We start from the raw sequence: 288358 nt of genomic DNA on the forward strand, positions 1-288358 counted from the left end.
TTCTTCTTCTTCCGCAATAGCTCTGTTTTCTGTTTCTTTCATATAAATAAATGTCTTCATTGGGAAACTGGGTGTCCATGATAACCTCTGATCTCTTTCTGCCTCTTGTGCCCGCTCGCTCTTTTCTATCCGTGCCACCTGTTTCTCACCGGCAGCCGCATCCCTCCACTACCATGTCTTGGTAGTTTTTCAGGATTACTTTCTCAAATTCGTCCAGGTAGAGCAAAGAAATGGGGCTGAGGTCAGTGGGCACACAACAGGCTCTGGGGATGTTCGAGTTGACTGAGTTGACAAGTGTCTGCACAATGGCGTGGTTAGTAGAATTGAGGTGGTCTGCTAGGGGGAAAGGACATTCCCCATGGCAATAAAAGGCATGGTAGCCAGGGGGTGCCACTATCCACTCATTCCAGCCCACATCACTGAAGTCCACGTACAAGGCATGCCTCTTGCAGCTTGCCTTGTGCTGGTGCTTCCTACGTTGTTTGCGGGGTGCTGCTTGCCTTTTTTCCCGTTTGTGGAGCACTGAGCCCCCGCGGCTGTCGTGGCCATATGTCACAAGCAGCGGCCGAGCCTGAGGCCACGAGTCCTGGTCCTGGTGTAGCGACCGGCTCACCCTGACATGTTTCCTGCGTCTGTGGGCATCCTTGCTGTCCATCTCCCCCTCCTCTGGGTGAATCACCTCCACCAAGAAGCCGTGATTGTGGCCATTCCCAGAGGTCCAATGAGATATAGCGGGACTGACGTCAAAGCTTTCCCAGCGACTCAAAGAGTCCTGCACCATTCGAGTGTCCAGCAGACGTAGTAGAGGTTCCTTGCCCTGAGTGGCAGGAACTCCAAATATCTCATAAATGTTGATACGATGGAGGCCACTAGCAGGAGTACTGTCACTAATGCTGCTTTCGGTGGGGCTTGCAGATCCCATGACCTGATCCCTGTAAATGCGTAGCTCTGCAGAGGTGATGAGTTCCTCATTTGGAATAGAAGTGAGATTAAAGTAGAACTGCTGTGTCGTTTTGCCTTTTAGGCTGGCCAGCGCCTCCATAGACTCTGTAAAGGACAGAAGAGAGACAACCATAGGGTCAGGATCAAGCCAAGAACGTATTAATTTCATACATGCCTAAGAAATAACATCGAGTGGATCTAGTATATGGATCCAGCCAAGCTACCACATGGTTGTGTGAGTGATTGCATGCGGTTGCATGTATGACTCAGTGTAATAGCAGGGAAATGCTCATGGGGATGTAATACAGCGATTAGTGTCATGCTCATAAATTCACCTGGTTAAATGTCAGAAGATGAAAGCAGTGCGCTTCCATCTATCGATAAGATCACACACGCTAGTCAGCCAGACTTCAAATGGCTCATTTGCACTGTGAGAATTGGTTGCTGCGAAATATTTTCATAAGTACACATGAAAAAAAGTTGCACCATATACTGACTTCATCAAAAATGAGAATGGCCAGAAGAAAACTAAAAAGGCCAACTGTTGCGTCAACATTTATTTATAGTGTAGATGTTGCCAGCACTGGAGTATTTCTTTTATGCGTCAAGGTATTAAATTTAATAACTAATTCTGAAATTACAAGGACTTAAGTTACAATTAATGTGACGATAATAAAAGACAAATGGAAAGTAGAGTGTATATAAACTGTATACAGTTAAGATCTTTGTATACCCCTCTATAGTGTACAGTAAATGACAGAAGTCTTAGTAAAAGCTACAATTTTCTTTGAGGCAGCCCTCCCACTTTGAACTCTTACTTTATGAAGATCACAGATGATGTATAGACACACTTTTTAATCTGTTTGGTGCAGCGCCGTAAACACAAACTTTGAACTCTTTGCTTTTTCAAAGGAGGTATTTAGGAAATTCCACCATCTCATCCTAAATCTCCCTCCAGAGGCACAAAGACCTCAATTAGGCCCATCACTCCTTATTTGATGTGGGAAAGCCCCCTGTCTCTTGTTCCCCCTCCTCTGTCCCCAATCCCTCTCTTTCTTTCGTTCCTCAGCTCCCAAATCCCCCTTTCCCTCTGTTCTCTTAGCCCCAAATCCTCTTTTCTTTCTCTCTCCTCCTCTTTCACGTCTTCCTCAATTTCTTTCTGCAACAATATTCTCACTCTCTCTCGTTTTCTGTTCTTTGAGGTTTGGCTATGTGAACAAGTCAGGGCCTGTCACAAACGTGTGAACCACAGATATGAGTGTATCAACATTCCTAATTTCTTTTTGTGCTGCATGCCAAAACATAAGATAAAGGCTAATGCTGGGTCATTCATCAGAGACGTGTCTCTGGCAGCTACTTCCTGTGAAGTAGTGGAAATGTTCTATTTGGCATGGGAAATGGTTATTTTTGAAAACTGATAGCAGTGAAACTAATTATCCTAGTGAAATGAATATCAGGCAGCAGATGTGATGAATGATTAGAGCAGTTTGCTTTGATGTGCTGCGTTTACATCTGTAGATACATGCTTATTATATGCAGCAGCCATCAATTGCGTGTCTCTTGACGTGGGAAGATGAACAACCCAGCAGCTCTGTTAGCACGGGATGAAAGGGCTGGGGGGACCTATGTAAACACAGCCTGAGCGCATTCGTAATGGCCAGTGGTGTCAAGGTGTGTTGGCCGGTTGCAGAGGTTTCCAGTAGCTGGCTGGGGGCAGTCACTCAGCCCAGCTGCCCAGGCCACGGTTGTTTGTAGTGTGTCGGTGTAGCCACTTGGTGTCATTGCACTAGGCCTCTGGAGAGCACCCAAGCAACCACTCAACCACCCCTCTGACTCACCCCTGATGGAAACTTCCCCAGTTAAACACTTAGAACTCTGTATGAGGACTCTGTGTAGAGCCCCTATGGACACAGTAACTTGTATGCTTTGACAAATGGAACATAGACCTTAAGATGGTGAATGGTGATAAAGCATCACTATATGTTTGACAGTAAACACTGTAGTGTTTCATTTTTATCATGCGTGAGTCATTTTAATATCACAGCCAGGTGCAAAAGACAATATAGCCTCAGATCAATAGAATATAAGTAAACCATCATTTTTATTTTCTCAGCTGCTGTTTTTTAAGTTATAAAAGTCCACTTTATTTGTAACTCTGTGCAAACATCTGTGTAGTTGTTGAACTTAGTGCACCTCATCCAGGATTTAGTGCCAGTCTTATATATATATATGAGCAGCATATGTTATCTTTGAAGTGCAGCGAACTTGAACTGAAACACTAAATTCAACAAGCAGTACCGTATCCACCTACAAGCTAAGTGAGCAATTATAGTGTTACTGGAACATGCGTAATGGCGCACTGCACGGGCACAACGGGGATTTGGAAAGACGAATAAGGCGGGTACCCCCCCCCCCCTTTTTTTTAACCAAGAACTAATTTCAGTCTTGTTAAAAATGACTCAGAATTCAGTCTGACACGATGACTTTGTCATAATGCGTGTTAGTATAATGTCATGTCGTGTGTTATTGAAGTAACAGGGTGATGACTATCACCTGCGCAAAGGCACACCGCCCTTTATCCTGCTCCTGTGGTGCGTGTCTGGAAAAACTGTTTTCGGAGCCCACGCAAACACCATCAATTATTAAGAAACAAATTACTCCAGGGATACCACCTCCCTTGATGTTTTAAAACCTCTGACAGCAGCCCCAGGGGGATGTTCGGTTAAATGTTGCATCACAACATATGTGAGAGGTAATTAATTGCGTACGAGATGCTTGTTTGTAAGTCGCGTTACTGAGTTTTAGGCAATCCCGAGCGTATTTAAGAGTAAGTTGTAACTTAGACGCGTGTCACCTGTAAATGACTAAACCTCTATAAAACAGCGAAGACTCTGAAGTTCAGTCTTGACGCACTGAGTCATGTTTAAATATAGGTTTGGGTTGTCTGAGAGAGCCGAGAAGCTTCCCGGCTGACAGGTAAAGGTATGTCACTAATACATACCTTCATGGTGAAAGCTTCTAATCGTGTTGGCCTTGCTGGCGGCTCTCTCTGCGTGTTTCCCCATGCTCTTGGGTCGTTTGGTGCTATGGTCTCCGTTTGCTGAATGCATACGGTAAAGGTCCACCATATACTGCGGCACCACGGCTTGCTTACTTGGGGTCGGCCTGCGCCCCAGTCCAAACACATTGAGAAGCCGAAGCTCAAAGTCGTTGAGGAAGCTCTCTGACTGCTCTGGGGTCTGCTTCCCGGATTCGCTGTATTTCCTCCGGCCGACCTCGGGGATTAGTCCCGTAGCACCTTCCAGCAACACCTGAGCGAGCAGCAGTACCATGAGAGAGCGGACCACGGCGACCATGATCAGTCAGTCCCTGTGGAGAAAGTTGATTTCTGTCAATACACTGGCGCTGAGGTATTGACATGAGGTAGACGCGGCAGGGACCTCACTGCAGCATTCCCTAAACTGTGTGTGATCCCCCTACACAGTCGGAACGATTGAAGGAAATCAGGTTAAAAGGGAAGACAACGCTTCACTTTGAAGTGGGTAAAAAGAGAGAGAGAGCGAGAGAAAGACCCCCTCCGGCAATACAGCGCGTCAAAGCTGAAAGAGAAGTTTGGTCTTAACATGAAGTGATACATGAAAATATCAAGGTGAAGAAGCTCTGAAAGAGAAGAATAAAAAAAACAAAAACGAGGGACTGACTCAGAAAAAACAAATCAAAGGGTTTGCGGAGAGAGATCAGACAAAAAGTCTCCAATTAGAGGAGATAAGAAATCACGTTAGGGGAGGTGATATGAAAAAAGAAATGCAAGTCTGTGTAGCCCGACAGATCACAAGAAGCATCAAAGAATACAGTGAAGGGAAACGGGTTAGTATGCACAGCAGCAACAGATGCAACCAGACGGTGTTACAAGCGTCTGTTTGCAGGGGCTTTGACGGTCGTGTGTAATCATAAGGGATAGAGTTACTTCAAGAGGCTCGCAGGTGTTAGATCTGACGTGCGTACCAGATGTAGCCCGGGACAGGACATCAAAAAACATGAAAAACCTAAGCATCATCTGAGCAGCACGACTTCCAAAGAAACGACCTTTTTTCTCTTCTTCTTTTCATAGTTTTCTCCGTGTGTAGGAGAACGCTTTAACTTTTACGCACACACCCTATAATCACATATAAACCAAGAACTAGCAGGGAGGGGGTCACTTAGAAAGTAAGCTTTTCCTCGTGTAGCAAGTTATTGTACAAACATTTCATTTTTTTTGTTTTACGCCAATTAAGTACTTCAAGTGTTTATTAAAAAGAAAAAAACGTGAGTTTTAATTTTACCTGACGAGAAAGCGCTGTGTCCGGTCGTCGTTCCACCTTTGGGCTCCGATAAATTCCACATTAATTCGTGTTTAATCCACGTTGCTTCTCCTTGGGGGACCAAAGACAGCCCATAGCCTTCGCCGATCGCCTCTCACACATATTATCACCAGCTGCGAATCGGGTTAGGTCTTGGTCAGTCCCGAAAGGAAAAAAAATTATGTGAATTCTACGAGGAAACGGCTTCGCGTAGGCATAACCGATCTAAGTATAAAGAAGCTTCTCTGAACATCTTTACCAGCGAACAGCTGCCTTCTGCTAAAGCTGAACTTTTCTGCGAGAGAGAGAGAGAGAGAAACAGGATAAGCGGACCTTTAAGTGTCGCTCTTTTGGACCTTGTTGCTGCGAGTTGGAGAGCGCGTCGCCTCTCTTCTGTGCGCCGCGCTGGAGTGTTTGAATTGATTGTTGCCTTCTCTTCCCCCAGCGCTCTTTTTGTCGTAGTGATGTCACTAAGGGGATGTCAATCATTTGTCCACAATAAAGCACCTCCTGCGGACCTCTACCCCTGAGGCTCCAAACGTTTTCATGACTGAAAGGCTTGGACATGTAAAATCTCCTTTCCCCCCCCCTACCTACCCTCATTATACATCATTGAAATGAAAACGAAACAAGAGACAGAAGAAATAATAAAGTCAAGAGCAGTTAAAATCATGCTGTTGTTTTTCCAGATTGTTCTTTTTAAATGCTTTTTAGTAGCATCAAAATGGCTTTTGACAGTCCCTAGATGGTTTAATACTCATGTGAATTTGACCACCCCTGAGCAATAACATGTCAGCTCCTGCTGTTACATAAACACATTTTTGACCAGTGGTGTTAATGGCTGGATCAAAAATGTTTAGTTTTTGGATTAAGTCTAACAGATAATGGGTTTATAACTTGTTGCTTTAGTGGTTTCAGAGGATTAGTTGCTGCAAAGTGACTGTCACATTCTCCTGCCGAACTTCACTTTGTGTGAATGTTTGTGCATGTGTGACTTATTCACGCTTCCCCGCTGGCTGCATTAGGCTTTTTCATTCTTTCCAGTTCGCAGCGCTTTATCAATATATCTGTGGCAGTTTTGGCTGCAAGAATTGCTGTCTTATACTTCAGTACTGCGGAGGAGCCAAGTGATAAAATCTTGTAAGAAAAATTTCCCAAGAAGGCAGTAATGTTTTCACTAAGTTTATAATTTAGAGTTCACACAAAATTGCATCTTAAAAAGGATGACCAGTTAAGCGAAACATGTACGCGCACCGGTTGATTTTACTTTTCTAGGAAAAGTACTTGGTTCTTTTGTGTAGCCGTTGAAAGCATGCATGGGTAAGGGAAATTTTGCTGCTTTGTTTTTAGCCTGAGGGGTTAAAAATAGTCCCCACTGAGTTCCTCTGCTCTTATCATTAGGTGATAATGGTGGCTGTGTTTGGGCCAAAGCACACTGATTTCTTCGCAAGATAGCGAGAGATTAAATCCCACAGCGATCACAAGATATTTGTCTTCTTTTAGGACAGTAATATTTTATCAGGGATAATCCTGGATCATCCACTTAGCAATTAAAACACGGCAAGGCCAATGAGTGTGTGCTGCTGTCACAGCGTTCCCTTTCCATTTCTTTGCTGCGTCCAGGACTTGAGAGTTTAACTTTTTTGAGGTGCTGAATCTAATTAGCTTCTTTGAAATATACTTAGCTTATTTGGATCTTATTATTGTTTTGATAATGTATTTATTCATCAGCATCAGCAAATGGTGACAGATTGTGATGCAGTCTTTTTCATGGACTTTAGTTCTACTACAGGTCATTTATTCATAAAGATTTTCTCCATTGTTATGTTAATCTGCTGGCAATTGGGTCTGTGTTGTTGCCAAAATACCACTTGGTAAACCTAGTGGTAAACCCAAATCCAGGTAAAAGCTGCATTCAGGCTGCTGTAGATTGCAGGATAAGTCCTCCCACAGCAAGCTGTGAGCATCTTTAATTACTCGAGTGACAGGATTAGAAACAGAGGGCCTTATCTGATTATTTGTCCGTCTTTTTCTTTTTGCAGGGATTTTTGTGGTTTCACTAAATGATCATGTCAACGTTTGTGTGTGTTTTGAGGGCATGGACATGCATAAATTGTGTGTGTGTGTGTCTTTCCTTTGGCTCAGCTTATGTCAGGCCAGTTCTGAGGAATGTGCCAAGCCAAGGCTGTTGAGGGACTTGATCAGTGATGCCCGGGGTGTTTTGAGAAGATCTTGTGGCTCTGACACTGTATATGTCATTGCTTATCATATCACTGCTGATCTAATTACATGCTGATTGAAAGGACAACATCACAGAATGAAACCTTCACGGCCAGAGAGGGCGGGTAGAGATATGCTATCTCAAACTCAAATGAACGACCTACTGAGAGAGTCTCTGAGAGCCTTAAACTTTGACTTAGCCAGACACTATTAACTCAACAACCACCACTAATGGCATGCTTTTTTCTTCTAGCAAGTATCTGTTTATTTGTGTTTGTAGTAAATATTCTTTCAAAGTTATGGAATCAAATTCAAGGTCACATGTGCTCAAATGGCTCTCTGCTGTTTTAAAGACCTACATGCACTGCTGTGCTGGTTCCACTGCTTATAGGAAAAGGAGAAACAAGCATGTGAGCTGTACAGAGTTTCCCACATGTATGTTTAGCTTCAGCCCCATGCTTTCATAATATATATGTTTTATTTCTTTAAAATACGTAAAATCTTGGAAAAGTCCCTCTCCAGACATTTATTAAAATCCAAAGAACATTTAAATGTTCAGAAGCTGTTTTTTTGAAATGAACATAAACCCTTATGTAAAAAAAGGGCTTTCCCTAATTTAACATGCATATCAATATTGGTCCATGCCTGCTCCCTCATCCTCTTTCCACTGGATCTGTGAGCTTCACTCATAAGTTCTCTTGCAAAATGAAGGAAAACATAGGTCCAGTTGTTAAGTAGTAGAGGAAAACCTGCTGCTTAAACTGTAAATCAGGAGGTCCAGAATAAAGAGAAGGTGCTGTTCAGCAGGTCAACAGTCAGAAAAAGTCAGAAATCAAGTGACAGTTATTAGTTAGTAGCAGTCGTTTAGCTGTAAAACTAAACTAAATGAAACAGTCTCTCCTATATAGACGTTATGCGTGTTGGACTCAAATCATATTCTGTTATTAAAGATAAGGTTGTCACTTCTATTAGTCCCCAGCCTGTAAGTTGGAGGGATTGGTTCCTAATGTGGGTGTTAGCACATCTGTGTCCATGAGGGTTGGTTTGGGTCTAAGTGATCTACATTTTTGTGACTGTGGACTCATCTTTGGAAACTTTGTATTATGTAAACTATAATTGCAAGGTGGACTTCAATGGGCTTCACAGAAGTACAACAGCAATGACTACATGTCCACAGTGTCTCCAGCTGCCCATGTCCACAGCAGAGTAAAGTCGTTGCTTTAGGTTTGTTATGCATGAAACCTGGCTTTCTAAATCCATGCTTTAAAACCTGTCATTGCAACACTGCACTCTTTATCTCACTCTCTGGTGTGCCCTGGTGTGCCTTCTAGCATATAAAAACATCACATTGGCATGTTAACAAGGTTGAAAAAAGGTTTTCAGAAAGTAACATTTCTAGAGACTGCAGGTACAAAGCAAATAAACACAATTTCAAGCTGACACAACCTAAATTTCCCTGATTTTTTTTTTAAAGTCTGCAATGACCCACATGCAGGTCAAAAACAGTGCTGTCGAGCATCTGTCTATCCTCATAACAACAATTTAGCTATAGACTGTTGTTATCAGATTAAACTGGTGGTCTTGGAAATCCTTTTGTCCCAGTCGTAAGGACTAATATGACCAGTCTCTGATCCGACCACTGAGGCCTTAAGTCTGTGCTTAGAATCAACACAACTGAAAATTCCCAGACTCACAAACACAGTCGCACAATCACCGCATTGTCCCTGGTTTGTGACATCTTTTCTCTCTTTGAGTTAAGAGTTGTTTTTCCCCAAATTCTATATAAAAAACGACTGCCTTTGTTTGACAAACGGACGGTAATATAAGGCTAAAATTCAGGTTAGACTGGAAGAAATAGCAAGTTTAGGTTTGTGTTATAAAACCCCGAGACCCCCACATGTACAAATGATACATTATGTAATCATTTAAAAGTCATATTTCTTATTGTTATGCTCCATTTATCATTCAGCTTTGGGGGAAATCATCTTTTCTAACCAGAAACATAATATACAGTAAAACACCACCATGTACTTTTGCTTCATCTAATAGATGTATCTTTTTTATGGAAACTCCCTTATGGCAGAACAATGTGTAATACATGGCACTTTTAAAGAAAGTATAATGAATGTATTGAAGGGGAAATGTTTGAGGTTATTTGAGAGAGATGAGGATAGTGGTGTTTTAACACATAGATCCTGTCAAAAAAACCCAGAAGAAGACATGGCTTATTGTCCTCACTACGGTGCTGTACATGCTCATTTGTTGTCCCGTGGATGTGTCTGTCTGCACATGTTATGGTGGATGTGGACGGCGCAGCCTTCTCTTGTCATCACGCACATTCCACAAGTAAGGGGGCAGACAGAGCCCCGAGATGACACTGCAGATCTAACTATTAGCCTTTCACCTGCTGTTAACAGTAGCTTGGCTAGACACAGGGCCTACATTCCTCTGCCTTGATGTAGCCAGATGTAGTTTTAACAGACTGTATGTGTGTCCCCAGGGAGATAATCTTCAGAGATGTTGTTTGAAACCAGGAAACAATTTGTTGTTATGACTCATCCCTAATTAAACTGCAAGGCAGTGGCGTCTTTTTAATTTAGAAACCAGTAATATCTTCATCAGTCCACGTGTTTGACAGCAGAAGCACGACTGCTGCACTACGCTAAGCACGTGCACATGGTGCATGAAAGAGATTGTGGCAAAATGGGACACATTTCAAATAGGTTTGTCCCAAAATGGAAACCCACCAAGGTCAGAGACGGCCAGCTAGAAAGCCAGAGTCAATATTTATGGATACTGAACATGTGGCACGCTTCTCTACCCACTAATTTGAGCAACAAGTCCACCTCCAGATTATACGACCTCTCAGAGATCACAAGAAAGGGTCCAAACCTTGCTCGCATGGTTCAAATATTGAGAAGTACGCTGAGGTTGGTCGCACACAAGAAGCTGTGCGTAATTTAGCAAATTGGCAGAGTGTTTATTTGTTTGTGATTTAATTTCCTGTGTAAATAGGGTGCAAGAAAGTTTTGATCAGCGAATCGTGGTTGCTCCTTCATCCACAGAAGTTGTTGCTATTTTAGATATTATAATTATTGTATTGTAAAATCACTTTGGGCTGGCTTTTGTCAAAAAACAACAATAAAAAAGACTTTTACACTCAAATCCTCCAACATAAGTCTAAAAAAATAATGTATTATGTTATTAGATGCATCTTTTGAATTTCATGCAGTGTCTTTTTTCGTGCCTGGTTTGCTAACCTGAACAAATCACTGCTGTAAAATCAGTATCAGCAGTGTAAAACATTTAGCTCTGTACTGACCTCACACAGTGACAATTTACATTAAGAATCACATAAACATTTTTAATACATTTAGCTAGTTAACTAGTTGGTATAGCTGCACTGCAGCTACTTTGATTTTAAAGAGAGAGGCAGAAAGACATAAATACAGGGATCTGCCCTTTGAATGCAGCTCCACACATAAAGACACCACGCGTCACTCAATTATATGTCTGCATGATTAGAAGCTTGGGCTACGTAAACAGCCAGCGTCAAGATTTACATTTTACCGCTTAAGCACAAGCAGCTGTTTACAGGCCAAAGGAGGAAGGAACACTTAGCAAGCATCCATACATGATGAGGAATAAGGAACATGCATCTTCAGCAGATGATGCTTTCAAGATGTTTTCAATTCAAGGTTGTTTATGTAGATCTAATGGAATATTTGGTTCGAATATTAAATTGCTTTTTAATCTCTCAGCTCTGCTGCTTCTGGGTTTTAAACATGTAAGTCTTTGCAAGCATCCATTTGAGTAAAACTGCTTTTAAACCCCCATCTAAAGTGATGCTTGTTTCTGTGGAACTACATGGGCAAACACACATAGTGGAGTACCATGACCTTTAGAATAAAACACATACTGGCAATATATATTTAATCAGGTTCTGTAGGTGATGAAATACCAAGACTCATGCATAGATTCATATATACAGTATCAAACAGTCTTAAGTCACTTATTCTTTTGTATTTTGCTTCCCAGGAGACTTTCTTGTCATTTTTAAAAGTGAGAATAGTTCTCAAACTTTTTCTTTGGAGATTTTCTCATTTTCTTTCCAGTCCTTGTGCCTGACCACTTCCAGAGAAACACATGACCTGTGAATCATTCAACAAAAGCTGCTAAGTCGGGGGGGGATTAGTTGTATCTACACATAATAGAAAACTTAGCAAAGACACCATTTTAAGTTGTATCTTTAGGCATTTGTTCCTATTTCCTTAGCTGAGTCTACAAAAACTGCCAAAGATAACATAGTTAGACAGGCATAAAACAGCACTTTTGCAACAATAAAGTGATTCCCAAAGAGATATTAGCTGAAAACTTGGCATATCTAGGCGTGGAAGGCAGTGTGCCCTTAAAAACTGAGAAAATTGGACAAATGCAGGACAAAACAAGAAGGTGAGGCCTAAAAACCTGTCTATATCTGAGAAAGAGTATCTGATATTCATATCCTCTAGAAACTGGAAAAATCCAGCAAAGACCTGACACAGGACCTGAGAGGTGCATCTGGCCCTTCAGTTGATCCATCTGCTGTTCACTGAGCCTCATCAGAAATGGTTTCGTGGTACGGTGGCTGTCAAGAAAAAAAAGGGAGACGTGGAGAAAAAGCTCAGGAATGCAAGATTAAACCTGTGGTAATCTGTTTTATAGCACGATGAACCCAAATTTAAAATGTTTTATTCAAATCATCGTCAAAATGTATAGAGGTACATATATATATGGTAAAACACGGTGAGGCTTTGTCATGGTTCGTTTCAGTTAGTGGCGTTGGAGATCTTGTCAAAACTGATGGAATTATGAAAGTAGATTGTGATTGGTCTCCCCGGATCTCAACAATGTTAAAGCAGTGTGGACTCATCTTGACAGAAAACAGAACAAAAGGCAGCCAACATCCAAAGAAGAACTTTTAATGCCCTTAAAGAAGCCTGGAGAACTATTCTCAAAGACTGCTTAAAAGAATTAGAAGAAAGCTTGCTAAGAGATTTCAGGATGTTTTGGCCTTATATACTGTATTTCCATGTATATGTGTACTTGTTTAATAAATTGCTGCACCTATTTTCCTAACCCTAGGAATATATAAAGAAAGTGTGTGAAAAGAGTGGCCAAAGACTTTTTAAAGGTACTATATATATGTGTGTGTATATATATATATATATATTTTTTTTTTACTTAAATGCTCACTTTCACAGAAATCCCTATCAGTTGTAGAAGATGAGATTGAACCATTAGATGACGTAGGATATTGCTTAAATCTGTGTGTTTATCAAATGTAAGATACTCTGAAGGTTAAACAAAGCTGATAAATGTCATATCAAAGAGAGCAAGGTCAACTATAATAACATTAACAATTCTATTACATACCAAAAGCTGTGAAGAGTGTTTGGTTGTAAGTCTGTGTATGTAAAAGGGGATAAACAGAAAGATTAATATCCTGATTATATAAAAGTAGCATTAAGTAGCATTAAGCATGTTTAGGAATTTTGAATTCTATTAAATGGTTCTAAATTCTTAATATGATCTGGTCCTCTTCTCTCATTGAAATCACCAGAATCTGTGGAGTCTCTATCTATTCATGCATTTATGTGCATGATACATTTATGTGTAAATGCAAGGTAGCAACAATTGGAGCTCAGCTATGCAGATCACCTGAAAACTCCTGTTTCTCAAATGTCCCTTTGAGACTGGCTCCATAAGAAAACATTATACACTTCTTTGTTAAAATGCTCAGTAGTGCAATACAAATAAGCGGGTTTACAGCCTGGTAGTATAAACAGTTTTGAAGCTAATTTAGTTATGCTGCTAATTTAAAGCTAATTGTAGCCATTTAAATTGTATTAATGTTAGAATTTAGGTATTATTAAGTGTGTAAACACTCTGAATGACAGGTGATTGACCAGCTCACTTGTGGGAAAACAATTCCCACAAGTTGGAAAGTACATTTTGTTTTAGCCTGTATTTTGTTTCTAGGGTTATCTTCCCTTTTCATAGGAATTATTGCTAATCAAGCTAGTTAGCCTGTGCTATCATTAGCTGATAACTCTACAGCACTACTCTCCTGCTCAAAGATGGTCACCTGTGGTTTCAAGGCTGCTGACTGCCAGAATGCAACACTCAAGGCTTTGACAGTGTGGCCAAACCAGATGATATTATCATTGTGGCTACAGTTATTTACACTGTATAGTTTTGCCAAAGTAGAAGTTCAGGTTTGGCTAATGAACTAGTTGTTTAAACAAGAAACAAAAGTTACACTTCTTGACTAATTGAAAAGACAGAAAACCCTTAAAGACATTCAAACTAAACACAGTTTAAATGGATTTTAGGTACTGTAATAGCTGTGCTAACCAGCACCGGAAAGCACAAGTGTCATTTATTTATATTTATACCTTGCATTAGAGTATATGTAAAAGTGGCGTTGTAACATTTTTGAACAATGCATCTAACCAATTAATATTTCTGACACGGACTAGCAAGATCAGCAGTGGTTAAATATCGAGTTGACTTAACATGCCCATTCCTAGATGTCCTAAGTCATAGCGATGCATACTAATCGTCGCTAAGATAAACTTGATAACTAGCAGGCGAACAAGCAGAATTTTTCACAAAGGAGCTGGAGGAGACCAAAACAGAGCTAAAAGGGAATCCTTAAGTTTGCAAGGTAGCTAGAAGCACAACATCAATTGAATGCTAATTTTGCCCTGAAACTGCCAGCTCTGAGGCTATGGCAACTCTTCATTAACAAGTTTGTCTTATCTGTTTACAGAATCAACTCTGAGGCACCTGATCAGAAAATGACACGTAAGAACACGCTGGCTGGGCTGCTGCTAATGTTTCAGTATTTTGTTTTCTCCTGAGAGTTTAAAAGTTAAGTTCTAAAACAGAAAACATCTTATTTTTCATCATGTTTTTTTTAAGCTGTTGTGAAAAAATATCTGCAACATCTGTATACAAGCATATATATATATATACACACACACACACACATCTGTAGCCAAATGCAAATACTGGCTTTCACAAAACCTGTTTCATTGTTGTATTTCATTATCGTGGTGTCGTGCCGAGTCTGATCCCAGCCGTGCAGCCTTGGGGAACAGAACACCAGGCTTGTCTGACAGAGGGAGAGAGAAGGCTAGTAGGCTATAGGGAGGACCTGATTGTACTTTGGCATCCACAGAATGACATTATAGCTGTGCGGTTTCATGATAATAATAATCTTCAGAGCAGCTGTATAAACATTTAACTGACATCCACTCCCTGGGCATGCAGTATGTATCTTTAACTTCTACTAGGGCCAGTCTGATGCAACTATTCATATCGCCGCCCATCTCTCTCTCTCTCCTTCTCTCTCTGCTTGAGATATTTGATCCATGTTAGAATTTGCTGTAAATGTCAATGGAAAATGAATGTTCATATCGCATTAAGCTTTTAACGTTTGAAAGAAAAGCACACTGTGTTACGAGAACAAGCTTAGCGAGATGAGTTACTGTTTGGACCCACACAGAGCTCTGACAGTTGTCTTATTTCATTTGGTTTAAAAAACAGTTTTCAAAATTTTAGGACTTAACACAGGCTAATAAATTTAGACAAACCCCTTGCTCTGGCCTCTCACAATGTAGACTATTTCCTGGTAACATTTGTCTTAATTCCTGGCAGTTTGTGTAAATATTTATGCCACTAAACTAACTCTTCTGTATACAGTAAGCCCCCCAATCTTCCCTGGAATGCGATTTAATTGGCGGTTTCCTCTGTTTATCCTGTTTCATACGGTTATGGGCGAGCTTACTGTAATGAATAATCAGGTAGATAAAGTGTAGCCTTAAATTAAATGTCCTCCTTAAAGAAAATCAAATGAAGGTTAATACCTGCTTCATGCCCCCTGTCTGTAATTCACGTTCTCTCATCACATGCCAGATTACCATTATGTGTCATTTGTAATACAATAAACAGACTCCAGATGGCTTGGATTCTCTTGAATATACACAGAGCAACAGAAGCTATGGGGAGAGCTGCTGTATTTTACTCTGCCTTAGTAAGCCAGGCCAGCTCTCTTTCAGCTGTTGGCATGTTATGTCCTGAAAACTTGCTTGCATAGTCTCATGCTGTGAGACAAGCAAATGAGGACAATGATTGAAAAAAGGTCCAGAGATTGAAGATTAGTGTGCGTTTTGTCGGTTACAATGAGAGTAGATGACTAAGCTTGGACAAATACAACGGTATTGATTCCTTTTGCCTGCATTATATCCACTGACATTTAAATTTGTCAAGCTGACAGCTTTGCAAGCTATATCAAAGTCTTTCACTCGCTGCTTGCACATCTCTGACATCGCGAGGCGGAGCCGGCAATGTAAGCGAAAAGCGAGAAGAGAGCGTTTCTGATCTCCCGATTCATCTTGGCTCCTGCCTTGTCATTGCACGCTGTGCTTTTTATATCCATATTGTGGAGTTTTGCCACGGCACCACAAACGGACATGTGTGAAAGCTGGTTCCTTTCAAAAACGCACTAAAGCATATGCGTGACATATGAGACGTTGGCTGCAAACTTATCTAAACACCTCTGTTATGATGGGTATCTCACATCCGACAGTGATTTATCTGTTAACATTATTTGGCCCCTCTGTGTTTGGGGCAGGGGACGAGGAAAAGACCACTCGTTTGGTTTATGCATGGATCATTGAGGAACACTGGGCCTCTTGTCAGTATGTCAAATTTTACCCTAGAATGAAACATTGTATTTTCCTAACCTGGTTAAGTAATCACATTACCTAAGACTCCATAAAGTGGAACAAACAGTAGCTTATAATCCCGACTTCTTTTTATGTGCCTTGAGTGACAGATTGGCTTTCATCAAAGAGGCAGGCAAAGAAGTTATATAGTCATTTTGCTATGCTAAGAACACTAAATTGATCCTCATATGTGGAACATCTGGTGAAAAGCAATTTCCACCCAAGTGTTTTAGTATTTCCTCCTAATTAATTTCACATGTACATGACAAGAGAGAGCGGTCTCCCAGAACCATAGCACAAAAGCCAGCTTTGTTTCACCATAAGAAAAGTAATCTGTGGTCCGGGGTTGAAAACTGTCTGTCGCTTTGATGCCTGAAATCAATGCTGAAAGCTGCATTTTGGTGGGGCTAAAAAAAGTCACATCTTGCTCCCTAGTGACACAGTCAGGCTAAAGGTTTACATTTACATTCAGTCAAGTGGTGACTCGTGGAGCAAGCGGGGCACGTCGGACAGAAAAAGCCGAAGGTGAAAGAGAGCAGGCACAGGAGGAGTAAAAGGGTGAGTGTTAAGCTGCCAATCCAAGCCATAATGAAGGAGTGTGAGTTAAAAATGCAGACTATTAGAGGAGCTGTTTGCATTCTCCACCAAATGCTTGAAACTGTGACCCACGGCACCTTAAAGCAGCAGTAATGTGAAACAAATCCGCACTGAAATACACATTTTTCACTCCTGTCTTTAAGTCCACACATCTTCTGCCCGACGATCTCACAGATTAACCATTAGTGTCACGCAGCAGACCGACTGTATATCACAGCTGTCTGAGAACCCGGCGCCTCAGCTCGTGGAGGTGAGCGTGAGGCAGCTGTGAGACACAACACTTCTTGTTTTTACATGTCGAGATGACAAGTCAAAAGAGCTCCTAGAACAGCAGATGAAAAGTTGGCTCGATCAGATTAATCATTAAAGTGAGAGATACGAGCACACTGCGGCATTGTTTTTAACACAATCTTGATGCCGCTCAATCTGAGACCTCTGTTTGAATAGGGCGTCTGGGACCACCTGGATGAATGTAACTTTTGTTTGCCAAAACCACACATTTCTCACCTGAAGGTCTCTCTCTCTCTCTCTCTCTCTCTCTGTCTTTTTTCTTCTTTTTTTTACAATGGGGTTTCCCCCCCAGAGAGTAAGAGAGTCTGCTTTTCATCTCCCCAAGCTCTTCATCTTGAGAGGAGATGTGATGCATGGCCACAGAAGGAATAACTGTCCAGAGGCAGCTAGCGGAGGTCTTGTCTGTGTATAAGTGAACATGAATGGGTGGTATTTACCCACACAGATGCAGAAGTGAGATACAAGCAGGTGTTTACAGGGGTGTTTGAAGTTGAAGGGAGATGGTGTGCTCCGATTAGAGCCTCGAGGAAAGCGCGTACTGTAGGTGTTTTAGCCAACACAGAATGAAAAATTCCTCATCCCTCCTTATCTTTTCATTTCTTCTTCCCATCTGCTATGTGTTTTTAAAGCTAAGCTTGACTTTCAACTCAATTTGGCACAGCGGAAGCATGACATATTGCCATTCCAATCATGTTCTTGCTTTGCCCCCCTTTTTTTATACTACCAGTGACAAAATAGCCGGTGTTGGGAAAGAATCCATTGCGCTAACCTCCAAGTCAGTGGCTTTGTTTGTTTTCTTTTTGTTTGCTTCTTTGTATGATAAAAATAATTTAAGGATTTCTATTGTTCTGGAGACCACCTTTACCTCCTTTTGTCGTGATGTTCAGCTGAAGCATCCAGTGCTCTGCTGTCTGCAAGTGAAGAAACCCTCCTTTCTGTTGCAGCTTCAAAGCATTTTTGCCTGAGCGGCAGAGTTACAGGCTCTTTGTGGCATAGGTTATTTGTCAGAGGGTTTGGAGAGTGACTTGTTTTACTCTGTTCTCTTAAAAAAAAAGGTCCGTCCGCGAGTGCTCGAGCAGTCTAAAGTTACAGCCATGAGCCCCGGTATTACAACCTGATGACTGACAGGAAAAATGGGGTGAGCTCTTTTTGCCGGGCTCTAACAAAAACACCAATAAGATGAAGAGGGAAACAACAGATTAGACTACTGATCTCAATCTGCTCTCCTTTTGGTTATTGGGAAATAATAGCTCTGAAAAGGAAGTCATTTAAAAGGGGCCTTTAATCAATTCGCCTTTGACGAGCAAAGCGGCATGAAAGGCTGCAGCGAGAGGGAGAGCGTGCTCCTATAGCCCTGAATGTTTTTGGTGTGTGGGGGGAAATACGGGAGAGATGGGCTCTAATTTGTGTTCTCATGGTGTCCAAGCATCTCCAAAGCACTTGATCACCACCACAGCAGGCCTTGATGCCATGTGTGAGTGTAAATGGTTCCAAGGCTCCCTGGTGGTAAAAATCCCATTGCCAGAATGACCACCAACTCGAAATGAAACAGTACCCTGTTTTTAAAAGGTCCCATTAAAAAAAAGCGTTTTTTTTTTTTAAAGGCACATAAGGTAGCAATTTCCTTCAAATATGGTGTAGCCTGATAACTGTTGAAGTAACTGACACCATGTCGCCGTAAATGAAAGATTTTTACAGTGTGTATGAAGCATTAGTTAGATTTAAGATAGTAAATGTTGAGGGCTTTTGTTTTTTTTTTTAACAAGTTCTAATTGTATGCAGACATTTGCGACCTCCACACTGTATTACATTCTTGTCATCACTGTAATTCTTTGCCTCTTTTGTTTTACAGTAACAGCCAGAGTAGTAGGGTCTGTGTACAGAGTGATTACTTTCTTCATTCCAAAGCATGCACAAATCTGTTTTAAGTTCAAGAGAGGAGGAACCCTTTAATTTAAACCCTGAAATGAAGTCATTCATTCCCTGTTCAACTGCACTGCGACCCATAAGGTTAGGTAAACAAGTGCCCCTTGCATTACTGTCAAAAAGACCCAGCCCCTTGCTTTGCTGTGATGTAAACTCCCTCAATCTTTTTACAGTGTGCATGAGGGGAAACTGGCTGGAGATGGAGGAAGATATTTCTGTTTCTTTTTTTTTTTTTTGATAAAGGAGGGAAGCAAAGTCAGTACCTGAGTCTGTTCTCAGGAAGGTGTCCTACAAGGAAAAACGTTGCCTTGTTCCAAAGCAGAAAACTGAGGAAGGGAGGACAGGCCACAAAGCGCTGAGCCCAGCAGGCCTGCTCAGATCTGTTACCAGCTCCAGCTCCAGCACGGCCTGGAATGTGAAGAATCCTACTGGGCTGGGGTTCTAGTGCAGGGGTCCAAACCTCACATTGCTGCTCATACTCATTTTTCCTTCTCTCTTAGTATTGTATTTGGATAGGTGATTGTAATGTAGCAGGAATGTAGAGTGAGAGTTCTGCAGAGAGCTGTGGACAAAGTTGAAGCTGTAGTCGCGAAACATAAGGAATCTGCTCGGCCTGAATATTATGTGGAGATTCCTGAGATTTTAAAGCAAGAGTCAGCGATTAAGAGAAGGAAAATCAAACAAAGCATCTGTTTATTTAAAAAGAAAAAAAAATCAATGAGCAGCCGCAGCTCTGGCATGACTAAGAATTATACTCACTAATGTGACACTAATTGCTTCTTACTCTGTCAGAGGACAAGAGAGAGAAGAGACAGAGAGAAAGAGGATGAGGAAAAAAAGGGAGAGAGAGTACCAGGTGCTGACTGAGGGCAGTAATGACTGCCAATGGAATGCCTACACCCATAATCCTCTCTGTCATTGCTGACAGATCCTCTTGACCTCTGAACTTCTGATGTAAGAAAGGAAAAGAAAGGAAGTCACAACTTAATAAAATTACCCAATGGTTAGCACTTGTTTGGGAGTGGCAGTTGTCATTGGCTGTTTGATTGTTGGACTGTTTGGACAGTGAAAAAGTTGGTGATATATATATTTTTTTCAACATTTCATTTGAGAATCAGTAAGATGGATTTTAACCTCCCACTGCTTTTGATTTGCCCTTTGATAGGAGCTGCGTGCATGTGTGCACGCCAATAAATAAGGTCAAAGGGGAAGGATTTCACAACAATAGCAGCGAGGGTGAAAACTGAGATACGAAAAGGTTTTTACGTGTTGCCTCTGTGCATGTCAAACAAAACCACCCCCCCATTTTTCTCTCTTAGTTTTTGCTCTGATATGGCCTCTCTATTGCTTTCTGTGGTTAGCCTGGCTAATCAGTCACACATTACATGAGTATCTGCAGACCTGACAGGAGATGTGTGTGTGCTGGAGGTGCACTGCGATCTATATTTCAGCAGGCAGGCTAGGTCTGAAGATTTGGGCCAAAGCTGTCATCGATTCCCTCTGCCTTGTCATCAGCCTTATCTGATCACACTATGTTGCTCCCTCCATGTTCTCCTCCCTAATGGCTAATGGAAACACAGACTTGCTGTTCTTTGGACTTTTAAGGGAGGGCTTCCAGATGGGCTATTAAACAATTTGTTCAGTTTAGTAGCTGTTTTTTGTTTAATGTGTTATCCCCTTTTTCTCTGGACTCTCTGGACAGGGACATAGGACAGCCAAGAAGACAATGCTCAGTCATTTTTTGAGGGAGTGAAATGTAACATTAAGATGTTCTGCCTATTTTAACGTTTGCTTGTTTGCTATTTCAGCGCTTATCTTGGAGTTGACCGGATTGAGTGAAAAGAGGATGCATTTATCTGTGACTTGAACACTTCCGGTGCCCTCCGTGACAATAGGGCAGCAAACCCTGTAACTGGAAGTAAAGTATAACAGAGTCCCCTCGACACCCTGTAAACTCTGTAACTAGCAAACTACCACCTTTGCCGCTGCGCCTGAGAAGTTTGAACTCCGTGTATGTATTTATTTTAGACAGTTGCTTCTCCATCATCCTTTTATGTTCATCCTACAGATCATATAGGACTAGAGGATGATACTGTTGTGTACGTTCCTGTGTGTGAGCGTGTCATCATCATGTTTCAGGCCCTACTCTCTTCCTCCTCCCGAGTCTGCTGCACTGACAATTCGTTTGACAAACATGCAATCACCGTAGTCACAGACAGCCCCTTTAGTTAGGGTAGAGCGCAGTGTGAATTATGGTTGAGATGGAAACCTTTGAATTATGGGTAAGCTCTGAAGTGCCTCTCGCACAGGGAAAGAAGAAGAGGAGGAGGAGGGATCTATGTAGACTTGTGCCACAGAGGAGTGCTGACAGAGACCTGGCTCGGCAAACTGCAGCAGAACCAGAACAGCAAGAGGCTAACCCAAACACGGACCAGCAGAACCGGAGAAACCCAACTCGGGCAGGGTCAAACGGTGCATCTCACCGCGGAACAGTAAAGGAGGTTGACGGCGTGTAACCTCTTACCATTGAATCCACCGTTTGCCTAAGCCAGCTCCGCGAACACACGCTTGGAAACAGCATTGCAGACATTCCAGCCTAATTGTACATTTGTCCTCTTTCAAAGTGAAGAAGTGTTAGGCCAGATACAAAGAATCTTGGGATAGGGCGATAGCGCCAGGATCCGTCCCTAGCCTCCTGAGGGCTATTTAAAGGTGCAGTAGGCTGTATTTTCCGCCGCACAGTGAGGCACCCACCCTTCCGCCTGGCTCCATATTGGAACCAGATGCTGCTGCATGCGAGGCCCCACTAATTTAAGTGGACAGGGCAGATGGAAGCGACTCGCCCTGTATGCATACCACCCCCTGTTGGCTTTCATGTGATGAAAAATCTTTGCAATATGGCGGGGGAGGTTCACTCAGTGATTCATCCATGTGCTGTACGTTTACACATTGACATATGCACGTGCTCTGGTGCTGTTTGTAACTTCTGTGCCCAACCAAAGATAGATAGCAACACACACACACACAAAGACTGTGGATGCAGAGAAAGAAAGTATTTCTGCACCATCTGTAGACTTGAAAAAACATTAAGCTAATATTAAAAGAAATTGTATATCTGCACACTGAGAGCAGACAGTCTCTAAAATATGTGATATTGTTGGCATGCTCTATACCACTTGCATTCTGTTTAAAATTTATATTAAATTCCATTCAAACTCTGAATTGGTTCAGAAACTTTTGTGCTTGCCTCAATAGAAAAATACCACCTACTAACTTACTTGTGAAATTTCTCTTTTTCTTATTTATATTCAAAACATTCAGGCAAGTGCCGAAGTCTTTTCTGACAGCTGCGTATTATGTTGAATTTAGGTAGGTAGAGGAGAAGGACTATAACCCTGTCAGCAAACGCTCATCACCTGGTAGGAAGACAGTGATGCGGCGCTAAGCCTGCAACCCTATCCCACCATAAATTACAACGGCTCCTAGCAACCACAAGAACTATTGTATCGTTTCTTAGTATGCGTCCTCGTCCGGTATGTGTGGAAGTGCACGTGTGATGTAAGTGCATATGTATAAATGTATGTGTAGCTCTGCATAAGAAGTAGCCCTCCAAAGTGTGTCCTTTGTCTGTTGAGGTGACAGGTAATTGTGTCAAGGAGGATGGAGGAATTATGGTTGAGAAGCAATCTGAAACGTTGCAAAGCTTTAGAGCCAAACCCTCACTGGTGGTTAATTGCTGTGTGACTCTGCTGCACGCAGTCCGTTTGCTGGGCCTAACGTAGCGTGAAATGGATATGTAATGCCTATATATTCTACTTCAGTGTTTTGTCTGTAGCGACATACTGATTTAACTGTTTGGAAATTCTGCGTCACTGCATTTTAAAACAAAAAATCTCCCAGCTCTTTACAGGATTTTATGACTTATTTATTTTATTTCAACCAACCTGGAAAGTTTCCCTGCACTGACGGTCATTTGCAGACCTGTTGTCTCATCCCCTGGGATCATCTGGTAAATGTACACTAACTGTGCAGCAAAAACTCACAGATTGGACAGGAAATTTCTTCTTTGATAGTGCATGTTTGTTTAGCTGGACTCGGTTGGCCTCTGTTGACCTGTCTTCTCAAGTTCAGCAGTCCTCAGTCAGAGCACTGCTTTGCACCAACAGCCATCCACCGACAAAACGTATTTGTTGCTTAACAATACACATACGAGTTTTATATGGACCGCTCAGTTTCTATTGTACAAAGTGGGAATGTAAAAAGAAATATAGAAATTTAACAGGGTGGTAAAAATGTGGCTGATGGTTGAAACAATTGCTCAATGTCAGGAAATGCATTTAAATTGATCGCTTAAAAATAAAGTGGGCTCAAGCCAATGTTCTACTTTTAATCAGTGTAATTGTATTGACCATTTTCCAGTGCATCATATCAGAAGAGTGTAACAATGACTTTTTAAATACATTAAAGGAACACAGTGTGCAGAATTGTTTGTGTTTATCAGAAAATAATGTTAATGGAGAATGAGAGCACCTTTCGATTAAGAAATCCAATTGCAGCTGCAGCAAAACATCCATAAATACTGTACATTGAGGAGTGCGCACAAACACAGAGGGGTTCAGGGGTTGCATTGTTATCACGGATGCCCTGTGGCTGTGATTAAGCACTGTTTGCACTACACTTCTGGTGTCCTAAAGCTTAGCTAGATGTCACAGGTATGATAGGAATGCTTGAGTGCAGAGGGCAAGAAGGGGTCACAGCTAGGATGTAAACATCAACATTTTCTTTCTTAAAAGGATTTAGGCCCACTTGAAGGAAAAAAAGCTCTACCGCAGCACAAAGCCTGATCCCTAGCACCTGGCTTTAGGCACAGACCTATGACCAGCTTCCCCCCCATCTAATCCTCATTTAAAACCATTGGAGGGGGCTTAAAACTGACCTCAGATCAGCTTCTGAGTTTGACTATAGGCTTCATCAGCACCGGGTTGTTGCTGCGTGTAGGGATTGGGAGAGAGGCTTTGGCTGCAGATTGCTATCAGAGCAGACAGGAGTTTTACACCCTCTCTGGAACTGTGCCATAGTAGGCTGTGGACAATAGACCCTTTGTGCATTGCTGATTGGCAGATCTACTCATAACAAACACGCTAAATTGTAAAGTCAGAGTGGGAGGTGCAAGGATCTGATAAATCCTGGTTTTCATTAGACACAATGATTCCCTTTGCTTTGTCTCAAGATGTCAGTTTTGAAATGACAACTGGACGTTGTGTAACTCAAAGATGACTAGGGGAATACCATACAGGCAAGCTATCACTATGAAAGTAATAAATGGACGAAGAGACATAATACATGTTTCATTTGATTTCACTCCAGAACAAAAACCCCACTTCTGTCACAGCTGTATGGATATGGTTTGAATTAACCTCACCATCTCCCCAGAGGATGAGCTGTAATGATGCAAATTTAGGGCCTTTTTGACGAGACCTTGACACTTGATATGTTGGTCGACTCCCAGTTTCATTTTGGTTTCAGGAGACTCCACTGACACTGCTGGAAAGAAGAAAAGAAGAACTAAGAAAGAAAGTCTTTAGTGATACAGACCTGCAGCCCCATCTACTGTTGCGTCATACGGTATTAGCAAAAGATGCCCAGATGCAAACATGTGGGCTGATCCTGTCTCTCTTAACCAGAGCTATACCAAGCTGATAGGGAAAGTGGTCAACACGAGTGACAGTCAGTTTTTCCCTCACTGGGAAAAATAGACTTCATGTAGCTACATCTCTACATCTTTCTCCCCCTCCTTGCTCAGTCTGCCTCAAACATGTGACCATGGTTATGCTAACGCAGCATGGGATGTGAACCATTTTTAGGCTGCGGCCACAACCGTGGCATCTGCAACCCTTCCAATGGCCTCCTCTGGAAATTGCAAAATCTGGATGCATGTGGCGGATGGATAACTTTAAGTAAATGTTCATTGAGACAGAGAAAAACTGCAGTTATTGTGAAAACCTGGGCTGTAGTAACCTCTGAATGAAAGACTTAGCGATTGTTTATTTGGCTTCTTCGCTTGCAGGAACAGTTTTATAAGTAAAAACAACAACAAATGCTGCTATGTACACAGCCTCATGCCTGCAGTGCCTGCTATGGTGCTGCTTTGGTAATCTGTAAGTGCTACACAGAGCATAGCAGACCAACATCTACTTGTTGTTGCTGTGTAATGCCTTATAGTTGCAGTGTTTTTTATGATCTGTGTGTGTGTGTGTGTGTGTGTGTGTGTGTGTGTGTGTGTGTGTGTGTGTGTGTGTGTGTGTCTTCCTCGTTCTGCTGAACTCTGCGTTGGTTCCCTTGCCTGTACAAACCCCGCGAACACTCAGCCTATGCTCAGGGTCATTACCCTCGGGCCATGCGCTACTGGTGTTTTGAAGGACTGCTTGCAAGTTCATCTCAGACCATGAGTTCAACTTCACACTGTGGTTAGCTTACCAACAAATACATGCAAAATGAAATCCCTTCGTCTTTACCGTTACTCTGATCTTTAATATTCTGACCCACATTTATATTTTCACTCACTGAGATCTAATTTCCTTTGCAGGCAAATAAACTGTATCGTTCCTCCACACCTGCAAAGGTGTAAAATGAACAATTACCACTTTTTCTGAATGGTTTGAAAAGACTGTGTTTTCCCTCTCTGATCATTTTGACATGCAGGTTATGAGTTCTTTGTGACGGACTGAAACTGCCCCCCAGCTGCACCCCTGCAGGTGAATGATGTCTTCTACTTCCTAGCTGTGAAAGGGCCCTGTGTGGTCCCAGTTTCTTTACATCATACCGAAATGTGCGCAGACTGGGAACCTGTCATCCACATTGCCATTTGTTAATTGTTGACATTACGAACTGACCTTTTATCTCTTTGTTGTTTTTGGCGGTGCGTGTAAAGCTTCTGTAGAGGTGTATAGTATCTGCAGCTGTGAGGAACTGTTCCTATAATCTGTCTCAGCAGAACTGCGTAACCTGAGTAAGAGTGAGGTTAAGGGTCAGTTATTGAACTTGAATTACACTGGGAAAGGCCTCCCTCAGACCCTCACCACCCCTCTCAGCCACCCTGTGGGGTTTGTTTGTTTTCTCTCCCAGTCTCTCCCAGAGCTTACCCAGTCCGCTGTAATGAGTATTTAAAACACACCCTCAGACATGTTTACACTGCACGTAACAGCACTGACTGTGTGATCTTGCACCACACATAGACGTGTGTCAAAGTATATGCTTGTGCATATACTGTATGTGTGTGCCTGTAAATGCATGCATGCAAGCATGTCCTCTTTCATTCTAATTCCCACTCTCTGGTTTCCCCATTTCTGAAGTCTGTAGCCGGAGGGGAGGAACACCTGCCAGTATTTTCCCTACCCAATCTCAGATAAGACAATAGAAGTAGCAGAGGTATTTGGTTACACACAGAAACACAGCAAGGAATAAGACATATTAAAAACCTCCCTGTCTCGCACGCAGTCGCTGCAACTATCCAGGTGTTAATAGTGTAGCGAAAAAAACACACACATATTTGTGTGAGTTGACTTGGGTATGTGAGCCAAGGAGCTTCAGCATTTTTTTGTAAATTTGACCTGAGCCCCAAGCCCCGGGCCCCCTCTGCAAGCTGTTAAGTTTTTAATGTATCATTTTTCACTGCACATGTTCCGTGTTATGCTAGTTACCAGGAATTTGGATTGAATGGACAATGAAGTTCCTGGACCTCGAGAGAAGGATTACTCTTAATTGTAAGCAGAGGAGTGCCTTGTGGTTAAGGTAAAGGGAGGTAAAGTAATGCCGCAGCACCCTCTGATGGTGATTTTGCAGCAATGCCTCATTAAAGAAAGAAAGAAAGAAAGAAAAAACCTTGAAAGTCCCAGGATTGCTTTGGTCTTTTTATAGGAAAGAAACCACATCCCTGGTGTCTTTGAAGAGCTTGTATTCACTAAGTAGTAGTTAGGGCTGCCAGTACTTACTCACTATTTTATAAGTATGAGTCGTAAAAGAACCCTTTGAACTGAGCCTATTTAGAATCCCAAAGCTGATGGCTTTATAATTCAGAAGTAAAGAGACTATAGTCACATAATTTGCAGGAATGCACATGAATTACTGTTGAGTGTTTTCCCTTGCACAGGTGAATAAATGTTCAATGTTCACATTATTTTATAATGTTCGGTCTACCTCTCTGTAATTGAGGTGTTTGTTTCATGCTACACTCATGGTTATATGCACACATTCACATTTCTGTCCAAGCACACACTCCCGGCTGAGGATGTCGGTGAGGACCAAGGCTGTAGGCACATCCTGCCCAAGTTACTGTCTGAAGAGAAGTCGTAGTGCGGCATAGTGTCAGGAAACAATTTTTTGTGTGAGTCTAAATTTTGACAATACTCTTGAATTAAACATTTTGCAAGTTTTAAATTGCGCCAATTTGCTGATTGGACAAGATATTTCCCAATCAGCACTGTGATATTTGGTCAAATTTGAGTATTAGGTTACACTTTATAATTACTATTGTTAATAAATGAGAACTTGATAGCTAGTTTGTCTATAGTTAATAGTTATTGTTATATTTATATAACTATCTTATCAAAGGCTTCAGTTTGGGTTTGTCAATAATTTTGTCTTCAGTCCATATGAAATTCTTTATCATCAGCAATGTTCACATGCTGTGTATCCAGTGGAAGCAGTGTAAAAGGCTTCCAAGCAGAAACATTTTAACTGCTTAATGTGTGCACAAATGGATGGACCTAATGGTTTTATACCAACACTCATTAACTTGGATTAGAAGCTTCTCGGGATTTTACTGCAGTTGAAAGTTGGCTCACTTCCAATATATGTGTATGTATGTATGTATGTGTATATATATATATATATATATATATATATATATATATGCTGACATGTTTTGAAAGTAACACAGGAAGGGAGGTTAATACAGAAAACTGATTAAACTGTTGAAAGAACAGGATTAAAAGTACACAAGAGCTAAGCTTTAAACATGTTGCGGTCCATTTACCGTGCTACTCTTTTGCATATTGCAATTGTTTCATTGCTGTGTAGCATTTTTACTGTTGTTCAACATCTCATTATTTTATCTACACAATGTCATTGTTGTTTTTATTGTCACAAGACACACAATTGTTTTTTGGAAAGATTAAATAGATGAGATGAGAACATATTATCAAAATTCATATTACACATTGTTGTGGAGTACTTTATGAGAAAAGTATAATAATTATAACAAATTATTTAAGTATTATGACACATTTAGTCTTTTCATGCTACACTATATTGCCAAAAGTATTTGCTCATCTGCCTTCACACGCATGTGAACTTGAGTGCCATCCTGTTCTTAATCCCTAGGGTTTAATGTGATGTTGGCACAAACTTTGCAGCTATAACAGCTTCAACTCTTCTCGGAAGGCTTTCCACAAGATTTAGGCGTGTGTTTGTGGGAATTTTTGAGCATTCCAGAAGCGCATTTGTGAGGCCAGACACAGATACTGCATGACCAGGCCTGAATTGCAGTCTCCACTCTGAATCATCCAAAAGGTGTTCAGGCTGAGATCAGGACTCTGTGCAGGCCGGTCAAGTTCTTCCACACCAAACTTGCTCCTCCGTCTTTATGGACCTTGCTTTGTGCAATGGCCCGCAGTCACGCAGTAACAAGGGAAGAGCCATCTCCAAAATGTTCCCACAAATTTAGAGGCATAAAATTGTCCAAAAAGCATTACGAGTTCCTTTCCCTGGAAGTAAGGGACTGGGCACAGTTCCTGAAAAACAACCCTACATCATAATCCCTCCCTACCAAACTTTACACTTGGCACAATGCCGTCAGACAAGTACCGTTCTCTGGCAACCACCAAACCCAAACTCATCCATCAGACTGTCAGACAGAGAAGGTTGCTTCATGACTTCAGAGAACACGTCTCTACTGCTCTAGGGTCCAGTGGCAGCATGCTTTACACCAGCGCTCCCCAATCTTTTTTGCGCCATGGACCGGTTTATGTCCAACAATATTTTCACAGACCGACCTTTAAGGTGTTGTGGATGAACACAACAAAATAAAACCAGTACCGGTACCCAAAAAAAGAAGATTTATTCATAACACACGAGAAAAGACCCAGGAAACCAGAGTTAACGATAAAAATGATACAAAAATAAGGATAAAAACCTTGAAAACCATACATTTCACACCCAAACCTCAACTCTCGCGACCTGGTACCAAACGACTCATAGGTCGGTACTGGTCTGTGGCCCGGGGGTTTGGGAAGTCTGCTTTACACAACTGTGTCCAATGCTTTTCATTGTGCTTGGGAATGATGCCATAGAAACCCATTCCATGAAGCTCTCTACGCACTGTTCTTTAGCTAATCTGAAGGCCACAAGAAGTCTGGAGGTCTGTAGGGATTAACTCTGCAGAAAGATGGCTACCTCTGCTTATCGTACGCCTCTGCATCTGCTGTGATTTTATGTGCTCTACCACTTTGTGGCTGAGTTAGTGTCATTCCTACTTAGTTATAAAGCCACTAACAGCTGACTGTGGAATATTTAGTAGCGAGGAAATTTCACGACTGGCCTTGTTGGACAGGTGGAACATCCTATCACGGTACCACGCTGGAATTCACTGAGCTTCTGAGAGCAACTCTTTCTTTCACAAGTGTTTGTAAAAGCAGGCTTCATGCCTCGGTGCTCGTGTTTATACACCTGTGACCATGGAAGTGATTGGAGCACCTGAATTCAATGATTTGGGTGGGTGAGTGAATACTTTTGGCAATATAGTATAGTATATATTTAAACCAATGTTAAAAGACACAAACCTGCACTGGCGTGAAAAATCCAGAAGATGCTGCTAATGTACTGTGTGACTGTATTTGGGTTCATGGAGAGGGCACTGCAGGCATCAACCTAAACAGACTTTTTGCCATTGTCAGAGGCTTTTTTTATGCTCCTAAATATTGCAGTTCTCAATACTCTTTCACAGGCACATCTCACTGGCCAGATAAAGGATTACACAACTTTGATTTCTGTGTCAACATTTAATATAATCTCAGATTGATTTGGATTGATTTTGCTGTGACAGACAAAATGATAGACAGGCATTTTTCATCCTGTCTGATCCAGGAGGATTTAAAACAGCACTGTCCTCTCACAGAGCTGTGAGCTGAGTTTAGAGAAAGCATTTACCCCTTATGAGCTGTGATGTAACAGGTTTGTACATAAATACCTAATTAGTCTAATATAATTTTAGATGGCTTCATGTCAGTGGCTTCTAAAACTGAGCGACGGCTGACAAAGTAAACAGGTGACATGAAGTGGCAGAGAAGCAAAGAGGTTTGACATACTGAGCTCGGACAGAATCCATAATCCAGGTTGAATGCGGAATCTGCACCTTAGGATACAACTCGAGTTTATATTGAAAGTGAAGGACAGCAGACGGCAGCCGTTTGGAACACCTGTTCTTTATCATGCGCACGTAGAAACGCTGCTACATTCATGTTCATTCTCTCTTTTCATCAGGCGTGAAGCACGTTATTCATCACATTTCCTCGCCAGAGCAGCGTATGGATCTTTCTCTATAAGTGTTTTATATGTTAGGTTCTGCAAAGGTAATTAAAAGTCAAGAGCGAGGTCAGGGAATCATCCTGGATTTCTCACGTGCAAATGAATGCACCACTGAACTGAAGCAGATCTCTTAATGCTTCAGAGAACATGGCCTTGCCTTGAATGCAAAAGTATTCCATTAATCAGTAACCAGCCTGAGGTCTTGCTCTAACCAGTGGTTCTCAAACTCTTGGGAAGGCCGCTGAAGGTTTTGTGTGGGCAATTGCAGGAGAACTATGAAGTGGAACTAAGTTTAAAGAACAGAATGTCTTTTGGACAAACAAACAAAACTTTGGGAACCAGAAAATGGAAGAAAAAGTTTAAGAACCACTGCCCGGAACAAACGCCCATATTATCAACCTTGAAAAGAGGGGATGAACTCTTTGCTTGGTATTACCACTCTCTTTAACAGGACAACAGGACTTTATCCTTTCAATAAATGCAGAAATTAACTCAGAAATATTTTATTATAGTCTGACTTTTACCATTTGAACCAAACAAGCAAAAACTACAGATATGCATAAAGGTAAGTAGATCACGTTCAAGCTGTTGACTTTTTGACATATTTGGACAAACAAGCGTTTGATCTGCTGTGAAACAGTGCTTGCAGATACAGACAAGATAATATACACAAAGGACGTTTGCCTTTTTAGTTTATTAAACAAAAATATCAACCAAAGCACACCCTGGGTCCTTTCACTATGATTACTGACTTTTGACATTTGGAATAACCGTTCTGTGATATTGTCGTTAACCACCACCACCAAATAATACTCAAATATAGTCCGTACACATACATTCACACATTCGCTATCTTTTCCTTTTCCCCCTGGTTGAATTTCCAGAGTGCTCAGGATCATCATCAAGTTAAAAGGACTGCTTGGGATAATTTCAACGAGAATCCATAGTTGAATCAATGGCAGTAAGCTCCCTGGTCTCCTAGGGCAGTGAACTCCAAACCATAACATTTATCCCATCATGCTTAATGGTTGATATGGGGATCGCTTCCTGAAAAGCTGCCTGTCTTTAATCTGTCTTTCCAGAGGACATTTTTCTAAAGGGCCTGTTGTTCTCTGGTAAAATGTAGCTTTGCTCTAATGTGCTTTTTGGACATCAAATGTGGTTCCTGGCAATCCTCTCGTTCAGATCAAATTCAGGCAAACCCTCTGTGATTGTTGATGCCTACAGATCCCAGGATCTGTAGGCATCAGAACCCAAAACTAAACATTTCCATACATTTCATAGTGGTAGTTCCTACAACTGAAAATGTAGGACCAGAAATTATCTTTGTAAAGAGTTATTATTATGAATGAAACAATATTTTACATTACTGTGATGTGAATAAATAACAACAGCAATACAGGCTGAATGATGGTCTAACTTCATATCATAGTTCTCAAAAATATCTACTGATGTGCAAATACAAGACACTGTAGCTCCCCAAACCATGCTCTGATCACACTACAAGAGGTATAAAGGTACTAAAATCAAGAATTACTATATTTTAACATAATGACCATAACAATTTATCTTTAAATTAATTTTAGTTTACATTAATAATGACATTCAGTCATCAATACTATTTTAATAATTAACTTATTAACGGTCATCTTTGGTTAGGGGTCATTGGAAAATCTACTCAACATGAAATAATAGGTTTGTTACAACAAACATTTATAGTTGCCCTTACAGCAAAATAATCTGAATATAATGTAATGTATATAGGCTTAGTTCCTGTAAATCACACTTTAGCAATACTAACATTTTTCTAGCATATAAGATAAATGCCAGACAAACATGCTGTGATGCAGTTTTGCAGATTTACATTGTGTCGCTTACAAATACAGAAAATCTATGAGGAGTCTTAATAATTTTATTTGGCATTGTTCACGACATGAAACAAAATCATAACCAACCCTGGGTCCACATGAACCATGTGCTATTAAGACCACAACGATCTAATTTTCCTTTCTTTGGAAGTTTCTTTTCACCGTGTTGCCTGTTCTTCCACCAAACCTCCCTACTACCCTTTCAAAATAAAAGCCCCACACTTGACAACAGACTAACAGGGCTAACTAACAGTCAATAGGTTATTAACACAGAGGTAAATAAAGGGAGGCATTCTTGTATTTTGTGGCCCTCATTCCTGGTTATTTCACAAAAACCACACTTGTTTCCATAATGTTTCCATAGTTACCTTTAAACAAAGAAGAACACTGGAGACATAATGTAGTGTTAATTCCAGCATTATAATATTTTAATAGGTTAATGATTACCTTTGTATTTCCAGCTTACTATGCCACTATTACTACATTATTAAGGTGTTGTAATTGAAAGTACTACTGGCACCTAATCTGAATTCTCTGGATATGAATATATCATAGATGCAGGGGTGTAACTCTTTTTCCTTGTGAAAAATCTATTCAGCTTACTGCTTACCCTAGTTAGGGTCTGTGGATTTGAGACTATCCCAGCTGCCACAGGGTGAAAGGTGAGGTACACCCTTAATACGCCCATCCACGCTTATGGCCAATTTAAAATCCCCAGTTGGTGTCTTTAGACTCTGATGGAAAACTGGAGCATCCAGAGAAAACCCCTGCAGACAAAAGTAGAAGATAGAGCTAAACCTTCTTTCTGTGAGGCAAGATTATCCATTGTCTCTGCAATTTACAGTTCTTTTTCACATAACTGTACTTGCTGTAGCTTACGGCCATCTTTTCAAAGAATTTGTGAAGTTGTACTCCAAATAGATGTTGAGCATAGATGAAGCTAGATAAAGAAACTAGATGAGGAAACTGAGAATAAGACTGGCTCTACAAAATGAAACCCCACCAGCTGGTTTCCTGCTTTCTTAGTTTCTCTTGTGAAATACTGATTTGGTTTCCTTTAGCAACAAGTTTGTTTGTTTGTTTGTTATATAAAAAAGAAAGAGAAACACTCGACTGACAACTTGGATAACATTTTAATGGCTCAGAACACATGTAATGGGAAATTTGTGGTCTCAGTGCTTTTACATGCCAGCAGTCCTCTACTGTAATTTTGACTTTCACATAAGTGCTAGGGCTGATTTTAGAGGTAGGTCAAACCTCAGGGCTGATAGGAAGATAAATAACGGATACCGAAGTCTGAGAAAAGCAGAAAAACAATGAATTGATATACCTTTATTAGTCCCACAAGGGGAAATTTCATGAGTAATTCTTGGAATGAAAACATTTGTGACACTATCCTTTACATTAGTTGTTATTGTTGTTTCTCCCAAGGAATTCTGACGCATTAAAAGTGTGACTCGTTTAATCTGTTTCCTCCACCTCGTACCTTCGGATGTTTCCTCCCTTTGTTTCTCTCAGACACATTTATACCCTGTCTCACTTCCCTGAGCTGTCACTGGACTTTGACTCAACTGTTATAGTTAATCAATCATTAAAAGCATGAAGCAATTTCAAGCAAACTACTATTACCACTGATATCAAAAGTAACAGCCAGAATTTGGTAGGTTTTGAGTAGTTTGACATGCCAGTGACAGTTAGTAGCTGACCACAGAGAAACACAGAGGGAAGACAGCCAGCAGGACACAAATAGTCCCCATTTTGAAAAAGAAGTGCAGACAATGCAAAATGTGGGTGGTACAAAGCCCAGAGGAGTTTTGTTTTATTCAACAGGAAAGTTAAACTCCAAGAAAATTCCTAAGGGCAGTGAGGCACTCACAGAACTTTGGAAAGAAGTTTAGTCATGAAGAAGTAAGAAAAAGCCCAGAGCCATGTGTGGGCACTGGAACAACAACATTATGCACTCCACACTGTATATAAATGCCACTTGTTTTGCACATATTCAACTCTGTATATTTTATATATTTTATTATTATTATTTTATTTTATTACTATTTAATTTGTAAAAATGTGTGTATACACACACACAGGAAAATATTTAGTATACACATCCAGAAATGCATACACTATTATATATTGTACATATATTTATTAGTTTCAGGTTGGCCATTCTTGTATTTTGCTCGTTTGTGTTGTTGTGTTTGCACATCTCTGTTGCTTGTGGGGCTCGCACACAAGAATTTACCTCGCATGTGCTGTGCCAGTGTGCCTGCACATGTGATGTGACAATAAAAAGTGATTTGATTTAGCTGATTTTTTAAATTAGCCAGTAGCACCTGTTAGCCTAGATACAGGTATGAATATAACAGATCACATGTGCCATCTGATGATCTCATCATGATGGAACAAGGAGTTCATGTCTGATATTTCACCACATCCATAAGAATAAAGAATGTCACAAAAAAGCCTTTAAAAATGAACATTGACACAGTACAAATGTTAGTAAGTGCCACTCTGAAACAAAAGAATCTATGAATACATCAGGTTGGCCTCTCAGGATGAACTGCTACAACAGAGCGCTGTGCAGCAGCAGAATGAAAGAGATTAGAAAGAAGAGGAAATGTTGTGGAGGACCAAGCCCATCCATGGGATGTAATATTAGCAAATAGAGGAAGTGACGGACATCGAATCCTGTGAGTAGCTGGAAAAGTCTAGCCAGTACCATAGTACAGAGGCTCTGATCGTGGCAGCATCAATAACCCAGCACCAGATTAATATTCAACCAAGCTAAGGCGCACCCTGGGTGAATGTGGTCCTGACGATCCACATAGAAATAAGATTTAATTTGCAATTTATCATCAGAAAGTATTAGCACCTCTATTAAAAAAAATAAATATTTTTTTTGCAGTTAGAGCATAATACTGTGATAAAAAAGAAATTGTAAAACACCAACAGCTAAATCTCACACTCTACAGGCCACAGTTAGCATGTTAGATGTTAAAGTTGATGACAATTAGAAAAAGACTGAACAAGTATGGCTTTTCTCTAAAAAGAACATGACTGCACGTCGTAGGTTTGCTAAGTTGCATCTGAAACCACAATACTTCTGGAACAATGTCCTTCAGACAGATAAGATTAAAGTGGAGCTATTTGGTCATAAAGTGCAGCATAAACACAGCATATCAGCACAAACACCTTGTACCAACTTTCCAGTGAAGGTGTGTTGATTTGGGCTTGTTTTGCAGCCACAGGCTTTGGGCACCTTGCAATCATGAAGTCGACCGTGAACTCCTCTGTGTACCATATTCTAGAGTCAAAGATGACGCCATCTGTCTGACTGACTTGGCAGAAATTTGGTCATGCAGCAGAGCAATGACCAGAACAGAATGCAACAGAATGGTTGAAAAAACAAAGTCAAGGTGTTGCAAAGACCCAGTTAAAATACAGACTTCAACCTGACTGAAATACTGTGGTGGGACCTTAAGAGAGCTGCAAATGCCTGCAAACCTCAGTGAAATGAAGCAAGGTTGTAAAGAGTAGTAGGTAAAAGTGCCTTGAGGCAACTGTTGATGTGATTTGGCGCTATATAAATAAAATAAATCTGAATTTAAAACTTCCTCCACAGCAATGTGAGAAACTGATAGAGTCCAACACAAAAGGATTACTTCAAGTGATACATGTAGTTCTGTTGAATTACAGGGTGTACTTAGTTTTTCCGAGGACTGCAGTAAGACTTGTTAAAAGCTTTTTCACGTGACTATATGTGGCGATCCCAGCTGATAGGAACATCAGAAAAAAGGATTTGTTCCTAGATTTTTCTCTCTTGCTTGAATGTTCATCATCAAAAATCAGGATTTAACGATTCCCTCATTTTTTCAGCTTTTAATTTGTTTCCATCTTAGAGGCCACTAAATGCCCATCGCATTGCCACCAACGCACGGAGGCGCTAGATCACTTAAAGCATCGATCCTGTCCCTGCATTGACTTGAACAATTTGACATCAGACATGTAACTCGTTCAGATTCCCCCTCCTTCTCCACCACTCTCACTCTTTCCCTCTCTCTCTCTCTCTCACTGTCCCTCTCTTTCCCTGTCTGTCTCTCTCTCCTCGTCTTCAGCTGCATGTCTCTCAGTCAGTCAGTCAGTCAGTGAGTTGCCCGGGTCCGCTACGCCTGCGTCCGCCTCCGCAGCTCTCCAAAGCCGAGACGCGCCACCGCCGCCGTCATTGCGGGCATGACATACTGGCATCAGTAGTGGGCTTCCGTCAGGCTGCTTTTAAGAAAATTACAAAGGAGAGGAAGAGACACAAGAGTAGAGGAGAGTGAAGTGACTCATTTCCACCCGAGCTTGTGCGTTGAGAAGAGTAGATGAGCCAATGGCTGGGGCACAGCCGGGAGTTCATGCGCTGCAGCTCAAGCCAGTGTCCGTACCCGAGAGCCTAAGAAAGGGCAACAAATTTATGAAATGGGATGATGTAAGTAGTGGCCAGACAGGCCAGCGATGAATGTCTTTTTTTTCCTCCCCAGTTTTCACTGTCAGATCATTTTCTGCACGCGTTTTGCATGTACACAGTCTGTGTATTACACAATCTATAGGCTACTCGTGCAACAGTAGCCGATAGATTTAATTGTAAGTGGAAACCGCACGGACAAGAAGCTAATTGCGTTGGACTTCCTGCTTAGTGGTTGAAAGAAATGCTACAGCTACAGTGTCTACTGACATGTGCTTTCTTTACATTATCCAATGTACAGTATTTGTATTTGTGCGCGCCAGTGGGTGCACGCGTGTACCGCTGTGTGTGAGAATGTGCGCACCCTCATCTAATCAAACACTAACCCCCCCGCGTTAGAAACGTTTTTTTTATCAATTAACCACAATTAATTAGTGCACTGACATTCAACATGCAAATCTAAGCACAACAGTTGGTCATTAAAAAAAAGAAAAATATTTTGGGAATTTTTATTTTGGTAGCATCTCTATATAAAATGTCGGTCCAGCTGTAGTAAAATGACCTTGATTGAACTGATTTCACACTGCTCTTGAGTAAAACATAATAGTAATAGCCTTCTAGCAACAGAGGCTATGGCCACACTATGTGGCACATTGCTTTCCCAGGCAATAAATCAACACAAATCAACACTCCCTCTAATAATCTTGTGGCAAGTTCACAACTGAACTGCGCTCTGAACTGAGTTTAACATGGCTTGATGGTTATTTGCATCTTCTGTACCTTAGTTTTTACAGCAGCTGCATTCAGAAAGAGCTGGAATAGCTGTTTTCACACCCCATGCCATTTGAATATCCACTTGTTACTCTGGTTTATGAGTGAATATCTGAATATCTGTTAATTTTAAACCGCTCTGTGAAAATGCTGAGGGCTTAGCCCACCTGTAACTCATTTTTACAGTGCCTTGACTTTTCTAATACTGTAGACAGTGAGGAATCGGTTACTAAGATACTCTTTCTAAGATCATCCTCTCAAATACATGCTCAGAATCACTCAGCTCAGGTGAGCCAAGTGCAGCACAGATGGCATTAGTCTTGCAGTGTTATGGAAGTGTGAATGCGGTCAGTACAGACTGCAGAGAGGAAATTATGCACACTTGCAAGTCCACCATTCTGTCAATCATCAACCTTAAGCTTAAATAAGAAAGTTTCCTTAACTAGTAACTACTAATGAGTGCCCATTCCTTCAGCTCATTAGATGCGACTCAGTTTCCCCTTTCTCAGCCGTGTTTGTGTACTTTTAGCATGTACATTCAGGACTATCGTCAGACCCAAATGTCCACCAGGCCTTTCCTTGCAAAAACATATGACCTCAAACACAGGCATAGTCACAGGTACTTTCTCTGGTTCCTTTCCCATGCGCTCCTTCCTTCCTCTTTCCTCTCTGTATCATTTCATGGAAAGAATCACAGAGGACAAACAGCCAACCTGAGAGAGCAAAGCTAATAAATTTTCACTGGAGAAAGATTGAATTAAATCATTTTTCTTCTTTTTTATTGCTTTGGGTGTTGAGTTGAACATCTTTCAGCAGGAAATTGTACGGGCAGTAAATGAAAAATTATATGTATGTTCTTTAATTTATGGCTTTACTCTGGTGAAGATTTCTTGTTCTCTCAGTTGAAGTCACACATATATTCCAAAATTCTTAAACTCACCTGGGGAGTAGGGCAAAAAACAGTGTGAAGTTCTGTGCTGCGTAGCCAGCAGCCATGAGTTTTGAGCAGCAGAGTGACTGCAGACTCCAGCACAGGATGCTTGCAGGTGGTTGTAAAGGAGCAGAAAAGCAATCAGAGAAGCTCTCCAAAGCCTCAAAGGCCTCAGACCTCCCCAACCTCCCTCCTACAGACGTGCGCAGACATCTTGTATTTTTGTTGCTGCCACTTGTCGACAGCTGGCTGCTTCTGTGGCTCATGAAATCCATGGGTACGGGTAAAATATTGCCTGGATGTGTTATTATTTGTCAGTTCAGATGGCACATTTAGCAATAATGACTGCTTTCCGTTGAGGCACAGGGAGCCATTCAGATTCTCCAGCACATACACACTTCATGTTATAAGGATCATTTACTGTACACCTGGGCACGGTGTCAAATTTGTGAAAGACGATGCTTGGTCTGTGTAAACAGAGACTTTTATGAGGTTATACTTATATCAACCCCTCTGGTCGGTTGTGCATTGAATAAGATATTATCAGGCTCCTCAGGGGAGCAGAAAATCCCTTAAAAGTAGTAGAATATGTCATTAGCATACAGAACAGAAATATGCTGAGCTCAAAACTCCTCTCTAACACACCCCCTCAGGCAGCAATGCTAATGGTACAGACTCTTCACTAAAAATAATGGAAGTGTCTCCTGCCTGGGATCAGTTCCTTCAGGGTGTTTGTACTTTCACAAGTCAGTGACTAATCTCATCTTAATTCAGCAGAAAGCAGGCCACTCTGCTGCCTAATGTTGTCCCATTAAAGACAAATCCCTTAAAATAGTCCAATGACAATAAAAAAAAAAACAAAAAAAACATTGGCGAGTACTATTCTGCCGGTAGTCACTCTGAAGTTAAATCCCAGCTTTAAGTACTTCTTGTTTCTGTGTAAATGTGAAAACCCATGAGAAAATCTTTGCTAAGAGTCCATAATGGCTTAATGTGTTTGCAGTGGTGGCCATGGAGAGCTAGGACATTAAGAAAGAAGCTGGTGAAAATGACTTCTCTCACATCATTAGGCAGTTTCCCAGTGCTCTCGAGCCTTCTTCTTTTCTCAGACATGACAGACAATCCATCACTTGCATCGCATCTTATCCCCCGAATGACTTCTTGACTTGGTTTACTGAAAATATAAATGACTTGCTAAATATTCTTTGATCTAGCTCACTATCATTTTCTTGAATTTTTCTAAAGATATTTATCTGTAAAAACTAAATTGGAAAAATCGGACTGTGGATGGTGAGCTGAGCAAAGATCATGAGATATGAGCCAGATTTGGTCTGAAATGCTATATCTAAGAACTGCAAACATGATGCTTTTCCCTTTCCTTTAGGCTATAAACTGTGTGTGTGTGTGTGTGTGTGTGTGTGTGTGTGTGTGTGTGTGTGTGTGTGTGTGTGTGTGTGTGTGTATGCGGCATGCATTCATTGACATGAACCGCATCTTTTGTCATTCAATCAAGCTTGCAAAGATTGTGCAATCATGTGAACAAAACCAAAGCGATTCCTCTTGAGTCTCTAATAGATTTCATGGGAATGGTGGGTTGCCATAGCAAACGTCACCGTAGCAAATGCCTCTGATGCCTAACTGTTTCCAAAACCGAACGAGCCGCTCATTTACTTTCAGCTCACTTCCCTTCTTTCGTCTTTCCCCGTTTTCCCCTCCTCTGTTCCTCCTGTATTTTCACTGTTGGCCTATATTGGATAAACCATGATTGTGACATTTAGACAGTATGAAATGACTGAAATGACTCATAATGGTTAAATACATTACAGCATAGGCTCCTTTGCTGTCTACCAGCCCAACCCTTTCCCAGCATCCTACGCTGCAAGTCGCATAAGGTCGCGCCCAAATAAGACAAGTGTGGAGCAGATGCAGACCATTAGCTCTGTCTCCAAATGCTCTGATAGGGACATCATTAGAAGCCTCATGAAGACACTTTGAAGATTTTCTTGCTCTGTGCAGCAAATGCGGTCCTCATCTCTCTGATCTTGCAGCCATGGCTGATTGAAGAGGACAATATGCTACTGTTCAGCTGAGCCACAGCCACTGTGGACACAGAAAAAAGGCAATGGCTCTTTCTTTCTTTTTATAGACGCATCCAATAATATCTGGTGTTGCCATGTATGCCTCAGGGTCAAACTGTGTGTGTGTGTGTGTGTGTGTGTGTGTGTGTGTGTGTGTGTGTGTGTGTGTGTGTGTGTGTGTGTGTGTGTGTGTGTGTGTGTGTGGGAGAGAGAGAGAGACTTGGAGCTATCTGTATGTAACTGTGGGAAAGCATTTGTCCATTACAAGAGGGGAAAATTGAAACATCAACTCCAAATCAACCTGCACTTCGTGATTGCAGTCACTGCAAACACACACGCACACCCCAGGCTGCTTGGTCATTTTGCGGTGATGCCAGGTCGTGGTGTGGAAAGTACCCTAAAAGGAAAGGATTGAGTGCATGTTTACAACATAAACAGCACTTTTGATGTCATTTCAAATTCTGGTATGCGAGTGGATAAAACAAACTATGCTTTGATCTTGGTTCCCTCGGAGAATTGTCTGCAGTGAGGTATTCACTCATGTTGAAATTCAGATGTTGATTTACAGATTTAAACAGACACGTGTCTTTTCTTCTTCACGACAGGATTCAACCACTGTGACCCCGGTGACTCTGACAGTTGACCCCAAAGGTTACTTCCTGTATTGGACTGACCAGAGCAAGGTGAGACACCACGGCAGGAAGGCCAAATGGTTTGAAGCCTTCAAGCCGTTAAGATGTTTAAAGCCTCTTTCGTTGTCATCTGAATTTCATTTGATGATGAAATTCAGATTCGTGGGACCAAATTTAAAGCTTATCACAGCAGCACCAACAGTTTCCCTCATCTCTGCTTTGACATCTGCACAGTGCTTTGTACCAGCCTGATATATAATAGACAGGCCAATGTCCATTTCACGCGTTTCCTCTCCAAAACCTGAAATGTACAAGTAATGTACAAGTTGCCGCAAAGTGCAGTAACAGCAGGGAGATATTTTATTTCAAGCCAACAGGAAAATAGTCACAGGAAAGTGTTTGAACAGACACTATTAAAACATTTACATTTATATACATATTAGCCACCTAACTTGATCATTTCTGCCGATAAAGGACCCTGCAATGTTCTTAATACATTTTATGCTCACTACCGGCTTTGTGGCTTTAAATATACTATCTCCCCCTACTGGTAATGCAGTTTCTGCATGCAGGAACAGCTTCTGCGCTTTGCCTCTCCAGAACGTGAAATGGACACGGTGGACCGCCTGTTATGAGTTTTGTCATGATACTGGGTTGTTTGTACACGATACAGGACCTACCTGGACTGTCTGTACATAACTGATTGGCCAGCACAGTAAATTGTTATATATCTTATGACAGGCAGATATAAACTTACTGTTTTCCCAGCATATTCTCACAGAGCTTTTTTGTCTGTATTCTCCATTTCACTGACAGTACAGCAGCATTGTCAAACTGAAAGCTTTCACGGCACCAACTTCTCCACATTTTTTACTCGTCGTCTTCGTAGGTGTCGGTGCAGCACTTTCTAGTACTGTCACATTTCATTATGAGAAATGGGGTGTTTAGTTTGCTGCTGTTTATTTGCATAAATTTGAAGTTTAGGCTAGCTTATGCAAATCGGCAGCATCCAGCATGGCTCGGCATGCCTGGAAACTCCCCAACAAAGCGAACTGTTGTGTATCTGAAATAAAGACAGAGCAGTCACTTGCATCTGTAGCTTTCAAAAACATTTCAATGGTATAGAAAGTTAGCAAATGAGCCCCAGTGACAGTTTCTGAGAGCAGAGAGAACTTAAAGTTGTGGCAATGGCTTAGCTGTCAGCTTTTGAATACTGTAGCTCAGCACCAAGCATTAAAAACACACCTCTGTGGACACTAACCATCAGTGAGCAGCGAAGGAAGTAAAAGCCAGACCAAGTGTGAGAATCTGTTGTGTCGTTTATGTCGTAAAATCATAAAATGACTGACAAGAGACAAAAACTGACGACGTCGCTGCTGTCTTGTTTTGTTTGGCATGAATATGAGCACAATTCAGAAAAAGGGACAGTCGACTGAGTGTGTGTCCACAGAAACAAACTAAAATAGACACTGTGTTTAAAAACTGCATAAGATATAATCTCTCCTCATGATACTTGTCAGCTCTCAGTGAAGGGCTCCCTAAACATTTGGAGTCTGCCTGGTTCTGCTGGAGGTTTCTTCCTGTTAAAAGGGAGTTTTTCCTTCCCACTGTTGCCAAAGTGCTTGCTCATGATTGTTGGGTTTTTCTCTGTCTGTATTATTGTAAGGTCTGCCTTACAACATAAAGCACCTTGAGGCAACTGTTGTTGATTTGGTGCTGTATAAATAAAACTGAATTGAATTGAATAGTGACAGTGGCTCAGGCTTGAAAACCTGCTCTATTACCACTTCAGAGGCATTTAAGACAGTTATTTGAAAACATTGACCTTTTCCATTTACTACTGCCATTCAACAATCCAGTACTTATTACCATAGCAGCACCATTAGAATTCGTGGCAACCACATTCGGCATTCCCTTTGTAATTATCATGGTACACCTAGGATTATTATCGAGAGATCACAGGCGCTCTAGGAAGCATTTAGGCGCTCAGAAATTGCTTCCTTAGCTGAAAGGCCTGCAGCAGAGCACAGTTAGGCTTAGATGGTCTTTTTCCAGCATTGTGATGATTTTTTTTATCTTGTTTGTTTGTTTGTTTTGCTCTTTCTGAGCCATTCAAGCATGATTTTTTAAGTTCTTTCAGTTAGCTTCCAGTTAGATTCCTTAAAAAAGGATTTGAGGGTGTTCTGGTCCAGTTTCATTTGAAGAACTTTCTTGAAAAGGAGACAGAAATCTAAACTGGCACACCTGCAGTGCTGCAACCGACACCTGTGAGAATATTGCATAGTGCATTGTGTTTTTCCAACATTCCAGTTGTAGCTAAATGTTTCATAATAACCAGGAACAAGGTAGCGAAACGTAAGATAAGAAACGCTATCATGTTCAGTGATCTTATTAAGCACTTCCTCCCAGTTTAACCTTGAGAGCATGTGCAGAATCTGCTGAAGGTTTAACAGTTTGTTCTGTTTATTTGAATGTACAGCTGCTGAGCACAAGGACTTGAACACAAGCATGAAATTTCCCCTCTGTACACTTACCTCTGAACACAAACACACATCCACACATAATGGTAAATGGCCTGTATTTATATAGCGCTTTACTAGTCCCTAAGGACCCCAAAGCGCTTTACATATCCAGTCATCCACCCATTCACACACACACATTCACACACTGGTGATGGCAAGCTACATTGTAGCCACAGCCACCCTGGGGCGCACTGACAGAGGCGAGGCTGTCGGACACTGGCGCCACCGGGCCCTCTGACCACCACCATTAGGCAACGGGTGAAGTGTCTTGCCCAAGGACACAACGACCGAGACTGTCCGCCCCATAATCCATGATTGTACCTGTCCTGCTGTTTTTGGAACAGAGAAAGGATCCCAGTATATTGGTAGCCTATTGTAAATGAATCCAGTATAAGTGGGAAAAGAGATAAAGTCTTTAGTTCTGCTACAGTTTTACCGAACACTCAATGAGGAAAGAAAAGAAGACCAGTTTTGATGTCTACCGCATTTTATGTTGTGGGTGCGTGTTAAAAGTGGGAATTTGCGGTCAGAGATAACCAGCACTGAGTGTGATTCTCCACTAAAAGAACTGAGAGAAGCTCGTTGACACCAATTCATCATTGTTTCCTGTGCCTCTGTCATAAGGCGAGGATTTTGACTGATGAGGCTCTTGTGAGTGTGTGTTTATGCGTGTGGGTGTCTGCTCTGTCTCCCAGCGTTGAGAACAGTCCTGCCGCACACATAATAACTCAAATTGATACCAAGCACAGCCCAGACAAAACTCTATTAGGGCATAAAGAAAGGCACCCGCTGTATTCCTGTGTGCCCCTGTCAAGGCAGAAGTGTGCCTTCTCATGTTTATAAAGATACCTTGGTGCTTTTGCTAACATTTATTCACGACTGTATTGCACATCTGTTGAACAGACCAATTTAAACAAGCTATGATGCTCCGTCTACTTGTTATATGTGTGTGTGTTTGTGAGAGACTCAGTCTGATGGCCTGCAGAGTAAAAGCATTCTTCGGATTCTTCAGAAGCACAACAGAACTGTACTCGGTGTGCCTACTGCGCTGACTTTCAACACACATTGCCAGTGACAGTTGCAGTTAACTGCTGCTTTTGGCTTCTTACAAGATTCACTAAAGACATTTAGCCAAAAGTAAGGAGATAAGATTAAGAGTATTTCCTCCTTGTTAAGGATAAATATTTTTTCTTTTAGTTAACACAAATAATAATACATTTCAATGATAGTGTTAGTGGACAGGAGGTTAACTTGAGTCACAGTTTCCCCTGAGACAAATTGAAAATAAACCTACAGCTAATTTGAATCAACTTTGGAGACATTTATTTACATTAGGCTTCAGTCACACAGATTAGAGACCGGTGGTTAAACCTACAGCAACCTCTGGGGAGAGGCCTCGTCCCCCAGTGTGCCAAATATGTGTATTTCCCAACCAGTTGGTGAGCAGGTTGTGAAAACCTTCACATTGCTTTGGTCCCCTACAATTTGCATGGAAGATGCTGACTTGTCTGCAAACACTACTACTACTTTACTAGTCACCAACTAGCAAAACCTAAAAAAGTTGTGCCTCATTTTTAAAAGGCGCAGCTTTTACTTTGAAAGGAGGAATCTTCATTTCCAGTTTGCGTCGCTTTTTACAGTTTCACTTAGAGCACAGGTGTCGAACTCCAGGCCTCTCATCAAGATGTGTCCTTGATCCAACACAGCTGATTTAAATGGCTAAATGACCCCCTCAACATGTCTTGAAGTTCTTCAGAGGCCTGGTAATAAAACTAATAATTTGATTCAGGTGTGTTGACCCAGGGGCATATCTAAAACCTGCAGGAAACCAGCCCTCGAGGTCTGGAGTTCGACACCCCTGACTTAGAAAGTAGATGGCGAGTGGACGTCTTCCACGCAAACTATAGAGGACAGTGGCAACTTTCTAGTGACCAAAGTAATCACATGGAGGCTTTCAGTCCAGCGCCGTATACCTTTTTGCAGTCAGTTTCGCTGAGCGATTGCCAACAACCATTCATCAAGCAGTTGGGGAATGCACATATTTCCTTACTGACTTGCGGTTGTCAGGGGGGTGCCAACCAGTATCTGAGGTTTTTAGTAATCAGTTTCATAGACAGCTAGCAGCCTCCCACAACCAAATACCAACTGGTTGGTAACAGTGTTAAGAGAACAATGTCCCAATCCAATATTCTTGAATATCACAGTATCCCCGTTTCAGTCGTTCCTGTGAAGTTAGAAACACTGAAAACTAAATGCAGGCAAGCACAACGAGCACTTTTTGTATGTTTCTTGTTTTTTCCCCTCAAAAATGAAGTTGAATATACTGAACTTGAATTTTTTTCATCATCATATTTTGAAGGGCCATGCTTTACAACTGAAATGCCAACATTTTGATTCCCGGTCGAACCCCCTGAACCCGAATAAAATGATTAAACATAAAGGAAGCAACCATTAGCATGCAGGAAGACAAGGTGTCTTTGGTAGTGACAGCTTAACCTTTGCTGCCGTTTCAAATTTGCTTCTTTAAGCAGAAAAAAAGCTTACTTTAGACACAGTAGGGGCTTGATATTTACTTTTGACTGTGCTGTTAATCCCGGAGTTTGTCTCTTCCACTTCAGTGTCAGATGTGCTTAGGTCTGATGTTTTTGCCTTTTCTTTCTGGCTAACCTTTGAGTTGATGACGCAAGGCTCCACGAGGATTCTGCTGGTTTCATCTTTACGCCTTTGTTGTAGTCACAGTAACTTGTGCTGACAGTATACACTCAGCTTCAACTTCTGGGGAAGAAATGTTAGAAGAAACTTTTATTGTTTCTTGATGTGGTGTGTTGGGGAAATGAAGTTGACAGCAGCTCAGGATATGACCTAAGATATCCTGTATTCAGTGATAAAATTATTACGATTTTTTTTGTGACTTCACTTCTTCCTGTAGTGGACACCAAAATAAAAGCTTAAACAATGCTTCTCTTGTTGTTTACAAAAGCCGATGTAGATTTTTTTTCTCTTCCTTGTAGATAGAAACAGGTGCACACTATATCCAGTGTGAGCAGCATTTCCATTTCTGCACACTGACGTATTTTTAAACAGGGCACTGCTATGTAAACTACAGCAGTAATAACTCTCCCATGTTTGTATGTGTTTGCTTGAGAGTCCAGTTGGCTGGCTTTTTATGTTTCTGTCTCATTCACCTCAAAAGATCCACTGTCTTGAGCACACACGCAGACACAAATTCACAGATAGAAAGAGAGATTTTGGGAACGAGAACCATAATAAAGATGACGTGATATTGTCAGTCATATCGGTAGCACGTGTGCTAGCATTAGTATGAATCAGCTGTAAAATGAAACTCGTCACCCTAATGTAAATTAATAACAATGATTTACCTTGTGTCAACAAAACCATACATATATAGACATATATTAACAGCAGCATTATAAATATACCAGCAAATTCGCTGTGTACGCCAGGAAAACTCAGTTACTGTTCAAGAGTTGGCATCTTTCCAGTAGTTCTTAATTTAGAAAGCGTACAGGTGCTTTGTTCCTCATTCCTATGCAAGTTTAACAATGAGAAAGTATATTGAGGAGTATTCGCAGGTTCCTTGCTCATGACGTTGAAATCCATCCTCCTCTTTAAAAGAGGCATTTCCTCTTGTGCGAGGGGGGAACACACCGTCTTCTTTACAAGCACACATGCACACTAGCTGCGGTGGCCAGCTAAGAATAGGTGTTTTTCTTTTTTCTTTTTTAGAAGGTTGAAAATTATTTTTGCACTTGTTGGTTCATCATGTTTTATAGGGAGGAGCCCCACAGCACGGAGAGGTGGACTGACTCATTCAAATTAACTACGCAAAAAGCCTTTTGCTTTAGTTGCCATGGTTGCCAAGCGACAGCACACACCTTAGAAATGTCACATTCTCTTTCATTCTGAAGAATGTCGCTGCTTTGAAACTGATACAGTTGTTTCCTCGTGTGTGTGTGTGTGTGTGTGTGTGTGTGTGTGTGTGTGTGTGTGTGTGTGTGTGTGTGTACACAGCTTCTTACTATCTTGGTGGGGACCAAAATCTGAAATTTACTATACTGAAGGCATTTTTCACACTCAAAATATAGTTTTAGTGTCAGGGTTACAATTGGGTTATGGTTAGGTTTAGGGTAAGGTGAGGGTTAGGCATTCATTTTTGATGGTTAGAGTTAGGGTAAGCAGCTAGGGCAGCGCCACGGACCGGTTTATGCCTGACATTATTTTCACGGACCGGCCTTTAAGGTGTCGCAGATAAATACAACAAAATAAAACTAGTACCGGTACCGAAAAAAACAAGATTTATTCATAACACACGTGAAAAGACCCAGGAAAACCGAGTTAATGATAAAAACGATAACAAAATAACGCTGAAAACCGATAAAAAGCTTGAAAACCATACATTTCACACCTGAGCCTCAACTCTCGCGGCCCGGTACCGGTCTGAGGCCCGGGGGTTGGGGACCGCTGAGCTAGGGAAAGCATTAGCTCAATGGGACGAAGATAGCAAACCAGACGTGTGTGTGTGTGTGCGTGGTCCAGATGTTACTCATGTTGTGAGGACACAAATGTGTTTACAGAGTTAGATCTTGGAGAAAAAAAACAAGTCCCTGTGATGCAAAACATCAGACAATTTCAAGGTTAACACATGTTTAAAGGTTAGAGAATAAAGAGGCTTAGGTTAATGTAATGGTTTTGTTTACAATTGAAGTAAACCTCCAGGAAACAGATGTAAGTCCACATAATGTCCTCTAAAGTCATTTCTGTACGTGTGCGTGTGTGTGTGTGTGTGTGTGTGTAGACACCCTCATATTCTCATTCGCTCTTCTGAGCAGGCTGTGGTTATATGAAAAAAAAAAGGTTAAACGCTGTCTCTTGGGAGATTTATGTTTCAGCAGTGTGCCAATTTCAGGACATTCACTGGACAAGCACTTAGCATATGGCATTGAATGATGTTCAAAGGTGAAAGACAGTTCACCTCGGGCCAAAACCAGACTCACGCACTTGTCAGCTGGAATGTGTGGGGCATTTCTGAATGAGCCTAGAACTGACCTAATCCAGAACAACATGAAGACCCTTTGGTTTTGTATTTCTGGGCACACTTGATGCACAAATATGAAATGTACGCACAGTTCCTTCTCTTCTGTCAGAGCAGAGTTTACGTGTCTGTTTCTCCCAACACAGCAATTTTTGGTGATTACAGAGCCTGCTGCTCCTCCACCTCTGTCAGCACTATAGGAGTGAGGAACGAGGCATAAATCTGCAGCCAATCTACTCAAAGTGAATTGTGACCCCTGCCAAGTTGTAGCATGGCACATGGGGGACTTGTTTTATCTGCACTTGTAGTTATAGGATGAGACAGAGCGAAAAAGAGAAATTATAAGACGGTGATTATCATGATCCACACCCTCTATGTTAGCTGTGCTATGTGGTATCAGTTGTTTTTAATCTACTTAATAAATTTTTGGTCATCAGAAAAATTATTAGATTGTGAGCAGGACCTGTCGATGGTCTTTTCAGGATATGACACCATCAATCTGCGACGTCCCAGTGAAAGCCAATGAGCTTTTCACCATTTGGGCTTTGTGTCAGCCTTTTGCTGTATTCACATAAAATGGCATTTGGCATTTGTCTTGACGTGTCTGCCTTTTCAGATGTTGGCTTGCATTTAATTTATGTGCAGCATTTAAGACACACGACGCATGCATTTAATATAAGTGAGAAGTGAGAAGGTTACCATGGTTATAACCACAAGTAATGGTTATAACTTCATTATCTTCTTTTCTACATTGTGTGCTGCAGAGTTGATAAGTGATTACCAAACATAGCATTACTGATTGCAGTTGTGACATATTCATTATCTATGCTAAAATAAACTGTTTATGTCACATGGATTTTTTTTTTATTGTGCATCTTGAAACCAAGCAGCAACCTCCAGCGCTGAGAAATGAAGACAACTTGAACGTGCCAAAAACTGCAGTTATCTCGAGTGGCTGGCTCTGAAAATGAGTCACTCATCTCAGACTCCCATGTCAAAATGCCTAACTTTGCAGAAGATAAGAGTGTGTTTACTGCCCGATGCCAAAAAAGGCTTTAGATCTTTAGTAAGGTTTCTTACGTGATGTCATGACCACATTACTTAAGAGTTGTTCACCATATTGGATGTGATGCAACCACCGGTTGCTGGGGAAAAATGTGTTATTGCCTGACTCGTTGGCAGTGCTTCCTGGTGGGGGTTTTTTCTCTTGCTGATTGTAATCTGATGCAAAAAAATGTCTGCACCAACAACTTCCTGGTGATTGCTTTGGTTGCTTGCAGATTGCCAAGGTGGCATGTAGTTTTTCTTGTTTTCTGCAAATACTCACTGACAGCTAGCCTGGCATTTTTAGTAAAACGTTAAAACATGTGATGCAATGTGAAAACGAAAAAGGTTTGGTTTCAAAATAAAAGTTGTACCTCAGCACTACAGCCATCAAGGCACAACTTTCACGTTGAAGGTAAATGGTGTCATTTCCAAAAGCTAGACAGAGTTTGTAGACCAGTCTATTGCTTACATCAACTCTTTTGCAGCAATATACTAGTGACTAAAGGAATAATAGGAATGTTTTTGACAACCAGTTGGGAAATACATATTTTTTCCTAGCAACAGATCGTTGTCAGGGTGATCACTGACTGCTCTTAGCGCTGCATGACTCAGGCTTTAGCAATCTCTTTGCCAGTGACTGGCATCAACCTCCAGCAACAATTTGCAGCCGGTCAGAGAATGCTAATTTTTTCCCTCAAGACTGGGGGTTGTCAGATGGTTGCAAACCAGTCTCTAGCACTGTGTGACTGGTGCCTTATTGACTTGATCCTGCATTTCTACCATGACTCTCGCACATCTAAAACAGCGAACAAGTTGATGTCACGCAGATAGTGGTCATGTGTCCACAAAACTTCAGTAGCTAATGGCTCGTTATTAGAGCGTTGAGTATGGCCTTTCTGACCAACGGTATATAGCATATTTCCGACTCGTAGTATAGCTTACTATGTGGTTAATTGTACAAATAGCCCATCTATAAAACCTGTATTCTAGCAGATGTTTTATTTATTTGTATGTTACTCATTAGCAGTTATCTGTCTTTTGGATATGCAAGTCATTCAATACAGCTTCCTAACCAGTCTTGCTCTGTCCAGCTATTAGCTTAGCCGTTCATCCTCTAATGAAATACTATATCTGCATGTACTGTTCACACCAGATAACAATAGGTAGCAGGAAACTTAAAAATAATATGTTCAAATCTTTACTGATGTACTGAGGTATAGGTTCCCTGTTGTGTCTTATTTACTTATTTTTTCATGACTGCCCAGACAGATTTCTCCACAAAATGACTCATATAAGGACTTGGGATACTGCTTTAAAGAAAACCCTTAAAGGGTGAACCTTTGGCTGAAGCTTACAACCAAATGCAGTTATCAATATTGGGCAGTAAGTTGTTTTTTTTATATATATATGTATATTTATTGGTTTCCAGGTAAGAACTGCTGTTACTACAGTGTTATAACAGTTAAACCAGACACCCACTGTCATGATACTTGGGAACTGCAAATGCTCCTAAAACAAAATGTTAAATCTAGGATATATATTTTTTGGTTTTGTTCTTTCTGACATTTTTACTAGGTGTCCTAGACAACAGCTTGGCTTGAAGCACACACCCTAAAAACAAGAAAATATAAACTGTCAATCTGTCTGGTTCGCAGTGGCAGAACTGTAATTGTAGAGCAACAGTGGCCTGGATGTTGGCACTTGCAACTTGGCAACTGCAGAGTGCTCTTTAGCAGAGCTGAGACTCCGAAGCAGAAAAAAAGAAAGGTGTTAAACGAAGAAAAGCTTTGCCAAACTATTAAGGATTAACAGTTCCTGGGTGACTTCATAAGGCTTTGTTTGTGCTTGACTTATTCCTGTTCCTCTCTTTGAATTGTGATTAGAACTTTTTCTTTGGTAAACAATACATGCTCAAACTGGCCGGTACACACACACACACACACACACACACACACACACACACACACGCACACACACACGCACACACGCACACACACATACGAACACACGCTCCAAAAAAAGGAAAGAACAAGAGGGACATTGTTGCGTTCGTTTCCTCTCCTGAACAACGAGAGTTTGTTCATGAAACCTGGATGCAGGGATCCGGAGAGAAGTCTTTTAGCTATTTTAAAGGCTTTTGTCTGATTAAAGGTTCTCCTGGTGCCAAATCTGTTCAGTGTGAATCTCTGTGCCTTGGCTCAGTCTGCTGGGTCATAGAAACAGAGGTGTCTTACTGTAGCGGCAGTGACCGGGCATTTCAGAAGAGGAGTTAAGACCCTGCGGCGAGGTGATAAGCTTAACCAATAATATGTCTTGTAATTGATGATCATATTGCAGCAATTGAATGTTAACACTCTGGATAGCAGGAATACTTAAAATTGTAGTGGCATCATACCATAAATAAGTATAAATGATTATGTTTTTTTGATGATTATTCTTTCTTCTTTGCTGTTTTCCATGAGAAGTTTTTCCAATGCTGTCCTTCTGTAAGGTCTCCTTCAGCATAGTCATCCATGCCTCCGAGCACTGGCATAATTTTAGCATTCTGTCATTGTTATTAGTTCGATTCAAGACTCGACCTCAGTTTTTGCCACAGCCAGAAGCTGTTGCTTATTATCACAAATCTATTTTGTTTCTCCAACAAGGTGCCTGATACATAAAACCCCGCATGCACAAGTAAAACCACGTGTACGCAGAAAGACAGAAATGTGAAGATGCATTCTTTTCATTAGAATCATAAAGCCACGCTTGGTCAACACTGTCTTATTTCGTTATTTGCATATAAACTCACTGTTTGTGCCACGGGCTTTTACATGTGGTAGTTAAGACGACAGCAAACAAATTTCATAAACCCCCAGAATTTCAGCGAATGCGAAACTAAGACACTCAGCAGAGAAGTGGAGGAAAAGAGATGTGTTTTATTTGGGGATCTCAACTCTCCAATTATGAACTGAAAAAGACCTAATGAACATTAACAAAATAATGGAGGCTAGGACCCTGGCAGCAATAACAAAAAACTAACAATAGGATGCAATACAGCACATTAGTTCACACAAGGACAGGAAACCATTACAAATGGCTGCAACTATTTTTAGCACATTCAGTTATGGAAAATAGAAAGAGGTGGCCTGATAAAATTTAGCGCACATTCAGTTATGTGTGCATTATTCTCCCTTTATTTGGGAAAAAAGTCACATGCTTTTGTTATTGTGTACGCGTACAGCGAGCGGTAACTGTTTTCTTAACCCAGCTTTAACATGCTCATACACAAGTTTTACCACATATTGTTCTATATCTTTCAAGTACCTCTAAACGCCTTGTCCTCATCTTAAACGTTGCATTTTTTCATGAGGAACTTTTCTGAAAATATAAAATGTTTTCAATCGGTACCAGTGAGATTTCATTTGTAAAACTTTGGCATATTCCCTTCACAATAACCTTGTGTTCCTTATACTGACATTTTAATATCATGCATATCGCTTTAGAGGAATTAATTTGAGTAAGTCAGTCATGGATGGCATCATGAGATTATAAGAAATTAGAGCGTTCTGTTGTTGGACTAAGTGCTTGGTTATGGATGAATAACATCTTATGTTGGCCTAATCAAAAGTAGTTTGACTGCCTGTGTGAAACATGACAGCAGGATGAAGAGGATGATTAAGCTATTCATTGTCTCATGGGTCCAGGTATTTATAACATTTATGCTGGCCTATTTCTGCGTCACTTATTCAAAACTGATCTCTATTGTGGTCAGGCCTTTCATCTGGTTCAGTCCACGCTGCAGTCTGAGATCGCGTGCTAAGCATTTGTATGGTGGAGGTGTAGCCAGAGAGGTCGAGGAGCAGAGCGGGAAGGAAAGAGGGAATGAAAAGTTTCTGGGTGAAGTTTATTCAAACAATTACCCCACCTTTCTGTTTAGCTGTCTTGATCCACTCACTTGAACACTGTCAGAAAAGTAATTTTGATGCACTGAGATGTGTGGTAAGGAGCGATGCTGGTGAATTGGCTCTATTGCTGCTCCATCGGCTACAGACAGCTACTGTGTAAGCTAGTTTCTGTCAAATTTAGTTTCTGTCTGTGCAGGGAAGGTTGACGCACCTGCATGGCATCCGCAATCGTTCCCCGCCGTCTTAAATATTGTAATGGGTCATGTGTTTGGGGTGGTTGTGGTTGTTACGTTGAGGTGGCAGCGGGAGAACTGCAGCTCTGTGTGTATTGTGTGTGAATAAAAGGATGCAAAGCATGTTGAACGTGCACCCGGGTCTGCCGTGGTCATTTACACTGTCACTCTGTCATTCTGTCTTATACTGCTTCTGGTGACTAATTAGACACACTAATAAATTATTTCACAACTATGTCTTTTTGTCTTTATAAAACAACAGCTGTCCACTATTTAAAACTGTGCCTTTGCTTGTGGAGATTGATTGTTCGCATGCACATTAATGTCCAGAGGAATAAAAGTCAAATATTTATACATAACATACGAGTTACATGATCCTTCTAAAAAAAAAAAAACGGGAGCTGTTTTACCAAAGGCAGTGAACGAACCTTGAACATTTGAACTTTTAAAATGGAACGTCATGGACCTATAAGCCCTGTAGCTTATCGGCACTCAGGCAGCATCTTTTGCAGGAGTTTGGAGTTGTCACTTTGACGTAGCCATAATTTGAATAGATTGAAATGTGCAACGGAGGCCAGACTGCTGTTGCAGCTGTCAGTTAGATATTTGCATGACTGAGACAGAACTGAGCTGTTGGTTCCTGAATCAGTCAGTGTCGGCTTGTTTATGCTTTTTTATTTTTATTTTTTCATGCACACCAGCCTGGCAGTGCCACCGTACACAGACAGTTAAGTCCCTGTGTGGTTCACTAGTGTCAAAAAGAAGCATGTAGTGTCAGAAAAATGACTGCGTACTGTATTAATCCTTGTTTCTCTGCCTCTTATTAAGGCAGCAAAAACAGTTAGACTGTGTAATTATACACAGAGTGTAATTATACAGTGTATAATTTCTAATCATTATTTTTATTTTTGTTGCATTTTGTATTATTGTTGTTTTTTATTGTTCCAGCAATTATTATTCTGACCTCGTCTGAATGTGTAAGATCGGTCACACTCAAAGCACAGGCTTTCAGAGGAATGGGAAAGGTGTGCATGGTGTTGCACTCAGTTATCTACTGAAAAAATGATGAATGTGTAGGTGTGTAAAGAATGCTAGGAAATATTTTAAGAGAGGAATGCACTGACTGCTTAACTTCATCATTTTTGTTTAGGAAAGTCTCCGAGAAAAGTGTGTAGTAGCTGGTCCGAAGTGCAAAACATGAATTTTACACAAGCTGGTTTACTTTAAAAAAACAACGTTGCCTTTTTGTTGATGTTTAGCTTCATTTTTAAAATGTTTGGTTTAAGCAACAAAAAAACTAGTGGATATATTTTGGCTCATAAAAACATGACACAGGCAGGGTTTGTGGTACTGGCTTTGTCACTGTGGACTAATGTAGCTATTATACATTTTGCTTTGAGACTACGCTGCTCACTGTATATGACATATCACACGTTTTTGTTGTTTTTTTTTGGGGGGGGGGGGGGGGGGGGGTTAAGGATACTAAAGCCTTTACTCGTGTAAAGCATGGGCTTATTGTTTATTCCTAGATGATACGGGGCTTTTTTTAAACCAGGGCAGGAGTGCTTGGATGTAATTGTTCTGCATGTTATGTAGAGTCGCTCTTTTTCTCTTAATTTGACCTACTTAGAAATAAAACAGGTGAACAAAAGAAAACGTAAATGTGTTAACTCAGCTGATCCACCCATATCTAAGCAATTATGTTCCCTCAAATATGGAGATAAATGCTGTTGAGTACAACTTGCATAAAAGAGATTTTTTCTTCCTCCTTTAGCTAAATGGACATCGATGTGAGTGATTCTACATACAGTAGCCCAGTAGAGCGTTTCTATTATTATTTTATTTTTTGCTTTTAAATTAAACACAGCATGCTTATACAGATTCAATTGAGGACAATTACTACATTTAGCATTTGTGAACTTATAAGCATGAAAAAAAAGAAAAAGAAGGAGAAAAAAGAGGAATGAAAAATTATAACAATATTAACTAAATGAAGAGTAAAATAAAATGAAATAAAATAAGAAAATTCACGCGAAGTGTGGGGCATGAATTAGGATCAGTTAATTTTTAAGAATTCTAGAAATGGTTGCCAAATCGTACAAAAACTCACCAGTTTCCCCTTTCTATCAAATCTTATCTGTTCCACCCTGGCCACAGACACCATCTCATTAAGCTACCTTTTAAAACACGGGGTTGAAGAAGACCGTCACTGTATAAGTTTCTTTGCAGCCAGCATACCCATTGTAATTAAATGTTTTTGTGAAAAGGAAAAAGATTTGATTGATGCAAATGATCCAAGTATAGCCAGTGTACCATCAAACGGTACTTTTTTCCTAAATTGGTTTGAAAACCACGTAAAAATCTGGCTCCAAAAAGTTTTCAAGACAGAGCAATGCCAAAATAGATGTGCAAGGAAACCTTCACCGATATTACATCTATCACATAAGGGGGATACAGAATTATAGATCTGGTTAAGTTTAAGTTTAGAAAAATGTAATCTGTGAATGACTTTAAACTGGATTAGTTTATATCTGGCGTTTATTGAGCCTTTCTGAATATTGGACAAACAGTTTGACCAGAGGAACACCGAAGTCTTCAGCTCATGTATTCTTAATTTGATCAGAATCAACTGGGATTGTAAAGCACTTCACAAACTGAGATATCAGATGTTTAAAATCTGCTTTCCGAATTATATCAAAGTAAGTATGACTTAGTGGCTTCAGTGGAAAGTCTGAAAAGTTTCGTTGAACAAAATTCCTTATTTGAAGATAATGAAAAAAATGTGATTGAGGTAACTGAAACTTTTGCTGAAGTTGAAGGAAAGACACAAATATATCATCTATATATATGAGTCCTCAATGCATTTCAATCCCTTCTCCCCCCCCCCCCCCCCCCCCAATTCTAAAAACACCCTTTCCATTTTACCTGGTTTAAACAAGTAGTTATGTATTATTGGCATTCTTACTGAGAAGTCAGGTGGTTTATGAGATTTCCTAATTTGACTTTTAACAACAAAATTACGACTGATCGAATTATTAGAAGAACCCGTGTTAGAAAACAATAAGACCGGTAATGAGGCTTCAGATACTGTTGCTGCCTCTACCTGGAGCCAGATTGGAAGCTTATCATAACAATAATCAGTAGGCGAACCTCACTGCCAGTGCAATAGAGCTCTTGAATTTGCCGCCCAGTAATAATGTCTAAAGACAGGGAAACCCAACCCCCCCACTGGAAGTATTTTTTTGAAGATGAGCCTTGGATATCCGAGGGGGTTTTCCTGCCCAAATGAATGAAAGAATCAATGAATCAAGCTGCTTAAAAAATTTAAGTGGCAAATAAATAAGAAGGTTTTGAAATAGATATAAAAATCGTGGCAAAGACACCATTCTAACTGCATTTATTCGACCGATCAAAGACAGAGGAAGCAGTTTCCATTTCCTAATATCGTCTTTGAGCTTGTCCAGCATTTCCAAGAAATTAAATTTATTGAGGAGTTTGGGATTTTTAGAGATCTTAAGGCCAAGATAGATAAAAGATGTAGTCACTAATTTGAATGGGAGTGAGCTGAGAAACTCTGGGCATAGATTATCTGTTATTGGCATAAATTCAGATTTGTCAGTAGTAGAGCGTTTTGTAATCAGATTACAGATGGACATTGACTTTTGCGGGACTGGTCAATAAAAAGCATGGAGAACCATGGCGTGCATGTTGTTCTGTATGTCGTGTGGTCAGAGCTTACAGTCGGCTGCAGTAGCTCTTAGACCCCTTTTGTTTGGTGTAGAATGATACGGGACGACTTAAATTTCTCAATAACTGACCATGATGGGTTTAATTATGCTAAATCGCTCACATCCGAGAACCTATAGCTTAGATGTTACACTGTTACTTCTAATGAAGCAACATTTTACACTCGTGAGGCCTGTAATTGTAGACACACTAACTCTCTCTCTCTCTCTCTTTCTTTTTTCTTCTGTGTTTCTCTTCCTTCCACTTCAAACACTAACCCAGCCCAGTTGCCATGACAATCCAATCCATGCAGCTTGTTTTTTGATACTGCAAAGTACTCAAAACCCCCCTGCTGCTGTGATATGACTGCCATCAGTGTTCCAAGCCAGGTGGCTGCTTTCCTCAGGGAGCCCTTTCAAATAAAGGCATTCAGCCAATAGACTTTGAGGTCCCACTGTAGACAAGCTCTCAGTAAGAGAACACATTTCCTTCCTGTTTTCATTCCGTGCTTCGAAGAGCACGGCCTCATGTTGCCCATCGGTTTGTTGTCGTGTTGGCGTAACAAAGAAATGACTGTATGGGTCTGTCATTGTTTTCAAATAGTGAGAATAAAAGTTATTTCTGCCAACCATTTAACTTTGCTCCTTGCAAATTTTGGTTTCTGACAGCACCGTTTGGATCAGGCGTTTGTCTGGGAATGATGTTCTCCTATTCTCTTGATCTTCTCTTTTCATCTGCACTGATACAGAGACCAAAAGGAGGAGACCTTAAATTAAAAGAATAATGATCTGCACATTTTAAATGGCTCTATTCTGCCTCTGAAGATTGTTGTAAGATTGGCAAAAAGGCAAAGCCTTAGTGGAAGAGTCATTAGTAGAATACCTATTGTTACTGCTCTTTTGTGGTTTGTTCAAAGAATAAATTCAAAAGCTGCCATAAAACTATTTCAGTATATTAAAATAACAATAAGAAGTCTATAGCCATGATTCTAAATTGACTGTAGGTCTGAATGTGAGTGTTAGTGGCTTTCTGTCTCTCTGTGTTAGCCCTGTGGCAGCCTGATGACTTACCTAGGGTGTATATGACAGCTAGGGTCCAAGTGGACTCCCCCATGACCCTGAATCGGATAAGTGGAAGAAAATGAATGGATAGATGGATGCCTCTTGCCAATCACATAGCTTTAATTTTTCTTTGGGCTCCCCAGTCACTTATTAATATATTCCAAACATGTGATGCTCGAAGCGAATTTTTAAAGGCACACAACTACTTAATCTTGAAGGTAAATTCATCAACAGAAGATGTTAAAATTGAGAGAAAATACAGTCAAAGGACAAAACTCCTCTTTGCCTTGTAGCATTATCACAAATACAAATATGTATTCATGTCAGAAAAAACATTAATTATTTAACATTTTCAGATTTGCAATTTAGGACTTCAGAAAATACACATTCAAACATTCAGTTTGTTTGCCCATCCGATAAACTGTAGACGTGACTGTAAGGAGGAGGATTATTAATAACTCAGGAATCGTGATGACAGAAAAACCTGACTTGTTTCGTTAATTAATGTGTTGTTCTTGCATAAAGGCACGCATGAAGTTTGTGAGGTTTTACATCAACTAATCGCTTGACATCATGTATATAAATGTATGATAATCTAATTCCGCGAGGATTTAATGTAGATGCCGTGCCCTTCAAAATTCACTTTATCCTCAGTGCAGATCTCATAGCTTCTTACGTCTAAACGCTGCACATAAGCAGAGTTTTCTTCTCTACTTTTCCCCGCTTCTGTCCTCCTCTCTCTTAACTAATATTTCACTGAAAGGCCTTAATAAAGTGCATTTTGCTACAAGAATCAGGGGCAACGGATGGCTTACACTCATGTCCCATTTGTTAATGAGGCAATTATATGCTTTTTGCTTTCAAACAACTTCCAGTGCTTCCTGCACATAATGACCAGTTGCTTAAGTGGATAAGTGGAAAGAATCAGTTTTAACTCCATTTCTAAGATACAGATGTAGAGTGTTCGCTGGCATGGTAAGTACAGATAATCACAGACAGCGAAGAGTTTGTCAGATGGCCTCGGTAATCATTTACAAGCCATGTTGAGGAAGGGCTGCATGTCTTGCGTTTACTCTCCGAAGCCTCAAATCTTTAGATCTGCACCCCTTAAATAGATTTTTCTTTGTATTATTGATTGAAACTAATTGCATTCATTGCATTAGATGAGCTTGTAATGTTTAAGAGACCTCTAATTCACACCAGCTAGGGGGTTCTGGGTTTTCATGCTACCCTGCTGTTTTTCATTTGAATTCCTTTGTACTTTGTAGCAATTATCTAGCTTCTGTCTCTTCATTTCCAAATGTTCATGCCAGAAAGCTTATTACTAGCACACTGAGGGACTAATTTTGGCCTTTATTGCACATTATTAACATCTCTACGTAGACAAATTTCCAAACAGAATAAAAGTTCGGAGAAAAATAAGCTTGTCAAAGCCAAATAAAGTACAAAAGAACAATATGTACCTCAAGAGACCACATTAAACCCATCCGTAACCCGCTGCGACTTGCGTAGTTCCTATTGGTGCATTTTATCCACTATCACACTGTTATTTATTGGTTCCGGTGCAGATGTGAACTGTCACCTCGGTTTTTCTTGACTGTTAAATAGAGAGAATTTTGAATGTTTTCTGTCAAACACTCACTTCGTTGTCCATCCCTAAAATTTTCACGGACTCCCCCCCTTTTGCTTGCGCTGTTCCATTTCCGCTCGAGTAACTAAGTGTGTCACAAATGTGGGTCACTCGCTTTTCTTTCCCCACTAAAGTCAATTCAATTTGGCGGAATGATATGAAGGTATCAAATTTAAACAGCTTCTAGATGCTCTGGGTTAAGAAAAGAAGCGCAGCAGTCTTTCATACTTAAAATACCAGCTCCTCTCTGAAGGGCTTCCTCGAGAGAGTGACATGGCAGAAGGGAGAGAAACAACACCTGGCTCATTAGAAGAGGAGAGGAGAGGGACAGGGAGAATTAGTTTTCAGCAGTACATTAGCAGACAGCTGAAGTCAGGGTGGCGGTAAACCCTTTCGGGCAGATTTTCTCCTCTTTCCAGCCTCATTGTGTTCCACTGATGATTATCTGTTTGCGTCTGTGGCTTTGCTCTGTTATTTGTATCCAACAGTATAAGGACCTGTTGACAAACACACATAATTGCCTGTGGTTCCTCTGACAGGAAAGGGGATAAAACGGCACTTAGCAGTGGGCTGACAATAGGGCCTGATGCACAGGCAGGGCTGACAGGGTAGACTAATTTGTTGGCTGATTAAAATGTTTTGTACATTAGAAATACTGTCTTTGTTATTAAGACACAGTTAAACTGAAGACGATGTCACTATTGATATTTGAGTTAAACAGGATCCATTCATTCTGAGAGATGAAAGAAAGTTTAGAAGTTAAAGAAAGGTTGTCGTGAAAGTTATCACGTAAAGGCACAGGAAAGCCTGTATCATGACACAGGTGCGACTTGTTTTGTTCAGTGCAGTTCATTTTAATTCATTTTTATTGATGTAGCAACAATTCACAGCAACAGTCACGTCAAGTTGGTTTATATTTTAATGTAAAGTTCAGTATTAGACAGAAAACCCCAACAATCAGATGGTCCCCTATGAGCAAGCACTTGGTGACAGTGGGAAGGAAGAACTGCCTTTATAACAGGAAGAACTCTCCAGCAGAACCAGGCTCAGGAGGGGGCAGCCATGTACTGTTGGTAGACTGGTTAGGAATGGAGGAGAAGATAAGAGAAAACAAAGAGAGCACAGAAAGAATGAGGGAAAAAACACACTACAGGAAAGAAAAGACAACAGTTGAGGACATGCGGTAGTGGCTTATGGAGAATGAAAAGTGGAGAAGTAATGTTAAGTGAACTCTCAGAAATTCCTTAGTGGCCTGAGCTTCTTGCAGCATAACATGGGAATATTTCAGAGTCACATGATCCAGCCCTAAATAAAGGTTTTATCAAGTTTTAAGCCTAATCTTAAAGTAGAGAGGGAGTCTGTGTCCCAAATCCTAACCAGGAGCAGGTTAGGATTTGGGACACAGGTTCCTACTGTACGCCAGTTTACCTTCCACTAAGCCTTGTGGCTGTAGCAGCCAATCACAGACCACCTTGCATGAACAACAATATAATATATTTTAATATTTGAAAATATATATCAAGAATTTGGTACATGTTTCTGTTGGTAATTAATAGTTTTCCCACCAAAAAGAACAGTTTAGATTTTCACAGGCGAGAGACTCAAAGGAAGGCAACGCCTCTCTGTCTGTTGGACAGTCCGTTTGGTCCAGACTGAAATGTCATGTTGGATCAGAGATGAGCAATTAAGAAACTGGGGCTGTTTTTCAAGACCACACCAGTAAGCTAAACTTAATTTTGCTCAGTATTGTATTTCTTTATAAGCTGCTTTTGGCAAGAGTGGATGTTACAATTAGACAATGAAAATGTGAAATGGGAGTAGTAGAAACACCAATATTTTTCCGTATTCAATCAATAGTCCTGTTTTGTTTCCATTTTAGCCCCAGCTTATCCAAGCTTGCTGTGACTCCACTCTGTGTCATTTGACTGAGCTCATTGCTGTCAGCTCCTCTTTCGTTATCCCGCAGACTACATTACATTGACTTCACTAAATAAATACTTTGAAGTCCGTGTTCTGTTAAAAATTCAATTCCAAACAATATTTACAGTTTTTATGCACATAAATAAAAAAAAATAGCAGTGGATTTAAAAATAAAAGCAACAAAGTTATATTGTTATTGTTATATTGTTATTTCACATTATTGACATTATTATACATTTCCCATTGACCTCCCACTGGGACAACGTAGGATCCGGATGTGCCCCAGGGGCTGTACACTGCCGAGGTCTGTATGGATGGACTGAAGTTAAATAGGCTACTGTACACTTAATAATGGCCTTAAACAGGAAGCCTCCTGACTTTGGTAATGCTTCAACTCCTATACCATCACCATGCTGAGATTGCACAATTTTCTACTTGACAGTTATTGATAGCTGTGTGATGGATTGGTAAAGACCTTTGTGGCCCCCAGACGATCAATCTTATTAAGCTGAGCGATTCCACAATCTAGCTAATATTTCAGTTTGCCCAGGATTTTGGTTTGTGAAAAATAGAGGCAGAACTCCAGCATTCCCATCAGTCTCAACCATGTTAGCATGCTAACATGCAAAACTAACTAAACTAAAATCAGGTTCATGGGTCTAAGAGTAAATCATATTAAGGAAACTTTATAGTTCTCCATGAAAACCCAGTGGCTCTTTTAGTAGTTAGCATTTACTTGTAGTTTTTGTGCTCAAGTTTGACCAAAAAGCAGGTGTGGCAGGAAAGAAAAGATAACTGCAGATTGCTCAAGAAAGGATCTTGAAGAAGCAGAGGCAAAGACAGAAAGGTTCGCCTGCAGAAAGAAAGTGAGAAATGCATTTCTCTTACCCGCCTGCTTTGTCCTGACTTCAAAGGGGTTATGGTTTGCACTTAAGAGGTGTCCAAATGAGTTGATGTGAAAGATGAAGGCCAGAACTGTGTTCTGTGTGCCAGCAGCGTTGATTCTCAAAGAACTTCACTGAAGAAACCCTGCACAAGCACACACAGACACAGTCTCAGTCCATAGACTCGAGGTTGAATGTACCTTTTACTCATTTTCAGAATGCCAGAATTTCATTTGTGTTAGCGTTATAACCTGCAGACACGTAGTGGACTGAATATTCAGACAGAAGAAGGATGTGAGGTTTTAATGCACAGATGTCCAGAGGAGACTTTATATTGAACTGAACAGAAAGAAAGCTGAGACATTGACAAGCATTTTGTAGTTGTACAAGTGTAATGTAGTGTGTGTCTGACTTAGTCTGCATGTGCATGTATACTTCAGTGTCTCTGTTTGTGCCTTATCTGCACTTTAATTACCTTAATTGATCCTTTCTGGGGATTTGATGTATTTGTCTGTGTCTCTGTGTGCGTGCACTGTATGTGTGTGTGTGCATTTATGCATCCCGGCGCTCTCTGCTCTGGGGTGGATCTCAGATGTTCAACTGCAACAGATAAGAGCCATCCAGAGTTTGCCTGGAGGATGCCAGACACATAAAAGAGAAGAATTAAATGGCACGGAGGGGTAAGGATAGAAAAATAAGGAGGATGAGAGAGGTGGGTGGTGTGTTAGCATGTGTGTGTCAGTGGGGTTTCAGACATGACAAGATGTGAACAGTCATCCATAGACATGACAACTGCTGTTAAGATCCAAGCACACAAAAGGGAGGCAAGGGGGGGAGGAGGGAAGAGCCAGTGAGGCAGATTTCCAGGTGAGGTGAGTGAAAGGAAAGGCACTTGTCCAAGACAGCCGCAGAGCTGGACAAGAGAAGACAGACTAAGAAAGGGAATCGGGGGGTGGTGGGGGCTGCAGCAAAAATCCAGCTGGAATGATAACTAAGATAAGAGAACAACAGGGTGTGATGGACAGATGAGAGAAGCGGCTTTGCTTTCTTTGTTATGCTAGTCTGTTCTGCATCTGTCTGAGAGGACTTAACTCCCTCCAGTACCCCTCGCTGCACTCCATCCGTCTGCGTATGTGTGCCCAGAATTTGGTTGGCTGAGCACGCTCCCAGGAAATCGGTGACCAGTATGAGCCGAAGAGCTGTTCACATTAATACACCGAGTGTTCGCAATGACTGAACGCTGCAGATGCTGCAGATTGATGACAGAGATAAACTAGAGCTGGTGCATGCATACAGTATGTACAAGCTTAAGTGTTAATGGCTAGAGTGTTACGTTTGTGCGCATCATTTGACACGTGTGAGGTTGAATATGTGCGCTGATCTATAGCACAACCTCCTGCTGCCTTTATCTCTGCAATGGTTGTTTTGTGGAGCGTGTCGGCTGCTGATAACCACTATCAGCCGCAGCCATACATCTCTGTTGTTGCCCACATAGCCGCTCCTCCCTCGCTCTTTTCTCCCAAGCATTTATTTTTTTTCCCCATCGTTCCATCTGACCTCTAATCCCTGTCTCCTCTTTCCATCTATCTGACCAAAAACTATAAACAGGTTCTACTTGTACTTTATCACCCTGCTAGAAATGACATTTAAAATTCTATTTTTCACTTGACCATAATTGTATAATTGAATTTCAACTTGAGCATCCCACATTCAATCTTTTCAGCTTGTTTCCACATTGTCCACAATATGTGGCCTGCTTTTTTCCAAAGTCTACCTACATTTTTTTAAAAGAGCTTTAGGAATCAAAAAAGTGCTTTTTTAGTGATATACACACATACCTATATAAATATATATATCCTCATATATAAGGCAACATATATACACTTACATACACATTGTCGCTGTACATGTACAAGGATATTCTATTCCCCATAATAATCATAATGATAATATGTAGATTAGTTGAGGGCTTGGAATATTATACGCACATTGCATTGGACAATGCTTATCCTATTTTTTATTTCCAGTTTAAAAATATGACCTTTTGACCATAGTTAGGGCTGTAAGGAGAACGCTGGCATTGGGAACATGTAGATGAAAAGATGACAAGTCATCTAGGACAGCGGTCCCCAACCTTTTTTGCGTGACGGATCGGTTTAGGGTAACCGGATTAACAATAAAAATGATTAAAAAATAACGCTAAAAACCAATAAAACCCCGAAAACCATAAATTTGACACCTGAGCCTCAACTCTCACGGCCCGGTACCAAACAACTCATGGACCGGTACCGGTCTGTGGCCCGGGGGTTGGGGACTGCTGATCTAGGATGCACAGTTATGGAGATACTGGGATGTGACAGCCCAGCAAGTAAGAAAACTGTTCAGTGATCTGGGTCCAAAAGTGCTTGACTGAGGTCAGGGGTGTTCTGAGAGCAATATTAAGTTGTTTTTTGTTGTTGTTGTTGTTTTGGCTTTTTTCTTTTAATCCTTGTCTCTCTGCCCTATTAAATTGGCAGACCTTGATTAGAACCCAGACCAAGCTAATAAGTCTGTTAGAGGCGGATAGGTAGGATAGGCACTTTTGGCAGGTCAGTGTTATAAATATGCTTAATAAATGAATAAATAAACATGCAAATAAAAATAAAAATGAATTAACCAATGGTCTGATAAACAGGCTCTCTCCTCAGGGTCTGGGGGCTACTGTTTTTGGTGATTGCCATGTTTTGGACTGGCTCTCTCCGATGGGGTCTGGGAGTGTTTCAGAACTTAAGAAGTCAAAATAATAACCTGCTCTACCAACATTTGTTAAACTTCTCATTAGATATGCTTGGTTACATCTCTCCCCCCCCCTCTTTTATTTATGTATTTTTAGATATGTGTGTGTGTGGCTGTGTGTGTATAGACGCACATTATGCTCACTACATTCACTTCTGGATATGTCTTTTCCGAGTTGCTGTCCTGTTTGGTTTGTATGTAAGATTTTTTTAAGTGCTTTTTTTGACAAAATTTCAAATACAATGTGACAAGATGAGAAATAGAAGTCGAAAAAAGTAGGAAATTAATAAAACCGAACGCGTTCTAGCTCCAGAGCATTACTTCAATACAGAAATCAGACAAAGGAAAATAATTAAATACATAAGCAAGAATGGCTTAATCAGAACCTACAGTGGGTGGCTAGATGCTGGTGAGTGTGAACAAAATTCTCTATGCCTGTTCAGCCATCAATTTCCTTTTAGAAAAAAGGAATACAAAAGGACTGTAGACTGTGTGTGTGTGTGTGTGTGTGTGTGTGTGTGTGTGTGTGTGTGTGTGTGTGTGTGTGTGTGTGTGTGTGTGTTTCCCACTGGGTAAGAATTGATGATGCTGGAATCACAGTCCCCCCATTTTTGCATGTCCTGTCCTCATCTCTTTGTTCTCATTTCATGTCACCTCTGAAGTGTCTTTTGTCTTGTAAAGGGAAAGCAATCATTTCAAGACATAAAAACATGCACAGGCTGAATGAACAGGCCTTAGATTCTGTATGTGTCGGAACAGTAATATGTCTTTTGCTTGTAATTTGAGTACCGTTGACCAATCACATTTAAGCGCTCTTTGGATGGATGTAAGTAAACAATCCATTCAGACCAAAAACAAAAAAAGTGCCCTCTGCTATTTTCTCATTAATATTTGCTTATATTAACATGCGCTCTTTAAACAATGATCAGTGGATGGGTGGATAGAAGCTTTTTACAGATAGCTGTCATTTACACACACTAGAAGCCCCAAAATACGATCTGTTGTCCCCAGAGTGATGGGTTCTCATATTCTTTTTCAACTTATCATTTGATATCAAATCTAGAAAGCAGGTGTTTGAACAGGCATGATTTAATTTGTTGCAAGAACAGTGGAAAGATTAAAAAAAAATACAACAAAAAGTGACTTTTATAATAAAAGAACATTAAATGCCACTCCAATAAAATGCTTTAGACTTCAAGGGAGTGTGTCAGTCTCATTTTTTTCCCTAGCCGTTCTTCTGACAGGTTGCCATTTCTGCTAGTAGAAATGCCTGCATGAAATCTCAGGACCAGCACCCCACATACGTCTGTTCTCTGAGATAGAGGACTGTGCCCTTTGGAATATGCAGATTTGTGCCGTGCTAGAGGTTAGAGAAACAGTTCTATGTGCAGGCACTGGACGAGTCCATTTAATTCCACATAAAAACTGGATTTATGACCTTCCTGAACTCATGCATATTTAAAACCAGTTTGTTCAGATCTACAGTGCAGACTTAAGTTTTTTTCACATTTATACAGATTTTTACCTTTGTGGGCACTGAGAGCTTGAGGAAGAATGAATATCAGTGGTGGGTTTAGGTTTATTTAACTTAAAAATTCTAAATAGAAAGTAGTTGGCAGACCATAGATTTATATTTCCAGGATTTATTTATTTATTTGGGTATTTATCTTTTAATTGCAGATGAATAGAGTGAGGGCCAGGCTTCTCGAGGGAGGGGACATGTTAGACAGATGAAAACCAGAGTGAATTAGTTGCTCAGTTTAAATATGCCCTCATGCAGAGTGCAGTTCTGCTCAAGGCCTTTGCCTCATGCCATACCTGATGTCTCTCCTGCATTTGCTGTCCCTCTTTTCTTTATACTGCCTAACAAATCATTTAATCCATGGAATGATTTCAATTATCCTGTGAGTTGTAAATACTAAGCCTTCTTAGAGCGCTGAAAGCTAGTTCCGTTTTCCGTTATGCCTGAATGCAAATTTTCATGCAAAACCTACCAAAAAAAGGACTTTCAAGCCCTCAGCTCTTCGGTCTGCTTGCTTGTAGCTTTCTCTTTCTCTCTCCGTCTCTCTAGTCAGCCACTTCAGGTGAGGAGGTTTGTGACTTTATCACTGTTGGGTTGTTAGAACTGCACTATAGGAACCCAAGAGTAGAGCGGCAAAGTGGATGCCACTCTCAACCAAGTTCAAGCTGAGCTCTCCACAAACCATTTTCCCTCGTAACAGTATGTGTTTCCTGCCAGCCGAGAGTCACTGGAGGGCCACTTACAGGGACAGGCTCAGCACCTGCAGAGCTTTAGTGTGTTTTGTTCCTTTTGGGTAATAGCTCTGTTTTTCACATCTGTGCCGAGAATCCTTTGACCTCGAGTCAGTGGGCCATCAAACACTCAGACAACACTGTATAGCGATTGCAACAGTGTAATTGGTTATGCAAGGGCTCTATAGCTCTGCACAGTGTTAAAATTCATTATGTTTTTCTTGCACATTCTTGTATGTGCATGTGTATTTTATTGACATGTCCAGACGCAGCCTTGGTATTGCGTTTGCAAGAGCTTATTTCAGTCCAAGAGATGGCATCAATGGGTTAGGGACTGCCCTGACTTGTTATACAGCCTGTGTGACCTTATTTCACTTAGACTGAGCAAATCAGCAGTTCACGAAACAAACCGAATCTGACTGGGTGGCAGCTTGTTTCAAGACATGCACATGCAGCGAAATAGACAAAACATGACAAGATGAAATTAACCATCAAGTGCTTGTTAGTAGACTGATGGTCTCTTTTAGCTCTTTTTGATTTGCTTAATTTTTAAATAGATAGAAGTGAACAGTTTTACATGTATTGCTGTTATTATAAAGCAGATAAAATATGGGATTCAGAACAGCAGCAAGTGTGACTGTCTTGTATGCTTTTCCCACACTGACTAGTCCTGGTACAGAACAGTCCAGCTCCTTAATTTGATCTGAGTGTATTCATCTGTCACTCCCTCCTGCCCTCACTCCTTTTGCTCCTTGTCTCCGTTGCTCAGCAGAGGCCCTGAGCCCTGTGGAGTGCGCATCCATTTTGAACCCTGGAGGCTATCAAGCATGCTGTTGGTAAATGAGCTGTGGCTGTCAGTCTCCCCACTTCCACTTATCCTTGTCTCAGTGTCTGCCTTCTATCCCATGTTTCCTTAACCTTTCTTCCTTTTTTTTCTTCTCATCAGCACATCCCTCCATTTGCTTGTACCAGTCGAGCTGGGGAAACGCGTTGCTTCAAAGGGCAACAGAAGTCTTTGTTACTTTGTTATACAACCACCCACCATGTTCTGACGCTGCCAGCCCCTTTGTAGATATTCAAAAAAAAGACTGTTTTATTCAAAGCACTTTGTAGCAGACTTTTCTTCCCGGTCTTGCCTTGAGTCAATTGTATCACATTCCACACGCATGTGAAAAGTCTTCCCATGAAAACATGGCGTATATATTACATATACAAAGCGCCGGCAGCATTTGACAACAAAATGAGCACCAGCTGAATTTTGAATTTCCTACAAAGTTTCATATTTGAAAAAACAAAACAACAAAAAACACCATTAGCGCTCACTTCTTAATTTTAAAAGGAAGGCAGCGTGTTGTAAACAGTAGCTCCACAGCAGAGACAGACAAACAGGCACAGAAAACAGGGCTCGGGGCCAGTGCAGGTTAAGCATGTTCATTAATTTCTGTAGTTTCTTTCCCGCTGGCCCTGCTTGGTTCCTGGACGTGCCGTGGATTTTAATAGGCTTTGGATCCGTGCTCGCTGCTGTGATACTCGCAAAAAAGCGGTGAGGTTGGGGAGCGAGGCAAAGAATAGAGGGAAAGACAGAGTGAGAGACAGAGAGTGATAAATTAAGACATGACAGAAAAGAACAGATAAAGAACATATGTCATAGAAAATAAATGAGAGACATTAAACAGGAGAACTAATAGCTGGACTGCTCAACTGAAATAAAGTGCTTTAATTAACTAACTGTGCCGCATCTGCAGTTATAAATCCAGCTCATTATTAATAAACTGTCACTGGCATCAGATTTTATTTACATCTGAGCAATGACTGAGCCTCTGCCCACTGAAGCTTTTAGATGTACACACGTTTCGTCTTCACGAGCAGCTCGTCGCCCGTACAGGCAGTTTATTTTTAATGAGTCGTCTCTGTACTGTAGGTTAACACTTTGCCGCTTATCCACCTTAGATCTCTGCTAACTGTGCGGAGCCAGAGGGGCACCAAAAAGTACCCCGCGAGAATCAGCAAGCTACTTCCTGAAGCCCACTGTTCCACCAGGCCCCCATGTGGAGCGCCAGCGCTCTAAAGAGACTTCAAAGGCAGGCATTTCCAGACCCAATGTAGGCGTTAACCTTTGACTCAGAGGCTCTCTCTGTGCAAGCAAAGACCGCCTAATTGATGCTATGTGAACTGCAGAAAAGGAATAACTTGTCCTGGTGGACTGCAGTAAAACAGAGTACTTTAATTTCTGCTGTGGCAATATTTTTAAATTTAAATATTTAGCCTAACAATTTGCAGTGCTAATCTAATTGCTATCTTACTCAGCTTTGCCTGAGTGAAATATGCCTTTAAACAAAATAATCCGCGATCTCCATATAGCAACAAGTATATTTAAATGCAAAATACTCATGGTGGGACTTAAGGTGGGTATGTGTTTTGCAAGGAGCACTGGCCAGGTGCAATTTTCCACCAAGCTTTGAGTATCTGAGATTGTCAGATATCAGTGTTGTGGCTGGAGATCGAGTCAAGCCCCCATTGCCTTTTGTCTCCCCAGATAATGCTGATTTGACACACAGTTCACTCTGGTTAATTTTCCACCTCATGTCCTGGCTCTCTCTCAGAGAGATTGAGGGTGTGATAATCCAGACTGATAGAATAGAATTCAACTTTATTGTCATTGCACATGTCACAGGTACAAGGGAACGAAATGCAGGGATAAGGGATGTGGTGACTAAGGGAAGGCACCAAGGGCCTTCTGTGCTATTGCATCTTGTGTCTGCTCATTGCTAAATGCATTACAGGCTGATTAAGGGGCTAAAGCTTTGCAAATAAGCATGAAACAGAGCTTGTTGAAGGAGCGATGGTTGCATGGATGCACACAGGTTGATAGATGCATGCTGTATGTGGGTGTGTGTCCATACTGCAATCAGATGCCTTTGCTATGGTTGGCTTGCTAGCTGGACGGAGAGCTCATCAACAGGATTTTTTCAGAATCACCCGGTTTCAGTTTTAGTAAAAAAATTTAAAAGAAATTTACATTTTCTGCACCCCTGCCTTAAATCCGGTCCTGCTTTGCCTCTGGATTAAAGCAGTTTGATGTGAAATGTTGAAATATGATGAAACAAGGAGCTCTGACATGGGTTGAGACGCTGCTGGATTAATAATGAATCAGGTTCAGGTTTTGTTTGGATTAACACTGACAGTGATAGAATAACAGCTGTGGTGATATTCAGGGCTGATTCGTCAGGGTACTACTATTGTGTTTCTTTGCCTGCTGAATGCCATTCATGCAGCTTAGACATGCTTAGCTGTTGCATAACACAGGGGTCAGCAACCTTTAAGACCCAAAGAGCCATTTGGTTCCACGCAAAAGAAAACACTGGGAGCCGCAAATACTGTTTGACATCTAAAATGAAGATAACACTGTATATATTGTTTTTTTACCTTTGTGCTTTGTGTGAACAACTAAGCTGTGCTGCTTATGAAATCCATGAAGTGCTACAATCCATGTGTAATTAACACATTTTGAACTCTTAAAGAAATATAACAAAAGGAAAGACACCCAGCTGAACTAAAATGATCCATGTAGCAAACAAAAACCGTTGTGAGCTGCCACCCTTATATCGCCTTTGGGCTGTTGGAGCCTTGACCTGACTTTTAAAAAGTAATTGGAAAAAAAGCACTATGCTGCTAAAAGATGAAAAATAGATATTTGCAAAATTCTGCCTAAATATGTATTTTACCTGGTTAATGCGTGCTGCGGGGCGTGGTCTGCAGCGCCGCTGCAGGGGAGGCGGACGCACCTGAGCGGCACCCGCAATCACGCCTCGCTGCCTTACGTCTCTGCTGTTGTGTTGTTGTTGGTGTGTGTCGGGCTGTGAGCTGAAAAGCTACAGCCGGCTGTATGCATACAGAAACCGTGTGTGAAAAGTGGTCAACATAGAGATGCTGAAAAGCATGTTCATGCAAACATCGTCGGGTCTGCCGTGATATGTTTACAACGGGACTTCTGCTCCTGAACCTCTGCGCACAGCGTCTGCAAGTCGGGGCTGTACGAAGTCACTTTTATCTTTACGCAGGACTGTAAGCTTTCATCTGTGAGGCGTGAGCGGTGTTTGTCTTTAACATAGTTCACGGTGGAGAACAGCTGCTGACATAATGTGGATCCAAAGATCCATAATTGGCCTACCTGGGGTTGAAAGTCTCGATAAATGCACGGCGTTTCGGTGGGTACACCGGCTTCCGCGAGTGTGACGCTTATTTTGAGCGATGAAAAAATAATAGAATATAATTTTATTTTTATATTTCAATATCACAATAATCTTCCAATTTAGAACTACAAGTTAAAAAAGAACTAACATAAATAAAATACACTTCAGCTAAATACTTCTAATTTATTTTCCCAAACCACGCGGAGCCGCACTATAAGGACTAAAGAGCCACATGCGGCTCCGGAGCCGCAGGTTGCCGACCCTGGCATAACACCATGCAGCAGCAGAACGTTGTGTACGTGTGAAGTTTTTCATCTTATCTCCTTTTTCCCCCCTTTGACAGCAGATCTTTTAGTAATATGATGCATATGATGACATTTTCTGTTGTAAAAAATGAATAAATAAAAACTCTTTTTGGATTTCTGGATAATCCTGTGTCAGATTTTATGAGGAAACACTCCAAAAGCAATTTGGAGTGTTTATGTATGTTTGTAAAGAGCTAGTACTCATTTAGTCAGGTCATCAGTCAATATGGGAACATTTCACTTTTGTTTTAATTAGACACTTTTGTGGAGCAGAGTGTCATCAGGGCAGCATCTGTCTACACTGAATGACTCCCAGGTGACATCCCATATTGAGGTTAATGTGTGTCCTTAAGCACATGTGACTGTTTAGAGCTGGCAGGTTGTAAAATGGAAAGCGTCTCTGAAATGTGTGCCATCACCTTGAATCAAAGTAGCTTCCACGGGCATAAAATGTGTCCTAAACAGCCTTTAAAGCCTTTAAATTTGAAATTGGTTGACATTTATGATGATTTAGCTGTGCTTCTTCTTGGTTACAGGATACAGACCTTCTGGATATAGCATACATAAAAGATGCCAGAAACGGAAAGTGCGCGAAAACGCCAAAGGTAAGCCTCTAATTCGCACATTCACAGTGTCTTATACTGTCTGTGAAGGAAACTCCAGCAATACAATGACCAATGTGCTTTCTTGGCTGATGATATGCTTTGGAAGAGTTTATTTTTGCACTGAAATGAAAGCCATGTGTGGGCGGGAACCTGACTATGATTCACACTCTGTCTCCATCCATCTAACAGAAACTCTATTATGGATTGGGCTGAACTTTGTTCTGGTTCTTCTAATGATTGATATTTAACAATAGAGCAATCGTGCATGTGCAGATATGGCAGTACTTTAGTGCCAGAGGTGTAATTACTGTAATTATCTTGTTTAAACTTCCAATCTCACATTCAGGTGACTGTTAATTTATGTGTGTATATATATGTGTCTGTGTGTAACTGATCGAATGCGTTCACAGTCTGAACACATTTAGTTTTTGACAGTGATTTGAAGATGAAGGTAAGGAAGTGAAGATCAGATGACACTGACAAGACTGACGAACGTGATTTGAATTCAGTAACATTGCATAGATGGTTTCCTAATTTGGTATCCAAATGGACTATTTCGCAACTAATGAGAAAGCCGTTGAATATAAGCAAAGAATTTGTAAATTCATTTTTTAAAAGTCTGGCACACAACTATCACAGAATTTGGCACATGGTTGTGCAGTTAAAAAAAGCCATATTAAGTTCTTGCACTTCATTTCCCACCTAACAAGTGATGATTAAAACAATGATGCGCCTTCTCTGCTGCTTTACAATACATCCCTGCGTTATAGCTCAGATTCAAATAGCTTTTGAATCCAGTCAGTCTTGTGATGAGACGCTTCATCAGCTTGATTCTGTGCAGCGGGAGAAGCGAGATGTGGGGTCATGCTTTGCTGCTCTGTGTGGGGAGTGAGTGATGATAGAACGAGTACAATAACACGGAGAGTATTCATGCATTTCTAAAAAGCTTACAGAGTGATGCTACCCAGCAAGGAGACATGACCACATGACAGGTAAGACGGTCGAAGCATTGGAAATCCATTACTGGGAGATGGAGTGGTGATGCACCCTGGGCAATGTAATGGGAGCACCAGTGAGACACAGTGTCTGAGGAGTTGATGAGATGGGGAGAGGATGGAAGGAGAGAAAGAGGGAGATGGGATAGTCATAAGAGGAAGGCAGGAGGGTTTTTAAAAAAATGCAAAGTCTGCAGAATGTGTAAAAAAAGAAAGAAAGATGAACAGAAGAGGGGCAGAGACGTGATGTGAGGTCAGCGGAAGATGTCAGTGGGAAACACAGATAACACCAGACAGCAGTTGCTTTAAGTGGACAGCACTTGTCAGGGCTTGCTTCTTGAGCATTTCTCCTTCAACTCCTTCACATCTCTCTCTCACACTTCTTTCACCGTCTGTCAAAACGATGAAGGTTTCGTGAGGCTCACTGAACCGCTAACTTCATCTCGAAAGAAACGCTCATAAACTGCATTTTTGTAATGTAAATATATGCAGACATCTGGAGACATTTACCACGAAGCTAAATGCGATACACGAAGCTCCCTCATTTATGCTGTGAGGTAACTGAGTGCTGTAGATACACGGAGAAAATCATTATGACCACTGATAGTGATGTGGCAGTGCTCTCTGTCTAAGGTTGTGCACGAGGAGGCAAAATAAGGAAGAAGTACAAGTGAAAGGAATTTCATATTACCGTCAACTTTTCAATTTTAACCTTGCAGGTCATGCCGCTTATAAAACTCCCACAACGCTCACTGTGTTGTTTTGATATTTTTATGCTCTGTGCTTAAGCTTGCGCTGCTTATTCTGGTCTCACTCAAGAGCTCCCTTAGAAGCATTCATTCATTAATCCAAACTGCAGCAAACAAACACACTCGCCAGGGCGAGATGAGATGCTGATGATGACACGTCAGTAAAAAGCTTCAGAAGTGCTTTCATTGTGCTGCTGGAGAGTTCTGCGTCTCAGATGAACATTGTCGGTCTCAAATGCAATCATTGTCAACAGACTGGCTTGAAATGGGCTACAGATGGAAAGGCTGTTTCTTTGCACGCCTCTTTTGAGCCGTTGTTTCTACTCCAGCTCGAGTTACCTCGTATTGTTTTTGAGCGGCGCTGGAATTTCTGTCTGATTGTCATTAAGATTTGGAGCACGTTGCTGTGTTCATTGGCTCGTCGCAGTGTGTGTGTGTGTGCGGGTGTCTGTGTGGGCAGCTTGTCTGACCTCTGATGAATTTATGCCACCCTGCCCATGGGCTTCAGCTACTCATGATGATTCATACATGGTTTTTTTTGTAAAAAGTAAATAAATAAATAAATTCGGACTGAGAAAAGTGCACAATCGTTTGTACAATGTGCACATTTACAACTACTGACACAAATCCTGCACAAGAAGTTAGTAGAATAACAAAGCCAGACAAGCACAGTGTCCTTTGTCATACCATTCTCAGACTGCTGATGCTAATTAGCACGTGTCCACCCCATCATCATTTAGGCTGATTAGATTGGGTGCTTGTCAGTGTGACAAGAGGCAACCTCTTTTTGATGGGTGGCTCCAGAAATAAATTACGTACCCTTGGGTCAAGTGAGCAATGCGCAGCACTAATGACCAACCATAGTGCACACAAATAGCAGGCATATTTGCCTTATGCAATGGGAATAAAGGATGTGTGTGTGAACCAAAGCATTTACTGTGCCACTGAATTATTCAGCTATGATGTTGTGTTCAATCTGTGAAAATGGCCGAATATTTGACTTAAAACCTAAAGTTTTCGGATTATTTAATGCAGTACTGTTTTGTCAAGGTGCAAGCTTGGCTGAGGCTGAACTGTGCACTACTCACAATTTTATTTCCACAAAAGCTAAAACCAAAAGCACAGGAAAACTGCACTGAGAAACTCTCCAGAGGGAACAACAATGATGGGCGAGTTTCAGGGCGCAATCAGAGCCTCAGGAGGTGATCCATTGAGAGAGAGAGAGAGAAAGAGGGAGGAGATGAGAGTTAGATCCAGCGGAAAACTGGTGGGTGAAATTGCACTTCCCAAAAGTGGGAAAATAAATGTTCAGGATCGGTTGTAAACAGATGGCTATTGGGTCCAGGACGGGCATACTGGTTTGCTTCAGGCAGGTAACAGGAGGAAGGGCAGGCAGGTGATGGAGCCGAGGCAGCTCCAAGGGAAGCTGTCCAAGAATGAACCAGCTTGACGAAACAGGTGAGTAGGTTATGATGGCAGCGGCTTTTCGGGCCGACTGGGAAACGTACTGGAAGAGGAGGCAAAAACAACATTGGCACACAAGATTACTCTACACAAAAAAGCTCATGAAGAGGCCTGATTACCACTCAGCTAAGCAGATGAAGATTGGAAGCCTGGGCTGCTTTTTAAGGCCAAGGAAGAACCGATAATATCTCCTCCCCAGTCTGCCCGACCCAACCTGGACCTGTGAGAGGAAGAAAACAGAAAGGCCCAAAACAGAAGTAAACCAGTGTCTATCAGGACAGTTTCAGTTAGGAAAACTTTAGTCTAATGAAGTTTCTGGCTTGACTCTGAATGCAAGGAGTTAATGTAAATTTCTGTGTATGTAGAAGGCAACAGATGTTCAGGAAACCGCAAAAGATTTGTGATTTTGGGGGGTTGGAATTTTTCACAGTTAATTACTATATTATCACAAACCAGCTTGAGTCCTTTTAATTTTAAACTGATAGCAGACAGATAGCAGGCTAACTGTCTCATTGACATTCTATGGCCATCTCCACGCACCAAAGTCACTTTAAGGTTAGCAAATGACGGTCCCCATCTTCAAAGTAATCATTTAAAAGGCAACAGGACTGAAAGTTCATTGCACAGGGTCGTAGTAATTCCGGTCATGCCAAGTGCTGTTTTCCCCAGTATCATAATAAAATACCACAGCCTGCTAATTTTGTATGTGAACAGTTATGTGATGGGAAATATTCCCCACGTTTCATACCCCAAATGTTTTCATATGAGGCACAAAATCTGACACAACAAAAGAAAGGAGAGAACTTTATTTACTTGTGGAGTATTTGCTTTATTTCATGCATTTGCGGCAGCAGAGGTCAGAGGAAACTCTAAACTTCAGAAAAAACAAACCATAAGGTGGACTCTGGATAGAAGTCAGCTCGGGCTCTTTCACATATTTGTTTATATTGTTTTGCACGTGTTAAGCCCTCGGTCATTATTACAGGTGCTTCTGCTCCAGACCATCTATTCATATTGTTTTTTTATTTATTTATTAAATCAGCAGTTTAGCTTGCTCCTGCACAGTGTGTTCCTTCTCCTGAGCACAGAGCAACCCAGCTAATCACATCCAAGCTTTTGTGTAGATTTTACCATACAGCTAACTTCAACATAACCATGTTCGCATAACTTCTGCTTTCCATTCTGTCTCTTTGCACGCTGTAAGGGGCACATTGTGAGCCTTTCATTGTCCCCCTTGGTTTCTGGAAGTGTTCTTCTGTCTGGATTGAAGACGAAAATGTAATCAGCATCTCACCATGCTTCTTACAGTAGGTGTCTGACAGGCAAAATTACATGCTTTCTCTCCCTCCCTTTGACAACCAAACAAATATCCGTCTGTGAAATGCCCTGCCTGTAGAGTTCAGCCTGCAATATACATCCCGAAAATGGAAAACCTTAATGATTTAGTGTTCTCCGGACTACATTTGCAGATCTTTCCATTTTTTATGACAAATTAAGACATCCACTGTCGCACTGCAGGAGGCCAGAATTTGCAGACTGGATCTGGTTTGATAATTTAATATCCCTGTCTTAACCCAGCCTTAGTCTGACATGAGCTGCTTATTACTTTGCAGTGCGTTTCAATCTAGACACAGGGATCGCTTCCTTACCTATTTGTGATGCATGCATCGTACTGATACTGATACATTGCCTGACTGTGTATATAGCACATATTTATGACACATGGTCATCGGCACAGACAGAGGAGTTGTTGTCAGAATTTATTTATTTTTTTATTGTGGTATTTGTGAATTTCACACACATGCAGGCATGTCTGCTTGGGCAGGCTTTTGCCAATGGAGCAATAACAATCAACAGAGAGGGAACAAATGGTCTGGAGCCTTGTCAGAGAAGATCGTTTACAAAGGTGGACCATCTGGACTGATGCTGTTATCTGCAGACAGCCACATGGAAAACTCTCTTAACTCAAAACAAAGCTGGGGAGCAACTATTATCTTAGAGCAACAGGACGCAGTTAAAATACCAAATGATTGATGAGAGTAATTCGTGAAAGAGCGTTTGTGCTGTGTACCGACTCCAGCACTTTTGATGTATTATTTTCCTTCTTCTTATATGTATAGAAAATAAAACTGCAGTAGGATCAAGGCTAAAATGTTCATTTCTTCCTTCCTCCTGACTTTTACTTTGAGGTGAGAGGAAGTGGCCACCACTTCTGTTACAGTCTAGGCTTACAGCAGAGACGACTGCTGCTAAATAGAGAGCAGCTTGTGTGTCCCCAGCAGTGTAACAGGATCTGGGAGAGGCCAGCAGGCCATTATCGCCGATCCAACAAAGTCGGCTAAAGCTCTGCCTCCCACGGCAGTAAGTGCTAAACAGCTCCTGCGAGCACGCAGCAAGTTGCTACGGGGTTTAGATTTGTCTTCTGAAGCATACCTTATTCAACGCATATTCAAAGCAGCTGGGTTCTGATTATAACTTATAGACCAGTAGCAGAACCAAGGCCCTGGCAGTTATTTTTCACAGCTGTGAAGCTGTGCCTCAACAAGTTCTTGCTCTTTCTTTATTTTCATTTTTAGCTCGCCCCCCCAAAAAAGCTCCAGACTCAGAGCCAATTGCTGAAAACCAAAAAGCCTAGTTAAATTTGTAATAAATGATAAACCAAACAAATATTAGCTGGTTGTTTGAGAGCAACAGTACCCAAAAGGAATGTTTTTTGAATCTCCAGCATAGCAAAAAGTCCCGCAGAGGCAGTGTTTATTTCCATCATCAGTGCTGTGCTGTCTGCTGTATACTGATGAAGGACAGGGTCACGGTATGAGCTCCAGCTGCAACAATCACAAACATTCAGATTACTTCATATGCGGTCAAAGTCTTTTTCTGACCCCTGGACATTGGCACACTGTAAATCGCTGGAAAACGCAGGTATTGTATGCCATAGTGCATTATAATGACAATATAGGAGTCTATAATTATGACAAAATGAGTGACAGACACTCAAGATACATTGCTTACACGGAGGTTTTATCATATCTAACCTAATAATAGCTCTGACGTGTACCCAGATGCCTCTGCTGGTGGTGGCATATTGTACATTGTGATGCATTTATAGAAAGTCCAGTAGAGCCATGTTTCAGCTAACCACCGAGCCAGTGATTGATTTGTGTGTGTGTCTGTGTGTGGAAAGATGATCCCTGTGCTATGTAGAGGTGTTATTTACTGTATGTCTCGGTGATGTAATGATGTGCTCATGAACCTCTGTCGTAGGCTATGCAAACCCTTACCATCAATTCGCCCACACCCCAGGGAGATAAAACTGTAATTCAAACCCAGGCCTCATCTGCAGTACACAGTCACCTGCAGTCAGACAGAAATAACAGTTGAGCCTTGCTTACAGGCTGACGTGCAAGGGTGAGTGTTAACCTTTAAGATTTACTTAGATGGATGCTGGTAGCACATTTTTCACCCGCTGAAAGGCCCTAGATTAGTTCACATAGCCGTGTGTTGAAATAGCAGATTTGAGTCCATTATTGTTTCTGAAGTATATCAGTAATTACATCCTTACGGATCACAATTGCTCAAATAAGCGCTGATGTTTTTAGAGATTTGAAGCACAATGTAAAAGGAGACTGCTAATGATGACTCTCTATATGTGGTTTTTTTTTTCCACATTATTTTTCGTACATCTGATAAACAAAGTGAGAAACCGGTAGAATTGCATTAAACTATATATCTCTTTGTGCTTCCAGTGTTCTAGAAGATGAAGCTTACAAAAAGGCTCAGTGGACAATTGAACTTTAGACCCTAAGAACAAGTGATCTTGTGATTAATGAAGTCGCCTAATTTACAGTTTTTGATTTTTGATGTTACACTTACAGTTCATTCAACATATATGAAATTATTGACTCAGCCACAATTCATTATTACACGATTCTTATGAATTGAAGACTCTGTCTCCTCTTTAGCTTTAGCTAAGAACATTGAGCTTGGTGGTGTTTGTTTGGCTATTTTCTCCATAAAACAGCAGAGAGTCTCCTTAAAGAAGAAGAAGAAAGTGTGTACATTATTGTACTTTATTGAGCCCCATGGGGAAATTGCTCTCTGCATTTAACCCATTCACTCAGTGAAGCAGTGGGCAGCCATTGGGCGCCCGGGGAGCAGTGTGTAGGGACGGTACCTTTCTCAGGGGTACCTCAGGGTAGCTGTTAAGGGGAATCGAACCCCCGACCTTCCGATCATGGGGCAACCACGCTACCTACTGAGCTATCCTGGATAGAAGATCAGTCTAGTTCATGTCCTATATCAGGATTGCAGTCCAGTGCTGTTAAATCATTGCAGCTTGGGAATCTGAATCAGCTGTGTATTTTGCTGACATGCCCCATTCCTCTTTCCACGAGTGACTCCAATCATTCACTCGTGCTGCAAGTCGTTCGCGCTGAGCAGGCACATTTTTAACTGGCACTGCATTTTTTTCCCCATTTATAAAGCTTAAAACACTGATATCAAGAGTTCTGGAATATCTGTTGTAAAATGTGTTAGGGTATAGTAGAGCAATACAGAAATTAATAAAATTAATAATTGAGTGTTTTTTTAGCCTGTGTGGTAAATGTGAACGAACTGAATAAAGTATGGCTCGTCCATACTTCCCAGCGGACTCTGCTCAGAGACATTTTAGTTCACAGAGGCATGAAACTGTCTGTCAGTTGACAGGTCTGGAGGGAGAACTCCCACACACTCCTATTTTAGACCTGCTTCACACACACACACGCGCAGTCATACTCACAACACTTTATGTTCTTTGGGTGCTGAAATAAACATCACACTAACCAAGCATGCATCACCCCCCTGCTAGTTTTGACTCTCCGTCTCGGCTTTGTCAGCCTGACAGCCTCAAACATTTTTTCTTTAATTCAGTGTCTCCATTGCTCCTGACTATCTTTATCATCAGCGGGATTGACTACAGGGCAAATGGCAGTTTGCAGTTAAAGGTGATCAAAGTGGACTGGAACATTGACTCATTGATTTTTATAAAAGTAACCGCAGGACCATTTTTTTTCAATCCGCCAATGACGAGGCGATTGATCAGCGTCACGCATCGAAGCAACCTTCCAGCCGAGCAGCAGCAGGGATTAAAAACAGGGGCAGTGAGGAGGGGAGAAAAGAAGCAAAGAAAAGGTTAGCGTGATGGACCCTGATGGGTTTGGGTTTGATTCTACAGTCAATTACATAGGTAATTCCTGCACACTGATTAATTCCCCTGGTGTGAAGCAGACCGTCTCATTACCGCTCGCAGAGAAATCGAAGGTGATGCCTACCCTCTCTTTGGCCTCAGATGCTATCATGTGACTGTGCTTCTGGATTAGGATGAATGAGGGCAAAAAAAATTACCAGCTGAATGAATGAGTGAAATTGAGACTTCAATGAAGAACAGAGGAGCCTGTGTCACTGTGGAGGGAGAATTACCCCAGTGGGACCAGAGATTACTATCCTGGTGAAAAGACTAGAAGAAGCACAATGGTGCACCTGTGCAGGTATAATTTCTACCTTTAGCATAGTCGCAGCAGGAATGGCCTAAAGATTTTAAGAAGGGAAAAAGAATCATCTTTGTGTGTATTCATCTTTTTTTATTTGTAGTGAACAGAGCAAGTAATGTGAGATATCTGCTTTATGCATCGGCCAAATCACGTGAGAATAAGCTTTCACACCAGGCTTCACAAAACAGGCGCAACAACCATTAATAATTAATGAAATTCACAGTGTAGTAATTGTTTATCAGTTGTCCACATAATTAAATTTACACTTGTACATTCTCCCAGCACGGTGCTTTGCTTTAAAGGAGCGCAAACAATCAGTAATTGTTTTTTAAAACAGTAATTGTTTTAAAATTACAAGTGATTCAAACTTAAAAGCAGTGAATTTAAACTGTTATAACATGAATTAATGATTCGCTTGGAAGAAAACTGCCAGATTTTTTAGTATATATACACAATGTTTGCAGGGATAGGTGTTCAAAGAAAAAGTGACAAGTTTTATCACAGCTGAAGAGGCAGCAGCTGGCCAAAACTCAGAAAATCCTGCAAGTATAAAAAAAAATATATCAATGCGGATATAAATTAATTGCTGGACTCTTGGCGTGCCGTGACCCTTTTCTTCAGTCACTGCTGCTTTGGTGTCAGACTGTTCCATTGGAGCTTGGCTCATGTCTCCAAGTCACTTGATGCCTGCAGTGAATTCAGATGTGACATTTTGTTAACCCAGCAAAAGGTTGTCCCAGTGGAACTGGAGCTGATCAAATAGGAACCAGTCGAGACAGGGGCTCTCAGTCTAGCGAAGGAGGGTTGCTGCCAGCTGAAAGTCAGCAGTTTTGTTGCTGAAGAAAAATCGGTGTTAACACAGACACGCATTCATCTTTCATCTTAGCACCTAGAGGCAGGGAAAAGGTCAGTGCACCCTTACAGTATAGATAGATAGATGTGCCTCACATCCTGATCCTGTTCCTCACATGTTTACTAATACTAAGCAATAATTAATGAATTAAAAAAAATCCAGACTAATGGCTCATTAAAGCAAACAAAATCTACATGAAACGCAGCAAATAAGGTAAAAATCAAATAACAGACACCCACAAGGAGACAACTGTAACAGTGACCGATGATGTGTAGGCCCAAACCGTCTATCCACTGAGACCACATTGATGTCATTCTCAGAAGTATCAACCGTGTCAATAAATGCTAAGATTTGTCAATAAGGCATTACATGTAGTGACTTCAGCAGCTACAAACGCGTCGCTCGCACCGTACCATTTCATGTTGTCGTCATAAGCTGCGTGTTTATAGTTTTCATAAACTGGCTTTCCTGTAGTTTGTCCACAAGTATGCTGCCCTATACAGAGGTGTAAAGTATGGTCTGTATAGAGAAAAAATTGCAAAAACTTTGCATAGGAGGATGTTTGCTTCTGCATCATTCCTCATTGCCTATAAATATCTTCATCGTCCATCATTCGATCCGTAAGACCATACTACAGATAATACGATTATTATCCGACTATTTAAATGGAGGGGAACTTTGTCCTTTGTTCTACAAATGTTGGTGGATCTCTTCTAGGGATTGTATCTGATATCATTTCCACACCACAGAAGAAGAATGTGAAGGAGTTTCTGGAGAGCAGCGTTTACTATGACTGAAGATCACAAGGTCATCTGCTACATAATATGGTCTGATAAACATTTACCAATCATGCCAGTTTTAAAGGTTATTTTCAACAAATCATCAACATGAAGATTAAAAAGAACTTAAACGCTGTCTCCATATCTTTATTTCAATCTCTTCTTTTGCAAGTGAGCAAGCCAGAACTCTCACAACTCTCAACTCTGTATTTTAGCACCTGTCATTGGCTCAACTTAACAGATAACTTCCTGTGATTTACATGATCACACAAGAACAAATGAATTTGCCCTTTTTTCTTTGAATAATACATACAGTAATTGTGCCATTTTTAGCTTTAAAGCCAAACTGGTTATGACTAGATTTTTTATTAATCCCTTTTAGGGAAATTACTCTCTGCATTTAACCCATTCACTCAGTGAAGCAGTGGGCAGCCACCAATCCAGCACCCGGGGAGCAGTATGTAGGGACAGTACCTTGCTCAGGGGTACCTCAGGGTAGCCGTTCGGTGGATTTGAACCCCCGACCTTCCGATGAGGCGAACGCTCTACCTGCTGAAATATCGCCTCCCCTTTATTGATGAACGCATTTAACGTATCCAACAGAACTCTTTCTAAAGCTTTTTACATTATAGTGGCTAAGGCTACAGGTGACCTATAATCATCAAGATCGTGTCGGCTTTATGCTTAATGGTCCGCACTAACAGAACATTGAGTCTGGCAACAAGCCATGGTTAGTGCATCCAGTAAAACCAGAGGCGACCTAGACTAATAATAGTGTGTTGGAAGAAAAATATGATCTAACACACAGGTCTTATGTCTTGCAGCTCAGGTAAAGCTTGATACTCCTTAAGTGATATAACAACCATTGAGTCATTACTCTCAACCTTATCGACTGAATGCAGATCACTCAGAAAACAATTGAGTAAGCTGCTACACTCAAAAAGGATTCTTATAACATTGTTCAGGTAAAAGATGGATGCAGCATAGCTTGATGTAGTGATATTGGTGTTGTTACTGCTTTAATTGGAGTGGCTGGATCTTAAAACCACTTATCCAATACTTTTAGCAAATTTGCAGTGTTGGGGAGCAACGGAGTACATGTACCGCCGTTACGTATTTAAAATACAAAATATGAGTAACTTTATTCCGTTACAGTTACCGTTTAAACAGGTGGTATTTAGAATACAGTTACTTTGTTGAAATACCCGTTATGTGTCTGTGAGCGTGAAAGCGGGAGAAAAAGGTGAGTGGAAAAGTACGAGCTGTCACCGAGCAGAAACGGGAGCTGGAAGCATGTAAATATAATAATAACCACTGCAGCCTGACGAGCCCAGTTGTAAGTAAGCTATTAAGACTCGACTGTACACCGTGGTCGTGTTTTCCTCCGAAACAATAAGTTCCGTTGGAGCAGCCTTTCAGCGCCTCTCTCTGTCTCTCGTTAGCAAATTTGATCCAGACAACAAAGTAAAGCTAGTTTTCGGCTACGAGCCCGACATGAACCCGACGTATTAGACGGAGGTCCCTTTACGGTTTTACGCCTTTTTGGTTCGGAGCCGCGGACCTGTTTTATATACGCGCGGAATAGTTTTCTATACGAGATCGCTGCAAAAAGTGCAGCCTTACCTAATGTCCACCTACTGTTACTCATTTATATTAAGATTTAAAAATCTAGTTGGTGTTGGTATGGCGAATAACCTTCAGTAATAGTAATAAATCACACTGCAATAGTACATTCATGTAGTTGTAAAAAAGCATGATAATATATTAATCCAAAGTATTTGAAATACGTTACTCTCATTGAGTAATGGAATACGTTACAAAATACATTTTGGGGTGTGTATTCTGTAATCTGTAGTGGAATACATTTTAAAAGTAACCTTCCCAACACTGCAAATTTGCCAGCTTTCCCCGATAGCTTGGTGACGCCTAGATTTTAAGGCGTCGTGTCAAAATGCCAATCTGGTTTCACCCGGCACGTTGCTAGTTACTGTGGCATTAATTTGACTGAAGATCAGCAGTTTAGAATTCCATTGCTCTCCTTCGCAATATTAACATGGCTCTTTCATTAGATCTTTAAATATCTGTTCTTATGGATTAGTCGAGTTTCAGCATAAACTCTGATTTCTTTAGAAATACTTCAGTATGTGCAAAAACCAGTGCTTTAGACTATTGCAGCCATGAATCTCAACAGTAACTCATTTAGTCTGCCTCAGGCAGGTGACCTCCTATTACTCTACAATCAGTGGCTCTTGGCATTCCTATTGACTGGTCTCAATTTGGCTCCTCTTCCATGCTGTTCAATCAGTATGTCGCTTTCAGTATATTGAACAAGTTGGTATTTTCCAGTTATCAGGTCAAGATCCCAATCAGTGATTAGTGTGCCAATATTTACCTCCACTGGGGTGACTTACACTAACCTTGCACCTGCTTTGCTTAAGTTATATCCAGCCGCTTCAGAAATGACAGTCTCAAAGGAATAGCTTGTTTGTTTTTGGTACACTGTTTTAATTTAGTGATATATTTATATACATACTACAGTATATTCACAATTAGTCAGTGTAATTGTCTCACTTTGCTTTATACTTGGCAAAACGACATAAGCCAGACAATGGAATTAACTTTCAGTGGTGATGTACCATACATGCTACCCACTGTGCAGGTGAGCATGAAATTTGAAGTGTTATGAACAGCTCTGTGGGTGTGTTACCATGGAAACCATAAGGAGGAATGGCAAGCCTAACAGGTAGCAAGAAGAGGGAAGGTTTTCAGACACATGGTTTCCATTTGACAGGGGAACATAGAGACGATCACATTCATCTCTAATTAACTCTGTTCTCGTGTACAGACCTTCGCACCTCTTTTCTTTTGTCAGCGAGAACTGAAAACCTCATCTCTCAGTCAGACTTGTGAGTCTGATTGGCTGCTTAATTGGAGCAACTTTTACTGAGGTCTACTTGCTGTTCGAGACTTGTGATTTTAATATTCAGAGACAATGATTTTTTTTTAAAAATCTGTTTCATCAAGTATCATTTTCCTATGAAAACTGTTTTTGGCAGCATGTGTTCTTAATTAAACCCAGCAAAGGGACACTTAAAGCTCACTTTCTGTGATCCTTCAAATGTTTATGAATCTGCAGAAAGCTATTACATCACCTGGGAGTTTTGAAGTGCCACTGGCACAACTTCAGAACCATTTTCATGCTAATTATCGCCTTGCTGAAAACATCCAATCTAATCTACTTTGCAAAAGTTGATGATTTTGGAAGAAAGCGTCTCAAATGAGTCTTAACTTTAACTGAGAACTATACTGAAACTGCCTTACTTTGTTAATGATCGTGAGTGCCAATGAAGCGGCGCTAATGAAAGACTGCTCGTTGATCATTTCAAATCGCAGATATCTCATTTTGTAGCCAGACCATGCGAGTGGATGGTTAAACATTCAGACATGCCCTCGGGCAGAAATGAGTTTCTCACCTCTCCTCTCTAATTTGTCCAGATGTAACTGGAATGATTAATATCAGCTCAGTGTTTTCCCACTGTACTGTCATCATCCATGTATTCATAACTAGGGTTGCCAACCGTCCCTTAAAATACGGAATCGTCCCGTATTTCGAAACAAAAGTACACGTCCCGTATTGAGCTAATAAGGGACGCACTTTGTCCCGTAATACAGTGAGAATCAAAAGTAGTCTATAAATGTTAATGGAATTAACACTTTGTTTGAAAACATAATTCCCAGCCCCTCTCCTGCTTTGTGACCAATGAGCTGACAGCACACTTATGACAATTCGAGTATGACAATTCAGATTACCGCTCATCTCATTGGTCGAGGAAAGGTCGCTTACGGAGAAAATACCGGAAGACAACAGATGACCACAACAAGAAGCATGGCCAACAGGGAAACAAACGCCGTCACTGCGGTGCAAGTCTCGGACGACAGTACACCTAAAGCTGGGCAGACACTGTGCGATTTTTTTCAGTCACGTTATTCAGCTCCTGCTCAAACTGCACGATTGACTCGCAGGGGTTAGAAGTTGGTAGGTCACGATGCAGGTCTCACACTATACCGCCCGATGCTCTGATACGACCTGAGTGCTCACACTGTGCGTCCATAAAATGAAGGTTATAACAGAAAATCTGTCTCTCACTCACACAGACACACCACCACCATCAACTTTGCTAAATTGCTAATGAAAAACATGATCAGGCAGCTGTGATTTAGCAGCGATGTAGATCCAACTATTTTCACGGTTGTTGTGGTCGTGATAATTTTGTGAGGCCACATCGAAAAGGCTCGGATGAGCTTTCCAAAGTTCTACAAGTTGTGCCTCCATCGCTTGTGTCCAGATCACACGCTGCACAGCCGTGCTGCTCCGTCTTTTTCACGGCGTTTACGTGTTTGCGCGCGAGCAGTGTGAGCGGCTCACGAGCGATTAATGATCGGGAGCTGGTCGTGAGGTGTTAATCACTTCTCTTTACCCCACGTATACTACACGATGAAGGCCAAAATCGGTCCGATCACTCAAAAATCGGCTCAAAATGGGCCTAAAACCGCACAGTGTGAGCCCAGCGTTAGAGCAGCAATGTTTGTTCCCCTCAGAGAAAGGGAAGAATGGGAAAAGGAAAACACCTGGCTGGAAAAAGTTAATATGGGCATGTGCAGTGAATATCAGCGCTATGTGGCCAGAAGTGTGATAATATAATTTATTTTGTGTAATAAACGACTGCAAGGATAGATGATTACAACAAATAGATGACTAATACATAAAAGTAATACATAGATGAATAATGATGATGAGTTAAGATGCGTAATCATGGGAACAAGCGGGTTTTCAAACGGGAGCAGCTAATTAGCATTAGAAAAGCTGAAATAATACCTCAGCTGAAGCAAATTGTACTAAATGCACTAAATGTGCACTGTTACAAGAATATTTTTCTTTCTATTGTTTTCTATTATTTTAAGTTAAGCAGGACAGAGTGCTTTTAAAGAAAGATTTACTTATATTCTCAAAAGTTAAGCATGACAGGCTTCTGTTTAAGAAAGAGACCTGTTTTATGTGTTAATGTTGTCATTTTGAGCTAAAAATAAATGGCTAAATGATCATTTGTTTCACATGTGTTCATATCACAAAGAATACACATCTACTTAAATCAAATTCAAGTCAAAGGGTTAAAAAAAATAATTTCACACACAAAAAAAGAGCTAGAAAATTCACCACACTGGGAAGGGTGAAGACAACTGGGTCGCCCGGCCCTGGCCACGAGGTGTCCCTTATTTATTTTTCAGGGAGTTGGCAACCCTATTCATAACAGATGCTTCATGTGGCGTACAGATCGTGACGAAGTGGGTGAGACGAGAGAGCGGCTCTTGGGAAATTTATTAATTGACATTTTGGTCACACTAGCTTTCTCCTGACAACATAAATCACATAGGTGAGGACAGAGGTAGACTCGGCACACACTGGGTGCACTTGAATGATCGTTTCTATACCTGTGCGTATAAATGTCAAGACTTAAAGAGACAGGTGACCTTTCTCACTCCCTTCAACGATTCCTGTGAAGCACATAAGCACAGCAAAGGCCTAATTGGTTTTCAATAGTACATTTAGGAGGGCTGGTAAAGAAAATGTCTGATTCTCAATGCTGTTGCTCCAGAGACACAGCTCTCTCTTGAACTATCCACTGCCTAAAAGAGCACAGCAAATGGAGGTATAAGACGCATTCACTTATCCCTCTCTTACACACGTACATTTTGTTTTTTCACGTTCGGTGATGCGTGATGAAGCTAAGTTTGGAAGAACTGGCATACTTGGTCTTTTTTCTTTCCTTTGGGAAGCTGGGCTTTTGTTATTTCTTTTTTCAGCCATTTGTTTGGTTGGACATGCTCCCCCACTTCCATTCTGCACACCACATGGTTTGGACGCCGCCAGACTGCAGGTTCTGTTTCATAAGTGTAACACTTACGAGAGATGATAGCAACACTTTCTTGAGAAAACGTGAGTGCTTAACAAGTATTTTAGCTTAATAATCCTAAAAGCAAGTGAAAACTGCCAGTAGCATAAAACCGCTTCACTTAACACTCTTTTGTCATGTCAGCCTTAATCACCTTTTCAACTTTTCTTAACATCCAAAGCTAAGGCAGAACATATCACTAGCATCAGGAAAACCACATCAAATCCAGGAATGTCACTACCATATTATTCACAATAATGCACTCAAAATATGTAAATATTTCTGACAGGCTCCTATCTTTATATTCCTATTGTTGCATAGGAATCACTATTATGCAGCATAAATAGGCTATAATGACTTCCATCTACTCTACTGGTACAGATTTGCTCTGTCAGTGCATGCCACTGTGGTCCTGTGTACACAGCATGTTTAAGAATCTATATGCAGTCATCATAACTGATGACATGACGACAGGTCTCATATGCTCTTATTCAGGGTGGAAGATGATAAATGTCTGATTGAATTCGGCTGAAATGTCCTCGCTTGGAATGGTAGGCTGACAGTGTTGGAAACAGGAAAGGCAGCAGCGATATGTTTGGCCTGCCTGTTGTGAAAGCATCTGTTATAGAGCAGCAAACAGTTTATATGTGCCAAAAAGTTGATTCTGTTCATCTGGACGTAGCGTTTTCAGTAGGAGAAACATTTCGTCTCTCAAACAAGTGACTTCTTCAGTCTCTGGATGAGTGACGAAACGTGTCTTCCACTGAAAACGCTACTTCCAGATGAACAGAATGAGCTTTTTGGGATTTGAAGTGTTAAAGACTGTATTTAAGGCACGTTTTATATTCTGTTTGTGTACCCTTAAAGCCCGATGTGGCTTTCAGTTACGTTTCTGGATTGTGTAAAAGGATCGGCAGACACCAGTTTTCATTCAGTTACCGCCCTTCTTGCTCATTTCCATCTTTTCCTGCACCAAAAGCTGTTACCTTTAAAACAAAACAAAAAAAGAAACAATTCAGAGGTTTCTCTGATAATCAGCTGTGTCTAGACTCTTGTCCTTGGCTGTCATTAAAGGCTGAGATTGGCTTAATATGCCTGGGGGCCATAGGTGTCTGTGTTGTCTGGTAGAGAACAACCGTGGACTGATAATCATCTTTTATCCAAGATCGGTCACAGAATCCAAACCAATCAGATATGGAGGCTAGTTCCGCACGGAGTTTTGATCTCTCGCATTATGTGTATCATTAGCACCGTGGGGTCTGGAAATGGGCTGTCCCCGCAGCCACTGTTGACTGAAAATGAGACCATGGGCTTAAATGGGAAAATGAATGTTGTCAAATATCCAAGGGCTTGTTTAAACATTCAGTAAATCTTTGTTGGCAGATCAGTGGAGCACACAGATGCCAGACCAAATGGGGCATAGGGGTGTAGGTGGTTGGTTGGTTTGGTGGCTGGCATGGCCTAGTCAGGCAGATGGTCTGGGGAAGTCGGGACAGCAGGATGTCTGTGTCACAGCGGAGCTAATGATGGCAAAAGGCTAAACGATGACTACAGACAGCGGATAAAGCATAATTATCACTGCACAGTGCTCACTAAGGGTCCTTAAATGTTTACTGAGGGATTTGTAGGCACAATTGGGGTCGTTTATGTACCAAATTATGCCATCTACTGTAGTTGTGGGAACTGCAGTGACTGCATGGCTAAACAGCTGCCAGTTTCTTTTTTTTCTTTATTTTTGCAAAGGCTTGAATGATCCCGCATGCACCGCCGTCTGAAGCAGATACCTTCTGAGCTGTTAGCTTTAATAAGAAGTGAAATAGCCCCACTGTGCTTTCACAGGAAAACAGTGAGTTTTGATGTGTGGATTCAATCAAGATCTGCCGTGAATTTGCCCTTAGAGATGCACAGTACCTTAAAAATCAGGAGGTAACAGTAATTTTGTAATGCCACATTTGCGTTCAAGACAGAATAAAGTAAGAGAAAAATCACTATTCTTCCTCAGTTCTGTAATTCAAAAGACTAGTTTATTGCAGGACACTTGTAATGCACTAGCTTTTTGTTTTGTATTATTACACAACACCTGCGTGTCATTCATATTAGCCAAACAAATCAAGTCATAGTCAGGTGCTGCCAGGTACATGTGAAGCATACTGCTTTGTGAGCAGAAAGACAAAAAAAGAAACAGCCTCTCCTCTTCAACTAATTCTGATGCTCCACAGCCCTCCTTCTATGTCCTGCAGGAATTTCCCCCAATAAACCCAATTGGTTCTGGTCAGGATTATTAAAGATGTCATTGAGTCTGGATTCTGCTTGAGTCCTTTGCGTGGCAAGGGCACGGCACATGAGAGCGGTTTATCAAGATGGAAGGAAAGGATGTGCAAGTGAAGGAGTCCAAGAAAGGAAAGAGCCAAAGGGAGAGGACATATGCTGCCTCCTTACAGCATCTGCAGTGGCAGAGCAACTACAGCCTGAAGGCTCCACCATGCCAACAGGGACTCCTGTGAATTATTTACTCCCGGGCCCCATTGTAGATGCTTGCCCCTGTAGGGCTTCTCTCCTCTGGGTTCCTGGCTTATGGAAGGTCCCTAGCAGGGTGCCAGATGAAGTACTGATGGTTGGAATTGTCTATTTTTTTCCCATCCACCCTCTTTGTAGGTAATTTTGGCAGACATTTTTAAAGAACATAAATACGGAGTCAGGGTTATGTCATTAATTCTATGCGAGATAAAACATAATCTCAACCAAGTAATCTAATTTCACAGGCGCAGGTATTCATTGCCACTTGTGCACTTAAATTTCCTCACACATAAAATCAACAACCCACGCGTGTAGAAGTCAACAGCCAAGCAGGCAAATCGCCATCGCATGAGAGTGCACTGTGGCAGCAAAATAACTGGTGCTTCTGTACCGTATTTGCTTATATATGGGACCATGAAGTTTGTCAAGTTAACTAACAACAGCTATCTATCTCATTTAGTTTAATCACAGGTTTACCTTAATATAATAAGAATTAGTGCTGTCAGCGTTAATCTCGTTAAAATGACGTTAACGCCATAACTGCATTAACGCGACAAATCTCCATTAATGAGTTAAAGCAGATCGGTCAATTCTATTTGTTCACATTTCCAAAATGCAAACAAATAGGTGTAAACCATGTTTGTGTAACTGCCAGATGTCACTCAGTGAAACACAGTACAAGTCTGGCTGTAAGGGCTCCACTATAGTAGTTTTTCCAGATAATAGTCCCTCAAAAAGAAAATGCAACAGACTGTTTTTCGCTTACAGCGCAACATGACAACTTCAAACCACTCATTTGCCTGATATGAAATGGTAAGACTGCCATACCCTGAGCTAGTGCCTAAACAAAAACTAACTCACTGTAATGCAGTAAACTTAACCTGTCAGTCGCAGAGGTTGTGGCATCACTGCTTTGAAAGTGACAAATCACATTAGGGCCCTTGTACTTTTTGGGCTCTGCCCTCCAGACTGCTTGAAATCAGATTGAATTGAAGGAGCAGAATTCAGCTTCGAGCGCAGAGTTGCCTGCTAGAGCGGGAATCTGCTGCAGCGCTCGCCAAGCAGACCCTCTTGTGTGCGGCCGCTTTGCCCGCTTGGCTTCTGAGTTGTTGTTCAGTTTATACCTGCGTCTGTGAAGCTGTATTATTTGCTCGTGCACTTCACATACAAAGTTCTTTTCGTTGTTCATTTATTGGAAATTACTTGGCCTGGTTGCTGAATTTTTGCTGACTGAATCGTCACATTTGATGGTCATCAAAGTTGCACTGCTTGTGATTCATGCCCATTTATTTTTTCCAGTCAAATATTTTCACCGGAGACACTATGTTATGCACAGTCACTAATAATACACATAACCGGATTGTTACTGCTTCACCTCTCAGCGGGGAAGTCACATTTCAGGGTCACTTAGAGAATGGAGCAGATTCAGTTTCTCGCTCAAGGAAGCATCGAAAATGTAAATGCCCGTTTCACCCGTCTCTTGGCTGCCTCTGCTTCGTGCCTATTTTTTCACCAATTATGTTTATTAGTCTTTGTGTGGGTGTATATACATCTGCGCCTTTTTGGATGCCAGCGCACACGCATGTGTCCTTCCACGTGTGGTTGGCTGTTAGCAGTCCGTCAGAGCTCCTCTGCGTTTTCAGAAGTCTGCCCTCGCTAAATTAGAGCTTGTGTATGACTAGAGGATAATTACCATAGTTATGTACCTGCCAGTTGCCGGTGCCTGCGAGCTGTTTTTTGTGCCACCCCTGACAGAGTGCCACTTGATGGACAGCTTGAACAAAATGGGGTTCATCTACCTCACAAATTCAAGAGTGTGAGTCAGAGGCAGTGGGTGGGAGTAATGACCAGAATACCTGGGACACAATGACACAGAGGAGGAACTTTTAAGTAGCGAGTTGCTACTAGAAACTTTGTCAAAGACTTTTACACAAGTTGAGTAAAATGTTCCGTTTTACTCAAACGTAACATTTTATGATACATTTTATGTTTTTTCTTACAAACGTAACATTTTATGTTATGTTTTACCCAAATGTAACATTTTAGCGCTAGTTTACTCCTGTTTTCTTTGCTCTGGAACCAAAACTGCAATAAATGCTCAATTTAGTTAGATATTATGAACAATGGACTCAAAAGCTGTCTTTATAAAATTTCTCAGCTTTTTTCTAGCAATATATCATTTTATTATGCATGATGCTTATGACATTTTCCAAAATTCTTGAAACAAGCGTTGTACTTGTTCAATTCGATTTCAGGCTCAGCTGTTTGACTTTTCTGTGCGCTAGCGAGTCCCGAGTTTTGTTTAGTGCTCATTCTAATGAGAAGAGCTGCTTTTGTGAGTCCTGGCAGCTGATTATTTTTCTCCCGCTGGAGTTCATGCGGTGTATCTGAGGTCAGCTCCCTCCCGTCCGCACCTCTGCCTTCCTGTGTGCCCAATGTGGGCTCAGTCAGCTGGAGGGAGAGTGTATGCCAGGTAGACTACTTCCACCTCATCAACCCTTGCCCCTTCTGTCTCTCCGTCTTTCCTTCAGAGTGATTCACACACAGCGTGAATCATCCTCTTGCCACTTTTCTTCTGCTTATTCACTCCTTCAAACTCTCTCCCCGAGAAACCGGGTCACTATTCGATGCTCACAAAGTCCCCTTGCGTGTCTGAACACATGTAATATTTATGACCTAAGTTTAATGCTGCGTATGGAGCACGTGCCCTTGTAAAAGGTTCTCTCAGGAACTGAGGAGCACTGTGACAGAAATGTGGCGTCTCTCCTCTGTATAATTATCCATACGCAGAGTCCTCCAAGCTTTTATGTTCTTTTTTTAATCCAAACTGGCAGCCTGCTTCTCAACAGGTCCCTTCACGCCTCAAGCATCTGTTACACAAGTTTGTTTTTGGCCATTAATGGCCATATAATTGTGTATTCACTGGTGGCCTGTCCCAGTGGTTGTGAGAGTTATGACTGGATTTCTGTGAACAGAAATACTCAAACAACCTTTTTAACAATTACCTTATTCTGTAGAGACTGCACAGAGTGACACAGTAACACCTTAAAACTTAGTGAAAAGCATTTATTTTCTTTATTGCTTCTTAAATGTATCTGTTGAGTTGCTGTAACATGTTGAGATTGAGATTAATGGTTAAAAAAAGGCAACCACTATTAAATAAATACACTGTAACTTTTGATCATGCTAGTATTGGTGTAAAGGTCCTCCTGATATGCTTTGCATGCTATCTTGATGCCAGAGGAAAGTAGATTTCTCAGCAAGATTGACCAATTTCCTGCCCATTTCTGGAGGATTTTTCTCTTCAAAGTCCTGCAGTCACCATGTGCATGTCATGATACGTTGTGTGGCAGGCAGGAGAAGGACCCAAGATGCAGATTCACAGACACGGGGATAAACTCAAAAACACAGCTTTATTGCTGGCCACGAGAAGCAATACAAAATAAACTAAAACTGGGAAAACTAAAGCATGAGATGTACAAGGAACCGAACCACGGGGAGAATAACACACAACATGAGGGAGAACGCGACGCCGAACAGAGGGAGACTCAGACAGAAATACACAGAGGGTAAACGAGGAAAGTGGGCACACACGGGGAACACAGGTGATACTGATAATCATAACGAGACAGGGCGGGGTGAACTGAACATGACATGTGCAGGCACAGAGGTTCAGACAGGAGGAGAGAGAGCACGGGGAAAACACAGACATAACGGGCTGGGGAAACATGAAACAACCACAAAGGGAGACGAGGGCTCATAAATACATAGAGGGCACACAGGGGGGAGAGAGAGCACGGGGAGAACTTAGACATAAAGGGCAGGGGAAACATGGAATAAAACATAAGGAGAGACGAGGGCTCACAGATACACAGAGGGGCACACAGGGGGTAAAAGCCATGAAGGGAAAACACTTAGGGAACAACACAACAGGGCAACTCAGAAAACATGGTCTAAATAAGGAACGAAATACAAAAATGCAAGGAACTAAGAATACTGGGCCCACATGGCCCAGGACCATGACAGTGCAGGCAATTGAGATTCTTCCATTTTTTTGTTCTTTGGAAAAATTAAAGTCATCTTGACCCTAAAAAAACATGCTCAGCTTACTAGGATAGCAGAGATTTTAAGAATTATGTCAAAGAATTATTAGGAATCTATATGAGCGATTAATTAAATTCTATCATGTGATATCTGGTGAGATTTTGTCGGAAGTATACGTGCAAACGCCAAAGCAGTGTGTCCTTACATTGCTGCTGAAAAGATGAGTTCTATTAAAATCTGTGGCAACTCCTCCGTGTTTTGGGTGACAGTTAAATCAGATGACTTGGTTACTGTGGGGGCTGTGATTTGCAGTCAAATGCTGTCAAGCAGTCTTTATGTTTCTGGTGAAGAATGTGTTTTCTCTCAATGACACGGCAGCCTGAATGAGATGTCAAGAGCGTTCATATGACTAAATTAGGAGTTTGTGCCATTTGCTGGCCGGGTCTGCGGGTATGGCTGTCAGCAGCTTTCAGACTACACAAGGCTTACTTCGTTTAAACTCTGCGGTCGTAGACCGGCAACTTTTATACTCAGAATCTGTTCTGCGTTGGCCGATGTCTGTATTTGTGAGCCTTTATTGGTAAATAAAATCAACTGCACAAAATTCAAGATGACATCCGGGAAGAAAAGATGACAGTTATATTCATGAACACGGGAGTCAGCGAAGTATGGTTACCTAACTTAAGTATATTACAAATGAAAAACCAAACAAAGGAAACAAGTGTGGTGGGAAAGGGAATGCTGTTGTTCAGACTGCCAAGCAGGGGAAAGAGTGTGAGAGGGGCTGGATTTGGCTTTTAACAGGTGCCGGTTGTATTATGTTGAAGTAGAAGTAGGTTTCCAGTATTCCTGTTGCTGCCAAGCTGCCTAATTATTCGTTCTAGGACTGAAACTTCAAAGGGTGTCCAGTAAAACCAGATTCAAAGTCAAAGCATTGCAGCACTAAACTTCAGTGCATCACTCTGTGATCAGAGTTCTTCATCCAGCTCAGGGAGATGTTTGAACTCTGCATGTTAATGTTTTGTCCATAGAGGGTACTAGACAAAACGTATGCATCTTACATGTAAATGATCGCCAATTATATAGCAGGAGGAAATACAAACCCAGCTTCAGGCAGGTCACAAGCTAGTGTAGTGCCAGTCCCAAGCCTGCATAACCCATCCCAACACTGCTGACGTGGGTGGTTTTCACACTCCAAAGCCATTTTGTCCCTTTTCTTTTCCCCTCACCCCCAACTGTTCAATGGCAGGTGGCTGCCCCTCCCCTGAGCCTGGTTCTGCTGGAGGTTTCTACCTCTTAAAAGGAGTTTTTCCTCCCCACTGTTATCAAGCGTATGGTCAAAAGGGATTGTTTGATTATTGGGGTTTTTTCTCTATTATTGTACAGTCTTTACTTTACAATATAAAGCACCTTGAGGTGACTTTATATAAATAAAATTGAAATGCTCTGTATTTTGTCTCCAAATAATATCAACATCTCATTGTTTCTTGGGCTTGCTCCAGAATTTAGTTTAGGTCATGTCACACTGCTGTGGAACTTGGTCATAAAACTCCACAGAGTCTGAAAGATTAGAAAGCAAAGGTTGATCTAACCTTCCAGGTGTCTGTTAGCAGCTTTAAGGGCACTGTGAGACCAAACACCAGTTCTTCTCGGTTGAACCTAATGACTCTTGGGTCCGTTTTCATCCACAAAAGGAGGTAAACGGACTCTTTATATACTTTTGCAGCACAATCAACCTGTGCTTTTATAGTTAGGTAACTTTGGATGGTAGGCAGAGGATGTTATATGTTCAAAACACTCAGCAATAGCTGAAATGGAGATGGAGGAATTTACTGGTAAGGCTTCCTTACAATTTGGCATACATGACAGTTTTTATGAGTATTTTGCAACATTTGATTTCACCCCAAGGCAGTAAAAATGTCTAAGCAGTTGGTTTAAAGCTTTATTTCCCCCCATGTGTCCCACCAGGGAATACTCATGGTGGATGCAAAATATCAATGACTGGCACCTGGAACAACAGCTTGGTGCACATGCTCAAATCAGCCTCACAAGCTCTTTCAAAGGACTGCCACTTCCTCACAGGCACATCGCTGGTGACAAAGTATCGTCAAGAAATATCTCTGAAACTTTAACGCTTCTTTTTCCACTTTAAGATGAATCCTTTTAGCTTCAACTGAAGAGCAGAGTCTGACAGCGGAGGATAAAATTCGGTTGAATCTGTGAAAGTAGCTGTAGACGCAGCTGCATCTACAGCTGTGCAAGGCCCCTGAGGTGGAGGAGCAGTCCTGCGTATACCATTTTAAGTTGCAGTAGCTGTAGAAGCATCAGTGCTTTCCTTTAGATCTTTATCCCTGCTATTAACTCAAGTATACTAGTAACTGGAAAGAGCTGCATAATCTTTAGTAAACAGGTTATGCAACTCCTCTGAGAAACCCTCAGTAAATATATCTATCTTTGCCATACTAGAGACACCATTAACCCCCTGAGGGCCTTGAAGATACCAAAACCAAACAAAAGCATTTTTCTAAGCAACCTCCCAAATAATGAAATTGATAGAGGAAAAACTCTGGATGCACCTGGATCTTCCTGTTTTACACCCAGGCCCAATGAAAGCAGCATGATGAACAAAAACATGGTTTCTGGGGTGAAACATAAACATACCTGAACTTGTGAATTTCTTCCAGATGCATTTTAGCCTGGAGTGTAGAGTCCAGTTAACCCTGCGGGTCTAGACAGAAGTATAGCTGTGCGGTACAATAAAAGTGATCGGTGAGAGGAATAAATTCAAGAGTCCACGAGTAGATTATTCATGATAAAATGAGAAATGCAGCAGTTGTGTAAGTCCTCTTTTAAAAAATGAATTTTTCTCTTTCCCCCTGAACGTCTGGAATGGCCAGTTCCTCTGCGTGTCATGAGATGATTAGTATTGGGTGTGAATGGTGCGCCACTTCCCCAAGACGCGAAAACGAGCGCCTGTCACCTCGAGTTATTGCTGATGTGCTGGCATTTTGGAAATGCCGTGATATACGCTCTCGGTCTCCCCTCCGTCCACCCCTTCTGTCTCTTGTTTCATGTCTCACTGCTTCGGGGTTAATGAAATGCCCCTGTTGAAGAGCTGGAATGAGCTCTTCAACAGGGGCATTTCAACTTCCTCCTACGCATTTTCTCAACCTGTGCCTCGCTGCATGACTGAGCCCTGGCGACGCATCACCACTGGCTAATGTATTCGACTGGAGTGCTTGTGAGGAGCTAGTGCTTTCATCAGGATGTGTTTTTTGTTATTGTGATTCCCTTCTTAATCATTGCACTCCTCAATCAAACACATGTAAACATTAAGCCTAGCGTCTTACTCCAAAAGATAATACAATTTAAATCCCGAGGGCTTCCTCTTTCGCAAACTGTTCACTCACGCTTCACTCGAAGATTTGTGACAAAGTGTTTTCTGGCTTTGGATGGCAAAGTACACACACACACTCACCAAATGTACCAAATATGTGTGCAGTCACTTCTGTACTGTGGTTGGTGATGCATCACCTGACAGCTGACTGATGAATCACTGACCTTTTAGTCCTGTCCTCATGGGTATTTCGCCATCTCATGAAACTGCGGTGGTCTGCTGCTCATTGACACTTTGGTTCTCACCTGAATTATGACTATGTGGGAGTGCGATACAGACAGCACAGGAAAGACGGGAGACGGCTTACCCAGAATCAAAGATCCTTCATCCCTCACCGATTCCCTTGCACTTCCCCTCTCTCTTTTATTCTTTGATCGTGTTTACAGTGCGGTTGTTTGTGAGACTTATCTGCAGCTTATCCTTGGGCAGTGTGCAGTATGGTGGCTGAGTTTTACCCGAAGCTAGAAAAGTTAGCAAAGCAGTTTCCACACTGAGGAAGTTTAAAGTATGAAACTGCAGAACTGCAATGGGAGCAGACAGTTCGCCCATACTTATATGAAAGGCTGCTGCTACTGTGGCTGAACTAAACAGACTGATCAGCAGAAACGCTTTTAAGCTGAACTACATGGTGTCCCCGTGTAGCAGTAAGGCATCAGACTCCCACAGCGAGGGTGTGAAGTGCAAGTCCCCCCTTTCTCTTTTTTTCTGTGTTGATGTCACTGCTCATATGTGACTGGGTGGCACATGAATGAGTGTGGATTATTAGGAAGGCCATTTACAGAAAGCAAAAGCTATGGCTTTCTTCTAATAGGATCAACGTTTCAGTGCTTTCTGTCTGTGTAAGGTTATGAAGCGGCTAATGTTTAAAACATGCTCTGCAGATCCGGCGTGACCCTCTTAAATAAATGACTGCATTGCCAAGAGAGGGAGTCATCTTAGGATTAGCTTTGCTGTGGGTGAAATGCTCTGTAGACTGTGACTCACACTGGCTGGTAGACAAGGATGCACATCGGCGTACAGATATAGACAAACTAAACATCAATAAAATGACAAAGATAAGCGACACGAGGCATATCGTCATACGGCTCAGACTGAAGCGGCTCATACATCAGTAAATATTTTCTGCTGAAAACGAGTGCATATAAATGACAAAAACATGCATCTGCGCAGCATTTGTGTGGCAGAATGAGCACATCACCCCCCAGCTTGATATCCCATAATTGCCTTCCAAAAGGCCCAAAGCTTTACCGTCCCACCAGCAGCATCTTGCCGCTCTGTTAGTTAACAAGGCTAGCCGGCAGCAGGAGGAGGTTAGGTGCCCTGCTGATAGTACTGCTCTGCAGTGCCGCGGCTCCATACGTTAGAATGTGCTCCTCAGAATTCTGATGTTCAAGCTGGATTTAAGTCTTTCTGCTCATTTGTCCGATGATTATAAATCCATGAGCAGATTGTGCATGAGGTCAGATGGGGGAAAAGGCAAAGATGAGAATATCTTCTTTGATTCAAATACCAAATACACCTTATAACGACTCTACACTATTGAATATACACAGCTTAGCCAAAATTGTATGATAAGTTATAGTTCAAGGAGATAGCTGATTTACTTGTTGCAGCATTGAATAAAGCCTGAACAACTACTACAAGGCTGAAATCGTTATTATATCCATAAAATAAGTTCCCAGTGCTTCTATAACATCCTTTTGTTTAACAAGTGCAGATGCTTTTAAAAATTCAGTGTGAACTTCAATGCGCAGGCTGGCAGAGTCAGCTAAAGTGCTGCCATCCTCAAGATACCAACCAAACCAGCTTAAAAAAACATGCAAAATGCAGGTCTTGTGAGAATTGGTGCTTCAAAAAAGAAAAGAAAGAATTGTCACATTACTCAGCTTGTACTCCTGCTACAGCTGCCTTGAACATAGCAAGGTTCATCTGTTAAAACAGCTTTCCTTTACAACTAATAATTGTTTTAACCACGTTAATATACATTCGTGAAGCGAAGCTCGTCATAAAAGCATTCGACAATTCCACTACTACTTGTCCAACATGTGTGTCATGAGGAGGCGTGTGACCTCTAAACAACGCACAATGCTTTGACCTTGCTATTTTTCCTTTGTATTGCTGCTAAGTCACTGACGAATTTCCAAACAAGTCTGATTAAAAATAGTTTTTGAGACTTGTATGTGATTAATTTGATGGTTTCTGACCTCTACTCCAAAATGCACTTGGCCTTCCTCTGGTTTGGACTCAGGAACTGCCAAAACAGTCAGGACCCTTTTGGACTCCTTTTACGGTCAAGCTCTTGGGGGAAAGTACCAAGTATGGTATGAAGGAGGGGGAGATTTGCCTAATGTTTGGAGAATGTGTTTTTAAACAGGCTCAGAAGAGCTTCATTTACTTCATATAACTAGATAGGCTTATGATTGAGTTGATTTGGTACTCAATTGCTGGATAATTGTTATTTCCTGCAGTGGGAGGAGCTACTGATTATATAGGCAGGACATGCAGCTCCTCTTGAGTAGCATAGTGAGTCAGGCCATGATAGTAAGAAGACCACTGTAGCGATGGGCCAAGCGAGGCCTTGTGAAACACTAAAACGTTTAGAGCAGATGCGTCGAATTTGTATCGAGCTTTTGAAACAATCTGACACCCGTCTCTACGGTGACACCTTCTGGCCATTTTTGCTATGTCACATGGTGATAATGCTAGTTTTTTAAGCAACGCAGATTTTCCGCAATTCTAACCAGTTCTTAAAAATAACCATAATTAAGACATTTTGGAGAAATCTCCATACAACAAAACAAGAAAAACTTTGACTGTAACAAACAGCGTGTTATCAAATTCAATGCACAATTTATACAATCTACAGAGAAGAGGCTAATGAGCGTATTTTCATAACCACATACGTGTTGTGGATATATACGTAATCACAGTGCCCCATTAATCTTTGTGTTTTATCTACAGTGGAATGACGTGTGAATGAATGTAGCTTGTTATGCTTATGAAAAATAAAGATCAATAAGAGAAAATCAAGTGCTATGTAAAGATTTTTATTCAAAAATATCAATTTATTTAGTTTAGTTTTAGCTTCTTCTTTTGCAAATTGGAAAAAATAGAAAATCATCACATACATGTCTACATGAAACGCTTGTTTCATGTAGACATGTACACAACGGGATTTCTTTTTTAAATAAAGGTGCAGGTTTACAACTTGGCACTAGACTAATGGTTCATGTTACACATGAGCGATGTATCTTTTGACCGCTACGGTGGGATTATCTGTTGCCCTGCGGGTACTATGGGTTTCGCTAACTGAGCTGTCAATAGGGTCCCACAAACTGCCCTTTGCTGTGATTGCTGCTGCTAACAATAATAATAATAATGATGATGATGACTTTTAAGCTTTCTGGGAGTTTTCGGTGTCACTGGGTTTTTTCTACACACTGTCAATCAAGGTTAGAAACAACAGGCAAGCCGCTTGTCAAAACTGGGGTCAAAAGCTCCAAAAATAGCCACGTCATGTGATCAAGTGACGTGGGCATTTTGAACCACAAAGCAGGCTTTCAAAACATCTGTGTAAGCTCAACACAGCGTCAAAACATCAGCATCGGGCATCCCGTGTCTGGTTGCAGCTCCTCTTGGGGAGTGTAGCCTGTCAGGCCCATGATGGTGAGCAGGCCACAGTGGCTGTACTGCCAGGGGCCTAACTGAAAGGGAGTTAAGGCTGGTGCAGAATTGTTTCATCAGTTGTTAAGTTTAGTTTTGGTTCATTATAAACAAGTTTTTAGCCCAGTCACTGTTACATTCTGCATTAATAATAAACTTAAATTTAAGCCCTTTCCTTAACCGGGTTCACTAGATTTTGCAGATCCTGCTGAGTGGTGTGTAGGTAGATGGCTCATCATCAATCATTCATACTGACATTTCCTTTGATCTAATGTCTCTCTGTGTGTTTATTTATACACACACTCTGTGTGACGGTGTGTATTTCTCTGTGTGAGCGTTGAGCCGAGCCTGCACGAGTGCAGTTCCATGCCTGTGCTAAGGTGGACGTGTGGTGTGTGCATTTGCGATGGTGTGTGTCCGAGCTGTGTGTGCAGGAGAGAGGGTTTAGACAGGTGCCGTGCTGCAGGTTTAATGACCTGAGGTGTGGCTGACTTCTCTTTGCCAATCTGAATCTCTTCCCTGTGCCCAACAGAGTGTGACACAGTCTGAGCGCATGGCTGGTGACAGGTGGGGGCAGGTGGGGGCCTCGTGACAAACTAAGGCAGAAGGAGAAAGTCTGTGTATTTCCTCGGGCTGCATCTCCAGCTGAATGCTAAGTGTTTGAGAAGAGTTCTTATACTGACAGGCAGCAGCTGCCAACATGCACCTTGAAAGCTTGACTAAGCACGTGCTCACAAGCATCATACACGACACTCACACGCGTGCACTATAGCAACAGAAGACAGAGGCCATGGCTGTGTTTTCATAAAGGCTTAACTCAACCACACCATCATCCAAATCCCATCCCTACCCTTTCCCTTTCTCTGAATCTCCACTCCTTGTGGTAACTGAGACCGCAGGCATGCCTCTAATAGCTCCCCCAATGCACCAGCACAAATTGGTTTTCACTCACATGGCTTACCCCCTTCCTGCTCCTCTCCTTCCATTGCTCTCTGTTCCTTGCTTTATTTCTACTTTTCTTTATTTTGTCCTCATCTCCTCCACCCCTGCTCCTGCTCCCTCCCCCTGCTCCTGCTCCCGTCCAGCAGGGCCCACCTGTCAGCTTGTTTCTTTCAGTCAGTCAGTCTTTTCCCAACATAACTGCTGATGTAAGTGCCTGCAGCTCCCGCCCATATGACTGCATAGTGGGAGATGAGCCCTACGTTCAGCTAATGGCTACCAGTAGCTTCAAAACAATATCAAATTGCATTGACGTTGTAGTAATAAATGAAATATGCATCTTACTGTCATCCCGTCTGTTCTCAGAAGCCTTTCATGTCTGGCTGTCAGCCAGAGCGTTTCTCAGAGGGAGCTTTGTGTGTTTTAGCAAATTGCAAGTGGCTTTTTATGCTTTGAATGATGACACGGGTGTCATTCAGAATACATAAGTGGACAGTGATTGATTCTCATTGAACTCAGGATGTGCATGTGTGTGTATTCCATCGATTGGTGGTCAAGTCCACACATGACTCTAACCATCTAAATGATACACAACACTGAAAACCTGTTTTCTCCACATATACATTTTTTCTTTAATTTAAAAGAGCAACGTCTTATTTTCAAGAAGTACCTCCTTAGCCACATAAACTAGTTAAGGGGGGAGTACACAGGCTGTCAGAAGGGACAGGGTGAACATGTATTGCCTTAGAAGTTCTCAGTGTGATAATCGCAGGCGCCACTAAGCCTCCACAATTTGATTGGGGGGTGTGAGGGATGTGTAGAGGACATTTATCAGCATGACACAGGACACAATGCTCTTTGTTTGATTGGTCAAATTAGTGGAAGCTCATTTGCTTTCACTGCAAAATCCTTTACAGGGCTTTTCTGTTGTGTTAATTAAGCCGGAGCAAGAATTCTGTATGCCACTTGCATACTGGGTTTGCAAAGAAGAGAAGGAGATCGTTGTTATTCCTCTCTTTCTCCTCAGAGGCATTGTAGTTGGGTTCTCTTTTTTTGGGCTTTTTTTGTGATTCGCACCAAAGATGAACTTCTTAAATATATATTTGCTAAAATTAGTTTGGTTTAATTCTCCTCTGACAATTAGCTCGGCTGAATGCAAATTCTCCAGAGTTTTTCCTCTGTGGGAGCTGGACTATTGCCAGCACCCAGTGTTTTGTTGTAGGAGAGATCAGACTTCCTGCAGCAGCCCTCTGATTTTGTCGGATGATGAGAGAATTAGGGTTGTACTAAGTCCAACAATTGCTTTTTCTCAATGTGGGGACAATTTCTGTTGACTTAGGAATTTGCAGTTTTTATATAAGCCTTTAAAAATAAAACCCTTTGAGAGCAAGAAAAGCATTCTCCTCGGGTCTCCTGGGTTAAGTGAGTCCTCTGGTGTTTTTTTAGCAAAACATTTTTTCCTGTGATGTTGATTACAAGTTATTGTATGTATGGGGGGTTTTGCAGTTAAGCTGGAAATATGTTGAGACAGGAGGATGTTTTTTGGGCTTAAAACAAGCTAAAAAGCAAGGCTGGAAAACCCTCATGCTCTCATTTTTGGGGAGCTGTCATGGGGTTATTAATAAATAATAAATAACACAATAAATCCTGTGCTGACATCTTATTGGACATTTGTGCTTACATGTCTACATGTAAGTTCTCCATTCAATACTTAACCCACCTCTTTTCCTGCTTGTATAGCCTGCCATATGCACCCTTTACACAAACTGAGAATCGCTGGTGCTGTAGCACACGGACTCTCTACCTCTGTCCTCTAATTAATCAACCAAATCAGCCATCAAATAAGGTGCGAACTCCCAAATGTTAACCAGTCTTGTTTCCTCTGAGTTCATTCAGAGACTGTTTTTGTTTTGAAACAACATCACAGCAAAATGCCATGACACAGAGCAGTGCCGTCTCCCACTTCCTCAAAAAAAGCATTGCTCATCTTCCTCTGTGGCCTGTTTTATGTCATTTGCCATTTCGCTGAAGCTTTGTTTGGCCTGCAAGCTTTTAGATGCCGCTCTGGCTGATCTGTTCCACCAAGGTTCAACGTGTGTGCAGCCCGGATTAGAGGCTAACATAAAGTGTTCAGAACTTGGGTTATGTAGCACAATTTCTTTTATCAACATGCTTTATTTGAGGCTTTTAATTGGAGCAGATATGAAATGAAAAAATACAAAAGCATTAGCCAATAGGATATCGAGCATATGATCATGTGACTTGTGACCAGTTGTTGCAATAATCACATGAGAGGAAAGGGCATTGATCAAGTGGGACATACGCAACACTGTATTAGGTCCCTGAATTAGAGAATCTAAAGCACTATAAATAATTTTTTTATGTAAACGAGATCATTGTGAAAGCTTATTAATTAAGTGTTCCTCATCCATGCCTGTAAGGGATATTATTTTTAAATATAAAAATTTTAAATACTTCTCTTTCTCCTAAGAAAATTATCATTACCACTCCGTGGCTGTCGATGTGTCATTGAAGGGGATTTTGTTATAGAAATTCATTAATTTGGTGACTTTTGTTTTTCATTTAGATCTGAATAGTTCATTTCTTTGTTATAACATATGTTTTTTTTATTTGTGTGTTTTTGTTTCATTGTAAAGGAAGCCAAGCTGCGCGAGCTGCTGGATAACAGCACGCTGTCGGGGAAGTTGGAGAGCAGGATGCTGACGGTTGTGAGTGGCACCGACATGGTGAATATCACCTACCTGAACTTCATGGCGTTCCAAGAGGAGATTGCGAAGGTAAAAAAAAGAAAATCATGCATAGCAGCAGTAAACAAAGTAACTACTTTTTTATTGTACATAACCTGGACAACCAAAAACAACCACAGACAGGTGAAGTGAGTAATAACTTTGACCTGTGCAGTGGCATCTCCGGCATCTACAGTGGTGAGTGGGGTATCTTAGCCAGTAACTGGGCAGTCAGGGTGAGGTTGTGTAGCCCTACCCATGTGCCTATACTCACCCATCATGTGGGCAACCAGGCATCATTCACCTGGAGAAAAAGAAGGCAGCAGGATGCACTATGTGAAGAATAGTGCATCGTAATAATTGTATTAATGTAGGGTCTTTACCTTACAATATAAACTGTTTTGAGGCAACTGTTTTTGTTTTGTATTATTTAAATAAAATTGAATTGAATTGAAGGCAAGCTGCCAGAAACAGTGTGATGCTCTGGGTAATGTTTTCCTGGGATTCTTGGATTCATGTGGATGTTAATCTTAAACGTACCACATACCTAAACATTAGTGCAAACCAAGCTCGTGTCTGAATTGCAAAGGTACTCTCTGACGACATTAGAGTTTTTCATAGGGGCAATGAGTCGTGGAACACCGTAAAAAGTGCTTGGGAATGCTTTTAAGGAGCATGACGAGGCTTCCAAGATGTTAACTTTGCCTTCAGATTCCACAGATGTCAGTTCATTTAGACATCTGTGGGATGTGCTGGAAAAAAACTAGTCAGATCTGTGAATCTGCTGCTGATGAATTAGTGAATCTACACCTCGATGGGTCACAGCTGTTTAGGCTCTTTGATGGGGACTTGCTCTATAATATGCATGGGGTTTTAATTTTGTGCCTATTTTTTGTATTTGCTATTAAACTAAGCCATTAAAAGCAATAAATAATATTCTCAAAGAGTGAAAGCATTTCTTAATAGTTGTTTATTTTTAATTGATTTAGGAGGCTTTAGACGGAGGTACCATTTCTTTTTTTAGGATCATGGTGAAAACCTGGATCATAAGTTCATCATCAAGTCATTTACCACTCTGGAAAATTATGAAAAATGATCAGCATACCTACTCAGTATGCATGAACTTCATTTATTCCTGACACATGGCAGCAGAAACTGAACACAAACTTCCAGCCTTCAGCAGTTATCAGCATCAAAGCACAAAGGAGTTCACTGCCGCTCTCTTTCCTGACTCTAGGTGTGTGTGTTAATGTTGCGTGTGTGTTTTATTTCCTGCAGGAATGGGCAGAAGAGCTTTTCAACCTGGCGTCCAACCTCTTGGTGCAGAACATGTCCAGAGAGGCGTGCCTCGAAAAAGCGTACGTCACCGGATGCATGCACACGCGGACACATGCGCACGCGCACATGCAAGCAGTCTCGAACAAAATGTAAATCTACAGTCCCCAAGATAGATATGAAAATCGGGTCTGCAAGCACTAGAAATGTCACTCGTAGCAAGAGTCACATTAGGGACCTGATGTATTTTACATGAACAAAAATGGTAAAATGTTATGTAAAAATCTTGCGAAACCATCATGTAGCATTTACACCTTCACCAAAGCACATTTGTGCTTACATTGTTCACACACTGCAGTGTACAACGCAGCCTGATTTTTCACACATCAACGGAGGAAGTAAGAACAGACGAAAGCAGAATTATCAAAACAGCTGGAAATATGTTTATACCAGTTTATAAAACACCCTGCATGCGTCAGTTGTCTTTTTATTGCTTCCCATATGTGAGTGTGCATTTGTTTGGTGGTGTAGTGTTTGTTTTGTGTTACAGTAGTGACATATAGTAGATTCCAGGCTGACTCGGTGAGCTGAGCTTTGGGTTGAATTGGGAAAAGAGAGGAAGAGAGGGCAAAAAACAGGAAGCCAGTATTTTGTCAGTTCCAGGGTATTACATAAATCACTGATTATCCTTATCAGTGGCTCTATGTCCATGACCGCTTTCATCATCCTTTGCCCTCGTGTCACCTCTGATTCCGAGTGAAGCTCACGCAGAGTGAGCGTAAATATGAACACAAATCATTTTTTGCTGGACTCTGCTCGCCGACAACTCCCAGCTGTCTGCTGTTTATCAGTGAACAGAAGCCATTAACGTGCACCCCCGAGGAGCTAATTGACTTATGAGACAATAAAACTGGTCATCGACCACATAGTGCAGATAGAGTGGAATAGAACTGAATACAGCAGGTCTCGCGGTCACGTCGGTTGCTCGCAGCAGCAGTTCTTGTACACTCCTTGCTTACAAATAAGGCAATTCTTCGCCATACCGCTGCTGCAGCGCGAGGATGCTGCCTCCCTGAAGTGATGTTGATGTTTCTCCGCGTGTGGTTAATTCTCATCGCTGTCTCTTAAAGCAGTGATACTGATTTTGGGTGGTGGGTTTTCTGAGGAGCGGCGTAGCTGGGCAGCTTTCTCATCAACAGGAAACTAAACAGAACCCAGCAGGTTTTTTAAATGACCACTTGCTGAAAGGTGTTGAAATCAGTACAATTATAATTGAATACTTTCCTTGGATAACACAGCCCTCAATTACCAAACATGGCAGGGTTAGAACTGCGTGTTTTACTCTGTGTTGCTCTGTGACTATGTCTGGAAACTTGGAGTTGAGCAGCGTCATCTAACTGCTTATGTCTTTAGCATCATCTAATGAAGAAATGAGTAAATGAGTAACGTCTAGGATTAGCTAGAGTGGGAACATGAAAAAGAACAGAGAAAGTAGTGAGGTAAACAGAAAAGGAGACAGTGAGTAATCTGTTTCCCCCTTTCTCCAGTGTCATAATGAATAATACAAGCATCTCTGAGTCAGATGGGGGCATTGAAAAATACCTCTTCCCTTCCTTGTTTGGGAGCCTTTCAATCATTCTCTTTAAAAAGAAAGAAAGAGAAAATAAAGCCTCATGCAGTGCTACTGGCTAACTTTATCCCAACCAAAACTTTTGTTTACAGCTTTTAAAAAAGAAGAAAAAAAAAAACAACTCCCCAAACTTTGATCCCAATTGACAATTAAAAGTCACCAGCCTATTAGCCTGAGGCAGTCGCCAAGTTCTGTCAAGTGGACACTGTAATGGATATTAATTATTAGCCAGCAGCCACTTAAAGCCCAGCCTACAATGATGGCTCCTGTTGCAGCCGAGCTATTTATAGGCCAGGTTACACGCTGCCTGTGCATTGCTGCTGCACTGCTCTGCCCTGCCAGCGTTCAAGACTTCCAGGGATTAGCCCACAGTTCTGACCTCCCGTGTAAACGCCGGCATATATATCCGCAGTATGCAAAGAGAACTCCACTCATGCACAGTCAGCCACTTTAAGATATTTGGATACGTGCTTTTTATCTCTTTCCGATGCATTACGTACGAGTCTGCAAACCTGGTCATGGCAGACAGTCATTTATGTCAGTCACGCATGTAAGATCAAGCAAACAGCCCCCACACATACATTAGACCTGATGAAGAGTGTCACTCACACTGAATAAACTGCTATCACGAGCTGCTGCTGATGTGTGCTCTGTGCAATGCAGATACACCCGGCTGAAGCTGCAGCTAAACCCTGAGGGAAGAATCCCCGTCAAGAAGTAAGTCTGTGTGACTCATCCACCCCCCCCCCCCCCCCCCACCACACCCCTCCCCCATCCCCACAACGGCTCTGCTCTTTTCATCGGTGCATAGTTTCCTCTGCCTTTTTGCCTTCTCTCTAAGCGTGCAGATGCTTAAACCTACACTTTGTTTTTTGCATATTTATTAGAATATATTACCCATTCCATCTGTCATGACAATATTCATTCTTGTTCTCCTTATCACCACTTTTCATTTATCTCACGCTGGGCCCATTTCACCCATGTGATTTTTTTATTATTATTTTTTTTTAAACTTTAGTCTGTGTCAGTTTGTGATTTATCTGAGAATTTCATTTTGTATATTTCAGTTTCAGTTTGATTTATCTGGAAGTTTGTCATCGCCTCATTGAAAATCCACCTCTCTCCATCTCCATTAGTCAAGTTGAGCTTTCAGGCAGGCGGGCAGCAGTGAACCTCCATGATAACCTCCCTCAGAGCCGCGGAGGAAAGCAGTGGGTGTCAACAGGGAGAGACACTCCTTGCTGTTTAGGGAATTAACCTCCTAGCTAGGAAGACATGTCAGTTTGACTAATGTCAGCTTGATACTGCTCTTCCACTGAGCGTACAGTAAGTGCTGGTGGACCTGCGCAGGCATACCTCTGCAAGCAATTAAAACAGGCTATTCCGAACAGAACCAGACCTAAATGTCCTGCTGTGGCTGCAGTGACACTAGAGTCCACTGTAAATCACTTTTATTGTCTGTATACACCGGAATAAAACAGATGACAGAAGCTTGAAAACACAGATGTCTGTCGGCAGTGTTTTTCCAGAGTTAAATGAACCGAGACGCTGATGATGTGACGATGTGATGTGATTTGAGATCATTTTGCGTTATTTACATGCGCACATCATAAAGAAACATTACATCTGCACGCCTTTTGTTTATTTATGCAAGAAAAAAGATGCTTCTGTTGAGACAGACTTTATAGCACAAGCACAATGACATGATAATAAAAATTATGACAGCAATGATGAAAATTGGTGTGATTTGCAAAATGATACCATTGCCGGGAAGCTTTCTTTCCTCATCTTTGTTGGGGCCTGTGTGGCATCGCATTCATGAAGACTTGTCACTTTTATGTACACAAGTGGCATTTGCCATGGAAAACTTTGCAATTCACTGTAAGCAGTATTAAAATCAAGATATTTTCCATGTTTAAATGTGAATATTAAAAATATTAAAACTACACTATTTTATCTCAGTCCACCCATCTATCTATGAGAGCAAACATATTAGGAACAGATTTATGCTGCTGCATTATTGCACAGCTTCCTAATGCTCCAAATAAGCTGAATCAGTAGCTCTCCAACTATTTCAGCATAAACAGAAATTTACTGCGTAACCTTTATGAATGTAAAATTCATTGCAAGGCTGTTAGACTGCAGTATTTAAATCCTGATGTCCCATCTTCTACCCCTCCCTTATTATATTGCATTTCTTTCCCCACACAGGCATCATCTGAGTCTAATATTTGTCTTTAGTGTTGCATTCTGTCCGGCCTGTAGTTTCACCCTTTTTATTTTTTTCCATTGCCTCCTAAGCTGTTGCTACAATATTACATTTTCACAGAATAATCTTAATATGTGTCAGTTAAATGCTGTGACGAATTCATCCGTTTGACACACAGCCTTTAAAGGAGTGAGAATTTCTCTCCGTGTGTGGCATTTTCTGTGATTACTCATAACAGCATGTTTTTTGTCTCCCTACAGTATCTTCAGGATGTTCTCGGCAGACAGGAAACGAGTGGAGACAGCGTTGGAAAGCTGTAACCTCCCTTCTGGCAGAGTGAGACTCCAAAATACTGAAGCTCTCTGTTTTTTTTCTAGTATTACTGTCGCCTCATATTTCCTCCGTCCCTGAACCGGCTTCTGTCTCCATCTCATCCTGTCTCTTTTATGTACAGTTGCCTTCATCTTTCCATCCATCCATCCATCCATCCATTTCTGTTTTGACTATTCAACTCATCTCTTAAAACACAAACTGATTGCGGCTGTGCTTATTCGTCTTATTTTCTGGATATCTGCATGAGTTCCAGCACAGAATGGATTTAGCCTGGGTTGTAATGCAACAAATAGACCCAGTGGGAGCAATAGAGATGACAAAAGCTGTTTTATCGCTACCTTTTTTTAGATGCCACTAGAGAGACGCTGCACCCTAATGCATAGAGGTGCAAACAGTGCTCTGTATTCAAACAGTAGCAAACAATTTTCATCCCTAGAAGTGGGAAACTGCTGTTCGGTGCTGCTCTGAACGCACACTTGATATGTGTCTAGTAAGGCAAACACACTGTAAAGCTAATTGGAATTGGGTCAGGTCACTTTCAGATGTGACTGAACTCATATAACGTGTTTACATTTAAATTACTCACTGAAAAGGTTATATCTTAGGTTAAGTCTGTAGTGAAATGAAATGCATTTTGGATATTCAGCATTTTCAATTGGTTAAAATCAGAATATATAACATACCTGATGCAAAGCACAGGTGTTCTGTGTGCATACAAGTGGGCTTCAGTTTCTTTTTCTGCAGTTTTCTTATCAAATCCCAGAAACACTGATTCCCAGTAAATGGTAAATGGCCTGTATTTGTATAGCGCTTTACTAGTCCCTAAGGACCCCAAAGCGCTTTACACTACATCCAGTCATCCACCCATTCACACACACATTCACACACTGGTGATGGAAAACCTCATTTGTAGCCTCAGCCACCCTGGGGCGCACTGACAGAGGTGAGGCTGCCGGACACTGGCACCACCGGGCCCTCTGACCACCACCAGTAGGCAAAGGGTGAAGTGTCTCGCCCAAGGACACAACGACTGAGACTGTCGGAGCCGGGGCTCGAACCGGCAACCTTCCGATTACAAGAAGAACTGCCAGTAATATAAAATGTATTCAAAACGCAATAAAAGAACCTTTGACCATGTACAATAAGATCTGATGGCACCCTAATTTTAAATGTAATCTCAGCTGATTATAGCTACTTATTATTTTTAATCTGATTAGCGAATTGTGGCCAACTCTGGCTACAATCAATGGCTTCTGAACACAAATCGAATTAATATATATATAAATAAATAAATATACACACACGGGAATACAAACACACGCCCACAGTCAGAACAAGCTATACATAATTAGCATAGGGAGAGAGAGCAGGAGGTAAAAACCGATTGCTGTATGAAGGTCTGCTGGGATTTGCTGTTATTCCATTGCACAAGTAATTACAGCTAAATGGTATTGCTGTTAATCCCTCAAACGCACACACTCCCAGGCAAAAGCACATACACAGCCCAGCTCGCACCAATGTCTTTTGAATGACTCACTGAGTCTCAACAGGGCTTGACCTGCATCCCCCCTACTTCTGTGCATCCTTCCTCACCTCCCTCCTTCCAGGTCTTTTCTAAGACTGTGTGGTTCTGCTCTGTTTCTTGCTGGCAAAATGCTGTTCCCTGCTGCTGAGCACGCTGTGTCTTTATCATACCCATTTGCCTCTGATAGCTCTATAAGAAGCCCTGACGCTAAGTGCAAATTGCAGGCAGTCATTTGCTGTTTGTTATTTGCATCTCTGCAATTGCTTCAAGAGGGCCAACTATAAGACGGCAGATGGAATGACAGATCTGTGTTTCTTTTAGTCACATTAGTGAGTTAGTGGATAGATGTCTTTACCTCAGCAGTACTCTAACTAGGAAGTCTGCACAACATGAAATTTCTTAGTATGCGGGGAAAGTTTAATAATAAGTAAGTACATTTAAAACCAAAGTTCTTTACGCCAAAATAAAATAGAATAAACAGGTTCCTAAAAAGGTATGGCTATGGCTCACAGGGTTTACATCAAATAAACCAGTAGCTACCAATCCACCAGTCACAGTTCCAGAAATCATCAGTTTCCAAAGGCTTGAAAATATATGTTTTAGTTTTATTTATCTGTGAAACTTCTAATGTGATTATCCCAAAGTTAGCCTGTATTTTAATAATAAACAGAGTTAAGGAGCCCAGGTTATTCTTCGACCTCTCAGTTAATATCTGAGAGCCAAACAATGTGGCATCAGTTTCTTCTATCCAAAATTCACTCATTGAGCCTTCTTGTGGCACAGTGATATCCAAGATCCAAGTGTAAATACAGTTAAATCATTAAGAGATTCTATCTTGTGAATAATTTGATGTAGCAGGAGCATGTGCAAAGCATAAAGAACAGACCCCTCTGGAGGTCCAGATTTTATAATAGCTAATGCAGAAGAGTATTTTCCAATGTTAACTGTTTAATATAGGGTTTAAACCAGTTAAGAGTCAAACCCTTAACTTCTCCACAGTGCTCGAAGTACTCCATGCGTAACTCAAGGTCGACAGTGTCAAAAGCAGCACACGACTCCACATAATTAAGACAGAACAACCAGAATCTGCAGAATATCAGAATATTGTTTGTTACTTTCAAAAACGCAGACTCAGTTCTGTGAAAGGTCTCATAAACATTGTTCTCGTGTAGGAAGGATGACAAATAAACAAACCTTTCTTAAATTTTAGTCAAAGATGCAGTTTTGATATAGTATCAATAACACTCAGAAGATCCACTTCCAAATTTTTATCCTTTAAGTAGGACTTGACTACTGCATGCTTAAAAGGAACTGTACAGAAGTGAAGTTTGCATTTATAATTCTCAGGACATCACAACCTGATGTAAAAAATATTTCCTCGTCAAACCACGATAGAAGAACAGAAGGGGAACACGTCATATGAGAAACCAAGTCTGACTTCACAGACGCAAATAACCAGATGATAAGCAACAGAGTTAGCTCCAGAAATTAGAATATTTGCTCCAATGTGTCCAACCTTACTCTGAAAGAGGTCCTGAAAAAGGAAATACTACTACAGTGGCTTGCAAAAGTATTCAGCCCCCTTGAACTTTTCCACATTTTGTCACATGACAGCCACAAACATGAATCAATTTTATTGGAATTCCACGTGAAAGACCAACACAAAGTGGTGCACACGTGAGAAGTGGAACAAAAATCATACATGATTCCAAACATTTTTTACAAATAAATAACTACAAAGTGGGGTGTTCATAATTATTCAGCCCTCTGAGTCAATACTTTGTAGAACCTCCTTTTGCTGCAATTACAGCTGCCAGTCTTTTAGGGTCTGTCTCTACCAGCTTTGCACATCTAGAGACTGAAATCTTTGCCCATTCTTCTTTGCAAAACAGCTCCAGCTCAGTCAGATTAGATGGACAGCGTTTGTGAACAGCAGTTTTCAGAGCTTGCCACAGATTCTCGATTGGATTTAGATCTGGACTTTGACTGGGTCATTCAAACACATGGATATGTTTTGTTTTAAACCATCCCATTGTTGACCTGGCTTTATGTTTAGGGTTGTTGTCCTGCTGGAAGGTGAGTCACCATGGGCCTCTTGGCCTCCCTGACCTGTCTGGTGTGTTCTTTGGACTTCATGGTGTTGTTGCTCCCAATATTCTCTTAGACAACCTCTGAGGTCGTCACAGAGCAGCTGTATTTGTACTGACATTAGATTACACACAGGTGCACTCTATTTAGTCATTAGCACTCATCAGGCAATGTCTATGTGCAACTGACTGCACTCAGACCAAAGGGGGCTGAGTAATTACGCACACCCCACTTTTCAGTTATTTATTTGTAAAAAATGTTTGGAATCATGTATGATTTTCATTCCACTTCTCACGTGTACACCACTTTGTGTTGGTCTTTCACGTGGAATTCCAATAAAATTTATTCATGTTTGTGGCTGTAATGTGACAAAATGTGGAAAAGTTCAAGACGGCCGAATACTTTTGCAAGCCACTGTATATATATTTTTCTTAAGCAACAGTTACAAGGGATTTGACTAATTTTCAAAACGTGTAGAGCTAAGCTAAATTGGCTAAACTAAATAATTCTGTTTATCCGAAGATTATACAAATATAAAATTCACTTTACTGTGCACATACTCATTACTTTACATAGATATGCACAAGTAAGCGTCTCATAGATAAAGAAGATGCTACATGAAAGATTGCCTTTTTGTAAAGGCTATGTTAGGATCAGTGCATTAAACTGAAAATAGAGTTAAACACATTTTATTTAACTAATAAAAACACAGTTTTGTTGCACTGAGGCGTGCAAGAAAAGTCTTCTCCAGAGCACCTGTCACTGTGGAAAAAGTATCTTTTATCTATCAGCTTGTATATTTTAAATCCACTTTTTTCTTTTGCCCTTCCACAGTACGTCCGAACACTACTGCCTGCAATTTATTCACCTATCTTACTTTTGTCTGCTGCAGAATGACTCCATTCCCCAGGAGGACTTCACTCCAGAGGTCTATAGCATGTTCCTGAGCAACATCTGCCCTCGGCCTGAGCTGGACCACATCTTCTCTGAAGTGTAAGTACTGTGTTTCTCTCTGCTCTCTCTGTGTGGTAATAATAACCTTTTCCACCTCCAAAGAATACGGGAATTCCCCGTTTAAAATGTCCAAAAAAATCACAATTGATACATTTTTTTTCCCAAATCATCTGTTGCTTTTTTCATATTTGTAGCCTCGATAGGAAAATTTGGTTTCCCAGGTTCAAGCCAGATCCTTTTATCCATTTATAAGACGTTAATTAGCCCAGGAAAGTGTGTTCTAATGTCCCTGGTTGTGACTTCTCGAGCCTAGCTGGTTTGGCCTCTCGTGCTGCAGAAGCAGAACTGCCCTTTGGCCCAGAGAGACTGAGACCATCATCCGAGGAAGCACGCCAGCTCAACCGACGCTACTCCAAGTCATAAATCTGTATTTTAATCACAGTTAAGTGAGGTAGCAGGAGAGCCAGGAGGATGTGGAGAGGATAATTTAGTCGAACAGGCTTGGATGCGAAAGGCGTTTTTAATGAATTCTCATAATTTACTCAAAACACAACATTTAATCCTGTTGTTTTGCATGTCTGCCGCTCTGCCTCGCCGCGTCTTTTTGCGTCTTAATTACAGCTCCTCCCCTCCATCGTTTTTTCCTTGTTTCATTTCCCCATATGCTATTTTTTAATCCCGTCCTTGCACCCACACCTTGCTTAGCAGCCCTTTAAGATGTTTTGTCTAATTTTTTCTAATTTCTGCCCCATTCCTTTCTCTGCTCAGGGGAGCCAAGAGTCGACCATACCTCACAGTGGAGCAGATGACAGATTTCATTAACAGTAAACAGCGAGACCCTCGCCTGAACGAGATACTCTACCCTCCTCTCAAACCAGAACAGGTCCAGCTGCTGGTTGACAAATATGAACCCAATGCTTTGCTGGCACAGAAAGGTCAGTGGCTCAAATTTCTGTCAATACAATCCCAGGCACACTGACAAGCTTATGTGTACACAGACATGCACGTAACACCTTTTAGTACAGATCGACTTCATGATAGTGTGCAAGTGATTTATAGTAAAAACTATCGGAAAAACACCGGTACATTATGCCCGTTGTGTGTTTTTACACTGTCCTCCTCCACCAACCCTGCACTCCAGCCGCTGCCACCAATAAATTTGTCAGGGGTGTTTCCATAGAGACTGCTGGATGGTGTCCAAAGCTTTTGCAAGTGAGGGGACATAGTGGGGTGCCGAGGAGTCTGTAAATACCAAACACTCACAGTCAAACACACATCACCGCCATCAAAATGTTCCACCTGTTCCCAACTTGTGCTAAAGTATTGCAGTTGCAATACTCAGAGAATACAGAGTATTGCAGTCCTTGGGATGAATTTTCTGGGATGTCCACTCCTGGGAGGAGTGTGGCATTGAGTTAACACATATTTGAATGCTCCAGACCAGCAAAGTGCCAAAACCTTCCCACCTCCTGACGATCAGTTATTCAAGTGCTATTTACCCTTTTAATTTCACTGGAAGCAGTTTTTCCCAGACTCTGGCAAAGGCTTTCTTCTTCACATGTCTTTATCTGTCTGTGTAATATAATGCAAGGCTTTGTACCTAAAATTGAAAGGGCAATAAATAGTTTGCCTGGTTCCTTTCAAAGGATTAAACTGCAGTAAATCTAAAACGTATAAACCTACAGTTCATTTTTTAGTTTTATGTGCAGGACTTCAGCACCATTTCTTGATCTGCTATCATTTCACTTTATTATGTGTGTTGGCTTCCTAATTGCTGATTTGCTTAATGTGACCTATATGTTGTCTAAGCGGTAACATGTTGTTGTTGTTGTTGTTGTTTAAACGCACTCCTCTTTTTTTCATTCCCAGGTTTAAATTGTATATAGATGTCAACCATCTTAATTAATAGAAGGACTTTAGTTTTAATATTTAGAGTATTAGGAGTGATACAGAATAATATATAAAGAAATGAGATGGATGCGTCTTGGTGAGCCAGCACTCCTGGACATGCTGTGCTTTCATGATGTCTCAAGTGTCAGTAGACCCAGAGCTGCCAGTACTGGAAAACATCACACTCCAGATATCAGGCAGCAAGGTCTTATATTTGCCAATTCAAATTTTATCTGTGCTAGAAAAGCATCTTACACAACTGTGCCAAAATGGATGAGTTATCGTACGCCGTGTACGGTTTATTATGAGCAAAATGCTGGGTTGATTTTTCTCCCCATAGTGTCAAACCAATCGCTGCCTTTGAATATGCCATCTATAGCTGTATTTAGATTATTTACTCTATATGTTTAGTTTTGTTAGTATATTTTCTCCTTCAGGGCTTAAAACATCAAAAACTGTTAAAGCTGGGAAGTCATCAATGCACCCGATTTCTTAGCTACGTATTCAAGGAGGGTTGTGGTGGAGAAGGAGTTGGAATACAGATTGATAATTCATCACAGAGCTTCCAGGAGTCAGATACTATGAACCTAATTCTTATCTTCTTTTTTCAGGTTTGTCTTTTGGTGTGTTAGTGTAGTGGTTAACACGTTTGCCTATCTATATGTAAAAACAAAATGCACTTGCAGTTAAAGTTAACGGTATGTCACGTGACTTCTACCTCAAATCAAACTGTGATAAGCTCAGCTGCGACATAAATTCAAATTTTACTAAAGGATTGAGTGAAGGTTTCGACAGAAGTATCGGTGGCTTGAATGGTTACCTCGATGTAGTCGCTGAGAGTAAGTAGTAAGCTGAAAAAAGATAAGAAAGCAGTCAAGTGAACATAACAGGTGGTTTTTACGAAGGGGTCCATATGGCAGAGCAGTAGAATACAGCATTTTTCCATATAAAGCTGCTTATTAATACTTTTTGTCATTATGCTGGAGATCTGGAGGATTAAATAATGCTTTTGTGTCAGGAATTCAAAAAAATGTCTTTGGTGCAAGAAGAGAATGATTATCTAAACATTTTATGGAAACTATACTAAACTAGAAGCTTTGTCTTTTTAATAATCTCCCCTGAATAAAGTGCCTACTTTACTCTGTTTGCACATGTGACCGAATAAATCACGGGTCCTTAAATTAGTTAAAAGTCATTTTTTAAAGCACACATATCCATCCTGACTGCCTAATGTTTGACTCTGATCACAGCCATGTGCTCATACTGTGATGTTGTGTGTTCATCCTGTCCCAGGCTCTCTGGAAGCATGCCCTTCCCTGTCCCAGTGACAGATTTCCCCACGTGAAGTATTTATCTAGCCGGAGGAAGTGCTGCCATCTGCTCTGCAGAGGGGTCCAGAGCTCCACATGCAACCTTCACACACACACATACACATAAACATAGTTTCTCCTCTTTCAAGGACACTCATGTTCGTAAAAACATACGTGGATTTTAGGTGGCATGAAAATTTTAGATACGCAGTCTGTGTTTAGCTCGGGGTAAAAAGCCCCCCTGTTGATGGATAAACAGAAAACCATATGCTTTAACTAAATGTGCTCCAGAAATGTGTGTATTAATGATGGTGAAGAGTTTTAGTCTTTATTAAACGTTTTAATGTTTCACTTTCTCCATTTGTGACTTGGAGATTTTGTTTATTTTTTTATTTTATACCTCTCATTCATGTCTTCACTGCTGAATCACTTTCTGTGACTGTTTCAGTCTGTGCTCTCTCAGATGTTATGACATCGTTTGAAGGAAGATGAATGAAATACAAAATGAAACGAGACACTTGGAGAATTTTTCATAATTCAAGAGTGGATAGTTGGCTTATTCACTTGAATGGTAGAGAGGAAGCTCTCTAGTCTTACGGGTGAAATTCAGAATCCATCTCTGTGTCCAATTTCCTCTCCTCTCAGTATGAGCCGTTATTGTGACCGGTAGCTAAAGTTTTACTTGGCTCAAATCTTCCTGTAGAATTTCTTCTCAGGTTTCACCTTGAGAGTAGCACTTGTATGTTCCCACTCTGGTTCGGCTGCATTACAATCCCAGCCGTGTCAACACAATTTTTCCGTGTTTGACCTACAAATGTCTTGAGAGATGGGGAAACTCTTTGTCTGCACGGAATGTGTGATACAAAGGTTAGACCTCAGCCAGGCGAAGGGAGATCCTGGGAGTCAGCAGGGAGTAAGACGCTGAGTGCGACAGAGCTCAGATGTCACAGACAGCAGCTAGCGTTAATTAGTCCAGCAACTCTGCAGAGGGCGGCACCGCATTAATTAGCATAAAGTGGCCAGAGGGACCTGCTGCACCCGTCAAGCTTGCATCACTTAGCATATTTAGCGTAATTTCAAGTAAGTGTGTGTGTATGTGTGTGTGTGTGTGTGTGTGTGTGTGTGTGTGTAGGCAGGTGGAGGAAGTATTTTGCTTTGAGCAGCAACTATATGTTCAAAATTTAATTCATGAAGGCAAGGTGTTTGATGTGTATGGTAATGCGTATGGAAATATGATCTCGTGTGGATGGAGATGTGGAGCTTTTCATCAACCGCTTATTACTTATTTATTCAGTGTTATTCACTTTCTCAAGCACATTCAGTGAAGATTAGCTGAGTGATGGCAGCCAACAGGCAAAGCTTATCATGAGTGACCATGACTACCAATCAACAACGAGGAAGGAACAGCTCCATGGGCAGCTTAGCTTCATCAGATCACTGTATTACTTAGTGATAATAGCAATATTAGCCGAAGCTAGTGGAGCCTGAAATGGAGAAAAGTACATTTATATGTTAATCTACCTGCTGAGCAAAGGGAGCCTTTTCAGACTTGAATTTTAATAATTAGAAGCATGTACTGTAACACAGTATTTAACTAGAGTAGGAAAACATTGAGGGACAGCCCTAAAGGAAACAACGAGTTTCCCTAAATGAAACGAAAGAAAGACATTTACCATCAGTCTCACACCCACTGTAATGCTTTAACCTCCTAGGACCTGGCGCTCACATATGTGGACATCACATTTTAGGTTGTCTAGACCAAAATACCAAATTTTGCTCTACAAGGGCTTGATATCCACTTAAGAGGACATTATACTGCCGCTGTTCTATCGAAATTTAAAGCAGGTTTAAAAAATTACGTAATTCTCTGTTTTTACATTCATCAGGTCCCAATCAGCCCAAATAGCAAAGAGAAATTAAAAATGCATGCCATGAAACAGTTCGGGTCTTAGGAGGTTAAAGGTGGAGAACAATGCAGGCACATGTTTACAGAAAACAAAAGTTGCTTTTATTTTATTAAAGTCACAGGTGAACGGGGATGCCAGTCCATTCACCTCCATTGGAAATAATGTTTTTATAAAAAGTGACTGACAAAAACACGCAAATGTTCTCATAGCCATGTTCAGTTATGTTGCAGTTTGTTAAAAATTTCATGTAAGGCATTGCAAAGGGTGGGGAAAAAAATCTGTGACACATATGCCACCATATGCCACGCACCATATTTTAGCTTGTGCAGTTAAAAGGATAAGGCATTCTTAATGTTTAACACGGTGACAAATCCCATTAAGAAAATTAAATTCCAACATTATGTTACTCCATCTGCCAGTACTTTACATCTTCCTTACCCTGTCTTTGGCACTCAGCCCCTTTGCCCATTAATTTCCACTGGAAAAACGAGACAATTCTGTGATTTAACTTTTAAATAAATTTCTAAAACTTTAGGCATCTGCAAATTTTCTTCAAATCAGAATAACTGCAAGATTTGGCAGATAGCTCTATACTGAGTCAGATGACTCAAGAAAAAGCAGATAAGATGATCACTGCAGTGAACAGTGAAGCGCGTGGAACAGCACACCTGCACTTTTTAGTTTACTTCTACTCTGATATTTTCCCTCCTTGTTGCGGTTCGTTTGTGCAGATGTGAACAAGGTAATCTGAGTTATTGGATCCCAAACTGCTTTGGAGTTTGTTTGGAATTGGACTGAGGCCGAGGAATCCAGAGCGGTTCATTTGTGGTGAAAACTCAATCGACCCAACCGCCAGGTGTACGCTTCGAGTGTGACCTAAACACCTTCCTGTAGCCTGGTGTGTTTTCTATTCTGCGATCCAGCAGAGCAGCACAGATGCGCAGAGAGTTTCTCTGTGTTATCGACTTGTCCAGAACACCTTTCTGGACAAGTTTACTTTTGTTCCTAACGCTCCAGACTCATCTGACTAATAACTGAAGTGAGCGTTCTCATGTGGTTTGCAGTGACGCAGTTGAGCTCACCTGGAGTTTACTTGTTTTTTCTGTGTGAAAAGAAACTAAACCACAGGAAAAAGACACAAGTCTACAAACTCATCAACTGATTTGGACCAAAGTAAATAAACTTTAGGTGTGAAAATGAACAATGTACAGAATAATCTGTATCAAGCTTTAAATACACAGTTAGCAAATCAGCTCATTGTTGTTTTGTAGTCTTTTTTGTGGAAATTGTTGCCATCTGGAAAAACAGAGAACATCACAATACAATTAGATTTGGACGCTTGAACCAAAAACAATGTTTTCACGCTTAGGATGCTGACTGCTGTTGTGTTCATGCAGGTCAGATCTCAGCAGAAGGCTTCACCAGGTACCTGAATGCAGAAGAGAACAGCATCATTCCTCCTGAGAAGCTGGACCAGAGTGAAGACATGACCTTTCCCCTCTCTCACTATTTCATCAACTCCTCACACAACACATACCTCACAGGTAAGCACGTACACACGTTAAAACTTCTTCTATCGGTCTGCTTGCGCAATCACGTTCAACTTGATTTTCCTCCTGACTGATTGCACAGGGAGATCCTTTATTCTCCCATAAATGAAAAGATCAGTCGTTCATTTAGAAATACAATTATGGTTGAAGTGAATACACTCAACTTTATACCTCGTGGGTCAGTCAATCAAATGCACCCTTGCATATCAGGCTCCCTTTCTTGTGTTACTTCTCAAGAGGTTATCCAATCAAGTCATGCCATGATACTTGATTCATTGATATTCATGAGTTAAATATTTCTTTGGACTGGTAGTCAAAGTAACTCCCTGCGGTGCACAAGCATGGCTGGCACAATAGAGAGGCCATTTTCTCTTCAATGGATATTAGAATTCATCTATTCAAATCTATTCTGGGGGGAACTGAAGAGCATTGAATCTTTGAAGTGGATCAGATTTCGGCAGCAATTGGAAAAAATTGAATTTTCTGTAATAGCCCAGCCTCATAGCTGGTGAAATGAAGAAATGAGAAAAACAAACACGAGGTCTTTTAATTTTCTCCTCACGAACTGTGTTTTTCTTTAGGTATTTTCATAGTGACTCATACTATGCTATTCTAATAGGGAGCAGAAGCGTGTTGCAATGTGGAGTCTATTTCTGTCCATGAGGCATTTGTGTTTCACAACTTCACACACAAAAAGAGCCATGCAGAATCATTAGTTTGATAACAGGACAAGCATTTCATGTTATTGACCCATCATAAATTATATTTTAAAATTAAAGTAATTGTGAAGAAATATTTCACCTCATGGAGTTGCTTAAAGATGTCAATTAAACAAGTTTTTGAGAGAAAAAATGAGAAAAGAGTGAAGTAAATGAATGGCATCACACCAAGTGAGAACATAGCTGCCTCTCACTTTAACACACTTCCACTTATTTTGTGGAAACATGCTGCTAATGTGAAGAGATAATTGCTTCGCTAATGGTGACAGGGTGATGAGATTTGCCTGCTTCAGATAACGACAGTTGTATTGTTTTTACTGCATGTGACGAACAATACAGTTAATGAGCTCTTGAAAAGTGGGAGGATGTGCTTTTGTGGGCATCCTGTTTCTTTTTGGATCAACTTAGCCGATACCTGTAAGAGCTGTTTTTTGTGTTCATGTGTTCGGTGCAGCCGGCCAGCTCGCAGGCAACTCTTCGGTCGAGATGTACAAACAGGTCCTCCTTTCTGGGTGCCGCTGCATTGAACTGGACTGTTGGAAGGGTCGCACCACAGAAGAAGAGCCTGTTATCACCCATGGCTTCACCATGACAACTGAAATCTCCTTCAAGGTAACACAAGGAGAGACGGTGATGGTGATATACGGGAGGGCTTGGTTGGGGGTTGGGAAGCAAAGGGAACGTTTTCACGGAAGGGTATTCTGCTCAACAGATCATCCACCCACTGCTACTAACCCAACTGTTAGGGTTAATTTAACAATGCTGTGTTATTAAATTTAAACTTAGAATTAAATAACTTGTAAATAAATTTGGTTTATCCATTACTAAATCAGGTTTAAAAATATCTAAAGAGAAGAACACTGAAAAGCTTATAAATTTAAAAAAAATGCATAAATTCACATATTCTAGATGCAGGATTTCTCCACATTTTATCTTTAAAAAATTCTCAAAGAGTTCTTTCAGGCCAGCTGAATATGCTGTTAGCCATGTAAACGTACTCAGTTTTACAACAAAATGCAGAAGCTTTAACAGAAAAAAAGAATATTGTACACACTGGGAGGCGATCGTGGATCGGGGCGATCGTGGCTCAAGAGTTGGGTGGTCGTCTTGTAATCGGAAGGTTGCTGGTTCAAACCCCGGCTTGAACAGTCTCGGTCGTTGGACAAGACACTTCACCCATTGCCTACTGGTGGTGGTCAGAGGGCCCGGTGGCGCCTGTGTCCGGCAGCCTCGCCTCTGTCAGTGCGCCCCAGGGCAGCTGTGGCTCCAATGCAGCTTGCCATCACCAGTGTGTGAATGGGTGGATGTCTGGATGTGTAAAGCGCTTTGGGGTCCTTAGGGACTAGTAAAGCGCTATACAAGTACAGGCCATTTACCATTTCTCTGTGTTATTTCATCTTCCAATAAACGGATCCATTGTCATAAACTCAGAATTAATCTAATCTGGTTTGTGAAAGCCACCACGTTGTCCCGCCATCATAAAGACAGTGGCCAAAATGGACAGACCGGCCACATACTGTACGTGGCACGCCAAAGGCAGAGAAGAAGAGAACCCACAGGCATTCACATGCCGTGGATTGATTCAAAATATGAACATCATACCTATAATTTATCATCTGAAAAGGGGTCCCTATCACCAAACAAGTGAAAACGCAAAGGACAACAGACCAGTGTTCTGAGAAACTGTCCTACTTTGGCAAGTCATCCTACCCATATGATTATTTGACGGTGACTTCTGACCAACTCTAACCATAACCATAACCATTAGAAATATTTACAATAGCTGAAGGACGGTTTCCAAGCTAGGATGGATTCCCAGAACACCAACGTCTGGAAAAAAGTCACCTTCTCCCTCCTCACTTCACGCCTCATCTCCTGAGCAGAAGTCAGAGCTCTAACACACAAAAATGTTCAAACAGGTTCTTATTTATTCCAGATATTGTCACAGTTACTTATTGCAAGCAGATTAAATATGCGAGCCTCCCCATTCCAGAAAGCTGACCACGAGCCGGCTAAACAACAGCATATGGTTATAAGCTAACATTATGCTAGCTAATCTTCAGCTGGAGTGTCCTAAAAATCACACTTTCCCTCGTATAAACAGTTTTATTATGTTATTACATCGTGTGAGAAGTTATTCAAATAAAGCTTTACTAATGCTAGCTAAAAGCAGCTAACAAAGGCTGACAGAAAAGTTTAGGATATCCTCAAGTCACCTCAGTGTCGCTGTCGGAAGTGAGCTTCACTGACTCATCAGACTTCCTTAACAAAGTTTTTACAGCCTCCTCGGGAGTAAATAGACATGTACACCAACTGAAATAAGCAGCCGACTGTCAGCCTGCACACACTACAGATGAACGGCAGCAAAAGTACTCAGATGACTGCGATCTACTGACATTTAGTGGTTAGATCTTGAACACGGTACTTTTGAAGATGCAAAATGAATTGGTTAACAAAGATTTAGAAACTTAGATGTAGATACCTTTATTTCTAATATATATATATATATATTAGGGGTGCAACGATATTCGTATCGATATTGAACCGTTCGATACAGTGCTTTCGGTTCGGTACGCATATGTATCGAACAATACAACATTTGTAATTTATTTTATCAATTTTCCTTCTGACGATGCTGTCTGTGTTGAGCGCTCAGTGAATCTGTGTTCGACTACTCCGCCTAGGCTGCACTGTGGAGCGCAGATCCACTGAGCGCTCCACACAGACAGCATAGTCAGGAGGAAGAGCACAGGGCAAGCTAGCGAGACAGAAGTTAAGCTCTCAGCAACATGGACCTCCCCCACTCTCATTCAGATCTGGCGTTTGGAATTATTTTGGTTTTCATGTGACGTATGACCCTGAAGGTAAGCGAGTCATGGACTAAAGTAAAACAGTATGTTGGATGTGCCATGCAATGCTCAATTACATTGGTGTGAACTAGTGTGTTAGCGCAGTTAGCTCGTTAACGTGTTGGCCGTCTAGCCCCATGCACGGAGCGATCGGCGGTAGCTCGTTAACGGAGATTTGCCGTGTTGTGGCGTTAAGGTCATTTCAACGAGATTAACCTGAAAGCACTAGTGGGAACACAACGAATATGACTGCACATTTACTCCTACATCATCCTAGTGCAAAGACAAAAACAACAAGCATGCTACTAACTTTAGCCGAGTCATTTAGACAGCTGTTAGCACATGATTCTCCTTATGCTGCTGAGAATATAGCCCAGAAGAAGCGGATAGTATAGCTTTTATTTTGGAAAGAGACATTTCTCTGTAATAAACTCTCTTTTCCAAAGATGAGTGATTCCTCAATCAGATACAGGGCTTGCAATATCGCTAGCCCGACGTCCCGGAGCTAGCGATCTTTTCAGTCGGGCTACCAAAATCTTTCTCTTCCCTGCCCGTCGGGCTATTGTAGGAAAAATATATGTCAATGCTTTTGCATTCTTTCAGAAATGTAGCTGGGTAATTATGTCATTGGCATCGGTGAGCCACTGTCAATATGTGACATATTGAAGTCGCGTTTGAATTTGCGCTTGGTTTTTTTGCTTTCACTTTGCAATTGTGCGAACTGTGTATAGAGAGCGACAGCACTGATCTGTGAGTGATGATAATTTGTGCACCAATTCCTCTGACATCGTCTTATTAATCGTTAGCTTACTATGCAAACATGACAAGTGAAATCTCCTGCAGCAAGCTTAAACATGTGAGAGGTTGATCGCGCAGAGAATCGCTGAGCTTATGTGAGTGCGTGTGTAAAAGCAGCAGGAGAAGTTATGACAAATCAGACTATGAGGCAAAAAGAAAGTGCAGCTTTATGGTTTCATGGACAAAATAATTTCTGTGGCTGCAATATGACGAGCTAAATAACCAGGGCTGCACATAAGTGGTCCGCAGGTGCGCATTCGCTGTTAAAATAAAAAACACGCACAAGGGTTAGGGTTAAATTTAAAAACTGTACTTTTGAGTTAAAATATATATTTATAATTTTAATAAATGACAAATTAAAAAGGCATGAACATTTTTTTGTATCGAAAAAATATCGAACCGTGACACCAAAGTATCGAACCGAACCGAACCGTGAATTTTGTGTATCGTTGCACCCCTAATATATATATATATAAATTCTGTGTGTTAGCTTTACTGTAAAATCCTTCAGGACATGGTGGCTCTGTTGACTATAAAATCATGATACAGTACAGTCTCAAAAGGTTGATTCTGTTCATCTGGAAGTATCGTTTTCAATGGGAGAAATGTTTCGTCACTCATCCAAGGGACTTCTTCAGTCTCAGCTGACTGCAGGTTTCCCCAGTCCTATAAACAGTACATTTGCACAATGACTGAAACCAGCCCACTGAATGAACAATGGGCTGGGAGGTCAGTTCCTTGATCATTAATATGTAAAATCTCATGACCATTGATCAACAACCACTGATCAAAGCTCATTAATCAATGGCCATGAGTACCATTCACAGAGAGTTGGGGAATGGCTGCAATCACAGCATTGTAAGATGATGAAAGATGGACCCTTAGCCCCCCTCCTCGATTCACAGATGGTATTGCCCTTTTCACGTAAATGGCCTCCTTGACTCCCCACTCAAACCAGCGTTCCTGTCCAGGATGTGTACATCCTCATCACTGAAAGAGTGTCCACTGGCCTGTAGGTGTAAATAGATAGCACACTGATTCTGTGATACTGGATGTGTCTGTCCACTTTTTCCCCACAATTTCCTCCCACACAAAGAGGGGGGATTCATCCAGCCTGCATTTTCTAATAAAAATTTCAATAACTTATCCCTCAGGGATGCAATACAGTATATTGATGTGTCAATATTTTGTACGTACTTAAGGAGGATTTCAGTCTTTATTGATCTGGTGACACATGTGGTCACTGGTGTCAAATAAACTGAATTATTTTAATAAAAAGAACCCATCTGAGGATTTGGAGGCGTGCAACCATGTGTCTACAGCTCTTAATCTAGGAGCTAACTGTGGTTCTTTCTTGTTCTGCTACTCTTTTGCAGACCTTAAAAATGGTCGACTGACAAAAAATGGATAAATACTTGCAAAATAAAAATGCAGACACACTTCTAAGTGTGATCATGGTCAAAACTAACAAACAATGCTCCCTGGGAAATGCTGTACTAAGGGGAGTGAAGAGAAGAGTTTACAAACTGTTTGATTTAATTCATTTAATTAATTTCCCTTTGCTTTGATTGACATCAGGGCAATAGTAAACCTCACCACAACTATATATATTTAAAAAAACACATTTCAACAGACAAGTATAGACTGAAGAAGAGATAGAAAAAGCAAAAAGTGGGGCATGCAAGGAGCAGATGGCAAATCGTAAGAAACAGGGATGCGCTGAATAACCCTAGAAAGAGAAGCACCGAGGGGCAATTAACTGACGACGAGATGCTTTCATAGGAGAAGGGCATGAAAATTTAAGGGCAGAGTAGTGTCAAGACAAAAGAAGAAAGAAATGGGTGAACTGATTGATGGAGGAAATTTAGATCTAATGAAAGTAACGGAAGAAGCAGAACAAGCCTAATGCAATTAGTCTGAGAGTGAAATGCAAAAAGAGAAGAGTTGTAAAAGATGGAAGAGAGCTACAGATTGAAGGGGTTGAGTTACAGACAAAGATTTTTATTGGAGGAAATGAAGGCTTTTACTGAACTGCCACTATTGTTAATGATGGTGTAATTGACTCAGACAATGAGTGGCTTAGAAATCTAATATCGGATGTTGAACTGTCTTCAGCAGAGTTGGGGAATGATTCAACAATATCGCTCAGCTCCCATTTATTTAAATACCTGCAATCGATGACCTACTGTATGGGATTTTTGTTCACATTGTTGTATTCAGGTTCATAGACAAAACAATGTCACTGTAGTTAATGACTTCAAAAGGTTTCGATATTTCTTTTAAGGGCATTTTAGTAATTCTTGGAAACCAGTAGCAAACTCCTGTGTTTTCATTATGTATGACATTAATTAGATAATGATCCAACACTGAGCCTATGTTGTAATTTACAGGTATATTTTGTATTCTTTGTGTTTGGGTATTTAGGAGGTAATTGAAGCTATAGCAGAGTGTGCCTTCAAGACCTCGCCTTTCCCCATCATCCTGTCCTTTGAGAATCACGTGGACTCGTAAGTTAACAGTTTACCTTGTTGCCTTAAGAGGTTCCAATTGTGCCAGAATTATCTTTACATGTTGATTCAACATGTGACATGTTGCACTTTCTGTTCTTTGACTCGTGCTCAAAGAACACAATGGCAGCCTGATGTTTTGCTATCTCAGTCGCTATGTGGTCAACGTGAGTCGTCAGTGGCAAGTTTCTTAATGAACCGCTTGATGTTTGGGTATTATTCTTGCACTGGTGTTATGGGTACTGGAAGCAGTCAAAATAGAAATCTAAAGATACGTGTAAGCAGTTTCTCAGGTATACCCAGATACATCATTGTAACAAAATGTTATATACTGTGTCCTGTGAAACTTTAATTTAAAAGTACGGTAAATGCATTCCACTAAATTAGGCAGTTTTCCATTTGTTGTATTCGACAATAAGCTTAATACAGTTTCAAAAGGATTTATGTATTACACATGGGTGCAGTTACTGAACTGTGGACCATCTCAAGCTGTCCGCTGACATCTCAAAAGTCAAAAGCTGGAGCTGGGTGCGTGTGGAAGGAGGTGCACCCATGTTTCATTAAATGCATGAATACATGATGCAGAAATATGCTTTGTGGCAAAAACTAAGAAGCTGTTGCTCCTCTGAGTTTCCCGTCGCTTGGATGGAATCAAACCATGCAGAGTACTCCTCGTTCTACTCCCGTTCTCAGTGAGCTACTGAGGTTGCTCCTCCAGCTGCTTCAACCAGCTGCTCCTCCAACTCACAGAGGGTCTTCAGGGGAGATTAAGGGGTGCCATTACCAGCTGCAGTTTGAGACAGTTGAGTTAGAGTCTGTTGAACACAGAGATGAGTCTCACAAAAGCCTGCCGACAGGGAAACAGGAGACAGGAATGCCTGGTGCTAACTTATTTGCAGTGACTAAACTTTCAAATTAAGAGCGCGGGTATTACACAATAGCAAATTGATTACGTTCTGAAATATACTTGGTGGTCACTGATATCAGCCCCTCCAGGTAGTTAATATGTATGGGGGAACTTACATACAGAATCTGTTCATCTGTTATTAACCAAGGTTTTCTTCTTTCAGTATTATAAAAATATATCTCGCATTTAAATTGATTATATAGCAGACTGACGCAGAGGAGTTTTTATTTGATTGTTCTGTGTCAGGCCTTTGGTTACTGTATCAAAGTCAGTTTAGACCTTCTAAGGAAAAAATTTGCCTATCACTTATATTTATAGACTCTAGTATAGAGTTGCATTGTTGTCCCACACATATTTGAATGAATTATACTATGTGAAGCTAATATATAACACTTTCCAGAAATATGCTAACGTATTACATGGTAACAGTCAGAGTCAGTGTGAACAGGAATCTATGGAAATCCATGTGCTGACTGGTTTCCCTGGGACTTGTCCATCATTAGCTCAGTTGTCTGCTGAAACACTGACAGCACATCACGACAACAGTCATGAGACCGCAATCAGACAGTAAGTGCAAAAAGACGGCAGAGTAAAGTATTAAAGTCAGACTGAGACAGACAAATATCTGTGTCGCAACTGAAGAGCAGAAGAACAAACAAATATTCACTGGATATTGACGCCGTGCATGTGAATATAATTTTTGCATAAATGAGGCTTCATACTGTTAAGCATATTGATGAGGACTGTCCGTCAGCAGGACTGTCAATATGTCTAACCAACCACTTTGTTTTTTATCAACTGTGTAAACACCTGTAGAGCTAGGGACATGCTTCTGATGAATCCTTTCATCTTTAATGGCACCAAGATACTCTGGGGCAACATACATATTCAGGATATTGATATTTAGTGGAGAAATCATGATTGTGTATGTGTGTGTGTCTTTGTGTGATGACTCCCAGACCAAAGCAGCAGGCTAAGATGGCTGAGTATTGCCGGTCAATATTTGGAGACGCATTACTGACAGAACCTCTGGAGAAATATCTTGTGAGTATATAAGATCTCCACGCACCCGCTACATTTGCTTGTGCTCACGCTCACATTCACACTTGCTTGACTCTTTCCAACACACGAACACATATGATACAACAACAGTGAGGCATTCAGAAGATACTATCACACAGATGAGTGCACTAGAGAAATGAATGTCCTTGAACGCTGCTGCTCACCATGCTGCCCATATAAATGTTCTCTTTGAGGTAAAAACTCACATAGTTACTTACACACACACACACACACACACACACAGTACTGTGAAAAAGTCTTGAGGTCCCTCTCATTGCTTCATATTTTGCTTCCAAAGAGACTCCTGGGATTTTACACTCAATGCTGACCCACAAATCATTCAAGCATAAAAAAAGGCATCTAACACAAGAGACCAGCCAGTGTTTTGTCTGCACATACAGATAACTTGGCAAAGAATCCGTTTTAAATGGTATCCTTAGGCACTTTGTTACTAGCAACCTGTTGCAAAACACATAGTTTGTTCCATTTTCTCTAGTTAAATCTACGAAAAATACCAAAGATAAAACATTTTGACAGAATCTGTGAGATGCATCTGGACCTTTAGTTGATCCATCTACTGGTCACTGAAGCTTCATCAGAAACTGTCCCAGTGTATGGGTAACTGTCAAGAAGCCATTCTTAAGGTAAACAACAGAACTGGACTAGAAATCTGTGGCAACAGGCCTTATGGAGTGAAAAATTCAAATTGTAAATTGTTTGGGGTTGCATTTCAGCCAGTGGTGTTGGGGGACTTGTCAAAATTTATTGAGTTGCGAATGCAAAAAAAAGGATCATCATCCAATACCATCTGGAAAGTGTCTGATTAGCAACAGATAGCACACTGTTTCAACATTATCGAAGGCAGCCAACATCCAAAGAAGAGCTTTGAATGTCCCTCGAGAAGCCTTTTGTTGACAGGAAAGCTTGCCTAAGAGAGTTCAGGCTGTGCTGAAGAATAAACATGGTCATACCAAATATTGACTTTAAACTTTGTTGTTTGCCTTATATACTGTATTTCCATGAATGGACGTTTCAACAAATCAGTGCACCTGTTTCCCATTTTCTAAGCAAAATATAAAGAAATTAGTCTTGAGACTTTGCAATATCTATATATTAGGGGTGCAACGATACTCGTATCGATGTTGAACCGTTCGATACAGTGCTTTCAGTTCGGTAGGCATATGTATGAACAATACAAAATTTTTAATTTATTTTATCAACTTTTCTTCTGACGATGATGTCTGTGTTGAGAGCTCAGTGGATCTGCGTTCGACTACTCCGCCTAGGCTGCACTGTTGAGCGCAGATCCACTGAGCGCAGCACAAGCTAGCAAGACAGAAGCTAAGCTCGTTGCAACATGGCAAATTGAACCTCCCCCACCCTCATTCAGATCTGGCCTTTGGAACTATTTTGGTCTTCATGTGAAGCATGACCTTGAAGGTAAGCGCGTCATGGACAAAAGTAAAACAGTATGCGGGATGTGCCACGCAATGCTCAATTACATTGGTGGGAACTACTGCGTTAGCGCAGTTTGCTCGGTAACGTGTTGACGCCGTCCAGCCCCACGCACGGGGCGATCCGCGGTAGCTTGTCAACGGAGATTTGCCGTGTTGTGGCGTTAACGTTATTTCAGATTAACGCTGACAGCACTAGTGGGAACACAATGAATATGACTGCACATTTACACTGACACCATCCTAGTGCAAAGACAAGTGGAAGCAGACAAAAACAACAAGCACGCATGCTACAAACTTTACCCGAGTCATTTAGACAGCCGTTAGCACAGGATTCTCCTTATGGGGACCTGATATGTTTAATATGCTGCTGAGAATATAGCCCAGAAGAAGTGTATAGTATAGCTTTTATTTTGGAAAGAGCCATTTCTCTGTAATAAACTCTCCTTTCCAAAGATGAGTGATTTCTCGATCGGATAGATTTTTTTTTATTACTTTGTTGTTTCAGCAACATTAAATTTAAAAACTGTACTTTTGAGTTAAAATATATATTTATAATTTTAATAAATGACAAATTAAAAAAGCATGAACATTTTTTTGTATCGAAAAAATATTGAACCGTGACACCAAAGTGTCGAACCGAACCGTGAATTGTGTGTATCGTTGCACCCCTAGTATATATGTGTCTCTGTTTTTCTTTCTTTTTGTTTTCTTTGTCTCTTTCTCACACATAACACCATGTGACCTTTGGCACCTGGCAAAATATCCGGCTGCTGTTGTTTTTCATTGAAGCCTCAGCCACTTTCACTTTCTCTTAAACACGCACATAGCCGTGGAAGCTAACTTTTAACGAATCATCCCGCAATCGTGCTTATTCCTCCCTATCACGTCTGTGTTATCACAGCAGAGACTGCAAACAAAAGCCGTTTAAGATTAAAAGGAAGCATTTTCCGCTGTAATCTAAACGTGGCTTTTCTTGGCAGTCCTTTATCTCAGACAGGCCTTTCCTCTGTTGCCATGACTACCAGTTAAAAGCTTCCATTGTCCCTGTGGCCAAACTTCTTCCCCCCCCCCCCCCCCCCCCCCCCCAAGGCGTCTTTGTGTGTAATGACGCAGGCTCTTACGTGAGGCAAATGTAGACACTTGCACACAAACTCTCGCAAGGACTTTTAGGCACTTCTCACAGTGCGTACGTGAAAACATGCCTCGCAAACAGTTCTGCACATATATGTACTTTAATGTACCGCTTACTCCTCTCGCGTCATTCTCCTGGGATGACGTTATTCCCTTTGGCACAACACTGTGGAGCAGCTAAAGTTCCCAGCAGCAGTAAGATGCAGAATTATCTCACACACGCAGGGAGCTCCTTCAGCACTGCTGCCTGCCAGAGTCACAGCCCGCTGAGAATTACAGCCTTCTGACTGGATTTGACATTGAAGTATTATCAGGGAGAAGCCTTTTGAATGGAGTGGCAGAGGGAAGGAGAAGGGGAGAGATATGAGGAGACAGACACCAAGGGAGAATTTAGAAAGATGGAAAGAGAAAGTGCCATTGAGGAATGAGCTTTCTACCACTGAGCATGTACAAACTAGGAAAGGTGAGAGCAATGACAGTCACTCCCATCTGGCATGGAGTCAGCTGTGTATACAGCGTATCGAAAGGGATATCAGCCTGATAAGCCCACAGGGACCGGGGCAGATAGGGTAATACAGCTAGATGAAATCCAGCTCAACCTAGAGTGAGAATTAAGAGGATTAAAGTTTTCTTAGAAACTTGCGCTCCTACTCCATCTCCACTTTACAAAACTGTCAATCGCGTCCCACAATGACGACTGGTGATTTTCTTTTATTTTCAAAGTAAAAACAAAACAGTTTGAAAGCTTGATTCATCGTTTGTTTTCTTGCTTCTCTCACTATGCTGACAATGACTGTGTTGGCGAAAAACATTTTCATTGTAACTGCGTAAAATATATGAAATATTTGAAGGAATTAAACAATTTGTCTTGCGGTTTGTTTAATCTTGTTGGGGCTTAGTTTTAAGCTGCAGACAGACTATAACTGGCAAGGGGAGATATACGAGCACACATAAGGAGGCCAGATTGAGAATAATGTGGATGCAAAAGTTATAAACTGTCGGAGCTGTAAGGAGGCGAGTAAAATAAATAACCATATCCCAATAACTGAAGTTAAAACACTTTTACATAACAAAGACTTAATTACTTCCTCTAACATGCGCTTGCGGGACATGCAGCACTCCTCTCCGCCTTCTGCTCACATTGTTTGAACATATAGACCCGAACATTTAACAGTTCATCCCCTGTTAAAAAGAAAGCAACATTTTTTAAAAGATTTAAGACTCACAGTCCCTCAGTGTAAAGATACTTATTAACAAAGTTGTACTTCCCTGAAAGTATTATTGGAAAAAAGCACTTTGAGTATTAATAGTAAATTTACACATTTTGAGGAAATTTTAAAACATTTGCTTAAATTTTGAAGAACAATTTGACCCAATTCAAAAAAAAACTTGCTTCCCTTTCTTATGTTACATCCAGACCAGATACTCTTATCATACCCAGCATGCACTTGGAACAAAATGCTAAGACTATTCCCTTCATTGAACAATTTCTGTTTATGTAATGTGAAATTGTCGTATAGTCATATGTCTTATAACAAATGAACGTAACAAGCAAAATACTGAAAATGGTTTAGGGACAAGGACTGGACTGAAAACTTGAAACAGTTGAATCTAGCTTATTAAACGTCACAACCGTTGCTCTGAAATATCGTGGAGCAGATACGCCGTATGAAGCAACAAAACAAGGAAATACTTTCTCACTTTACCACTAGTATGATACTGAGGCTTGAAAGTGGTTAAGGGTGGCCAAATGGAACTTTTCACTTTCTTATCACAGCTGAGCATAATTGTTTTTGACATTTGGGGGGGGAAAACCTTGATTGAGTTTATTTCATTAGGCTTTGTGCGGTGCATTTGAGTGCAATCAGGATTACTTGCCCCATCCAATTTTGCTTTTCCTCCCTGGTAACTGTCAGTGAGGTGAATGCAAACAGGATGGCTAATCTTTGTCGTAAGATTTCCCCCGCAGCAACATTAGCAGAGCGTAGATAGACATGTGCGGAAAATAGGTCACAAGAAGGAAAATCTTGGCGTTAGTTGGTGTATGAATCACTGTTTTGTTGCTCTTGATTCTCAAGTTGCTCAAGTAAAAGTTTGATATGTTTAAGTGAGGTTATGTTTATAGTTGATATGTTGTAAACACAGCAGTTTGAGCATGTGCGTGTGTTTATTCTGCACCACTGAATTGCTCATTAGTGAAATATTATTATCCCTAAACACTGTGATCCAAAAGCAGCGTATCCCATAAATAAATTGGAGATGTAGCGACTTTCTGTCCAGCTCATTTGAGAGAACGTGCGTTTGTGTTTAATGTTTAGTTTCCTTGCAGGAAGCTGATTAAGGTGTTGCAAGCGTAGAATTTTTCCGCTATAACATCAGCCGAGTTTATAACACTCACAGCAGAAACAGTCATTTTTTACTAACCAGCTGCATCTAACCAGCGAACTCTTCCTTAGAGGATTTGAAAAGAGTAATAGCCACAAATTTACATTTTAAGTGGAACACTCCAGTAAACAACTTTAGTGTTTTCATCTGGTAATTAGCTAGTTTGTCAAAAAAAGAGAAAAAGACAGCTTAACTGTGATTGCACTGTAGCAATCTTTACCCATAAATTAGCATTTTGGAGCATTTGCTCTTGCTCAAATTTATATTTACAATTTTAATCAGGAAAAATAACTCATGTTCTCTCATCATCCAATATATCTGAAATTATTAATGTAGGAAAGCACCTTTCATTCATCTATAACTGCATCTTTCTCCTTCCACATTCCCTCTAGTTGGAGTCTGGCGTGCCGTTGCCCAGCCCGATGGAGCTGATGGGAAAGATCTTGGTGAAAAACAAAAAGAAACACCACAAGACAAGTGGAAGTGCAAAGAAAAAACTCTCTGAGCAGGTTTCTAACACCTGCAGTGATTCTTCCAGCGTGTGTGAGCCCTCCTCCCCAAGCGCAGGTACTGCACCTTTAATATAATACACACGCACGCACACACACACACACAAATTCTACTAACAAAGCCATCAAATCACAATGGGCTCACTGAGTTATGATATTTCAGATGTGTAAAAGCTAGCCTAACCATCTGGGTCCCTCTGTACTGTGGACCAAGAGCTCTGTGCCGTCCAGAAACTGAATCACTGGAGCAAAACAGTGCTATTGTTTAACATTCATCACTTTCATGGCCCTCTCCATCAGTTGAAGGTATTATTGGCTGTTGCATGCACTCCCTGCAGGCATTATACATTTAAACCGGGGCATCTTAAACTCTGGCCAGTTGTGTGTGAGTGTGTATGTATAAAATGCTCTCTGCTTTTTGCTGTAACTGCCTAATATCAGTCCTATTTGTTCATACGTTTGCCTTTTCAGTTGTGTACTACATACGCACTCGCAACAGCACCAGGTCAGCTTTGGTGCTAAGGGATCTCAAAGTATGCCAAAAAATATCCCCCACAGCATTACACCCCCAGCCTGAACCGTTGATACAAAGTAGTCTGGATCCATGCTTTCATGTTGTTTATGCCAAATTCTGACTCTACCAGCTGACAGCCACAAGAAAAAATCGAAACTCAAATCTTCTCCTGTACACTTTTGGCGAGGCCGTGTGAATTGTAGCCTCAGTTTCCTGTTCTTGGCTGATAAGATGTGTGCGGTGTGTGTGTTGCTGTCCATCAGCTTTAAGGGTCGATGTGTTTCTTGTTCAGAGATGCTCATCTGCATACCTTGGTTATGACGGTGTTACTGACACCTTCCAATCACCATGAAGCAGTCTGTCCATTCTCCTCTGACGTCTAGCATCAACATGGCATTTCCTCCCGGAGAGCTGCCGCTGACTGGATATTTACTCTTTTTAGCAGCAACTCAGTGCTTTGATGCATGTAGACATGTTCAAGACAACCTGGGTCAATGAATGTTTTGATGAATATGGATTCTCCATAAACCCTAGAGATGGTTTTGTAGGAAAATCCCAGTAGATCAGCATTTTTTGAAATGCTCAGACTAGCCTGTCCGACCCAAGTTCAGAGTCATTTAAATCATTTTTTTGATGCTCATTTTGAACTTCAAAATGTCATCTTGGCCATATCTATATGCCTAAATGTATCAAGTTGCTGCTGTGTGATTGGCTGTAGTTATGTTATGTGTATCATTTGGTTGTTACAAATGAGTGAGAAATGAATGGAGAAACATGAACCCATGGCCCCCACAGTGAGAGTCTAGGACACATTTTGCTGGATATCCATGGTCCTGTAATCAATCACTTCTATCCTGATAAGTATGGAAATTATTTGAATCATTTAAGTCTAACATGGACTGACATGTTAGACTGTTCTCACCACCATCATCTTAAAAACACCAGGGTCCAGAGTCTGGGAAAATCAATATGAAGCAAACTGGAGCTGTGGTGGCAGGCAGTGGCCAAACATATATTGTTTTGTCTATTTATTTAACATCCATCTACATATTCCACTGGACCAAGCAACATGTCACCTTTAGTCTGCCCTGGTTGTTGAGCCTTAAGTTCTTCTTAGGCTAAAACACACTGCCCCCTGGTGTTGGAAAGTAAGCAGTACAAGTTAACAGTCAGGAGTCCTTTTTAACTGGTATACATGTTGTAAAATAACCTTCTTTTTTTTTTAAGATGATTTACTGAGTAAACTAAACAGTAAACCTTGAACTGAAAAATATGAGGATGATCTTCAGTGAGTGCTTTGTTTTTAAATCGCAGGTTCCACCAAAGAGGAAGTGGCAGACTCCACACAGCCCTCTGATGGTACTGAGCTTACACTGAGACCACAGGGCAGAAAGTCTATTGGTGAGTCCATGACCTCAGATGGAGACTTAAATCTTTAGTAGAGCCCTCATTAGGCCGGCACAGAAGCTATAGGTCAGACAATTACACCGTTAAAATCAATTTCCTCTGTCAGTGCGACCTCCGATTCAGTGGGAAATCTTAAGCAGATCTCTCATTATGTGGGTGCAGAGGCTGGGTCAGCTCAACCAAAACAATATTGAAATTCATTTCCTCTGTCTACGAGCGCCAATAAATTAGGACCTGCCAGCATGAGCCTTACTTGTGTCGCTGTTTTAAATGTAATGGAGGCAGTCGTGGGCTGTAAATGAAGACCATTTAAAGACAGACGGCTCCGTTCGTGTTTGTGCAACGTTTGCATTGATTTGGCAGAAATAAAAACTCAATTTACACTCGTTTCAGCTTTGTTTCATGCATTTCTCTGCTATCCTGTCTGTGCCATGCGTTCTAGGTGAAGTGGAGGCCGAAAGCGAGGACGAAGATGATGATGATGATGACTGTAAAAAGGGATCAATGGATGAGGTGGGTATCTTGCAGGTGACAGCCATCAGTTCAAATCCTGGTTATAATGGAAACAGACTGTTTAGCCTATATGTGCTGAAGTTGTCCTCTAGTGTATGATCATGTCTCCAAATTGTGTGTCTCCAAAATCAATAAAACCTTTGCAGAAGGATTCTAACAGACTTTTTTGGTAACGTTTCTGCTGCTTTGTATTTGTACGTTTTTTAATATGTGTGCTTCCATGTGTAGGGCACAGCAGGCAGTGAGGCATTCGCTACAGAGGAAATGTCCAACTTGGTCATCTACATCCAACCTGTCAAATTTAACAGCTTTGAGGCTTCCAAAAGTCAGTAACAACAATGAATACTGAATGTGCAGCAACAAACAGATCGCTGTTAAATAAGCTGACAATTTTATACCACTCTCAACCCACAGAGATCAATCGAAGCTACCAGATGTCATCCTTTGTCGAGACCAAAGCTTTAGAGCAGCTGACCAAATCTCCTGTAGAGTTTGTGGAGTATCCCTATGGTTATACCGAAGCATCTCTCTTTCTGTCCTTGCTAAGATAAGAATTTGTGCTTCAGTGTCTGATGCCATGGTTCTCAGCTGGGTGAGGAAAGAGTTGTTGCCTCAAGTGGGGGACTCCAAGTATCTCGAGGTCTTGCTCACAAGTGCAGCGATAGAGGAGAGGGATAGTTATATCTGTTGTGGTGTCGAGAACGTCATGAGCTGTTGGTAGTGATCGAAAGTTACACGAGAATAAATGAACTTCTTCTGAGAGTGTCTGGGCTCATTTTTTGGAGCTGATGGGTGAAAAGCTCAGAGTAGATGAGCATAGGTGTTTCAAGCATAGATGAACTGAAGAATAGCCTGTTATTTCAGCCTCATTTTACCCCTTCATAGTAGACAAAGGCTGAGTGTGTTCCTTTTAGCTTTTTCCTTAACTTGCTTTTGTGGATTATGTTGTTTGTGAGTGATTTTGGAGTAGTAATCCCAGCAGATGTTTAGTAGCATCACTTAGAAAGTATTTTCAGATGCAGGTCATGCAGTCTTGCCCTTAACAAGCTCTGTTCAGATACAACAAGCTGCAGCTGAGCAGGATCTACCCTAAAGGCACTCGAGTGGATTCATCCAACTACAACCCTCAGCTGTTCTGGAACGCAGGCTGTCAGCTGGTGGCTCTCAATTTCCAGACTATTGGTGAGAGGGAAGCCCAAAACACATTCCTTCACACTGAAGAATAAACTAAAACACTCTCACTTTTATGTCATTATCCAGGTTTAAATATGTTCCTATCCTCACCCCACAGATTTATCAATGCAGCTCAACCTGGGCATGTATGAATACAATGGGAAATGTGGCTACAGACTGAAACCAGAGTTTATGAGACGGCCGGATAAGCACTTTGACCCATTTACCGAGAGCACAGTGGATGGGATAGTAGCCAACACACTGTCTGTGAAGGTGTGTTTATGTTTGTGTTTTGTGTGTGTACGTGTGTGTGTGTGTGTGTGTGTAGCTTTCTGTCTGTATAATTAAATTTTCCCTTCCAGATCATCTCAGGCCAGTTCCTGTCAGATAAGAAAGTGGGCACATACGTGGAGATCGACATGTTTGGTTTACCAGTGGACACAAAGAGAAAAGCATTCAAGACCAAGACCTCTCAGGGCAATGCCATCAACCCTGTCTGGGAAGAGGAAGCCATTGTTTTTAAGAAGGTGAAACTATGGCCTTGTACACACGCAGTGGTAACATTAATTCCAATCATAGACTGTATATGCAGTGTTCTTGATGTACAGTCCATCAATCCTTTTTCATCCCTTTGAACTTATCTACTTATTCAGTCAAGGGATTTGACTACTGTGGCTATCAATATGCAGATATTGATAGGTAGCTGTAATGGCTATATGTCATAAAGCTTGAAAAAAAACCTGGGGTGTCATTTAATTTCCATTTTGACATCTTTAGATAATTAAAGCGCTAACGCATTCATATTCAGTTTATACCTATGGATTTAAGCAGCAAAGCCACTGTTAAAAAAAAAAGGTTGGCTGCATTAATCTTGACCATCTGCTTCCAGTTAATAATATAACAGTAAAAACAATTTGTGTGTTTTATTCCCATTCATAATATTATTCTTAGGTTGTCCTGCCCACGCTAGCATCACTGAGGATAGCAGTGTTTGAGGAAGGAGGGAAGTTTATCGGACACCGCATCATTCCTGTGTCAGCCATCCGTCCAGGTGACAAAACTTTGCACTTATTCAGCATAATTTCACACATAGGTTGGCGTTTGGTCAATATCAAAAAAAATAACTTATATTAGACTTTATATATTTATAATACAGTTTGATAAATCATGAACATTTGCATAAGCTTTGCTTTGCTCTAGAGCCTGACCGATATTTCTGCCCTGATTTGTTGGTATGCCGACATCAGCTGTTGACTGATATATCAGTATCTGATTTTAGAACAGCTGATAGCTGCAAATTTAAAAAGAACCAACCATGTTATGACTGTTGATATTGCATAGTTGCTCGACCAAAGGCCACGCTACAGCTTCCACGTTGGCACTTTGTTTGGAGCAAGTAATGCACGACTTGTTGTGACAATAGAACAAGATTTATTTAAACTGCATTGCCATTATTGTCTCAGTAGGGACTTATAAATAATTACATGTAACAGTTTTAGGGAAATCTGTGCATATTTCATGTCTGTGAAAGAAATGAAAAAATATTGTTTCATTACCAGATATCTGTATCAGTCTTAACAATCCAGTATCGGTCCAGCTGTTCTTTGCTTTGATGTAAAACTGTTGTTTCTGGAATGATAGAATTAAAATCTAACCCAAACCTTGCAGGCTATCACTACATCAGTCTGAGGAATGAGAAGAACCAGTCCCTGACGTTACCTGCTCTGTTTGTGTATGTTGAAGTAAAGGACTATGTCCCAGACACATTTGCAGGTAAGTCAGGTGATCGCAAGAAAGAAGAAAAACAGAAAAAGAAATGTGGTTTTTTCATCATCACTCTTTTCTTCCCTGTCCTCAGACGTCATTGAAGCCTTGTCCAATCCAATCCGCTATGTCAACCTGATGGAGCAAAGAGCCAATCAGCTGGCTGCTCTCACCTTGGAAGAGGGAGGGGAGGAGGAGGGTGACAAAGAGGTGTGTGTGTGTTTGTAGTTCTCTCTGCATCACAGGTCATCCAACATGTGTCTCTCCTCTGTACTCTTTGTGTTCATGCGTAAAAAGCTTTGAGGCCAATAATCAGTGGCTGATGAGATGAGCGGTCCCTCATCCAGATGGGCACTCTCCTCATTATGAGGAAGAATCTGGTTAAGAAGTCAAAATATATCATGGGGGAGGTGAAGAGAGCAGAAACAATTTAGAAAGAGAAAAGCGTAAAAGGCTTTTTAATACCATCGCAAGTGCTTTGAAACCCACAGCCATCTAATAGCACTAGTGAATAAAATGATGGATTATTAAGCACAGCACCACAAGTTCACACAGATACTATCAGCAGACTTTGTTTGGAACAGTTTTTGTTTCTTGGTCACCCATGAGAGACTGTATTTCCAACCACTGCTATAGCGTCATTGCAGCAGCATCAAGTCTAATATGGCATCGATCTGCTAGATATCACAAATCACCCCTGCGTATATTACCACTGATTCTCAGGGGATGCTTTATTTTATGCCTGATGTTTTTAAGAAAAAGGCCAGCCTTAAAGTACATGAAATCCTAACAGTATCTATATAGTTTTACCCAAATAATATCTTAAATGCAGGTCTGTGTGTTTAACTGTTGTTTACAGTGTTTTGAATGATGTTGTGATGTATTGTGACTCAAGTAAAAGAGCAACAGTAAAGCACTGGAATACTTCCTACAGTGCTGATGAAAATAATTTCAAAATTGAAATACAGATAAAACCTGTGATAGATAAATAGTGGTGGGGTGACACTTTAAGCTTACATAAATACAGAGGTTGTTTAAAAAGATGCTCAGAAGTCAGTGGAGTTTACCGTCAGGTCCTTAGGTAGTTGGACAGAGACACAGTTTTTGTCATTTTGCCTCTGTACACCATCACAGTCTATTTTAAGTTACGAAGTCACCCACAAACCCACAATTCCACATGAATGGAAAGTCCTGATGTGTGAGACTGTGTCATGAGGCTGAGTAGACTGAGGGGCGAAGGGCCTGTAGTACTAGGGAGCTGTGATCGCTTTGCAGTGTACCTAACTAGTGTCTTAATTGTAAGTCTCCTACTATAAAGCCTATCTACACTCACCTTAGCTGTGTTAATGTTATTATTTTATCGTATTATCAGTCTATTAAGATTGCACTTTGTATGCTGTAATGTTTTATCTTTCGCTCCTAACCAGGAACACTTAACCAAAATTTAAATTTTAGTGTACTTTGCTTGACTGTGTCATGAGATGTGATTGAAGTGCAGACTTACACAGCCCTGACAATGGTTTCATACAAAAGAATCACCAAAGACCAAGACTACTGTTTAAAACATTGCACGTTTAAAATATTTTTGTCTCTTTTCTTTTTTTTGCAAAAATGCAACTAAACTTTGTTTACAAAGATGGTATTTCTCACTTTAACCCTGCCCCAGGCAATAACAGTACAATCTACTTCACACATTAAAGCACGTAGTGACCAACGATGCACAGTATATACACGCAGTATAGGCAATCACACAGTTAAACTAGAGTCGGCAGTAAGCTTAAATTTTAGTACAGGCTCCAGTTTGAAAACAACTTAAATGGCAAGAAGCTCAGAATTCTGCTGCTTCAGAAAATGTGATTTATTTATTTTTTTGCTTTGTTTCAAAGTGACAACCAAGGAAATATTAGATCACAGACAACTCAGACTAACAGGGTCAGCAACAGTGCAGCAAAGGGAGGAAACAGGGTTTTACTGAAGTTGTTCATTTGCAAGTAGGGGACTGTTTGAATTTACTCAATGGAGACGAGCACGAGTAATGTAGGTGCCAGTGTATCAGGTAACAGACACAGACTTAATTACTGAGGAGAGATGATTTCTAAGACTGGAGTGAGGATAAATTTAGGATGACAGACTAGGCAGGACGGAGTTATCTGGGGTTATTAGGAAAAGCGAACCGGAGAGCAGGGTTGTTCCTGAAGGGCTTCTTTGATCTGTTCTGCCAGCTGATATGATTACCCACGAGAATGGCCAACAGAGAGCTGTATCATGCTGTGACCATGGAAACAGTGACCGAAAGAGGCAGAGCGTGGAGCGCGGAGCACAGTGTGGGGAGATAAGTGTAGAGAGCAGAGGGGAGAAAAAAGGGAAACATTCGGTTAGCATGACAAAAAAACTAGATCATTTAAAATTGCATTAACCTTTCAGAGATAAGAGCGTATAGGCCGACATTCAGGCAGGCCGACGGGAAATTAAGATCTGCTGCGCCTCAGCACAGGAAACCATGCTGAGAGTGGGTTACCAAAGCTATGTCTACAAACTAAGCTGCACGACACAACAGGGCCAACAAGTGAGTTCTGAATACAGGTGCAAAGGAAGGAATTACTCCTACTGTTAGACTCAAGCGTCTGGTTTTTTGTTTTCTTCTTTTTTATAGTGTACTTCATATGAAGAAGTTTGGAAGTATAATTCTGCAAAATGGAAACATGCCTGATTTAAATGATATTTGGGATTGAAGTTGTTCTGCAGTAGTTTTACTTTGCATTTGCTTAATCCTGAATGTTTCATATGATGCACAGGTGGAGACATTAAGTGATGCCCCCTCAGAATCAAAGGATCAGAGGATAACGCCCGCTGAGAACGGACTGAGCCACACACCCACTCCCCCCAAACCTCAGTCACTGGTCAGCCACCAGCCTCAGCCTGCAGGTACTAAAACAGCGTACCTGCCTTCATTATCATCATCATCGCTACACATCCACAGTCAAAAAGATATTCATGCCTGAAAGGCTGACTTTGAGTAATTTTGTACATTTTTCATATCATTGTGGTATATACGAACAATCTTAAATTTAATGGAATCTGGTCAAACTAAATGTATTTGATTAATGTACATTTAGTTTCTAACTAATTATTTGAATAAGTAAATCTTTGATATAATCTTGGGGAATATTATTTTTTTCTTACTGTCTGACTTGATTTAATATATATAACAATGCATTAGATTAATATAGATATCGCTGTTTGTACCCAGTTTACTAACTTTACTCCCACTTTAACTGATCCTGTGAATTCTGAACAGGCTCATTAAAACCATCAGTGAAGACTGAAGACATCATCCAGAGTGTTCTCACGGGTGAGCTTCTGATTGCTAGATCTATAGTGATTTTACTGATCTCTGTTCCTATCTTTATTTGAAATCACTTCTTATCAAAATTAAGTATTTATTAGACCTTTTGACTTGATTTGCAAGATAATAAATCCCTGTGTTGCCCATATTAAGGTCATATTTCTTTGTTCAAGATTAATTATTCATGGTTGCTTTTGCAGAGTAACAGCACTTTACTATTATGGCCGTCTTTAGCGATGGGAAACAGTGTAGTAAACATATAAAAGTTTGTTGTACAGTAGTTTATAATTTTTTCATTAGAAATCTTTTCCCTTGACCTTTCTCTTGTATTTAGAACTGGAGGCTCAGACAGTGGAGGAGCTGAAGCAACAGAAGGGCTTCGTTCGGGAGCAGAGAAAGCAGTACAAGGAGATGAAGGAGCTGGTTCGGAAACACCACCGCAAGACCAGCGAGCTGATCAAGGAGCACCAGGCTCGTGTGTCGGAGCTGCAGAGCCAGCATCAGCGTCGGCGCTCTGCCCTGCAAAAGAGCCATAAAAGAGATGGTAAGAAAAGGTAGGTGGCCTCCTTTTCTAGTGTTCAGTTTTACTTTTATTTGCCTTCTTTTTGTTTTTGAAGTCGTCCCCTCCTGCTCTGTGTCTTTAAAAGAAATCCACTAAAACACATCCATGCAGTTAAGAAGAATAAAGTTACTTGCACTTTTTTCCTATACCAGCTCCCATGTAGACTCAGTGTTGTGTTTCAACCAAAAATACAATTAGTAACAAGCTCTTTTTTCCAACATAAAAGCTACTTTGCTCCCAGAGCAGGTTGCTCCGCATGTTTGATTTGGAAGATTTTCATTTTCTTCCTGACACATCTCTAAAGGGATTTGTTTCTCTCCTGGGATCAAACTGAGGATCTTTTGCTTGTCAGGCAAATTTGTTAACCACAACACTATAGAGAAGTGTGGAGTCAGTGGCACAGCCCTGATGAGCCTCTGATTCAACCTGTGTCAAAAGTGCAGATTTCTGACTATATTCCACATTTTAATTTTAATAGTGCTATTTTGTGAATTGTATTGAAAATTTTCATGTAAGTCCTAAACCGCAGAAATAGACTGAAACTTACAAAATAACCACACATGTTGTTGTGCACACATCTTACTGTAAATACCACAGAAGCTTTTTACATATTTTATGAGGTGATAATGATTCTGTTAAACTATGTAAAAAAGTACATGCAAACTCAATATGCCACACCACAGTGGAGTGCATACAGTACTAGTTAAAAGCAAACACAGGTATTAGTTGCTGAGCTGTTCATAGAATTTTAATGTTGCATAAGACTTCCTCCAAGTTTCAGGCATGTTCATGTCCAGAACAAGTGTCTATATCACAGACTCCACCTGCCCGGTCTTTCTTTGTGTTATAAATAACTTCAAACACCTAACATCTAAGTTTTTACCATCACTTCCTGAGAAAGTGCATGAAAATAATATTTTAATGTGCAGCAGACATGTGGTCAGAAATTTAAAGTGAACCCATTATTCCTCTCCTGATTTTCGTTCACATTTTCTTTGTTTTACATCAGTGCTGATTAATTTGCTCACAGAATATTTTCCCCAAATTCTTCATCTTTTGGCAAATGTGAGACGAGTCTTTGTGAGTGCAGAAGCCTACCTGCTGTTAAACCCTCTGTTTGCAAAACATGGCCACACCAAAGTTGGGTGGCGGGAATAGGAGGAAAAGAAGTAAAATAGCTCATTTCGGACAGGTGATGAACTGAGCTGCTGCACCAAGGCCTAGTACGGGAGAAATAATCATTTTTTATTATTTTCCACATCATGCAAAGGTAATCTAGTAGGTCATGTAAATAAATTTAGGAGTCAGAAGTGAGCATTATAGATTAGTAATGCTCTAATGATTCTAACAGTTACTGCATAAGATACTCTGCTGCGATTGAAGTATCTATCTTAACTTGTGCATGTTTTGTTTGTGTGTTTGCACGCATGTGTCCAGTCGGTCTGAACAATCTCTGTCCACACTGGATCAAGAGCTGTGTGACCTGGACCAGGAATGCAGCCAGAGACTGGCCGAACTGAAGGAACAGCAGCAACAGCAGCTCCTCACACTTCGCCAGGAGCAATACTACAGCGAAAAATACCAGAAACGAGAACACATCAAGCAGGTACTTCTCCTCAAATCCGACAATTAATTATGTGCAGATGTGAAGAAGACCCTCGTCTAGACCTGTCTGATACTGTGTGAATAAACCAAGTCTGTAAATAAAGACAGTAATCCCCTTTATGACTTCTCATCATTATTCAGGCCAACTGAATAAAACTTAGATGAAAACAAAAATTATGTTCTGTGTAATTTTCATTTGCTCCCAGAGCGGATGTCGCTGCGTGTTGCAATCATTTTTGGCTGTAAATCACACAGGCTGATAGCCGTAATCGTTTAATACTCTGGTGACACAGTGTGTAACACTTTGAGATGGAATCACTGGCACTGCCAGAGGAACATGTGAATGGAAAAATTACAAGGGAAATGACTGTTTAGGAAGTTTTCCTGGCTCATAGCTTTGGTTTCTTTCCCTTTGAGCTGCTAATTCAGCTCAGAAGGAAAAGGAAATAATTCAGTGCAAGGAGCCATTGATCAACGTTCAAGGGATCCTTTGAATTGACCAGATATAGTAAAATATGCGTGAAGAGAGGGCAGGAGAAGGTCATACACGTTCACATATTTGAACTGTGAGTCGAATAAATAACACTAATTGCAGATGAGCAAATGTACAGACTTTTAAAACTATTTTTGGCACATGCTCTTACAGGGACACCACGCACCACTTTATTCTCTATAAGATATCCCTGATCTCCATTCCCCCTTTTATTATTTTCTGGGACTGCTTTTAAAATGCCATTTGAATGCACAAACAAAGCTTTAGTTCAGTTAATTCCGCACGTATTCCAGTCAAAACAATTTTGCAACCTTTCTTATAATTATCAGTAGATACACACTGCACATAGATGAATGGGAGATTGAGGACCTAATGTACTAAGTGATGCAAATTAGGTTGATGCTGCAGTATCCAGAATGCACAGGTGAGAGTGGAAAGCTTTGCATGTGAGCTTTAATAATGTGATCTATCAAGATCAGTGCATAACAGGCTGAGTAACCTACCAACTAAACAGTGTAGCTCTGTTTTTCTGCAAAAACAAGACGTTAATTCATATTAGTGAAGAAGAATTCTGATGTAAAAGTCTTGTTTTTGTTAAAAAAAATTTTGCACGCCACTCACAGCGTTGGGACATCCGTTCTGATAACGTCTCATCCTGGCAATGCAAATAAATGAAAACACTCTTAATGGGAAGTCCAACAAATACAAATGCAAAGGGATCAGCCACAAAAACAACCCTCTCTGTGCTTTTCAATCAGAAAATTGAAGCTGCATATTTTGTAGTTTTTATAATGCCAAAGGAGAGATTTGGACTGCAAGTGCTCTGCCTGTTAGCTGCCTATTTATAGACATCACACCAATTCTGAAACTTGTCTCCATACTAAGCTTGTATGCCCGTATGGACATGCGCTCCTATGCACTTTCCCCAGATAAATAATTGCCAGCTGTTGTGTTCTCACATAAACATCAGTAATATAAACAAGCATGTTCTGTATGTAAAACTGGGATAAACAGATCCCACACACAAATAGGAGCTTGCACTGATTTGTTTTGGATAATGTGCTGACAATCTCCAGCTGTCCTAAAGCTCAGAAAAGCAAGTGCAGACTAACCACAGCATGAATGCTGCTGGGTCATCCCCCTGTAGAATATTCCAGTCTTTGTTTTGCTGCCTGTGCTCAAGCTCTCTTGTGTGGCATGAAAAAATGAATGTATTCTGCTCCAATACCCCTGTGCAGTGAGCAGAGCGCAGGTGTCAGAAAAGTTTGTCCAAGCGTGGAATTAAAAAACAAAAAAGCTTAATGGAGATTGTTGTTTACAACATCTAAATGTTGTTTAATTATGATCAGAACTACAGCAACGGTCGCTTCAGTGATATATTATTTATGAAATAAACGATTAATTAAAAAGCTGATGTTTTCTGTCACATTTTTTTTGTTCTCTGTTCGTTCTCGTCCCAGTTGGTTGAGAAGCTGACCAGTATAGCAGAGGAATGCCAGAGCGCTCAGCTGAAAAAGCTCAGAGACATCTGTGAGAAGTAAGGATGGATACAGCACGCACTCTTATTCACTGAAACAAACAGAAATCACAACATTATTTTTTTTTAATTGTCCTAACATCAACAGAGAAAAGAAGGATCTTAAAAAGAAGATGGACAAGAAAAGGCAAGAGAAAATCAATGAGGCCAAATCCAAAGACAAGAATATGACAGAAGAGTAAGTGTGTATTTGGAAATATTAGGATTAATAAGCTGTTTCTATTTGGGCTTGGGTGTTTTAATTGTTTGACCACTAGGTGTCACCGTATGTTAAATATTTAGTTAAACTCTGACTACTTGCTTGGTTTGACTGATGATAAATCCTCCCCACAGAGAGAAGCTAGAGATCAACAGATCGTTTGTCAATGAGGTGGTGCAGTATATCAAACGGGTAAGCGAGCAGCGATAGAGCTGTGGCGTTACAGAGCACTTAGAGCACTGAAAAATGGTGCTCTTTTTGCAAATTTGAGAAGATTTGCCTGAAATTTGCATCTACTTTATGACAAATTCACTTTATGATATAATTACCTTATACTGTGTGTGTGTGTGTGTGTGTGTGTGTGTGTGTGTGTGTGTGTGTGTGTGTGTGTGTGTGTGTGTGTGTGTTTCTAGTTGGAAGACGCCCAGAGTAAAAGACAGGAGAGGCTACTGGAGAAACACAAGGACATCCGCCAGCAAATCTTGGATGAGAGGCCAAAGGTATTATCTTGACCAATATACCAAGTAAATAAAATCTAAAATGCAAAAAATATCTATGTATACCTAAAAACTATTACCAGACGGAAGAGCAGCTGAAATGATGTAACGACAGCTCAGCATTGCTGATATGTCCCCTTTGTCCCACATTAAGGTTGTTGGGATCTGGTCACCCTGTGAATTGGTTGCAAGGTTCACAGCACACCTTGCAGTCTTTACCTGTGCAGATAAAATAATTTGTAATTAGTAGAATAGTGCTTTTCAAAAACATGAAGGCCTAGGGGTGCTATAAAGAGTGAATGTAATAATACATGCATATTTGACATAGATGAAGGCTCAGTTATTTGTTTCTTGGTGCAGGTTTTGTAAAAGTTGCACAAAAAATATGTATGTAGTCTGTCTCCTTTTGGCCTAGTATGTTCAACCACTAGATGGCGACCTGCACCAGGCTTTAGTGCTGCACTGAACGGGTGTGCTATAATATATGGTGAACGTTGTGGTGTATGAAGATTGTATTTGTCTCTGTTTTCAAAATGTATTATATGATCCCTTGAATCTTTATGCTAATATGCAACCCAGAGTTTAAATATCACTACTGCTGGTTGATGGATGGTACTGTGAATCACAATGAGAAAGTTGTTGGAAAATATTTAATTGCCTTGCCGTGGGTGCACAATTCCTCAACCGTTATTAGTGTGCTTCCTGCAGGTAGGCTGTGATGCCATCATGCCACTCTTGTCAGTAGTGAAGTGGATACTCCAGCATTTTCTTGCAATGCTCTATCTGTTTGGGTTGCAGAGTTTCCAACCATATAATTGTCATTGTGATTGTAGGATTACTGTGCAGCTGCGGAGCATGGTAAGAACTTTGTTGCATCCCAGTGTTGAGCACTAACACACCGTAAGTGTGGCAGTATTAATATGCAAGCTTGTGCATACACCTGGGCTGCTGCCCAGCCAAAAGTAATTGTGCATTGAATGAGACCCACAGTGCATTGCTGTGATGAAGAATGCTGCATTAGTAAATTCAAGCAAACGTGTCATTGATTGCAGGCAAGAGAACAATGTGAGGAGAAGCAGATTGGGCTGTGTGTAGTGAGATCACACTGCATTTATCTGCTCAAAATGAGTCTAGGCAACATCGTCTGTACACAAATGTAATTACAATTACACAGTATTTGTTGTTTGGCTAGTACTAAACACAAACATGGGCATTTATTAGAGTCATCTTATTGAGCTCTTGCTATGATTTAGATTTTCTTGATTATCTAATGCATCTAAGTTGTATTACATCAGCTGTAGTATTGCACAGAGAAGTGTCACATGGGTGTGTTGCTCCTATTACGCTTATACATCTTTTCCAATGAAGTGAAATGACAGCAGGAATTTACCGTGTCTGCTCAGTGTAGTTTTGTTTTGTTTTTAGGCATAAATCAGAAGTCTTTAGTTGGAGACAGCTCCATAACCACCCACACTCAACGTGACAGCTCCTTGTTCCTTTGAAACCACTCGGAGTTGAGTGTGGGAGGTGCAGCACTGTACAAACATCCAGCCCAAAGACTCGCAGGTCTTCTGTGTCTTTCCATAAAGCTGCAGTAGGGAGACATGAGGAGAGAACGTCAAGGTTGAGACATGATTGTCGCCTCGTAACTAACTCAGGCTGTTGAACTTCCCTCCTTTTCATGAGGACTTTATTTCATTTCTGGAGCTTCTTGTCAATCTGAGTTCAGTATGAACAGTCAGCACTGATTTGAGTTTTGTCATCCTGTGTCATCGGGGTCTCATCGACACTGAAGTAGCACGGAGATAGAGGGACAGTTTTCAGAAGGTCGTTTTCTTTGTTGTCACTTTTGTGTTTTCTGTTACTCTTCGCTCATTGTTTCCCCACAAAGCTGTAGCCGTATCCACCCCCGAACACTTTGTTGCAAACTATTCTCCAAATAAGAGTCTGCACCACCTCAAAGTTAATCTTGCCTGCAGAAATCTATTATGTACATAATAATCATCCAAACTGTGCAATAGCTGTTCTCATGGAGTGATGGTGATCTGTATGCGGGATATGCCGATGTCAGGGGCCAAAACTCTAGAGACAGCACGCTCAAGATAACCCCGGGCTGTGTTTGTTGAAAAATTCAGGATGCTCTCCATAACACTAGTATAATGCCCAGTGATAAAGGGACACTTCTGTTCAGGGATCGTGTGGTTAACCGGTATTAACGTTAAATCCAATAAAGTGTTTTAATGCTCCTAGTAATGGAGTATTACTAACAATGCCTGTGCACTTTAAGTGTTTTTGTTGATTAACATGAATCATGGTTTCATTCCAATGGGATTAGATCTCTTTCCAGTCCATAAAAATATGTAACTGAGCACCCTTGAGAAAGTCACTGAACCCAAAACTGCTCCCACTGAGCAGGTCATTGGCCCTTCATGGCATCAAACACGCTATGTGTGTGTGTAAATGTGTGGGATTGCATTCTTCAGTACCTCTATAATAAATGTACTACAGTCTATGCAACATGATATCTCCAAAGTGTGCTACTCAGACACATAAACACAATGGAAAGACTTAAGGATAGGATGTTAAGGGCTCCAGTGGGGATATATTCAAGTCTGGGCTAATGCAGAACTACATTTGTAGTGTGTTTCCATTGTGGTATGTATTTATGAATCAGAGAGAGGAAAAGTGCCCCCTTTCATACAGTTCTGACCCAGTTTCTCCTCTTGGTTCAGAAAAGCTACTAATGGACATGTTGAGCTGAGCGACTTGCTACAGTAACATCTGTACATGTGCAGCACATGTGTGAGCTCACATACATGTGCTATACCGAGATAAAAAATTAGCTACAATATTTATGCAGTCCTGTTAAATCTTGCTTAGGATTTGATTTTTGGGAGATTTGTTGCTCTATGCTTTGACTTTAGCATTAGCAGCAGCTTGCAACTTGTCCTGCTGCTTTTTCTGCTGCTGTTACCTGCTGGTAGTATGAAGGTCATGTACTAAACTGAACGAGAAGCAAGAGACAAAAAGAGAGACATGACGGGTTGTGTCATCACTCCCAGCCTGTGCACTTAGGTGTTACTGTCCTGTTAATGATCCAATCAAAATAACCCCAGGAGTCAACAGTGCACAGCACGCTGGCAAAAGGCATTTCCGCACACTTGAAGGCTCTATATCCTGGCCTGCTGCTTTTTTCTTACTTAAGGCCACATGGTCAAGGTCACATTGTCCGCAGAAAGACTTTGCGCCTCGTCTTGTTTATGTTCGTTCCACTCGATCACACCCGATCTTCTAAAACTTACTACTTTGAGTCTGAAACCTGCGTTGGAGCTGAAGATTCAGATTGATTCTGGGTGTGACTTCATACCCAGATTTTTTGTTTATGTGGATGTAGTGTGAGGATTCTAGCCTTCGTTTTATGATAGGAGCAGACTAAAAGCTTACCAGGGCATGTTGTAATTACTATGTACCAGTCATCCCTTCACACCTTATTTGGCTGTGAAACGAGTATGAAACAGTCAGAAGGCAATATGTTTCACAACATGGCGCGTTGGTGTACGCTTGCGTATCGTTCGAATTACATCTTTACGTAGGAGAAATGCTTCTTTGTTGCCTAAACGAAAAAAGGAGGAAAAAAATATCTTATGGTGTCTCCCTCTGTGAAAGCCTTGAATGCGCACACACACATAGGCACACACAGACACACATGCATTCGTTCAAGAAGCAGGAGTCCTGTGCGGTCGCCATGGAAACTCAGGACCCCCCCCCCCACTCTCTCTGCCTCGCATATCCTCTTCTATCCTTCATGACTCTCTGCAATCTGTTAATTTGGAACCAAGTCTTCGTGACGCAATTTCAGGGATGCTTGCTGGAGGTAGAAGAAAGCAGCAAGAGGAGGAGGACGGGTGAGGAAAGGGGAGGGAGCAAACAGGTTGGAGGAGATCATGGGAGGGCTGGAGCTGAATAGGAAGGAAGCTGGTATATGGCCTTCTTCTCTCTCCCTCTGTCTCATTCTATGTCCCTCTCTCTGTCATTGGGTGGTGGGTGGCCACCATGTTCCCTCATCACAGACTTTGATCTGCATCATCTCTCTCTGGCGGGGTTGCATCAATAATGCACTTTTTCCCACACAGACACACACACACTTAGAAACATACAGGGAACACTGAGTGCAACCCACAGGCAGTGAAGTAAAATCCATTGTATATGTGTGCGTGCGCATACATGTGGCATGCTTGGTTAATCTTCTGCCCTATTATGCCAGCTGCTATTTTAGATCAGTGCTCGAGTGTTCATTATGTATGCCCACATGTGCTAATGAAGCTCTCTCGACTTGTGCTCTGTCTAAGGAACGTTGAAACTTTTCCTCTCAACAGTACGGTTTGGAGGACTCTGGAATGAACATCTTAAACTTTAGCCATTCTGCAGCATTAGAGAGGAAGGAAAAAACAACAAAAACACTGTGAGGACAAGGCAGTAAATAAAGTTCTAGATGAAAGTCCATTTTAGTTGCTGGCGTGTTTTAGGCATATTATAAGTTTTGATTGTTTAAAAATTGACGAAATTTTGGCAAAAGTTTCAGTGTGTATAATTTATAGACTAAAATAATCAATATAAAAGCACGGCTGTTAATCAAGTACTCAGTCTGTTGTCTTAACACCACATTTTACATTACAGTGCTATACACCTCAAAGCCAGTGTCAGCATACACAGGGTGAAATATACTATTACTATATTCTTCAGCAGCAGCTGGGTTTAATGCCACAATAGTCAGTGTTGTGTAGCAGTGTGATTAACCCATAAGAAATTCTTGCAAATTTTAGCTCTGTGTTTTGTTTTTGGTCCCTAGATTTTTCCTTTTTTTAACCATGTTGGTTGACTCCCGTTCCCTACAACTTTTTTTGTGGTTGCTGCATGCAGCTGTTATCTTTAAAAAGCAAGATTTTTCCCCAAGGCATTGGGAGAAACCACAACGGAGCTGAAATTGATGGTGAATATTAGACTGCTGTTATGTTTAAATTTTCATTATCTCTATGGAAATTACTGGGTAAAAAACAATAATTTTCTCCTGAGTTGCATATGGCCGACAACATCCGTCCCCTGTAGCATACCCAGCTTTATTGTGTATTTTACTTTATTTAGGACCATAATTAATAAATTCAAAAGGAGGATTAAATAAAAAAATAATTGGCCAAACATTTTTTAGAAATATGTTTACTGAGGTAATAAATTAAGTAGACTTGTTTTTGCAGCTTGAGGAGTTGCCCCCTGCTGGCCATTAGAAGGAATGCAGGTTAAAGGCACATAGTCCTTTCAAATATGCACTATATTGTAAAATGATTGTTAACAAATATCATATATTTTTGTGGATACTACTTTACTGTGTCATTCTACAAATTACAATCAAATTTCATATCACAGTAACATGGATGTGTTAAAACATGCATGCATTTATTCAGCAATCTTTTAGTTAGCATCCACATTAAAGGTAAAAATGTCAAAGTACCGCTGAGCACATTTCACAACTGACATTCCCCTTTGAGCCAGTCCTTTTAGGGAAAACACTCATTACAGTACATAGTGGAGGTATGCAGGAGTGTTTTTAAATTCTTGGACCTGAAGAAAAAAATCTCTCAAAAAAAGGAAAGGAAAGCAGCAGATAAATTATCTGAAAGGAGCCAGGAAAGGGCATTCACACACATATGTGCACCGAGAGAGGGTTAGAAGGTGAGATAGATGGAAAAGGAGCACATAGTTTATCCTGAATAGTTTCTCTCTTTTATTACTGGTGTTGTTATTGCTGTTGCATTTGGACTGCTGCAGTTCATTTTCATTCTTATGACCAATACAGTGGAAAGAAAGTAAATTTCTCTCTGCCCTCCGTCTCGCACAATCGCACACACACACACACGTCTTACTTGCAGTATGCACCAGCATGCAAAGATGATAGGGTCGTGATCTTTTCTTATCTCTCAGATGTGGGTTTAGGAACTTGGGTTTAGTCTAATTAGAGTCTGTGTGGTGATGTTAGTAGGCTAAATCACAGGATCGGGGTACATGCCTCGATACGGAGTGTAAGTGTGAGATTTGCAGGTTTTGCTCCGTGTCACAGAACACTTTCAGCTTCACTGAAACGGTTTAGAGCAGCAAGTGGTTAAAACCTACTTTCAAAGCCTGCACACCGACGCACATCATTCCTTAAGACCTGCTTGTTGTGACAGTAAGATGAGACACTGTTAACATAGCTGTGTGATGTATGTGTAGTGCAGCTCTTTGCCAGTTGAGGACTTTTGCAATGCCGCAGCAGGCGTTATGTCATGGCTCAAAGCAAAGAATTAATTTGGCTCTTTGGAGGCCTTCTCTGAGTCCCCCGATAGCTTCTCAAAATGAGGACAGCTGGTGAAGAAGGTCACCGAGTGCTGTATTTTAAGAAAGGCAGAAATGTGTGCATGTGGTTTGTTGACAGATGACTGGTCTTCAGAGATGAGATACAGATTTAAAAGCTGGCTGGAGAACTCTAGCTCCTGCTGGTTAGGGTGTCCAAACCGAAGCTGGACCACACGTACATAAATGTGATCGAGCGTGAGCACACAGAGCATTTGATCATGGTTGCTTATGATTTCAAAAGAACTATATCTTTTAACCAGACCTGGAATTTACTTGTCACCATAGGAATTCCAAATTTTGATTATCCAAAACTTCCCTCTCCCAAATCCATTAAGCCTGAGGAGTAGATTTCAATCACGTCTTCTCTCTGTGTACTAAACTCCTGTGATTTCTCCTCTGCCAGGCTGATAAGATATCAGCTGGAAGCCACAGATCACAAGAAACTCTGAAAATACCACAGTTCTCCCTCCTTCTTCCCTAATCCATCCATCTTTCTGTCATTCATTCATAGACTGTTCCTTTTGGTAAAAGGAAACGGCTGTCTTCATCTCTCGTCTCATCACTCTAACAGACGGCCCTTTGCTTCTGATTACACGCACACACCCCCGCGCATGCCATGCGCTCACATGTTTCTCAGAAGTGGCTGGCACCCTTCAGACTTCTCTGCCCTCTGCTCCCACCTCCCCGTTCTCATGAACCAGGGTGTCATCAGATGGGAGAAAAGATGACAGATTTAATCAGAGGGTGTTTGTGCCTCAGCAGGCAGGGTATAAAAAAAAGACTGCACATGCACAAACACACATGCGAGCACACAGGGCGAGCAGGCTGTCCCACCCCTAAGTAGGTCATGCGCAGTGAAGAGCAGGGGGGGGGAGCCGTGGTGCATCTTTAGCCATCTGGTTTTGATGTGTTGGATGGCTGCTCTGTGAGACCCACGGAGAGAGAAGAGAAAGGCAGAGAAAGAAAGATTAGAGTGAGAGAGGGATGGAGGAGCCAGGGAGGCATGTCTCTGAGTAGGTGACCTTGAAATGCTCTGCTTGGTGGTGCGGGGGGAGCAGGCTCTGTTTTGCCACTCAAAAACATCAGAAAGAGACAACTGCAGAGCTTCCTTAATTTCAAACAATGAGGCACAGATGCAGTTGAGTTACCTGGCTGATAGATTTTTACATACAGATCTGTAACAACGATCATTTCAACTAAATGGAGAGAAAAAAGTGGTTTCTATGCATTAAGCATCATCGGTCTGTGAATTTCAGTGGAGACAGGTTAAAATCCACCCCTAAAATTAGATAACTAAGTTTAGATAACATGGCAGCAGACTGAGAAAGTGAGCTATTACTACTGAATACCAGACATCTATTTTTGCAACTTAATTTACACAGCACGTAGAGCTGGGCGATATGAGATTTTTTTCATATCACGATATGTTTTTTCATTTCAGGCGATAACGATATCTATCACGATATAAGCCAAATAACTATATTTGTAAGATTTAAATGTGCCGTTGCTCACAAGTAAAATGTGAAATAATCAGCAGCTTGTTTTTATTTAAATATTTATTTCCCATAATAAGTTCAACAGGGTAGATGTACTTAAGGAACATGAGACTTTTTCAGATAAATAAAGGCAAATATTGCAAACTACACAAAAGGCAGCCGCTAAAGCGTTTAAGTTTCAAAACAGAACAAACAAAAACAGACTAAATTGTCAATTCCACTTAGAAACAAAATATTAATTCTAAAAATAAATCTTAGTTTGTTTTACAGAAGAACAGACAAAACTGACTAACTTTTGTCAATATCAAATAAACTGAGAACTAAAAGGAAATTCTCAATCTCTCCTTGTTGTATAGCTGAGCTTTTCAAACAGTTTTAACAGTTACTTTAGTCTGACAAAAGCCGAATGACGAATTAGCGCTTCCAGTCAGAGACTGAGGCTACGTCCACACGTACACGGGTGTTTTTGAAAACGGAGATTTTCCGTTTTCGTTTTAAAAAAATAATCCCGTCCACACATAAAGGCAGAAATGAAGGAAAACGCTGCTATGAACATGCCAAAGCAGCAGGTGGCGCTAGATTCCTAACCGTGCAGAAATGTTGGCCAATCAGAAGTCTAGAAGCCTCGGTGGGAAAAAGTAAACAAAGCTGGGGCATAGAAGCAGAACCGAGTCGTATGTGTGGAGGGACAGTAACTGTGTGTATATGTAAGCATTTAAACACTACAGAGAGTAGAATTAACAGTATTGTAGAAATTCATTTCACCGAAACAATAACGTGGCGCACAGTGTGACGCATGCACCAGTTTATTGTATTTCCAGACTTGCTTTCGGCACATTTACAGTGCACGCTACTCTGTTTTTTGTCAGACTTGAAATAGCCGAAATACCTTCACACTACGGAACTTCTATGGCTCTTCCGTTCGACAATCTCTCCGGCATTGGAACCATCATCTGTTTTCTCTTCGGTCACGCTCGGTAGATTATTCTAGTCGGCACACTCATTTCCTCCATTACGCGCTGGCTCCATTACCCAGGGCAGCTGTGGCTACAACCGTAGCTTGCCTCCACCAGTGTATGAATGTGAGAGTGAATGAATAGTGGCATTGTAAAGCGCTTTGGGTGCCTTGAAAAGCGCTATATAAATCCAATCCATTATTATTATTATTATTATTATTACCCACTGCCTGCTTCCCAAACAAACACACGTGCGGCTTGGCACTTGTGCTGTACGTAACAAGTCACGCGACGTGACGCTGCGGCTGTGATTGGTTCGGCTCTGCGCTACTTAGTTTGGATTGGCTGACCTTTTTTTTTTTATTTATTTTTTATTTTAAGAGGACAAGAGCGGCGAAGTCTATCGCGATAGCTTAATTTCTCTATCGAGTAAAAGTTATATCGCGATACATATCGTTATCGTTCTATCGCCCAGCTCTAACAGCACGGGGCACTGCAGTAAGCTTCTGCAGCTCTGTTTGCAACTTTTACCATTTAATGTGTTGTCTCAACTAGAGTAGACGTAAAAAAAACAAACACATTTTCAGTCCCAAGATTTTAGGATTGCACCCAAAATTAGTGCCCCTAGGTGTGATAACCATCCAGAGACTAAACAAAATAATATCAGTTTAATTTATATTATGGCGATGCTTCAAAGTGCTGTGAAGGCGAGCACTTTGTAACAATCAGGTTTTCTCATTTAGCTATGAAGGGCTCTCAAATGAAATGGATGTGCCATCTCGTGAAGTGGAGAGGGCAGAAAATTGTAAAGTCAAGAGAAGCATGGGAGTCCTTGACCTTCATCCGGACTCCTCCGCTCTCTCCGTCTCTCCCATTCTTGGCTATTCTTGCAAATATTTTTTCAGATATTCATTTGTGCAGTTTGCCAGCTGTGAATTTTCTGGTCGCCGCTATAATGACTGTATGTCTGGGGATTGGGGGGGAAGGGGGGATGGAGGGGTGTACTGCAGGTGAATCTATCACAGGAGAGTACGGCTTTGTGTTCAGCAGTTTATTCTGCCTGAAGTTCCTGCAAGATGAATATATCTCTCAGTTTTGTCGCAGCAATATTTGCTTCCATTCATTCAGGTGAGACGTGCATTTGTATTTTTTTCTAGTTAGATGCTGGATGCTGTCAGTCTGTAGTGGGGCCCCTCATTCACTCAACAGCAGGGACCAGTATCTCTAAGACAAAATATTGATCCCTGCTAAGTCTTGGTGGGACTCAGGTACTTTCGATCTCGCATTGTGCTGACGTGACTGTACCGAGCTGTGAGACTTTGACACCATTCATCTTAGCAGCGTTTCTTTTAATTACTGCTCTCCCGTGGGAGCCAGCCGAGTAGTTAAACAGAAATCAGCATTACAGCAATTATTGGCTCGCAATGACATGAATACAATCTTGTCATCTGTAATCATTGGGGGCGTCTATGCCTCGGAGAAAACAGCTTCTCCTTTCTGTTTCTCAGTGAGGGCAGGGCGGATACAGTACATGGATATTGTCGGGATCCTGGTCTGCCTCAGCAGATCAAGGTGCCTATTCAGTGCAGAATGTCACGGTCCCTATCTGATGTTCAGCATCGAGCCTTTTTGTTCAGGCTGTGTTATGGAAATAGGCATGATTCATGTTATTATAGTCTTTAGATAAGAGGCATGGAAATAACTGCAGCACCTACTGTATCCAAGCACTTACAATCCAGTGTAGACACTGATTGTTAAGGTTGCTGTAAAGGGTGAAAACTTTAAAGCTGCTCTAATGAGGTCGCTCATACTGATAACCCCGCAGAGAATTGTTATGCAACTTCCCCTCAGCTCATCCAGCTCATTGTTTTGGTCCCACAACATTACTGTTTGGTTCACCCTAGCCGTGATCTGCAGCATTTCCAGACAAGTAGGTCAAAAAAAATCTCCACTGTACACCAAACAGGAAACACAGAAAGTTAATGAATCTCTACTGAAAATATATAAAAATTAAAGAAACAGACTTCTTCCATTTTGTGACATCTCCAGAAACTTTAGGAGAGACCTATTACTCTTCTTATTTTCAGTAATATAGTATCATCTCAGGCAAAGCAATCCCATCCACCTGCTGATCAAACCTCAAAGAGCTGTAGGTCGAACTCGGTTGGTGGTTTCTATTCATCTGCAAAAATGTCACAGTCCCTAGCAAGATACTGAACACTACATTGCTGATAATTGTTATCTACTCTGCACTGCATGTGGAAAAAACAAGTTGGCAAGATGTGTAAAGGGCCATATAAGAACCAGTCCATTTACCAGAATTGGTTGTTGGACCACACTGACATCATTAAATTTTCTTCATTTACGGATTCTTGGTTGATGTTTGATTTTCTTCCTCTGCAGTTACAGAGCGATCTGGACCAGGAGTACCAGGACAAATTTCGCCGGCTACCTGTGGAAATCCAAGAGTTTGTTCAGGACAGCAGCAAGGCCAAGCTGAGCGACGACAGCATCCATGGAAACCTCGTTTCCTCGTCGACAGCAGAGAAGCTGAACCACAAGGCGTCGCAGTCAGAGGACGACACGGAGGAGGGGTCGTCGGAACGAGTCTACGAAACCCCGCTCTAGAGATTTAACCCTTTGGGACACTGACTGGTGGACGTGGTTATGGACACAGATTCTAGGATGAGACTGCCACTTTGGTCCTAATTGTAACCAGTGGGAGGATTAGGTCAAATCTGAGCCTGAATTGGTGAGTAGCGGTCCTCTCTGCGTAGAGTGCAGTCTTGTCCAGACACCTGTTTTTCATGTAAATAATAACCTTTTGTGTATTTGTATGTTACCTGTACGTTGTCGTCTCTTTCGGTACGGCCACAGGAGGTGTTAGGAAACACTAACTATTTGCAGGAAATAACTTACTTGAACTATTGCACAGAGAGAGAGTAGTTTCTTTTTATTATTTTTATTATCACGATGTTTGCAGTAGTGCTGATCAGAGAGGCGTGTCGTGCCAAGGGTTGGTATTCACTTCACAGTGGATTTTAAATGGAGTGTACTGTAAAGAAGTCATTATATATCCAGCCTTTAAAGCTTCCGTCTCTATAAGATTTAAATTCACCTTTACATATTTGCACTGAAGGCTCACTAAACCCTCTCTTACTTTAACCCAGAGGCACTGGTGGCTTGCTGGTTCTTGAGTTTGTTCTCACAGAACTAAGCCTATGCGTTGCTGCTAATTTCCTTTTTGTTTTGTTTTTTAAAATAATTTCTTTTGGGGGTTTTTTTTGTGAAATTTGGAAATATTCTTAAAAAATTATCTGCCATTCTTTCTTTGTTCTGCCTCGTATTTGTTTTGGGTTTTTTTTAACAAGTTTGTGGACGATTCTGTCCAAAGAGGACAAGAAGGGAACGTTTATTTGTACAGTGTCTGCATGTATTTGAACAACTGTAAATGTTAACAAGTAGCTCTGTAGCAGAGATGTTTATTAATGTAAATCTATTTTCTCTGAAACATTTAAACTTAACCTGCAAAACAGTGGGCTCAGTGTGGCTTGATGCATCACTGCGGAATAAGCTGAACAGGACTAAAGTAAGTAATGACACACCCTGTTCTCTAGATGCAACGCTAGCCGGCTCCTGCTCACAGATTGCTCATTGTATTCTTTACCTTTGCCCCCTTGACTAAAACAAACCAGGACATTCAAACAGAAGAGGATCCTGTTGTAGTTTGTTGAAGCGGCCTTCCTCTTAACTGGTTCCCTTTGTACTTACAGGGAAACCTTGTGTGCACAATACACACAGAGAATGCCCACAGAAAATACGTCCCCCTCGGGCATCGTCATTATTTTTATTATTATTTACCCACGATTGGAGTCTAAAGCGGGGAAACTGTGGGGAAATGGTTGCATTATTTTCAATCAGGTGCTCAGTTTATATCTGCAGAACACCAGCGTTAACATGAACCTATGAATAACTGGACTCCTCCCCCCTGTAACATGTGAACTGTGCTAATTCATTAAGTTTTTTTTAAAACTTTCTTCCGCCCAGTGCCACCATGGGTGTGCCATTTGATATCGAATCATATTTCAGCTGATTTTCCTTTTAGAAAAAGAGTTGAAAGTGAAGGATTGCCTGACATGTAAGTACAAATACCTTCTTTTTTTTTTAAAGATGATATCGATGTGAGAGTCCTGTGCCTTTTGAATGGGTTTGCCTTGTTTGATGTTGAATGTGTGAAATGCATCATTGTTAAAATTGCCATTATATAATAATATATGAAGCTGTCTGGTATTGAATAGACCGTGTGCACTTTTTAGTACAGTACCACTACTGAGTAATGCTTGTAATGAGAAGTATTTAACATGTGACTCATAAAGGCAAGAGAGACATTTTTTGTTTTCTTTTATGTCTTGAACCACTTTATTTAACAGACTACCCCCCCCCCCCCCCCCCCCCCCCTTCTCATCAGTGTATGCACTCTGGAAATGTAAATGTACGTATGACACGAAGGTTAAAACATGAAGCTGAGAAAAAAAATCTAGTGTAAAGGGAACTTGCTTGTAATTACAATAAATGTGGCTATTATTGTACTTTGCTGGAGTGGAGTTGTGTGTCTTTTGATTTGTTGTGCTGAACTTAATATTGTGTTGGTTTGTTTTTTTATTGTTACAGATTTCATGTCTATGTATGTAATGTGTTACAGTTACATACATTATATTAATCCTTCCTGGTTTCAGTGGTGAAACCAATCCTGAGTTGGTGTTTTGGGGGGGGATTCCCGGTAGTTACGTTTTTTTCTTGAAGTGTCTTGAACCCACAGTCCGTAACTCAGCAAAGGCAAAAAAAGAACAAAAATTGTGTTGGAAACAGCTTAATGGTGTCACTGCTTTCTTTTAAAAGATGAATCAGTGTCTGAAACCCAGTTACAGAGTATGTTTGGAAGCATCTGTGACGGGTATTTGTGCACTGTAGGCTGGTGGGGTTGTCACACTCAAGGTAATGGGCAGGCAGGGGAAGCCTTGATGACCTGCTTCCTGTTATCTCCCAGGTAACAACACAGCCTGCCTATAAATAGACTGTTCACTTCCTATTAATGGCATTGTAATGAAATTGGCTTCAATTTACCTGCTTCAAAACAATAAACTCAAAATTGTATTAGAAATCTGGTATTGATTATGTCACAATTGAAATAAGAACTAATAAAGTCTTTTTCTTCTGTCCTACATGGAAAATACTTTACAAGACAGCCTTGCTCAGTGCTAATCAGAGACACCATGGTTGTTGTGGTAGGCAGTGGCCGTTATCAGGTACCTGATGCTGCAGGTTTAAAAAAATGGGCGTATCCACAGTGACATTAACCACTTGTTTTTGAACCTACCTTGAAGCCACAGCTTGATCATTATAGCTGTCGCTATTTACAATTTTGAGCAACACAAGTTGAGGAAGTGGTGGTTCTAGCTAGCTCGCCCTAAAGCGTACCCTGCTCTGTTGTCTATTTTACTTTACGTGTGGCCATAAATTGCAAAATAAACATCCCGTTGCGTTAAATAAGAATTTAAACCAGATAGTGAGCTGATAAACACATCAGGAAAGTGTTAGCTGAGATCACAGATCAACTGAACAGTAGGGTAATTTTCCCAAACACGGCAATAAGAGCAGTTGCCACCTGCTGGCCATTTGAAATAATGCAGGTTTAAGGCAATCTTTTATGTACAGTTTATATCTAAAAGCAGTGTCTACATAACAGGACGTTTTTGGCAGTGGGGGTACCCGCAGTTTAGGAACATCTCTGAAGTAACCCTAACAGAAAACCTGCCATGGCTGGATAACAGGAGAAGTCATATAGAACTATTATGCAAAAACATGCATAGTAGGGTTGCATGCATGTAGATGTCCATAGCCATGTTTGGATCAACACCCATCTAGTTTGGCTTTTCCTCTGCCTCAAAAGTCAAATGAATCTTAGGCTGCATCCATAGACCTATGGGCAGAATTATTATTGTTTGCACTTGGATGCAACTGCAGTAATATCTAATCACTCCATTTCCTGAATGTCCAGTGGTAACACTTATTTTTTCATCTTTAGCACATTTACAAAAAAACAAAACAAAACCAAAAAACTTGTTACACATTGTGTGAGCGTTGGTGGAGTCTCCCGTGTGAGTCTGTGTACGTCTGTGCTCACTGTGTCAGTGTGCTTGTGTGGGTGACTTTTCGGCTGTCTCTATTACATTTGTACGTGCTGCCAGTGTATGTGTTTTCCACACTACATAAATACTGTGCCCTTCTTAGTCTCAGCTCCACAGCAGAATCCCCACAGGCAGCCAGAGATAAGACAAGCCTAGTCGTCCATAACAACCACTGTGACCATTCAGAGGCCTTGGTGCATGTCGGCAACTAGGAAGTGAGCTAATTAACCTCAAGTTCAGGACGGAAGGAGAGCAGCTTTTTAATAAGATTCTCTGGGTTATAAAAACAGAGACGCCCCTCCAAGCTCCCAGGAATAATATCGCTCTGCGTCTGTCCATCTGCTGCGGGGACGAAGAGAAGGAGGAGGAGGTGTCCTGTAACACCAGGACAGAGAGGAGAAGACCGCAGGATGCTGGCTAAGGTACACTGAGCTCTCTCTCACTCACTCACTCACACACAAACACACACACATACATAGTTACATAGGCACAAAAACACAAGCAGAAACTGATGTGAATGTTTGAGTGAGCGAGTGAAATGCTAATCACTGACTGCCTCCACTCCTTGGCCCCCAAATATAATCTTAGCTCTCTCCACTTTCCCTCAACTATCATAACACAACCTTAATCCCAAAGTTATGAATGTAATGTTAACACTGAACTTTGCCTTAATCTAGGCTGGATCAAATTCGGATTGTGACTCTAATATTATCCGTACCATTGTTAAACTATCAGACCATGTCCTAAAACCTAAAAATGTCCCATTTAGAGGGATGAGGAAAGACACAGTGCCCTTGGTTTGCAGGGTTTTCCTCACTATACTTCTGTCATCATTTTTGGCCCATTTAGTCTCTGAAGCTCAGAGACTGCCGACTATTTTTTCCTCTAATGATGGAGTGGCTGTAGTTGCTTTTGTACCATTTAGGAGACTGATTGTCATACAATAATTAATTTTGAAAACAGTGTCCACTTAATGGGTCCTTGGAGGCAGGAATAGGCCTCTGAAAGCTACCGAAAGTGTCCTGTAGCTTTCTTAAACTTAACCTTAAAAATAACCTTTTTGATATTGTCTTCGGTTACACTCTTCACATCTTTATTTGAGTCAACTTTCTTCTTACTGCTGCTTGTAAACAGAGGATTTAAATAAGAGGTGGATGGAGCTTCTGTGTTTACAGTCAGAGCTGTGTGTCTGATCATATTAAGCCCATCCCCTCTTCCTTGACATCATACACAGCAAAGCATAGAAAAAACTTTGTGAAATAAAGCATATAGAGCACTTTGAAGCCTCAACTTTTGTCCCCCTGGGATTGCTTACATACTTACATCTAAATTCTGAGCTCATTATTTTAGACTTTGGTCATGTTTAATATGACCAGTCACCATTGCAGCACGTTATATACATATACATGATAGAAAATAAAGAACGGCATAATATGAACCCTTTTACAGAAATCCTGCATTATAAATCGGGAGGATGTTTTGACATAAGTGGGTTTGGGGATTGTAAGGTGCAGTATTTTTGGAGCTGCATTACCTCCATACTAAGCACTGCAAGTCATGACATCTCAAATAAAGCCGTCAAAGGAGTGTATCTTGTGCACACTAGCAATATTTTTTATGTGCATGCTTGCAGCTGTTTAGAACCAAAATATATTATAAAACATGTAAACATTAAATCAAGAAAAATCCCCCAAAAGCTTTGTTCTCATGTGACTGAATTTGTTTTTATACAGTCTAATGCCATTTCCATAGCTTTTATAATGCAGTGCAAAGAGATTTGGTGTGCAGCTCCATAGATGTTCAAAAAACGAAGTTAAAACTATAGAAATATGTATATATATATTTTTTTAAATTGCAGAACTGTAGCATCAAACACGAAGTAGTTCAGCAGGATCTGGTGTGAAAATGAATAGTGGATGATATCTAGACAACAGCGTCACAGACTGCAAACATATTTCCAGTTATTCATAGTTTATGTAAACCTAAAAATAATATCTTAGAAAAGACTGTTACCGTACATGAAAGTGGTGCCACTATTAAAACTAAGTGTCATAAAGTTGCTGTTGTGTCTTTAGGGGAAGCAGGCCAGCATCACTGTGACTTTACAAAGGGAGGAGGGGGGGGGCACTGTTTGTCTTTATCAACGCATGGCGGCTACAGTAGTCAGCTGTTAGAAAACGGGGGCGGAGCTGGATCTGGTTCTACCGGATGACTCACTCCGTTAACCCAAAGCACACTCATTCACTCATTTACACGCACGCCACCGCGCGATCGCACACGCACGCACACACCCATTCGCGCGCAGGCACGTTAGGTGTGAGTGCAGTGTGTAGTGGTGGGTGTGGGAGGGGATGGGGAGGGCTGCCCGTCTGAAGAGGGGTTCCTAATCAGCGCGCATCAGCACCGTTCATTCTCCACTGGAGGGCGAGTGGTACAAGAACACCGGGACACTCCGGCGGGAGGGAGGCAGAGTAGACAGTCGGAGGGAGACGGGATAGAGCAGCAGCAGCTGGAAGACACGCAGACAGGCGGAGACAGAAAATCCCTACCCGGACCCTGCACAGCATCATTTTCTCTCCGCCGTCGGATTAAACCCCCTCTCCATCTCCAACCGCGAAACCACGTAAGAAACACACATAAAGCTTTCTGATTGCTGCCGAGAGAACAGTCAGAGTTTACCGCGTCTTAGGTTAAGGGCTGCTCGGTTAAACGTGCACCAGACTGAGTTCAATTTAATGTGTTTGTTTTGCTGCCAGACGGACGCTGGACCCTTCATTAAAACTCCATCACGCTAGCTCTCAGCGGCACTCTCCAAATCCTGCTCTCATCAGTCAGACATCCTCTCGCTGCCTCACTCTGTCAAACACACATACACACACAGCTGGAAGCAATAGCATTTGCTAGCTAGCTAGGCAGACGCATTTAAATAGACCTTTTGGTTTTTATTATCGAATTCACTCCAGCTTTGCTCGGTGAGCTCTCTGCTAGGTGAATACGGGACTGCAGAGAGCCGCCGCGGCTTGAAAACCTGATGAAATGCGGGGCTTATTGACGTTTCCAACGGCTGTGAGGCTAGCCAGCGGAGCTAGCTGTAGCGGGACAGAGCAGAAGCCAGCCGGCCGATGACAAGCACAGTGCACACTGCACAGTGGCCATAAAAGTCAACCAACAAACCCGAGATTTTATTTCTTGCATTTACTCTAATGGGTGCTTTTTGGTTTATTGCACTACATATTTGGAGCTTAATGCCCTGCGAGATTTGTATGATAATGTAAATTTAACATGCAGAACTGGTGCATTCTCAGTCTGTTTGCTGCTAGTGTGGTAGCTGCAGCTTGCCATGCATGCATCCATCCCAGCTTTGCAAGGTGTCATTGATTCACCGTTACGCCAACTAGAAAACAGTGTTTTTCGTGTGCCCGTAATGCCAGTGTTTAATCAATCAGCACAACGGTGTTAAAGTATCATAAAAATAGTTGCATGGGTGATCAAATGTCATAATTTGTGTGTGAAATCATTCACGGTGTGCTCTTTGGATTTTAAACAATCTATTTTTGATAGGGGAAGATGTAATCAGCAGCTTTCCTTGAAACCAGAGCAAATGACAGCCGAAACTCAGCAGGTTCTTCATTTTCATTTCCAAAACCAGTTTTATCCGTTACACCCCGGAGGCAGAGTGATATTTGTTCAGGAATAACATGTGCCTGTGTGTGTGGAAGGGGGTGAGGTGTGTGTGTGTGTGTGTGGGGGGGGGGGGGGGGGGGGGGGGGGGGCTGTGTAGCAGAGGTGTGGACTCGAGTCACATGACTTGGACTCGAGTCAGACTCGAGTCATTAATTTTATGACTTTAGACTTGACTTGAAAAAATGTTCTAAGACTTGTGACTTGACTTGGACTTTTACACCAATGACTTGGGACTTGAATTGGACTTGAACCGGTTTACTTGAAAAGACTTGATATTTTACCCCAAATATAAAATTTAACATGCATATTATATAGAGATTGAAAATGTGACGTCATTCACGGGTAGAACCGCAAAGGATTCTGGGAATTCGTGGCAAGCGGTACTAGCGCACGCAGGCTTTCAATTGAAATCAGTCACACAGCGATAAAAAGAAACACAAAAATGTCAAGAAGCTGTTGTATTATTAACTGCAATAGCCGGTCGCATGACAGCCACGGGAAGCCGACGGGTAAAGAGATCGGTTGTTATCGGATTACGTCGTTGAAGAGAAATTGTTCAGCCATGTTTCCGAAGTAACAAAGACGCGACGGATGGCCTGGATTGCAGCCATTCAAAGACCAAATATAACATCCCAGAACACTCCAGCTCACAGGTTAGTCTGCTCCAAGCATTTACACGAAGGTCAGTGTTTTTTAGTAGTTAATACGTCATTTTCATAACATAATTAGTGATAGGTTACAAGCAAGTCTGGCGCTGAACAGAAATTGTCGCGGTATGCTCCTTTGTTTATTGTGCATAAATAGTAAATTGTCCTGACACAATATTGCGTTTCGCTTCTGTTATTATGGTACATTGACAAAAACATATACTTTTATTCACAGGATAAAACAGGTTTTTTGTATCACTAATTGCCCAGTACGATTACAGCATACAATATTGTTGTCACTGCTACATTTCTGTGATGGGTACCAGAAATTATTTCCACTACTAATTAATTACCGTTGAGCTCAAAGGTCCTATTAATAAACGGTTAACGAATGTGTATTTATGAAGACGATTTGTGAGACTGGTAAACTTATGATACGTACGATGGTCTTTCGTTCTACACGGTGCATTTCAAGGTCCTGTACCCATCCGTCGGTAAACTGTACCTGGGCTTGTTGCAGTGACCTGAAGTTACTAAACTTCATGAGTGTATGCACTCACTCCAAGAAGCGTATGATTATAAATATGCATATAAATATGCTAAGATGAGATAGCTGACTTCATCTAACTAGCAAATGTTGTCCAGGCTACGTTGGTGATGCAGTTTTTTTTAATGTGTATGATATTTTTGTCATGCGATTTTAAAGCTGGTCCTACAACCGCATCCAAGAATAACATGCAGCTTATCTCAGAACTGTCGGTGAAAATTATTCTTGGAGCTAGGTTTAATTGAGCTGCATTTTAAAGAGGTGCAATTTCACAATTTGTGTATATTTTCTAAGTTCACTATTTTGTATGTGTTGAGAAAAACACAGATTTTAAAATTACATGGTCTAATATTTACATTTAGCATATAACTGCAACATTATTTTTTCGGTTTTTTTTTAAAGACTCGAAAGGACTTGAAATTCAAAGTTTCAGACTTGTGACTTGACTCGGACTTTTACACCAGTGACTTGAGACTCGACTCTGACTTGCCTGACATTACTTGAGACTTGACTTGAGACTTGAGGATAAAGACTTGAGACTTACTTGAGACTTGCAAAACAATGACTTGGTCCCACCTCTGCTGTGTAGACTTGTTTGCACCGTATAAAGTATTATTTTCCCCCTAACATTAACTTAAGAATGAGTGTAGAAACAAACTTGTTGCATCAGCTGTTCCCCCTGCTCTCACCAACTTGCTCTGCAGCGCTTATTTGCATACTGCATCCGTTTTCTTTTTGGGGGGGAAATTGCTGCACAGGTGTCTACTAGTGCATATTAAATCGACCATCAAGATAGCTGTGGTCAGGCAGCAAAGAGTGCGTCAGTCCCCGTTATTGTGAAACCCTCAGAAGGTCGCCTCCCACTCCCTCCTTCCAGGCGACGTCCTCTGCAGCCTGTGAAACATCGCCTCCATTATGTAAAGAAAAACAAATTCTGCTCTGGCTTATTGACACTGCCACATAAACGTTTGACTGGCGATTACGGAGGCAAACATTACCCTCCCTCGCACAATAACAATCCCTTACCTGAGGCTTAAACCCGGACTGCGAAGCATTTTGATGAATAGAGGTGGACTAAGAAGCTTAAGAGTTTGGCTGCATCATCACAGCTTGCGGGATAAACCTTGTTATATTTGCAAATTCTTCACTTGATCTAAATTGTTAACCATCATTGTTAGTTTTACCGATTAGAACAAAAGTGACTCCAGTTTGCCAGCTTCTGTTATCACTGGTACTCTTTAACGTTTATCAGCCTTGATAGTAAAGCTGGTGTTATTTTCACCTTGTCCATATGTCCTGCAGGCAGCTACTGTAGCAGGAACTACAGACTGAAGTACTCAGACCAAGTTTTGAGTACTTTGCATGTGCTATGCTGGTTTCCTGAAAGCTGTAGCCCAGTTGATGGTATCCCAACCATTCAAGATAAACATAACTTTATGGGTTTATAGTTGAGCAAACATGCCAAGTTTGAAGGAGGATCCCATGGCATGTTGCCACTTTTTTTTTTCATTTTATTTCTGCCAAGGTTATATAATTGCTTCAGTTTGTTCTTTCTCTGTTTAATAACAGTGTTATTAACAAAGTGTTACATTTTACCGTTTACCTTTGGAGTTTCATCCTGAAATTCTTTGGAAATTGAGAGACATTGTCTTGATGATCTCAAGAAAATACCACAATCTGGATCCAGGAACTTTATTTATGCATGTGGAGGGAATCTTCAGCCCAGACGGATGTAGGAAGTCTTGCACTGCTATGCATTTGTAGCTCCTATATGAAGGTTTTTAAATATTGGGATGTGGTTTTAAATCTCACTGTAGATGCTTCTGCTGATTTGGTGAGGACAGACTTCCCAGTCCAGCAATTTTAATTGAAGTTCAGGTGTATCTCGAGTACATTGAAGGGACACTTTTATGGCTGTGAGATAATTTGTAACTAAGCATATTATTATGTATATGTTCAGTGCAGAGGAGATTTAGCTCTATTTAAAATGTAAAACTGGGCAGATTGAGGGTGTATACTGGTATATTATATGCAAGCGTTAAGCCAATAAGAAGTTAGTTTAGAATGAAAAAGCTGAACTACATTTTAAGTCTTGGATGTAAAGACAGTGTATGAAAGAAAAAGGATGAAACTAAAACAGCATTTCAAAGCCTGGCATTGTTTTGTTGTGGATGTGAACTTGATTAGGCCATGAAATGTGTGTAAGACAGACATTACTCAGCATCAACTTTCGGGGTGTTTGTATCTCTGTGGAAAGCTTGAGATTGGCTGTAGGGTTTGGTCCAACTGGAGAAAAATCTCTTTTTCTCTGTCTGTTTTCTCACAGCGTTATTCTTGCCAGCATGATATCGATTTGCTCGAAGGTTGGAGGTTTATTCTAGCGGGACTGGATTTGGAATCCATCCAGTGGCAGTTTACTGTATATCTTGATTGCCTGTTTGTTTGTTAGTTTTTTTCTAAGACTAGCACACTTTCTCTCCATGGTTTCTGTTAGACTTGGGAGGGCCTGGTCTAGAGTCACTGACCTTTCTCCACCTCTGTCAGTTTGTTTTAACAGTTCTATGATTTGTAGAATCGTTATTTTCTCTTTTGTGCTCCTGCAAAGAGATCTTTGAAAGTGGAAGTCCTGAAAGCCAGATGGACTAACAGACCAACAGACGGGTAATGTGGGCACAGCGACTGATAGGACCAGTGTTGTTGTAATATGTTGAAAATATGCTGCATCGCAGAGCTCAACATGTCTGAACTTTGTTTTCCCTGGCAAGGGAGTAAGTGGAGGGAATCGGGATGCATTCATCTCTGCGTGTGGTTGTATCTCAGCTCCTGACCTTCCTATTGTATAGCAGGGTTTTAGAACTCAGCCAAATAAGTCCACATTCAGGGTTTTGTTATTTATGAAATTCTCTCCCCTTCTAACTGTATGTCCTTTTTTGTCTCTGCAGGCCGAGATATGAACTCCCGCTGAAATTATTGATGCTGAACTGGTGAGTTTTGGGGCTGCCAGTGATCGCTGCAGCAACACAAATTTATTTTTCTTGCGTTGTGTTTCTTAGTTTGTTGTTACATTCTGCCCAACAGCGCCGCTGGCTTACAAGCCCCTGCGGCAAATATTAAAACGACACAGCGTCCAGAATTTAGTTGAACATAAAGTTTGGGAAAACAGAGCTTGCAATAAATCAATCAATGTAATGTATGTGTCAGTGTTTGATCTAACACATTTCTGCGTGTCTGCGTGCACTAATATCTACCTGGATCTTATTTTCCCGCCACTCTTTCTTTGAGGCCTCATTAGCGAATACAGACACTTTCTTTCCCGCATTAAATATTACAAACACGTTGTGCCGAGACAGACATCTTATTGGATTTGTGCTGAGTGATGAAAGCATGAAGTCTAAATTTTAATTGTATCTTTCATTAAAGGCTGATATTCGCTGATCCACTGCACACATCACTCATTGATAAGTAGGTTGCGTGACTGAAGCTGTTGCTTTGTGTTCCCCCGTGCCAAGTTTGACACTTTAATGAAGCTCAAATGTGATTGCTGCCTATGTGTTCATGATATATTTTGTATTAATGATGTGTAGCATCAAAGCTGTCTGTTAGCTTTGCCTGGTTCATTTTCATATGTCTCCTTTTATCGAGCAGAGAGGTGTGTATTATCTCTAAATTATTCTGTTGGCAAGAACCATATGACTAACTTGATAGTGACTAGGAAAAGTAATTCTTAAAACATATCTAAGCATTACTTTGGAAACATGTTTTATGATTACCACATATTATAGTTTGTGATAAAGGTTTGATTATTGAACAGTAAGCTGGTCTCCGCTGCAAACTGCTGGTATTTCTGAAATACACAAAAGGTGTCTTTTGGCAGTCTGTCCCAAAAGAGGATGGATATCGCTCCTAACTTGACATATTCTATGGAATACAGTCGTGAAGGTTTTTCAGGAATCTATGCCGTCCTGTGAAAGATTAAGTACACCCTTCTACAGGAATTAAGAGGGTAAATGGTAGCCAGGTGGTGCCAGTCAAATATGATTAATGGATCAGCTGCAAGTGTGAGAATCTCTATAAAAGCAGAAATTTTGGTAGTTTGTCGGTTTTGAGCATTCATGTCTATGTTAACGCAATGACACAATCTTCATATGAGTGAACATCCCAGCAAACTCACCCCAGGGTCAGACCACTCAATTCTCTGAGAAACTGCAAAACCCCAAGAACCACAGCTCAGACTCTACAGGCCTGTTAGCATGTTAAATGTTGAAGGTCATGACAGTACAGTTGGAAACACGAGACTTCAACAATATGGCTTTTTTGAAGGGTTGCTGGAAGAAAGCCTCTTCTTTCTTATATGGCAGCACAGATTAGGGGTGTAGAGTTGCAATCTGGACAACCACAAGACGTCTTGAACTATGTCTTTTGGACAAAGTGGAGATTTTGGCCATTATGATTCCACGATTATTGGTGAAAACCAAATGCAGTATATCAGCGCAGACACTTCATACCAACTGTCAAGCATGGTGATGGAGGGGCGTGATTTTTTGCTTGTTTTGCAGATACAGTACATGGACATTTGGAGTCATTGAGTTGACCATGAGCTTCTCTGTATACCAAAGTATTCTACATCTGACTTGGCTGAAATTGGGTCATGTAGCAGGACAATGATCACAAACACAGCAGTAAATCTCTAACTGAATGACCGAAAAATAAAAAAATCAGGGTGTTGCAGTGACCTAGTGAAAGTCTAGACCTCAAACCAATTGAAATGTTCTGCATAAGCAGATGCTCACAAACTTTGATGAACTAAAACAACTTTGTAAACACAAGCGGGCCAAAATTCCTCTGCAACAATGTGAGAGTCTGTCTGTGAAGGTTCTCAGTCATCCAGGTCATCGTAGTCAAAGGAGCTTGCAAAGAAAAGCGTCTGGACTTCTTTAAGTTGCTTGAAGACGTTTCACCTCTCATCCGAGAAGCTTCTTCAGTTCTAAGGTCAAATGGTGGAGAGTCCCAGATATAAACCTAGTGGGAGTGACCCCCCACAGAGGGACAAAAGGACCCCCTGATGATCCTCTAATCGCCTGAGCCAAGGTGGGAAACTGGGCGTGGGTCCCAATCAGCCAGAGTTTCGGGTGTGTGTGTGAGAGTCTAATAAAGTCAAACGAAAACTTATTAGAGTTGTTGTTATAAAGGTGCTTCTACAAGCTATTGAATCACTTTGTTTTCAAAGAGTTCTGTGAAGACTTTTTCATGTGTATGTTAAGAAAACAGGGCATGAAGTGACATCTACAAGTTCAATCTTGTGATTTACATACCTGGATAATTATGCACTTGTTGAAACAAGTGTTATAAATATCAGTTACAACTTTATACTTGCCTTCCAAATAATGTTTATAGATGACTTACAGAGTCTTTATTACCTGCTTAAAAAGTATGATAAACATTAGTTGTAACCTTACTGTAACCTTTCAGAAAATGTTAATAGATGCTTTGCAGATCAATTTTTAGCTCACACTATTCGTTTACCATTTCTTAAAATGGTTATTATAAAGTACTGTCAAGAATTTACTAATAAAACCCCATCCTATTGGGTTAAGCTTCTACTTTAAATCCACCTGTACCAGTGTGTATGGCTTTTCACAGTAATAGATCGTGGGTAAATAAAAAAAAAAAAAAAAATTGGTGGTCATTGAAATAGACTGCCATATATGTGGCGCTTTTCTAATCATACTGCCCACTCAAAGTGCTATTTGCTACTATGTGTCACATTTAATCATACATTCATACAATATTGTATTTGTCACAGTTTTAATACTTGATTTACGTCTCATCCATAGCCAGTTTGCCTAACAAGCATGTCTTTGAACTAAGGAAGGCAAAGTAAACCCAGCAGAAATCTACACAGATGCAGGGAAAACATCCCAAGGTGGGATTCAAACCAGGAACATTTTTGGTGTGAGGCAACACGCTAAACATCCTAAGCTTACACTTCAGTAACTACATGTGACAGGAAAGAAGGGAACACCCAATCCTTTGTAGACAATGAGGAATAAAACAGCATTCAATAATCATAGTTTACATTATCAGTTTTGCCATCATGCCTCACCTTATTTTAGCGTGTGTACCATCCTGCTGGTGCAGGCTAAAAACGTTTAATTACCAGTGTTAATGGTTATCAATATTGGATACAAATTCTTTTTACCAACATGATTTTTTTTAAACTGTCATCATGTTATGGAGCATTCCTGTAAAAAATCAACACCTCTTTGTGTTGAAGGATAAAATAATAAGTTCAGTGCTTGTTCAAACGGAGAACATAAGATCCTTCCTTCTCACACGTAAGAGAAGCGGTGTCAGCGGCAGCAGAGTCAACACACCTAAATTCCCACTGCAAATATTTACACGGATCCAGCACTCTGCAACTTTGTCCTACCCTGATGCATTTTAAGACCTTGGCATTCATTGAAAATATGGATGTGACAGGCACCTGAGACAGCACCCGGAGAGAGACGATATTACTTTTGGAGGAGCTTCATCTTTTAATGTAATCAAGTAGCATAAAGAAAATGAGTCCTCATAAATGGCCATACCAAAATAGTTACAGAGAAATGTAAACGTGGCAAAGTACCTTCTTTTGGATATCCAAAGAAGCTGTAACACTGCTTTTGTGCAAATGTGGCGTCTTTCAGTTGTGCACTTGCTTAGAAAGCTTTCTAAGAAACGACATGAAAGACTCTGTCCTCGGCCCGTGACAAGGATAAAAGGGTCAGAAAAACCTCAGCATCCGCCCCCCTCCCGCCCGCTCTCTGCTCTGATAAAACCACTCAGCTCCACTCCCACAGTCTCATCTTCACGTAACACGATAGCTGATCAAAAAGTGGCCTCAACCCTCACTAATCCAGATGTTGTGGATTATAGAGCTATGTGGGAGTACTATTAGCTGCCTAAACAAAGAGAGAGATCAATGATGAGAACGCGTGTCTTCACTACAAGGGTAAGTGTGGCTCGAGGGTGAATATAATGACGGGGGTATTCTCTGCAGATTCTAAGCCAGCAGCAGAGGGAAGGAGATGGGTGGTGGTGCGAGTGGGGGTGGTGGTAGTGTCGGCAGCGAGTGAAAGCAGAGCAGATAGAGAGCGAGCGAGACTCTTACTCTCACACCAACAGATGGAAGCTACAGTCATCAAGTCAATATTTACTCTTTCTTAATAAAAAATTGGCAGCATCGGCCTCGCTGATTCAGTAGCGGGCAGCAGGAGTATCTGAGCTTGTGCAAAAGAGGATTTGAGGAGTAAAAACAACACTTCAGTGATAATAACTGTGGCTCGGCTCCACGCGTCGGTCTAAAAATACGTTGGGACGAACCCTTCCCTCTCTTTTGTTAAATGCACACACGCTTGCAATGTGCGCATTCACTTTACCCATGGCTCAATCCACTGTGGGGATACATGTGAACGCAATTTGCACTTCCAATTAAACTGTCGACCTTCGCTCCAGAATGCAAAACGTGATTCTGTACCGTCCTCTCCTGGATAGCTATTATTAACCATCCCAGGCCCGTAATAGAGAGCCCGCGGCTTCACAACGCACCGACGAGGATCATTGCAGTCAGCAAAATTATCACATTTATCAACACTGTCAGTACTTGAAGTGGAAAATTAGCAGATATTTTACAGACTTATCGATCAAGCTTTTAATGGTTTATCTGTTTGCGTTACAAATGGGGCAAATGCAGGGAGGTCTTAAGTGTCTTCTTTAGGTGTTTGTTGAAAATAAAGTGGAGCATTAGTGTGTTTTTGGGAGGATACCAGTCATTTACATGAAGACAGAGCACTGTGAGAGAATAAGTTAAGATTCTGAAAACTGCAGAGTACATAGGGCGAGGGTTAGCCTAAAGCATCCCGCCCAGCCTCTAACACAGTTTCAACGCATGACTTGCTGGCCTGATCAGATGACTTGATAAACAGCAGGAATGTTGCTTCTTCCTCTCTCTACAACACTGCCCTTGTGGTGTGTGTGTGTGTGCCAGAGGGGTCTCTTTAGGCAGCCCACTACTCTACAAGATAGCAATTATGTAACACTTCAGAGATTAGCTTATCATTTACCCTGCTCAGCTCAGTGGAAATGCAGAACACAGTACATGGCACAATTGTCTTTACTTCTTATATATATATAAGCAGGAATTCCTGCTTATATATATGTAGATATAGTAGTTAATATGGGCCTAATTTATGTCTTTCTTTCTTTGTTTTTTTTTGGTTTGAAAGACAAAGCGGATTTTAATGGCATTTTTTTGGAGGCTTTCTTTGGAGTTTGTAACTCATAAACTGAAAAGTACAAGCAGCGAAACAAACAGATTTTAGGTGGAGTATAAACACTGGGTTTAATAGGCGAATAGTTCCCTTCACATGGCTTTCCAAGCACTGCCAGAAATTTGTCAAAGAGCCTCGTGCATTTTTCATCAGCCACTTCTTGGATGTCATTTAAACAAACCTCTGTCCTTAGCACATAAATCCTTTAGATGGCTATCATAACAAACTGTAGAAGCAATGTGAAGTTTAGAAAAGTGTCACGAAGCACATGGTAAGAGGACAGATGTAAATTTTCCAGTGAAAAATGCTCAGACATTTTCCTTAGGTGACGCAATTATAGCACACGACATAGACTAGGAAATTCTATATGCTGTATATATTTACTAGATAGGAAATTGTAAATTATATATCACACATTGCGTTCACATGCATATACAGTACATATATCTATGATTGTTCCTAGCACTTGCTGAATTATAAAGACGTTTCCATTTGCGGAAGACAATCTCTAGAGCTTCAACAAGCTTTGTCTCTGTGTCCTAGTAGTGCCTTCTAAGGTTCACTTGTTGCATGTTTTTGCATTATACATTCATGTTCTTTTAAAAGCAATGACAAATCAAGAGAGTACTGTGCCAATTTCTCGAGTCACCTCTCATTTCCTTATGTTTTGCTTCCAAGGAGCCAGAGTTTCTGTTAATTTCTTTAAAGGGGTCTTGAGCAATTGTTTCCCAAAGTTTAGTTTTAGGACATTGGCCGCTCATTTACTCATCTTCAGTCCAGTCCTTGTACCTGACCATTTTTAGAGGAATATTTTGTTTAAGATACTTAGCACTAGGGCTGGGCTATATCATACCGTTCACGGTAATACCGGTGTAATTTTGGGCAATGATAGGAAAATGAAATATCGCGATAGAATATGGGTAAAAAGCGCATGCGCAGTGCCTATGTTTACATACGCACATGGCGGCGACGCAGAAGGAGAAGAGCGAAAGTGGATCGTTAAATGAAACCGATGAACCAGAATTGGTTTGTAGAAATGCTGCAACTTCAGTGGTGTGGAACTGGTTTAGCTTTTGTCCGTCAGATACACAACAAAGCACTATTTTTGGTAGAGCGTGATAGCGGGCCGTCGTTATTACCGTGTTGTTTGGAAAATACGGCACACTTAAAATCAATCCTTTGATTTTTCTGAAAGTCGACAGAGCCCCTTATAATCCCGTGTGCCTTATGTATGAATTCTGGTTGTGTTTACTGACCTCGAAATGATTTTATGTGGTACACGGCGCTCGAAAATCTGTCAAATGTTTTAGTACGACTTTGCTAAGCTACGAAGCTGCACCGCTTGATGGATTGTCGGAGCATTAAAGCTATCGTAGGCAGGCGCCTCGCGGAGTGATACGTACTGTGGTTCAACATAATGTTACCGTATTGTGTGTGTATAACCTCTTTTTAAGTTTTGTGGATATTATACATGGTTATGCTGAGGATATGTTGGCCAATTTCCACTGGAAATGCCTTTTGGTTAAACTGTCTGCGAGGAATTTGCACTGTTACATTTTTATATAACTTTAATGCACATAAAAAAACAGCTGCTTGTTTAAGTGAAAATACACTGATGGGGTTTTTTGCACTAATAAAGTTGTGGAGTTGTAAAGTATTTTGTCTAGTGTCAATTATATCGTCAGTTATATCGTTATCGCAAATTTTCAAATGTATATCGTGATAAATATTTTTGGTCATATCACCCTGCTCTACTTAGCACATAACAAACTGTTAAGCATAAAAAAAGTCACCTAACTCAAGGGGCGAACCAGTATTTTGTCTACATGTAAAAGTCATCTTGGCAAAGAACCTAAACTTTAGATGGCTGTATGTAGAGCTGGGCGATAGAACGATAACGATATGTATCGCGATATAACTTTTACTCGATAGAGAAATTAAGCTATCGCGATAGACCTCGCCGCTCTTGTCCTCTAAAAAAAAAATTTAAAAAAAAAAAAAAAAAAAAAAAGGTCAGCCAATCCAAATTCAGTAGCGCAGAGCCGAACCAATCACAGCCGCAGCGTCACGTCGCGTGACTTGTTACGTACAGCACAAGTGCCAAGCCGCACGTGTGTTTGTTTGGGAAGCAGCCAGCGCATAATGGAGGAAATGAGTGTGCCGACTAGAAAAATCAACCGAGCGTGACCGAAGAGAAAACAGATGATGGTTCCAATGCCAAAGAGATTGTCGAACGGAAGAGCCATAGAAGTTCCGTAGTGTGAAGGTATTTCGGCTATTTCAAGTCTGACAAAAAACAGAGTAGCGTGCACTGTAAATTGTGCCGAAAGCAAGTCTGGAAATACAATAAACTGGTGCATGCGTCACACTGTGCGCCACGTTATTGTTTCGGTGAAATGAATTTCTACAATACTGTTACTGTTAATTCTACTCTCTGCAGTGTTTAAATGCTTACATATACACACAGTTACTGTCCGTCCACACATACGACTCGGTTCTGCTTCTATGCCCCAGCTTTGTTTACTTTTTCCCACCGAGGCTTCTAGACTTCTGATTGGCCAACATTTCTGCACGGCTAGGAATCTAGCGCCACCTGCTGCTTTGGCATGTTCATAGCAGCGTTTTCCTTCATTTCTGCCTTTATGTGTGGACGGGATTATTTTTTAAAACGAAAACGGAAAATCTCCGTTTTCAAAAACACCCGTGTACGTGTGGACGTAGCCTCAGTCTCTGACTGGAAGCGCTAATTCGTCATTCGGCTTTTGTCAGACTAAAGTAACTGTTAAAACTGTTTGAAAAGCTCAGCTATACAACAAGGAGAGATTGAGAATTTCCTTTTAGTTCTCAGTTTATTTGATACTGACAAAAGTTAGTTTTGTCTGTTCTTCTGTAAAACAACGTATATTTTGCCTTATGCATGAGGGGTGGCTCAATACTTGCATTGCACAGTATTATAAATAAATAAAACTGAAAAGAGGCTGAACATCAAACACAGAACACAATAGTTGTGCTTCACTGAGAGTGGCTCAGTAAGCACACACAAACTCCTTTTGTTTATGAAGCTCCTGTTATTATTTAGTAAACCTGCTAGAGTTTGAATTAACAGTGAGAAGAAAACTGTATGAGCGGTTTCACTGCAGCACTGAGAGTAATGATTACTTTCACCTTAGGCCTTCAATTAAAAGCCTCTTCCAGAAATGCACCTCATTATGCAAATGAACTGGTAATTTTATTTGTACTTTTTGGTTCAAGTCACTTTTCTGCAGAAGTCAAGATGACAATCTAAGGAGGTCAAACATCCTGTTAGATCAGTCTGTGGACATGTTGTTTATTATTACACACGGTTATACTTAGCTTCCCATCAATTTGCTCTCCTCAACAGCTTAAAGTATGAACAAACATTCAGATTATTCAAAATGCAGTCGCTGTGCTTAACTCTTTACTACCGTGTGATTTTTACAGCTAAAAGCTGATTAGATTTCATGCTGCACACAGTGTGAAATGTTTTCTGCTCAGCAACTGAGAGCATATTGGTTACCATGTTGAGGAGTTGGAGTTGCAGAGATCGGATATTAACCTAATAGCTTACTCTGGCTGCTCTGTTTGTTCTTTAATGAAAAATAATTTGGTGACGATTTTTGATGAATGTGTGTAGTCCATTTCATTTTCTGCGGCAAATTGAAATTTCTGCCTTCCTCACAGTCAAAGGCACCCAGCATTGTGTCGTTGAAGTGTTTTTAATGTGAACTAGAAGCAGCTGTCTGGTTGATATTAGGAGTAATATAATACAACCGTGCATCTGTGTTAGAGTGTACAGTAGACGGTCAGCCTAATATCAGTGAGGTCAAATTACAAACATTCATGTGGGATGACATGAATTCATCATCTCCTGTCAATCCTTTGTGTGTTAATAGACAATATGAGTCCAGCACGGGGCTGGCAGACTCCACCACTAACAAGAAGAACAAATAAATGAAAGGTTAATACATTTTGTAAAGTGCCAGGGACTTCTTGTCCTTGTCCGTCCTCACTGTTGCATAAGGCAAAAAATGTAAAATCATCTGTTACCATCTTGGCTCTGTGATTCAGCCAATGTAGTCTCGAAGCCAGTAAGATGCGCACGGCATCAAAAACAAATTGCTTTATGGTTAGAATTGTAAAAAAGTAAAAGTGGCAGCATCTTTGCTGAATTCAGCCATGTTTGACCTGAAAATGAGAACGGGACCAATACATGTGGCAGACTCAAATCATTAGCTTTTCACACACCATTAGCAGCACATGTTTCATATTGTTATGTTTGGCTTGACTTGAAGCATTAGATGGCGTCTCAAGCTGTGGAAGAGTGTCGGCTGTGAGTCACAGCAATGCTGGCTGAAAAAGCAAAGTGTAAGTGCATGTTTGGATAAAATGACTCTGGTCTGCCTTGCTTTAGGGTCATGGAAAAACAAGAACCTTTTCTTTCACGCAGGTGTTTGCTGCTTTTAGTGCCTACAGGTGAAAATGGGGTCAAAGTTTAAAAAAATGTTGAAATTATTTTTAAAGCTGTGAGCAAAAACATGATAATCACAACCTGCAACATCAGAGAGAACCACGTTCTCTTTCTTGTCGTTTTTGCCTCTCACCAATCTCTTCTAACAGTACAGCCTTTTTCAAATACCAGTTGCCAAACGTTATGTGTGAATTGCTGCTTTGTATGCATGTGTGTCTGCAGGAATACACAGACTTGTATTTGCAGAGGAGCAATAATCAGCTGCCACTCTAGAGACTCTCAGCTATGCTGATTTTAATGACCAAAGCATCCACCATATCTTAGCAACTAAGTCCAACTAAGTACGCAGCTTTGGTGAGAGCAGTGTAGCGGCACAACTTTGAAAATAAGAACAAAGGAACCACCCAGTCCTTTGCACCATTATGTTGAACAGATGAAAAAAGTAAAAAATTAAAAATTACATAGGTGGCACACCAAGACTGGATGTTTTTTATGTATTCAGGAGAGTCTTTGGATTAAAATTGCCTAAGCTTTGTTAATAAATGCATAAATGTTTTTGTTTTTTTACTTCTGTAACCATTTTGTCTTTTTAAACTCCTTCAAAAACTCAATTTATATTGTTGAGATGATTTTATAGAATAACCTGGGCATAACCTCCACATTCACTTGTCTCTATCATGTGACTCTACAGCTAATCAGCCAGTCCTCGGCTGCCTTCTTACACCTGCATGAGCATAACCTCTGCATGTGAAGGACATGCATTTTATGGTGAACAGAGATTTCTTTGAAAATGTCAAAAACACTCATGTGGAGAGACATTGTTTTCATTTTTGAATGATTTATTTTTATTTTTATAATGAACCTGTATTATATAACATTGGGCAGATGGATGACTGCAGTGTTATAGATTCCTGGTCTGAAACTTAATCCCTACAGTTTTTCATGTCATAGCAGCACAAATTATGCTGTGTAATAGCTATGAGCTATTAGCTGAGGTTGAATGGTTTCCTACCATTGGTCCATGCTAATAAAATCTACTAATTAGCCTGCACAATGGCGGAAGGGGAGAAGTGCTCTCCGTTTGTGTCTGATGTGCGCAGAGAGACCAAGACCTAATTTTTTCCTTGTTAAAGACAGTCGTCCATCATTCTCCAAGGCAAAGCGAGCGATATTCTCTGACTCACTAAGCAGAAAAATCCTCCCGCTCACCTTCTCTCTCTCTCTCTGCCAGGATTTTACTCTCTTTGGCTGCCTCTCACTCTTTGGCCCTCAGGGAGCTGGCTTCTGACAGCATCACACAGAAAAAATAAAATTGAAAAGTCAAAGTGTATGTGAAATGGTTTGGTGCCTGTGCAGCTTTGTCTTTGTCTGCTTGCCTTTCTCCCTTCCTCCATTGTTCTCTACCGCTCTCAGGATTCCGCCCTCTTTGTCTTTACCTCCTATTTCAATTTCACCCACGTTCTACTGTGAAGACAGTAAAGAGAGTGATGTTTCAGGTTATTTATTCCATTCATGCCTGCGTGGGTCTTTCTGATGGATTGTAGTACATGAATCTATTGGGAGAAAAAAAAAGGATGAAAAACAAAAAAACCTCATAAATAGTTGAGAGAGCTTCTAGCACCGCTCCTGGCATGACTCATTTTGTTTATACTGCAGTGTTAGCAGAAACCGAACGTAAGTTCCAATGAATGGTGATAGTATTGAGTTCAAGTCTTTATATTTTAACCGCTTCCACGCTACAATACTAGTCCGTGTCCCCGTTTTCGAAGGTTGCAGAGAGTGGACATTCATCGAAGAGGTCATCCGGCACTATCACTAAAGTGGATGCAGCATTTTGGTTGCTTCGAATTAAGTTGTGTTGGAGTTTTGAGATTTTAAAGCCGGTTAAACAACACCAGTCCTTACAGAGTCATTGTTATACAACTGTTGTTTACTCTCAATTTTCTTTTTAAATTATGCTAAGTAAGTAAAAAGGTCAATATTTGCTGATGTGTTTTGATGTGTGTGACTTGGTGTTGAATCGAAGAAGACGTGAGGTATCCAGAGAGATGCATTTCTTTCATTTTTCCTCATGTTTTCAGGTTTGTCACTAAATAATTGTAATTTGTACATTTTAGTCATATAAAAAATTAGGCTGTTGTTTATGCAGTTAATGAAAATGGTGCTGAATGGTATACTGCACAACTTTACTATCACTATTCCTTGCAGTATAGAAGTATGTTACTCAAAATATTTGTATTGAGTGATTGTGGATACAGTTTACGAACATATAGAAGTATTTTGGTTTGTTTTTTCCCTTTGTTTTTGTTGCTGTGGCAAGAAACAATCAGAAGAGCTCCACATGTCTGAATCGTTCAGAGGTTCATGATTTCGGATCTTGATTTTTAAATGTTCGTCTTTCATAAACGTTACTAATGTTGCTAATTAACCACAGTTAGTGAAACTGATTCTTAATAGGTACTGCATACATAAAGGTCCTACTTAAAAGTTGTTGTGGACTCCTTCAGCAGCTGCAGAGCATGTAAAAGGTGAAAAAAGCTATGTTCTGGGGTTTAGAGTCACCACCAAAGATAAGACACAAACATTATTACTTAATTTGAATACTTCCATTCGTACAACAGGTACTTCTTTGGGTAGAGTGTTACTTTCAACGGGTAGTTTTGTTTTGTCTGCTAGCAGCAGTGACATGCAGCGGTAACATTTAACTAGCCTGTGGCTATTCACTACCTGGACTTTCATAACAGTAACCCTTCAACCTACAATACAATACAAGAAGTAATAGACAAAGGAGTTCTTAAAAAAAAAAAAACTTTATTGGATTTATAAAAACAGGCTAGTAAATATCCTGGCTTAAAAAAATAACTTTACTTCTTTGTTATAAACTTTATTGATGCATTTATGTTATTTGTGGTCAGTGCAGCTGTGTGGTCTTTTTTTTGTATGATTTGGTAGTTTGATAGTTATGAATACACCATCTAGATACTTTTAGTGTACTTCATGTAGCTAAATTTATGCACATCATAGAAAGTCTAAGTCCAGAGAAATGGGATTCTAGACACAACAAAAGTCTTAATGCCATGGTGACAAGTTTCTAGTCCTAGCAGACTCATGTCTGTAACATTAAGTCATGTTATTTTCAGAAACTGGAAACGGGGGATTTAGTAACTTCCAGGAGCCTCAACTGGAAACCTTACATTGACATAAAGACATAATCCCCATAAAACTGAAAAATGTAATTTTTATGCTTTGATTTGTTTGCAAAAAATTTCTGTGAAATGCATAAATTTGTAAATGTAGGAGATATCAGCCAACTAGCTCCTGATGGCACCTTCCAAACTGCATTACAGACAGTAGACTGGTGTGAGCTATTATAATGAAATGGTGATGTATGAAAGGTGAAGTGTAACTTTAGTGTTAATGTTTGTCAAGCTTTCTATCCCCCAGTCTTCAGTCTGGTTTTCCTACTTTAGTCCTCTGAGAAAACAAACTATCCTGCATGACACAGCTGCACACAAACACGGGGGGAGGGATTTCTCGGAGTCCTCCTTTGGTCGTTTTGAGAGCTGATGTTATTTAATGTCCCTTCAGAGTCACTCTCAACATAGTTGCAATCGGGGGCCAAATGAGAATTATCATCTCAGTGCCCTGACAGGTGCTGCTCATGGCAGCAAAGCCGTCAACAGCGTGTCCCACAGAGAGCTGCGCGTCAGCCTTTGGGTTGGGTCGATTTCCTGAGGCGGGGACATATGTCGTTAGTACTTGAACTGTCATTCTCTTCACCTCCAGACCAGTTTATGTGAGGCATTTTGGTGTAAGCTTGTATGTGTAGATAATGACGTATTATTTTCAGATTAGGCTATTTCAGGTAACACGGATAATGTCATTTCCCCGGCCAGATCCCATCCTGTGATACCTGCGGGAGTGTGTGCGGTTGGCAGTGTTGTTGTTTTAATCAGCACCCCTGTGTGCTTCCCCTGTAAAGCCGTCATTTGTTGAGTGATGGTCGGCACAGCTGTTACTGTTTGTACCATTTAAATCCTGTGACAGGCAGGGGAGAGATTAGCAGCTTCTTACCTGTTGCTTTAATCAAAGGAATGATTACCGCATGGCTGGATGTTACTTAGAATAGCACCTACTAAAAATATACTCGTGTGTGCATGTGTGTGTCCGCACAGATGCACAGAAAGAAGAGATGTAGCAAGAAACATCTATTTTTTTTGTTTGATATTGTGTATTCATGACTGAACTCTTTTAGCTGTGCTGCTGGTTGGAGTTTCCATGGTAGCACAATTGAGTTCCAGTTTGTTAGCTTTGTCTGCTAAAGTGTAAAATATCTGTGTCCACTTAGCAGCATCATCACTTATTTTCTTCTACTTATTATTATCCCTAGTAACAGCAGCAGTAGTATTTTACAGGTTTCCTATGTCGATTCATTCTTACGTCGATGGATAAAAGAGGCCTGGTGAAAAAGCAGGACCCAAGTATTGTTAACCTGTTCTCTTTATAGGGCTCTTACTAAATTACTTAGCAGAACATGAATATTGGTGTCTGTACATGTGTCATGGCTTTTTTGATACACAGTGTATCTGCTGATGCTCTACCCTGGCTGAAGAGGCCTGTGAACAGCTCTTGTCCAGTGAGTCCACTTGACATGTGGAATATTTGATCTACATAGGCCTCTCCCACAGTTGCAGCTTATCTACATGAAGAGGGGGAGAGAGGGATCGGAGGCAGATGACTCAAAATAGATGGTGCCAGATCAATACCAAGCTCTGTATTAACTTCATTACATGGGCCTGCTTTTTTGCAAGGCCCAACTGATGCTGGGATTTTTTGGAGGTGATTTTTTTTGGTAGTAAAAATGTTGTATATATGTAGAGGTCAATAATTAGTTGCACAAAACACAATTTTTGCACTTGTACTTCCAAGTACTTGACTCAAGTGCAGCATTTCAGCTTTAATGTTGTTTTTTTTGGTCATTTTTTTTTTGTTTGTTTTTGTTTACAAACATTTTTAATTAACAAGTTAGGAATTAATCAGAAGTTGGATTGACGAGCAGTTTCGTGGCCAAGTCAAGCCTGTTCCCTCATTATTTCATGACAAATGATGCGGGCATAATATCTGAAGTTATAGTTTTTTACTATAATGTTAAAAACAGGGTGCTGAGAGACGTCAGTGCAAACCAAACAAGCAAACCTATGGGAGAAGTCGCAAAAACATTAGGTGTGGTGCAAAAAGAATGAACGCACCGAGCAGCTCAGCAGCACCAAAAGACCTGAAAAACCACAGAAGACAACTCGAGTGTGTGACGACAGTTTCATTGTTGAGAGAAACAACTTTACAACATCTAACCAAGTCAACACTTTCAAGGATGTAGGCGTATCCCTGTCAAAGTCTACAATCAAGAGATACCTTTATGTAAATACAAAGCATGTACAATGTAAATACAGCAGGTTCATAAGGTTCAAACCACTGGTTATACTTGAAAACAGGAAGGTCGGATTATACGGCACGGTTTGGACAGATGAAACCAAGATTAACTGGCATGGATATGTATAACTGCCAGTGGCATTAAGTCACTAGTGTTTATTGATGATGTGACTTCTGAGAGAAGCACCAGGATGGATTGTACTACACTTGCTACACTCTCTCCTCAGATTCAGCCAAATGCTGCAAAATTAATCAGACAGCGCTTCACAGATAGATAGATAATGACCCAAAGCATACTGCTCAAGAGTTTAAATAAATAAAATATTCTTCAGTGGCCATGCCAGTCACCTCGTCTTGGCTCAGCATCTTTTCAGTTATTGTATGCAAACTGAAAGCAGACAAGCAGCAACTGAGGGTGGCTGCCGTAAAGCCTCATAATCTTAAAGGAGGAAATGCAGCATTTTGACATGTCTACTGGTTCTAGACTTCAGGCAGTCATTGACTGCAAAGGACCTGTATCCAAATATAAAAACAGTCCATATATTGACATTGTGTTAGTTTCTCTAATTAATTTGGACAACAACTGCAGTATGTTTAAAGCTGGAACTCACGAGAGGAACCTGTCACAAAATATATTTCTTATTGGGCTTTCAAAAATCTCCACATTAACAAGCAATCATAATCCCAGATGGAAATACAACCTTAAGAGCAGCAACTTTCCCTCACTTTACTTGTTGAAATCTAGCTTCTGCTGTCTACACTTATCTGGCAAAGTTTATCTTGCAAAGTGATTGTATAAAGAAACCATTACTGGCCTGTTCCTGTTCTAGCAATGTGATGGTGATGTGAGAGACACAAGCAGAATCACGGTCACTCCTAAGTACAGGAAATGATGAGGAATTTTTCTTGTCTTCAGGCCTGAGGTACCAGATGCCTTGCCAAAAGGGGGATTATCTTCTCCTTTCCATCTATAGTTTGGTTCTTGTTTCACTCATCCGCGTTGCCTCTCTGTCTGCACCTTTTGACCCAATCTGTGTTTTACATTTACGTTTTAAGCTTTTAGCAGACTCTGTTTTATTTTCACTGACATACCTGCCTCTCAGAAGCTGCTGCAGAGCAGATGTGGAGGTGGTGCCGTTTGTCTAATTTGCCAGCTCATTTCCACCAATCTCTCTGACAGAGGCAGCCTTTCTTACGGGAAGCGCCTTCCATTAAAAGTTTATTTAGCAGAAGCCAGAGGAATGATTAAAATTCTGCACTTGCCAAATAGGATGAGGAACATTACTGGGGAGCTGGTGATTACACCCCAGTGTGTGCGTTGTGTATGTGTGAACAGGAACATGCTCGTGTACATCTTTTTTTTTTTTTTTTTTTTTGTCTTTTGTCAGTGTCTTTCCTAAAGGCATCACAATCATCTGTAATATGACTATAAGTGTATGAGAGGAAGCTGAATAATGAAGTTAGCACGTATCTGCAAATTGGACTAAATTTCTTTTCTCTCCCCCTCCCGTTTGCTTTTCCCCCTCTCTTTCTAGAGTGGTCCACTGCTATCTTCCAGTGTTTCCCCTCCCCTCAGTTTTCTGTCTCCCTGTCTGTCACCTGGTAAGTACTCTCAGATTCACCTCCCACATATACAATACAGAGGCTTTCAGTGTTTTTCATTCCTTTATGTAATCATCAGCTCCCTTGCTAGCTTGAACTACAAATTGGTTTAACCTTTGCAAAACAGAGCATCATTTCTGTAAAGAATGTACATATTTATGGCACATGACAGCATGGTAGGTATACAGTATACATACTTATGTTGAGTACAGTTAGTAGTCATTTGTCTTTTCAATTCAGCAAAGTGTGTTAGACAGTGCAGGATTAGCCTAACAGACAAGACTTAATGTTGTGAGTTAACTGAGCCAGAAATCTGTGTGAATAATGACTCAGTCAATGAAACGTGAGGAAATTATGTGCCGGAATAGGGAAAAACATCAAGTTATTAAGTGATATTTCACACAGTTCTGCTAAAAAGTTTAACAGATTTTAAAGTGTCACAGATCAAAGAGACATACACTTGGTAATTTTGTATTTGGCGTGTACACCAAAGAAAAAACAACACAGTGCAGCAGCAAACTGAAACAATCTTTCAAAAGTGGATAAAAACACCAACATTTGCTTTTTTTGTCTTTGTCTAGGCATTATTGTGAGAAATCCAACTTTCGAAATTTTCAGTTTACCATCATTTCCATCCAGGAAAACATCATTTCAACCACTGGATACATTTCAGAGGTTTTACTCTTTTTAATCCTTTTGACTAGAAGTGAGTGAAATTTATAACTTAAAACATCTTCAGAGCTTCTTTGTTTCAAGTAAAACTCGGACTCGGATGTTTAACATTCATCCTGTGATCATTTATAGTCGTTTGATGAATTTCATTTAGCTCCTTTACCGTTAGCTCATCTCTCTCACGCTGTCAGATCCTGTCATCAATATTTTTCACAGGCTAACACAGTGAGACAGTAATTTACTGTTACCATACACCAGCAGTCACTTTAGAATCACCAGTTAACCTGACAAACGTGTCTTTGGACAAGTTTAGACCTAGAACCTTTTTGCTCCATTGACTAACTGCTATTTATTGTATTGGCCAACCCGTATAAATAATCTAACAATACTATTTTTTGCCCTCACCTAACACCCCAAGCACATCTAACACTGCACCCACAGACACTTTTTTTTGTTTTGTTTTGTTTTGCACAAATGAAAACCCACTGAATGCATCAGGGGGTATCTGGAGTTCAGTATCTTGCCTAAGAACATTTCAGCTCAGGGTTGAACCACTGACCATTACTTGTACTACCATGCCCCAGACCCACTTAAAAAAAGAAACTCCAGAGTTACAATGTTGACTTCCACATAGTTTAAAAATTATACATCTTTGACTAACATAAAAAAGGACAAGTTTAGTTTATCTGAATTATTATTATTTTTGCCTTTGTTGATGGGTATATTGAAAATGGCTCCACATTTTCAGATAATTTTTAAAAATTAATTATAAAACAGAGTATTTTTTTGCAAATACCAATTTTACTCAATTATACTATTTGTGTCCATTTGAACAATTTCCCTGCAAGGTGAAGTTACCAGCTGTGCTAACAAAATATCAACTGGTTAATTGTTATACCTTCTGTTGCTTGAGTGGGTGCTGCACTGTGGCTGCTCAATGCCCCTAAAACTTAGGGTGAAATCTTATCCTTACAGCTTTAAATCATTATAAGTGCATAGATTAGAGTGTATTACATCGATATATGTTTAATTACGGTGAAAACATAATTACAGTCTTTTAAATAAAGATAATGACGGTGTTAGTACCCACCCAGACAACGCAGTCATCAAGTTTGCAGATGATACCACCGTGGTGGGGCTCATCTCTGGGGGAGATGAGACAGTGTACAGAGCTGAAGTTCAGAGGCTGTCAGATTGGTGTGTAAATAACAACCTGGATCTCAATACCACCAAGACAAAAGAACGGGTAGTTGACTTCAGAAGGAGGAAGTCCGAGCTGCTGCCTGTCAGCATCAATGGCGAGTGTGTGGAGAGTAGGGGTGGGGGAAAAAATCGATACTGTGTAGTATCGTGATATTTTGTTTGCTAATAATGTATCGATACAGGGACAGCACAAATCGATATTTTGGTACAAAAAAAGTTTTTGTGGACTGGAACTCTGACTTCAGAGCATGTTGATCAGCTCCTTTTTCTGAGCAAGAATCCTGACATTCCTTCACTGTCCAAATGTGTTTAACTTGTTTTTTGGCAGCAATAAACATGACAGTTTACTTCTTTTAATTTAAGACATGTTTTATTTTAATTAAGTTTAAAACTTTTTTATTTAATGTAAAATTATATTTTGTTTTAATTTACTTTCAAATTCTTCAGTTGCTGCATAGTTATCATAAATTGCATAGTTCAGAATAGCTATAATTGTACCAGATGGTTGCATTCAGTTAAGTTGGACTAGACTGTAATACAAACCGTTCAGTTTGTCAACAATAAAACTGACTGAATTGACAGAAAGACTGAGTGTGAGACTTTGATATTAGATAAAATGAATATTGATAAAGTTTACCTTTATGTACAGAATCTGAATATCGCAAAATATTTTTAAAAATTGCAATAATATCGTATCGCGCGTTAAGTATCGTGATAATATCGTATCGTGGGATATATGGTGATTCCCACCTCTATTGGAGAGGGTCTCCAGTTTCAAGTTTCTGGGTGTGCACATAGACACAGACCTCCAATGGAGCTCTAACACCTCTGCGGTTTTAAAGAAGGCCCAACAGCGTCTCCTCAGAAAAATGGACCTGAAGAAGGAGCTGCTGACCGTCTTCTACCGCTGCTCCATTGAAAGTGTGCTGACATATTGCATCGGTGTGTGGTTCTCCAGCTGCACCACAGCACACAGAAGAGCTCTCCAGAGGGTCATCAATATGGCCCAAAAAATCATTGGACATCCTCTTTCCTCCCTGAAGGACCTGTACAGCACTCGCTGTCTCAAGAGGGCACGCAGCATCCTACGGGACTGTACACACCCGGGACACCGGGTGTTTAAGCTGCTGCTGTTTGGCAGGAGGTTCAGGCTGCTGAGGTCCCGAACAAATAGACTCAAGGACAGCTTTTACAACAGGGCAACAGCCCTGATCGATGCAAATAGCTGACCTGACTGGCTACCTACCTGGACTTTTTGGGGGGGAGGTAACAACGGTAAAAACAGTAACAATAATAATATTTATATTTATAAGGTGCAATAACAATTAATGTGCAATAATAACAGTGTGCAATACAAATACACTTATTCTTCTTTTTTATTACTAAGTTATTATACTGTGTTGTGTTGTTTGTGTTGCGTTGTAATGTGTCGTATCGGGTCGTGTTGTGTTATATGTAGTGCCGACAGTTTTCCAATTTCATTGTACTATTGTACTATGTATGACTGTGCAATGATAATAAAGAGTTATCTTATCTTATCTTAATTAAAAATATGTCTTCAGTTGGGGTGGCAGAATAAACTAAGCTTTGTTATGCACTGATGGTGCAAGTATAGGACAAGCAAGGAGTAATTTTCTTTCACCCACTGAGGCAGGTGTTGCAACATTTTTTTTTCTGTTGTAATAATCAGTAAAAATCCAATTTGCATTCACCACCTGTTGAATCTGAATGTGGGAAGTGACTGGTATGAATACCAGCACACACTTATAAGAATTTTTCAAGAAAAACACTCAGTGAACAGGCTGGTAATGTTTAGAAGAAGCTCCAGTGTATTTCTGCAGAAAATGAAAATACATTTTATTATTAGTTTTTATTGTAATATAAAGCGGGTAGTTCAGGGAGAGCTTTTTCAATGTACCCAAGAAAGCGTCGACAGGACAAGTTGCCTTCAATTTGTAATTCCCAGTTATCTCCGATCACCAGTTAAAGGGCTTGTTTACTAGAATCGAGGGACTCCGTGGATCTGTTTTTTATGACTGTGCTTATGTGTGTGGCTGGGGCTTTTAATGATAGGGGTAGATGGTCTGTGTTTAGAGATGTGTGTTCTCTGGTATTGCCTCAGGGGCTGGAAGGGTTGGGTGGGCTAGTGAGTCCCCATGTCTCTAAAAATACCCTTTGGGATCCCATTCAGAGGCTGAAATGCGCCTATTTGTGTGTGCGTCTGCATGACGCTGCTGCAGCCAGGCAAGCTAGAGGCTATTACTGGCCAGCAGGGTTGCTAGGGAGACCAGTCGTGTCAGAGAGGAGCAAAATCTGTGGGCTGTTTGTTTGTTGAGACAGGTTTTCCTTTTTCTGTCTCACGTCTTTCTCTCTCTTTTTCTCCCCCTGTCAGTCAGTGCCAGGGAAAGACTAATGCTGCATGTTTTCAAGGTTCATGCAGAAGTCTCAGTCTCTCATCATTAGAGCTTTCACACATTTGTAAACATCATTCTTGCATATTGAGCTGATTTAGAAGCTGGGCTTTCTTGGGAAATAGTTTAGCTGTCTCTGCTCAATCATGCTCACAGTAGGCCCTTGGGCTGTCAGTCAGGAGGGACTTGGGGGGGCTTTTTTTCACTGAGTTCACGCCAGTGGAAAGGTCAAATTCTGGGGAAGCATTTAACCCCTGCCCCTTCGTGCTGTGTCTCTCCTCAGCTCCCCTCTCTATATGGACATGTTCTATTTCCACTGCTCCTTTCTCCTGGCTGCCTCCTCGGCAGCTCAGCGGGGCACAAATTCTCTTTTAATAGGTACATATTTGGGCAATAGGAGAAGTCCCATATTTGTGAGCAACCCACTCCCCCCCTCCCCCCCCTCTCTATCCAGTTCTTGCCGTCTCAAGTCTTCAAAGCTTCTCTTCGTTGCACATGTTCTCTCTTGGTTATCCTTAATTTTTCTGTCCTGTAAGATGGAGCAGAGTAAGGGCAGTGGGTGGAGGGTGTGCATCTTTGGCAAACAGATGTGACAGGGCACTTCCCAAATTAAATTTGTTCTTTTGAGCATCCTTTAATTTGGAGCATTTTAATCCTGTTAAGGTCTCTAACTCAGCAGGGTGTTGTTTTTGCAGGAGCACCACAAACTGGTTTCAATGTTTATCATGAATCCAAGATGCTTGAGTTTATCTGAGCACAAGGAAATCTTTTTCAAATAAAATTCAGATGCCACTCAAGCACTTCTAGTAGTTCACCCAGAATATTATCTACGCATGTGTATCCTCAGTAATCCTGACCATATTTGGGGAAACCTGGTCTTGAAGGGCCCTCTGCATTCTGTGTGTAACAGGGCAGAGCGAACCTCTGACCTCCTAATCCGGTCTAAACGAGACCGTCACACACACACACGTGCATGCGCAGACACACACATGCAGCACAGTTGAGCAGTGACTTTGTGACGTAACAGTCATTTTTGGAATAATATGGTATTTTCACTCTGCAAAGGCCAGTTACCTAACATTCATCCCCAAATTAACAGGCTCCTACCTCCATCACCTCAGAGTGATACAGCAATCCATTTACGCCAAGATAAGACTAAGCTGTGAGTTTGATTCTGATTGTGTCCCCAAATGCCTCTAGTTGTATTAGAATATGCATATCATCCCCAAAAGTACCTCCTCAGCGATAACTAATTCAATTAGTGGCTGACACTGCTCTATATTAATGTGAACCTAATGCTTGTGTTGAGACAAAAGCATTCTGAGTGTTACTTCCAGCAGCACATTGCATGAAAGGTAGTCATTAGAACTATGGCATTTTAATTACATGTTAAATATTTTGTCTATGCTTCTACATTAATGCCTTTTTAAAATTAAATGCAGTCTTCTCTCTTTAATGCCAGTGTTCCGGTCATATTTCTATTATTAACCCGACACGGATACCATCTCCTCAGCATCACCTCTTGAAAGATGGTCTTTTCCATATTCCATTTGGGGGCTTCAGCTTCACATATTCATCACTCTGCAAAGACAGAGTGAGGATTTCTAGTTATATTTTTGGACTCTATTTTCACCTTAGCACTTTTCCTTTGCAGAGCTTCTTGAAAACATCACCGAAATATGGATCGTCAAAGTAATGTGAAAGTCTTTTGTAATTTGTCTGCTTCTGTTAACTTCCTTATTAAATTTCTGTCTTCAGATGGCAAGAGAATCTTTGACCAGTGACACGTGTGTCAGTCTTAAGGTTTGATTAAGTGTGCTAATGTGTCAGCCAGGCCCCTTGACCTCACCACATTCAGGGGACTCCCTGACACACAAACACACATACATGCACACACAGACAAACAAACAGTACTTTAAATGTCTGCGATAAAGATTCTTGATAACCCCGGGGACAACCCTCGCCCTTCTCTCAATTCCTTCCTTCCCTCCCTCCTGCTTGTCTTTATTTCCCTTTGAGAGGCCTCAGTGTTCCTTCAATGAGGGTAGTCATGGGCCCTGAGGTCAACAGACTCTAGCACTCTTTTTGTCACACACAAATAAACATACTGATATCCACACTTTGGCAAAGGCTTTGGGCTGCCATTTACGAGGTGGATGCTAAGTCTAGTAGGATGTGTGTTCATTTTTCATGTAACTCAGTTTGGAAGAGAGTTAATATGATGGCTATATATAGAACTTTATCAGTCTGCTTTGAGTATGGAACAACGCTGGAAAGTGAAGTTACTCATTGAAAGTGAGGGAGATCCTACTGCTTGTATTTGTTGTGGGAAAGTGTGGTGGTTATTATGTGTGTGTGTCTGTGTGTGTGTGCATGTGCTCTGTAGCACCACAGTTGGGCGTTGTAGTGAGTGTGTGTGACTGAAAGACAGCCAGTTTCCATCACAGGCTGAAGTTTGATTATGTAACCAGGGACTGAGAAGCATGAGTGAGCAGGGTGATCCTCAACTATAAAAGGCAAAGAAGATGGGTAGAAGAGGGTCATTTGGTGTGGAAAATACATTCTTCCCTTCAACAGTATAATACTTCTTTAGCTACAGTCCCAGAGAAACAAATGTTGATTACAGTTTTTTATATGCACTGCTCAAGAGAACCCTATATCAGGAATTTGACATTGGAGAGTTCATTTATTCTCGCATTTGTGTGCAGTCTCAGTGGCCCCCACCAGTTTGTGTTTGTTTGTTTTGTTTTTTTTGGGGGGTTTTTTTTTGTTTTTGTTTTTTTTTTAGAAAGGTTGGGCTCACATTGGATTTAGAGAAAAACAACTAGGAGTGGGAATCAAAGTGTAACTCACAGAACAGTACTAAAATGATAATGACGGGCATATTATACTTATTATAGAATGCCAGAATGTAGGGCTGTATGACCAAAATCTCATATCCCGATATAAGACTTCTATCATCCCGATAACGATATAAATCACAAAAAATTAAAATTTTCTGTAAATTCCGTCAATCTCGGGCAGCTCGACTTGCATGAAGTGTTTTCAGCTGGGCGTCCTGTACCTGGAGTTATGACTTTTAGCCGATGCATGAAACGATACATTTTTAGACATAAGTTGTAACAGACGCCGTTTTCTGTGTGAATATGTATTACACAGCGTGCTGCAGGGAAAAGCCTGTTCTAACGTTTGAGTCTAAGGTTTATTTTTTAGCACCTAACGCCTCTTTTTTTGCTTCTAATCCGTAAACACTAGGGGTGCAACGATACTCGTATACAGTGCTTTCGGTTCGGTACGCATATGTATTGAACAATACAAAATTTTTAATTTATTTGATCAACTTTTCTTCTGACGATGCTGTCTGTGTTGAGAGCTCAGTGGATCTGCGTTCGACTACTCCGCCTAGGCTGCACTGTCGAGCGCAGATCCACTGAGCGCAGCACAAGCTAGCAAGACAGAAGCTAAGCTCGTTGCAACATGGCAAATTGAACCTCCCCCACCCTCATTCAGATCTGGCCTTTGGAACTATTTTGGTTTTCATGTGACGTATGACCCTGAAGGTAAACGCGTCATGGACAAAAGTAAAACAGTATGTGGGATGTGCCACGCAATGCTCAATCCACATGGATCCGCGGTAGCTCGTTAACAGAGATTTGCCGTGTTGTGGCGTTAACATAATTTCAGATTAACGCTGACAGCACTAGTGGGAACACAATGAATATGACTGCACATTTACACCGACATCATCCTAGTGCAAAGACAAGTGGAAGCAGACAAAAACAACAAGCACGCATGCTACAAACTTTACAGGAGTCATTTAGACAGCCGTTAGCACATGATTCTCCTTATGGGGACCTGATATGTTTAATATGCTGCTGAGAGTATACCCCAGAAGAAGCGTATAGTATAGCTTTTATTTTGGATAGAGCCATTTCTCTGTAATAAACTCTCTTTTCCAAAGATGAGTGATTTCTCGATCAGATTGTATCGAAAAATATCAAACCGTGACACCAAAGTATCGAACCGAACCGAACTGTGAATTTTGTGTATCGTTGCACCCCTAGTAAACACTGCATACTGTTTCACGGGATTTAGTTTATTTTGAAAAGTCTCAACAGGATCTTGAGCTTTATTGTGAAAGGTTAATATGCAAAACAAACAAGCAGACGGCGGAGCCACGCCATTGTTTTACCGTCGTGGTTGCTAACAGCAACGCGTAAAAACAGTCGCTTGTCCATCCATAGCGTGGTCATATTAAATATAAGAGAAAGAGAGAACTTTAACAAATGAATATAACCACTACAATGACCATCAAACGATGAAAAAATATTGCCGTAAACATTATATTTTGCCACACTACGAAACAAACGATAGCGTAAAATGAAACGATAGATGTTTTTATATTGTCACCCGATATATATCGTTATATCGAACAGCCCTACCAGAATGTATTGAAAATATACCAGAGGCATCAATGTTTTTCTCAGCCTAGTAACAATAAATGTATGTTACTAGTAACAATAAGTCTATGTTACTAGTTATTACCACAGTCAGTGTTTATGACCCTAAATTTCCTAAAATTGACATCAGTTTTCACTATCACATCCAGTTTAGTTTCATTTATATAGTACCAAATGACAACAAAAATTGCTTCAAAGTGTTTATATTGTAAGCTCAAGAGAATAATGAAGAGAAAACTCTAATGACCAAACAACCCCCTATGATCAAACACTTTGCAACAGTGGGAAGGAAAAACTCCCTTTTAACAGAAAGAAGTCTCCACCAGATCCGACTCAGGAGGGGCCAGCCCCTGCTGCAACTGGTTGTGGTTGACAGGAGAACTACACTCAGTATTTTAGTACACACACTGAAAGCCACTGTATAGTTTCTCCACAGTTCATTGTGATAACACTGTTATCACTGAGCTACCTTGGTCTCAAACACAGTCCACTGATTGCTTGTACCACAGGAGCCGTGTGTCAGTTCTAGATCTTATTCGAGAGCATCCTGTATCTGTGGCTGTAATTTAGTGGCAGCGTGCAACAGTTCTCGACTTTAATGATGAGTCAGGGGACGAAAACAAACCTCTTCATTTTCAAGAAATCCATCTGTGGTTTATTTAAAATGTGCAATCCACTTATGTTTAATGAAGTATGTATGAAGCCTGTAATGCCTTAAAGAGAGGCCATTTGTTGGTTATTTCTCTGTATGTTATTAAAGAAAGGAGGAAGAGCTTTTTTTTTTTTTTTTTCTTTTTTTTCTTTTGAATGCACAGTTTATCCAACACAGTCTGGATACTCTAAAGTGAGTTAACCTGTGAGATAACAGTGTCTTCTAAAGGGTCTTTTAAACAGTACTTTCCTGTTAGCAATTCTTCAGGCTAAGAGGACTAAGTGGGTTTAAAAAAAACAAACTTAAACACTCATGCGGCGACAGACACATTGACACTACTTACTTAAAAAGTCAAACAAGCCTAGTCAAACACAGGCACACACACATGAAGTCACGCACGCAGGCGGTGAGGCAGCAGAAGCCTCAGTTAGCACTCACTCATTGAGCAAAGAGGAATCCAAATGTGGATCAATTGAAATGAGTAAAAAGGGAATTTCACTTGTGATTAGCGGCAGGTTGCACCATTCAGTTTTCCATTCACTCCTTTACTCACTCTTTCATCAGCCGTTGATTCTCCTTGCTCAGCTTGCCCCCTGCATGCCAGTCTTTGTGCAGAGCTGCACTTGGACACGCTAAGGTGCGATAGCCTGTGAAATCAGAGATCTTACACATTTTATACACAAGCTAGAACAAGCACACCACATCTCACTCTTTTTTTGTGGTAGCATGGTTCCTTAGTAAACACTGCCCCCTCCGTATCACTGATTGTTAAGGAAATGTAAAAGTGGACACAGGCTTATTAACATTTCACTCCTACAAGCTTTTTGCTCAAAGAAAAGAGGTCTTGTTGGTGTAATAAAACCACAAGCTCCTTTCAGGGCTCTCATTGAATAAAAAGACTGCTTCTATCCAGTGTAAACAGTCACACTTGTATGATATTGCCCTGCTCCTCGCGGCGTGAGCACATCATGCCTGATGCGTGCAGAAAACTGAGCAAACATGAGCGCGAATCAATCTGATGGTCCTCATGGTAATGCGATTAAACAAACCTACCACCACCAGAATATTGCCTGGCTGTGATATTGAGTGAACGTTACAGACTTCATCTCTAACACAGATGCCTCATAGCAGCAGCCTGTTGCAGTTTGTTCCCAGTGTTTGAATAATGCTCTTCTTTCTCTCTATGCTCTGGTTGGTGATCGGCCACCATAACGCAGATGTTTGTTTTGTTTTTTTTGTTTGTTTGTTATGATCAAGCCAATTTAGCTGAGAGTCATTTTTCTTGCTCTTTTATTCTATTTTTATATAATTTTTACTCTTTATATGTATTTAATATGCGTACACTCTATTTTCTTGTTCTAGTACAAGTACAGCAGCAATATGATATTTTTGTATTTTTCTGCATTCATTTGTGTGTTATCCTGCAAATGTGGTGCAAATGCTTCAAGGTAAAATGAAATGGGATTTTCACGCAGTGAAAGGAAAGGCATGCATTTCTTATTGGGAATTGAATCTGAACAGTGGCTCTGTGGGTACTGTTACTAAATGATGAGCTCCAAACACCCGGCTGCTGTAAAATAATTTGCCAGACCTCAGTGTTTGTGCACACCTCAAACTCGTCGGCTGTATTGAAACATGTAGAGGTAGCCTTGAACATGAGGCACAGGAATTGCTGTCAGTATTCTTCATCCTCAGCAACAGAATACTTTAACTTGTTTGCAACATGTTGTACACACATATATAATTTGGTGAAGACTTCATATTCCAAAGACTACAAAAGCATCATCAGAACATGTGACATTTGACTGCTGCCCCTTCCTGTGTTTGCATTGTGCTCTGTGTGATGAGCTAAAAAAACCCTGTTTGTGTTGACTCAGAGCTAACAGAGAGAATAAATAGATGGAAAAGTGTCAGAGTTGTGAATGTTTGAGTGACTGTAATGCGTTTTCATTATATTATTGAATTACATATTATCATTGCAGTATTGCAATCAATACTGTATGCTTTACTGTACTTAAAAAAACATTAACAAGAATTAGCAAGTTGATTATATTGTCCTGAGAATGTGAAGCCTATTGTGTTGTTACAAGGATGCTTTTTGTGTTATAGTCTTTGGAAGTGATTGTCAGTCCTATTAAACTGATGAAGGTTCACTCTGGCTTTTGGTAATACTGGGATTTGAGCAAAATGTGCAGGAAGAAAATTGTTCTCAGTCTCAGGGGATTTGTTTTCCAGTGAGTCAGTCCAGGTGAGTGGTTAGATATGTGTGTCCTAAGATGGGTTCAGCCTCAAGGGCAGTGATGACCCTGATAGTGAAAGAGGAAAATTGATGGTATTGTTAAAGGAGAGGCGGCGTGAGATGCACACACGATGGCTGCAGACACCATTGAGGAGTAGCTGTTCTTGCAGTGTGGTGTCTGCATGGTGATAACAAATCTTGCAGATGTCTGCACGGACCCTCACATTCACCCTCTAATGATGGAATTTACATTAGATTTTTGTGGCCTTCTCTATGTAGGCTTCCTGTATGCGTTTATTTTTTCCCAATCAAAGTAACACTAGGGTGTACTGCCAGATCCAAAATGCTTCCAAGACTGTGAAAAAATCCATGCATGCCATCATTTTCAGTCTCAAAGCCGCAAGACAAGATAAATATGCTGGATGAATACATAAGGGGACATGATATCACTCTGTGATATTTACTGTATAGATTAGAGACCAGGATGCCACAGCGAGTCCATAATAGAACTGTATTTACGAATGTAGATTTGTACATAGGCCAAGCTTTGGAAAAATACAAACCATATTCCACTATCATGCCAGACGTCAGTGTTACAGTGTTTGACTTTCACAAGGACACCAAGCAAACAGCGTGGGTGTGGAATGGAAGCAGAAATTGAAATATATGTTACAGTGTTTGCATTCTCGTTTAAGTTTAAACAAATTTCATTCTCCTGACACTCCTAACTTCCAAAAATCTTAGGCAACTGAACATATTATAATTCAAGTGTGCACATTGGATCTTGTGGTTTAATAAGTGATGCACAGCTCTTACTGTGAAAATTCCCTTTCAACAGACTTTTCCCCTGTATTAACAGTTTGGCTCTCAATTTGAAAGTGTCAAGCATCCATCCACTCGTCCAATTCAGGGTCATGGTTGGTCTGGAGCTTATTCTAGCTATCATAGGGTAAACGACAAGGTACACCCTGGATAAATGACCAGTGTTTTGCAGAGAACCAGACAACCATTCTCACTCACTTTCATCTCACATACTTAAAACAGGTCTGTATCATCAGGTCGTCTAAATAGTGGGTGTGTACGCTATGTGTGCAGAAAATGAGAAATTAATTGAATTAAGGCTGTTTTTGTTATTGATTACTTTTTAATTACTTAAGCCTCCCTTGTTCTTATAGAACAGATGGTGGTTTCCAGTCATGTGAAGCTGAGAAGCTGATGTTTTGCACCTGTTACAGTAATATTTCTGACAAACACTGCCTTTCTGGGGGGGAGGGTTTCCCAAGCACCTGGTTTTCAAATCTGCTTTTTAAAAAATGTGATAACTACAACTTGAAGTGCATAACTGTGTCTTGACCTTGACGGGCACACACACACTTGCCCAGCTGTTTCTACTTAGTTTTAATGAAATCCTTTCTCAGAACTGCGCGGCAATCTACATAACTCTTAAGCAACATCTGTGGTGGGATATATTTTTTTCCCTGATAGCTGATACCTGAAAAGACGTCTGATAAGCAAAAGACTGCTATTATTTAATCTGCACGTACCATTCCTTAAATAGACGAGCACCTTCCACTTGCTCTTTAATGTCATGGCAACAGCAGGAGGGCTCAGCATCCGGTAAACCAAAAACTGCCGTCCCTCAGTTCCACGGGCCCGCAAGATATAAAGCCATATAAGACACACGCACAACACAGGTAGATACAGTATATCCTCTAAATCTGACAACCTTGATAATGACACAAGGAAACCATTCTTTTCCTCAGCTGGCAGCTAGAAAAGAAAACGATGACATGAAATAAGAAAATAAAAATCTGGAAACTGAAATACTTTTTGTCTGACATGAATGCAGTAAGACTGACAGTGAATCCTCACAACAGTATCAGCAAAAACATCAGATGATGATGTGTTGAAAGATCAAACAGAACACATCTTATTATGTTTCCTCTTTCAGTTTCCTGCAGTTCAGCTAAGTTGTTGTTAAAGTTTTAGTCCTCAGTTAATACCTGTCGTTGTTATTATTGGTTTTGTGATTATTGTTACAGCCATGACACATGCTGCTCTCTGTCTGTTGTTCACTCGTGTCCATTGGAGCATGTCCCCAGTCAACCCTTCCACCACTGGCTGACTGATGTAGCTGTAGCCTAATTTTAGTTTATGAGGTGTGGGACCGCTGGGTGTTACCCTAGCTGCCATTTTAGAAGAGGAGGCTGGGAACAGTGTTCCTCACGGGGCTCCCATCTATCGTAATTATCTCTCTGTCAGGGGTTGGATAGGGGGCTCGGACCTCACAGACTTCCGCTAGCTTCCCATAGCTCCTCACGTGCACACTCACACTTCTAGAAGCTCAGAGGCCCAGCGTGCGCACTGGCGTGGCCTTATAGGACCTCAACTGCTGCACTGCTATTGGACAGATTTCATCCCGCTGAGGAAAATGTTATCTAATGCATACTGTTGAGTGTAGCGAGATCTAGGCTATCGTCAGACAGGAAAGCACAGTCCAATTAGTCCAAATTAGAGATGTGAAATGTCCTATATGAATGATTTTGAATCTGTTTTACAGTGTATAACATTTCCGTGCTTCCCTTGTTTGATGAGTAAACTTCTGTAGTAAACTCTACTTTTGGCCAACACAGATGGTGGAGGACTTGGTTTCACGGTTGGCTCCTTTTTTTGTAAATAAGTAGATGTATTGACCTGGATACTATACCTCCTTTAGCTGTGTGATATACAGCACAGCAGACCAAATTGGTTTAATTTGCATAAATGAAAGTGCAGTAGCTTGTTTTTCACAGTTTCTGGTGTTATCCACTGTCTCGATTCAGCTATGGTGTCTTTTGCTGAACCTGCCAGCAGCAGTGAGATTGTCTCTTTTTTTTTCTGAATCATTGTACTTTCAAAATGACAGCATTCAAACATCCCAGAAGCCTTGCATCATCTGCACTTGTCATGGCAGGGGTGGACTGTAGCCCGCCCAGCCGGTAGTCTTCTGTAACCCCTGCTGATGATGTGTCTGATCTGCGTTCCCCACATCAAAAGCAGACACCCCCCGTCTGCTGTACTCACCACTCTGATCCCCCAGCCTCTGTCACTCACAGCTGTGTCACTGTTCTGTGTCTCTCTGCCCACCACTGTTCTGTTTCATCTCTATGCTTCTCATGCCACTCTCTCCTCATCTCTCAGATCACATCTTTCTGCCTCTCAGTGGGTGTATATCAGGCTCTTACTTTTAGTGCACTGATTTTATTATTTTATTTCTGCCTTTCACTTTTCCCTGTGCCTTCACATCTTTCACGCTGACTCTCTGTCCATATTTCTTCCCCCATTATCCTTCCTCAGTTCCCCTATTTCTCATCTCATCCATCAGCATCCAGTTTCCACTTTGTGTATATGCGTTTAATTTTCTGTATAGTAGAAAATATTCTGTAGCGCAGCAGGCTAAAAGATTGGTGGATGAAAATCAAATCTCCGCAGAGTATTCCCATAATGACTTAATACCGGCTGAGCTCTTAGGCTATACATAGTGTGTCACGTTCTCAAGTGCACTTCTCCCTCTCACTTTTGCTTGACACATTTGAGCTTGACGTAGGTGGAGCCTATATTTGGGTGGTGTCATCAGCAATATTACAATTACCTCCTCCCCTCCCTGAGCTGGATGTCTTACGTGATGATACACGTGCAGGTGTGTCACATGAATGAAGCCTGACTCTCTAGTATTTGGAGAGGAGTGCAGTGCCCATCCGTTTTGTTTCAGGGTCCTAGATAAAAGCAGGAGGAGGAAATTCCTTTCTCGCATACTTTTTATCTCTGTGATATGCTCAATTTGTGTTGCTCAGTCCCACCCATAGTCCCATTTATAGGATTAATTTATAACATTATGGTTGTTTTTGGAATCCAGAAGCGATGATAGTTGGACGTGAGGATGAGTTCTTTGTTATTAGCAAATAATAGCAAGCTTGGTTAGCAAGGTGACCCAGTAGGCTCTATGTACATTATTGTGCAGATTTACATATGTGCTTATTTAACACATAAAAAAAAAAATGCATATTATCTGAATCACATAGCTTGGATGGGCTGTTATTACAATTTAAAAGCTCCATTTTATCAGGTAGGTCTATTAAAAATGTTCTAAATAGGTACCAACACTACACAGTTGATTCCAGTTAGCTGACGTGAAGCTTAGCTAAAGACGCCTGTGTTGGCAACCTCGACAGTCAAAGCAGCTACAACCCCCCAAAAAACAACCGCGAATGGGTGAATTAAAAAAACAGACAAACTCATTTTCTGTACAGCTGTTGTTGTTTTTTAACTCACTCTTTGAGATTGTCTCAAGTGGACAGTTAAGGTACTGCAGCTTTAGGCACTTTGCCATGGACTTCATTTTTCAGCCCTGGAGGTTCCTGCTTGGTCCCACGCAGCGGTTGTCCTCTGATGTCATTTGCCCATATTCCTTTTGCTTGTTCTATTTACTCTTTATTTTACTCTTTACGGGCGATCGTGGCTCAAGAGTTGGGAGTTCATCTTGTAATCGGAAGGTTGCCGGTTCGAGCCCCGGCTTGGACACTCTCGGTCGTTGTGTCCTTGGGCAAGACACTTCACCCGTTGCCTACTGGTGGTGGTCAGAGGGCCCGGTGGCGCCAGTGTTCGGCAGCCTCGCCTCTGTCAGTGCGCCCCAGGGTGGCTGTGGCTACATGTAGCTTGCCATCACCAGTGTGTGAATGTGTGTGTGGATGACTGAATGTGTAAAGCGCTTTGGGGTCCTTAGGGACTAGTTAAGCGCTATACAAATTAGAGATGGCACGATACCGATACCGATATCATAAATTTGGATATCTGCCGATACCGATATGAATCCGATATAGTGTGTTTCAACAAAACTGTTTTTTTTTTAATATCTTGCTGCATTTTGTATAAGTTCATACTCAAGTTTAAAACAACAACTACACTAAAGCTATTCTGTTATACCTGTATGCAAAAAAATATATTTCATAGTTCAGCAATACTGATCAATCTAATAAACTTAAACCTACACCATCCTCCCTATTCTGGTATTTTAAAGAGTACTTAGCGTAAATATTAAGCAACCTAACTAATAGGGTTCCAACTCCCAGCAACAACAAAAATAAATAAATAAAAAATAGGGAACCACCCCTCACGCTCCACCTCATGATGCTCAATTGACGTAATCAACCTTAATTTGATGCAGTGTGAAAAAAAATGCACAGAAATCAATTATTTTTCAATATATTAAAATATTAAATAGATTCAACATCTTTCCTCAACAAAATTGCAGACTGCACAGATGGTACCTTCCCAAAGGAAAAAGTACTATAGCTTACTAGGGTATATATATTAGACTTAATAGTCACTATATACAGTAATGGACTTCTATTCATTTTGCATCAAATTAAAACTTTGGGTGTCAGATAATTATTTATTAAAAGCTCGACATTTTAAATGAGAATAAGAAAGAAAAGTATGTCTTTCTGCTCCCCTTTTCCCAGTTAATGCCCTATCGGCCCCCCTGGCTAAACTTTGCTAGATCCGCCCCTGCACAGTTACCAGCGTCAGCTACTAGAAAAAGATCCTGGTGTAGAAACTAATATTAAATACATTCTAACAACAGCTGATCAAGCTTAAACGTGCTGCTGTTGTTTAGCCGCTGGTTTCCTCTTTCTGGTGCAAAGTGGGCCAAAAACAAACAAGAGAGACGGACTCGTGACAGAAAAGCCGATCAGCTGATCATTGAGCAGTTTCATGATTGAAGTAGCAGCAGGAAGAGGCAGTCGCTCCATATATCGTTTGTTAAGCTTAACGCAGGAATGCTTTACAAACATTCAGAGATGGACTTACACACTTGCTTTACTTCTCTCGGGGATAACTTTGTCGGAGATGAAATGCCGGGTTGCTAGCGAAGCTCCAAATGCTATCCAGACCACCGACAGGTCCCGCATGCGGCAGCCGCTCTATCACGTGATGCATACTGCTCCGACGTGCTAACGTTCTGAGGCGAGTTACGGCGTGTTGCAAGTTTTGCGAGGTGCTTTCGTGATATTTAATGGATCGGATTACATTTTTTATTTTTCTCCGATATCCGATCCAGTAATTTAGGTCAGTATCGGACCGATACCGATACGTAATATCGGATCGGTCCATCTCTAATACAAATACAGGCCATTACTCTGCTTCACTGCTAATTGCAGCTCCAAAGCAGAGAGGGTGCTTTAAATCTCTGAAAAATCCTAAACGACAAATCAATATTTTTCCTAAATTCTGTCTTTGGAGCTTGTTCATTGGTTGGTTGTTATATATGTAAGTTGTTCTCACTCTCTCAAGAGGATATTTTTGGATGAGCCCCTGGAGAGCGAGCATCCTTTTCTAACATACTCTGTGTCTGTGTCTGTCTCTTTCCTTGTGTGTCTTCTCCTCTTTTGTTTGTTTCTCAGACTTGTGAGCAGCCATGACAAAGTCCTACGAATTCAACTGGGAGAAGCACCTGCCTGAGTTCATGCAGGAAGGCGCCTCTTTCGACAGGTTTGATGAGGTAAATATGACACTTTCCTGGATTGAGTAATTGATTAAAAATAAGAGGCTTTTAGTATTCTCAGTGAAGTGATGAAAGTTTAGCCAATGCTAAGCTATCTGTTTGTAAGTGTTCCCTGCTGATACCACCATAGATTATTTGCTCTGCCCTGTTATCATCCTGGACCTTAATGACTGTGCCCGGCTCAGTCATTAGTTGGACAAATGCACACATCCACACACGGAGCAGAGTCTTTGTTTTCATACATTTAGAATACCAAGCTTTAAATGAAGTTTTAGTCTCTAAATGTAATGATTTATATTATGCTGCCTTTGTTTTTTGTTTTTTTGCTTCTCAAAAATATCCAAGACGGGTCCACAGTGCAACAATGGAAAGACATTTATATTCCCACACCATGAGTAATACAAGCGCACACACATACACACAGAACAGAGACCTCAGTTTATATCATCACTGGTGTAGTCACAGTTCTAGCTGTAGACAGGCCACATTGATCAGGCTCATTAAGATGCTTTGGCATGGCGACTGCTTGTCCGCAACACGCCCACTGAGGGTCTTAAGTAGCACACTATAAAAAATTATGCACATGCTAAAAAAGTTTTAGAATAGCCATAATTCCAAAGAAAATTGGTTTATGTAAGAACCAATTTTAGAAATGCACAAAGTGGGGAAAGGCGTCAAAATGGGTGTGCCTGCATAACTGTTTATCTGTCTGACTCTGAGAACAGTGCTGCTTTCATATACAGTCACTCAGGCGTGCAGAAGCTCCACTGCGACATGACATCATTGCTTTATTATATGCCCTAACCCACTGTAAGAAAAACCTACAAGTGCCGATAAAAGAAAATGATAAGCTTAGAAGCTTTTGATTACCGGTTCTCAATTCCAGTGCCTAAAGATGCTGTAGCAAAACATAAAGACAGATTTTCAATTAAGATGTCCCAAAAAAATAAATAAGCTCAAACAGTGTTGTAAAGAGGAGTTGTGCAACTCTTTTAATGAGCTACAGGAAATGTCCTATGGAGGCTCTGCTGCAGCAAAAGAGGATTTACACGAGCCACGTGAGATCTCTTACTTTTTCACTACAGTGTGAAATAGAGCCCGACCGATTATAGGCTTTTAAAGGCCAATACTGATACAGGCATGTGGTGATTTCAAAACTCAATATGGCGATATATCAGCTAATTTATTTTCTTTCAGACAAACAAAACTTAACAAATGTTTGGGAAATCTGTTTATGTGCAGTTATTTGTTTACTCTTTAACACTGTGGCCAACTGCTTGGATCATTGCAACATGTGTTGCCAACAGTTGCAGAGTGCCCCCTCATGGACGAACTGTGCAACATCAACACACAAAACATAGTTGAAGGGTGTTTCTTCTATTTCTTCTTTAATTTTGTCATTTTAATTTTTTGGCCATTATACATACTGATATCAACAGAGCGACAAATAGCTAAAATTGGCTGATCATATCGGTCAGGCTGTAGTGTGAAATCTGTTATTGTTGTTTAATATTTTTCGATTGATTGATTGTATACAGTGGGGCAAAAAAGTATTTAGTCAGCCACCGATTGTGCAAGTTCCCCCACTTAAAATGATGACAGAGGTCAGTAATTTGCACCAGAGGTACGCTTCAACTGTGAGAGACAGAATGTGAAAAAAAAAAATCCATGAATTCACATGGTAGGATTTGTAAAGAATTTATCCGTAAAGGAGGCAACAAAGGAGTGGCTCCGTAAGAAGCATTTGAAGGTCCTGGAGTGGCCTAGCCAGTCTCCAGACCTCAACCCCATAGAAAATCTGTGGCGGGAGTTGAAAGTCCGTGTTGCTCGGCGACAGCCCCAAAACATCACTGCTCTCGAGAAGATCTGCATGGAGGAATGGGCCAAAATACCAGCTACTGTGTGTGCAAAACTTGGTAAAGACCTATAGTAAACGTTTGACCTCTGTTATTGCCAACAAAGGTTATGTTACAAAGTATTGAGTTGTATTTTTGTTATTGACCAAATACTTATTTTCCACCCTGATTTACGAATAAATTCTTTACAAATCCTACCATGTGGATTCATGGATTTTTTTTTTTCACATTCTGTCTCTCACAGTTGAAGTGTACCTCTGGTGCAAATTACTGACCTCTGTCATCATTTTAGGTGGGGGAACTTGCATAATCGGTGGCTGACTAAATACTTTTTTGCCCCACTGTATGTGACTTAAGAAGCATTCCTGCTAGGTTATTCTGCCTGTACTGGCTCAGGACCCAGTTTGGAGCTGTACAAGGAGGATGCAAAACACCACCACAAATAAAAAAACAGAAAAAATGTGAGCTAGGAAATATAAATAGATCATTTAAAAGCTTTCTTAAATAAAAACTATTTTAAAGTTAAATTATAACCAATAAATGCTCAGTTACAGCCACAAGCAAATTCATTGCTTCCATATATCTTTGTATGCACTTGCATGTATGTGACCACCATGTATATCTTCCTGCTTTTTTTTTTGCCCACATTTCCTCAGACAAACTTAATCAGGACACCTAGCTAGGACATTGGACGAGCAAAGGCAAAGTGTGTCACAGTCACGCACACACACACGGACCTACATGTACCCCTGCACACATCAGGAAATCCCCTCAGTCCTCTCCGTTTATGTGGGCATCAGCTGGGGGAGGAGGATCCCTCTTAGGCAGAGAAAAAAGCTTGCGAGTGTACGGAAAGGCATCATCAAATCCAAAGCCATGTCACAGTGAGCGGTGAAACTGGGCCAGCATGCTTCTGAACAGAGTCCTCAGTGTGTTGCTGCTGTGAATTTGAGCCAAGCTTAGACAGGACAAGGTTAGGTCTGGCCTGAATGGTAATAAGGTCAAGCTCTGTCAGTCGGTTAAAATGAATAATGACACTTGGGACATACCACTCCCCTCTTAGTGCTGTGAATTTTTCTCATTAATGATTATATTCTAAACAATATCAACTCAAACTGATGCGTCTCAGGAGAAAAAAACAGCGCTACGGTCCTTCATTCATAAATCAATAGTTATTTTGGTTGTCAGCTCATGTTCCTCGCTGTTATCGTAAACACGAAGCAGCAATGCGTCTCATTTATAAAACACTGTCAGTCATACTTTGTGTCAGTGTGGGCATGTGTTTGTGTTTGTGTGAGCAAAGCACTGCTGCCTGGAAATTACAAAGGATGCGGGGCGCAAGCATCTCAGTGTGCAAAAAGCATATGCTAAACAGCATGGATTTTATTTTTTTGCCACAAGAACAGTCTCTAGTGACTGAAGCCCCACTGAGTGACAGATGGTAGTGGCAGGTAATGTGCATGTGGGTCAGTGTGCCTGTATGTGTGTTTGTACGAGTGCAATTCAAAGCTTCATAGGGGACAGCTATCGTTATACAGAGCCTCTCAGCTCATATCGTTACATAAGATGGCTTTCTAAAACAACTTAAGGTCCCCAGAATGCTTTCTTTGCCATCTTATTCATGTCCTCGAATAGATGGAGATGTTTCCAAGTTTGCATCTCACTCTTTGTTTTTCTCTTTAGCTCTACACGCTGTAGTGTACTATGGATTTTCAATAATTAGTTTGTATCCTTTAATGAGATATTTGATATGAGTTTGTCCTCTTTAAGAGTCCAGAGGCATTGAGGTAAAAGGTGAAAGATATCCTATGTAATCCATTATGCAAATAGCCAAAGAGCTTCCTGTGTGTGTGTGTTTCGTTCATTATCTCACTGAGTGGAAATCAATCATTTAAGATCTGATTGATGTTTAGTGTCCATGGAAACTATGCAGCCTCATATTGACGGCTGATGAAGGTAGACTGAGACGAACGAGACAGAAAACACACATAAGCATTTACAGTCGTGGCGCAAAGAAAGTACACCCTCTTTAACTTCTAAGGTTTTACATATCGAGGCATAATAATAATCTAACAAAATACAAAAACTAAACTGTCATTATTTATTTAATGATAACTAACTAAATAAATAAATAAAACTAAATGCTGGATTCCTTCCATTACTGCTTGTTTTGCAGCCACAGGACCTGAGCGCTTTAGTAGACGGATGAGTTCATGGTCGAGTCACTGACTGCAAAGTATTCTAAAATCAAATGTGAGGGCACCTGTGTGACAGATAAAGCTCTGCTTAAACTGGGTCATGGAACAGGACTGTGATCACAAACACAGCAGCAATTCAAAGATTCAACAGAATGACTGGAAAAAAAAAAGAAAAGAATCAAATTGTTGCAGTGATCCAGTCAGAGTCCAGACCTCAACCTGGGTTAAATACTGTGGTGGGATTTTATTCCCACAAACCTCAATGACCTAAACAAGTATAAATAGTAAGACATAATTCCTCCACAACAATGTGAGAGAACGATAGTCATAGAGAAGATGATTTTATGAACTGATACTGACAAATTTACAGAAGGTGTACTTTGTTTTTGACTGCACTTGTTAATAGCATCATATATAATATTTATAGATACAGCTCTTAAGCCTACACCGGGCAGATTAATTATCACTTTCTAATATTGATTTGGAAATTTAGACAAAGGGTAAAAGACCTCGAAATGATCTGAGGATCTGTGTTCAAAATAAGAGGCACGATCAATAGGCAACACACACACACACACACACACACACACACACACACACACACACACACACAATTTTAGATTTATTACAGTAAAGCTAAAAGCAGTGGAATGTGATACTGTTGTATGTCCTCAACAGTTGAGGTTTATCTGAAACCATCTCCTTCATCGAGGTGGCTGTATATCTAACACCGAACACTCTGTCAGTCTTCGTTCAGATGAAAGAGTCAAGCTTTTATCTGCATTTACAGTAGTCTCACTGTTTCCTAAATGGAAATAAGATTATTCTTCTGAGGGTTTTTTTTTGAGGGTTTTAGATGTCAGGGTAAGAGCCAAGTAACAAGCCAGCACAGCCCTATTTGCAGCTGCGTATCTCATAGTAGCAACATTCTGAAATAATAAATCACGTGTGTATGAGTGTGTACATGAGTGTGTTACACTGTTCCCTACTGCTAATATTAGAGTGACCCAGCAGCCTTCTCCCATTCTAGTTTATTTCTCTCTTATGTTTTTAGCTTTCTCAGATGTGTTGTTTGAGTGGAGTGGGGCAAAAATACACATATTTGTCAGCACACACACACATCTTCCGGCTGATTGAATTGATGGTAAGATTGTTTGGGTAGGACAAGGTGGCTAAGGTTAGTCGATTTCCTCCACCGACACTCCTGTTGAACGATGTGTGCAGTAGCATCACAGTAGCTATGCTAATACACTTTTACCTCCTGTTCGTCTCTATAACCTGGAAATGTGTTCCAACTGCGTTGATGTTTGCATTTAACAGCTAAAGGTGGTCACATTAATCTCACTGCGTGTTTGCCTTAGACAACAGGCTTCATCTCCCCTACGGGCAACCTGTGTGTACATACTGAGCGTATTTCTGCATTCTTTGTGAAAGTATGTTTGAGTGTGTGTTCGTAGGCAGGCAGGTATATCTTGTAAAATGAATAAGAGCTACATCTGGTTGTCTGATTGCATAATTCCTGTGTTTGTTAAACAGGTTGACTGTTTAATGTCTTGCTGTGTCAAATAAAACCTTTGATTAATATGGCCTCATTGCTTAGAAATAATCATTTTTCCTTGCTGCAGGACCCATACATCTTTGAGCCCAACTGCCACATGGAAGTGGACGAGTACGGCTTTTTCATCACCTGGAAGAGTGAGGGAAAGGTACGACTTCCACATCATGACCTGTGTGTATTCTAGGATTTTCGAGAGGATCCTCTAAATAGAAATGTATAAGACAGGATCCACATGGAGTAGGTAAAGTATTTAAAAAGGCATGCAAGGAAAGAGTAAGTTGTTTTGATTTTTTTCTGTACTTCTGACTAGAGATGGCACGATACCACTTTTTTATGTCCGATACCGATACCGATATCATAAATTTGGATATCTGCCGATACCGATATGAATCCGATATAGTGTTTTTTAATCAACAAAACTGTTTTTTAAAATATCTTGCTGCATTTTGCAAGTCTGCAAGTTCATACTCAAGTTTAAAACAACAACTACACTAAAGCTATTCTGTTATACCTGTATACAAAAAAAATATTTCATAGTTCAGCAATACTGATCAATCTAATAAACTTAGACCTACACCATCCTCCCTATTCTGGTATTTTAAAGAGTACTTAGCGTAAATATTAAGCAACCTAACTAATAGGGTTCCAACTCCCAGCAACAACAAAAAGAAATAAATAAAAAATAGGGAACCACCCCTCACACTCCACCTCATGATGCTTAATCGACGTAATCAACCTTAATTTGATGCAGTGTGAAAAAAAATGCACAGAAATCAATTATTTTTCAAGAAATATTAAATAGATTCAACATCTTTCTTCAACAAAATTGCAGACTGCACAGATGGTACCTTCCCAAAGTAAAAAGTACTATAGCTTACTAGGGTATATATATTAGACGTAATAGTTACTATATACAGTAATTGACTTCTATTCATTTTACATCAAATTAAAACTTTGGGTGTCAGATAATTATTTATTAAAAGCTAGACATTTTAAATGAGAATAAGAAAGAAAAGTATTTCTTTGTGCCCCCTTTTCCCTGTTCATGCCCTATCGGCCCCCCTGGCTAAACTTTGCTAGATCCGCCCCTGCACAGTTACCAGCGTCAGCTACGTAGAAAAAGATCCTGGTGTAGAAAGTAATATTAAATAAATTCTAACAACAGCTTATCAAGCTTAAACGTTCTGCTGTTGTTCAGCCGCTGGTTTCCTCTTTCTGGTGCAAAGTGGGCCAAAAACAAACAAGAGACACGGACTCGCGACAGAAAAGCCGATCAGCTGATCATTTAAGCAGTTTCACGATTGAAGTAGCAGCCGGAGAGCGAGAGGCAGTCGCTTGTTAAGCTTAACGTGGGAATGCTTTACAAACATTCAGAGATGGACTTACACACTTGCTTTACTTCTCTCGGGGATAACTTTGTCGGAGATGAAATGCCAGGTTGCTAGCGAAGCTCCACATGCTATCCAGACCACCGACAGGTCCGGCATGCCACAGCTGCTCTATCACGTGATGCATACTGCTCCGACTGCTAACGTTCTGAGGTGAGTTACGGCGTGTTGCAAGTTTTGCCAGGTGCTTTCGTGATATTTAATGGATCGGATTACATTTTTTATTTTTCTCCGATATCCGATCCAGTAATTTAGGTCAGTATCGGACCGATACCGATACGTAATATCGGATCGGTCCATCTCTACTTCTGACCATTTGACTCTGAAAAAGGTATATGCAAGTAAATAAAAACTATAAATGAAGCACGTTAAATATATGTATATTATAACAAGCTTAAAATATAGAGAAAAGATTTAAGTACTAGCATTTAGGCTAATACTGATTAGCATTGGGCAATAGACAATGTTTATCAGATGTTTATCTGATAGTTGGATTAATTTGTTGCAGATATGTTCAGTAGCTCTTGTTGGATGATTTTAAACTAGCTAAGATGAAGCCTAGCATTTATTTATTTATTGATTTTTTTCCTTTTCTTTCCTGGGCCCTGTGCTTCGTACGTCGCTTACTACATCCAAGATCAAATGAAACATCCAAGACCAAATCATCGCGCTAACTCTGAGCTCGCTATTCCGGTTCCCCGAACACACCTGTTGTTGACGATTAGTATAGCTGGATGAAGTAATGTGAGATCACTGGGTGGCCCAACAGGGGCTACGCATCGATAGTAGAAACATTGATCGGCAACCCTTTGATTGGTCGGCGAAAATGTCGAAGGAGCGCGCTCGGTATTTTTCGGCAGCAGAGCAAGAACTCTTGAGTGAGGGATTTCAGGAGTTTCAGAGTTTAATTAAAACGCAAGGGAACACTGCAAAGGCTGCAAAAGCAAGGAGAGAGGGGCTGGCAGAAAGTTGCTGACAAATCAAACTCGTAAGTAATTCAATAATAACAATAATAATGGAGTGGATTTATATAGCGCTTTTCAAGGCACCCAAAGCGCTTTACAATGCCACTATTCATTCACTCTCACATTCACACACTGGTGGAGGCAGCTACGGTTGTAGCCACAGCTGCCCTGGGGCAGACTGACAGAAGCCAGGCTGCCATATTGCGCCATCGGCCCCTCTGGCCAACACCAGTAGGCGGTAGGGTAGATTTATCATATCACACCATATTATCCAATATTATATTACATTATATTATATTATAATATGTTATATTATATCCCGTTTCACATTAGAGCCACAACAGGACCCACTAGAACATGGGAACAAGTAAAAGTGAAATATAAGAATATTCTACAGAATGGTAATATTTATCACTTATATTGCTTTTCGTCTCTTGGAAAGAGACCCTGGAATACTCTGTTTGTTTGTTCATAACAGCAACCAAGAAAAGGGCAGAGCAAAAAAAAAGACAGGTGGTGGTCCTGCACCCCCTCGTCAACAAGTTGGTTAAGTAAATAATACCCTCACGGGAAAATCGATATCTCTCTATGAGCACACTGTCGCGCTGAGCTAAAGGATCCTGTCTGTCCCGCAATATACGCTGAATTCTGAGGACTCTCCTTATCAATCTTGCACCTTCCGCAATGGGTGGCTCACGTATACGGACAGGATATGACTGCGACAGACTTCCCAAATCCACCTTCGCTTTTATAGCCGTGGTCTCTCATCTTGATTACACGAAGTAATTTACAATTACTACTCTGAAATATGAATTACATCTGTAATAATCACATACATGTAATAGAATGTTAATAGTACATTTCCCTTTTTTAGGGAATGACCTGTATGTATCTGTGTGAAATCAATAAAAGGATCAAGTGCTGCATTATCTTTAGTTACATTGATGTTATTTATTTATGGTGAAACAGTGGTGGAATATCGCTGTTGCTTTCGTATGAATGACGCGGACATACCTGCGTGGCCGCGATCTAATCCTGTTTACATAAAGTAAACCTGCTCCCGAGCAGGTTTACGCTTACGGCTCTGTTGCTATGACAGCAAGTCCCGGATGGGCTTCGGGGAACCGAACGATCCAGGATCACGCGAAATCGTCAACAATCTCATCCAGCTAACTCACTTAGCGCGGTACGAGGAACAGGCCCCTGTTTTCCTGTTTGGGTTTTTTTGTTGTTGTGTGTTTGGTTTCTGTTTTTTCTTTTTTTTTTTTCTTTTTTTTTTTTTTCTGTGCTTAAATGTTATTGTTTTTGAATCTTATTTTCATTGTCTGGTGTGACGTTATGTAACTTTGAACTTAAAATCTTATAAATAAACATTTAAAAAAAAAAGAGAGAGAAAAAAAAAAGATGAAGCCTAGCATATAGGACCTACAGCTGGCTGTGCGAGTACTAGTACTCGCATGGTCTCATTTTCCAGCCACTGGATTATAACATTCCTGATTTTTCTTTGCCACTGCCTAAAAACCTCTGAGGTGCATCTGAATCCCTCTACTTGGAAAAATAACTCTGATTAGGATGATTTGTTTTCCCATTTAGTGGTTTTAGAAATAGTTCGGTGGCACACTGTTTGTGTATTTCTCAGAAAGTTCAGAAAATATACAAGCATGCACCGAACTTTCATAACTTCTATTTTACTGCTGACATTTTGCAAATCTTGCAATAGATTTTGACATTAATTTCCTCCCCCAGAGTTACAAATAGACTAGCAGCATTCATTTCATGCACACCTTCTGCAGCTGGGGTGAATGGAGTCAGGTTGGGCCCCAAAGGTGATCAGGCCTCTTCAACTGATGTTACAAACTGCAGCAGTATAAGTTTGTCTGTTTTCGGGAGCCCGCCAATGTGCTGGGACCCCAAGCAGCTGCATGCCTGGTGGCAAAAAGCACCTCTGCAACAGTCCAACCTGTTAATGTTTATCCTCATTCCTGCAGACTCAAACTTGGTAATTAAATCAAATGGTATTAAAACAGCTATTCTCAACGCACAAAGGACTCCTCCTCATTTCTGGGTTGTAATCACCCATGTTGCTGAGAGGTTGTGGTGCTTGTGCTTTGCTGACCATTAGAAATTGTTTTTCTTCTAGACTTTTATTCTCCCCCTCTTCATCTACTTCTTTTTTCCCTTTCTTTCCACCGTTTTTGGTCTCCTACAGGAAGGTCAGGTTCTGGAGTGTTCTCTCATCAACAGTATTCGCGTCGGTGCCGTCCCAAAGGTAAGAACTCAGGAGAGACCATTTCTTCACTTCTGCCTTCACAAAATTCACACTCTCACCCTCCGCATCAAACATTCCATCTTTTAGTCCCACAGAGGTACTCCCGGTAAAATCTAGAGACACTGCCACTTCAGGCTATTATTCATGCCTAAATTAGCCAAGGCTACAGTGGCTTTTTCTATCAATATAATGACTGTTTTGGGACTCCCGGTTGAGTTCTTACTGCTGAGATTTGCTTTCAAATACAGATTCACACAGGGCACTAGCTCATCAATATTTATACAACTCTGAGTTTCGCCACAGGTTCTTACTGAACTTTCTCGCAGCTGTGGATTGTGCTTTTGACCGAGAGAGTAGTATTGAAAAATTGTTCTTTCAGCCACTGTGGTGATGCGCTGACAGAAAACCGCTGGGTTATGGAGTTCACACTACAGGATCAAAAGATCAACAGTATAAGATGTTCTGTCTCCGTCAGAATGACTTTTCCTTATCCCATGATAGGAAATGGCCTCTAAAATAGCCCAGTGAATTATTACAGCTGGCAACCAATCAGTTTTCTATTTAGCAGTTACAGAGGCAGATATGCACAAATCCAAACCACATGGTTCCTCTGTATATTAAATATCGATTCATGCTATGTAGCCTTGACAGTGACACATTATATTGTGGTATTTAGCATCATACCAGCTATATGAATTATGAAAGCTATTACTGGAATATCCACGGGCATGCTGCCTTCTAATTTGTATGCAAACCAATGAAGCCACTGAAATGCAGAAGCCTAACAGGAGAGTCTCAAATCATACTGCTGACAACAGATTGGAGCGCCTTTGTTTGGTCCTGTGTGGCGGTCTTTTTATGTACGTATGTGAGGGCACGTATATAGATTCTACAGTCTGATGGCGGCTCATGCGCCGTATGCTGTTTTGTACAGTGCAGACAACTGATAACCGGGCTTCTCAGAGGCTAACATGGTTACACAAGCCTGGAGAGCTGTTTCAAGTAATCCAATGAGAGTGAAGAGATGAATGGGATTGGATGATTGCAGGCTGAGATTTTAAAGTGGCATAGCCTGTTGCCTGTTGCTGTTAATTCAATCACGTAACATATAAGCATTACTATCTTCAATGGTGGCAGACAGGAAATCTGATTGAGAAGATGAGAGAGGAAGGAGTGGTGTTTTTGATAGTGAGATTTTTCTGTTAAACTGATAAAACAGACATTAAAGTTATATCAGACTAAGGTGTGCTGGGATGTATTTTGTTCTGAGAAAAAGAACTAAAGGTCTATAAATGTTGAAATATTTCCCCTACTTAAACTTAAAGCAGCAGAAATGCTTTCAAACATCTAAAGAGCTTGCTCTGTTGCTTAATTATTCTATCTTATCTTTTTTTTTTTTTTTAGCTTTATGTCTAGGTCTCCGTCTTAGCATTTAATTTTGATCAGCTATTTATCCATCATTTCTATACTAATCTCTGCCTTTGATGCTGTGTCCTCAGGACCCTAAGATCCTGTCATCATTTGAGGCCACTGGAAAGACAGAAACAGACTTGGAGGGTTGCATCATCTGCATCTGCAGTGGCACAGACCTGGTCAATCTCAACTTCATGTTCATGGTGGCAGAGAACCCAGAGACAGCCAGGGTAAATGCATGCCCTCCCCACATTTCTGCTGCTTTATACAAACGATAAAGAGCGCTGACCTTGAGATTTAATTGGAGTGTTGCAGTTTGAAATATTATTACAATATAACAGATGTAATGGACAGCTGTGTATGCCAATATAGCATGATTTTCTTCACTCACCATATACCTTTCAGTGACAAAAGGCACTTATGTAGCTTCTGGCTAATATCTAACTTGTGACACTTTTTGAGTGCATCACAGGTTAAAAAAATGTGTTTTGATGAATTTAGATGGTTTTAATCAATGGCCACAAAGCATATGTTGTCTGGACAAAAAATCACTGCAAACCCCATAGACTGTATGTAAAAGATGTAAATGATATAGGCACCATGACGTCACCCACCCGGTTGTGAAGTCCTGTTTTGATGCCTTAAATATTAGCATTTGGGGCGTTTCTGTTTTGTTTTATTGTTTGGTTGACAACTTGTAAAAACAAATCATAGGACAATGGTTAGCAAAATGCATGCATGCATGCATAGATTGTATGTGTGCATCGTGCTAAATACTGATACCTTCTAATTAGTGCCAAGTGATACACACACCCACAAAACAAACTAGAAAAAACTAAAATTTTACTTAGCAAAACAGGAACTTCTTTAGATGGCTCTTGTTACAATTAATCACACAGCATTAAATGATGTTCCACAAGTCACCCAGGCCACAAACACACGTGAGTGACGTGACTCCTACCAAGCAGTTAGTTGGATTGGTGTCCACCTGTCAATCTTATCAATCAGGTGCTTAGCTTTAAGCTTTAATGTGAAAGAGACCTAAAACAAAAATGACCTACACAGAGCTGTTATGGATGGGTAACTATAGACCAAAGTTATAGTTTTTTTTTTATGTCAGTCAGGTGGTGAAATTTGACATTTTTGTTGGGAGTCTAAAGGGAAAGAGTCACGTTGGGCGTCTGCCTCGTGTGGCCACTTATGGAAGTACAGTTTTTGGTACTTTGGCATGTGTGGATTTTTCAACCTTGGAGGTTGGTGCTTAGTCCCGTCCAGGCATTATCCCGTGATAGTGTCAGATATCTGCTATCCTGCAGCCTTCCCGGTTCGCTCAATCTGCCTACTAATACTGTACATATTAGAGCTCCAAAGTAGAGAGCACAGTGAGGCTGCTTGTAAGAGCTTAACCACTACTTCATTTTTCTGCCCTCAAGGTAAACTCTGCTTAGCACCTGTCTGAGTAATTTCAACATTTCCATAACAATGTAGATGTAAAGATTAAAAGACCACCCAGCCTACAGATTCTCAATTCAGAAAGGAAAGCCAGGGTTAATATGCCAGCTCCTACACAAGGCCTTGATTCATTGAATAAATAGATGCATCTGGAATGATTCACAGCATCTCTGTTCTGTATTCCTCCTGCTGCTTTCGCTGCTGCTTTTCTCTTGTTGTCTTGCACTTCTTCATTGTTCTATATTTGAAGAATGAGCCACTTGGATGAGCCCCAAAAATAACCTGCTACTTTTGGCATAATACAAAAACATCACAGTAAGAGAAATTAAAGTCAGTGTTTATTATACTTAAAAAAAGGTGTTTTTTTTCTTCTTTCCCTCCCTTGACTGAGTCCTATAAAAAGACTCCAAGTAGGAATATCTGGTTAGTCTCAATACTCGTTTCTGTTGAAGGAAAGAAGTTCTATTAGTTCCTGTTCAACACACAGACAATACTTCTTTGTCATTTCTATGCTAGCTTTGGTATTTTCATAGGCTATGTTGACAGCATGCAATATAATGAACATGACCATAATTGTGCTCAATCATTTTGGTAAAGATGAAGATTTGGGATTAAAAGAAACTCTACGTGTCCTCTAAAGTAAGTTTTCTCAGCCTGACAGATGTCTGCCAGATTACCTTAAAACATATGACTTATACTTTATTGTCTTTTAAACACAATTGCAAATAATAGTTTGTCATTCACAATAGTTTGCTGAGAAAAATTAAGAGGTGCCACAAAACAACAAGAATGACTGAAAATCAAAGCACCACGCTAACCTTGACTAAACTTTTTTGATATTTGTCGCTGACTTTCCTACATACTCGATGCAAATGACAGTCAGTATAATTTTCAAGTCATCAATTTTAATTGAACAAACCTTCCAAAGATAACCGTTTTTGCAAAAAATAAAATAATACAAAATGCTCTGTTCGAATTATTATGCACAAGAGTTTCAAAACATTTTATTGTTTGTAAAGAACCGCAAATGGTCATTTGTTGAATTTGCAGCATTAAAAGGTCATATTTACTGAAACTAAAAGCTATTTCGATCAAAATGTCTTAACAGGCCGAGTCGCATGTTAGCATAGGACCCCTTCCTTGACATAGCCTTCACAATTCTTGCATCCATTGAACCAGGAGAATTTCTGGTTGGATTTCTTTGTAAGATGTCAGAATCGCCTCCCAAAGCTGCTGTTTTGATGTGAACTGCCTCCCACCCTCATAGATCTTTTGCTTGAGGATGCTGCAAAGGTTCTCAATAGGTTTGAGGTCAGAAACCACAGGAGGGAGGATGGAAACCATACCATGAGTTTCTCTCCTTTTATGCCAATAGCAGCCAATGCCACAGAGGTGTTGTTTGCAGCATGAGATGGTGCATTGTCATGCATGAGGATAATTTTGCTACAAAGGGCACTGTTCTTCTTTGGGTACCATGAAAGAAATGGTAAATGGCAACTCTACATACTTTGCTGAGGTCACTTTCACACCTTCAGGGACCCTAAAGAGGCCAACGAGCTCTCTCCCCATGATTCTGGCCCAAAACATGGTTCTGTCACTTCCTTGCTGATGTCGCAGGCTTGTTAAGACATGGTGGCCATCCACCAACTGTCCACTACATCATCCATCAGGACCATCCAGGATTACATGGCAAATTAGTAAACAAGACTGTTTGAAAATTAACCTTCATGTATTTCTTGGCCCACTGCAACCGTTTCTGCTTGTCAGTATTGGTTAGGGGCGGCCGAATGGCAGGTTTATGCACAACTGCAAGCCTCTGGAGGATCCTGCACCTTGAGGTTCATGGGACTCCAGAGGCACCTACAGTTTCAAATATCTGTTTGCAGCTTTGTAATAGCATTTTAACAGCTGCTCTCTTAATCCGATGAACTTGTCTGGCAGAAACCTTCCTCATTATGCCTTTATCTGTGCAAATGCGTCTGTGCTCTGAATCAGCCACAAATCTCTTCACAGTACGATGATCATGCTTAAGTTTTCATACCTTATCCAAGGCATTGCATTATTTGACACTCTGCAGCAGAGATTGTTTTTCTTTCCATTATTGCTTTAAACCTGTGGCATGCTTAATAAAGTGGAACATCCTTCTTAAGTAGACTTCTTTTAATTGGGCTCACCTGACAAACTAATTATGTCTGATTGATATCAGTGATCCAAAGAGCCCTGAGACACAACACTATCCATGAGTTTAACTGAACACAAAATTGAGTGTTTATGACACTAAAATCCTATTTGCATAATAATTTTGGAGCACGGTGTACATAATGTTTTTACAGATGTCAGTTTGTAGAAAAATTTAAAATCACCAGTAGCTTTAGAACAAGCTGGGGTTTTTCGTTTTTTGAGCACAGATCTGTTATTTGGCACCACCGGATTGGTGTTTATTCATTTCCCATGAGAGGGTGTTTTTTTGTTTTTTCCCTTCATGCTGGTGGGTGTTATAACTGCTGTTTGTGCCACGGGGCTGCCAATGATATTCATGCAGCAGCCCACAGCAGGGAGCACAAACACAAACACGTACACTCACAGGTTAAAATACATGAGCACGTCCCCCACAGTCAAAAACACAGTCCCTCTTTATCTCTCTCGCGCACACATATAGACACAAACCCACCGCGACACCATCAGCACCCCTCCCAGCATACAGGTGGCCCTACAGTAAAGAGCAGGCCTCAATAGATGACAGAGATATTTACATCAGCGCGCTGCTTCGTGAACACCACGGGCCCAAACAGACTGCCCCTGCTGCACAAGCCATCGCATTTAATGTTTTTATAATGACACCAGTAGAAATTTGTTGTGGAAGTGGAGGAGGGTTTAGCACAAAGAGGGACAGACATTCAGAGAGGAGGCTCAGAAGTGTTCGGATTATCAGTGGCCTTTACATGGATGCATGAGGCAGCATATTCATGGGCAGTCACAGGCCTTCTCTAGCTGGTTGTTTATCATCACTCCTTGTAGCCTTGCAACAGGTCGCTGTTTATCGCTGTGTGTGTGTTTTTTGTGTCTGTGTTAATGATGGTCCTGTCAAGGCCCCTATCACAAGACTGTTGATTAAAGAGCAATTCATTTGCTTGTTTATTTCCCCAAAGACATTCACCTCTTAACACAATGCAAACTGGGTGCTCTTTTGAATGCTATGTAATTTGTTCAGTGGTTTTAAGTGGTAGGAGTGTATATACACGTGTGCGTGTGTGTCCTGAATACTTGTGCTTGTTTGTTTGCAGAAGTGGATCGAGGGTTTGAGGTCAGTGATTCACAACGTTAAGGCCAACAACGTCTGTCCAATGACATGCCTCAAGAAACAGTGAGTGCAATTCGCAGCACAGTTGTAATAACTTGGCTGTGCCTTCTTCAGTAAGACGCCTTAATCCTACTTCCTGTTTTTGTTTAGTTGGATGAGAATGTGTTTCCTTACCAACGTGAATGGGAAGATTCCTGTAAGAGGGTAAGAGTGCGTTTAAAGTATGTTTTTGGGTTGTTGTTTTTTTTATACAATATCATTCACTCATCTTCACCTTATCCTCCTCCTCTTCTTAAAGCATCACTCGGACATTTGCATCAGGCAAAACGGAGAAGGGGATCTTTCAGGCTCTGAAGGATCTGGGCCTTCCTAGTGGAAAGGTCAGACAATACTGGAAGTCAGATGTGTCCGAGTTTGTTACGCTGAAAGAAAACTGTGAGGAAATGACTCTCTCACTTACCTTTTACAGAACGATGAGATTGAACCAGCAGATTTTACCTTTGACATTTTTTACGCGCTCACACAGAAGATCTGCCCTCGCACAGATATAGAGGAGCTCTTCAAGAAAATGTAAGTGTTTCATCTCGTCTGCTCTTTTTAATTGTTTTATACCTTAAAAATAATAAAATATCCTCCGAATACACATTTAACAGCATTACCCTTACCCAGCAACGTATTCTACCTGCGTTACCTTGTGCCTGAGCAGAACAATGATATCATCTGTTTAAATATTCCCCAAGTGAGAGCTGCTGCATCATGTTGGAATTAATCAGGACAAATGTTTCTGTGCCTGCCGCACTAACTATGTCTGGACAGCCTAACCTGCTTCCACCGTTCAACATTAATTATGTTCAACCTAATGACAACAGTCAAAGAAGAGTGATGATTAACAAGATACTACTAAAAGCGTAATGTAACTGTAAAGACTGGCTTTTCTAATTTTAACTGACTGACTGTGTGAATGACTGTGAGGGTTTCGATTTTAAGGAGCATAACATTTTGTTTTGTTTTTCTAATTAATCTCTCTGCAGCAATGGGAACAAAACTGATTATTTAACTGTAGACCAGTTAGTCAGCTTTCTGAATGAAGTAAGCTCTTTATCATTCATTAACTTCTCTCTGTATTTAGCTTGCGTGTGCCCTTCCCTGCAACTCCTGCTGCTCTTACTCTCATCCTGCTCTGGGGTAGAAGTCGCCCTGCTCCCAGGCCCGACTGCACATTAGTCCACCTTAATCAAATTGGATGGACACAACATTTAACTTTGAGTGGGCCTGCAAGGGCATCTTCAACCACCTCCCTTATTCTGCATGCCCACCGTCATCCCATTCCCCATGTTCTCCCTACCGTGGCTTGCCTCCTTCTCCCCCCTGTGTCTGATTGGTGTTGCTGTAGCAACGGGAGGGTCGAGGTTTCCATCCTGTTGCTTCCTGCTCGGTTCGTCTCGTTCCCTGCTGTGCGTATATGTGTTCTGTGGCTGTGCTGCTCTGTGTTGCTGAATACCTGCCTAGTCCTGCTGCTGTGCAGTCACGTGTTTGCGCTGCTTCATGCTCTGGGCTCGCCAATCAGATTAAATTCCCCACCTGGCTCTGTGAGTGGGCAGCGACATGTTCATGATGTTTGAATGTTTGCTGTTGTTTTTGTGAATGCCACCTTGATTCCCTCAAACACATGTGATTCTTTGCTTTTAAGCAACATTTAATCTCTCCACCTGTTAGTGTGGCTCACAGGTTTTTGTTTATACTGCCGTATAATAATCACCTTGATCAGTGCTTTTAGTACTTGCTGTCTAAATGTTATGTGCCTGTGTGTATACTAATGATTTAAAGATAATATTTCTTAAATAGTAAGTGATGAAAGCCAATCACATAGTCCTGAGTTCAGTACCTTTGATCAGGCATAACAAATTGAGAGTGTAAACATATTGTAATAAGTTTGCTCCTATCCTGCGTGTAGCGCAAGATGCGTTTGTCCTAAATTAGATTTGTGCTGGGAAATTACTGGAGACGATGAATAGAGGGATGACTGCGTTTGTGTTTCGCTTCACAGAACCAGCGCGACCCAAGGTTAAATGAGATTCTGTTTCCATTCTACGACCCCAAGAGAGCCATGCAGATCATCGAGAAATACGAGAGAGACGAAGATCTGAAGAAGAAAGGTAAAGAACCGTGTGGGCAAACCAGAGGGAGAGAGATGTTTTAGGCTTTGCTGCCATCTGCAGGTGTTACCTTGAACGGAAAACCAGATTGTTGGCACATTTTCTCCAGAGCTAAATATTTATTGTCAAGCGCCGGAGTTTATTTTTCCCCTGTTATCATCATGATGAAATGGTTGTACACATAGCTCTGCTGCTTTTTAAATACACATTTAGATTCCCAAAAGAATCTACAGTAGTTAAACATCAAGTAGCTGTTGTTTTGATATAAACACACAGGCCTGACATTTGCACGTCTTGTGCTGAATTCAGAGTTAGTAATGATAAAAATGTATATACTAATAAAATACTTAGTGATAGAGAGTGAATTATAAAAGCCATTTATTCTGTTTACTTTAGAACACTTCTTCTACAAATACATGTTACATTTTTCCAAAATAAATAAAAAAACTACAATAATATTTTCAGAGTTTTATACTGCTTTCACCTTAAAGAAATATTCACAAAGTTTAACAATAAATAATATTCTACCACTAAGTTACGCCCTTCGTGTCCGTCCTTGTTCTGTTCAGGTCACATGTCCAGTGATGGCTTCTGCCGGTACCTAATGTCAGATGAAAATGCTCCAGTGTTCCTGGACCGGCTGGAACTGTACCAAGATATGGACCAGCCGCTGGCCCATTACTTCATCAGCTCCTCCCACAACACGTACTTGACAGGCCGACAGTTTGGCGGGAAGTCCTCAGTAGAGATGTACCGGCAGGTCCTGCTGGCTGGATGCAGGTATTTATGTTAATATGGTGTACTTGGATGGGTTGACAGACACACATGTATCTGGCTATGCTAAAGCTCAGTTGCATGTGCAGCTTGTGGACAGAGACATTTCTGTGTGCTTTGCATTAGATGTGTGGAGCTGGACTGCTGGGATGGGAAAGGAGAGGACCAGGAACCCATCATTACTCATGGCAAGGCCATGTGCACAGATATCCTGTTCAAGGTGAACACAAAAAACCCAACTTTGTTCAGTCTTTCAGTTACTGCTTTAATGCTATTTCATAATGTAAGTCTGCCCCCTTGTGTTCAGAGTTTGATATAACATTTGATGGCTTGTTATGATTCATCCTCCTCACACCTAATGTTTTTCTTCTCCTGCCACAGGATGTTATCCAAGCCATTAAGGAGACAGCATTTGTCACATCAGACTTTCCTGTTATTTTGTCATTTGAAAATCACTGCAGGTACATTTATAATCAGTAAACATCAAATGCGTAAGGATTGCTTTTATTTGCATACATTTTTCACAAATAATCAATACATAGACATATTATGTATTTTTGCGATTGTGTTACTTAGTAAACCTCAGCAGTACAAGATGGCCAAGTACTGCGAGGAGATCTTCGGTGACCTGCTCCTCAAACAGCCTTTGGAGAACTATGCGGTAAATCCTCTCTTTCTGATACAAAGTATTTCTTAGAATTTGCTCTGATTGGGTTATACTCATATTTACTTAAGTGTAAAAGTTCTTTTCTCTTTGGCAGATTGAACCTGGGCGTCCTTTACCCTCTCCAAGTGAGCTCAAGCGGAAAATCCTCATCAAAAACAAACGCTTGAAACCTGAAGTCGAACAGAGTATGTATACAGCACATCTATGTGATTTTATGAGATTTGTCTGTCTTTAACATGTGTATGTGTGCAATACAGAGCAGCTCGAGGCCTTCAAGAAACACATGGAGGCAGGAGAGACAAACACCCCTGCTATCATTATGGGAGAGGAGAATGAAGACGACACAGAGAACGGTCAGATGTCTGACAGCCTGTGTTTCTATGTGAAATAATAAATTGTAGTAATGTGCGTGACAGCCTCTCTTGTACGAGCAGTAAGCGATAGGTTTATGCTGAAAAATGCAAAGTAGAACATCAAGTGCAAACACTCGCTAAAGTAAATGCACCAAGGAATAAGTAAAATATTAATGTTGGAGGAAAAAAAAAAATCAGCTTTGCTATTGATTTGTGTTGTTCTGTATATGTGAGCGCAGGAGAAAAAGAGGCAGAGGATAAGGATTTGAATTCGGAGGCCCCCAGCAGTGTTTCTGAAGCAACCAGCGAGAAAGAATCCAACAGTGTTTCTCAGAGTAATGCTGTCAGCTCAAGGAAAGATGACGAGCAAAGCAACAGTATTAAGAAGGTAGGTTTGAGTGTCGACTTGCTACTGAAACACTAAAACGAATCTGTGGACATTGCAGAGAAGCACTCTGGTTTGTTATACATCCCCAGCAGGTGAGATTAAAACAGCTAACTGTAACAGTTTTTTTCCCCCTGTACCATTTGCTAATATAGGACATTGGACTACTATGGCCCAAATTCAGTCAAATCTACCACTAACACGAACATCCCATTAATGGGTGTTTTGTATGGATGTGTTCTTAGGTACCTGAAGATGAGGTGACAGAGATATCTGAAGCAACCGACGCCACAGACATCTCTGAAGCATCTGACCAAGACAACAACAAGAAGGCAAGTGCCCATCCCGTCCCCTTTTTACCCCACTAAAAGCTGACTGCTGTCTCTGGGCTGATGAATAAGACTAGGTTATTGAGCCATGTGTATGTGTGCTTGTGCTGTTCAGACTGTAGATGTGGCAGAAGACTTAGAAGAGGCTCTGATAGCTCAGTACACCTATGTGGGAGCCACCACTAACATCCACCCGTATCTGTCAGCCATGGTCAACTATGCACAGCCGGTCAAGTTCCAGAGTTTTGATGTAGCTGAAGGTGAGAGCTTCAACTTTTAGCTGTCATTTCTCATGTAAGAGCCTCATAGAACAATCAATCAATTACTGCCTGTCAAAATAAATGTTAATCAGCTTTTCTTTTCTTTTGTTTTGTTTTTCAGAAAGGAATATCCACCATAACATGTCATCTTTTAACGAGTCAGTTGGCCTGGGCTATCTGAAGACTAATGCCATTGAGTTTGTGAAGTATCCTTTGAGCATTTGTCAGATCAGCCAGTTGCATTGGATTTTTCTAGAAAATAGAACAGCTATAAAAAAAAAAAAAGGACGCTAAGGTAGGAAAAATGTAGATAAATAATACATTTAAGTTATCGTTACAGGATGTATGTAAACTTTAATCAGCATAAGATCAGATTTCACCAAGTTTAGGTTTTAAGTTTAAACTCTATGAGACTTTAAGGGAAATAGCTCAGACACTTTACTGAGATGCATGAAGAGACATAAATTTCCAATGAAATCTGAGTTTGAACTTTATAGATTGAGGTCACCTAAATGAGAGCTGAACGTCTGCTCAGAACTGATGTTTTTTAGCCATACTTGTTTCCACTCTGCTGTCGGAAAAGAACTTGAGGCCTCTAGAGCCCAGTGTGCTTTCAGCCTGTGTAGCTCGGGCTGACACACAGCCTCTCTCTCCCCTCCAGTGGGACTGCTTGACCCAAGCTGTTCACACTAAAAATAGTTGTACAGTCTGTTTAATGCACACACGCACACACATGTGTTGAAACACACATGTTCTCCCTCCCCTTTTTTTTTTCAAATTTTCCTGAGCTTCAGCACAGCTACAACAAGCGTCAGATGAGCCGTATCTACCCCAAAGGGGGCCGGGTGGACTCCAGTAATTACATGCCTCAGATCTTCTGGAACGCAGGCTGCCAGATGGTCTCACTCAACTTCCAGACCCCAGGTACCACAGCATGCAACATGGGACCTCTAACCTCACACTCACCCATACAACACCACTCATAGTATATGTAACTTCATATTACAAAATACACACTCAAATCTAATTTCAAGTAACCCTCTGATCATGCTCAGAGCATCTTCTGCATGTGGGGAAGGGTTGACTGTGAAGCTACGAAACGACCATCTCGCAGCTGCAAATATATTCATGCAGGAAAAAAAAACAAGTTTCTGAATTAAAGTTTGGATTTGGTGTCAGCTCATTTAAAAAGAATCAATATCTTTTCGTGTGTGCAAAATTGCTAAATAAATGCAGCTGAATTCGTACCTCTGTTTATCTCTGACCTCTTACAAACACTCACACACACTATCAAACTGTTGCTGCCATATAAACACCTTAACAGGGAGTGAAACAGCTGCTGTCCTATGTCCAGAGGCATTAGACATTAGACCATATGGCCTGCTGTGAGTGGGGCATATGTGAGGCTTTAGGCAGGGGTCTGGGGACTTGGAGCTAAGGGGGAGTCAGGGAAAATATTACAAACCCATTCACTCAGATTCAGAAAAAAATTCACATAGTCTTTGAATGATGGGGTTTTTCTGTTTTCTTTTTTAGTCATTAATTTATTTGGATTGTTTTGATGTTTAAACACTGGCGTGTATATATTGCAGTTACTAATCACTTATCATTCTCACTCTTCTCTCAGATCTGGCCATGCAGCTGAACCAAGGAAAGTTTGAGTACAATGGTTCCTGCGGGTGAGCACAGCTCCTCAACTCCTGTCTTTAGCTCATTCCGGTCTGTCCCCTCCCTCCCTCTCCACTCCTCTCTAAAGCTCATCAATTATAGCTTGTCACATCTCATTAGCGACTGCCAGAAGCGACCGCAGCTACTATCTTTTCCAAAAACCAATGAGTGCTTTCGAGAAGGAAGCTCCTCTTCTCTCGGCAGTCATCTGTCTCTTCCTCTCTCCCTTGTCGTCTCCATGCCTCGCCTTTAATACCGTCCCTGAGGGCAGAGATTTTCCTGCTAATGCTGGAAATCTTATATGTGGCGAGATCGAGGCTTTTGCAGACAGTCATCACTACTAATGTTACTCTGATAGGCCTCTGGTTAGCATACACATATGCACAGTACCTTCGTGTGCTACATTTATTCTAAATCGAGAGACATCAACAACAAAAAAATGTTTGTAAAGGCATCATAATCAGATTTTACAAAACAAAAGTGTGTTCATTGATGGGTTTGTGCGTGGCCGTTTTCCTCATGTGCATCTTCTGTGCACGTCAGGTACCTGCTGAAGCCCGACTTCATGCGGCGGTCAGACAGGATGTTTGACCCATTCTCAGAGACACCGGTGGATGGTGTCATCGCTGCAACCTGCAGTGTACAGGTTAGGTCGTGCAGTACTAATAAATCATTCAGGGAAAAAGTGGATAAGGGATTTCCATTCAGGGATTCAGCCTAGTCTTAAACCAAACTTTTTTTTCAGTGGAACTAGGTTTCATCCATGTCTGTGAAACCTACAGATAATATCATGTTGAAGGTTGGTTTCAGGCTTAGATGTGGCATGCTGTACAAATTACAGTGGTTCTTATATCGCGCTTTTTTACTCTCCTAGAGGACTCAAAGCGTTTTATGCAACATGACTCATTCACCTATTCATATTCAGGAGCAACTCTAGGTTCAGTATCTTGCCCAAGGACACTGGCATGCAGACTGAATCACCAAACTTCTGATTAGTATATAGGTTGCAGTACCTCTTGAGCCACAGCCACCCCACGGTGCACTGAATGAACCTGTGCAGATAATATTTCTGTAAAATCAACACCTCTCCAAAGCACTGAGAATGGTCTGCTTCTTTTTTAGGTGTTCTCAGGACAGTTTCTCTCTGACAAGAAAATCGGGACCTACGTTGAAGTCGACATGTATGGACTGCCAACGGACACCATCCGGAAAGAGTTTCGCACTCGCATGGTGATGAACAATGGACTGAACCCTGCCTACAACGAGGAGCCATTCGTCTTCAGAAAGGTAGCACGAACGGATAGACGGGGCAACAATAATGGATGCAGTGAGTTGAAAAAATGTTGCAGCACGTAGTCCCATTTGGGATGAGCCAATGGAAATGGAAACTGGGGGAGAAAAATCTATTATTTGGGTTGGAGAAGGATCTTAGTGACATGAGAAGCAGCCTGATTCTCATCTTACTCCAGTACAAAGGGTGGAAGGAGAAGGAAAGGAGACAATAATGAAATCTAAGATAATAGTAGCAAGAGTTAGGGAGAGGAGGAAGCAGATGGAGAATATAAAGTGAGAATACAGAAACGGAGTGATTTGGGATACTGTTGAATAATAAAGTGTGACATAAAAAACGAAACACAATCTACTGTATACTGACTCACAGAAAAAGAAAAAGGAAGTGAGGAAAGGAGCCACAGAAATGAAAAGAAAGATAATTAGAGGTGAGGGAGAGAATTAAAGGGAAAATAAAAGAGATGGGAGCCAAAGAGAGAGAGGAACATGTGTGTAATAGTGCTGCTCTCAGCAGAATAGGAAGTCTCTCAGCCATGACTGTGACTCCAGCTTCCTAACACACACCATCAATCACAGCCTGCCGCAGTGCTGCTCTCACACACACACACACACACACACACACACACACCTATCAAAGAGGGCCATCATAAGCAGTCTGCAAGCAAGATTCGTTTCTCACCTCCACACACACAGATGCCCTCAAATGCCGCCACACTTTTTGCATGCATACACACCGCTGTCATGACTGCAAGCGAACAATACACAGTGCATCAGCAGGGCTGTGAATGTGTAAGCAAACACACACACACACACGCGATGCTTCTACCCATTCATCTCCAGTGAGTATTCTTCAGCCTTATCTCCCACCTTCCCATCGTCTTTGTATTAATCATCCTCTTATCTTCACATAGAAGCCCAGTTAAGACACTCTCTCGCTCTCTTTTTTTCCAAGGGTGTGAGTACAGAAGCTCATCTGCAGACACAAGTTAAAAGCATACATATGTACACGAGATATTCTCCACTCCTTGGATGCATACTAGCTGCAGAGACGGGCTTGTCAGCAGTCAGATATGCAGTGTGTTCCTCCTTTATCGTGTCTTTTTCTTTTATCACACATGGACTATACCCCGATTGTGTCCCTTGCAGTTCCATCTTCGACCTTCCCATTTAATGATGCTGCTTTCTTTTACTGCTTTGTCTGGCAAATATTTATCTTTTTAAACATTATCAGAGCAGAATGAGCTCAGTAGACTTCCAAAATTTCGGTAGAACTAATAGCGACGTTTCTTTTTCCTTTTTTTCAGTGTGGTTACTCCTCCCTCTTACCCACTGTTTCCCTTCATGCCTTCCTTCTAGGTGATCTTACCAGACCTGGCCGTGCTGCGCATCGCAGTCTACGACGACAACAATAAGCTGATTGGGCAGCGCATCCTGCCTCTTGACGGCCTGCAGGCTGGCTACCGCCACATCTCTCTGAGAAACGAAGGCAACAAGCCGCTGTCGTTGCCCACAGTCTTCTGCCAAATCATCCTCAAGACCTACGTGCCCGACGGCTTCGGAGGTGAGGGAAACACACAAATTGCAGCACTTAATGTATTTTATATTACTGGATAGACTTCAGTGCATGGGTAAAACAGAACTATAAGTTTGTTTTGTATAGATAACCTTTAATATCCGCCATAAGTATTCTGAGAGCAGTATAATAAAGCAGCTGCTGTAGCCTGCAGGGAGAGGAGAGGAGAAAGGAAAGCAAGAAAACTCTCTCCTGCTCGCTTTTTCTCTGCCTTGGTTTTAACATTCACAGTAATGGCGTGGCACAAATGATGATGACAGTGACTCTGCAGTAATGGTTTCGAACAGGCACGAGCATACAAATGAGCAGGACAATTGGAGTTGTCATTAAATAAAGCCAACGGGCTCGCACTGAGGAATCATTACTGTAACCATTAGTGGTTATTCTGCAAGATCTGTCGCTATCACTTTCCTACTCAAGCAGCTCTTTACCAAGAGCTGAAAATAAGATCCTGTTCCCTAGTAACGGTTATTTAAACAAGACGTGAAGAGGATTTCAGATTTGATAAGGAGACTTTCTCAGAACGTAGACAGGAACGCAAAGCTGTGTCATACAAAGTTTGCACTGAATGACACATTTCAGCGTCAGGTTATTCATTCAGCCCACCAGGCTCATGACGAAATCTTCTAAATCTCTTTGTGTTTCAGCTATTGTGGATGCTCTATCAGACCCAAAGAAGTTTTTGACTATAGCAGAGAAGAGAGCTGACCAGATGAAAGCACTGGGAATTGACACGGTACACATGGGTTTGGAAGCGGCGCCCATACGAATCCAAAACTGGTCTGATCGCATGTATCTGACTGAAAGGATGCAGCCAGTTTGAATAAATGCGTCTCTTTTCCTTTGTAGAACGACATAGCAGATGTTCCCAGCGGAAGCTCCAAAAACGACAAGAAAGGGAAGGGTAAAGGTGACACCGTGAAAACCAGTGTGACACCGCAAGCCAGCTCAGACATGGCCCAGACTTCCAACGCTGCCCAAAATAACACGACCGAAGCCAAGAAGGGTATACGCTGACGTAAAGACAGACATATTAAACATGCTGTATGCGAACTATGTAAACACAGAATAACATTTGTTTCCACTGCTGTTTCAGATAACGCACTCGTGCCTACTGTCAGCATTGATGACTTAAAGCAAATGAAGGTTGGTATTGTAACTCCTGTCACATAGCTCAGCAGCAGGTTTCCTTTAGTTTAGTCTGTACAGGCATATGTATGAAAATGAGCAATTATATAGAAGTAATCTTTGCTTCAGGTGTTGACATTGTCTGTATCATGTTTAGACCTAAAAAACAATAACTACTTTGTGTTATATTTTAGTAATAACAAATACTATTGTAGTTATGATTTTGCACCAATATTAAACTCACAATTATCTCATGGAAGTAATTGCACGCCAACTATTAATGCTGCCTGAGTCTAGTATATTGTACATCGTGACTAAACATGGATCTCTCCCACTGCAGTCGTACCTTAAATTGATTAAAAAGCAGCAGAAGGAGCTCAACACTCTAAAGAAGAAACACTCAAAGGTGGGTGACTGTTTTACTGCAGACCTGTCTGCTAATAATACAAAGGGGCTGCTGTTTATTCCTGACAGTTATTGATGCTCAGAGGGATAGAAACGGTGGAAGGGGAGGCGGCTCTACCTTTCATCTTCCACTGACCACTGACTGCATGCACACACACACACACACACACATACACACACAGACAGTCCATTCATAATGTACATAGGGTGCTTCTGAGTATGCTAATGTGTCATATTGCTTCTAGTGTCTCCTGGCTGCACAAAGCAAGTCTGTATAAGAGAGATGCAGGAAATTATACAACTGTTTCTTTACTGCAAACTTTTCCTTTTCCCTTCCTCTCAGGGATGGATTTGTGGAGATTTGAGTTATATCCCAGGAGTAAAGAAGGCACATATGTTAAAATACTGAGAAGTGTCTATAGATCCAGACACATAATGATTTGCTGTTTTTCTTCAAACAGCGATCGGCACAGTTTATATTGGCTGCTGGCTCAGTCATACATGCAGATTAATCATCACAGAATTTAGTCCTGTTGCTTAACATATGTATATCAGTACCTGCAGACCCATCTGTTGGCTGAAAAAAAGATAGCTGCTGGTTCATTATTCAGGGGGAGCAACAAAATCAACATGAGTGTATTACAAACAATAATCGTTGTTGTTGTTGCTGCTGCCTGTTGTGCTGATTCCAAATTGGTTTCAATATAGGTTAAAACTGCATCTGCATGGCATAGGTAAATACTTATATATAATAAATAATAATTATAAATAATAAACGTGTCTCCCTTTTCTGCACTAGGATCAAAATACAATGCAGAAAACTCACTGCACGCAGGTGGACAAGATAGTGTCTCTGCATGATAAGGAGAAGGTAACTCTGGAGAAGCTACTAGAGAAAGCCATCAAGAAACGAGGGTAAGTGGAGACAAAAGCAAACACACACACACACAAACTCATTAGTCTCATCTCTGTGTTTTGTCCTTTAGTGTCTCCCTTGTGAAGTCAGTCTTGTCTCTATGTTTGTTTATCTTTTTGTCTCTGTCAAATTCTGAGGTTTGGGTCTGTGTCTTGGTGTTAGTTCCAGTTTTATTTTGATAGTCTTGTGTGCTTCATGTTGAGTTTTAAGTTACCTGTCTAGTTTTCCTGATTTGTTGCAGCTATGTTCCCTTGTGTTTCCCATCTCCCTAACTGCCTCGTGTGTATTTATTGTTTGACTCTTTCCTGCTCAGTGAATGTTTTTTTGTTCTCTTTCCCCCTGTAGACCATTAAAACTGTGTTATTGAGTTCATTTCTAGTTTCCAGAGTCCTGCATTTGGGTTCTATTCTGCCTGCTACACTGGCAAACCTCGACATCTAGAGCTCAGAAAATAATATTAGCTGTGTCAAACTGCACAGAGCATACAAAGAGGACAGGAGGTCCCCGTGCAAGACTCGACACTGCTTCTATAAAGCTCCCTGTGTGATGTGAAGCTTTGCAAATAACCATTTATGCACAGAGACAAATCAAAGACATACCTAACTTTGCCCACCCCTCTTGACTCCATTCCTTAAGATCAATTCAACTAAACCTCTCTTGTCCACTTGTACATGTGGGTTCCTTACAGTGAAAACAACTGCCAAGAGCTGAAGAAGGAGACAGAAGATAAGATTCAAACGCTAGTTGCTGATCATAAAACCAAGGTAACTTACAGCAAACGCTCTTTCCACAAAGCTATTATTAGATGTGAGGATGACAAGTATCTTAGCTGTGAGTTATTAATGCGCTCGTGTGTTCGCATGCAGGTAAAGGACATCACAGCACAGCACACCAAAGAGTGGTCAGAGCTAATCAGTAGTCACAGCAGTGAGGAGCAGGAGATGAAGGACAGCCACGTCACCCAGCAGTGTGAACACCTCAAGAAGCTCTTGGCCACTGTCCAGGAGCAGCAGACCCTGCAGCTCAAACTCATTCATGAAAGGTGAGAGACCCGCACAGCTTGCTCACACACATAGGGATGGATTACTGCAAGTGATCAGACATGATCATTTGGGGCAGCTACTCTGAGATTTTATTGCCAAAAATTGGATGCAGACAACTTGTCTTATATGCAGCTGCTTGTTCCACAATGCAGGCAGAGCAAAGAGATGCGTGCCAACCAGGCTAAAATGTCCATGGAAAACAGTAAAGCCATCAGCCAGGACAAGACTATCAAAAATAAGGCAGAGCGAGAGAGGTGGGTCACGCCCATGATGTAATCGTTCAGTCGTTGTTTTGGGGCTCTTAAGCGCTCATTGTAACTTCATGTTGTGATGGTTTTGTTCCGCTCTGAAGGAGAGTGCGAGAGCTAAACAGCAGCAACACCAAGAAGTTCCTGGATGAGAGGAAGAGGGTAGGATGTTTATTTTTTGTTCCTCAGCTGAAGAGCACTTCAATCATTATTCCTTTAGCCTGTGCACTGGATTAACATTGTTGGAATTTAAATACAAAGTGTAATATCCCTCAGTCTGTTCACCCTGCTGCCATTGGGCAAGTGATAAAGAAGTTGTTGCTCCTGCAGCGCTCAACCTCAGAGTAGTTTCTTTCCTCAGGCTGAGACAGCCTGTCATTCTTGTTTGTGACGACATCAGAATTTTGTTTTACAACACACTGTTGCATAATGATCATTAATCTTGAATCAAATGCTCCAAATGACTCCCCCTACTAAAACATATTTCATTGTAATAAAAAACATTGCTATTTATTTATGACAATTTAGTTTATTGCCTTTGTCTCCGTGTTTCTGCAGCTGGCTATGAAGCATCAGAAGGAGATGGAGCAGCTAGAGAAAAACCAGAGAGAGCAGCTGGAGAAACTGGAGAAGTTCAATGAGCAGGTACATAGAAGGAAATTACCTTTTACTGCCACTACAGTGTAAATTGATCTAGATAGGTGACAGCAATCACAGTTACTGCTATCTAAGCTGTTAACACTGTTGTTTAAACCCAGCATTTAGTATTGGACCATATCCTGCTCATATCAGAACATTCCTCAGTTTAGGGAGCTTCTTGCTTTACCGGCTTAGAAAGTATAAATGACACTCAAGCTTTGGGACTAGTTAAATGTTCTAGATACATTTGTCATAAGTTTACATTCCCTCATCATGGGCATGACTGTCATTGTAATTTCGGGCTTTTAACTTTTTTTAACACTAACTTTTTCCAGGGTAGAATGAATGTAAAGCATGTATCTTTAGTGGAGATAATTTCTCTGAATTTCAGAGTCGGACACTCACATTCCAGTCCTCTGTGTATATATTCCTCCAGCACTGTAACCAGTTTAGGATCATTTTCCTGTTGGAAAGTTGGGCACCACTAGGTGTGCCCAACTTTCAACTATCTAGCTGTTGATTTGAGGTGAAATTTAAGAATTTGGAGGTAGTCACTCTTCTTCAATATTCCATCCACTTTGTGTAATGTACCAGTACCAGAAATGGCTCAGAGGGACTTTCCCAACTAGTGTGAATCTACAGATTTCTTTCTTAGATCTTTACTGAGTTCACTGGACTTTCCCATTGTTCTGCAAATTGGTAAATCCAGTGAGTGCTGTCAAACAAATACTTTTAATGCTCATGATGAGGGTTTGTAAACTTCTAAACACAACTGTACTTCCTTCACTGCCATATTGACTGCTGTTGTTATTGCTTGTGATATAATTATTATTTATGCAAAAATTTCCCCCCAAAGTTAGGATCAGAATTGCCCTGAATTACTAAAGATAAACAAAACTGCTGAAATGAAACAAACAAACAAACAAAAAAGCCAGATTATAATATCAGCGTCTTTTTTCCCCCGACATTACAAATAGAAGAAAGTACGGTTTACGTCATCATGTCCCCATTTTTGCATTTTATTTTACCATCTGTCATAGTACCTGTACATGTTTCACATGTATGCACATTTTCCTTTCTTTTAATTTGATTTGCTTCTTCCGGCACAGCTTTTGAAATCACACCATGCAAACAAACAGGTTCAAGGTAGGCATCGCCATCTCCCCTCATCTCTACCTCTGACATCACCTTTCTGTCACTGCATCATTCAGTGATCGTGTTTCCTTTCACGTCTTTTCCTCCTACCTCTTAGTCACGTTTTCATTGCCTCAGTTTTTCACCGAGCCTGTTTAAGTCTTGACTTATCTGCTATCTAAATGATTGCTATAATGATCTACTCAAGTGACTCAGCCCTGAGTACAGCAGGGGAATAGTACACGACAGGCCTGTCTTTGAAGAGATTTGCACAGTTTGAAATAGAAAGTGTTTCTTTCCTCTGTATGATGAAATTCCACTCCCACATTTTTAGTCTGCAGCTCTTGCGCTGTCAGGAGTGCCAACTAGAAGCTCAAGTCATTTATCACCATGACTCACCAGCTATTACTAAGTAAAAACAGCCAGCTCACAACCTGCTCCTCTGTGCTTCTACTCCAGCTCATAATCATTTACTTTCATAGTATGTCACTGTGTCCCACTGAGGCAACAATTACTCCAACTAAGCATGTGGCTTTATTACCTGCCAAGCAATTCAGAGATACACCCAACAGAATCCTGAAATCTGAAGCCCATACTGATAAATTGTTTACTAAAAATTGAACACAAATTGATCACAAAAGTTGTACAAATCCACTAGAAAATCTTCCACTTGTACACATTAAAAGAAGGTGTCTGTCTGTCTGTCTTAACTGTCTTCCATCTCTTCCAAGACGAAGGACATGCAGCAGATGGTGAAGTTGGAGGAGGAGATGGACCGCAGACCTGCCACAGTGGTGTGAGCGGCTGAGACTGGGAAGACACATTCACACTTGTACACTCAAACACAAGAAGGTGCAGAAAACACTCCACAGAAAGCCCTCTACAGTCCAGAGATGAAAACCTTCCTGCATCACTTTCTGTGTTTTATTTATGTTCGCTCAGACACACAGCAGCCCCGGCCCTACACCTCTTCTTTTGCTCTGTTCACTCAGCCATGCATCGTGTGCTCTCCAACCACTATCTTTATACCACTGAGCCATTGGTGCTTATCACCGTTTGTCAGGGGGGATTAACCACTTATCGAGACAGGAAACGTTACCTCGGAGAACACACAGGAAAATACGTCGTCTCCTCTAGTGTATCTAAATTCTCTGTTGCCATCACATTGTATGTTCTCTTCAGCTATTAGCAGTACTTAGTACAAGCACACATACACCAAATTCCTCACACACACACACGCCGGCTCATGACAGGTCACATAAACAGGCTCTGTTCCCAATTTGACCATTTTTGCGAAGGAAAAAAAAAAAGCAGTATCCAATGAACCGCTGCAGAAACAGAGGGATGAAGAGTATGTATAAGATTTAATGTCATTTCAGCACAAATGAATCAACTGTATGAGAAATACACTGTATGCTACACCAGTCGTGTCCTGAGCACTTTGTATCTGATAGGCTGTCAAAAAAAGTTAAAAAAGAAAAAGAGAAGAAAAACTAACAAAAACACAGAACATGTAGCGGTGCACTACTGTAGGTTTTCTGTTTTCAGTAAGAATGTATTTTTAAAAAAATAAAATTGTTGTATTAAGAGTGGCAACACCCACCCCCCTTTCTCCCTCCATGTTACACAATCCTCCACCTTATCACAAAGACATGTTATTGACTTTTTGATGACTATAAAAAAGGTTTATTGTCATGCTGAGTCAGAATACTATAAAGGGATCACAGGGAATACATGCTAATCCCTCAATCAAATTTTTTTGTTTCACTTACTTTAATTTTAGGTACTCATGAGATGGTTTAATAGCTGTGCTTCTTTTGGACTTGGAAATTACATTTACATGTATTTTACTCGTTTCCATGAGTACAGTTTAAACTGCAATACTTTTGGTACTCTACGTACACTATGCAAACAAGATAATTCCCTCATAGCTGTAACAGTAAACAGTATTCCACACTTGCTGTCGCCCATTCCTCTATCTGACTTTGGCTGGCAGCCGTCTCTTTGTCTTGTCATTATTACAGCATTGTTGAATGCTAGTGCTCCCTTTATAGATTCTTGACTGCACCTGAGCACCCTCAGCTTGTAAACCTCGCAGTTTCCCTGTCCTGCTCTGGCTATAGGAGGGTGGACCGAATAACAGATTCGTAGAAGTCTCTGGTGTTCACTCCTGTCTACAGCAGGTTCCCTTCCTAACGATGTTACAGAGGTGATGTTGGAGGTGGTGGTACTGTGCCCTGATGCCTCTGCAGAGAATTAAAAGTGTGATGTGCAGTACTGTTATAATTTAACACTAACATTGACTAAACTGACAAAAAAGTCATGTAATGATATAAAAACATTAAGGATAAAGGCACCTATGGGTATTTTGGCCTTTTTTAAAAAGTTTTGTTTGTTTGTTTGTTTTCCCCTGTTTTATTCTGCTGTGTTATATGTAAAGGGTAGACGGGATATTCTTGTATATACTGGAATGTATGTAGTTTAATTTACTTTTGGACCAGTTGTGTTCTGCCATTTAAGGGCTTGGGGATTGAGTGGGTCTGCTGGGTGAGGGGAAAAATGATCAACCATTGTTTTGTTTTTGAGTTTGTTCTTTTTCTTTTCTTGTTTTCCAGTCTGCCCTTATACTGCACCACACAACACGATATAAAGCTCTCACCACATATCTAGTGTAGAGATAAATGAGTAAAAGTGCTTTTAAATTTTATTCCATCGCTTTCAAATGTGCCACTCGGTGTCTGTTAGGATGTTTAAATTATTTTATGAATGATAAAATGCCAAATTAAGGGGTTATTTATATGAAAGTATATATAAATAAATGAATATATATTATATATTAGATAATGTGTAGTTTAAGATGATTATGTTAGAAGCTTTTTTGCACTAGTTGAATGTTTCTGTTGTGTGATTTACATGTAACCTTTGGCTCTCGAGTTTGTCAAAAAAGCAGATTATTTTTGCAGAGCAACATCACTGATTTCATTTCCTCAGTTTCTACTGTATCTCCTTTATTTTCTATTTGAATTGTAGCTTGTCGACAGACATTCTGTGCGTGTTTTTGTATTTATATTGTACTGTTGAACTTATAGCAATGAAAATACTGTTGTTATCCAGCTCCTTTAATACTGTTTTATAGTATGTGTCTCAATAAATCCAGGTGTAAAATGGGACATAATTACGTGGCTCATTTGTGTTTTCCTCAGAACGTACTCTGTGTTTGACCTAACCTTGTTGAATTTGAGGGAAATAAAATATTTCCAATTGGGGGGAAAAAGTACAGTACTGCTAAAATCATGTACATTTCCCCAGGCGTGTACTTCTGTTTATCCAACGTATCCATAGTGTCATTTGTCATGTATCCGTCTGCTCTCTTAATTGTGATTTGCTACTTAAAGCTACTTTGAGTAGTCTGTTAGACTAGGAAAGTGTAAGTATAAATATAAAGACATTACGCTTGCCTGGTTTTCAAAATATTAGCTGTAGAGTTGTCTGCCTGGGCTTGAATATAAAAGAACTAAATAGCTTTTTCCTTGCAGTATGCAAAGTGTATACATAAAAGTGCATTGATTCAAATAGCGATAGTGTCAATATCAACGCAGGTATTAGTATTGGATTCATACTAGTATCGATCCTATCTTCTTTTTTGGTGGAATGAAAAAACACCTCAAACATTCATTACGAAAAATGCCTGAACCTGTTTTTGCTAAATCAAGCCTTTTTTATTTATTATTAACACATTTAAAAACAGTCGACCTAAAGTGCTTTAAAGATGGGCACATTTACATTGCAGGGCTCCAGTTTTAAAATACATGAAAATCTGAAAGGTGTGTTTTGTTGTATTAACTAAAGTGGAAAGTAAAAAGTGCAGGGATTTAGTGTCATTAATGTTCAGAATTTGGAAATTGATGTGGATTCCTCATAAGTTACGACACACTGCTCTCACCTACATAAGCTGCCTTTATAAGTTAAAATTATTATTGGCGTCAGCAACACTGGTCCTGTATTTACCTGGTTTTTGGGGATAGGTTAATTGATTAATCCAAATTGTCACTAGGTGTGAATGTGCGAGTGAATGTGAGTGTGAATGGTTGTCTGTCCCTGTGTGTTGGTCCTGCGACAGACTGGCGACCTGTCCAGGGTGTACCCTGCCTCTCGCCCTATGACAGCTGGGATAGGCTCCAGCGCCCCCCGCGACCCTGAAAAGGATAAGCGGAAGCGAATGGATGGATGGATGGACCTAAATTTACAGTATTACACAACACTAATAATATTGCGCCCAAGTTACCCAAACCTAAATAAATAAATTTTCTCCCAACCATGCAGTCATTTGTGCAGCTCATCTGAGGAGGGCACCATAAATGTTAACATGCTGTCACACTATAACCACCACCAGCCCTGCAGTCTTTCTGCAGTCATAGTGAAACTTTGCAGAAAGAAAATGGTTTCTTTTGTTTGCTTAGCTTTTTTACAGTTTTACATGAGAAACATTGCACAAAAACAATCGAGGATAGTAGAAAACACTGCAGGCCAGAGGAAGACGTATATCAGGGGTGTGAGGTAAGCATGTTTTGTTAGTTGGAATGCTGAAACATCGTGCTGCCAATTTTGTAGTTAAGCTGCACCAATGATGTCACTGAAAATGTGATTCATTCAGATGCTACCATATACTCTCCCGGCTGTAATGTGGATTATTCATCTTCTCTGATTTGATAATTGTGTTCTAAAGCACACTGTAGGGCACAAGCACACCACCCACGCCCCCCCACAAATAATAACCACTGCTGTCTCATCACATTCAACAAGTGAATTGATAAGCCAGGTCCTCTCTTGAACACAGGCAGCTCCAGTGCTGACGCTCTTTTTTATGTCATTGTAAACAAAGTATTTCCATTAGAAAAGAAGAACAAAGCGTGGTAGGCTAATTATGTTTGCGTTGCCCGGCAACTCCTCCGTAGCTTCCCTTTCACTATAAAATTAGGGTGGAGGCTTTGTTTGTCAGCAATCGTTGGGGGGAAAGAGGTTTTCCAAACCTGCTCTACTAATAGAAAGATGAGTTTTCGTAAATAAATTTTAATAAACTTATTGGATAATAATCTTCTAATAAACATGCTAAAAGCTCCCGGGAAGTCTAACGGGAAAACAGGCACCAAGATCCTCCTGGATGCGATCTCCAAGGATAAAGTCCACCTGGCCCGGTTTGTTCTGGATGCGCTGGATGGGGAAATCGTGGACTCCAAAACGGAGGGCGCACAGACTCCCCTCATCTCCTCTGTCTTGCTGCCCGATGCCCAGGCTCGGTGTAAGTTTGCAGAGCTCCTGCTGCACAGAGGCGCCAGCGTCAACTGTCGGGACGGAAACGGGCGCACAGCGCTCAGTCACGCCTGTGAGCAGGGACACTTGGACGCGGTGAAGATCCTGGTCCGAAACAGCGCGGACCCGGAGATTGTAGACTCGTGGGGAAACACAGTGCTCATGTACGCCGCGGTGGCAGGTCACGCGCACGTTGTCGAGTTTTTGGTGAGAGCTTTCAAGAGGCTGGGTCTTCAGATAGACCGACAAAACAAAGTTGGAAACTCTGCTATTGGAGTGGCAAAGTTTCTTGGTCACACTGAATGCATCTGCGCTCTCACCAACAATTCCAAAAAGGGCCGCGAGGACGGAGGCGCTCGTGGAAGTGCGCAGCTGCGACCCGGCGAGCTGGAGAAGAAGGTTGGACATTTAGCAGACAGACTGGAGGTCCTCCGAGCGTGTAATCATGCTCATTGCCTATTGGCTCCAAACTGCACCCGGCAGCCAATCCCGCGGATAAAGCGGAGCGGGTTGCCATCCATGAACTCGATAGAGGAGTTTGAAACGGAGAACGAAGGCGCCTCCTCGCCTCCACCTGATCTGGTCCTCTCTGAAGTCTCGACCCTTGCACCCCGTCCTTGTATTTCTCCCAACCTTAAGCATCCGAAAACCGAGGGAAGGCCGACCACCTCAGATGACCCCCTCCCCCCTCTAACGATGGGCTGTGAGGCTCAAAGATCCACACTGTTCTCGCCTCGGCCCAGCAGAAACAGCCACAGACCCAGCGCGCCCTCTGCTCTGGGCATTTTAATGACCCCCATTCTTGCCAACAAAAGTGAGAATGAGTTGGCAACAGAACGAACCAAAATGTTAGACTTCGGTCTACACAGATTTCCCGACAGCTATTATAAGAAAAGGTGCAGCCTGCCAACCAGCATGCTCAGCCCCGCACCTCCTGAGCGCACTCTGGTCCCTTTGCGTAATTCTAGAACCGTGAGGAGGCGCGAAAGGTCTCCCGGCAAGGCTGAACCTCCCCAGGCACCGACTGCCTCATCTGCAGCCGCGACTTTCTCTGTATTGAGCAACAAAATGTTGCGCCGCTTTACTTTCCCGGAGTTTGAAAAGGATGCGAAAGAGCTGGAACAGGATCCGACGGCATTTTCAATGCGGATTCCGCGATCAGAAACTTTTCCACAGGCTGTTAAAAAACATCCCCAGGTCGACAGCAAAGCCAGCATCGACAGCATCAGCTCCGTCAAGTGCGAGTTTGACTTTCATGTGAGAAAAACAAACGCTTAAAAAGCGTGTTTGCCCGCGTTACTTTAAGAACGGATTCCCACAAAGATCGTTTAGACATGACTTTCAAAACTCCGGTAATTTCCGTGAGAGTTACCAGAACGCATTCATCTTTGATCTACTCCGTTTGGAGTGGAAACAATAAATCCATGCTACTAAAGTTTTACATTTACACCCATATTTAAAGTACAAATGAATCAAACTGTTTGCGTAGTACCTCGCAGCCTTACGACTGTGTATGCTGTAGTGTCAGTATATGGTTGGAACTTTGTCCGGTGTTATATGCCACTCCCTTTAAAGTAGGTGGAGTGTTCATCAAAGGTGAAGAGGTGATGTGCCATACACAATATGTATTATTTATGTATAGCATAAGCTTGTTGTGCTGTGAGATTTTTCTGTATCTTCCAGTACACCTTAACATCAAATAAAGTCTAAATCTGATGTCTATGCGTCTGTGTGGCATCTACCCTCGATAAGGTTTGTGGTAGTGAGTGTTACATAAAACATTTATTCACACTTTGCCCTAATTCCATAAGGTCAATAAGCGCAGATTTTTCTCTGATCTTGTGGGTTCAAAATCATCCTTGTGTAAAGTTAGAGAAAGCTAAGTGCTGTACTGATTCCGGTGCCGGGTTCACACCCCTCTTATTTTGGCAGAGAAAGAGTGATAATCTCATTATGAGCGTTTTGTAGCTCTCGCTCTCAAACGCACTTGGCTTCAACCTTGCACAAGTGGAGTTTGAGATAGTGAGAGAGGGAGGAGGGGGAGAGGTTTTGTCGGTGTTTCCCTCCAGACATCCATCATTTCAACCCCAACCTGCAGTCGCTTTACCACAGACATGGATACCACAGCACTGCGGGAATAACTGACACTGCATGCCGCGATCATTTTTAACTTAAGCGACTTTTTCTTTCTTTAAAAAAAAAAAAAAAGAGGGATCATTCTTCGTGACGTTAATAACGTGCAGAGGCTGTCGCTGGGTTAAAGCCTGTCAACCTTGAAAGGAGAGGTCGGTTTGGATAGCCAGAACTCCTCGGTGCCGGGCAGCTTTTGCGGCGCAAACCGGATCTCACGCCCAACCTGGAGACTTTTTTTCTTTCCTGCAGCATTCACGATGATTTGAGCGTGACTTCTTGGCGCTGAGAAGAGGCAATCCTCCTCTCTTTCTCTCTCCCCACCCCCCATTTCTCTCTCTCGCTCTCTCTTTTTGTCATTTTCTCTCTCCCTCCCCTCACTGCCTTCCTTTCTCTCTTTTCTTTTCGCGGGTTCAGCACCGGCTGCCCAGTCACTTAGCCCCCGCTCTTTTTCCTGCTCCGGGGAAGCTGGTAGCGATGGGACGTCTCGGTTTCAGCACCACGGAGAGCGCCCGACTTTTGCTGTTCACTGTGTTTGGTAAGAAAGTGTGTGTGAAGCTGTCGTGACTCCTTACTGCAGTGTGTGTAAGTGTATGGGCGTGCACGTGCACTGCTTGTGTCTGGCCACTACTGGCTCCGTGTGCGCGCGTGTTCTTATATTTCCATGAGTTGGCGTATTTCACCCATTATTTATCTCCTCATTTGGGTGGGAAAAAAAGAGCTTCAAATGTAAGAAGAGTTGTAGTTTTGTCACTTCCTGAGGCTGTTCTTACTGCAGTCCGTGATGTGCTGTTGCTCCCCTGATACTGCAGACTTCACTCTCGGTTTTTTAACCCGTTTTTGACTTTGTCACCAGAAACCGAGGTGATCTAAAAGATGCCAGGTGGCTTCAGCTTAAACTCCAGTCGTTTACGACGCAGATTCTGCTGATTCTGCATGTTTTCAGGGGTGGCCCAAATGTGTGCGTGAGTGTGTCTGCGAGCCATTTGTCACCAGGCTCACCTCCTCTGTTCTTGTCGTCAGGTGTGCTGGCGCTGTCCGTGGTGCTGGCTGAGCAGGAAGGTGAAAACCTGTCCGGTCTCTCCGACAACCCAGACAAAGCCATCTTCGCGGTTCGAGAGAACGGCACAACATGTCTCATGGTGGAGTTCGCTGTAAAATTCCTCGTGCCATATGACGTGCTTGCACTCAACGGGATAGACGTAAGGAATCCCCACTGAATTTTAATACAACGCATGCTTCAGGAATGAGAGAAACCCGCTTAAAATTAAACGTTTTGGTTTGTGCGTAAAACGGATCGAAACATCGGAAACGGGATTTTTAAGATGTAAAATATTTACATTGTATTCAATGTGATTTCTTTAAACTCCTGTTAAGAAGAAAGAGTTACTTTAAATAAATTTAGGCCTACGATAAATTTAAAATATGCGTTTGTGACCCACGGCTGTGCGCAAAATGCTGACCTCTCTCTTATGAGTCCAGTTATAAAGAACGGATAACAGCAAACTTTTCGAAACATTTAAAAGAGATTAAAATTAATTTAAAAAAAAAATTCAGAATCATGCAGTTGTATTATATACCACTACAGTGCAATCTGGCGCACAGATAATGCTTTCTTTCATTGGAAACTCAGTCCGCTATTTGCCACCTTGACGCTTGCTGAATGTTTTTGCAGCTGATCACCGAGCAGGCGTCGTTCACTCTCCCCCGTGGCGCAGAAATCGAGGGGAAATGTGAGAGCACCGAGTCAGAGATCCACATAACCTGGAAGAACAACGCCTACATCCTCCGCATCTACTTTTCCAAGGCGAGTAAACGAAAATAATGTATCTACACTACATGAAATGTAACCAAAATATCCCCATAAGTCTTAAGAAAATGCGTGCATTCACAAATTGGCTGCCAATTACATTGTTTTGACACGCAGAAACAGCGCGTAGCCTGTGTAAAATTAGTGCAAATCCCGTGATTTAAATATAATTAAATCTACTGGTTCTGGTTTAAAAGAAACGTTCCCAGTAAATTTAACAAATGTATCAGAATTTGGTAATTTCCCAAAGATTTCAACACAAAAGTCTTTTAAAAAAATCGAGTAACTCAGTTTTTCGCGAGCGCAGGCCAAATCACCTTTCCCGTCGTTTGACGCATGTGTGCGTGAGTGTTTATGTCTCCCCGTGTGTTGCAGGAATTCCGTGACAAGGGCATCGAGGTGTGGAAGATTAGCAAGGTTCAGTTCGTCTACGACACCTCGGAGACATCGCATTTCATCAACGCATACAACCGTGAGTCTCAGACTCAGCAATTTCCATCGCGCAACTTCCCCTCATTCATTTCCCAGCAGCATTAAGCTGGAATTAGAGGCTGATTCGTGTAGGAATGTAGGAGTTTCGCCCACCAACATCAATTAAGAGTTTTAGCAAAATTAATTTAGATTTTTAATTATTTTTTATTTTTTCACCCTGTGACTTTTAGCTGAGATTACACATTTTTATTTTTTTAAACAACTGAGTGAGAAAAAAAAAAAACCGGATGAATAAATCGGACCTCTTCCAAAAAACAATTACTCCCCAATAGACTTTGTTCGTTACTCAATACATTTTATTTTGGAGAATTTCAACAGGAGCCACCTATATTATACTTTGAATGTTTCAAGTTATTAACTTGGATATCCTTTCTACATTAAACCAGAGGTCAGTTACATACACAAGCACCTTAGTGTTGGTTGCATCATAATGTCCTCCTTCACATTCCACTCACAACACGCCCCCCCCCCCTTTTCATTTCTCTCCAGCTGGGAAGCACACAGCCAGCACCCACCGGCTGTCAGCCCTGGTGACCCCTGCCGGGCGCTCCTATGTGTGCACGGCACAGCAGACCCTCACTCTTATCTCAAGTGACCACCAGAAGGGCATCACCGTTTCCATGTATGACATCCAGATCCAGCCCTTTGACATCGCATCTGACTTCATGTTCAGTGAACGTAAGAGCACAACAGAAAACCCCTTTGATGAAAAACTGCCCGATTGCTGCCACACACACTATCATGCTTTTCTGGTCACACATTTCGTGGAACAACAGAGATGATGATGATGATAATGAGAAATCCTGGGGGTTCAGAGTGCTACAGCTGTACGTCTCTCTTGCTGACTCGCAAACAGAGCTCTCTGGGGGGTGTTATTGCTGCAGTATGAGGGCTGCAGAGAAGGCGCCAGGGTGACAAGAGGAAAAAGAGGAGGTGGGGACACAAGAGATGCAGAGAGGGGGAGAGAGAGAAAAAAGGGGGTGGGGGGGGGGGGGTCATTAGGAGTTTATGAGTGCAGTCATATCCTTGCCCTGAATGCAGCTTTTATAGACGTACTCACCTCTCTGTCCAATCACCTTGTAAGAATCATTTGTCCCTTAGCTGCTGTAAACTAGGCTGTGCAATGCTTCACTGCCTTTCTCCTAGTGTGTATAACTGCTGTCCACGGGGAGAAGCACCTTCAACTTTAACCCCCATATACATACTGTACATCCAATGATGGCTTAGGTGTCCTATCCCACTCCCACAAACACCAGTGTATCAAACTATAAAATGCACAAAAGAGAAAAAAAAAGTCTAACCAAAAGAGATATGACTTATTGTGATCATCACAACAATTGTGCAAAAAAAGAATAACAAAAAACAAAACTGTTAATTTTGTTGAAATATTAGAATTCTACCTTGCGTTGCACATAAGTAGAACAAACCCGATGAACACAACCAGGCATTGAACCAGCAACCTTCCAATAAATAGATGGCCTGCTCTACCTTCTGAGCTACAGCCACCCTGAGAAAAAGTCCAGAGAACAGAGATGCTTGACTAAACTTGTGAGATGCCACGTGTGTGTCTCCTTCATGTCAACAACTACAAGCAGAAAGGTTGAAGGACATTAATGCATTTCAAGAACATCCAAAGTTATCTAAGTGACGACAGAAAATCAAACAGCTCTGAGTCACCTCTAAGCAAAAATGCTAACATGTTGACTGGTTCAAGTCTCAGTCTTTTCTGGTAATTTAATCTTTCCAGACAATAAACTCAGTTCATCAAGAAAACAATCATCTGATTAGACTGCATTCAATTTATTGTCATTGAAAAGTATATAACTCACACAACTAAATGAAGTTCAGCCTTAAATCTGAATAGAATAAAAGAATACCCTGATATTATGTATAACAATATAGTTCAGGTATAAAAAAATATCATCCAGCATGCAATACAAATAAGTTCTGAAATAATCTACACACCATCTTTGCCCTTTGTAAGTCACGTTCGATCACCTTCTCATACAGACTGTGTATCATTCTACTTTCTGCAGCCTACAAATGCATCACAGACCAGCGGGAGCGCCTGGAGGAGACCCTCCCCCTTATCTTGGGCCTCATTCTGGGCCTAATAATCGTCATCATCCTCACAATCTACCACTTTCACCTCAAGCTGACAGCGGCTCAGCCCCAGCTCCCCAGAGATCGCTCCATGTACAAGAACATGTAGTGAACCGGCACAGCAGCGGCTCCCCTCGGCTCTCTCCGAAGCTAACCTGATGACAGACTTTGTCTCCTTGTTGTTCCAGGCCTCTAATACCACAGAGAATCGTGACCCCCGCACTGGGCTGAATCCTCGATTGATAAATGTGTAGCATGTACTGCCCACAAGAACTTTTGAAAAGCTGAAACATAAATTAATGGGACAGTTTGGGGAGGGGGGAGCTGTCATGGATTTAGCTGGGAGTGTAAACCCACCAAAAAAAACAATAATTTCACCGGCTACTGAATTAAATCTTGGTCTAGAATCTGCTTAGAGTTTTAATTAAAATAAGAAAAAAAAGTAAAGCTTTTATGAAAATAACTAATTTTATTCAGACCTCTCTAAGTTATAGTATGTTTGTTTTTTTAAAGTCATCGCGTCACTGGATCATAGTTGGTCACTTCTGCCTAATCTTATTCAACTTGTCTTTGAAAGAAATGTCTGAAATTTCTGCTTCTGCTGTCTTTCCACCTTCTTCTCTCTTTCTCTTCCCGGAATGGCTGATAAATTATTTCAGTTCTCTCCTGTTGGTTCTGTATAAGCTTACCTTCATATATTTTTTTTTAGCCAATCCTCTTATTATTACATTTTGAATGCAACCATAGTGTTGACAGTCTTGTAGTGTGCAGTACAGTGGCATTCAAAGTTTTTGCTTTGACTTCAGCAAATCTGATGTCCGCACCGACGTACAGAACATATCAAGAGGCAGAAAGAAATGCATCCATCTGACACAAACTATGTACTAAACAGCGAGGAATTTCACTGAATGATGAGATGTGTGTTTATGAAAATGAGGTTACTAAAGGGAAAAAAAAACTATAAATATATGTAAATTATTTTCAGAATCAAATTCTATGCATAAACCTCTGCTGATGCAATCCTGTGCCGTACTCTTCTGTTTCGTTCTAAATAAATTGCTGGACTCACGTCTACTCCTTTGTCAAACTACTTCCACTATTATCTACTACAGTGTTAAAAGCACAAAGTCTCATTCTTTCAGCTCTAATGAAAAAATAAATCACTATTTTATTTCCTATCTTTTGGTGAATAAGACAAAAAAAAGGATGAATGAAATAAGGTGACTGAGAAAAATTGACTGATGCACCCGTCTGAGGAGACGCTGCTGGGATGAGGTATTGATTTTGACACTGGGTCTTGTTTAATTGAAAATAAATAGGACATTTGTGTCTTCTACACCGATTTGTTTCAGCGGCATGGATGTTATACATCATCCTCGGTTGTAACTCATCAAAGTAGATGTCCTCTCAATCAGACTAACTACTGGAAACTTAAATCCTCAAATTTATTAAAAGTATAAAGCTGTGTGTCAGCTTAATTTCACTCAAAAATGTTATTAACTTAAAAATTTGTGAGCTCCTTTGACATTTGAAATGTATTGTTTTAACTTACTGAACTTTCAAAGTCAATTTTCACACCACACACACGTGTGTGTGTGTGTATGTATGTATGTGTGTGTGTGTGTGTGTGTGTGTGTGTGTATATATATATATATATATATATATATATATATATATATATATATATATATATATATATATATGCCAAAATACAATTATTGTTGTTATCTGTGAATTTATAAATTGTTGGTTTACAAAAATGAAGAAAAAAAATAGTGAAGTATATTACCATTTTTGATGGAGATGCCATTGGTTGAATGGTATACTGGAGTTCAGTGTGCCAGCTCAAATTTGGGTATAAATATGAATTTTGTTTGTTATTTGCCTAATAAATAATATGAAAAGTTTCTGATTAGATTTGGAAAATGTTGTTGTTTTTTTAATGATAGGTTGTCAAATAATTTTGTTAAGCACTGTAGATTTAATTGATAATCAAAGTGATCTTGAGCAATAGCAGGAAGATCTTTCAAAGGTTTTCTTTGGGCTTTTGCTGCTTTTTTAATCCCATTCAGTCCAGTCTTTGTACCTGACTGCTACTGGCAATAGCTTCATTTTCATTCAGTGCAGTAAAAGCATACCTGAATAAAAAACACACACAGTGGAACAATATCAGTCATGGACTGGCCTCTCTAGAGAACTGCACCCTGACATTACTGAAGCAGCGTGGGGTCATCCTGAGAGAACAGAACAAAAGAAACCTGGAGAACTATTGTTAAAGACTGCTGAAGGACAGCAAAAGAAAGCTACCTAAGAACGTTCATTTATGTTTTCATTTCAATATTTCTAATTTTTCAAGGAAAATATAAAGAAGCCAGGTATAGCTCAAGACATCTGTTACATTGTTTTATATTACATTGTTTTACTTATCTTCATGTTAGAATAACTTACTCATTAGAAAAAAGTAAGTTGACACATATTGTAACAAATAGCAATCGAAGCATATACTTTTAATTTTTTTAAAAATCATAGATTTTTGGATGTATTTATTTATGCATTTATTAAAACATTAACCTTAAATCCCCCGTAGGCCTACAAAGAGGTACCATGATTGTGCGGCTACGTTAAGTGTTAGCATTAGCAACCTGAGCTTAACATACTGTACAAAAGAGCATCACATAGACAGAGAATTTACCCTGTTTAACCTCGAATAAGCTTTTTAAATTCAACCACTACATGACGGGTAACACAAAGCAGGATATCTGTGCTTGTTAACACAGATAGGAATGCTTTACTTTGACATACATATTTTCAATTAGCTGTTGACGCTTCTAAAAAGTTAGCATCCGGCCTTCATTCTGCTACAAAGCTACATGCTAACAACAACTGAGGAAAACTCACCTGTTGCTGAGCTTCACAAACTCTCAAAAACTGCAGCCACGATCTTCCGCCTGTCTTCTTTTATTCTGGAGGAAATTCTAAGTTTTCCAGTTGGACTTTTACTGTCGAAGGTCGGCAAGCTGCGATTTTCTTCAGCTTTTATTAGCTACAGACAAGTCTCACGCGTGAAAAAGGCCTAAAAAATTCCTTGATTTGGGCATATCCCTTTAGTTTTACTTGTTCGGGCGTCATAAGGAGATGGCATCATAGCTGTTAAAAAGGGTTTAGTTCATATCCAGTCCAGTGAGCAACACCAGGTAACCTGCATGCACTACACCTGAGGCCGTGACCTTATTAGCCTACAACAACACTGAATGCAGGGAGGACAGTACATTACAGAAACCAGTGCAAATCTCTGCCTCTCCTTTATGAGCTGCAAAGATAGATACATGTACATTATTGTTTTCAGTATATTATTAAAAAAATTCTAAGTAATGAATCAAAAGATTTTAAATCTTCTAATAATATTAAAAAAAAAAACATAACATAAAACAAAAATATCCCAATAAGAGCTGCATGTGTGTGTGTCAATCCTTGAGACCCTACAGCAGCAGGAACTAGCCCAAAGGTGGTCTAACAACTTTGGCAGGCCTGTTATGGTATATAAACACATTTAGATAATCTGTTTTTTATTGCTTCATTACAAATCATTCCATTTAAAGACACAAACTATTTCAAATACCTCCCAAAGGTTGTTTAGAAAACTAACAAACAAACACACACTCACACACAAAAGTTGTGTTTGGAACAGATGAGTGTTTTCCACTAACTCAAACATTGACTCTACAAGCTGGTGTCATCCTCACTGATACTCTCAGTGGCCCCAGTAGCTGTGTTTTTATTTACTAGACCACTGTCGATCTTCCTGTGAGAAAGAAGCTCCATTCTCTGTCCGAGCTAAATCAATATCCCATTATGGTGTTTCAGAGGGAAATGGCTTAGAGGGAAGAGAGAGAAATAACCTAATATATTATGGCAACACTGATCCATGAATGTGTCTTTTTTTGCTTCTGTGTTCGGAGGTGAAATACAGGTGAAATTGTTGGAAATGAGAACCCAAAAACAACAAAGAGAAAATAAACTGTTGATGATTGAAAAGACCTCTTTAGGATATTCTGACAGTGTGCTGTTAAAAAAACAAAAGAAGAAGAGACGACTGCATAATAAGGTGATGAAGGAAAAATCCATGCAACACATCTTGATGTTTTTATGGGTGTTTTTTTTTTTTTTTTAATTGAAACCAGCTTCACTGATAACAAACATGCAATATCACTATACAAGCCAACACCACAGATAAGTGTTTACTCATTCAAATCTTGACTCACTGTCAAGGCTTAGCCAGCAGCGCACGCACAAACACACACACGCACACACACACTTTCAGATGCTGTAGAGATAAACACCTCTCCACCTCTTTTGCTCTTTGACATACGCAGACGCACAGGCTCACGTACACACAGTCATATTTACATATCACAGTGAATGATGGGTAAAAACAGGGAAGGGGATAACACTGTTCTCCTGGTCCAAACTAGAGATGAGAATGGCAGCAAAGCTCCGGTGATAGCGAGTGTGTGTGTCTGACTGACTGAGGTGGGATAAGGAGTGAGATGATGACAGCGAGGATGTGAGCAGAAAACCTTTTATCAGCATCCTAAACTCTGTGCGGTAGGGAGGCGTCTTGGACAGGCGCCTCTTTGGCATTAAGAAAGAAACACAGTGAGACTGCTAATATAAAAAAAAAAACAAGTCTGCGTGAAGCTAGTTTTTTTTCTTTCCTTTCTCAAATCCACTCAGTCTGTGCTACATTTAAATGCATGATGTTGTTACAGTATCATAAATACAGGGCGTCATGGATTCATAAATACAGCAGGTCTGGGGTATTGCTTGGATGATAAACCGACTGTCTGCCAAATGCGCTCTTAGAAATTGAAGTCAAAACCTAACAAAAAAACCCCAAAAAGAAAAACCAAACAAAAGAAGGCCACACTACCAAAAAAATATACCTTCAGTTCCAATAAATAAATAAATATTTGAAAATGTCATACAAAATTCTGACATTACCCTTTTTTCCCAACATTTAATGGAAGTTCTGTCTACAAATGTAAGATAATAAATATATTTAGTATTTTTTTTAGTAACAGGTTTTAGGTGGGTTTATTTGGGATATCTCTTATATCTTTAAGCAAAAAGTGGATTATAAACAGTAGGAAAGATCTCTGCAGAAACTCTATTTAATACCGCTCATATCACAATGGTTACGACACGATAAAATACTGCAAGTTATCAAAACTGTACAGAAAAACTTACAGGTTTCTCTAAAATACATTTTCACTGTTAGTGTGTGACAAGAGATGCGAGAGAGCTCGTCTCTGAGCAGCAGCCTGCGCTCCTTATGATGAACCGACGACGCGGTAAACAGTCGTGACCAGTCAAAAACCCGCTCTCTCTTCATACTGATTGTTCTGCCCTCTGCTGCTCGGGTCTGGAGCAGCACGCTGGTCGCTTTGGGTCCTTCCATGTTGTCACACCCCCTCTGAGAAGCTCTGGATGGCTACAACAAGTCTACATGGCGCTGAAGACTTACAGTCTGGGAAGAAAGAAGACTGCAGCAGGGCGAGGCAGTCTGCTTAGTTTACTGGATGTCTAGAGTTTCCTCTGGCACATTACGCTCTTCTACTCCAGTTCATGGTTTCAATAGTTTTTTTCTTCTTTGCTTTGTCTTGTGTTTTTTAATTTTTTTTATTAATGTATGTCTTAGATATTCCTCTAGCTAATCTACTTCACGGTTACAGGTGTGAAAGTTGGTGGCACACCACCAAGCAGTGGGGTGTTTTGGCTGGGTGAGGGCAGTGCCACCCTGGTAGTGTGTTTATGTGAATGTTTTTAGTGGAGGAGAGGGCTGGGGTTTGAGTCAGCAGGTCAGCGATGGCGGTAGTGTCTCATGAGGGGAACGATACAGGAAGGGGGTCCCGAGAGCTTTAGGAAGGGGTGCTGGAGGAGCTCCTGCGCTGTGGCTCTCTGGGACGGTTCCCTCACCAGCATCAGGTCCAGGAAGGAGCGTAACACGGTTGACACCTGGAGATGTGAGCAAATGTTTGAATTCATCTGCTTAGCTAGGTTTGAGTATAACATAGCCAAAAAAACAGCAGTAAAATTAACACACACACACACACACTTTTAGTGACAACACAGATGTTGATCTCTTCATCAACTTTGGGAACATTTAGGTCAGTCACACATGACTTTAGACCAGTCAGCAACCACCGGCAACCTCCAATTGCTAGTGGGAAATGTGTCTTCCCTGATTGGTTGTCGTGTTTTTGCCAGACGTTGCTGTCATCACAAAGAGGCTGTGACACAAAAAAAACAACCTTGTATTTGTTGGTATTCCTGTGGTCTCCTGTTTTTTTTTGTGTTCATGGGAACATGAACATTTTAGTAATGTACTTCAATAGGAAACATAGTGTCAGAAGCATGTACGTTTTGTAGAAAACAGCGAGGCATCACCATGGAAACCAAGATATTTTGGTAGCTTCCTGAGCTTCTTTTTGTTTTTAAAAGCTGCTAGATGAATTACATGCATGAATATTATACAAATGAAGCGTAAAAAGAATTGACATGTATGACTCAAACTTGGGTCTCTCGCCTGAAAGGCAACACAACTTACTTGTTCACGACCTTCCAAATGCAGATTATTGAGTTTTTTAATTGGTACACGTGAGTGTCGACTGATATAAAACCGTCTTTAAGGACATTTCGAGGGACAAACAGCAACACGAGTCATTAGATTAAAGCCTGCAACGCACTGTCATGAGAACAGGTTGTACCACTGCAATCAACACCTTTCAAAAAGGGAAACTTTTATTTTAAGGCGAACGCATTTCCAGTTTCGACTGCACTTCTCAAAGTTTCGTCACCACTTGGTGAGGAGCGCTTGCCATGCAAAGCACAAGCAACCACAGCAATCTGCTAGAAACCAAAGCAATGCCAAGGAGGTTTTTGGTGCACTACATCTTTGTGGCTAATTTCACACTAGCAATTGCCAACAATTTCCAGCAACCGCTCACCAAATTCTGTCCCCATTAGAATGAATTGTAATGGCTTTGGTGTTCACTTTACTTTGAATTAGCACTACGATCTACCCAAAATCTTAACAGTTCAGTACTTTGGTTTATGATTAAAACTACTGAAATTCCCATTTTGTTCAGATATGACAACTGCCATATTTCTGGTGTATCCATTATTACATACTCATACATAGACACAGACCAGTCTTAGGTTATGTAATGAGTAATGATACTCACAATAAATGCAATCTGAGTTAGAAAAAACACATTAACATGAACTGAAATTTTGGTCTGTTGCTTACAGCTGTTTGTAGAAGTCTTTCCTATTAATTTAATTAAATACCCGTAGCTTCATATGAATATTTACAGGATCCATGTGTCTCAAAAATAAAAGAGTTGTAGTACTTTTGTAATATAAGTTCATAAATGTTACCTTGCACTTCTCTGCACCTGAGGTGTGACTGGTGAGCTGTCACACAGAGATGCGTTTTTACAGCTAAACAGTTGACAGCTCTAAGAACATTTTCTTCTGCTGTTGGCAAAAGTCTGATCCGTTTACTTATTGAGAACTCGCCTTCGACTTTTCTTACCTTATGGGACTCCTTTAGCCGTGGGGGCAGGTTGTCTCGTATCCTTCTCATGGCCTGCAGAGGGGGCTCATTGAAGTAAGGGGGCTCTCCATCCACCATCTCAATCACCATAATGCCTAAAGACCAGATGTCCACCTGAACACGCAAAAACATTCAGTCTATTCAGCCAGGACAGTAAACATACATGCATAACATATACAGGGAAATGCTCCTGAACTCCTCAGTAGAATAATGTTATTTCTGTGCATGTGTCCTCACCTCAGTCCCGTAAGGTAATCTTGAGATAACCTCTGGTGCCATCCAGTAGGGTGTGCCCACGAGGGACTTCCTCTTGGGTACCTCTTTGGAAACTTGGGCACAAAAGCCAAAATCTGATAGCTTGATCTGTAAACACACACATATACAGTACATGGTTCCAGTCTCTACTAAGCAGGTTGGTGGGCATACAGAATAGAATATATTAGTTCAGAAGTGCACTGACCTCTTGTGATCAAGAGCTTTGTCAGAAGACACTAATCCCATATATTAGCACTTAATTAAGCTTCAGTTAATCATGTCTTATCAACTCGTTAGGAGGCATTAAGCAGGATTTAATTACTAGGGCACGGCGGTAATGGATGATGATGAGTTTCTGGCATTGGCTGTTGACAAGCGGCAGGACAGGCACCCATGGAGGTCAGTGAGTGTTGAATGACTGTGTGTGTGTGTGTGTGTGTGTGTGTGAGACCAGTGAAAAAGAATAGCAGCTTAGGTTATTATTACCTGGGGTTTAGTGGATTATTGTTTAAGCAGTGACTAATTTGATAGCATCCCAAGAGGAGCATGGATGAATAGAAATATGCACGTGCACTTACTCTGCCATCGCTAGTCAGGAGAATGGAGTCGCTCTTAATGTCACGGTGGATGACGCCCTGTGTGTGCAGGTAGGACAGAGCCTTCAACACCGACAGACACACCGTAGCAATCTGCTCCTCGTTCATCCTGTAAGGAGACACACACACACACGGCCTGTCAGAAATATTTTATTTAATCAGATTAGATTTATTTTCATAGCTAACTGTTTATTTCCACAATTTGTAGTTTATCTTTTAAATAAATGTGCTATCTGTTTTTATCCAGTAAGCTCATTTTTGTCGCCTGTGCTTTCTCCATGTGCTGTGCATTGCGAGAAAACATTTATTCATAAATAAAACTGACTTTTATTCTTTGAGCTACAAAAATGACTGGCTTTAAGACTTGAGAGTCATCCTATAGAGGATATGGAGTAGAAATCCAGTTTGAAAATATCCCACTGTGGCCTGCAGCGTTTCTAGCTACGAGCAGGCAGGAGGGTCCCATATGGAGAGAGGGGGCGATGCTGCGCGTCTCACTGAGTTCATGTAGAAACTCACAGCTCCACTGAACATTAACGTCTCTAGACCCAGCTGGCCGGGCTGTGCTGTGTGCTTATTTGTGTGCGCTCTAATCTGCAATCATACAATACATGTGCACAAAGAAGCGCACTTGTTTTAAACCCCAAACTAAGGATACAGATGGATGCAGATGCACATATACTGTATATGCATTGCAGTATGATGTTACATGCTTGCAACCCTTCTGCACACTTCTCTTTATCATACAGTGTAACGTTCCCGCTATTGGGGCACTTACTTGCAAACTTGCAAACTTACATTATGAGAAACAACCCTTTGGGCTACACATACGCTCATAATATTAAACATATATAATCACACTCTACAGATTGCAGCATATTTTATTGTTACACATGTATGCTTTTACAATCACAAGAGATAAATGAGCTTTCTGCTAATGGAAAAACAACCGGCTAACTCGGAGTGAATGGGATGGAGACGCGTACGTGAAAATGAATCACCTCTTACTGCCTCTCCACTTACACCCCCCCCCCCCCGAAAAAAATCCCACGCTCCCATACACACACAAACAAATGAGCTCTCTCTCACACACACACACACACACACATACACACACACACACACACACACACACACACACACACTCATGGAGGCAGGATCAGTGAAATAGAAAATTGTTTCACAAAGTGAAAAACAACTTTAATGAGCCTGTAAAGGTTGTCAAAGGGAGGAGAATTACACATGCACCTACACACAGACAAAAGGTGCACACACAAACACTAAGGCATTCATACTCACACACACACAGCTGCACACACAAACCCATATGCTTTTGCATTTACACTAGATAAAAATCCCCTCGAAGTGCAGATCATTACCCAACTTTAAAAGTATAATTGAAATCTGAACGTGACTGAAATAGTTCTGCAGACCCCCCATTCTCCTCCCGCTGCAGACTTGCCTGTGTGAGTTAGAATTGAGCGCGCATGTGTCCATAAATCTCAGAGCGTGTGTGCGTTTGTGTGTTTGCTGCCAGCAAGCTGATGAGGCTTGCACAACGCGAGGCAGGCAGCAGTTATTTCCACAACAAAAAGCCTAACAGAAATAGCAGCAGGCTTTCACCTGGACAAATATGGCAGAAATTACTGATGAAGAAAATACACCGCTCAAGCCCTTCTGCGGTATTTTCTCACTGATTTTATTTTATGCCTGCATACTAATCAATCTACATTTTATAAGGACATCTATTAAGTTTTATTCCAAACTTTTTCTGATAATATTAATAAAAGGTAAAAAAAAAAAAAAAAGCAACTGACCCTACAGGGTGAATGTATGTGAGTCTTTATCAAAAAGAGAAATTCTGTTTAAAATCCACTTTTATGAGCTTTCCGTGAGTACTTTTAAAAGCACTCGTGGTGAAACTTTCTCTCATGCATGCACCGAGCACACAAACGAGCAAACATCTGTGTGGGAGACTGTTCAAAATACTTCACAGCAGCAGCGGTGCTCAGCCTCGCCAAAGCGTGTTATTAGCATCCGACACCGCGCAGCGCTAATGCTGACACTCCGCGCAAATGACTGTAATTAAACACCAAGCACAAAGTAAGCTTAAAACAATGAGGCAGCAGCTTAGAAACGCAACTCAGTAACACAGAAACCATTTGGAAAAGTTGGAGAACGATAATCCTGAAACTATCGGAGCATCGTATCGTCTCAGCCGGTCCTTCCTCTGCGCCTTGCAAAATTATTCACCTGTTCGTGTCAGCTGCAACAAATAAAATAAAAAAAATTGAATTTCGACTGCGCACCAGTGCTTGCTAAGTTATATTAAAATCCATTTGATGTCAGCAACATCATCTGAACAACACGCCCTTTAAAAGGTGACATAAACCTTTTTCCCTCCCATGTGGATTCTCTCTCCATCAATCTCACCAGTCAAAACGAACACAAATGACACACACAAAGCTGTGGCCTGATTTCTTCTTTTATATAAAAGTATTACATAATGCTTCAAAATCTGATACTTTAACTCTTTCAGACAGTCTGAAAACAGCCATTGAACTGAAAAATAAAATAATTAAAAATAAAGATGATTTCACATTTTTGAATGACGCTAGTTTTCTTGGATGAGAGGATGGACATCATATAAAAAACAGGTAAACTTGGCTCTGTTAGAAGGGAGCAAAGTCTGTCTATAAGGTCCTTTGAAACTTAGGTAACAATAGAGAAGGAAGCTGATTGTCTCTGCAGTGTTTTTATTTATTTTACACATCTGCAGAACATGCATTTTCTTACTAAGCAATTATATGGTTCCACCACATCCCAGAGGTGCTCTGTTTGACAAGGCGCTTGCTTGAAGTAGGACTCAATAGATTTTTTTTTCAACCAATTTCTGTAAAATGTAGAGATGTTTGTGTGTGAACCAGTAAATCACAAGTTTCTGGTTGTTGTTGTCAGCCCATCTGACAACAACTGTGAGAAACCACGTGTACATGCCTAAATGCATCGAGTTGCTGATTAGATATTTGCATTAATGACCAGCTGAACAATGTGTAAATAAATATGCTGCACTTTATGTTTCATTTAGTATGCAGGGTGTATCAAAACGAATCATCCAATTTCAAAAAGCTAGATTTTTTAAAGTAATAGACATAAAAACTTACGGGACATTTTAAAATACATGGCTGAAGATAAACTTTTACATATACAACTCACAATGTTCAAAAGTTAAATGTGTCCTTCTCTGGTCGCATCTCCATATGATAGTCAAACTCATCTCACACATTATTGAGAGCATGTCTGGAGTCACTGCAGCCGCCAGCAGCCATGTGAAACTCGTGAATCCGTTCTTTCTTATAATACGTGTTCTGATCTTTACCAGTGAACGATACTGTGAAATCAGATGATTCCTTTTGATAGACTCTGTATTAGCAGCTTGTATTCCTGCTTCAATGCCAAGGTCTCTCTTCCTAAGTAGAGTATGGTGTCAATGAGCCTTCATGGTAAAATAAAGGTTTAAAAAGCCTGTGTTCGACTGGACAATAACTTTAAACGAGATGTAACACGTTAATTTTTACCTGGTTCTTGCAATGCTGAATCCGTGATTCATTTTTAGGGAATATCTTACTAATCACTTAAAAGTTAAAACGTGCCTCAGGACCTTTACATGCTGCTCACCTGGTTGTTGAGTTTGACGTCTATTAACTACTTGAGCAAAATAATTATCCTGTTTTTCAAAATGTCCTTTTATAATTTATATTTTATAATTTTATAACCCTAACAACAGCTTACATCCTCCAAGCTCCGCATCACACAGCTTGATGGTTTACCTCAGCATTTGTGCATTGAGCAGTTACCTGGTGTGAGTCACAATGTCAGTGAGTGCCCCTCCCTCCAGGAACTCCATGACGACCCAAAGCTCGTCTCCCACCAGGTAACTGTTGTACATGTCCACAACATTTTCATGATGGTAGTCCCTCATGATCACCACCTAAAACACAGACAGAGAAATATATATGTATGTATCGTTACTAATGACACTGTAGTACACTGGCTCTGTCACTGTTATTATGCTGCTATACTTTGTTACTACACTGTTAATATGAAATAAAAATCATGCTTTGAGCCTCAAAAATGTTTCTCTCTGAAATTCCTCAATTCAATACCATATTTAAGAATGTATGCTAAAATGTGCTACAAAAAATTATCTACAATTCCAGTGGTTTATTGAATCTATTCATGTAATTTCATTTTTTCAATATTAATTCAACTTCCCCTTTGTCTAATATGAACATGTTCTGGAGGCTTAATCATAAAAGGATTACATTCAAATTAATAGGATTACACGAAACAAATTACTTTCCCGCTGAACACCCGCTGCTCCACAACTCGCACTCATGCTTACATACATGCATTCTCTCTCCCACTCATGCACACTAAACAGAGACCAAAATACAAAAGAATCAGGGCAGAAATGCAATCCGAGCGTCGCTCAGTTCACATTTAAATACATTAGACTTTTTTTTTCCTGGGCAAATGAAATGCAGCTCATTTTTTAGCTTGTCAGGACATCATGAATGTGAGCAGTCACGAATACATTTCTTGCTTAAGGTTTTCGGCGTAAACACGTCTTCAGTTTAGTCAATAAATGTCATTACAGATGCAAAAAAAAATGTGTTAGTGGTTTAATTGCTGTGGATGGATGTTAGGGAAATAAGGGCAAACTGAACTCTTGCTGTTTGTTTCATTAATTAGCATAAAGTGGCATTTTTATTATGCTAATTAAAACAGTTTCACGACTGTCGCTTGCTTAGGCTATCAACAATCTGTGACAAATGTTAGTTCTGTGGTCATTATGGCCCCAATCTAAATCCACCTGATTAATTCACTCAAACATACGACATCAGAACTATTTGGATTATAGTATGAGCTAAGGACAGTTTCTCAGGTAATCGTTGTTTGATACCTCGTTAAAAAGCAGCTCTCTTCTCTGCTGTTTTCTGAGGTCCATCTTCTTCACTGCCACCTGCTTTCCGCTGTGCTTCTCGGTGGCGATGCAAACAATACCTGTGGATCCCTCGCCAATCTTAATAAAGCTGTCCAGGTATTCCCGAGGGTCGCCTGAAGGAGAACACAAACATCGTGCCTCATTTTAATGCAACATCAGACACAAAGAAAGATATAAATGTAAAAAAAAAAAACATCTAGAAGTTGCAGTTGCATGCCTCTGCTAGATACTCAAGCTGCAGTTTATTCACGCCATTACAGACTCTAAATACTGCTATATGAAACTCTGAATGTTAGACAGGAAACACTTGGATGTAGAAAAACAACAAGTTGCATGAATGTATGTGTATTTGGGTAAAGTGTCCATTCCGTCCATTTATCAAGTTGTCACATGCTTGTGTGTCATTTCAATGTTCCTTTAATTTCAAGTTACCAGGGTTGACCACCAGCTGAAGTGCTGCTCTGAACTGCTCATGGGAAACTCTGGAGGGCTGCGTGTCAGAGCTTGACCCCCAGGAAGGAGGCGGATAAGCCCCTGGGGGGACGTAAGGTGACGAAGGCTGTGAGTAGGCCCCCTGGATGAAAAAGTTATAAAAAAAAGACAGAAATAACATGGCTTATATACCTAATGATTTTATTTTCTAAAGAATCAATTTGGGAAAGAGCTACTTTAGTTAGAGATTTAAGATGGTTACAGTTAAAAACCTGGAGGAAGTGTTGATCTCAGCTAACTTACCAAAGTCACAGAGTATAATCTGCAATCTGTAGCAAACTGAATCATCACTATGATGCAGTTTTTATATGTGAAGTTAGCGAACATACTGTACCTGCGGGGTATATGGTGGACTGGGCTGGGAGGGAGGATGATGGTAAGGAGAGGGTTTGTAATGGTGAAAGATCGGGGGGTACGGCAGGTGCACCGAGGGGTAGCCAGGCGGCTTCGTGTGGCTCTGAGGTAGCTTAAGAGGCCCTCGGGGGTACGTGTCACCACCTGCGACCTGGGGACTGTCATCGCGTGATGGACGCTCATAGTCGCCCTGGAAAAGCGAGGAAAATTACATATAAGTCTAGTGTTACGCAGATGTCAGCATTTTACTGCAGTGAATACTGAAGAATTTTACTGTTAAACGTCAGCCTGTACATCCACGGTCATACACTACACCTGCAGGCACATTACTCCCGGACAGACCTAACGGAGAACATTTAGTGCACAGGACAGGGACCATACCTTATCCTTACCACCCCACCCCCCTCTAAAATGCTTCACAGCTACTCCATTCATCAACCAAGAGCCTGCAGTGGACTCAGATCTGGGACACAGCTCTTCCTTAAGATTGTCCTTCAAAGTAGTATTGCAGCGTACACATGGGTATTAGTGAGAATGCAGTAGTGCTTACATGACTCAGCTTTCATTACATGACTCACAATTGGCTACAAATACGCACACTTGGAGTGGTTTCATAACCTAATAGCTTCGTCATCGTATTATGTCACATGGATCCTGTCATTTTAAGGAAAACTGGCCACAGGTCATTAACAATAGGACGTAAGTAGAGACAGGCTGATACTGTACAGCTGTCAGTGGCATATCTACGTGACAAAGGTCTGTCATTTAAACCCCAGGAGAGGGATTAAAGTGCTACAGCAAACATCAACACTACCCAGAGTGATCTAAAGTGGATTACAGCAAAGAAAAAACAAAAATTAACTTAGAAGATGAATCTGCTTTCACCCTGCAGAGACTAAACTAAATCACCTTTGCCACACCTCTCTAAAATGATCTCCAGCCAGCCTGATTTTTCCCCTCAAGAGACTCCGACTATAATAAATAAAACTCTCTTTCCTCCTTTCTTTTATTTGTCACTCTCTCTGCGCCTAATCGCTATTTCTCTTTCTTTCACAAAGAGACACACACACACGTACACAGACTGAAACCCACAAGCACAGACAGGGTAGGAGGAGGAGCCCTGATGTGTTGGGATGGTGTATAATTACATGGTGTGAACTCTTTTAATCAATCACTCTGAGGCAGGTGTGGGGGTGGCTGCTGGGAGGCCCCCGTCTCGTGCCCCTCTATCGTTGGCCAGCAAGCGCTCGCTGGCTGTCAGCCAGGGGTCTCCTGATCCATGTTGGTTAAACGCGCATTAATCTGAGTTTGGCAGGGTAATCAACAACCTAACTCAACTGTGAAATTGAATTCCGCGGTGGAACATCGTTCGGCCAGTTTTATGCTAAGGCTGCAGAAAGGGAAAGTGCCGCAACATCAATTTGTCACTGAGAGCTGCGGCACTGAGCTCACACTCGCTACAAAACAGTGAGGAAGAGAGAGAGAGAGACGGCGGCAGAGAGAAAGGAAGCGTGCGTGTGTGTGTGTGTGTGCGTTTGCATCTTTGTGTGTGGCCAAGTTTCTGTGCTGTCTACTATTACATCCCCAACGTCTTCCAACAACGGCAGGGAAAAAGGATTTACTTCAGCGGTGTGAGTGGGCTGAACCAGGAAAAGAGAAGAAAAGGCAGAGAGTGAGCAAAGAGAGAGGGAGGTGGGTTTGTTCCAAGGTCCGTGAGCCAAGAAGAATAGTGATTCTTCAGCTGCCAGATGACTCCTTGTTTTGTTGTTTCCTTATTTTAAACCACTGCTGTGAAAATCAAACAAGAAATATTAAAAACACCATCACATTAAGTCCAATTATAGTCACGCCTTTGAGATATGAAAGAGTAAGTTTGTAAATGCTCAAACATATTCTTTCATGTATAATTTGGCTAAATTGGCTTTCGACCCTTTACTTATTCTACTTTTTTTTTTAAATAGAAAAGCAAGCGCGCCTCTTTAAGCGTGACAACTCAAACAGCGGCAGAAATGTGAAACAAACAACATGAAAGAAAAATGACCTTCTCCTGCATCGCCTTCCTGCTGCTCTTGCATTCTCCGTGGCTGCTTTTTCTTCGAGTGGCTATTTACCGAGACACGCGGGTTAAATGGTTTTTCATCAAGGCACCCTGGGATCTACATCAGCAAACCCGGTTTCCCCTCTCGGCTCGCTGTGTGTGAAGGGAGGCATGGTGCAGAACTGTGATAGCGGCACTCGCGGGTTTAATGATGCTCGGAGAGCTTTGGAAGAATGATGTAAAAGGTGTTGTGTGAAAAGTCTGACCCCACCTTTTGCCCTCTGCTATATTTCCTGATCTATTATCTTCCACCGCAGCACACGGAGTTCTTTGCACTGAGAATTCTGGTGTAAAAAAACTACGAGTAACCGAAAGCATATGGTTACATTACACAGCCACTAACGCGTGGACGGTTCGTTTGTTCTTGTCAGTGGAGTTTCTGTGCAGAGGAATCTCTTGGGCGTCTCTCCCACTGCTCCACTGGAGCACGACACGGGCTGCACAAGAGCCGGCATACTTACAGTGCAGCTGTTCCCAAATACAATATACAATCTACTGAGTGACACTGCTGGGGGATTTTACCAACAATCACATAGGTTCCTTTAAATTCATGTTTTTTTTCTAACTTTTACAAACGTGCAAAAACCTGCCTTCTGTGTGTTTTGTTTGTGAGATGTTTTCAGTTAAAAATCTGTAATACAGTCATATAAAAAGCATTTCCATGTCACAAAAACAAAAAAAAAATATTTCTGGGCATCCTTAACATCAAAGCCCATCTATGCGTTCCACAAAAAAGTAAGGAAATTAGTGTTTGATTGATTATTTCTTTGTTGTAACAATGTTTCATGGTAATAAATCTTATACTGTTGAAAAGCCTGTTTAGTTACCTTTAAATGGTGCCGCATTTGTAAGGAAAAATTCATTTGTGGGTTGAGCAGCAGAGTTGAGCATGTGGCTTGTGCCCATAAAAAACTTGACAAATCTTCTCGTGCAAATTCCAAACAGCTTATTGACTCTTATTTGATGTCAACAGAGAAGAAATAATTGAGGAAAGGTGTTGCCACAGCAACGTCCCCGTTCAACATCCATTAACCTTCTTCGTGATCTTCCTCTTTTCCTTCTGAAAAGTCTAATATCCTCCTCTCCTCATGTCCAAACCATCTCAGCCTTGCTGCTTTAACTTTGTCCCCAAACTGCTCAACCTGAGCTGTCCCTCTGATGTACTCATTTCTAATCTCTAAAGCAGGGGTGTCAAACTCCAGGCCTGTCCTGCAGGTTTTAGATCTCACCCAGGGTCAACACACCTGAAACAAATGATTAGTTCATTACCAGGCCTCTGGAGAACTTCAAGACATGTTGAGGAGGTCATTTAGCGATTTAAATCAGCTGTGTTGGATCAAGGACACATCTAAAACCTGCAGGACACCGGCCCTCGAGGCCTGGAGTTCGACACCTGTGCTCTAAAGCTTTGCTATTAGATATTTAATTTCTGCTGAGTTCGTCTTGACCACCGTTATGCATATTTGCATTTGTAATTCTCTTAGCCTTTTAATAATTGCAATGATAGTATATTTTTATACCTTTGTGCCAATTATGTTTCTGTTAAAACGCTATATTTAGCAGTGATTGCAGTTTGTGTGGTGCAAAGCTTCAGTATAAATTTGAACCCCAAGAACACTTGCTCCTATTTATTAATTTGTGTAAGTCAGAGCTTTTTGGTCAGTGGTCAGTCTGAGCATTAATTGAACTGTGTATAGAGCTAGTGGACACGCCAGAGGTGCAATTCTTTATGTGACATCACCTTCCTCCTTCAGAGAAGAGTAGATTAAAGCTGAAACCATCTATCAGGCAGGAAGAGCAGAAAAAGAAAACTGATGGTTGAGGATCAGAGAGAACTCGAAACACTGAAGAAGAAAATAATGTGAAAAGGTGACTGGGAGGTTAAAGTGTGTGTCACATGAGTGTACATGTATAAAATTCTCTCTGATACGTTCGTACAGACTTGTTGGGAGGATATAGTGTGTTGAAACATGGCATTTCCATTTTGCTTTAGTTACCTTGGTTAAAGTCTGTGAGTTGGCGAGACTCTCCGAAAGGCGAGGGTAGGTGTAGGAGCTGTACGGGTGGGCCTGTGGCGGGCTCCTGAAAGTCCCACTGGCGGCATAGGGGACATTTGGCTCCTGCAGCCCAGAGCCTGACCGAGATCGCTGCCTGATGGCAGGCGTGGGGCTGGTCTGGGTCACGTAGGAACTCTTGGGTCGCTTCTCATATTCGTCCCTCATGCCGCCGTAACTCCACTCACTGTCGGGGTAGTTAATCTGCTCGCTGTGTAGCGATGCACGAGACGGTGTGCCAACTGATGTGTCCCGGTAGTCCTGGCTGGATGAACCCCCCACCGATGCCCGGTAGTAGCCGCTGGAACCTACTCCGCTACCCACCGTAGAGGCCACCTCATCCGCTGACCGCCCTTTGCTCTCCAGATAGGTGTGATAGTCAGGTGGAAGTTTGCCATAGTCTGATTTCTGAGGCATGGCATCAGGGTAAAAGGGGCTGCGTATGGGGTGTGAGTGGCCATTCTGCTTGGTGAATCGATAGTGCCTGCCAAGTGCCCAATCCCCATCTATGGAGAAGCTTGGCTTGCCGGGGTCCAGAGAAAAGTCCCTGCTGGACGTGTCCAGGTCACACGAGTAGCGGGAGTAGTAGTGGTTGAATCCGTTCTCCTCTGGAGCAGTGAGGTGGCCACTGCCCGAGGGTTTGGAGATGCCTCCAGCCTGATGGGGGCCTGGCGGGCTCTCTTTACGCAGGGAGTTGGAACGTGTTACCGAAATGTTGTCGAACTCCTCCAGCAGGCCGTTAATGGATGCATCTTTGGGTGGCCGGTTCCCTCGAACAATGGTCTACAAGCAAAGCAAACACATGAAACTTAGCATAGAGGAGACTTGTGCGTCTGAGAGTTTGATGGCGATAACCCTGATACTTTGGCTTGCAGTACATTCACTTTCAGCTTCATCATTCATGTCTGAAAACTGAATGAGATGAATTGAAATTCCTGCATCATCAACTTCAGTTAACTTCAAACATTTTCAGGCAAGAGTTTCAATTCATGTGTATCAGGGCTTTGCAACAAGTATGAAATTAATCATCACTTGCATTAAATGAACGTCGGTATTTGGATTTTAAAGAACAGCAGGCACTGATCTACACAATCACGAGTTGTTGTGAGCTGGGATTGAGCTAAAAATGCATGAAGATAAAAGTCGGGATACCTCAGATGGTAAAAGGCAACCAGCGTTGGATCGAGGGAGCTAATTCCTACCCCGTTTCCCTCGCAACACATCAGCTTCAATTTCAGTGGGATGATCAGGATGCATTAATAGTCGTGAGGTTTGGTTTAGCACACCAACACACGATTACACACGCACGCAAACCAAAAGGAGCAAGGAGGACGGGGGAAAGAGAGAATGAACACGGAGGCTCGCATCTGCTTCAAAGCAGAGGCAGCTTAAACATCAGGGAGGCCGCTTATCCCCTCCTACCTTGTGTTAAACCCTTTACAAGGCTGTGTCGTGAGTCATGGGCAACACGTGCTGCAGCGGGACTACAATCTGTGAGCGCGCACGGTGCGTGTGCATGTTTGTACAGTGTCGTGAGAGTGATGGGAAAATCCACACACATCTTTTTTATCTACCAGCCTCTCCACCACTTGAAACATAGAGGAAACAGTGCGCTGGAACAAAAAGAAACATGATGCATGAGTAGCGCTGAGAGGAGGCTGAGCTGAGGAGATTATGTGAATATTCAGCTCTTACATAATTTATTTTGGAGCCATTTGTGATGATCAAACAAATCTACCGACTGTGTTTCCTGGCATTACGGCCTCCATCTGGTGAAACTAGTCTTTTAGCTGTTTAGTAAGTCATAAGAATCAAAGGGACAGATGTTTGGTTCCCACTGGGGCAGTGGCATGAAGCGCAATGATAACTTCAACAAACAATAAAATATTTGACATATTTTGCTGTGAAAACTTTGCTGATTGCTTCAAAGTGAGACAGATTTAAACGCATCGAAATTTGGATCATTTGTTTCTAGTGTTACTAAAAATTTAAAATGTACTTAAATTAATTAAAACACATTAAAAAAGACATTCAATGTAATTTGTCCCCAGTAAAGCTGCTGTTAGTACTGTGCAGTTGGACTCCTTACATTTTCAGTACAAGAGGGAACAGCTTTATAAAAGCTTTAACTACAACCAGAGATGCAGCAGAGGGACATTTTGGCCTCAAACTCAAACACACACACGCACACACACACACGCGCTTCCACAACGGCGTCTTTCTTGCCACAGGAAAGTCTGATGGCAAAAACAAAATAGTGACTAACTAAATACACACAAACGCCACCCCATCTATATATATTCCAATGACGTGCAGTATTTTTATACTAGTCATTTAAGTGCAATATGGAAATTACCGTTCCTTATACTTGAACTAATATTATAATTCTTACTGTATTTTAGTACATTGTTTTATATTTGTTTTGTGTGACCGCTTTGACTCTAAGCTCTACATAAGATTTCCTATGTACCCAGACCCCGTGTATGTATGCAACTAGCAAATAAAGCTATTATTATAGGTATTATTATAATGCAAAACATCCATTCTTCATCCAATTCAGCGTCATTGTCAGGCTGGAGCTTGTCCCAGCTCTTATTGGGGAGAGGTACAGGTTGCTAATCTATCGCAGAGCTTGCACAACCATTCACATTCACATCAGTGGACAATTTTGTACCACCAGGTAACCTAACATGCATGCCTTTGGACTATGAGAGGAAGCTGGAGAGAACCCATGCAAGCATAGGGAGGACATGCAAACTCCACACAGGAAGGCTGATGTAAAACAAACCAAAGACCTGGCAACCTGGTTTTTGTGTTTTTATTGTAAAACCTGTGCTGATCTTTCTAAATCTTGCCTCTGACATATACACATCATACAATAATAATAAAAATGGCTAAAACTAAACACTGAAACTAATAAAACACGAAGCATTTTCAAATACACAAACTAAAAACCACTCTGGAAAGTAACTGAAACTAAACTGAATTAAAAGCAAAATAAAAACTAATTAGAAAACATAAAACTACAACAACTCTGCTATAAAAACGAGTTGCTATTAACCAGTTGAAGCTCATGTCTATCAAGGCGATTATCACCATTTAAACACCTAAAACAGAGCACATACAAAATATCAACCTCTTTGAAATCCCAGACATATAACTCAAGATTAGAGAACAGAAAAATAAGATGGCGATTTGTGTACGACATTATTTTGGCGTGTCGTTATTAGACGTTTCCCCTGTCTGCAGATGTCTGTTGCGCCCCACTCTGAGACCCGACAGTGTCACATCGCCATCGTTCTCAGACCCTCAGACAGTGCTCACGCCCTGCTGTCTGTCACCCAACTGCCATGCTTGTCTCTGCTGTGATTCCTTCATGTCACATGTGCTGAGGCAGAGTCTCGGAAAAAAATCCTGGGATAATCACCGACTGTCAGCAACATTGTGCCGGCGCAGGGATCTTCCACGTCTTTGCTCAGCTACCTGCAAAGTGTCACTGCAAACGCACTCTCCTCCTCTCCTCCCATTCATCTGCGGGAATCTAAAGTAGCAAGGTAGCTACAGTTAATATCATCCCACCTTAACGCTGATGGCTTTATAACCAGGGTTGCAAGCAAAAAGGTATGACAGAGCAAAAAAACTAAAGATATTTTAGCTGTTTGTGGTAACGACAATGACAAAACACACTGACGGTTTGTAGTCTCTCTGAAGGGCCAGACAGGAAAGCTCTCTTCACAAACCTTTACCTCTCACTGTGGCTGGTTTTCCACACATCATCTCTCCTTTCCATTTTGTTACTTGCTACACCTCCCTCTTTCTCTGTAACACTCCAGTTGTTCTCCTCTGCTTGAAAGCTATAGGCTGTTTGGTGCCTTGAACTGGAACCCAAGGTGAAACGGCCTATAAAAGCAGTCAGTAAAATCTAGCTGAAAGGTTGGAGCTGCAGCAGGGACGGCCTTTTAAACAGGTCGCTGAATGTGAATCTATGACGCCGGGTCTGCTCTGCGTGTCGGTGAGCTGGATTTTCCTAAATAAAGCGGTTGCATCATTAAAACCGGACAACAAAACCGCTACCCGGCAATTGCCGTCACGCTCATTAGAGTTATTCTCACACTTCCTCTAAACTGTGTTAAGAAGTCGTGGTGGAACAGGGCGTGCCACAATCTAAAATGAGGCAGTCGCATCATGTTATGCAGCGTGGACGTCAGCGATTCAGAACTAATTCAATTGGGACGCGACAGTAAGGGGATGTCAGCTGATATCACAAAACATCAGCATTTCAATTTGCTTCGGAATCACTAAGACTGTGTCAAAGAGCGCGGCAGTTATTAGGGGATGGACGGAGTCGGAGAGAAAAGGAGGCAAGTGGAATCGAGGAGGTGACGGGGGCCGGGGGGTGTTGCAGAAGGGAGAGGGAGACAAGGTTAATTGTGTGCCAAATCACTGTCAAACGGTCGGCATCAGGCCTGGAAATCTTCCCATTAATTTGAATTAGGGGCTTCCATAACCCCCTTCTCCAGTCCTCCTCTCCCCTCTTCTCCCCCTGTCCTCACAGCTCTGTGAGCCTTGTGCGCCGGTCGTGTTCCGCGGCGGCTGTGACAGCAGCCATATTTCACCGGCGTGCGGCGTTGGCCTGTCCTTTAGTGATAAGCTGTAATAGATACTCGCCACGGCCTGTTCAAGGTAAGCACAGGAGAGAGCGGAGGGGAAAGCGAGGAGACGAGGGGAAATAAAATTAAAGGAAATGAAAAGGAAAGGAGATCGAATTTAAAACGATACAGTGGGAATGAGAAGACGGGGAAGTGTGCAGAAGAAACGGGAAACACGTGGGGGGCGGGAGTGGCTGAATAACAAACTATGCAAAGATGCAGGGAAGAACTGAACAACAGAAGGAAAGACAGGGGAAAGAATTATGGAGAAGGAAGGATGGAGAAGAGATGAGGGAAGGGAGGGAGAAAGGGAGTCATGAAAAATTAGCCTCATTGGGAGATAAGGGGGGGATTAACCTTGCTGGTAATGAAGGGAGGGTGTGATGGGAGGATGGAGGGAGGAAGAGAGGGAGAGATAATTAATGAGCTTGCCCTTCCCGTGACTCCTAGCTAGAACCCTGGTTTGGAAGTTGCGCTTCACTGGCCAGCCGAGTCCCGGGACAACCGAGAGTCCGAAGAAGGAGCAGCGGCTCTGTGCCTCTGTTTCCTCTGCACTGCTGTTTTATTTCTGGCTTTTAAAAATGCTGCATAGCCAGATAAGTTAAGCTGTTAAGTAACTAATCAGTTAAGGTAAAGCTCCTGTTTTTTGGACTATTCACACTGGTATGCTCAATTAAATTTTACTTTGGCACTGGAAAGGAGATTTTGTTATTTGTGACAAGGCATGCTGAAAAACAAAAAACAAGACCACAAAAGTTCTATCGAGTAAAGCTGTGTACACACCAATCACACCAATACAGGAAAAAAACGAAGCCACCCCTCTTTCTTTAGATTTAGCAAGGAAAATGGGAAATAGGTGCAAACATGTGCAAACATCAGGGAAAAACTGAGTTTGTACAATTTTAACTTGAAAGTCAATATTTGGTGTGACCACCTTTATTCTTCAACACAGCTGAACTCTCTTAGGCAGCTTTCTTGTCATTTCTTTAAGTAGTCTTCAGGAATAGTTCTCCAGGCATTTAAACCTCTTGTTTGGATGTTGGCTGACTTTTGTTCTGTTCTGCCAAAATGATCCCACACTGCTTCAATAATGTTGAGCTCTGGACAGGCCAATCCATGACTGTTAGCGCTCCATTCTGTAGTTTTCTATCTATTTTACTGTATTGGTAGTGTGTTTGGGATCACTGTCATGCTGAAAAACGAGGACACTGCCAATACGATGCTTTACATCATAGTAAATCAAAGTCTGATGGCGCTTTTCTGCATTCATAATTCTGTAAATTTTGCAAAAATAATATTTTGCGTCTGTCAAACTGTGTTATTTTTGGCATTTTTCCACACATTCAGCAAAAGAAATGGGAACAAATAATGCATTTTTCAACACGCTTCTAGTAACAAAGTGCCTAAAAATACAATGTAAAAGTGCTTCTTTGCCAAATTGTTAGTTATGTGTATGTGGGTCATTAGGTGCCTTTATTTTGCTACCACGATTTGGGTCAGTGTTTGTGTTTTTTAAAAAAAAAAATTTTTATTGAGAGAGAGGAATATACATTGGTCGTTTACAATTACAATACAATTTGTTCCCCTCACATATTTGTTTTGTTTTTTTCATACACGAACAGATACAATAGTACACACACAGACACAAATGCTTAAAAAAATAAAAAACAAAAAAACCCAACAATAAAAACTCCCAAACAAACAAACGAACAAAAAACACCCAAAACAATAGACAACAAAAAAAAGGGGAGGGGTGATAATATTAATCAGCTAGTAAAATGTTTAACGACTTGCAATAATTTTCAAAAGGGCCCCAGATTCGATCAAATTCTCCATATTTGGCCTTTATTTAGGTCAGTGTTAAATGTCAAATAAAGAAGATAAGGTACAAGGACTGAACTGAAAATGAGTAGAAAGACTTTGAAAGCTCTTTAGAAAACCTGGAGAACTATTGCTCCATTTTACTTAAAAAATTACAAGAAAATCTGGCTCCTTCAAAGCAAACTATAAAGAAATGAATGGTGGCTCAAGACGTTTTCACCAAAGTAGTTTGTAAAAACTGTTATATAGCTTCCCATTTGGATGTCCAAGGCCTGTTCTGAACCCTCGCATCACCATGGTGGTGTTTTGGAATGCATATGTCAGCATCTTGTCATTAAAACCTAAATTGTACCTGTTTCATTTACTATAAATTGGATCATAATTTATAAAATAAACATCAGTTTATATTAACTAAGGCTGAAAGTAGTGAGCGAGGCCGTGCATTCAGGGACTAAGGTAATAAAATCAAGTGAGTCTTGTTTTTCACACAATTCGCCCTCTACTGGCCAGTATAGAGAATACACTTCCGCATCTGCATCACTTTTAATACTTGAAAGATTTGTCCATCCTTGATGCACAGTCTGTTTTTAGAGATCAGCCACTTTGTCACAGTTTTAACCATATGTAGATTTTTTTATTAAGACAGTAAAAACATTATGACTGATTAATATATAAATACAGAAAATCTTAAATTCCAACCCACTGTGTCAAAATGCGTTTTTTAAACAGGTTTTACCCAAATGCTTTCAAAAAACTTCAAAAAAACCATAGCCACTTGGTGATGTGCATACATTTGGATCTTGCATCTTTCAGTCCAATAAAGTTTAGAAGCTACATTTCAGTGTGTGAAAACACTCATGAAAGCTCATCACCTATTACACCCTCATGAAAAGCATGCACACGCTGCAGCAGCTTCGCCTACTCAGCACACCCACTCCCAACTCTCAATGATGCCACCATCATAGAAATCTCCTTTTTTAAAAACAAAAACAAAAACAAAACAATGTTTGTATAAATCCAGCGATATACTCAAGTAGAAATGGGAACGTGGACACAACAGAAGTCATTCTAACACTCCAACCACATTTTCCCTCTCTCTCCCTCTTTGTGTATTAAATCCCAGCCTCTCTGTGAACCTCTGTCACGACTCACACAGCAGAAACCCTGCATGCGTGGGTATTCACACACACACACACACACACACACACACACACACTTAGACTACTACTAGCACTGCTGCTGTTCTGAAGTACTCCCTGCTTTCGCATCAGTGACCAATTTGTGAACAGAAGCTTACCGCTGTCTGAGAAAGATAATATCACAGAGCCCTTCAGACAGCAGATAAACAGACCACTCACGACTCTCCTCTGAGCGTCACGAGACTGAGCAAACTCCCTACAGCACTGATTAATAAAGGATAAAATAAAGCATAGCTGATGCATTAACAGAATAAAGATATTGTTTGTTTGTTTTTTTAAAAAGCAGCCAATATTCACAGAGTAATAAAAAAATTACATCATGTATTTGGGAATTCTCTTATATAAGCAGCTCTTTACAAGACAATGCATGAAAAGAAAACAAGAAAGCAAGACATGGATTTTAAAAGATAATCTATCATGATTTAGGTAAACACAGAGATAGCTATTCATATCCTCCAGCCCCCTCTGCTGGATAAATGCGGTAAACACAACCAGCTGCTAGAATTTGCTTGCTCAAAAGCTGAAAGGTATTAAAGCTTCTTAACCCTCAGCAAAATTCAGTGAAAATGATATCCTCAAAACTTTTGGCCATTTATTAATGCATAAAATATTTCATATAAACTTTTTTGTCCAGTTATAATGTATCTATAATACTTCTTAAACACAGTTATTAATATGCAGCTTATATAAGTTATATAAATACTATAAGGATAGAATATGGAACACGATTTTACTTTATTTTTTTATTCAAGTTTAAGATTCAAGATTGTTTTTACACACTCAGCTTCAAATGAGCTGCACACACCAAGTAATTTAGAAAGTTAAAAATATTTAAATATACAAATAAAATTCATATAATTCTGAAAACAGTAAACATTTCCTTATAATTTCTTTGAAAATGACTGGAAAACAATACACTACATAGAATCCAATGCCACAAAGCGCCTGGTGCACAGTTTTTATTCTGATGTTAATGCCAGAGGTTTGGAAGTCTGCAGTTAATGAGTTGGCAGAGCCTCAACAATTTTTACCCACAATGCAGCTCAGTAGTCAGTGAGCCTCAGCAGCTTTACATGGTCTGCCACGTCATGCTGGGCTGAGTTGCTGTGGTTCCTAAAGGCTTTGCAATATTAGCACTGAAACATAATAATGGAATATCTAGTAAGGAAAACATTTCATAAATTGACTAAAACGATGCCATTTGGTACAAAGTACTAATAAAATGAGTTGTGCATTAGTTTATTATTATTTTTTTCCAAAGGAAGTTCATTTATAAAACAGCATCACTTTAACCCAAGCAAACCCTGGACCCTTTAAGAAATGTTATTCTGCCTGTAATATTATATTGCATATGAACCTTATTTTACTCCTGTATTTTATTCTATTTGTGTAGTACTTAGTCTATTTTATAAAAAGTGTTCTTTCTATTTTGTATAGTATGCTATTCTGTTTATCTGATTCTATCCACGGGCGACCGTGGCTCAAGAGTCCGGAGTTCACCTTGTAATCGGAAGGCTGCCGGTTCGAGCCCCGGCTCAGACAGTCTCGGTCGTTGTGTCCTTGGGCAAGACACTTCACCTACTGCCTACTGGTGTTGGCCAGATATGGCAGCCTCGCTTCTGTCAGTCTGCCCCAGGGCAGCTGTGGCTACAACTGTAGCTTGCCTCCACTAGTGTATGAATATGGGTGGATGACTGGGTGTGTAAAGCGCCTTGGGGTCCCTAGGCGGGACTAGTAAAAGCGCTATACAAATACAGGCCATTTACCATGTTTTTCTCTTAATTTTTTACTGTTCTTCTACTTTCTGCCGTGACCAAAAATTTCCCATGTGTGGGACTAATAAAGGTTTATCTTATCTTAACCTATAAGACAAATTTTCCTTTTTCTTCTGTGCACTAAGAGAGAACAAGACCAGTTTACAGAAGCACTCAGAACTATTAATTAACTATTAAAACTATTAAGAGAAGCAATGTTTTAAGCCAAAACCCAAACATATTAAAACCTGTTTTTAAATGCATTAAATTAACGTATTTGTCTCCTTAGACACGAAAATGAATGATACGATTCCAGAATGAGCTCCCAGGAGTGGCAGTGTTTTGGGGGTCGTGGAGAACCCCCAAAATCAGAACCAGCACATTAATTGTGAATTCCATGAACCTGAATATAAATCACGTGCATTTTATATTCACTGATAAAGCCTCAAAGTACAGTGCAGCTTCTGGTAATCAGATTCTCTAAAGTACACATCTAGTGCATCTATTACTAACTTGAACAGCCGCTCCTGACCTCTAAGTCAAAGTTCAATATGACCTCAGCTGGTGTGCAGGCTGATTATTGACTGATTATATAGAAGAAGACTTAACAAAATAGTTTCACTGAGTTTTCTACATGTTATGAGCTGTTCTTAACCAAACATCAACAGAATTATTCAAGGAGCAAATTTTGAAATGATTCCATGATTAATAAGTTATGAGCTGACCCGTTTCCTCAGGCCATCCTGCTGTCTGTTAGTTAATAACCATCAACATCATGTCATCCTGCGGCAGAGAAGCTGCATGCTGAGGATTTCATTAAATAGCATCAGACTTAATAATCAATTTAGACATAAAAAAGTATTCTGTTAAAGTTGACTTTAATATATTTCAGCATATAGAAATGCTTTTATCCAAAAAAGAACAAGGAAAGAAGAAGGAAATTTCAATACTCTTAGACTCGTTCTCAACTTTCACGACGAGAGGGCTCATACATCCTCCAAACTTCTACATATAGGAGTGAAAAAACAAAGCGGTTAAGAAGCTTAAAGTGGCTTCTCACAATGTGTAGGTGTGCTGATGGTGACCCCTTGTGTAGTAAAACAAGGACTACAATTTTGCCACCAGAAACGCCCCCTGAGTTTCAGGACAGTAAATACATACATGCATCAGGCAACATAGCGCAGCTCCATCACACCACAGCTTCATTCAGATCTGTCTTTTCATCCATCCATCCATCAATCAATCTTCTTCCGCTTGTCAGTTCAGGCCAGGTCGCATGGGCAGCAGCCCAAGCAGAGAAGCTCAGACCTCTCTCTCCCCAGCCGATTCCTCCAGCTTGTCTGGGGGAACACCAAGGCGTTCCCACGCCAGCCGAGAGATATAATGTCTCCAGCGTGCCCTGGGTCTACCCCGGGGTCTCCTCCCGGTGGGACATGCCCGGAACACCTCACCCAGGAGACGCCCAGGAGGCATCCTTGTCAGATGCCCAAACCACCTCAACTGGCTCCTTTTTATATGAAGGAGCAGCTGCTCTACTCTGAGCCCCTCCCGGATGGCTGAACTTCTCACCCTATCTCTAAGGGAGAGGCTAGCCACCCTTCAGAGGAAGACATTTGCGCTGCCATCTTTTCATATCTAAGTAAAATCCTTTAATATAATCCAAGGTTACATTTTACAGAAAATTAACTCCTTTTCCAACACCTATGCAAAGTATAAGATGTAGAATTCCTAAAAATCACAAGTGAGACTGAGAAGGCTGAAGCATTTTAGGTCCTATTAGTAAACACAGCAGGCTAGTAAAAAAAAACCCAAACTATTTTAATGACAATTAATGTCAGTAGAGACCTGCTCAGCTCAATTCCTCATCTGTATTTTTATTCTTGAGACTGTAACTGAGTCATGTTTGGCATGATTCACAGTGAAATTATTTGTATTTGCTTGAATCCTTGAGTTTACCGTTTGGATGCCACTTAGCTCCCTTCAGTTTAACTCTTTCCTCCACAAAGATGACATTAAATGAATTTTAATTAATAAATAAACATTAATGGATAAAGATGTGGTTTGATGACCATTACAAAAGTTTCAAGGTTTTTCCAAGAGTAGCTTAGGCAGAGATCCCCCTCCCTAACTTCTGATAGAAACCCAGTCATTTTGTTCTATATGCAGCCCTGACACATGATAGAAATCACTCAGTTCAGAAAAGAGCTTCATCAACGGCTCCTAGTAGGTTTTCAAGGGGTAAAGAGCAGTGTTGGGCAAGTTACTTTAAAAAAGTAATTAACTATAGTTACTAGTTACTTCTTCAAAAAAGTATCTGAGTTAGATACTGAGTTACAAGATTCTAAAAGTAATTGATTACTTGAAAAGTAACTATTGCGTTACTTTAAAAAAACGTTTAACCCTCTGGGGTCCAGGGTATAATTGGCCATTTTTAACTACTTTTGATTTTCCCTCCACATTTTACCTTTAAAAACTATTTACTTTGCCTTGTTTGGTATCATCCTTTTCAGCACAACCTCACGTGTCTGAATTTACAGTCATGTTTTCATTTTGATATACTGTATTAACACAACTGATCTAAAAATCAGACAAAAAACATAAAATCCGAGTAGAAAAAGTTCTATTTTTTACTGTAACAACCACAAACATGTTTAATGAATCATATTTCATAACTTTAAATGCAAATATAAATTGTCGATTTTAAAATCATAAAAGCACAAGTTTTGCAAACAAAGTTATTTGCATCCATTTACCTTTTACCTTTTGTTATAACCATTTCAAACTATTCACAGAACAATCAGCTGTTCTTCAATAAGATGCCACACAAATTATTTGTGCCACTCCAAATATTTCTGTCCACTATAAAGGAGAACATCACAGCCTGATACCTGCAGGTCTGACAGCAGCAGGTGTATCACTCCTGTTTCTACCTGGAGACAGCAGTCGCCTCATTGTTCTGACACACAACACAAAACTATCCACAACACTACACACTAACTACACAAGACAACACATTAACTTCACACTCCGAACACGCTAAACGTCACAAATCTCTCACATCTCAAAACTCGCTCTCTCTCTTTTTCTGCTGTCTCTCTTTCTTTCTCTCTCTCGCCGTCACTCCTAAAACTTCCCCCTCTCCCTAAACAACCAAATGTCATGTTGCCATATCATTTTTGATTGGTCGACATGGTGCATTTTTCACACAATTTAAAAACTGGTATATATCACCTTGTTGCTTTGGGATCTTGAAGTGGTCATGTGATTGGCTTATCACGACTACTTTATTCTTCCTCAGTCAAACAGCAGCACTCATGCGATTGTTTTGCCCCCCTAGCTCCAGGTGTTGTGCCAAAAAGTGATCGTTGGGCAGAAAGTGATTACCGTCCGTGGTAGCGCGTGCAGCTGCTTAAAGCTGTAGCGCCCAGATTACTTACAGCTACTTCCGTACAACTGATATAAGATACGGTAAGCTGAACACAGCTTCAACCGTCTGTTTGTTGAAAAACAGTAACACGACCGCACCGCATTTTCTTGTTAGTAACAGTAATGGCATTGTAACGATAGGAATAGTAATTAGTTAGATTACTCGCTGTTAGTAACGCCGTTATTGCCATCACTGGTAAAGAGTTAAGTCCACCTTCTTGTAGTTCGACTTTCTTATCCTGCTGAAAACAACTACTTAAAGCAGTCTGAAGCCCAAGCCTTTAACTCGTAGGGTTTTCTTGTACTGCTCTCATTATTTGAAACTTTGGAGATGTTTTATATGAGCATCCACCAATCTGGTTGTTAGCTTTCTAATGACAGAAACACATGAAAAGAAACAATGTCCCTTATGAAATCAATACAAGATGCAAAATGCCCTGTGCTTTTGTTTGAAGAGCGTAACTTCCACATACATCTAACCAGAACTTTTCTTGCATTCAATCACATTAGCCATATTTGGTTAGAAAACCTGGTCTCATAGGAGGGACAGACACCGGCAACCCAAAGTCCACGTGACCTCCAGAAACTTCTAAATGCCTCTAGATTGAAATTTTAATTTGCACACTGGCTAACGTTGGCTAACACTGGCAACTATTGTTTAAGACAAGATTCGCTGACCAGTCTATAGCCCTGTGTGACTGGGGCTTTAAATACGCTTCACAGTTCTTTGAAATTATTTTTGGGAGCTGAAACACTGGCAACTACTTGTTACAAGACAAGTACAAGACACAATTATTAATTATTAAGGAAATGCAAAAATACAGCAAATATTTGTGATTTCAGTCTTTTTAAAACTATCTTTTTAAAAAAATACATTCAAATACAGAAAAAAACAAGCATCTGAACTGCTCATAACTTAGATAATAAAGCTGAAACCTTATTGGTCACTATATCATATAACCCTAACAGAAGCCTGTGGCCCATCAGCATGTCTATACGTATCATTCGGAAAGCATGGCTGGAAGAATAGTGGTTACTTGTTTATGTGGGTCATGCTGCTGGAAGCCCTCTGTGTAGCCCCTTACACCAGCTGCTGAGCACTGGTGGCTATGTTTACCACCAGTGACATGCCTACAACCCCCACAGCTCCCAGCCAGTAGCTCAGACTAGCATGACCCAATCACCTCTGACCTCAACCTCAGCTACAAGCTCCAGGATCCATGAGTCAGACATGATCCAGCGCATGGAATCAAGAATGATTTCCAGCAAAAATGGATTAGTGGTGGAGGCATAATGAAATACAAACATACAGTCAGAGCAAATCCCCTGATCTTAAGCATATTAGTGTAGTAAAGCCTGGACACTCTTTTTTTATCCATTCCTCTAAGCACTGGCAGATTAAGGCTGATTCAGAAGCGGGCAGCAGAAATTTTCTAGAAAATATAATATTAAAAACCCCCCAGAATAAATACGTTTCCTTGCCAGTTTGGCCATATATGTGGTGGGAATAATGTTGTTCTTTTTTGAAAATTCTCCAAGTGAGCACGTCACTGCCCGAGAAACTCTCTGATCTAAAGGAGGAAAAAGGAGAGGAAGCAGAGAGCGGGAAGCAGAGGAGGAGATCAATTTGATGTCTCCCAGTTATCTTCTTGTCAACTCAGAGACAGATAAACAGACAGCTTCCCACTATAGATTAATTACACCCCAGCGCTCATTAATCGGAGCCCCGTCAGCCACTACAGACGCCTACAACACGCTGCCACCCCTATCACTGCTAAGTTGCTACTCCCCTTTCTCCTCATTAGTCTGCTTTCCTGTTATCCTTCCCCCCCTCATTTTACCTCTCACACTCAAACATACATGTATTTACTTTTACCTGCAACTAACAAGACTACTGCATATAAAAAAATAGCAGACATGACATGTTTATGTAATTATAAAATGTTAGCATGCTAACACACTGTCAAATACAGGTAAGCTAGCATGAATTATGTTCCTAATATCCTTTGCACAGTGTGGGAAAAGTTTGTAGAACCACTATTAAGAGCACTTATTAAAATTCATTCTCATTTAGCTAAAAAAAAGTATATCTTTGAAACTGAAATTATCATTAAAAATCGGTTTGCTCATGAGCTACCAGTGTGGCGCAGGGCTAACATAGAGAAACAGACAACCATTCATGCTCACATTCACACCTATAGCTAATTTAGAATCATCAGTTCACCTAACATGTTTAAATCTTTTGACTGTGGGAGGAAGTCGGAGTGACCGGAAAGAACCCACATGGTCATGGAGAGAACCCCACTCAGAAAGGCCCCAGCCTAGATTCAAACCCAAGACCTTCTTGTTGTGACGGTAGCTAGCCACCTCACCACCATGATATAAATGTTTCTGAAACCATAAACACTGAACTGTACCAGCAGGAATAAGGTCAGTTCTCAAACCCTGACCATAACTCTTTATTGCACACATGAACTAGACTTGGTCTAATTCCAAAGACAAGCAGCTACTTCTCACAGATGATGATACAAAAATAACTTTTCACAAACCTTGAATAACCTTTGCTGTGAAACTACCAAATCCTAATATCATTGTTAATTTATAATTACTTCATCTACTATCTATATGCAGTAATAAAGCGGTTACTGATGGAAAACCTTCCAGCAGGGCTACTTGGCTGCAGAATAATGCACTAAAATGTGCTTTATAATGACTGATAAAGTGCTAATAGGTCAATCACATGCTTACAGCCCAATAATTAATGGTTAATATGTGTAGCCTGATATAGAGTGTTACCTTAGTAAACTTTGCTAATATTCTGGTGAAATATCTCTATTACAGAATCCCCTGGAAACTAAAATATCGAGTCAGCCTCTTGAACCAGACCAAGAATAATAAGAACCAACCTGTGTAACCTATGTAATGACAATCAGTCCTTACGTAAGCTGACCAGGTACATCTAAATCCATAAAATAAGAGTAGACTTATTAAAATGATGCTCTCGCTCACTCTCAGTCGGTTTTCCACAGTGAAATGTGAGGTGCAGGATTTGAAGTGTTAGTTGTAGTTTGCTCGCTGGCCACACGAGGATACTGCAGGTCCAGCCATTACACTCCCTCGCACGTGTGTAAAGCAGCACTTGGTGATGCAATGCAAACAATGTAATGTGTCCAAAAAGATTAGAAAATTAAAAAGGGCTCTGTACAGTTTCTTATTGGGATATTGCAAAGTACTTTAAATCCACTCTTAGCTTTTAAATCTTAGCTTTACGAGTTTGAGAGACCAGCTGTCTCACATGATTTTTGTTTCTTCAACAATCCGTCCCTGTTTAAAATTCACAGCCTAAATGTCCTTCCAAAAAAACCCACATTCAGACACTGAGGGATGGTTGTTAGCCAGGACATTTTGAGCTGCCCTGGCAAAGTACAGCGCACATCGCCGAAAGCCAAAATTCCCCCGCCGACTGAAGCCTCCGTGAGAGGTGATTTGCAGAGTGTGACTGTGAATGGCAGCCGCGCGAGAAGACAAAGTGAGAAAGCAGAGGAGGAGGAGGAGCAGAGCGAAGGAAGGAACGAGAGAGGTCTAAATCAATGCCATCCACTTCAGCTCGGTGCCAAGAAAGACAGATGCTCTCTCTATCTGCGCGAGGGTGCATGCCGGCACAGACACACATCAATCAGGAGTTATTTTCCTCCGAGTCTATTTCTGCTTTGACCAATTTAATCCTCGATCAATTTGAGATGGAATGTAATACATGCTGAGTCAAAATCCAATTAAATTGAAATTGAATGCACATTGATCACAACATCTAACTTTCTTTTCGTCCGATTAAGAAGTTGAATGAATGCCACCGTCACCGTGCATGACAATCTGAAGCGCAAACGCAGTTTGGCAGATCTGGAGCAAAGAAACACTGAAGGTGCGTATCAGCATCTAAAGAGAAAGATGTAGGAAATGTTTGCGGAGTCAAACAAATCATGAAACACTTACCTGATTGCACATTCTTTTAAATCTTCAATGTAAAAAAACTAAAAACCCCAGAAAGAGTGTAAGATCCCACATGTTGAGAGATTTTGGACTTGCTCCACATCAAAGCACTTGTCTAGACCTCATTCATTTTCATTCTGGGCAGTCTACTGCCTTGGAGCTCACCCAGTATCGTTAATACACACTTGCA

General features: G+C 40.9%; 6 protein-coding genes across 14 annotated transcripts in view; 4 read left to right on the forward strand and 2 right to left on the reverse strand.

Annotated features, from left to right (window-relative positions):
• Nucleotides 1–5723, reverse strand: part of bmp2b (bone morphogenetic protein 2b) — a 5927-nt gene extending 204 nt beyond the window's left edge. The window contains exons 1-4 of one of the 2 annotated variants that reach the window (XM_086264127.1): nucleotides 5616–5723; nucleotides 5265–5416; nucleotides 3944–4311; nucleotides 1–1047 (exon numbers count right to left, since the gene is read on the reverse strand). The exon at nucleotides 1–1047 is cut by the window's left edge and continues 204 nt beyond it. In XM_086264127.1, coding sequence (XP_086120253.1) covers nucleotides 146–1047; nucleotides 3944–4298 — 1257 coding nt within the window. In that variant the 5' untranslated portion in view covers nucleotides 4299–4311; nucleotides 5265–5416; nucleotides 5616–5723 and the 3' untranslated portion in view covers nucleotides 1–145. Of the gene's footprint in view, nucleotides 1048–3943; nucleotides 4312–5264; nucleotides 5435–5615 lie in introns of both variants that reach the window. The other variant, XM_086264126.1, reaches the window with a different exon arrangement.
• Nucleotides 5724–36612: 30889 nt separating this feature from the next.
• Nucleotides 36613–165204, forward strand: plcb1l (phospholipase C beta 1-like). 3 transcript variants are annotated; one of them, XM_086263616.1, is made up of 34 exons: nucleotides 36616–37012; nucleotides 41374–41451; nucleotides 73426–73494; nucleotides 107034–107174; nucleotides 108402–108481; nucleotides 110692–110745; nucleotides 112498–112573; nucleotides 117076–117176; nucleotides 117906–118072; nucleotides 123642–123788; nucleotides 124968–125125; nucleotides 130585–130667; nucleotides 132534–132618; nucleotides 138002–138176; nucleotides 139947–140033; nucleotides 140482–140552; nucleotides 140781–140877; nucleotides 140967–141051; nucleotides 141610–141734; nucleotides 141844–141998; nucleotides 142088–142252; nucleotides 142677–142776; nucleotides 143394–143498; nucleotides 143584–143699; nucleotides 146285–146414; nucleotides 146788–146841; nucleotides 147170–147389; nucleotides 148835–149003; nucleotides 150956–151032; nucleotides 151121–151210; nucleotides 151366–151423; nucleotides 151645–151731; nucleotides 152562–152586; nucleotides 162971–165204. In XM_086263616.1, exons 1-34 carry the CDS (start codon nucleotides 36914–36916, stop codon nucleotides 163201–163203), a joined length of 3762 nt encoding a protein of 1253 aa, XP_086119742.1. In that variant the 5' UTR covers nucleotides 36616–36913; the 3' UTR covers nucleotides 163204–165204. The 3 variants fall into 3 exon arrangements, 2 of the variants coding, with proteins under 2 accessions (XP_086119742.1, XP_086119744.1); XM_086263618.1 differs by lacking the exon at nucleotides 152562–152586 and having other exon boundaries at nucleotides 36618–37012; nucleotides 162971–165203; XR_015124993.1 differs by lacking the exons at nucleotides 151121–151210; nucleotides 151366–151423; nucleotides 151645–151731; nucleotides 152562–152586; nucleotides 162971–165204 and having other exon boundaries at nucleotides 36613–37012; nucleotides 147170–147379.
• A 3914-nt stretch (nucleotides 165205–169118) lies between these two features.
• Nucleotides 169119–244187, forward strand: plcb4b (phospholipase C, beta 4b). 4 transcript variants are annotated; one of them, XM_086263323.1, is made up of 40 exons: nucleotides 169119–169378; nucleotides 174576–174617; nucleotides 191397–191463; nucleotides 209544–209641; nucleotides 215324–215404; nucleotides 219819–219878; nucleotides 221378–221521; nucleotides 226028–226107; nucleotides 226195–226248; nucleotides 226343–226424; nucleotides 226514–226614; nucleotides 227076–227133; nucleotides 228092–228200; nucleotides 228770–228980; nucleotides 229101–229194; nucleotides 229356–229435; nucleotides 229551–229635; nucleotides 229736–229826; nucleotides 229899–229994; nucleotides 230234–230382; nucleotides 230625–230711; nucleotides 230824–230968; nucleotides 231090–231174; nucleotides 231768–231892; nucleotides 232596–232647; nucleotides 233180–233282; nucleotides 233759–233923; nucleotides 235283–235487; nucleotides 236147–236235; nucleotides 236349–236505; nucleotides 236596–236645; nucleotides 236968–237033; nucleotides 237832–237947; nucleotides 238637–238712; nucleotides 238815–238990; nucleotides 239144–239245; nucleotides 239344–239401; nucleotides 239798–239884; nucleotides 240988–241024; nucleotides 241744–244187. In XM_086263323.1, exons 4-40 carry the CDS (start codon nucleotides 209558–209560, stop codon nucleotides 241818–241820), a joined length of 3717 nt encoding a protein of 1238 aa, XP_086119449.1. In that variant the 5' UTR covers nucleotides 169119–169378; nucleotides 174576–174617; nucleotides 191397–191463; nucleotides 209544–209557; the 3' UTR covers nucleotides 241821–244187. The 4 variants fall into 4 exon arrangements, with proteins under 4 accessions (XP_086119449.1, XP_086119452.1, XP_086119451.1 ...); XM_086263326.1 differs by lacking the exon at nucleotides 240988–241024; XM_086263325.1 differs by lacking the exons at nucleotides 169119–169378; nucleotides 174576–174617 and adding an exon at nucleotides 178380–178624.
• The window catches only part of pak5 (p21 protein (Cdc42/Rac)-activated kinase 5), a 108700-nt gene continuing 48921 nt past the window's right edge, over nucleotides 228580–288358 (reverse strand). For all 3 annotated transcript variants that reach the window (XM_086263330.1, XM_086263328.1, XM_086263329.1), the window contains 10 exons: nucleotides 271276–272115; nucleotides 267161–267370; nucleotides 266767–266908; nucleotides 266293–266447; nucleotides 265184–265317; nucleotides 261309–261435; nucleotides 260713–260838; nucleotides 260455–260589; nucleotides 255756–258872; nucleotides 228580–228970 (listed from right to left, as the gene is read on the reverse strand). In XM_086263330.1, the coding sequence (XP_086119456.1) occupies nucleotides 258717–258872; nucleotides 260455–260589; nucleotides 260713–260838; nucleotides 261309–261435; nucleotides 265184–265317; nucleotides 266293–266447; nucleotides 266767–266908; nucleotides 267161–267370; nucleotides 271276–272115 (2025 nt within the window). In that variant the 3' untranslated portion in view covers nucleotides 228580–228970; nucleotides 255756–258716. The remainder of the gene's footprint in view (nucleotides 228971–255755; nucleotides 258873–260454; nucleotides 260590–260712; nucleotides 260839–261308; nucleotides 261436–265183; nucleotides 265318–266292; nucleotides 266448–266766; nucleotides 266909–267160; nucleotides 267371–271275; nucleotides 272116–288358) is intronic.
• Nucleotides 245921–247874, forward strand: LOC147312313 (uncharacterized). The gene has a single exon (XM_086263331.1). The coding sequence runs from the start codon at nucleotides 246119–246121 to the stop codon at nucleotides 247598–247600; it is 1482 nt and encodes a 493-aa protein (XP_086119457.1). The 5' UTR covers nucleotides 245921–246118; the 3' UTR covers nucleotides 247601–247874.
• lamp5 (lysosome associated membrane protein 5) lies at nucleotides 248362–253931 on the forward strand. Its single transcript, XM_086264286.1, has 6 exons — nucleotides 248362–248990; nucleotides 249476–249654; nucleotides 250128–250259; nucleotides 250638–250734; nucleotides 251244–251432; nucleotides 252791–253931. Exons 1-6 carry the CDS (start codon nucleotides 248930–248932, stop codon nucleotides 252964–252966), a joined length of 834 nt encoding a protein of 277 aa, XP_086120412.1. The 5' UTR covers nucleotides 248362–248929; the 3' UTR covers nucleotides 252967–253931.

This window comes from Aulonocara sp. 'chitande type north' Nkhata Bay, linkage group LG15 (assembly GCF_057382095.1).
Source record: "Aulonocara sp. 'chitande type north' Nkhata Bay isolate Kocher_YH1m ecotype deep benthic linkage group LG15, A_spYH_male_GT1.1, whole genome shotgun sequence".
Lineage (NCBI taxonomy): Eukaryota > Metazoa > Chordata > Actinopteri > Cichliformes > Cichlidae > Aulonocara > Aulonocara sp. 'chitande type north' Nkhata Bay.

Excerpts from the sequence above, each read along its gene's own strand:
- lamp5 (XM_086264286.1), top strand. The coding sequence starts at position 248,930 with ATGGGACGTCTCGGTTTCAGCACCACGGAGAGCGCCCGACTTTTGCTG. Across the intron at positions 249,655-250,127 it reads TTGCACTCAACGGGATAGAC|CTGATCACCGAGCAGGCGTC; the intron begins GTAAGGAATCCC and ends ATGTTTTTGCAG. Across the intron at positions 251,433-252,790 it reads TGACTTCATGTTCAGTGAAC|CCTACAAATGCATCACAGAC; the intron begins GTAAGAGCACAA and ends TACTTTCTGCAG.
- plcb4b (XM_086263323.1), top strand. The coding sequence starts at position 209,558 with ATGACAAAGTCCTACGAATTCAACTGGGAGAAGCACCTGCCTGAGTTC. Across the intron at positions 231,893-232,595 it reads ACTCAACTTCCAGACCCCAG|ATCTGGCCATGCAGCTGAAC; the intron begins GTACCACAGCAT and ends CTCTTCTCTCAG. Across the intron at positions 239,246-239,343 it reads AATAAGGCAGAGCGAGAGAG|GAGAGTGCGAGAGCTAAACA; the intron begins GTGGGTCACGCC and ends TCCGCTCTGAAG.
- plcb1l (XM_086263616.1), top strand. The coding sequence starts at position 36,914 with ATGGCTGGGGCACAGCCGGGAGTTCATGCGCTGCAGCTCAAGCCAGTG. Across the intron at positions 125,126-130,584 it reads CAACTGAAATCTCCTTCAAG|GAGGTAATTGAAGCTATAGC; the intron begins GTAACACAAGGA and ends TTGGGTATTTAG. Across the intron at positions 146,842-147,169 it reads CATCCAGAGTGTTCTCACGG|AACTGGAGGCTCAGACAGTG; the intron begins GTGAGCTTCTGA and ends TCTTGTATTTAG.
- LOC147312313 (XM_086263331.1), top strand. The coding sequence starts at position 246,119 with ATGCTAAAAGCTCCCGGGAAGTCTAACGGGAAAACAGGCACCAAGATC.